Source organism: Perca fluviatilis, chromosome 14 (genome assembly GCF_010015445.1).
Source record: "Perca fluviatilis chromosome 14, GENO_Pfluv_1.0, whole genome shotgun sequence".
NCBI lineage: Eukaryota > Metazoa > Chordata > Actinopteri > Perciformes > Percidae > Perca > Perca fluviatilis.
The window spans coordinates 20,410,253-20,629,205 of NC_053125.1; the positions used below are offsets into that span (position 1 = coordinate 20,410,253).

At 39.0% G+C, this 218,953-nt stretch overlaps 15 protein-coding genes, 2 long non-coding RNA genes and 2 pseudogenes across 27 annotated transcripts; 9 read left to right on the forward strand and 10 right to left on the reverse strand.

Annotated features, from left to right (window-relative positions):
* Positions 1-12,529: 12,529 nt before the first annotated feature.
* btr12 (bloodthirsty-related gene family, member 12) lies at positions 12,530-25,554 on the forward strand. Its single transcript, XM_039823355.1, has 8 exons — positions 12,530-12,660; positions 14,181-14,665; positions 16,157-16,348; positions 16,507-16,602; positions 20,120-20,353; positions 21,806-21,953; positions 22,973-22,999; positions 24,062-25,554. Exons 1-8 carry the CDS (start codon positions 12,654-12,656, stop codon positions 24,598-24,600), a joined length of 1,728 nt encoding a protein of 575 aa, XP_039679289.1. The 5' UTR covers positions 12,530-12,653; the 3' UTR covers positions 24,601-25,554.
* Positions 25,555-26,155: 601 nt separating this feature from the next.
* Positions 26,156-34,579, forward strand: si:dkey-46i9.6 (nuclear factor 7, brain). 3 transcript variants are annotated; one of them, XM_039821444.1, is made up of 7 exons: positions 26,156-26,243; positions 27,413-28,368; positions 30,645-30,740; positions 30,861-31,091; positions 33,045-33,192; positions 33,315-33,341; positions 33,438-34,579. In XM_039821444.1, the coding sequence occupies exons 2-7, from the start codon at positions 27,415-27,417 to the stop codon at positions 33,989-33,991; spliced, it is 2,010 nt and encodes a 669-aa protein (XP_039677378.1). In that variant the 5' UTR covers positions 26,156-26,243; positions 27,413-27,414; the 3' UTR covers positions 33,992-34,579. The 3 variants fall into 3 exon arrangements, with proteins under 3 accessions (XP_039677378.1, XP_039677376.1, XP_039677377.1); XM_039821442.1 differs by having other exon boundaries at positions 27,345-28,368; positions 33,438-33,991; XM_039821443.1 differs by lacking the exon at positions 26,156-26,243 and having other exon boundaries at positions 27,388-28,368.
* A 1,549-nt stretch (positions 34,580-36,128) lies between these two features.
* LOC120572462 (E3 ubiquitin-protein ligase TRIM39-like) lies at positions 36,129-39,164 on the forward strand. Its single transcript, XM_039821785.1, has 6 exons — positions 36,129-36,748; positions 36,840-36,935; positions 37,015-37,248; positions 37,796-37,943; positions 38,033-38,059; positions 38,153-39,164. Exons 1-6 carry the CDS (start codon positions 36,134-36,136, stop codon positions 38,674-38,676), a joined length of 1,644 nt encoding a protein of 547 aa, XP_039677719.1. The 5' UTR covers positions 36,129-36,133; the 3' UTR covers positions 38,677-39,164.
* Positions 39,165-41,175: 2,011 nt separating this feature from the next.
* LOC120572460 (E3 ubiquitin-protein ligase TRIM38-like) lies at positions 41,176-45,610 on the forward strand. 4 transcript variants are annotated; one of them, XM_039821780.1, is made up of 8 exons: positions 41,176-41,304; positions 42,215-42,284; positions 43,010-43,632; positions 43,730-43,825; positions 43,902-44,135; positions 44,644-44,788; positions 44,868-44,894; positions 44,985-45,610. In XM_039821780.1, the coding sequence occupies exons 2-8, from the start codon at positions 42,230-42,232 to the stop codon at positions 45,578-45,580; spliced, it is 1,776 nt and encodes a 591-aa protein (XP_039677714.1). In that variant the 5' UTR covers positions 41,176-41,304; positions 42,215-42,229; the 3' UTR covers positions 45,581-45,610. The 4 variants fall into 4 exon arrangements, with proteins under 4 accessions (XP_039677714.1, XP_039677715.1, XP_039677713.1 ...); XM_039821779.1 differs by having other exon boundaries at positions 41,179-41,304; positions 42,210-42,284; XM_039821782.1 differs by having other exon boundaries at positions 41,270-41,304; positions 42,210-42,284; positions 43,032-43,632.
* Positions 45,611-46,478: 868 nt separating this feature from the next.
* On the forward strand, positions 46,479-53,358 carry LOC120572463 (E3 ubiquitin-protein ligase TRIM47-like). Of its 3 annotated transcripts, XM_039821788.1 has the most exons (4): positions 46,479-46,590; positions 46,825-46,934; positions 48,222-48,849; positions 52,890-53,358. In XM_039821788.1, exons 3-4 carry the CDS (start codon positions 48,322-48,324, stop codon positions 53,157-53,159), a joined length of 798 nt encoding a protein of 265 aa, XP_039677722.1. In that variant the 5' UTR covers positions 46,479-46,590; positions 46,825-46,934; positions 48,222-48,321; the 3' UTR covers positions 53,160-53,358. The 3 variants fall into 3 exon arrangements, with proteins under 3 accessions (XP_039677722.1, XP_039677720.1, XP_039677721.1); XM_039821786.1 differs by lacking the exon at positions 46,825-46,934 and having other exon boundaries at positions 48,192-48,849; XM_039821787.1 differs by lacking the exon at positions 46,825-46,934.
* A 1,663-nt stretch (positions 53,359-55,021) lies between these two features.
* LOC120572461 (E3 ubiquitin-protein ligase TRIM39-like) lies at positions 55,022-59,174 on the forward strand. The gene is given in 9 exon segments (XM_039821784.1): positions 55,022-55,082; positions 55,255-55,445; positions 56,335-56,673; positions 56,676-56,788; positions 56,975-57,070; positions 57,282-57,515; positions 57,703-57,850; positions 57,932-57,958; positions 58,408-59,174. Coding segments are annotated over 8 exon segments (1,695 nt in total). The 5' UTR covers positions 55,022-55,082; position 55,255; the 3' UTR covers positions 58,956-59,174.
* A 1,773-nt stretch (positions 59,175-60,947) lies between these two features.
* On the forward strand, positions 60,948-74,934 carry LOC120572458. 2 transcript variants are annotated; one of them, XM_039821775.1, is made up of 27 exons: positions 60,948-61,132; positions 63,551-63,767; positions 63,893-64,114; positions 64,246-64,466; positions 64,604-64,685; positions 64,785-64,870; positions 64,988-65,072; positions 65,154-65,233; positions 65,318-65,413; positions 65,727-65,820; positions 65,919-65,992; positions 66,374-66,457; positions 66,671-66,758; positions 68,382-68,467; positions 68,564-68,659; positions 68,935-69,030; positions 69,217-69,298; positions 69,376-69,416; positions 69,538-69,633; positions 70,349-70,447; positions 70,807-70,905; positions 71,162-71,266; positions 71,446-71,541; positions 72,058-72,159; positions 72,251-72,422; positions 72,537-72,563; positions 72,936-74,934. In XM_039821775.1, the coding sequence occupies exons 2-27, from the start codon at positions 63,569-63,571 to the stop codon at positions 73,463-73,465; spliced, it is 3,138 nt and encodes a 1,045-aa protein (XP_039677709.1). In that variant the 5' UTR covers positions 60,948-61,132; positions 63,551-63,568; the 3' UTR covers positions 73,466-74,934. The 2 variants fall into 2 exon arrangements, with proteins under 2 accessions (XP_039677709.1, XP_039677710.1); XM_039821776.1 differs by lacking the exons at positions 66,374-66,457; positions 66,671-66,758; positions 68,382-68,467.
* A 306-nt stretch (positions 74,935-75,240) lies between these two features.
* LOC120572459 (E3 ubiquitin-protein ligase TRIM21-like) lies at positions 75,241-88,658 on the forward strand. 2 transcript variants are annotated; one of them, XM_039821777.1, is made up of 14 exons: positions 75,241-75,303; positions 76,920-77,160; positions 78,196-78,410; positions 78,628-78,700; positions 78,788-78,879; positions 79,000-79,087; positions 79,185-79,273; positions 79,535-79,666; positions 82,237-82,332; positions 82,413-82,516; positions 82,623-82,731; positions 82,938-83,076; positions 83,184-83,210; positions 86,699-88,658. In XM_039821777.1, exons 1-14 carry the CDS (start codon positions 75,259-75,261, stop codon positions 87,241-87,243), a joined length of 1,995 nt encoding a protein of 664 aa, XP_039677711.1. In that variant the 5' UTR covers positions 75,241-75,258; the 3' UTR covers positions 87,244-88,658. The 2 variants fall into 2 exon arrangements, with proteins under 2 accessions (XP_039677711.1, XP_039677712.1); XM_039821778.1 differs by lacking the exon at positions 75,241-75,303 and adding an exon at positions 76,346-76,791 and having other exon boundaries at positions 86,699-88,657.
* A 3,681-nt stretch (positions 88,659-92,339) lies between these two features.
* Positions 92,340-95,145, forward strand: LOC120572464. The gene is made up of 3 exons (XR_005641452.1): positions 92,340-92,610; positions 93,633-93,801; positions 94,382-95,145. It is a non-coding gene; the product is annotated as an uncharacterized LOC120572464 (long non-coding RNA).
* Positions 95,146-101,855: 6,710 nt separating this feature from the next.
* LOC120572530 lies at positions 101,856-105,522 on the reverse strand (annotated as a pseudogene).
* A 990-nt stretch (positions 105,523-106,512) lies between these two features.
* LOC120573438 (complement C1q-like protein 2) lies at positions 106,513-109,193 on the reverse strand. The gene is made up of 3 exons (XM_039823164.1): positions 108,870-109,193; positions 108,477-108,608; positions 106,513-106,935 (listed from the first exon to the last, which is right to left on the reverse strand). The coding sequence occupies exons 1-3, from the start codon at positions 109,135-109,137 to the stop codon at positions 106,661-106,663; spliced, it is 675 nt and encodes a 224-aa protein (XP_039679098.1). The 5' UTR covers positions 109,138-109,193; the 3' UTR covers positions 106,513-106,660.
* A 1,724-nt stretch (positions 109,194-110,917) lies between these two features.
* Positions 110,918-111,873, reverse strand: LOC120573439. The gene is made up of 4 exons (XR_005641727.1): positions 111,834-111,873; positions 111,613-111,681; positions 111,441-111,510; positions 110,918-111,257 (listed from the first exon to the last, which is right to left on the reverse strand). It is a non-coding gene; the product is annotated as an uncharacterized LOC120573439 (long non-coding RNA).
* Positions 111,874-124,648: 12,775 nt separating this feature from the next.
* On the reverse strand, positions 124,649-130,093 carry LOC120573440 (complement C1q-like protein 2). Its single transcript, XM_039823166.1, has 3 exons — positions 129,774-130,093; positions 129,509-129,640; positions 124,649-126,988 (listed from the first exon to the last, which is right to left on the reverse strand). Exons 1-3 carry the CDS (start codon positions 129,982-129,984, stop codon positions 126,708-126,710), a joined length of 624 nt encoding a protein of 207 aa, XP_039679100.1. The 5' UTR covers positions 129,985-130,093; the 3' UTR covers positions 124,649-126,707.
* Positions 130,094-133,046: 2,953 nt separating this feature from the next.
* On the reverse strand, positions 133,047-137,028 carry LOC120573441 (ladderlectin-like). The gene is made up of 7 exons (XM_039823167.1): positions 136,954-137,028; positions 136,768-136,818; positions 136,442-136,548; positions 136,176-136,294; position 135,942; positions 134,327-134,438; positions 133,047-134,064 (listed from the first exon to the last, which is right to left on the reverse strand). The coding sequence occupies exons 1-7, from the start codon at positions 137,006-137,008 to the stop codon at positions 133,997-133,999; spliced, it is 513 nt and encodes a 170-aa protein (XP_039679101.1). The 5' UTR covers positions 137,009-137,028; the 3' UTR covers positions 133,047-133,996.
* A 9,270-nt stretch (positions 137,029-146,298) lies between these two features.
* Positions 146,299-148,025, reverse strand: LOC120573442 (annotated as a pseudogene).
* Positions 148,026-148,799: 774 nt separating this feature from the next.
* Positions 148,800-150,521, reverse strand: LOC120573443 (collagen alpha-1(X) chain-like). The gene is made up of 3 exons (XM_039823168.1): positions 150,263-150,521; positions 149,861-149,992; positions 148,800-149,215 (listed from the first exon to the last, which is right to left on the reverse strand). The coding sequence occupies exons 1-3, from the start codon at positions 150,486-150,488 to the stop codon at positions 148,935-148,937; spliced, it is 639 nt and encodes a 212-aa protein (XP_039679102.1). The 5' UTR covers positions 150,489-150,521; the 3' UTR covers positions 148,800-148,934.
* A 5,630-nt stretch (positions 150,522-156,151) lies between these two features.
* On the reverse strand, positions 156,152-159,941 carry LOC120573444 (cerebellin-2-like). The gene is made up of 3 exons (XM_039823169.1): positions 159,675-159,941; positions 159,408-159,539; positions 156,152-156,467 (listed from the first exon to the last, which is right to left on the reverse strand). Exons 1-3 carry the CDS (start codon positions 159,877-159,879, stop codon positions 156,262-156,264), a joined length of 543 nt encoding a protein of 180 aa, XP_039679103.1. The 5' UTR covers positions 159,880-159,941; the 3' UTR covers positions 156,152-156,261.
* Positions 159,942-162,392: 2,451 nt separating this feature from the next.
* LOC120573445 (galactose-specific lectin nattectin-like) lies at positions 162,393-164,789 on the reverse strand. The gene is made up of 7 exons (XM_039823170.1): positions 164,737-164,789; positions 164,549-164,624; positions 164,363-164,413; positions 164,036-164,145; positions 163,753-163,872; positions 163,217-163,328; positions 162,393-162,808 (listed from the first exon to the last, which is right to left on the reverse strand). Exons 2-7 carry the CDS (start codon positions 164,601-164,603, stop codon positions 162,738-162,740), a joined length of 519 nt encoding a protein of 172 aa, XP_039679104.1. The 5' UTR covers positions 164,604-164,624; positions 164,737-164,789; the 3' UTR covers positions 162,393-162,737.
* Positions 164,790-167,017: 2,228 nt separating this feature from the next.
* On the reverse strand, positions 167,018-196,922 carry casq1b (calsequestrin 1b). Of its 2 annotated transcripts, XM_039823351.1 has the most exons (12): positions 196,503-196,922; positions 175,234-175,266; positions 173,316-173,409; positions 172,363-172,463; positions 171,628-171,739; positions 171,459-171,532; positions 171,060-171,190; positions 169,421-169,466; positions 169,232-169,286; positions 169,003-169,103; positions 168,657-168,731; positions 167,018-167,924 (listed from the first exon to the last, which is right to left on the reverse strand). In XM_039823351.1, exons 1-12 carry the CDS (start codon positions 196,737-196,739, stop codon positions 167,610-167,612), a joined length of 1,374 nt encoding a protein of 457 aa, XP_039679285.1. In that variant the 5' UTR covers positions 196,740-196,922; the 3' UTR covers positions 167,018-167,609. The 2 variants fall into 2 exon arrangements, with proteins under 2 accessions (XP_039679285.1, XP_039679286.1); XM_039823352.1 differs by lacking the exon at positions 175,234-175,266 and having other exon boundaries at positions 196,503-196,921.
* Positions 196,923-218,953: the final 22,031 nt, after the last annotated feature.

A 218,953-nucleotide genomic window follows, 5' to 3' on the forward strand; every position in this document is an offset into this window, starting at 1 on the left:
CATGACATGCTGCTTTTTGGATGCTTTTATATAGACCTTAGTGGTCCCCTAATACTGTATCTGAAGTCTCTTTCCCGAAATTCAGCCTTGGTGCAGAATAACAGCCACTAGAGCCAGTCCCACAATGAGCTTTCCTTAGTATGTGCCATTTCTGTGTCTGGAGCTTTAAATGCTATTGAAGAGGAGAGAGGGTGGGGGTGTAGCCTTGACCTTGACTCTCTACTTCTCATGGGTGGGCCAAATTCTCTGGGCGGGCAAAGCAGAGAAAGGGGAGGTAACCGATTCCAGATCGGCCCATCTGAGCTTTCATTTTCTCAAAGGCAGAGCAGGATACAGCTCGTTTAAAAAAATTCTCTTTTCCCCACCCAAAAAAAAAGGAAAAAAAAAAAAAAAAAAATAAAAAAAAAATTTTAATATTTTTTTTTTTTTTTTTTTTTTTTTAAAAAAAAAAAAAAAAAAAAAAAAAAAAAAAAAAAAAAAAAAAAAAAAAAAAAAAAAACACCTTTTTTTTTTTTTTTTTTTTTTTTTTTTTTTAAAAAAAAAAAAAAAAAAAAAAAAAAAAAAAAAAAAAAAAAAAAAAAATTTAGTATGCATTCTGTCTGGTTTGAGTGTATTTAAATGTTGCCGTTAGTCTCTCTGTGTAGAGTTTATTCATATCCCAATTTAGAGTCTAAGAAACATGCCATATCTTGTCCAGTTGGTAAAGCCCTCCGAGACAAATTTGTATAAAAAGAAAATATTAAAACTACTTGCAGTGCTGTAAGGTAGTTACGACAGGCCCTAGTGCACAATAGTTACTGCCGCTTTTACAGTGGGGCAAAAAAGTATTTAGTCAGCCACCAATTGTGCAAGTTCTCCCACTTAAAAAGATGAGAGAGGCCTGTAATTTTCATCATAGCTACACTTCAACTATGAGAGACAAAATGAGAAAAAAAAAAATAATCCAGAAAATCACATTGTAGGATTTTTAATGAATTTATTTGCAAATTATGGTGGAAAATAAGTATTTGGTCAATAACAAAAGTTCATCTCAATACTTTGTTATATACCCTTTGTTGGCAATGACAGAGGTCAAACATTTTCTGTAAGTCTTCACAAGGTTTTCACACGCTGTTGCTGGTATTTTGGCCCATTCCTCCATGCAGATCTCCTCTAGAGCAGTGATGTTTTGGGGCTGTCGCTGGGCAACACAGACTTTCAACTCCCTCCAAAGATTTTCTATGGGGTCTAGATCTGGAGACTGGCTAGGCCACTCCAGTACCTTGAAATGCTTCTTAAAAAGCCACTCCTTCATTGCCTGGGCGGTGTGTTTGGGATCATTGTCATGCTGAAAGACCCAGCCACGTTTCATCTTCAATGCTCTTGCTGATGGAAGGAGATTTTCACTCAAAATCTCACGATACATGGCCCCATTCATTCTTTCCTTTACACGGATCAGTCGTCCTGGTCCCTTTGCAGAAAAACAGCTCCAAAGCATGATGTTTCCACCCCCATGCTTCACAGTAGGTATGGTGTTCTTTGGATGCAACTCAGCATTCTTTCGCCTCCTAACACGACGAGTTGAGTTTTTACCAAAAGGTTCTATTTTGGTTTCATCTGACCATATGACATTCTCCCAATCCTCTTCTGGATCATCCAAATGCTCTCTAGCAAACTTCAGACGGTCTGGACATGTACTGGCTTAAGCAGGAGGACACGTCTGGCACTGCAGGATTTGAGTCCCTGGCGGCGTAGTGTGTTACTGATGGTAGCCTTTGTTACTTTGGTCCCAGCTCTCTGCAGGTCATTCACTAGCTCCTCCTCTTTTTTTTCCTTTTTTTTTTTCTTTTTTTTTTTTTTTTTTTTTTTCTTTTAAGTTTTTTTTTTTTTTTTGAGCTCAAAATTAAAATTTTTTTTTTTTTTTTTTTTTTTTTTTTTTTTTTTAATAATTTTTTATTAATTTTTTTTTTTTTAAATCAATACAATTTTCTTATTTTTTTTTTTTTTTTTTTTCCCCCCCTTAATTTTTTTTTTTTTTTTTTTTTTTTTTTTTTTTTTTTTTTTTTTTTTTTTTTTTTTTTTTTTTTTTTTTTTTTTTTTTTTTTTTTTTTTTTTTTTAAAATAAAAAAAATTAAAAAAAAAAAAAAAAAAAAAAAAAAAAAAAAAAAAAAAAAAAAAAATTTTTTTAAAAATTTTTTTTTTTTTTTTTTTTTTTTTTTTTTTTTTTTTTTTTTTTTTTTATTTTTTTATTTAATAATTAAATAATAAAATTAATTTTTTTTTTTTTTTTTTTTTTTTTTTTCTTTTTTTTTTTTTCTTTTTTATAGTTGAAGTGTACCTATGATGAATGTTACAGGCCTCTCTCATCTTTTCAAGTGGGAGAACTTGCACAATTGGTGGCTGACTAAATACTTTTTTGCCCCACTGTATGTTTGAAAGGCATGTCTCGCGAGGCTTAAAGATTTTGGCGCCTAAGCTAGCTACCGTATATCGTCTCTTCACATGATCAAATAGAGACTTGATATTGGACAACATCAACATGCATATTATCCAGCAATCATCATCCCATATATGTATTAAGTATGTATCATATAAATAAATACTTAAGACTGCTACTGACTATTTCACCCAAAAAAATGAAAACTTTGACTCTTTCTACGCCCCCCACGCGCCTCAGTGCATCTGCACTGTGTATATATCTACGCCCATGACTTCATGCAGAGCAGCTTTGAGGTTGTCTTATGTCATTCTAAACAGAGGAGGAAGTCAATTTAAAAATCCCAGCACCATGGAAATGTACAAACTCTCCCAACAAAACTATTTAAAAGCATCAAGAAGGAGGAAGAACTTATGTGATTAATTGCTCCACATGAAACTATAATTAAGCATATACACCACATGTGTCAAACTCAAGGCCCGCGGGCCAAATCTGGCCCCTGGCAGATTTAGATCCGGCTTTCATAACAATTTCGGTTCATAATAAATTTTGGCCCACCTTAACTTTTGCTGAAGTTTTTGGCGCATTTTCCAACTATTTTTCCCTTGCTTTTTTCTTTGATGGCTAAGTTACTTTTTGGGGGCTTTATGTCAACTAAGCTGTAAGGGAGAAGGGTATATGAGAGATGCAATAATACAGTCAAAGGTGTTTGACTTTTTCGATTAAATAAAAACATAATAAACTAATCATGTCTGGCCCTTGTGTCAACAGTGTCAACAGTGTCATGTTTCAGCAGTTACACCCAGGTCCAAACAGAAGAAAAAGATAATACCCGAGCAGACAGCCAAGAGACAAGCAGGTATGTCTTGATATCTTATAATCTATGTCCAGTGAGCAGGAAAGTGGATTTTCATTCTGTAGAGGGGCTTTACAGACATTATGAGATAGGAATTATTGTATCAGTTCTGTGGGAAGTTCTTGCTCTGAGACCTATCTTCTTGCAAAATACGATTTACTGCTTTGGAAAATTCAGACACTACTATATTAGAATACTGCTGTTTTTGTCTTTGTTAGAAACAAAAATGGCAAATCGACAAACGCTTAGTTCATGACAATGTTGGGCTCAAATCAAATCAGTTTTAGAAACCCTACATAGTGTGTTACCGATTAGTTAATCACACTTTTAGGGGTATTTAAAACCTAAAAAAGAAAGAATGAATTAACAGCTTTTATCCAGATAACATGTACTGCACTACACAATCAGGTGCACCCTCTCTGAAGTTATTTTCTCCTACCAACGTCTGTGCTTGTTCCTCATGCTTTTAGCTACACCTTTAGTGTGGAAGGCTATTCTTTACCTTTTACATTCCATTAAACCTGTTTATTGAAGGACGAGATGGATTTTCCCCGACTAAAGTGATACGTGGGACTTTTTCTGGTAGTCATAATGTGCAGAATTTGCGCAACTTTGGATTTAACAGAAAAGTCTGTCTGCTTTACACTAGTCTCAAGATAAACCATTTTAGGTCCTACTGGCCTTTAAAAAGTAATGTGGACACAACTTCTGCAAGCTCTGCATTGAGAAGTACTGGGACAGCACAAAAGGTGTCTCGCTGTCCCCTGTGCAAAGCGACATTTTACCAGAAACCCGAGCTGCGGATCAACATCTCCTTCCGAGAGGTTGTCGATCACTTTAAAAACACAAATGCGGGCTTGGTGACTGTGGTGAAGTGGTGTGTGATGTGTGCCCAGGTGTGAAACTAAAGGCCATTATGTCCTGCCTGTGTATGTGATCTTACCATGAGAGTCACCAGGGCCCAGTTTTTCAAACATCTGGATAAAATTGATCCGGATTTGGAAATCCTATGTTTTGCTATCCAGGATCACCTGATCCATCTTACTTTTATGCCAGTTTTTTTTAAAGGAACATTGGATTGGATCACCGTGATCTAAATACCAAATTTCAGGATTACCAAATCCTGTTTACCAGAGCCTTAAATGAAACAAACAGTGTAGCCTACTGGCTTAGCAAAGAACAACAGGTAGGCAAAATACCGGTGGCCACAAATAGCCATTGTTTGGACTTTGAATCAATGTTTGGGACCTTTAAGATTAACTGGTTGAAATCATATCTATCACAACCAGATTCTATGTGGTTTCACATACCCAGGCATCTATTTAAGAAAGTAGGAGGGCTTGATTTTCTTCTGCAATGTGATTTTGAGGTGACCAAAATTCCTGTTAAGTTGTCAAACTTCCACAAACAAGTTCTCCAATATTGGAATATGATATTTACCCATACATTTTCTCCACATGGATCCACCATATGGAACAATAGGGGCATTATAATCAATAGGAAATCATTGTTCAGGTATGATTGGTATGAAAAGGGCATTGTATTTGTGAATATTATAGATGATAATGGTAACTTGTTGGACTATAAAACTTTTTTATTTAAACTGTACATATAGAGAATACAATAAGATTTGTAAAGCAATACCTGTACCATTATTACAGTTAATTCAAAAACATTGTTATATGCAAAAACAAGACCCTTACCAACTTTACCAAGTTTAGTCATTAATGATTGTACTTTATTTGACAATAAATGTAATAATAAATATATTAGTGATGCTTTTAAATCTAAATTCTGTTTTGGTTATAACAGAGGATTGTGTGTGCAGGTTCCGAACATGGACGCATTGTCCATAGAAAAAGCACATTTTAAATTCATTAAATGGCCCATTTCCCAAAAAGTCAAAGAGACTGACTTTAAAATAATCTACAAGATCTATCCGGTCGCTGACTTTCTTAGAAGGAGATTCAAATTTGATGTAGACCCTTGTGTTTTTTGGGGGGTGGCTGATGATACTCTGGATCACATGTTCTTCTTTTGCCCTGTGTCCAACAGCTTCTGGTCTGAGATCCATAATTGGCTGTCACTTAAGATGGATAATATCCCTACTCTCACCTTGCCACACATACTCTTTTATATGGATAATATAGATTCACCAATATCAGACTTAGTCAACATGATTATTCTAATGTGTAAATATCATATTCATTGCAGTAAGTGGAGATCTTCTAAGCCTTTCTTTGTTTGGTTTATAAATGACTTTAAATAGTTTTTTTCCTCACTGAAAAAGATCAAATCTACTAAGATTGCAAGGAAAATGTGTAGTGACATATCTAGGAAACTAATGTCTCTCCTTGTGTACCGCTCTAAATGCTAATTTTACTTTCTCTAGCCTTTTTGCTTTTGACTTGTGTATTTTAAGCAGCTCCCCCTTTTTGTTTTATTCTTCGTTGTTTCTTTTTCTCGGTAATTCTTTCTTGTACATTGACAACATTTGTATTGTATATAAGCATGTATATCTTTTCCCCAACGAGAGTTTTGTATGTTGGTGCTTTTTTGTCAAAAAAAAAAAAATAGCCATTGTTTGTTTTAAATTTAAGAAACAGAAACACTATAATAAACAGAAACATTTTACATTCCTTATTTTGTTATGTTTTTTTTACCATATCTCATTAGATGTGACATCATATACTTCAAATATGAATACATGTATCTATCATCAGTAAAAGTTGATTTTGTGATCATTTAAAAAACTCTGATTTTATTTGGTTAAAAAAAATCACAACTGAATCCACCCTACTGATGGGATCAAGAAAATGTAGTTTTTTTGGATCAAATAGATCCCAAACAGAGTTCAAAGTTTTGAAAACCCAAAGGGCAGGTTTGATCCAGATCATTTTAAAATCGGATTACATGATCTGATCATGGTTCGGAATCCCTCTTTTGCTTTTGAAAAACCTTTTTTTAAATTTCCAAGATTTGATCCAATTCGTGATCCGAAATCCAACTGGATTACTTTTGAAAAACTGGGCCCTGGAGCCCCACAACACAGCAGCAGCCCTGAGTAGACATAAGCTGACTGAACTACATGTCCAAAGAATGCTTTTAAAACCTGAATAACATCTGCATATCCCACATGTCTTAATCAGAATAAGACTAAATTCGGACTATCCAAATGCAATATACTGTTTACACGATCCGTATCAAATTCGGAATGATAGTGGAATATTACTGTGCATATAAAGGTAGTCATTGTTTCTGTTTCCCATTCAACAGGCCATTCAATCGGGCCAACAAACTACCATTGACTCAGAACTGGCCAATCAACCCTGTTAATGAAGTGGATTTATTGGCTAGGCCTAACTAAAACACAGTTTGTCAACCTGGAAATTAGAAAACAGTCAGCTGCCGGTAAGTTTGAAGCAAAGCAATAACTGGTATGTAACATCCAATATCTGTTCATCAGGCAACCTCTAAAGTCGACGCTGTCGCTTGCGACATGACAAAACATAGCTACATTACATGTCTTATTTAATATCTCCAGATCAATACAGTATAGAGACTTACTTTTGTTGTTGTTGAGAAGCGGAGAAATGCGCCGTTTCCTCTAACAATTGTAGGCCATCCAGAAGCTTTTATAATTCATCATGGAATAACAGTGTCATTGTAACATAGCTAAATAAATAATCAACCCAGCGTCTTGCTATGTTTTTCGCTTTGTAGCCGTTAGCTACAGCTTTTCAAGGTCAAGGTCAAGGTCAAGGTAAACTTTATTATCCCACAAGGGGAAATTCATGTGGTCATTCATTTTGCACTCTTGTCACAACATATTCTTTAAACATATAGACACCACAGACAAACCAATAAACATGTATATAACAAAAAAGTAACAGTACAATGGGAATGACAATAACAGAAGTCAACAATCACAATACAAAGAATAAACAATACTACAGAAATGACAAAGACAGTCCGACATATAACGTTTACGAAACATTAAGGTAGCTAAAAATAAAAAAAATATATAAAAATAACTAAAAATAACTAGGAGTGGTTGTCAAAAAAGGAAAATTGGATCTACCATCCAGTTAAAGTGCCAGTGCGGGATCAAAGTACTTGCGATGTGCTTGGTCATTATACAGTCTGATCGCTGTAGGCACAAATGATTTATTGTACCTTTCCGTTTTAATTCTCTGTTGTAAAATTCTACCAGTTGACCTATTGCTTCTCATAAATTTACGATGAAGAGGGAGTGGGGTCATTAAGAATTTGGTCGGTCTTTTTTAAGATAAGCTCATTGTACAGCTGAGTTGCTGACACCTGATCAAGTCCTATGATCTTACTGGCCATCTTGATCATACGCTGCAGTCTCTTTTGGTCCTTAACATGCATGTTACCAAACACGCAGATAAGGCCAAAAGACAGAACACTCTGGAGAATACTTTTATAAAACATTACAAGGATGTGTCTGTCTAGTCTAAAAGTGTTTAGTTTCCTAAGGAAAAACATCCGCTGGTGCATTTTCTTAGTTTTATTCAATGCACAGTCATTAAAAATTAATTTAGAGTCAATTTCAACTCCCAAATATTTGTAGGTTGATACTCTCTCTACTAGTTCACCATTGATCTTAGAAGGGGGGACTATAATTCTGTTTTTGCTAAAATCTATGACCATCTCTTTTGTTTTCTTCACATTTATTTCAAGAAAATTATCAGAACACCACTGAGTGAAACCCTGTAATTCCCTCTGGAATTCAGTCACAGAAGAAATGTCAGATTTAAAAAAAACAACCAATGCTGTATTTATATTTAAAAAAAGGGGGGGAGAAAAAAAAAAGAAAAAAAAATATGGGCAGTGTGTATAAAATAGGTGGCTAAGAGAACTTTTACCCCTTGTGGTGCCCCTGTGTTTATAGTTTTTAAGGATGATATACATGAATTAAATCTGACTTGCTGACTGTGATCCGTCAAGAAGTTATAGATCCAAATAATCAATTGGGGATTTACTCCCAAATGCACCAATTTTTCCACCAACAGGTGGGGTTGGATTGTTTTAAAAGCGCTGCTAAAGTCAATTTTCAACAAGTGTCTTTGTAGCCCTTCCACAAGTTTATTAATCCGGCCTGAAAGACAGTTGCTTTCGGAGACTTCCAAGAGTATTCCAAAGTGATAAATCGTATTCACTAGCCTAGAGCCATTGACATATATTAAAGCCTACTTGGATAATGACGCCTTGACTGACAGCTGTTGCAACCAATCACGTGAGGTCATTTGAGGATCGAGTTTGCTTAGCCAATAGAAGGGCCTTACAGGAGGGCCTTATTAACTGTGTGTGTGTGTGTGTGTGTGTGTGTGTGTGTGTGTGTGTGTGTGTGTGTGTGTGTTGGAAGGTTCTGGAAGATAGATACATTTCTTGGAATAAACCTAAGCCGTTTTTGTTTTAATTGTTCTCCGTGTGATTTCAATACATTTGTGAGATTTCATTTCCATTTAGTATTTTCTTTTGTCTTTATATAGTCATATAACAATTTATGCATTCATGTGACATCCCTGCAGCATACATATGCTGATAGCCCTGGTTCTCCTGAGAGAAATTATGTCTATAACTTGATTTTGCATCACAGAGTTGAACAAGCATTATTACACAAGGAGACCAGTCAAACCAAATATTAGGGGGCTTAGGTGTGAGAGGGTTTAATAACGTGTGATGTGCGTGATTCAGAGTCATTCTACAGAACCTACAAATTCTGGCCCATAGGTTGGACTTGCTTGTTCTAATACCCTTTTGGACAAGTACTATTTTGCTGTTTTCTACTTTTCTCTATGTTTTTAATATATTAAAAACATAGAGAAAAGTAATTGTTCCCTTTTAAATGATTTATGTGATTCACACTTGTATGCTATTTATCTTGATGTTTTTGCCCTTTCAATTGAGGCATGGATCCAGCTCTGATTGGTTCTGATTGGTCCAGGCTGAGAGTAGATTGACTCTCAATCATGCAGATCACAACCACCTGAGTGATGAATGTGTTTGTGTCTTATGTTGCTTGTTCTTCAATAAAAAAATAGGGTGTGAATCTTTTGTCTGACTTTTGTCCTCATTTTGTTTTTTGACCCAGCTCCTGTAGAATTTTTTTAGAAGTGCATGCCCGACACTCAAATTCAAAGTTCAATTTCTAAAATTATAAATGAATAAATATGTGATCACATTGGTTGCTCATTATTCCTGACTCTGTGTCACTGACAGTATGATGAGTAGAAGGTTGTTTGATGAAAACGCACATAAAAAAAAGTGATAAACTATGTTGTCACTAAGGATGATTTGAACACTACAGGTGCTTAATAGATTAAGCTATTTTTTTTTTAGTAATTTAACTAGTCTGTCATTTATCACATCAAAAGCATCATTTATCACATTACTAATTATGGTCTATCTTCCCTGCAGAGTTTAAGAAAGTGCAGCAATTTGCAGGTTTGTCACCCCTAACTTTTAAATTGGATGTGTTTCTGTGATTTGTATTCACTTTCAACTTCAACATGCAGTCCTCTTAGACCTAAAGGTTACGTTTCATTATAAGAATGACATTATAATATTCTTACATCCTGTCTATTCTAACAGAGGACATAACCATTGACGTGAGACACCGTTTACACACAAAGTGCATTCCCTTTAACGTTGTCTCCCCCTCCCCAGAGGGTGGGGGTGTTTGTGAATTACGAGGAGAGCCAGGTGTCGTTCTTCGATGTGAAGGCCAACACTCACATCTTCACCTTCACTAAGTGCAACTTTACAGGCAGGATTTACCCCATATTTGATCCCTGTGTGGCGACAGAAAAGAAAGAGGTTGCTCCTCTGAAAATTATGATGGTAGAGATCAAGGGTGGAGGTTTGAACATTGGTGGGGACACATACTGGGGAGGCCTGCCCACAAAAATGTTGTGCCTTAAACGCTTTATTTCATGCAGGAATTGCTATCTTTCTCTGTATCAATGTATGGAATAAATTTCTTTATTTATGTAAAGGAAAATACAGGTGATCATTCTAAATATATGAAAATGTAATGGAATATGATGCAGTAAGGCTCTCAGGCATTCTGTTTTGCTTTCGAATATTTATTCTCCTGTAGAGCAATCTTTTCTTCATTTAAATGTTATCTTTGCTGAGTCAAAACACATGTATGCATGATTAAATATTGACTATTGACTGTTGATTTGTGTCTATTCTACTGTCTACTTTTTTCCCTTATAATGCCCATATTAAAAGGTTGTCTTTTTTAAACTTTTTCCTTGCACTGCTATATAGTTTTTATATTACTATGTCTACATATCCTTGCACTATTGGACTTATTTGCACTAACACCGACACACACTCTCATAGAGCACGTTACCATAGAGCACCTTACCTGCCCTGTCACTGCAAGCATCTCATGCTTATACATCCCTTGGTACATTCATGTAGATTTGTTATTTAGTATCTTTTCTTTTATTGTCCATATTATTCATGTTTTTTTTTGTTATTTGTTATTTTATCATCCTATTTGTGATGTATGTGTATGTTTTGTGTGTGATGTCTTTAAGCTACCGGGACCTTGAATTTCCCATTGGGATCTTCTAATCTATCTAACCCTTCCCCTCTGTTTGGGGGAAGTAACCTCTAAAAATGTGCATGTTGGATCTGTTAACGTCAGTTATACATTACTTTATTATAAACCCCTGGACGTTTCAGCAGTGTTTCTGCTCAGGTTCAAAACTTTACATGCATTATCCATGTGCATTAATTGTGTATTATGATTCAGTACATATTGTATCATAGGCAATATAATATATTTCTAGCTATAATTAGGGTTTAATGGTGTCACGTTTCACTAGGACAGGAACCCAAAAGCAGACGAGGACAAGGTGAGTAGAATGAGCAAAAAGGTGAGTCTTTATTAGGCTTTGTACGTGGAAGCAGGTGAGTCCAGCAAGTGAGGCAGTGGTGGAAGTGGGTCAGCTGACAGGTACATGCAGATCCAATAATGATGGTGAAGTAGACAGCCCGGCAGAGGTGGAGAGGATTTTCCAGGTCGCAAAACTGCAGGCAGAGGAACAAGCAGATTAGCAACGGCACAACATTCCCAAAAAAACAGCACAACAAACTTCTCAAACTTACTAACTGATACTCAAGCAAATGCACTGGTGAGGCTAACAATCCAGCAGAGAATGGATGTCAGTTCACGGCTTAAATGGTGGAGAGGTGATGATCAGGGCCAGGTGTGCAGATTACAGATGAGACACAGGTGTGAGTGGTTGCAGATCCTCCAGCCTTGCTTCGTTGCCTGGCAACCAGAAAGGTTGCGTTCAGGAACTACAGGAACAGAGGCAGAACATGGCCTCATGGGGCAGGATTCATGACAAATGGCGAGGCATTTACTGTATAATCTATATTATTTACACTATATCACCATTAGTATGCTTGTACAGTACAAGCTGATAGCTCACATAAATGGAATTTAGTTTTATTTATTGTTGTTTAGGATTTTTGTGTCATGTGTTTGTATGTTCCTTGTATGTTTTATGTATGTTTTATCCCTATAGTATCGTATAGTAGTATAGTTTTTATTGTTTGCCTTTTTCATATGAGAAATCAGTATACATAATTTCTGGTGTTTTTGTGTAGTTTGTTTGGCCATCTGTTTTTATAAGCTATATATTTTGTGCCACTAACCTTTTAAAAAAAATCCTTTAGGAACAAAAACTTCATAAATAAAGTTAATACATGTGATCAACAGGGGGCAGTTTTTTCATTCTAAAATAAAAAATGAATCTTTGGATAATCTCACATTATTTTCACAAGGTGATAAGTAGGCCTTTATTTTCATTCAAATCCTGACGCTGATATCACACTTCTCAGAGTCATAAAGAAGGTGAGTGCAAGTAATCAACAGTGAACAGGACTTTGATTCGTTCACAGTCAGAATTTAATGATCCCATACACATATCACCTGTAAAACTGTCTGGAGTGCAAGAATGTGATATCTTGTAGAATGATACAAAAGCAGAAACTGCAGAAAAACAGCCAAGCTATTTCAGCTCACCTACAACTGCTATCTTATTTCCACTAAATTCATTTAGCTGTTTAAGTGATATCAGAGTCTTTTGAGAACTATTCAAGTGGAGAAAAGAACAGAGCACGTCTGTTGGTTTAGAGTTTTTACATACGCTGCAGAGCCATAGCAATCAGAGCGTGTGATAACAAAGGGAGGGCATGTGTTAATGTTTGGGTGTGTCGCACGGAGAGTGGGAGGGCCAAGTTTCAGGCAGAGTGCAGCACCTGTTGGTGTGTGATTCATAGCACAGTGTATGAAGTGAAGGAGTGCACTGCGCCACGTCAGAGGAAAAAATGCAGAGTGAGTTCTACTTTATCTTACATGTTTTTTTTAATTAATGATTAACTCTTCTTTTGACTGTAGGACATGTTATGTTTTCTGTAGAGTTTGTTCCATGTGGATTACATGTCAGCATAACAAACAGACATAGTTCTCTACAATAAAAGATATCTCAGCATCTTATGTTGGTGAACACTTACAGCTGGGCGAAAGTGTTCGTTTGACTAGGAGAAAAAAATGATCAAAAGCAGATAATATTTAACAGGTGTTCATGTTATTTTAGTTGACTTAATGTCCTGAAATGATACTACACTAGCTGACGTGTTTATATCTTGTCTAATTCATTTCTCAGTGGCTGTTACATAATACAAAGACAATACTACTTTACATTACTGTCAGCACATTTATATACAAAAAACCAAGATATTTAAGCTTAATTAAAAATGCCAACAGCAGGGTAGCTTTCAAGGCGGTTGGGTTTTCTTCTAAAGTAAGCTGCTGTGAGGTAGAAGGTCCTGAGTTTCTGCATTCCTCAGTTTCTCACCTGCCAGTGGACAGAGTGACACTCTTAAATTCACTTCCTGCTTGTGTTCTGTTACTGAATCTAACTCAAGTATCAAAGGAACAATCACAGATTGGCTGTGTACACTGACCTTTGACCCTGTGGTCAAAAGCGACATGTCCTCTTATATCCTCAGCATGTTTCTCTCTATCTCTCTCCGTAGAATGAAGTTTTACTTTAATCAGATCGACTGTTTGTCAGCCATATGTGCTGATGTTGGATGGAAAACCTTTTTGAGGCGAACCATGATGGTTTCGCCTCAAAAGGTTTTCCATCCAACATCAGCACATATAGCCTGACTCACTGTCAGACCGTGCACACAAAAAACAACTCAACAAACACCTTCATTTTTAGTCAAATAATTAAATCGTGTTTTTCTCAATCTACGAGTGCAACAGCTAAACGGCTGTCCAGAAATCCCTTCTCAGGCAGTTTCACAGCAATTCGCACTTCAATGCATGTCTTATGACAAGACTGCCATGTGATCTTTGTCTCATACACAACATAAAGGTGTCGGTGGAGGTCAAATTCAATCTTGATTTACTATTTCTACATATGGTGTATTTAGTCTATCTGGTGTCATACCTAAAAAAATTAACACATTTAGACCTGCAAGATTAGTCGATCAATTGATTAGTTGTCAACTATTAAATTAATCGCCAACTATTTGGATAATCGGTTGGAGTCATTTTTTTATGGAAAAAAAGGAAACATTCTTTAATTCCAGCTTCTTTCTTCACTCCTCTGTGACAGTAAACTAAATATTTTTTGAGTTGTGGACACAACGAGGGACTTGAGGACATCGTCTTGGTCTTTGAAAAACACTGATCGACGTTGTTTACCACTCTGACATTTTATAGACCAAACAAGTAATCAATTAATCAAGAAAACAATCGACAGATTAAACATCACTGAAAATAATTGTCAGTTGCAGCCCTAAACATATACATGTCTTCCTGTTTCTCCCTTTTTCCTCCAGGCATGAGCCCCCCGGGAGGCCGTGTCCTCTCTGAGGACCAGTTCAGCTGCTCCATCTGTCTGGAGGTGTTCGTGGAGCCCGTCTCCACACCCTGCGGCCACAGCTTCTGCAAGGCCTGCCTGCAGGGCTACTGGAACCACAGCAAGAAGTTCACCTGCCCCATGTGCAAGAAGAGCTACTCCAGAAAACCCGAGATGAGCGTCAACAGAGTCCTGGCTGAAATCTCCTCCCAGTTCCAGGAGATGATGCAAGCCGGAGGAGCTGGAGGGGCCGTGGGGGCCAAGGGAGCCTCGCGGGGATCCACCCTGAATCTGAGCGCAGACTTGAGCCCCAGGGGCTCCGCTACAGGGTCCGGCTCTGGGGAGTTTGCCCAAGCTGGGGAGGTTCCCTGTGATGCCTGCATTGGAAGGAAGGTGAAGGCGCTCAAGTCTTGTTTGAGCTGTCCTGGATCCTTCTGTGAGGTTCACCTCAGACATCATAAAAAGGTCCAGGTTTTTTTTCGTCTTCTTTAGCATTATTTTAAATGACAAATATCAGATTTTCGCCTTGCCTCTTTTTGGTCCCCATTTATTTTTTTGTTTTTGATTGTATTTCTTAAATTGTAAGATTTTTCTACGTTGTACTTTTTTTGGTATCAGTTGACTTTGTGGAATCTTAAAACATGCTTTCCTGCACAATATGAGTTTACAGTGATGAGACTAGAAGGCTATGCCACATGATAAAAGACACGTTGTACTGTGCAGTCTATGCCAACCCTGATCACATTTTATGTTCACCAAATACACCAAATATATACTTATGACCATGTCAGCATTTAGATTACTATCATCGTCTCTGAGAATCCCACTTCAAATGGCCTGCTACTAAAAGCCACTGTAAAGGAGGGTTGGGGGGGCGGAAATCGATACAGCATAGTATCGCGATATTTTCCGTGACAATACTGTATCGATACATAGATGCCAAGTATCGATCTATTACTATCTATGTGTTGGTCAGTTTGTCTGCTTGACAATCCCATTTTGCAGCAATACAATGGAAGTGAGATGAACAGGCAGAGAAATGCATCTTTTTAGGTAAAACAGATGTTGACAAAGTTTCCTTTTGGGGACATCATTTGAAATTGGAAAAAATTTTGAAGTTGGAAAAAAGGTAATAAATTGCAATATATCGCAGTATATTGCAATATGTTTGAAATTGCAATCATTTCGTATTGTGACATAACTATCGTATGTGGTGATTCCCAACCTTACTGTAAAGTAATGACCCACATGAACACTATACCACTCTGCACACATATATTGCAATTTGTATCCTGTGTAAATTATTTGAATAAGCTATGGTATGTTTACTGTCTGAGTCTGTTTTTTTGCACTGTATGTTAAGTGGGATTGGGCACTGAGAACCGGTTCCTACTTGGAATAGTTTTAAAAAAACTACGATCATTGGAGTCGCTTGGAAAATTTGGTTTTGAATCAGATAATCGGTTACTAATTTAACATGCGCAAGTTTTTATTTTTTTCTGTGGTGGCCACTGTACTTTCAGGCACTTTTTGTGTTGCAGCGAGCACAGTGAGCGGTGCTCTAAAGTGTGCCTTTATTTTACATTGAAAAAGCCCACTAAAAATGTAAATCACCATTAAATCAAAATAAAATTGTCCTCTTATCTGTGAATTAAGCATGTGACCCGGTTCAACTCCACCGTCAAAAAATTGGAATTGATAAAAACCGGGATAAAAAGGAAGAATCGGAATCACAATTGTTAAAACCAAAACGATCCCCAACCCTAATGTTGAGTCGCGTCTGAGACGATTTTCTGTCATGACAGGCAACAATGTTTTCAGAATCTGGCTACTCGTGCCTAATTCTGATTCAGAGGCTGATCACTGGCAGTGTAGATTAGAAAGGTATCCAAACTGCAGTCCTAAGTTTGTTGTGTCTACATTTGCCCATTCATGACTCTCCTCCTCTCTTCCCAGGTGAAGTCTCTGACATCTCATCGTCTGATCGAACCCACTTTCAACCTGGAGGAGAAGATCTGTAGGAAACACGAACGTCTTCTGGAGGTCTACTGCCGCTCGGACCACTCCTGCATCTGCATGGCCTGCGCCGAGACCACACACAAGTCCCACGACATTGTCTCCGCTGACCACGAGTGGAAGAAGAAGATGGTGAGCTGTGGTCACTGTCTGTTAAGTTTAACAAAGGCCTGGGTAAAAAAACAGCTGATGAAAGCCTCACTGACAGTTTGATTTTCACAGTATTAGGCTGTGTCGATATTGATTCCAGTAAGCCACAATCCTATTTTTAATTTATTTTCTTCTCACAGAGTACTCTGGGTAAGAAGAGGTCGGAGCTCAAACATTTGATCAAGGAGAGGGCCAAGAAACTGGAGGAGATCAAACAATCCATCAAAGTCATCAAGGTGAGTCGGCTGAAGCCTAGAAGACAGAATTTAGGAAACACGATCTCGCTCTGTGAGTTACTATGTGTTATTAGAGCCCAGAGTGACAAAGCACAGCATGTTTGACAGTTTTGGTGTCAATTTCCAGCTCTTTAAATATATAAGAACAGTTTTTTTTTTAGTTTTTTTTTTAAGTAATTAAAAATGCGTTGTTTACAGGATAAGCCTCTAGATATGTATCGTCTTGTTTTGCATAAAAAACATACAACACAAAGAAAAAAATCATTGATGAAAAAATTGTTACCAAATTGTTAAGAACACAATAGCCTACTTTTCATGACATTCTTTCATAATTATGAAAGTGAACACGGCAAGCGAGAGGAACTTAATTTCAGGCTAGCTTTGATTCATCTTAAACATGTTATAGATTTACTGTTAAACCGTTCATTATTCAAAGTCAATGTGAGCCTTTAAATGTTTCTGCAAAGACTGGATGTCTCAATAAATACACAGTACACACATTATGTTACATTTTAAAGGCAGAAAATTTGGAGCCACAGACATATTACAATGATGGGTATGAAAACATTTCAAAATAAATGTACATGGCAAAGGATGGGACCTGGTGCTATAATGATGCAAATGTAAGCCAACCAGTGTAGTTTTGCTAAAAAAAGCTGTGCCTTATTAGAAGTGGATGCCACTGACTGACTAATATTTTAATAATATAATAATTGTATTATCAGTCTTGTGAATCAGTACTCTGTGCCAAATTGCCATGTTTTTAAAAAAACATTTTAAACTGGTTCTTAACATGTCATGTGTTTTAAAGTCTGTGTCGATGTGGGCAGTCTGCTGTACTTTCCCTCATGTACTGCATGTTAAATATTTACCCAGTCTGCTCAGGCTAAAGCTTTATTTGCACTTCAAGCAGCTCTCTGAGCTCTCTGATCCATGCATACAAAACATGAACGGGCCGCTGCTGAAGAACTCTGTTGATGGGATGGCATTTCAGTTTCAGAGCACCCAGCATACTGTAGATTGAACTTTGCTTTGTTGGAAACAATCTTGGTCAGGACGTTAGCCACATCTTTCTCATACCTCTCATGCTCTGGTTGTTATGCAGTTTGTTTTCTCCTGAGTATACAGTCTTCATATCCGTGTCTGAGGCCGTCCAACCGGTGCCACCAGCAGAACGATTTACTCTCCCACACCCTGTTTTTACCTACAGCCTCGTTACAGAAAACTCTACCTCATAGATAAGAGACGATTACACTGCTTTTGTTCAAATAAATGAAAGGATTGTAATTTTAGTTGTAAAATGACTGAAATGCTATTGAGGTTTTGAATGGTCAATTTCTTTCTCATTAGCTAGATTTTCCAGGTTTCCAGGTGCTGCTTTTGGTTTTCTGCTTGGTGACATTTTTTTACATTTACAGATACAATGAGGATTAAGTTACCAGAGGGTTGAATATCAGGATGTCCATGCCTGTGTGAGTTCCTGTGTGCTGCACAAACCCTCTGCGCATGTGCATGCTACAGACTTGGAGATAAAGACAATAATGCCTTACTGGATTCTTTTGAATTTTGGACAGGAATCAGTGAGCTTAAAAAATATATATATATATAAATTGGAGAGTAATTTTGAATCCTATGCAGGGTAATGAGATAGAAATCTTGGTACTTTCATGCGCTTGGCTTGAGAAAGATGTAACCTGTTTGTCCAGTTTTACAAGCAGCAGACAGACCTAGAAACAACACATAACAAAGAGCTGTGATTACTGAAACTGCAGCATTTACAGGTTGTACTCTTAGGGCGCTGACACACCAGGCCGATTATCGGCCGTGGGACAGTCTGGCAAGGTCAGTGACTCAAATCTGTTCGTTGTGTCCCGTGCCGTCGTCCATCTGAGGGGCTGTTGGCGTTTGTTTTGGCCGACCTGACATGTTTGGTCGGCGGCAGGGCAGTCGGGACTCACCTGAAAATGGCGAGCGGAATGAGTTGACTAGAGTCTCTCAAAATCTGACAAATCTTTTAAACTGACCTTTGTCGAGCTGAAATGAAGACAGATTCAGCAACTGCATGGCCTATTTCTCACTTAAAATTTTTTCAGAAACATGTTTCAGTGAACTATTTTAGTACAATATGAGATCGTATTCTGAACGGCCGCCATGACAGTCTGGCTTTGAATTTCCGGAGAAAACAAACCCATGTGACGCGTTCGTCCAATCAGCTGCCGGTTTTCATTTCTTGGGCAACATTACAGATTAGAGCCGCCTGCTGTTATGGAGATGTATTACGTCTCGTCTCCTCTCGTCTTTTTGGTCTGTTCTGTGGCAGTTTTTTGGACCTCTGGGACGCGATTGATCATATCGACGGGGTTTTCTATCAGCGGTTGGCGGTCGGCTATATGTGTCTACACCTTTTTATTTGTTTTAATTCTTTATTTTAGGCCTTCCTTGTGTTGGGGAAATCCTCCGTGTGTCCCCTAAAAACTCCAATTACTCTTCCCCGCGTATTCTTAAATTGGTTTTACACCGATCCTACACAAGAATCAATGAGACGATTGTACTATTTCGAACGAGTATGTTTTAATTAGTCAAACGTGAGAGTTACAGACACATATATGCAGAGCTGTGGTATCACAAAGCAGAGACTAAGTTTCCCTAGCAACAGACAAATAGTCTGAGCCGGTCCACGTATCTCTTCCGCAGAGTGAGCCCCGTTCTATCCTTTCCCTGAACCCTTATACCCCTCCTCGCTCTGGAGCTTCTTCTCCAGCACAGGGCCTGTAATCTTCTCACAACACACGCCAGGGTGGAGGCCACTGTGCTGTGTTGCTTCTTCTTTTGCTCACACGAGTGGTACATTCTACTTGTTGTTGTTTCACAATGTACTTTTCTCAAGGCCACTGTGACCTTAACTATCTCATAGTTCCAGTTATAGTTAAGCTAAACCATCTGTGCGTCAGAGTTTCCTTTGTTTGGGGAATGCAGATGTGCCTTGCCTGGAGTACTTTTAACCAACAGTGTAGTCTGTGACTGCACGCAACCCTGTTGCAATGAGCATAAAACACTATCAATCATAATCTCTTATGGAGATTTTGGTCTATTTATTTCTGTATCACACCTATACCTTTTTTAGCATATAATAATCTACACTCGTCCCTCGTAGATATGGGAACAATGTAGACAACAGAAACTTTAAGGCGAGGCGAAGATACATGTATCACAACTAAGTGTAAAGTTATGGATAGTACCTGGTACTTTTTTTTCGTACCTCCTCGATCGAGGATCCAGGCGAGCAGAGCCAGTTCTACTTTTCAGAAGAGGAAATTAAAATACTAGAGTTCTCTACCAATCATTAAGAAATCAAAGCAAATTTAGTTAATTTACTACTTTGAACTTGTCGAGGATTTGATTTATGTGGAATCCATTGTGAGTTGATAACTTAAGTAAAATTAGCCTCAACTTGCACTGGACTGCGTGTGGTTTTGACAGCCCTGTTGTAGTATTCACCATGTCCCGTCCTTTGCAGGCCAGCTCTCAGAGGGAGCTGGAGGAGAGCTGGCAGGTGTATGGCGAGCTGCAGCGCATTGTGGAGCAGAGTCAGGCGGAGTTGGTGGAGCTGATCGCCACGAGGCAACGCGAGGCCGAGCGTCACGCTCAGGAACTGGCCCGAGGTTTGGAGAACGAACTCAGCCAACTGAGGAGGAGGAGCAACGAGCTGGAGGCCTACGCACAGACCCAGGACAAGGTGGTCTTCCTGCAGGTACAGACAGGGGCAGCCATATTGATATTCTACAACAAGCAACTATGCAGATTTGGTCCCCCCCCAATGTTCACTTCATGCTTACGGCTTTGCATTTACCGGATGATACTTGCATACTTATACTTAAGTAACATTTCCCTGCGGGACTTTCACTTGTAACTTGTACTTGAGTAGTTTTTACAGTGTGGTATTAGTACTTTTATGTAAGTAAAGGATCTGAATACTTCTTACACCACTGGCTGGAATTAAAGTGTGTATATATATATATATATATATATATATATATATATATATATATATATATATATATACACACACACACACACACACACACACACACACACACACACACACACACACACACACACACACAATGTAATATAGATAAAATATATACATTGTGTGACAACATGAAATGATGCAGGATGTTTTTTAAATTTCAAAATAATACATTCTGTAGCTTGTCAGACGTTAACAGAGCCACATCTGCGCCATGCTCCATTAATGTTAATGCTCTTCCTTTTCTTTTCGATTACCTTTTGATGATTGATATTTTAAATCAAGACCACACTCAAACTGCATTTTAAAAAATGCATGCCTGCATATTAAGTATTGCTTCGTTAGTCATTTTTTCCAGTGCGTAGCCTACATACACAAAACACACTTAATATGCATTTAGGACACAGCGAGGGATCTAATTAGTTGAAATCCTTAAGACATGGCAGTGTAAGCTGCTGCTGATGATCCACTCTCACATGGAAATCTGAAAGACATCCACCTTCCAAAAGATTTTTCAACAGTTTTTTTTAATAATGTTAGCCACCAGGCTGGAACAATATATATTCTTAAAAATATCTCTTTTTTTTTCTATCATCATTTTTCATCCAAATAATATCCACGCAGCCAATTATGCAGTGGCCCTCCAGCTGTTGTTGCTAGGAGATGTATAAGACAACATCAAAAGCCTCTTCGAACAGAGCCAGCTGTTATGGAAGTTTCCCCTTGTGCATTTGCCCTGGACTGTTTATGTAGATAAAATGTTGATTTTTCTCTCATGAAAGACGTCTTTGAAGTTAGAATTTTCCCAGATAGTGTGAGAGGAAGCGAAGGCATACAGCCACACATACCCAAACGCAGTGTTGAGTGTATGCAGACAAACCCATTCACTGTTCTGTATCTGTAACTCTTCTGACATACACTTGCTCCTTTACTTAGATGTACAGAGATGTATCTGAACACTGTCAGACAGATTGGTTTTCCCATAAAGCTGTAGAACTCATAAGACAGCTATGAGTATAGTGAGAATGTATTCCAACTTGTTTGGAGATCCCCATCTGTGTCATCTTTAGTGTTATTTTCACTGCAATAACCTTTTTTTTCCCCCTGAGGGATCATTACTGTATTTCTTATTGTATTTCATATTGCATAACCTTGCTCTTCTGTTTCCTGTAGAACCTGGCGACGCTGGCGCCCCCACCCGAGCCCACCGATTGGTCGGCGGTCAGCATCAACACTGACCTGTACCTGGGAACCATCCGCTCCTCCGTCAGCAGCCTCATGGACAAGTTCCAGGAGGAGCTCAAGAGACTGTACGGGAAAGGTGAGGGCAGAATTTCTCACTCTGTTACGATAAAACACCGTCATTTTTCAAAGTTGTGTCACTGTGTCAAGAAATAAAATGAGTAAATAAACAGAACTTTATCTGAAATGACAATGGGCGGGTTTCTATGACAAACTGACAGGCCTGGACAAAATAACAGAAACCCCTAATTGAGCAATGCCACAAAACTATTGCTGTAAAAAGTCGAATGGAACATTTTATTTAGTTAAAACAACAAGTTAACAATCAACAAGTTAACAAGTAATAATCTTCATATTGAAGGGCCATCGTACTGGATTGCATTGTAAGGTGTTCCTGTTATTTTGTCCATCCCCTGTATAACAAAATGTCACACAGTAGATTTGAAACTAGACTCATTTTACTCAGACAGTTAATAAATGGACTAATTTGTAATTTGTGCAAAGTGCAAAGATCAGTGGTGATTTGGAAGTTAAGTCTTCAAAATGCTCATAGTGATATATAGTATACACCCTACTAAAATAAGAGTAAGTAAACTGCACTAAAATACTTAAAAAAAATAAAATGAAACTAACAACAACATTTCAACAACTTTTGATGTGTTTTGCTGATTGTCTGTGCAAAGTAACAGTGAAATTCATCCTTCCTTGTCTAACACTAACGACACTTCCTGTCCAAAATCCAAACCAGGGATATGTAGGTCACTGTACGAGCACTTTGAAATAGAAAAGTGACTCATCATTGCAACAGCACCCCCTACCACACATACAAGATGGTCGGCCAGATGGAGATAGTGTTGATGCCACAGTTCCCCCACTTGGAATCAGCAGAGAGCTGACTGACAGCAGCACATGTCCAACATTTCCAGCTCTGGATTAGATCTACATGTTTATCACCCACACGTGCCATCTGCTTTGACTTTGACTCTTTAGCTGAAGTACTTACTGACTTGCTTCTCTCTCTCTCTCTCTCTCTCTCTCTCTCTCTCTCTCTCTCTCTCTCTCTCTCTCTCTGTCTCTGTCTCTGTCTCTGTCTCTCAGAGCTCCGGAAGGTGCAGAACTATTCGAGTGAGTACATCATTAAATTATCAGTTTATCCACTCATGCGTTGTGTGGGGCAGGGAGTCATGGCTCTTCTTAAAAGAGATTTTATTTACAAATAAATGTTTTCGACAATCTCAAGCAGTGCTACCAAAATGTAATATGATCAGTTCTTCAAATTGTCCACACGATGGCGCCACTTCTTCACATCACAGACAAGCTCAATCCAGTAACAGTTAAAGAGGGTGTACATCCACTGATATCATTTTACAGTGTACATTTACTCAATCACTGTACTTGAGTGCTATTTTCAGATATGTAGTTTACTTGAGTATTTTCAATTCATGCTACTTTATACTATGAAAATAGATCACTTTTTACTCCAATAAATGTATTTTACGGCTATATTTTAGATGGATTTGCATATAAAACATATAATCACTTTATAAAATAATGGATTATTATTATTTAAGATTAAAGATCCTGCACTTTCACACAGATGTTTGCAGTTATTGGGTCTGTGAAGTTGGAGTTGTGCAAAGCTGTGGTAGGATTAACGTGAGGTCACCAAACTCCATGTATGGAAAAAAAAAAAAAAAAGGTTTTAACTTGTCCCCAATAATAATTATGTTCTATCTTGTTACTAAAATACTTACCTTTTTAAGGACACTAATATATATTTACTAAAGTAGAAATTTGTGTGTGCTTGTATTTTTTACATTTTGATATTGCTATACTTAAGTAAAGGATCTAAGAATGTCTTCCACCACTGCAACTTTGTTTTGGCAGAAATTCAGTGACTCACTCCTTGGGACAGCATCAGTTTTGGCCAAATCATAAAATAGTGTTGAAATCAACGTGTGAACCGTGACTGTGACATTTTTGACAGTCATAATAGGTTTTGGGGGGGATTCAGGCACTTTGTTTATGCCACAAACAACATAAGAAGGAAGTCATTCATGCTGACAATGTCTTTTTAACTGTTAGTTAGTTGTGACATATAGACAACCCATTATTGTCATAGTAGAAATCATTAATCACGTCATTGTATAATGAGCGTCCTATTCTGCTCGGCTCTGTCCTGTGCAGGTGAGGTGATTTTGGACGCTTCCACAGCCCAGAGGAACCTGGTGGTGTCCGACGACGGAGGCCAGGTGAGATACGAAGAGCGTAAGAACGCCCACTCTGAGGGTCCCAAACGCTTCAGCCCCGCCCTCTTCGTCCTGGGCCTAGAGTGTCTCAGCTCTGGGCGACACTACTGGGAGGTGGACGTGGGGCGCAAGATGGCCTGGACGCTCGGCGTGGCCAGCGCCTCAGCCCGCCGCAAGGGAGAGATCAAGCTGAGTCCTGAGGGTGGGTACTGGTGCCTGTGGCTCAAGGGCGGCGAGGTGAAAGCTTTGGCATCGTCCCGCCTGCCTCTACTGCTGCCGTCCCCGCCCACTAAAGTAGGAATCTTCCTGGATTTTGAAGGAGGCCAGGTTTCTTTCTATGATGTGAAGGCGCGTCTGCATCTCTACACCTTCGTGGATACCTTTAAAGAGAGCCTGTACCCAATCTTCAGCCCGTGTCTGGCCCATGAGGGGAAGAACACTGCTCCTCTGATTATAACCCCTGTCAAACACACTTGAGTCTGACAGCCAATCAAAAGCCTGGAGAGTCAGTCAGCATTCAACTTGTATAACATCTTAAGGTGAAAAAAAAGTTTAGTGCAAAGCGCAGATACGTTTAATTTCATTTAGAAAATGTTGTCCTTTTTATTGGTCACTTTTTTTCCTTCACAATGTGCCAACTTTATGACATATTTACTTGTTCTGCAATGCACTTTATCTCAAACTACTCTTTTTAATGAAATAAAAGCAAAGCAAGTCATTTTGCACATCAAAACTACCCACTACAACACTTTCTCATCATACGGGCACGTTATTGCATTTGCTCAAGTAAAACCAGGCTCAACAAAGATCCCATAAAGGCCACTAACCCACAGAGGGACTGTCGCAAAGCGATGAAATGTAAGCACTGTGTTATCAGCGTGTGTTTAGATCAGAGCAAACCAAAATGTGACATGGATGATACTTTATTGACTGACACATTGCAGTGAAATGAAATGCATTTGAAATTTACTTACTACTAAAAGTAGCCAATAGTTCCTTCTTACTGTACACTTACATCACAAGTTGTATATCAAGTAAATAGATATCTTGGTGCAAAAACATGTAAAGGACTAGAGGGGATTATAAAGACCAGCTTTGACCTGTGATACTTAATTTTTGCAGTCCTAGTTGAGTTGAGTTTGTACTTCTGACACTTTCCTTACTGTGCACGTCTTTGTTATAAGGCTTGTGAAACTTCACATGACTAAATGAGTAAAGAAATAATATACATTTACTGTCTAGAGGTTTAGGCTTGCCTGGGGGACCAAATGAGATGTTTTTGTACATACTGTAGGAATATAACATTGTTTGCAAATGGCATATTTTAAAACTCTGTTAATCCAAGACCATGTTCTGTATTTTTATATCCAATGTTTGCTTTTGTACTTTCTATCTAAAATTTCTCAATAAAGATGATCAGTCACAAACAAATACAGAATGCAATATAGTTTTCTTTTCAATGTACTGTATGTGTGATTTGTCTTCTAGCTTGTTGTTGGTGTCAAAAGGGTTTAGCTCCCGAACAAGCTCTGGAGAGGCTGCTGGAGCTTAGAAAGATTTGATTGTCCTCCTCAAAGCTGCACTTACCAACAGTTTTATATTAACAATGTATCAAATAACTGTATCCAATGTGAAAATGACAAACTCAGAAGAGAATTACCACTCAACTCTGCAGTTCCCCCTCATTGTTTTGGCTTTTCAACCTGCAACTTTTCTGTTTTAATTGACTCTTATTGCTCTCATCAACATTATTTCCAGCTATTTTAAGCAACAACAAAAAAAAAACTCGTAAAATGCGCTTTTTCAAACTGGAACTTCCTCTTTTGTTGTTGCCCCCCAAACTGCTTGTATTCTCCAGAGGATTAAAGCTATTCCTCCTGGAGCTCTGGGCCATGGCCAGGGGGTATTCATTTTTATCCTGGGTAAAACGAGAGGGTGGGAGGGGGGTATATTTTGGGTCTTAGGTGTGTGGGCGGAGGGGGGTATATTTTAGGTGTGTGTGTGTGTGTGTGTGTGTGTGTGTGTGTGTGTGTGTGTGTGTCTGTGGGTTGGAGGTTGCAGTGGTTACAGCCTGTCTCATGTATCAGTGTACAGCGGAGCCTTGAGGCAGCTGCTCTCTGGTGAGTGTCCCCATATCTCTGCTTTTCGGTCGCTTCTCTCCTGCCTTTCCATTTCTATACCGTCACATATGCTGCTCTGTGCACAGAAGGTGTCTCAGGGGAGTGTCGTTTGCCTTGTTTGTATCATTTTTGCGGGATAAGAGCTGTGGCCCGCAGCTAAGGACTTTTTCTGTTTGCAGTCAGTTTAGTACAAATTCAAGAGAAGACTTTAATTTTAGCTACAATTTGTTTTTTCAAAAGATTTTTGAAACATGAGGTTTTTCCACTTCACAATAATCCAGATTATTGTTCCGAGCAGGGAAGCGCTGCAAGACAGGTCACTGGCTACTGGCTCTAGCAATATTTTTGGAAACTTTTAATCCTGTCTGCTGTGAATACCGCGGGCTTAAGCAGAGAGCTGCTTGTGCTAAAAGTCAAACTCACTTATTTTTCAGACTCACAGACACGCTGCCTTAGAACTAATTAAACAAGCATGATATATTTAGCTTGCAGTTCAGGTCAAGACGCAAATGTCGACCTGGAAAGGTCTGAAACAACACACAGACATTGTAGCGGCCAGTATTATCAGCAGATAGCTCATCACAAATATACTGGTAGAGGCGTAGCTGTCGGCTGATGAAGAACGAATATTTGCAGTAAATGCCAAAAATATGTTTGAGGTGACTTTAAAACAGTGTTGCCATTACATAGTTTGTCCACCAGAGAGCACTGAACTGTAAAATATCTACCCAGTACATATCTTGGTCTAAATTGAAGTACTTCTAATGAAAAATGTTTGCTTTTGTTATGTGTTAATGTTAAAATTGAATGTCACTCGATATTTTGGTGTCCGATTTTTTTTAAACTCTCAAACATCGATACAGATCGGCCTCAAAAACAACAAGAATCCAGTAAACTCCCCCAAAGACTCACAAGGACTCGTTTTTTTTTTACAAAAAAGAAAAGAAAAATGATTGACTTAACCCTTTGGTATACAGCCTGAAAATATATTAAAATATTTGTCATAAACCTGTGATGATGATGATCAATGAGTCCTGTCATGCTTTGCTTAGCACATTTGCATGGTCACACCATCTAACCCGAGCGCCCTGAATATCACAGCAGGTTTGATGCCCCGTTCAGAACCTGGTTGCTTGCTCTGAAAATGACCCTGCCTATCCGCCGTGCAGGAATGGCCTCTACTGGGAACCTTTCTGAAGAGCAGGTGCACTGCTCCATCTGTCTGGACGTCTTCACTAACCCCGTGTCCATCCCCTGCGGACACAACTTCTGCCAGGGCTGCATCCTGGGATACTGGAAAACCAGCCCTTTGTACCAGTGCCCGATGTGTAAGAAGTCCTTCACCAAAAGGCCTGACATTAGCATCAACACGGTGCTGAGGGAAATCGCAGAGCAGTTCAAGGAGATCAGGGTTCGAAGTGCGGAGGAACAGGCGAGCGAGGAAGACGAGAGAGAAAAGAAGTGGATGATGGAAAGAGGGAAAAGGGAGGATGAGCAGAGGCTTCTGGAGAAAGGTCAGAAGCAGCAGCTTCTGGAGGAGCTGAAGCAGAAGCAAGAGGAGGAGAGGAGAAAGAAAGGGAAGCCAGGAGAGAAAAAGCCTCTACTAGAGGAGCTCCCACCGCTGATCCCCCCTGTGTCAGCACCCAGAACCTCTCCCCCACCGTCACCCCAGGCCACAGCTCAGGGGCCGCCACCGCCGCCTCCTCTGCCCCAAACTTCACCCCCACCTTCCCCTCAAATCCCTGCTTCTCCATCTCCTCAGACCTCCCCTCCGCCTCCATCCTCTTCCCTCCCGCCTCCCTCCTCTTCCCTCCCGCCTCCTACCTGGGAGGAAGTCCTCTGTGATGTATGCCTGGGGGACGGCAGGCCAAAAGCGATCAAATCCTGCCTCGTGTGTCTCACTTCCTACTGCGAGGAGCACCTGACGTCTCATTCCGCCAGGTTCACCAAGCACAAGCTGATAGAGCCCGTGGCCAACATGGAGGACCGGATGTGTCCGAAGCACGAGAGGCTCCTGGAGCTGTTCTGTAAGAGGGATCAGACCTGTGTGTGCGTGCTCTGCACGGAGACGGACCACAGGGCGCACTACACCGTCCCCGTGGAGAGAGAGTGGACAGAGAAAAAGGTGAGAGGGACCAACAAACAAAAAAAAGAAACGTTTTTTAGTTAGACAAATGTATGCAGACATTTCGATCCCAATAAAGTGTAACTCTCGCCAAAATGCAACCTAGGGTCGTTTTGTGAATGTACCCGAGTCAAAGTGTCGATCCCCGAATGCAACGTAACAGGGAGGAGAGTAAAGATGGAAAGCTCCTAAAGCTTAGTTCCATGTAAATGCACGGATAATTCATCGTTTTGTCGTTAGTGAAAAACAATATTGACCTTGTAGTTGAAAAAGGAGCCTCATATAAGAATGACATTTCCTCCTATGGAGTCCGTTCATTCGCATTCGGAGATCGACTCTTTGACTTGGGTCGGCTGTGGCTAAGTGGTAGAGAGGTCGCCTGCCAATCGGAAGGTTGGTGGTTCGATCCCTGGTCCTGCAGTTCCATGCCGAAGTGTCCTTGGGCAAGACACTGAACCCCAAGTTTCCCCCGATGCTGCGCCATCGGAGTGTAAATGTGTGTGAATGTTTATCTGATGAGCAGGTGGCACCTTGTATGGCAGCCTCGGCCACAGTGTGTGAATGTTTCCTGTACTATGTTAAAGTGCTTTGAGTAGTCGTTAAGACTAGAAAAGCGCTATATAAAAACTTTACATTTACATTTGGGTATATGCAAAGATGGCGGCGAGCGGAAAAACCAACTGCTAAAGTGAGTTGTTCAAAACCTTTCTTTTTAGTAAACTCTGTGTACACAAACAATGTTCTCAGTGCTGGAGTTCATGTGTAGAGCCCCTGGTGATACTTGGAGCAAAGTTTCATGTTGTGTCGAGCCTTCTTAGTGTTTTTTAAAAATAGCGATTTTGATGCTATCATAGTAGTGCCCCTAGCACTCCCATTTAAAAGGCTATTTGACCGAAAATGAAAATAGGCCTACGGTAAATCTTAAAAGTGGTGCTTCCGTCCTAATTATGCTTTTAAATGAAAGTTTGACTCGGGTACATTCACAAAAAGACCCCACGTTGCATTTTGGCGAGAGTTACGCTTTAACAGCAATCAATGATGCACTCAAAGTGGTGTTTGTTACACAGGTTTTAAGTTTAAATAAAATAATAAAAACAGAAGAGCAAAACAAACTGAAATGCATAAACATATATTCCACCCAGATGACAACAATTGTCTGCCTACTGACAAAAAAATGTTGTGGTTGAAGAAAGCCCAGGTTTCCTAGTGACACTTAAACTAACCAGTAAATACAAAGTAGTGAGTTTTCTTTATTTCTAAACATAACATTACAAACATACATAAATACATACATAGAAACATACTATAGATTATTTACAGTGTTGAGCAGTGATGTGTTTTTTCAGTCACGAGTGGTGTCAAGGATTACAATCTGAAATTCAGTTACTATCCAACTAAAGCTCTGTTTCTTTGATATTTGGGGGCCGACATGTAAACTCTAAGTCTCACTGGTAGGCCTAGTTGGCCCAAAACGGTAGGACTGTTTAGACTGGGACATGTTATTTTAGCAGAGGGGCTAAAGATGGGGACACAATCTAGCTAGATTACTATAGTATTTTAATCTTACTTTCCATGTTCACTTTGGTCTATATCTACTGTCATGTCCACACTAGGATGGATACATTTAAACATGCTTCTTGTCTTCTTTATTTGGCCTTCTAGCCACACTTAACTGGTGTTTTTTCACACCCAAAGTGATGCTTTTTGAACACATGTTGCAGTCATGCAAAATGTGCACTTGCAATTTTGGCAACAAAAATACTGAATGGTGTTGTGTGGTAGACATTTTAAGAAACCACAATGTTCCTGTCATGTGAAAACAGTGCCGTCAGTGTTGTCAATGAAAGATCTTAAGGGGAGATATAACAGGGAAATGGGGAAAATATTGAAAATAATACTGTATATATCTCCATGAAATGTCCCCAGTTGATTTTTCTATTTAATAATAATAAGCATTATCTTATCCTAACTTTTGGTGAAATTTGGTGAAATCTACAGGTGCAAAAAGACAAAGTGAAGTAAAATAAACACATAAATGTGTATTTTGGGTCTTTTTTTCCCACTAGTCTAAAAGAAGACATGTGATAGAAGCAAAATAGCCCCAAACCTCAAAATTGCCTGTAGTGTCACTCTGCTCCATGCAAAAAACCTTACTGGTTTTAATCCAAGCTCCATGGGCCATTCCATGTGTTTTTACATCTAAAACCATGACAGATATGGTTTTACTGTGTGTACGCCTGTCAGCAGCCTTGTTTGTGTGAAATCCTGTTGTGCAGGCACAGCTGAAGAAGACAGAAATAGACGTCCAGCAGATGATCCAGGAGAGAGTGACGAAGGTGGAGGAGATAAAACACTCTGTGGAACAAAACAAAGTGAGTGACAAACTGCCGTCACAGAGCTCCCCGACGCGTTCAAATTCTAACACCAACAGTAAATGCATTGACACAGAGAGTATTCATCAATGTATATTTTTATATTTTGTTTTGATTCAGGCCAGTGCTCAGAGGGAGGTGGAGGAAAGCATGCAGGTAGTCTCGGAGCTGGTGCACTCCATCCAGAAGAGTCAGGCCGAGCTGGTTTCGGTCATAGAGGAGAAGCAGAGGCAGACGGAGAGCTGGGCCCAAGGCCTCATCACTGCACTGGAGCAGGAAATTGCTGAGCTGAAGAGGAGGAATACAGACTTGGAGAACGTGGCTCGGACCGACCACATTCACTTCTTAAAGGCGAGAGAGCATTTTGCTTTAAAGAGCAAAGTTGGAGACAACTCTGAAGTTAAATAAAAAGAAAAAGGTGGAGATCTCGATATCAGATTCCGATCCATCCATGACTGAGATGTTTGGCATCTCGATCCTAGGGTAGTCTATATCCACGACCTTGCACTTCCGGGATTACTCCGTTGTTGCCGGAAATTCCACCGGATGTCCCTCTTTTTGTGTCCGGTACCTTCCGCTTTCTTTGTGTTGGAATTTTAAACTCCGGTGGATTTCTGAGGACTATGGTTAACCGCTCCTCAGATCTCTGCAGGGTAAATCCAGACAGCTAGCTAGACTATCTGTCCAATCTGAGTTTTCTGTTGCACGACTAAAACACCTTTTGAACGTACACGTTCCACCAAAACAAGTTCCTTCTGAGCCTATTTTGCAGAGGCGACGTTGCTTCATCCAGCGCTTAGCGCCGTCCAAGACGATTTTGATTGGTTTAAAGAAATGCCAATTAACCATAGCATGTTTTTCTCCCATCGCGGAATGCTGTGTGGACTAGCCAGACCCTCCTCCGCGGCGCTGTGGAGGAAAGTCTGGCAATGCGACACTAATTTCAGTGTAATGTTTTTAAATGTGCATCTCTTATTAAGACCAGAGTTTCCATTCTATCTTTCCATTGCAAAGAGGAGAGTAACTCCTTCTCCGATGTGTTACTGAAGGGTATAACCATGGTCAAATGTATTTTTCCATTGGCTTTTCTTCCATCATCTGCTTTGTGTTTTAACAACACTGTCCTCTAATGCAATCCAATAAGTAAGGGTTAATGCCCGAGGAGGTCCATTGTCAGGTATTAATGGACGACGGCGAGGCGTGAACCGTCCGACGCGCAGCAGAGGACGGTTGCCTCCGCCGAAGTACCTGACAATGGACACCTCGAAGGGCATTAACCCGCTTATACCATGGTCACTTCCCAAATAACATATTTTTAAAACATTAGTTCATATTTTAATTAGTTTTACAATCGAAATCTAAAGTTTATCCAAACAATAACTCCGTTTCCCTGGTTACGCCTGACGGTTTGACTAATACCTGGAACAATCATTCCCATCCATCAGGTTCTTATGCAATGCAAACATTGTTCTCTCCACCAGGAATTAGGAAGAACCTTAGATACGACTTGCCTCCCTTAGCAACCGGAGATATTTATATAGTCCGCTCAGCTGGTAGAACCCTTCAGTTTAACTACGAGCCAGAAAGCTAACGCTATGCTAGTAAGATCCAAAGTCAATAACATTGTGTACAGTTGGCAATCAGTAAAAATAATTTGACAGTATGTTGAACAACAAGACAAGCTAGCTATCAGCCATGTCATTGTCCCCAAAACAATATAACGACTTTTACGAAGAATTTGATCCGCGATGTGTAACATTGCTGTCGGCTGGAGCGGCGCAGCCTGAAGCAGCGAGCTGAGATATGTGAGATAACGTTATTCTCTGTGAAACAAAGTCAGTCCAGAGGGCCAGTATAAGTTACTTCTTGCAGCCTGTGTGTTTTAGCGCCATCCTGTGGTGTTCAGAGGACGAGTTGGAAATAATAAATCCACATTTCCTTATTGATTTAATGTAGCGCATTAATTTAGAACAGTAAACTGTCAGTTTCACCGAACTCCTTTAGTAGGTGTCCTATATCACTTTTTAATGGACACCCTGCAGCCAATCAGAATCAAGTATTCACCCAGACCATGGTATAATAATTAATAATAGACTGTAGGCTACCAATCATTTTGGAAATAAATCTCACAATCTTTGTTTAAAAAGTAGATAAATATGGTTTGAAAAGGACTCAATCTAAAAGAAAAAAAGCTTCCTGAGTTTTGTAAACAAAGATGATTACAGCCTTAAAAAATGTGCTATTTTTCATTTAAATTGTGGATATGCTGTTGTGTTAATTGTCTTGTGCTCCATCTCCCTGTAGAGCTTCCCAGCCCTAAGTACTCCTCCCTGTGTCAAAGACTGGTCTGAGACCAGTGTTCCCACTGACATGTGTGTAGGCATGATCAGGAGATCTGTGTCCAAACTGAAGGCAACCTTGAATGAAATGATCGGCAAACTGGCTGAAAGTGGTGGGCTTTCCTTTTCCATTCCAACATATGTTATATATGTTTCTGTTTTGAGGGCAACATCACAATAAGCTGGACATAGTTTGTCTAAAAATAGGCCTAATTTTGTCATTTTTTGTTCACAGAGATCAAGAAGATTTTGAAATACAGAGGTAATTTTTATTTAAATTTTTTTGCATTTGGTGTCTTTTTATCATCTCAAAATTCTCCAACAAAATAAATCCTTTTTTATGTCATGTTTTCTGCAGTGGACATCACTCTGGACCCTGACTCAGCCAACCCGTGGTTGCAGCTTTCCCAGGACCGACATCAGGTGAGACACCTGGGTGCATGGCAGGATCTCCCAGACCACCCGGATCGCTTCGACACAGTGGTCATCGTCCTGGGCCGTGACGGCTTCACCTCGGGGAGACACTACTGGGAGGTCCAGGTGGGGGACAAGGATGACTGGTACATGGGCGTGGCCAGGTCTTCTGTCAACAGAAAGGGCAGGATCTCTGTAAGCACGACCCAGGGCTACTGGGCTCTGGCCATGAAGAAAGGCCAGGGGTACCGGGTGTCAACATCCCCACCTATAACGCTCCCCCTCGACCCCAAGCCCAAGCGAGTGGGTGTGTACGTGGACTACGAGGAGGGGCAAGTGTCATTTTATGATGTAAAGGCTCGGACCCATATTTACACTTTCAAAGATATGTTCATCGAGAAGATCTTGCCCTTTTTCTACCTGTACTGCTGTGACAAAGCCTCTGATACCATCGTGATTTGTGCTGTAGATGAGAAAAGTCTGATCAAGCAAAATTAAGGACAAGTTTGACAGTAAAAACAATCCTCATTTAAGTGAAAACTGCATTTCTTTTGATGGGATCCCTTATTTTAGTTTTATTTTTTTGTATATTTATTACATGTATAGTGGAGCTCAACAAATATATTATTGTACACCTTACGTATTCATATCGGCTGATGGAAGTGCCACAAAGCCTTAAAGGGATAGTTCGGGAAATATGCATATTTGCTTTCTTGCAGAGGGTTAGATAAGTTTGATTTCGCTCTCATGTCATGTCATGTCTCATAAGAAAATGTATATCTCTGTTATGTCTGTACGGTAAATATAGCCTACAGCTAGAGCCAACAGCCAGTTAGCTTAGCTTAGCATAATGAGTGGAAACAGAGGGTAACCTCTTGCCTACCTCTGTCCAAAAACAATAACATTCATCTAACTGCACCTTTAAAGCTCACTAATTGACACTTTATATCCCATTAATTTAATGGGGGGAGGTTGATTTTATGACTGCATGTTTAAGTTTTATTTAAATGTGATTGATGCTGTGAAGGTTGTGTGCTGAAGAGAAGTGTGTTCATGATTTACAACAATAAATATTCTCAATTGTCACCCTTTCTGGCTTCATGGACTTTTGGAAATATTTCAAGTTTCATTTCTGTGAAAATTATGTCACTTGACCACACCCACTACAGTAAGTGGAGCTGCCTCAGCTTCTCAGGGCTCGTCTCGAGATGATGAGTATTGAATTGTTAGTGGTGCCATAACTACTATCTTGCTTGTGAAAGACTCTGGAAGTTACAGAAGATCAACAGAAATCAAGTGAGTCATTTTTCGACTAATATTGCAGTTTTTCTGTTGTTTTTGCTTTTAAAATACAGAACTGTAAGAATGTTATGCAGGACTAAGATGTGCAAGCTGATTCACGTGAATATGACTCACCGGGCGGGTCAGGATTCACTTTGTGCGAGGAACCAAGCAGCAAGCCAAGGAATGGTTTTATTCATCCCAAAAATAGCAAATTATACTCTTAACAAAAAAAAATTTCGGGCCCATGAAAGAGGTCAACTAAATAGAATGTAAATAAAGCTCTTAATGCAACAAACTCAAAATAAAACTGACATAACAAAGAAGAAACAAAGGGGGCATACTGGTTTATCAGACCAGGTTTTGACACACAGGAGAAACTAACAATAAAACATTACTAATTAAACTGCAAATAATCAAAACAAAACACTTATTCCAAAAAATCTAAACTTACTTATATAACATTAACCAAAACAACAAAACTTTATATAATTGAAATCAATTGGCAAGATATCTAAAGAAAGAATGATGATCTCCCATGACATGACAAGTGACTGCCTGGCACCGTTCCAGAGTGTGGAACCTCCAACACTGGTAATCTCAATAGAAATAAATGTTGTAAGAAAGAAACAGACAATCCAAAAGTAACTAAATGTCCACGGCACAAAAGATACCTTGGTACTGTCAAGTAAATAAATAAAGTATATGTATGTGAAACCAAAACCATGTGACCTGTAATTTATTTGTACCTAAGTAAATGTTTGAAACAAAAGCATGTATGTATAATGCAGAGAAGCTCACAAGTCTCTGAGCTCGAGTCCAAGTCAAGTCTCAAGTCTCTCGTGGTTATAATGAGGGTTGTATCATCTGCTGCCTTCCATCTAGGCTAATCAGAACACTGCAGAGCTATGGAATTCAAGACATGTAATATGTTATTCTGACTCCTTTATCAATTATCATACATATCAGCTTTGATTAGTTTTTTTGGTATATAATCAGTGTAAACAGGCTATTGTAATATGACAAAAAACACCAGGAATGCTTTATTTTAAAGTTAATACAGTACAGTACAGACCAAATTTTGAGGTACTAAGGGTATAAGGAAAATATTGCTAAAATTAAAGCTAAAGTTTGTCATTTCTGTCGCCCCCATGAGGAATTCTAAGTAATGACAACAAAACTGTTGGCGCGCCCACAAGCCTTCTGTGACCGTGCAACCCCCCCCGTAAAAATAGACTTGATTTCGAAGACTTATCTGACGTTTTAACTTTTTTGTGTCTGTATTCAGTACAAGCCAAAAACCCTGAAAGAACACATTTTAAACACATAAATCCCATTTTCTCCCACAGAGATTCCATCATGTCATCTTTCAGTGTCCTTGCTTCATTTCCGGAGGATAATCTCCAGTGTCCGATCTGTCTAAACGTCTTCAGCGACCCGGTCACCACACCTTGTGGTCACAACTTCTGCAAGACCTGCCTCAGCCAGCACTGGGACAAGAGTGATTTATGCAGCTGCCCAATTTGCAATAAAAGATTCCACATGAGGCCTGAGATCTCCACAAACATGGTTATGGAGAAGATTTCAGTCCAAATAAAGAAGAGGAAAGTTGAGACACCTGAAAATTCTGTTGCACCGTGGAAAGTTGAGACACCTGAAAGCGCTGTTGCACCGGGGCAGGTGAAGTGCGACGTGTGCGCAGACATGAAGTACAAGGCCCTAAAGTCATGCCTGGGGTGTCTGACATCGTACTGTGAAGCCCACCTGGAGCCTCATCTGAGAGTTCCCTCCCTGATGAGACACAAGCTGATCGACCCGCTGGAGAACCTGCAGGAGAGGATGTGTGAGAAGCACGAGAAGATCCTGGAGTTTTTCTGCAGAGATGAGCAGGTGTGCGTCTGTCTGCTGTGCAGGGAGACAGACCACAAATACCACAAGACTGTGTCTATTGAAGAAGAAGGGGCTCAACAGAGAGTAAGTTTTACTTTTTTTAAATGCCTCAGAATCTTGAATACAGGACGGAATGATCAAACCTTTTTTTTTGTCTTGAAATTCCATATTTTAGGAAAACATTGAGTCCAAGAAAGCAAAGATCAAATTGATGATTGATGACAGATTTGAAAAGATAAAGGAATTCACAGACTCTTCTGAAATGAGCAGAGTGAGTACATGTACATGTACTTCTTTTTTTACACTTGCATGTAGATAAAACTGACGGGACTTTATTTTTCCTTTTCTAGGAAAAAGCAAATAAAGAGGTTGATGACAGTGATACGCTCTTCAATACTCTGATGAATCATGTACAAGTGGCCCATACTAAGCTAAAATCAAATATCGATAAAAAGATCCAAAAATCCCAAGAGAAAGACAAAGTGATGATTGAGGAGCTGCAGGAGGAGATTGCCCAACTGCAGAGGAAGAGCTGTGAGCTGGAGGAGCTTTCACAAAGTGACGACCACCTTCATCTTCTGCAGGTTAGTCAGTGTTGACATCGTCGGTTCCCTCGTTTCCCCTTCGTTCGGATCTTTTCCTCCCTCCTGTGCTCCCGCAACAAGATGAGATGAAAGAGAGATACAGTATTTTTTCATTTGATGTATTTAATGGGCGACCCACTCAATTTGAGGGTCATGAGGGCAGAAGATAAAAGGATTTAAATTGAATTTCCAGAAAATCTATGTTTCTTTTATTTATTTTTTCAGCTTAGCGGATTGCAAAAACGTTTTTCAATATTTTGACTTTTCATTTTAATTTCCACTGTTTCCACCAAGGTTTTTTTATGTGCATAAAAACAGGTGGCTGTGAACACTTTGTAAGTTGACTAAAAAGCCAGACATATGATATATTTATTAAAGGAGTAGGTTTATATTTTAGGAAATAGTCTAATTATTAATTTAAGGAGACAGCAAGACAGTGTGTCAAGAAACATGACTAGAAGAACCTGTTTGGCTTTAATGGTTGGCTTTAAAAGGTTGCATATAGCCCAGTGGAAACTCATGATCATGTGTCTGTGAATCATTTCAGACTCTGCAGGCCCTGAGCACCATATCAGACGCCAAGGACTGGTCTAAGATCAGGGTTTACCCAGACCTGTGCGTGCAGACGCTCAGGAGAGCCATGACTCATCTTGTGCAAACTTTCCTATCAGAACTAAAAACCCTGACAGACACGGGTAAAGATCTACTGCATTTGCTTCACCAGTAAGAATGTCTCTATTTTTATTACAATCCAATAACTGTTGTGTGTTTTCACTTCTGACAGAACTGACCAGGATGAGACAGTACAAAGGTGGGGTCATACATACAAATGATTTACCTTTCTCGCTGATTAAATTCAACTTTTACTAAAGTTGAGAGCTTTAACTAAACTTTATTTTCCCAGAGTGTGTCACCTTTGACCCAGCCACAGCGGGTTGCCGCCTTGTCGTGTCTGAATATGGGAAAAAATTAAAGTACTACAAAACTGCAAGCCCCTCATCGTCTGATGACACAGAGAGGTTCGACTGTCCCATGGTTTTGGGGACGAAGGGCTTCACCTCTGGGCGTCACTACTGGGAAGTCCAAGTGGGCCTGAGAACTGACTGGGACGTCGGTGTTGCAAAGGAGACGGTAACCAGAACAAGGGTCACGCTGAAAAAAGAAAATGGCTTTTTCGCTATAGGAAAGAGGTCTTCTGAATATCAAGTTCATTGTACACCCTACACAGTCCTCCACCTGTGTCCCAGGCCAACATGTGTAGGCGTGTATGTGGACTACATGGAGGGCAGAGTCTCTTTCTATGATGTCGAAAGGAAAATGCACATTTATTCTTTCACAGGAGAGTCTTTCACAGAGAAGCTTTTCCCGTACTTCTATCTGCACAGCTGGGCTAAGAAATCTAAGCCTTTGGTTATAAGCTCAATGTGAGACAAAGCATTTGTTCTTTCTCTCATTCGCTCCCTCCAACAACCTAAAGAATAACAGACCAAAACAATAACACTAACTGATTAACCCATCGAGGCAGCGTTAGACTAGCAACTCCAAAGGTCTGCGAGGTAAAAATCCGTCAAAATCGACCACTTATCCTAAAAGATTAATTGTTGAGTAATGTGATTGAACATCCCAAAACGGCTGAGACATTGTGGCGACGGTGGTTGAAAGCCAAATAACATTTTAAATGTTTTGAAATAAAGTTAAAAAACCAGCAACGTCACCTATAGGTTACAAAGAGCCTAGGACTCCATAAGAACGCTGCATAGGTTCTAAAATTGGGTGAGCAGTTCATTTTTGTGTCAACAACACAAACAACAACATCCATAACATAACACTCCCCCCCCCTAAGGACTAAGCTCCTTCTGGACCACTGCATCTGATCTATGTTTTTTTGTTTTCTCTCCTCTCTATCTCTTTTAATTTGTCTATCTTTTTTACTTTTATCTTTTGGATGTTGTGTGTCCTTACTGGTCTGTTTTTGTCAATGTGCATGAGTCTGTGTTGTTTGTCCCCATTTTGGACCTGTACTGGGTTGGTTAGTGGGTGGGTAGGGGACTTGAGGGGAAGTGACATATCAGTCCCACTATGCTGTATTCACTTTGCTCACTGTGTTGTGTCACTTGTTTTTAAAATTTAAAATTCAAATAAAAAAAGTTGAAAAAAAACCCTTATGAAAGTTAAAACTGTATTTTGTGGTAACCAAAGTTTTTTTGATGAGATATTTTGTATGACATGTATAGTGTAGCCCAACAAATATATTATACCTTACATATTTACATCAGCTGACAGACGCTCCACAAAGCCTTAAAGGAATAGTTAGGAAATATGCATATTTATTTTCTTGCAGAGGGTTAGATAAGTTAGATACCGCTATAAAGCTAGATCTAGCAAGCGCTTAGTTTAGCATTAATACGTATAAAACATCTACCTACCAGCACCTCTAAACTAACTAATTAAAGGAGACGTTTGATATTTTAGGAAATAAGCTTTTCGCTTTGTTACGCTTATTCAATTTCTTGCCAAGGGTTACATAAGAAGATTTATATCTCTGTTATGTCTGTACTGTAAATATAGCATCAGCTAGAGCAAACAGCCAGTTAGTTTAGCTTAGCATAAGAACTGGAAGCAGAGAGAAATCTCTTGCCAACCTCTGTCCAAAAACAACATTCACCTAACAGCACCTTTAAAGCTCACTAATTAAATCTTTATATCCCATTATTTGAATAGGGGAAGGGGGGTTGATTTCATGATTGCATGTTTAATTTTTTATTAAGTGTGACTGATGCTGTACAGGTTGTGTACTTAAGAGAAGTGTGTTCATTAATTAAAACAATAAATATTCTCAATTGTCTCAGTCAAATGATGTCACTTGATCACGCCCACTAGGCTACATTAACTGGAGCTGCCTCTGCTTCAGCTTCTCAATAACGTGACCATTACACGAACTGCCGTGAGACCGTGTTGCTTGTCTCGAGATGATGAGTATTGAATTGTTAATAATAATTACTATATGGCCTTGCTTGTGAGAGACTCTGGAAGTAACAGAAGGTATACAGAAAGTCAGTGGCGTGGACCAAACAGCAAAGGAACACAGGTTTAAAGTACAAAAAGAGATATAGCTGTTGAATTAATTACTGTTGTATTGGTATCATGTAACGCTGTGTGGGATGGGCCACTTAGTGGCATGACACGTAAATAAAAATATCAATCAAATAAATCATATAGGCCTAGGGCCTTTACAAGTGGTAAACAAAACATAACTTAAAAAATAAGGCTAATAAACCAAAATGTTAAAGGCATGAAAATTTCACTTTATGAGGTTTTATAATATAAATATGCATACCCCCAGCCTGCCTATGGTCCCCCAGTGGCTAGAAATGGCGATAGGTGTAAACCGAGCCCTGGGTATCCTGCTCTGCCTTTGAGAAAATGAAAGCTCAGATGGGCCGATCTGGAATCTGGTTACCTCCCCTTTCTCTGCTTTGCCCGCCCAGAGAATTTAGCCCACCCATGAGAGAGAGACATCATGGCTTTCAAACAAGCAAAGTGCCACACCCCCACCCTCCACCTTGCCCCCCCTCTCTCCTCCTCAATAGCTTCAGACAAAGAAATGGCACATACTAAGGAAAGCTCATTGTGGGACTGGCTCTAGTGGCTGTAATTCTGCACCAAGGCTGAATTTCAGGAAAGAGACTTCAGATACAGTATTAGGGGACCACTAAGGTCTATATAAAAGCATCCAAAGAGCACCATGTCATGGGACCTTTAACATAAATAAAAGACCTCCCAAATGACAAATGAATGATACTTATATACTTACCAAGCTTACCAAACCAATAAATACACACATTGGAGGAAAGAAACCCTGATCCCCTACCCCTGCTGTCTGATCATTTGGTATGGTCCAATGCTGGGGGTTAACAGGTGTTTTCAGTTATTCTAGCTGATAAGACCTCTGCTCAGGTGGAAGGTGGGCCAGAGCTTTGGCGGTTTCTGGGTTGAACGACATGTTTCCCTGGAACGGTGGCAAAACACGGCAAACGGTGTGCAACGGGCTTTGAGGTATGTTTTCTTTCTCTCGTTTGGTGGCTGTGTCCGCTGTGTCACAGGTGATACCCAATTAGCAAAGATTCGCAGTGATTAAAAAGGCAGAGCGCTTGTGCACACAACACGGTGTTCTACACACCCCGTTTCAGTTTAAAGTGACACTAAAGCAATTTTCTCGCTTCGGCCCCCCTACAGGTTGGAAGCGGAATTGTCCATTACATTACATTATGCAAGTTTGCCAGATCGGGTAGCGGATCCGTAGTTCGAATTAGACCGAATGAGACATTATGACCGCGGTAATGGACAATTCCGCTTCCAACATGTAGGGGGATGGAAGCGGGAAAAGTGCTTCAGTTTTGCTTTAAAATAAACCTGTTGCTTTAAAATAAACATATTGCTAGATTTTGTCGGGGCTGAAAGTGCCCTTGGTCACACGTCTTCATCTACGACTATGATAAAGACGGCATTTGTCCTGCCTTAACAGCTGCAACAAAGCTAACCGGAGACTCAGGAAGATGTTAATCAATGAATCAATCAATCAGTATATTATCCACACTCTCACAGTCCTGGGAAGAGGTCTAATCAGCCAGATTAACTGAAAACACCTGTGTGGGTGTTCAGTTCAGAGCCTTTAAAAAAATCATGCAGGCCCCCCCCCCCCTACAAATTGTAGCCTAAAATAATTGAACTAAATAGCAAAAATGATAACCAATGTAAACTGTGAAACTGTGTATTGTTAAGTGCTAATGAAGTAATTCTAAACCAAACAAATTGTATTCACTTTGACTGCAACTTAACTGAACATATGGTTATGATGTGGATGAGTGTGTACAGCCTTTAACAATAACTTATGAGGCTGTTGCCACCACAGTCAGATGAGTTATTTTTACAACAGATTTCTGTCTTTGTGTTTTTCAAAGCACAGACCTGTAAGCATGGGATGCAGGACTATGGGATGTGCAAGCTGATTCACAGGAATATGACTCATTGGGCAGGTCAGGATTCACATTGTAAACAATCTCAACATAGACATTATTTTGTATTTATATTTCAAAGTTGTTGGTTCCCTTGTTTCAAGTCATTCTAGCGTAGTATAGAAAGCCTGCTGGAAGACTGGGCTCAATTTGTGCCAGTTCTCATTAATATTAAACGAGCTAAGCTGCTTCACGCTGATTGGCTAACAGCTAGCCAATGAGAGCCGGGCTATCAGCATCCTTTACCCAGTGCAACTGGGCGAGCTCATGAATAGTAATGAGCTCAGGCAATATGATCAGACTGACCAGCTTTTGTAATTGGCCTGATTTCTCTGCTTATTTCTTTTCAGTGGCTAGAGCTGACAGAGGAGGTAGCAGTTCATTTTCACATTCACCACATAACAAAGAAACACATATGGACCTAACATATTAAAAAAGTAAAAACAGTTGTGTGGCAAGACTATTTTTTTAAAGAAAATATCATTAATGTTACTGTCATTCTTTAACCAATTCAGTGTTTAATTTGTTAAGTAAAATGTTTGTAATGATTTCCTTTCATTTGTTTGTAACTTCCACAAGCAACTTGTTGTATTTCAGCAGAATACTGAAAGCAGCAGAAAGGCAGAACTAAGTATGCTTTATGTATTGCAAGTAATCTAATCCCAATATTCAACGTTATTGCATATTTTCCTCATATCGTGCAGCCCTACGTAGCAGATTATCAAATCCCATTTTCTCCCACACAGATTCCATTATGTCATCTTTCAGTGTCCTTGCTTCATTTCCGGAGGATAATCTCCAGTGTCCGATCTGTCTAAACGTCTTCAGCGACCCGGTCACCACACCTTGTGGTCACAACTTCTGCAAGACCTGCCTCAGCCAGCACTGGGACAAGAGTTATTTATGTAGCTGCCCAATTTGCAATAAAAGATTCCACATGAGGCCTGAGATCTCCACAAACATGGTTATGGAAAAGATTTCAGTCCAAGTAAAGAAGAGGAAAGTTGAGACACCTGAAAATGCTGTTGCACCGTGGAAAGTTGAGACACCTGAAAGCGCTGTTACACCGGGGCAGGTGAAGTGCGACGTGTGCGCAGACATTAAGTACAAGGCCCTAAAGTCATGCCTGGGGTGTCTGACATCGTACTGTGAAGCCCACCTGGAGCCTCATCTGAGAGTTCCCTCCCTGATGAGACACAAGCTGATCGACCCGCTGGAGAACCTGCAGGAGAGGATGTGTGAGAAGCACGAGAAGATCCTGGAGTTTTTCTGCAGAGATGAGCAGGTGTGCGTCTGTCTGCTGTGCAGGGAGATGGACCACAAATACCACGAGACTGTGTCTATTGAAGAAGAAGGGGCTCAACAGAGAGTAAGTTTTACTTTTTTTAAATTCCTCAGAATCTTGAATACAAGACGGAATGATCAAACCTTTTTTTATTTTTTTATCTTGAAATTCCATATTTTAGGAAAACATTGAGTCCAAGAAAGTAAAGATCAAATTCATGATTGATGACAGAATGGAAAAAATAAAGGAATTCACAGACTCTTCTGAAATTAGCAGAGTGAGTACATGACTATTTTTTTTTTTTAACACTTTCATGTAAATCTGTGCCACTGACGTGACTTTATTTTTTATAGGAAAAAGCAAATAAAGAGGTAGATAACAGTGATAAGCTCTTCAATACACTGATGAATCATGTACAAGTGGCCCATACTAAGCTAAAATCAAATATCGATGAGAAGGTCCAAAAATCCCAAGAGAAAGACAAAGTGATGATTGAGGAGCTGCAGGAGGAGATCGCCCAACTGCAGAGGAAGAACTGTGAGCTGGAGGAGCTTTCACAAAGTGACGACCACCTTCATCTTCTGCAGGTTAGTCAGTGTTGACCTCATCAGTTCCCTCTTTTCCCTTTTCTCTCTCCTAAGCTCGCTCCTCTTTTAAGTTGAGATGTAAGCAAGAGAGAGATATAAGGATAGACTGTATTTTCAAATTTGATGCATTTAATGGGTCATGAGGGCAGAAGAGCAAAAAGATGAGAGAATGCAAATACTGAATTTCTAGAAAATCTTGTACTTTTCCGGCTTAGCGGAGCACACAAATGTTGCAATATTGGGGTATTTTTAGTTCCAGTGTTTAGTCAAGGTCATGTGCATTAAAAACAGGTGGCTGGGAACTTTGAAGTTGACCAAAAAGCCAGAAATATGACATTCATTGAGGGAATGGTTCTATTTTTTGGAACTAATCTAGTCTTAATTATTAAAAGCGACAGCAAGACAAGACACATGACTAGAAGAACCTGTTCGGCTTTAATGGTTGGCTTTAAAAGGCTGCATGTAGCCCAGTGGAAACTCATGATCATGTGTCTGTGAATCATTTCAGACTCTGCAGGCCCTGAGCACCATATCAGACGCCAAGGACTGGTCTAAGATCAGGGTTTACCCAGACCTGTGCGTGGAGACGCTGAGAACCATGACTCCTCTTGTGCACACTTTCCTATCAGAACTAAAAACCCTGACAGACCCGGGTAAAGACCTGTTGCATACTCACCACTGAAAATGTCTATTTTATTAGTAGCCCATAACTGTTGTTTTTATGTCTGACAGAACTGACCAGGATGAGCCAACATAAAGGTGATATATTACAATTTGATTAAATTTTCTTGCTGATTAAATTCAACTTTTACTTAAGTTGAGAGCTTTAACTAAACTTTATTTTCCCAGAGTGTGTCACCTTTGACCCAGCCACAGCAGGTTGCCACCTTGTGGTGTCTGAACATGGGAAACTATTAACGCACTACAAACGTGCGAGGCCCTCATCGTCAAATGACCCGAAGAGGTTCGACTGTCCCATGGTTTTGGGGACGAAGGGCTTCACCTCTGGACGTCACTACTGGGAAGTCCAATTGGGCTTGAAAGCCGACTGGGACATCGGTGTTGCAAAGGAGACGGTAACCAGAACAAGAGTCACGCTGACAAAAGCAAATGGCTTCTTCGCCATAGGACAGAGGTGTTCTGAAAATCAAATTCATTGTACACCTGACCCGACCCTTCACCTGTATCACTTGCCAAGAAATGTAGGCGTGTATGTGGACTACATGGAGGGCAGAGTCTCTTTCTATGATGTCGAAAGGAAGTTGCACATGTATTCTTTCACAGGAGAGTCTTTCACAGAGAAGCTGTTCCCGTTCTTCTATCTGCACAGCGAGGATAGGTATTCAGTAGCCATTACTATCTCCTCAATGAGACGAAGCGTCTCTTCCTCATTCTTACTCGCTCCCTCCAACAAGCTAACTGCCCAGAACAAGAACACAAACTAACTAGCCCATCAAGGCAGCAGTAGACTAGCCATCAAGTTACTACCTCCCTGTTTTGCGTAGTAACATTTTCAGTTTTTTTCTTTCAATGGAGTCTAGTGGCTTTGAGAGCATTGATGTATACAACCGCATAAGTTCCCTCAAAGTACAAGTTGAGTTAATGAGTTTATTCCAGTGTCATGATATGAAAGTTCCAGTCTGTACAGCTTCCTACATTTAGTTTTTTGTAATGCATATTAGAATTACGATGGCAGCTTGAAAAACAATAAATAATGATAAAGCATTTGATTTTTTTTTTTTTTTTTTTTTTTTTTAAACTTCATATTTTTTAAATATTAGTCATAATCAACATCAGAGGTAACTCAGAATGTTGTCTTTTAAATCCTGTACATGCTGAATTGCCTCTGAATGGTGATGCGTTCACTTACTAATGTACATACAGACATGCATTTAAACGGGTGTGCGACTACTTAGCTTGGGGGAAAATGTGAAGAGTAGTCACTGACTACAAATCTGTCAGCTTAGCAAAGGGATTTGTCATTTCCACCTATTACATAGTGGAGAGCCACTGAGAGATATACATTTATATTTTTTTTTATTTTTTTTTTTCATAATAAAAACCAATGCAGTTAGTAAATTTCCTCCTTAGCCTTGGAAGTAACGGTACTTGTGTGGGTAGTAAGCTAGTTAGCTGGAAAACTGTTTAATTTGATGAAGATGGACTGTATATACAGACTTTTTTTTTCAGGTTTTAATTATCACTAAAATAAACATCTACAGTAGATGGGGTTTTTCTTGCCCTTTTTTGGAGCTGCAACTGTATTCTGAGCTGCTTTATCAGGAGAACATTAGTTTATGAGGCTTCAGGAAATGACAGTCCAACAGAGCCGCCCTCTTTCCCAGCAGTGATAGGTGTGTCTATACCTATATAGAGGAACAACCAACTGATACAGAGTGCAACACAACACTGTTGGCGCCTCAGGAATGACGAGCTGATAGCTGCAAAACAAAAGGTATGTCAAAATTTGTTTTATTTTAATGTTTCAGTATTTATAAGTAAAGTTAAAAAAAAAAAAAAATGTAAAGTGGAAGTGACAAACTGTGTTGATAAACTAGAGCTTTGATGTCATAGTTCATTTAGTCTGACAGTAAATACTTTAACTGTATGTATTCTGACTAATGTAGCAATCTTATATTGGCCATCTTGAATTAATCTTTTTACTAGTATCTTGATTCTGATTGGCCAGGGGCAGTGAGTGACTGGCCATCTGGAATTTGGGCAAATGCCAGAAGGGCCGCACCCCTATGGACCCCTATGGGCCACTACTGATAGGTATTTTATGCATGCAGCTGCAAGGTGCGTGGAAAGATTAACTTGGAAGGCAGAGTTACTAATTTCCAAGCTAGGTTGTTGACAAAAATAGGGCCGGTGTGTTGCAAATGCCAAGGCCGTTTTTTTTTTTGTTTTTTTTATCCCAGTCCGTCACTGGCCAGGGGATGCAATATTTTGAAATTGCCTCAATGGCTCTGATGTAGTATGCTCTCCACTCTTTTGAATTGATGCCAGTCTATGAATAATTATCTTTAGCTAAAAGGTTATTCATTTTAGAGTATTTTCCCACCAACAAGGGATAAACAATGCTGTGCATCGAGCCCAAAATAACAAAGTAAATAAAGAATATTTTTAATATATTCATTGATTTATTTATGCTAATTATGTATAAGCTAGCTTCCTTCTCTCCCTTGTTACATTTGGGCCTTGATAAAGTATATATTGTAACCTCCGTAAACTGTTATGACGCAAGTTGCCTCAGTGAGGTTTAAGGTCAGCTAATCCACATTGTCTTAAAACTGTAATTTAAGATGTTTCATAAAAAATACAATTCCACATTTTTCCAAATTGGGATGGTGGGAACCAGAGAGCCTGGAGTTATGTTGATGCCTGCGGCTTCCGTGAGAACCTTCAGACAAAACACTCATCCCCTCGTAAATTTAGATATGATTTACTGTTTAACAATTTACAGTCGTCATCCTTAACCCACGCCCCTTTCCACTTGAAAATGTGAGCAGTTAAGGCAGTTAAGTTCCCGCGGAACTCTGTACAGTACTGTACTACACTGTCAATGTACCCTCATACTAGACCCTTCTGGGCTCAGCTCCACTTTATTTAGGCCATATAGTAATGTCTCTAAAGCAGGGTACATATTAACAGTTAAGTAGCCTACTTGAAAGGAATTGTAATTTATACAGTTAAATAACCTAACCCTAACCATAGTTGATCTTTTGATACGGTCAAGCGATACAAAGACTGAGACAAACTTGTTTGTCACTGTTGTTGCTTGTTTTGGGATCCTGCCAGCCAAATTGATAAAGTATACTGGCAGTAGCTCAGTCAGTAGGGAGTTGTGTTGGGAACTGGAGGGTCGCTGGTTCAAGTCACCATACTGACCAAAGTATGGTGGTGGACTGGTACCTGGAGTCACTCTGACATCTCTCCATTAGAGCATTTATAAGTACTGAGCATGTGTTTAATTCAGACCTGTGTGTAATAACAGAGTGAAAAACATTGTTGTAATTTCCCCATGTATAAAGTATACATTATTATAATTCATAGGTGGACAACAAGTCTTTGTTTTCGGTTCAGATCTACAACCAATGGAATACATCGTCTGTGCTGATACCATCAGCAAATCTGCCCACTTGCATGTTCTCACACATGCAAACAGACATAACCCTTTGACCTAATGTCAGAGCCTCCAAAGTGCTGTATCTGTCTGGACGAGTTTACCAGCCCTGCTTCCCTCCCCTGCGGACACTGCTTCTGCCTGGGCTGTATAGGCGAATACTGGAGGATCAATGGGGCCTGTCAGTGCCCACTCTGCAAGGCCTTTTTCCCCACTAGGCCACAGCTGAAAACAGACCAAACAATCCATGCTGGTGCCCCGACTGAGGAGGCAGCTGAGCCTTTAAAAGCTGGAGAGGTTCCCTGTGATCTCTGCGCAGTGAAGCACAGAGCGGTCAAGTCCTGTCTGGAATGCCTGGCCTCATACTGTCCCGCTCATCTGGAGCCACATTACCGGAGCGAAGATCTTGGGTGCCATCTTCTGATCAGTGTGGTAAAGAACCTGGAGGACTCTGTGTGTAGACTGCATGGAAAGCAGCTGAACAGATTCTGTAGGAGTGACCGAACTTGCATCTGTGCCATGTGCGCCCAGACAGAACACAGGGGCCATCACATCATTTCTATCAACAAGGAAGCTGCAAAGAAGAAGGTAAGGTCTAATAAAAGCACCACAATGGGAACTATGAAAGAGTTCAGTTATGTTTTTGTAACACTAGGAACATTCGCGTATTCCTTTACAGGATAGTGATTTTGTCAGCCCAAATATTGTACTTTGCAACTCATTTAATGCTGCAGGTGTTAACTTTTATTAAAATATTTTTTTTGCTGAAATTGTAAATCTACCCTGGCAGTAGTATATAAGACAAAAAATCTGTGAAAAAAATCACGTTCTGCCACCTGTCATCGAAAAAACAACCAATCAGAGCCGAGGAGTCTTTAATGCGGTGTCACTGACTACGATTACAAGCTGTCAATTTTCGGGTTATGGTCGGGTTAAGGTCACTATTCGGGTTTCTGAAACATTCGGAATAACCAGTTTACATGCGTGAGCAGAGAGAGTTACTCCTGTATACATGGCATTTGTAATCAATTGGCAATATCCCGATGTAAACGGCGACTCATGGTTAGCGTCTGGATGTACGGACAAACCCTGCTGCGTAACTTTTTGGTCACCTTCTTATAAATCTATATATCTCGGTACTTTCTGCCGCCCACAAAGAAACAAAGCATTATATTCATGGTTTTCACCACACTAATGAAGAAATTGGTTTCCTCCTCGCTCCAAAAGTGTGGTGCTGCTGTTCCGTCGCCATGTTTACCTGTAGTTCTTGTATACTGCACGCAGCTTTTCTGGCGCATACAAGAAGTTCCTCTCCTCAAAAGACCACGATTCCTTGCGAATAGAACATGCGCAGAACACAAATCAATGTTCGTTTTTGATGGGGATATGCCGATACGCGATTACATGACCACGGGTTTTGAAAAATCGGAATATGAGCATATTCGTGTTTTCGCCGGTGTTAACATGGCCGTGCGCGTTATTGGGGGTTATTGCTAATATTCCGGTTTTGAACGGGTTATTGGCTGCATGTAAACGTAGTCAATGACTGGTCATGAGATGCAGTCAAACTAGGAAGCGCTGATCAAATATGAATCAAGATCCCGTTACTACTTTGCCCATTTCCTGTCTCAAATGTTTTTAGAAACTATTTATTAGTAAATTATTTGGGTGTTTACCAGTAAAATGAGTTTGTGACAAGGCCGCAGTGTTGAAAACGGTCAAACCAAAATCAAGCACTGCCGAGCAAATTTTTTAGGGGAAGGCAATAGAGGATATCTCGGATTAGCTGTCTCATGTATAATGACCGTTTTAGCAAATGTGTCAAACATACTTTTATAAATGTTACCAACTGAGACTTAAGTTGTAGACACGGGCTGCTGTTCAGCGAAAGTTGTGTCTCTCTTAAAATCACTCCACAGGAACCACATTATTAAACCAATGCAGAAGCCTTTACACAGCCTTTTACAAAACTGATGTTTATTTTTCCAGTTTTCATGAGGTTCAATATCCTGACGGCTAAGCAAAAGATTTTAGCTATTTCTCATAATGCATATTGTTTGACCGCTTCAGTAAAGTGAAAGAAAATGATATAATATAATAATTGAGGTTCAAACTATAAACATAATTTCTATGAGTGTAAGTTACAACTTTTAGAGGACATCTGGGGCCTGTTTCACAAAAGAAGAATATCTAAATCCAGGATAACTGATAAAGCGAGGCTTGACCTAGTCTAATCTGTGCATCCTGGCTTGGTGCGTTTCACGAAGGCCAGGCGCAGGCTAGGGAGCGACTAGGTCGAGCGAAGTAATTCAGATAGAGATGCGCGTACGGCTTTCCTTCCTCCAAAAGACCGCAAGGTCGATCACAGATTTACTGATGCCAAAATGGAGAATTACGTATTGTGCGTACATACATAGTGAACAGCAGTATCTTTGTGGTGGAAGTATGATGACGTGAAACACATGATTTGTATAAAAAAAAAAAAACACGGCCGCTGTAATGAAACAGCGAGAAAGGGCGCAGCAGACGTCACGGACCGACTGAATGCGTAAGCAGCCTAAACATAACTAACCACTGCTCTGAATTCGAAACCGTCATAATCATACCATTCAAGGATTAGGCTATATCATTTTCACAAATTAACAGTTGTACTCTTTGCCTTGAAATTTACCATCAAGATCTATTTTCTACAACGCTAAAATAAGGTGCGTAAATATCTCTTTCATTCTCTTCTTTTTTTCTCCCCTCTCTCTCTCTCTCTCTCCTCTCTCTCTCTCTCTCTCTCTCTCATGGGCTAAAATATAAATTTCCTAAGTCATATTAACTTCCACTGCTCGCTTTTAATGCAAAGTGTAGCATACAACTGTTCGTTTTTGCAAATCACAGTGACTCATTGAATGGTTTCAGTTAAGAGCGGTAGTTCATAAATGGATATTTTAAGACTAGCATTCAGTGGTCCGCCTATTATCTGCCACGCTTTTTCTCGCGTTTTTTTTTTTTTTATAGAGGACGAGTTTCTTTCTACACAATATTATGTGCCTTGCTCCCTCACATACTGTATGGACATAGAAAATAAAGACACTTAAGAAATTGGACTAAAATCTAGAAACTATAAAGATAATTGAGTGATAAATTCCATGCACACTGTAAACATGAATGGAACAGAGTATATTCACCAGTTATTTCCCCCAGCAAAAAAGTTCAAAACCATTGATTTGTCCTCTACCTGTTGTTATATGAATGTACAGTAGGCTACATCACTAGATAGTTACTGGTCCAGTGAACTAAGACTATAATTTGGGAGGATTGTACAATAAGAATATGTTCTTAAAATTGTTCAATCCTCCCAAATTATAGTCCCAGTTTACTGGACAACACAAATTGTGTGCTTAAGAATTCCCAATACGCATACACATGAAAGAGGAATAAAACACGATCCTTATTGTTAAAGAATAATAAAAAATAAATTCTCAACTAAAATAATTCAAGGTGCATTGGTCAACTATAGAAATGTACAGCATTGTATATATTGCCCTTAGTAACAGACTTCATTTGAAACACATTTGAAATTGTATCAGCCTTTTCTAATCATCTCAAAACTGCCATAATATATTCATCAAACTTCTAACAACAATATGAACATCAGTCTTCATACAGCAATATAACAGTAACAATGACTGTCACATGAATAATTATAAAAATAATGGTCACAATTTTAACTAATAACTGAACAGCAATATGCTGTATTTTAATCCAGGCTGATAATAACAATAGGGTAAAACCAGTGCTGGGTGAACAGAAAAGGTTCCAGGATTAAATAAATCCTGGCTGTTAGCCTGGTCAGGAGCAGGCTAGCTGCACAGAATAAATCTCCATGGTGATTTATGTGCCTCCGCTTTTGTGAAACCGAGTCAAGGCTAAATTGAGCCAGGATAACTGGGAAATCCCGGCTTAATCCCTTATCCTGGTTTTGTGAAACAGGCCCCTGGTCTTGATTGGGAGAAAACACTGGCGTGATATAATTCTTTCAAACATGTCCTCGTTTATCACATTTATACAAAAATACCACAGTTCATTTACAAACCCACAGCATTTTTGAAAAGGAAATAGATCAGAGGTTCAGTAAAAGCAGGTCTGTTTTGCATCAGTCAAAGGAATAATTCTAAGACCAAATCGACATCAGTAATAGGGGGTGTGATCGGGATTGCAACATGCTTCAGAGTTTAAACGCTGCAGACAACAATGCAACAATGACATTGAGTATTGGTTTATTAGCATATTATTTGGGTGTACTGTTAAGTTGTAAAATGAGTTTTTGACAAGGCCGCAGTGTTAAACAGTCGAACCAAAACCAAGCACAACCGAGCAAACGTTCTAGGGGCAGGCAGTTGAAAATTATTTCTCAGATTATCTATCTCGTGTACAGTGACCGTTTCAGCAAATATGTCAAATACTTATTTTTATAAAGGTCAACAACAGACTTAAGTTATAGACACTTGCTGCTGTTCAAAAGTTATGTCTCTCTTAAAATCACTCCAACAGCATTGGTCTCTATTTACGTAATTTACACTGTCTGCAGCTTGTCACATGCCACTGCAGTTCTGATGATGAAATGTTTTTTTCCACAGGTTAAGCTAAAATGGAGAAGGGTGAAACTTCAGCAAGCCATTCAAGAGAGACTGAGTAAAGTTGACAAAATGAAGCTCTCTGTAGACCTCAGTGGAGAAAACCCTAAAGAGGCATTGGCACAAAATAAAGAGCTCATCAGACAACTGGAGGAAGAAATCTCTGAGCTGCAGAGCAGAAACACTGAGCTGGAGCAGCTCTCACAGAATGAAGACGACCTCCACTTCCTACAGATGTGCGCCATGGTCAAAAGTCAACATATAATTCAATGAAATCACATTTTTTTTGTTTTAATACGCAGTATTTTTTACATTAAACACTGCCACTGTTCCTTTAATGCACACTCGCTCGCTCTCGTCTCTACATACATTTCTTTACACTGCTCCATCTTACTGTTTGGACAAGCATGATGATTTACCTTTTTAGAGCAGGGATCTTCAACAGGGGGTCCGGGACCCCCAGGGGGTCCTCAGAGTCACTCCAGGGGGGCCTCCAAATTATAAATTTTTGAAAGTTTTTTTCAAAAATTAAAAAGTCTAACATGATTCCAACATATTCTTAGCAAATATAAATCCACTGATGGTAGGCTTACTGGCCAGTAAGTAATGTAGTCACTAAGGTAGCCATCCACAGATACAGTTCATCCCAAAGGATTGACTGTTTCACATTTGTTTCACATTTACGGGTTAATATTAAAACGTGATTTATAAAATCATGCCAACAATTATTAGGTTATTTGAATAGCTTAGTATTTTATGCAACTTCATTTTATACAATATATGTAGTAGGGGGTCCCTGATCCATCTTTCTTTCAATTAAGGGGTCATTGGCTTAAACATTGAAGACCCCTGTTCTAGAGCACTGGAATGTTTTCAGTAGCATACATGGGATGGTGTTTGCTTCAAAGGAATGGGTCGACCTTTTGGGAAATCCACTTATTTACTCTCTGGAGAAATAGAGAAGATAGATGCCACCACCACATCATTAAATAGTAGGGCTACATCCATCTTAGTATAGCATAAAATCTATACCTATTAACACATTATACTTAGTGTGTTACAAAAGCTGAAGTGTAATAACTTTGTGCCTTTTTATTTGTACTCATCAGTGTTTGTGCTAAGCTAAGCGGCTACTAGCTGTAGCTTCATTTAGTGGACAGATATGGCAGTGGTATTTATCTCCGCCAGAAAACAAATAAGTGTCTCAAAATATCAAATGTTTACTTTAACAGATTCATTTGAATGTACCTGCTGAGCTGTTTAGCATTTTTTTGAAACAATATGTGCAAATAAAATAATGATATATATAATATAATTTGTATAGATTTAAAAAAAATACAGTATGAGAATACAGTATGTTATATGAATGTAACTTATGCCTGGGTGGATGATGTAATTTATTTCAAGGGCAATGTGAGCTTGCATGTGTTGTGGAAATCCACCTGTATAAGCACTCCGGTAGAAAAAAACACAGTATTTGAAGAGTTTTAAGTAATGATATAAAATAGATATAACTAACCTAGTTACAGAAGCCAGGACAACTGACCACCTTCTCCCAGGGTTACAGAAGTCATTCAGTATGTATGCTTACATCAAAGCTCACACCTCTTCACAAAACTGTTCAATAACATAATGTACTGGAATATGATGCACCTTGTAAAGGAATTAACATGTCAATAAAATGATAAATGCTAACGTGCAATGCTAATTTATTTTTACACATGCAGTTAAGTATTTCAGTGTTTAAATGTTTATGTTTTGTCCTTTTTTTGGACAAATGAATAAAATGTCAAACCCAAACCACTGTATTCATGCAAAACAAAGTAAAAGTAAAAATAACTTTTAGTTATGCTTTTGCCTCAGAAACTGACAATGAACCTTGTTGAATTTAATCAATGTCAGTCTACCAGTCAAACATTGAGCAAAGTTGTAATCACAATTTGGCGAGTCTAATATTTGATCTGTTTAAACTTGCTCAACATGCAACACACCCTGCAGCAGACAAATATAATTTGGTTAGTCATTTGCATGCCCACATACTTCTTTCAGTGAAGGAAGTTAAGTGGCATAGCTTTGAACAGAAATGAAACCTAACAGGGAGGACGGACAAGAGGAAGGACACACCCACACACACACTAGGTGGGAGTGGAGAGAGACAGAAGCCGGAGAGCTAAGGAGCATTTTAATAGCTGAAAGGTAATATTACACTCTACATTGTATTGCATACTTTTAAATATTTTGGATTGACGATACATATGACATTATTACTTCAAAGTTCTGTGGCTTGGAGAGGAGTTTCTTTGTTCCTGAACTCTTTCATAATTTTCTGCTATTTGTGGTGTCACCAGTAATGCCTCTTCCATTACAGTATGTCTCAAACAGACACAAACAACGATTCAGACACAAGCCTCCAGGTTTGTGACTGTGGCTGGTCCAAAGTTACAACCTATAATGAACTGAAAATACACCAAACGGAGACGGGATGCAAGCCAAAGGGTGTGAAGGTTGATGAGAGTAAACAGGACCTAAAGCTGGATGTCTACACCCCTTTAAATACTGGTGAGTTGTGCACAAAGATTATTGCGTACACATTGTGTTCATTCCAGTTCACTCTGTCTTACATTACTTTTTCAGTATTTAGTCTTAATTTCACCTAACATTTTATAGAATAGTGGCTTGTTGTAGAAACTCTACATTGTACAGGAACATTTTTCTCACTCATACACAGACTGTACAGTCTATGCTCATACAGTAGAAAACAATCCTCTTGGGTGGAAAAAGAGTTCTGAAATCCAACATGTCAGCCACTAGTGAAGAAATCATTAAATTACTGCAATACAATGACAATCTGCATCTATAATTTTTCATTTTCTTAATGGGTTAGCAGAAAACAGAAACAATACTAGTAAGAATTAAAAAAATGCACAATATAGGTAAGCAGTGTACATATTGTTACATGTCATTTTAGTTACAATTGCTATATGTCAGAGGTCGCATGCCTCTTGAGCAACTAGGGTTTAAGTGTCTTGCCCAGGGACACATTGGTTGAGGTATCACAGTGGGAATTGAACACTGGTCTCCCACACCAAAGGCAGGTGTCATATCCACTGCGCCATCACCACCACCATATTGTTTATTAGAGTAGGTTGATAAGATGTGCTGATATCTTGCTGAAGATGTGCTGATATCTTGCTGATATTTTGTACATTTATAATATATAACGTATATTTTGTTCGGTTATGTACTTATAGCATAAAGCACATGTAACATAAGTTACTCAGTTGACAAAGACAATTTAAAGCAAGACTATGCGTCTAACGTTTGAAAGAAGAACTAACACATTGTTCCTCTTACAAATGATAAGTTGAATTAAGCAATAATTGCAAGCTTGCTTAATTCAATACATTCACAATGAAGTCAGTTCATTTATGATTTTCTTTTTATGCAGATATGGCCTCTGCTAGACCATCACCCAGCAAGACTGTCTCAATGGAGACACATCTGAAATGCTCCATCTGCATGAGTCTGTTTGTGGATCCTGTCACTACAGCTTGTGGCCACTCCTTTTGTAAGGAATGTTTGGACCGTAACTGCGAGTACAATGACAGGTTGTGCCCCCTATGCAAGCAGATTCTGAGGAGAACCCCAGAGGTGAACATCGTCCTGAGAAGCATTGCCGAACAGGTGAAAAAGACCCAGGAGGAAGACGCTAAGTACGCTCTGGCGCCTGGTGAAGTGGCCTGTGACATTTGCACAGAGCGGAAGCTGAAGGCTAAGAAGTCCTGCCTTGTGCGCCCGTTTGTCAATTGCCTGGGGATAAAGTGGATGAGCTGGGCATGTCTGTGAAGTAGATCGTCAGAGAGGAGGTTGTTCCTATTGAAGACGAATGGGTCAAAAAGAAGGTGAATGAGCATATGGAAAGACTTATACATTTTTTAATCTAGTATTGACAGTAGTGTACATTTACTTTAATCCATTGTGATATGTTGGACAAAATAATAGAGTTGCAAACACACCAAAAAGAGGTATGCAAATGATGACGTGAGGGATGAAGTTGGGATATTGACTTGCTTTTTTGTTTAATACAGGCAACGCTTAAAAACACAAAGATAGAGTTACAGGAGAAAATTGTGAAGAGAAAATCATGGGTGGATGAGACTAATGCATCTCTTCAGAGCTGCAAGGTAAGTTACAAAAAATACAACCACTACTGATCCTATAGGTTGACCTGGATTGACGAGCCAATCAGATGAGTGCTCCAAGCAAGTTTCAAAACAGTATAGCAGTTATTGGAACAACTGTACAGTGTCCCACATAAATGCTAAGCTTCAAGATTGGTTAAAATTACACCGTCAAATGTCGAATGGACAACTCTTGCTTTTCTTCCATTTTCAGGACCAGCTGGAGAATGAGTGGTGGGATATTGAGAATGTGTTCACAGCTGTGATTGCCATTGTGGAGGAAGCCCATGCGGCAGCTCATAAGCCAGTACAGGACAGGAGGGAGGTGGTGGAGAAAGAGGCAAAAGACATCCAACTGAAGTTGGAAGCTGAGATCAACAGGCTTGAGAAGACCATCTCTGAGCTGGACAATATAGCTGCGCTTGACGATCACATCCTTTTTCTTCAGGTGGGAAAGATTAACCTTTTTCGACTCATATATGTTTAACAGACGAAGAGAGAGTGTGTCTTTTGAAGAGCCACACAATGTATTTTGATCAAATTACCTCTAAATCAACGCAGCTTGTATGATAAAATTTTTGTGTCTGCATCCTGTTGGTTAATATCATCTTTCTCTCTCTTTCTCCTTGTCTCAGAGTTACCCATCTCTTCAAGACCCCAACAACCTCAAAGACTCGACGGAGGTAGAGCTCGACACATCGCTGTCTTTCGGCACCATGAGAAAAACCACAACAACCATGTTGGAACAAATTCAACAGAAACTGGAGAATCTGACCTCCATTGGTAAGAGTTCAATCATGGCGGTAAATGTCAGAAGCTAAACGTTTGACTTAATTGATCTAAAACTATTTCTTCACTTCACAGAGCTTCAGAGAGTTCCAAAGTTTACAGGTATGTGATTTGATCAGTTTCTTCCTGTGAATATCGTTCAAAAGCACTTTAGATCTTATAATTGTAAGATTTACAAATTATTCATATATTATTTTGTTAATCTACAAAAATGTATTTACAATGTTTATACAGTTTACTATTTACATATTTGTGTTTAAACAGTCATTACTTGCATATTTAGGCTACATGTTTAATTATATACATCAGCAGTTAAGAATCTACCTTTCCTTGCATTTTCCTGAGTCTAAGTTCTGCTAGCGTCTGATTGGTTAGTTCAGCTACATGTGATGGAGTAAAACAAGGAAGTGTTGTTGTTGTGGAGCTGGTGAAGTGGGAAGAACAGTAAAGCGCTGCTTAACAAAGCTATCCGTCTCCATCCAGCTCTTTCTTCTTATTTAGAATGATACAACCACCACGTTACATAATTATCTTCAACTTGTAATTAACAGTGGACGTAAAGCTAGATCCAACCACGGCGCACCGACGCCTCATTCTTTCTGATGATGGGAAAGAAGTGAAAGATGAAGGGGAGGACCAAGAAGTAGATGATGCTCCGGAGAGGTATGATCTGTTTGCCAGCATCCTGGGGCTCAACAGGTTGATCTCTGGGAAGTCGTACTGGGAGGTGGAGGTCAGCAACAAGACGGGCTGGGACCTGGGTGTGGCAAGAGGCGACGCAAACCGCAAGGGGAAACTCTCCCTGAACCCAGAGAACGGTTACTGGGTTACCGTACATTATGAAGATGATAAGTACGCAGCCCTGACAGCACCGCCAGTTCGTCTTTCCCTGAAAGACAAACCTAAGAAAGTTGGGGTGTTCGTGGACTACGAGGAAGGTCTCGTGTCCTTCTACGATGTGACGGCTCAATCTCACATCTACTCCTTTACCCAGTGTTCCTTCAGTGACGAGGTCTTCCCATATTTCAGTCCACATGTAAAACAAGATGAGAAAAACACTGATCCTTTGATTATTTGTGTTGTGAAAGATTGTGATTAGGTCATGGAAATGTTGTGAAGACTGTGTGGGTTTGGCCCAATCAAAAACGTTGTTTCGTACAATATGGAGGGGGAATTTGTGGTGAATCCTGCTCTTTGGGGCTAAATGGATGGGGAATAAATAATTAAAGGTGCCGTAGGTAGGATTGCGAAGATCCAGGACTTAGCCAAAACATTTGAACATCAACAACTTCTCAGTCCCTCCCCCCTTTCCGCTAAAGCCCAAAACGATCTCCTAAGCCCCTCCCCCCACAAGGGAGAATGAATGCGTGTGCAAGAGCAGTGATTGACACACCCCCCTTGGTGCATCTGAACAGTGAGCTGTGGATTTTTGCAAATCGCACTCCAGGCTGTAGGTGGTGCCAGAGGAGCTGGATTTTTTTTTTTAAATGACCTGCTTCATGTTGTTCTACTGGAACATAGGGTCAGTTTCAGCAAATATGACAGAAAGTTAGTTTTATAAGTCCTGTGTGAAACCAAAATTTACATGACTGATCTTTGTATAACCAAGTTGTTCCCCAAATCTAAACGTACTTAACTACGTAACAAACATAGGCTACTTATTTTAATCCAAAATATTTATTTTTCTAAACCTAACCATGTAGTTTTGTTGCCTACAGAAAACAAACCAAGGTGTCTCTGTGAACACTGAAGTTTAATTTTTAAAGATAATTTTGTTTAGGGGGCTTTTCCCTTTATTGACAGTGGATAGACTGGAAAGGGGGAGAGAGATGGGGGATGACACGCAGCAAAGTGCAGCAAGTTGGATTCGAACCTGCTCTGCTGCAGGACTCAGCCAACATGGGGCGAACTCTCTTAATGGGTGAGCCAGAGGCCACCCCACTGAAGTTCATTTTTAAAAAAAATAAATGTTTGTATGCATGTGACCAGCGAAAACGACATTTGCAATACTGGCACTAGAGGGATAAGCAGAGCATCATAGTTTAAACCAGGGGTGTCAAATTTATTTTAGTTCATGGGACACATACCCCTAATTTGATCTCAAGTGGGCCAGACCAGTAAACCACTCCAGAAAGATCAGAAACTTTATCTGCCACAGAGTTTCTTGTCAGCTTGATGTTGGCAAACACAAGTTGCTTCTGCTACGACAGCGTTCTAAGGCCATTGTAGGAAAAAATAATGATGTTACGGACCTGGGAAAGAGAGATTATATTCTGAGAATAAAACTCAGAATTTATAAGCTTAAAGTAGAAAGAACTTGGATATTGTCTGAGATTAAAGTGGTCAATTTGGAATTGGAATGAATTACTTCTCTGCAATTTTCACACTTTGCAAAGTCATCCAGTGGGCCTGATTGGACCCTATATGGCAGGCCGGTTCTGGTCCACATGCCGTATGTTTGACACCCCTGGGTTAAAGCTTAGGTTCAGCGATCAAGCGGCTGTAGTTGATGAGTAGGGAGTATGTGTTTACCACAACTATGCCAACATTTATAAATGCCTATGCAAATTAGTTTGTTTTTTTTTCCTATCCTATGGTCATGGTAAATGTTATGAAAGTTGTGCAGTCCCATAACAGTCAATTCAGTGACATTTCCAGTTACACTTTAATGCATGACCAAATTATGCCTCTTACAACTTGATGAATGCAATACTTATAAGACTTATGATAGATGATGCATACAATTTGTAAAAGCAAATGTGTAAAATGTACCTATATGGTAACTCTGGGAATGTTAGTAGCCTACACACACATGCATTAATTACTTATTCTTGGGGGTGGGATGCTGCATTTGCTACATTCAATGTATCCTGATTATTTACACAATGTTCTCTTTTTTAACCTATAAAAATAAAAATATCTAAACTTTCAAATTGAATCAAGTTTTTTTTTTCTCTCCCTCTTCGTGAGGTTTTTAATCAACCACTTGAATAGTTTTTTATTGTGCAACATTTTGTTCTATGGTTGTTAACTGTTAACTGTCTATGGCTGTTGAAGCTGAGTGAAAAACCGCGCGGTTGGTGGGTTTTTCACTTTTCTTACCCCAGAAATGAAACTGAAAGCAGAAAAAAAGTGCACTTCCAAACATCACAGTTGTGGAGAGCTAATGTATTTGGAGGCAACAGAACACAGAAGAGGACCAGGTTATGCAATACCTTTTGTTTTCTATGCCATTTAACGAGCTGATAATGTGCAGAGGATAACATGACATAACAGGTAAGTTTGTTCAAAATAACGGAAACGTTGTCGATAATTTTGGTCTTCGTGATGTTTGCGGTGATATTAAATCAGTTTAAGTGCCATGCCCAGATTAAGAAGCCCATGGAGAGATGTCTGCTAATTGTTTTTATTCATTTTGGTAAGTAGCCTCACCCATCATGTATTAACAGCCTTTAATTAGCTGCTTTTACTGAACTACCATGTATTGTTATAGATAATGTGATACAATCTAGTTAAAAACGAGAAAGGAGTTGCATGTGGTCTCCCCTTACTTTGCACTACAAATAGTGACAAATATCTCTAAAGGTTTATGACTCATCGATGAATCATAAATGCTGACTGAGGTTTTTAGTTCAGAGGAGAGCATATCATGTTTCTTATTAAAAGGACAAATACAGTTTCCTGGTGCAGAGACAGTTGCAGTCAACGTGGTATGGCCCTTGAAATAAAATTGAGAACTGTATAAAGAAATGCATTATAATGACTCTTAACAGTAAATCAGAGCAAATGAGGATGACTCAGTTATTGCTGGTTAATCATTTTTACTCTTCTAGGCAAAACTTACAGATCAGGATCTCTCTCTCTCTCTCTCTCTCTCGTTCCCTCAAGAGAATTTATGGCAAGGTTTCTTGTAAAATTGACTGAAGTTTTTAAGTAGCTCTGCATCCAACGCCAGTAAATCATATAAAAATAAAAGGCGTATGTCCAATCCATCTGAGGAGCGCTTTCCAGTCTTTGCTCTGCATAGATGGAAGTGATCCCTTGAGTATGAAAAGTACAGCAGTAGAGAGGAGGAAGCTGCAGCTGTTGGAACATGACCCTAAGCCTCTTGGTGGTGCAAATCATGATCATTTTGTCCATGCACATGCCTTTATGTCAGGGTTTCCACAGGGGCCAACATTTCCAAATACAAATATTAGGCCTTAAAAAGTCTTAAATACGCTGAAGTATTGTGTTCTAGGTCTTAAATATGAGTGGTGATGGTGCAGTGGATATGACACATGCCTTTGGTGTGGGAGATCTGGGTTCAATTCCCACTGTGATACGTCAACCAATTTGTCCCTGAGCAAGACACTTAACTCCTAGTTGCTCCAGCGGTGTGCGGCCTCTGACATATATAGCAATTGTAAGTCGCTTTGGATAAAAGCATCAGTTAAATGACATGTATTGTAAAATAATTTTTAACAGGTCTTAATTTTCTTACGTCCATGTAATGCTACCTTAATGCTCATTGAAATGTTCCCGCATCGCTTTAGAATGTTTTTTTTCTTTAATTTTGTGGGGTTGTAGTTCTTTCTGTCGCTAGTCCAAATATAATTAGCTGTATTATGACTACAAATGAGACCAACTTGCAACTTATTTTGCAGCCAATCTAGACACCAGTGCTATAATGCCAATGGACTCTGACATCTGACTTTTTTTATGTTGTGATATAGGTCTTAAATTTTATTCATAATGGTCTTAAAAAGGTCTTAAAAAGTCTTAAATTTGACTTGGTGAAACCTGTACAAAGCCTGTATGTGTTAGAGCTGGGCAATATATCGATATTATATCTATATGATCGTGATATGAGACTAGATATCTTAGATTTTGGATATCGTAATATGGCTTAAGTGTTGTCTTTTCCTGGTTTTAAAGGCTGCATTACAGTAAAGTGATGTCCTTTTCTGAACTTACCAGACTGTTGTAACTGTTCTATTATTTGCCTTTACCCACTTAGTCATTATATCCACATTACTGATGATTATTTATCAAAAATCTCTTTGTGTAAATATTTTGTGAAAACCCCTCTCGAAAATTATAACTACACGTTGCAGCGACGCACGTCACTCGGCCGTGGCTTGGTAGCGTTGCATTTCCCCTGACTCATTTCCTGGTTCTCCTTCTCCGTAAACAACGTGAAATCAAGGAGAGGGTTAACTTTTACTGCTCCAGATTTCCCACCGTGGTCATAAAACACAGGGGAGACACTTTGCTTCTCTATGACTCTAGAGTCGCTACTCGCTCCGAAGCTAATCGCTGTCACTCTCTCACTTCTCCCTCGCTCTATCACCCTCTCCCCACACACACACACACACACACATGCTGGCTCGACGCACACACCAGCGCACAAGTATAAACATCCACTTACGTAGGCTACGGCGAGAGCTCTGCGTGGAGCCTCCGCAGGACCGTAAAAAGGCCTTAAGGTGTTCAGTTTACAACGATATAAAACAGAGAGAAGTCCTCACATTAGAGAAACTGGAGAGAGAAATTTTACTTTTATAAATGACTTAAAAGCAATGAACCAATGAAAATTTTGAGAAGCAATTGTTGCGTCTAAAATGTTGTCGCTTCTACTTCTAAATCTGTAGAATGCATAAACAAAAAAAATCCCATCTTTGACGGATAAAAATGTGCATTTAACTTCTTCAGATACTCAACAAACCAGACATGAGCCTCCAGGTTTGTCACTGCGGCTGGTCCAAAATAACGACCTACCACGGCCTGAGAACCCACCAGGGGAAGATGGGATGCACGCCGAGGGGTGTGAAGGTGGAAGAGAGTGAACAGCAGTACATGTGGGGACATATTGAACTCACAAACAATCAAAAGGACTTTGAGCTGGATCTTTACACTTCTATCGAGACTAGTGAGTTTTGCACAAAGTTTCCCCCGATACATGTGTTCATTTCAGTGCACTTTAAACTAAACACTTTTATTTTCACCTAATAAAAAATGTGATCGAAATCAACTCTTTGATTATGTCTCAAACAGACACAACAGACTACTATTCAGACATGAGCCTCCAGATTTGTCAATGTGGCTGGTCCAAAGTTACGACTTACCATGGCCTGAGAACCCACCAAGGCATGATGGGATGCACGCCAAAGGGTGTGAAGGTTGAAGTGAATGAACAGCAGTACATGTGGGGACATGTGGGACACACAGACAATCAAAAAGACTTCAGGCTGGATGGCTACACTTCTATCAAGACTGGTGAGTTTTGCACAGATATTCTTGAGTACATGTGTGATTCCAGTGCACTCTAAACTGACTTATATTCACCTTAAATCTTCCAATAATAGATGTGATCAAAAGAATAAACTCTCCAATTATGTCTCAAAAAGGAGCAGCAGACTACTATTCAGACGTGAGCCTCCAGGTTTGTCACTGTGGCTGGTCCAAAGTTACGACCTACCACGGCCTGAGAATCCACCAGGGGAAGATGGGATGCACGCCGAAGAAAACGAGGATCCCAAAGACAGAGCAGTGCGACTGGAACAATCAGTGGGAAGAAGTGGGTGAAAGGAAACATCAGCCAGCTAAGAGAACGACTGTCAAGAAGGAGGTATACATTCTAGAGGGATACTGTATATGGGCAACCAGTCAAAGTTCAGTTAGAAAAGTAATATTTTGAGCAGTGCTATATCATTATTGTGTCAAACAATATCAAAGTACATTGAACTTTCCACCTTAACCTGACAGAACGCGCCATTGCGGCCAAGCACCAACAGCCGTACCATCTCTGCTGAAAAAACAGGCCCGATCAAGGTGGAAAACAAATCATGTATGTACAGGATTATAGTTCAGTCAATACAATATTTTGCATAACAATCTGAACAATTAAACATCTGAGATAGAGAATGATTATATTCTGTCACTACAGCTTTTGCAACTCCACAAAGCTCTTCCCAAAGAGCCACGCACCCAAATGCAGGCCATCAGCTGCAGGGTTCCTCCACCCATCCACAGGTAAAACTTCATGAACATCTCAAATTCTCTGACTGATAAGTGTCAAAGTATGAACAATATTAGTATAGTATTTTGATACTATACTAGTAATTGTTAGTGACCTTTCGCCTTTATTAGAGAACCGATAGTAGAGCCGTGACAGGATATTGGAGCCATACTGACTCTGCAACAGCAGACGCATTTAAGGAGGAGCCCAAAACACGTACGTATGATTATAATTAATCAAAACCAGATTTTCTGACAAATAAAGCAGCTGAGACACAGACTGATTCTTTCCCTACAGCGACTATACCACGCTCTTCCCAAAGAGCCACGAACTCATTGGCAGGCCATCAGATGCAGGATTCCTCCACCCATCCACGAGTAAAACATCTATATGATTAGTTCACATTCTCTGAAATCGAAGTGACTAAGTATGAAAAATAAGATGAAACTAACATCTTTCAGGTGATTGGAGCAGACAGGGAGCATCCAACACCAACATACCCGGTGACAGTAGTCAGACCTAAGAAGAAAGACAGGAAGGACCAAACATTATCACAGGTACTTAACTGTTTGGTTTAAAGCTTTAGTGCGTAACCCTTTGATATTAATAAACGTCCGTTACATTCAAGCCATTGAGCCAATGAGTTGCTACCAAGCTAATTAAGACTATCAGCTCCATAACTCCCTCTGTATTTTGTGCACAGAAACTCAAGTGAAGGGGGCGATAACGGAAGGCTTGTATCATGTGAACGTGCCGACAGTAGATTTACTTAGAATTCCTCTTGGGGAGACAGAAACTACGCACTGTAGCTTTAAACCCACTATTTGATTTTAGTTTTTTTAAGGCTGTCTTTTTTTTTTTCTTGATTAGAAATCAGACCGTAGAGAGATGTCAGGAAATTGGAGCATCAACAGTTGTACCGACTTTGCAACAGTAGCCACAATCAAGGAGGAGTCCAAGTCACGTACGCACAGGATTATAATTCAGTCAAAACTAGATTTTGTGTAACAATCTGAAAAAAAAGCAGCTAAGGCTGAGACTGACCATCTGCTTTCACCACAGCTTTAGCAATTCCACAGCAGTCTTTCCATACAACCTCAAACTCAGAGCTGCAGGATTTCTCCACTGGTGTGCAGGTAAAGCAGATTTTGTTTTTAGCTGTTTTATTCTTTGTATTTACCTTACCTTAGTTTATTGTTTAATCGCTGAGTGTTAACAATGTAAATGGAATTTACATTAGGGCTACACAATATATCGCTTTTTTATTGTGAGTCATCCAGACGCAATGATAAACGCATCAGAAAAGACTACGATATTGCACCCAGGTGCTGGTTCCTTTTGTGTTCAGTTCAATGTTCCAAAAAACAATATTGAAAATAATTTCCTTTATTTTCTTTCATTCAACATGCAGTGTGTTGTATTATCTGTTAATTCATTGCAAGTAATTGCGATATTTAACAACATTATGGCATATTTTCCTCATATGGTGTAGCCCTAATTTACATCTTATCTTTCAGGTCAATAGATCGGTCGGGGAGTGTCCAACTGTCCCACGGATAACAGTAGTCCGACCTAAGGAGAGGGATCACACATTATCACAGGTACTAGACTAGTTTATTTTAGACATTTTTTATACATAGATATGTTATAATTTTCAAGTATTTTAGGCACCTTTTTAGGTATTTTATCCTTATATCTGCCTTGTTTTTTGTTGTTTTTTCCTTAACATTTTGTTGATTGTGATATGCACCACTGTTTTAATGGGCTAAATGGATTCCATCAGTATTCTATTAGTAGTGCTTAACATCTTCCAGGTGAAGAGTTTGGTCAGCGAGCGTCCAACCACCACAGACCCAGCAACAGTAGTCCGACCTAAAGGGAGAGGATCCAACATTGGCACAGGTACTAAACTCTTAAGTGTTTAAGACTCTATAATTCATTTTTAAAGTTTCCAGGTGCAGGATGGGAAAGCTTGGAGTCAGGTTAGTAATTTATGTGAACTCAGTTTATTTACAACCGCTTATGAGTTTTTGTAGACCTTGTTGTGACAGATGCGTCATTTTTGACTTCACTTACAATGTTTTGTAACTTTTACCCAATATTCAATGCCAACAGATTTGACCCTACTCAGCAGATGCTTCCTTGTACTGTATGTCGCCTTAATATCTGCGTAGGATAAAAGCAATTTGGCACAAGCCTAGTACAGCACAAGTGCTTCTATTGTATTGTTTTTTACAAGTAGACCGACAAGCAGGGATTTTCCTGTCACAGAATGGGCCATTGGGGGGGGCACTACACACTGCAGTAAGTATGATCGGTCCTCGTGCAGTAAAAGCAATGAGTCTGTGTTACCTAATTTGACAAATATCTATGCATTTTCCTGTTATTTCTGACAATTTGATAAACAAAAAGGTATATTATGCTTGAGTCAATATAACCCCAATTAACAAAACTGCTTAAAAAAATAATATTATTTAAATAAATCACCGGGAGAGTCCGGTATAGCCCGACTCTGGAGATAAAACTGAGATTACCTCTCATATTCAAGTTTGTGTTCGGCTTGTTCGACGGTTGTTTGGTAAATTGCTCTTAAACACAGAGAGGATCAATTCTTGTTATTGGGGCTGGCTAAAACATCTTTGGGGGGCGCCAAAAATTCCTCTATGCATGTAAAACCCTGACAAGTATTCACTTTTACAACCTTTAGACACATTTGGATAACCTAAACCTGCATGTGAGCATTGACTCTGCAACAGCAGCCACAATCAAGGAGGAGCCCAAATCACTTACATACAGGATTATAATTCAGTCAAAACTAGATTTTGGACCCTATCTTGCACGCGGCGCAGTGCAAAGTGTCTGTGCTAGTTTAAGACCGACGCAGTTGTCAATTTCCCGCCCAGCGCCCACATCGTTTAAATAGCAAATGCACCTACGCCCATCTGTGTGCTCATGGTCTTACAGGGAGGTGTGTTCAGGTGAATTCTTGGCATATTGCTATCTTGAGGCAGCGGGAAGTGATCGTGCCGTTGACCAACAAAAACCTGCTCTAAAGTCAATAACGCAGCATTTCATTGTTATTTTAACAGCGCATTAGTAAAATGCGCCTAGGCTTGTGCACAGCGCGAAAATACACTATGCTTGTTACACACACAGGGACGCGTAGCAACACAAAAACATGCTAAAGATTAATAATAAAAATATTACGGTGCAAATCCGCCATCATGCGCCAAGGTCCAAACGTGCCTGGCATTTAAAGGGAATGGGAGATGACACTTTGATTGGTTTATTGCATGTTACGCCCGAAACACACCTATGAATTAATGAAGACAGTAAGTACAACCCTTTTGAACCATGCCCCTGGCGCACGGACCCTTTTTTCCGCCCTTAAACTAGCAAAAGTGGATTCGTTCACGCCCTAAACGCACCTGCGCCAGGCGCTTCATGCCGTGTGCTTAGATCGTTAAAATAGTGCCCAGTGTGTGACAATCTGAAAAATAAACTGACCATCTCCTTTTATTACAGCTTTTACAACTCCACAACAGTCTTTCCAAACAGGGACAAACTCAAAAGCAGGCCATCGGCTGCAGGATTTCTCCACTGGTGTGCAGGTAAAGAAGATTTGTTGGTATTCTCTGACTGTGAACATAAACAAATTAAGTACTTTCCTTTCTTTTATGTAAATTGCATTAACTTTTTTTTTAAAGCTGAATAGATCAGTAGGGGAGTGTCCAAGATCTTCACCTCTGGCCACAGTAGTGCAGCCTAGGGAGAAGGACAGGAAGGATCACTCACTATCACAGGTATCACACTATGATAATCAAGCCATTTACTGTTTAAGAGCCTCTATTACGATTTCCAGTTGCTGGGTGGGGCGTTCTGTGATTGCAACATCTCTACATTGTCCTCACTTCAAGCTCAAATATAGCATACGAGAAAGAAAGCATATTAAAAACAGCTAATGAGCATTTTTAGACCTACTACCTGTGACAGACACATCCAGCACCTTTTGCTTCGCCTTCAGCATGTACGTGTGTGTGTGTGTGTTTGTTTGTTTGTGTGTGTGTTTTCATTTAAGGCAAGGCAAGAGGGATTTCAATCTGAATTACCGTGGAAAATTCAGATGAGAAAAGAAAAGTTTAGTGAAATCAGACCAGCGGAGAGAGCCTGCGAGGTAAACAGCAGCTTTATTTTTTTTCACTTTGGATTGGCAGTTTGATAAATGATATATATATTATCATAGCATATAGCATATAGGAATTTGTCATGGAAATGCTGAACAGTGTCAAATCACCTGGAAAAGACTTTATAACACATGCGTTGTACTTTGAAGTGAAATGTTTCCAAATTTTTTTGACAGAGTGCCCCAGATTCAAAATGTTCCAACATCCAAACAAACTCTGCAGCAGCGGAGGCCACGAAAAAGAAGGACCCCGAATCCTGTATGTATGCAGTAGTATGGTTTCTTCAGTTGTTCTTCTTCATTGCTAAATAATCCTGCTGTCTTCTTTCTCTACAGCGTGTGAGACTGCACAGCCTGATTTCTCCACTGGCATGAAGGTACCTGTACAGCAGAATCTTGTCTTATTTGAATGTTCTGTGGAGCAAAACTAATTTCACCACAAAGGTTATGATGTCATCATTTAGGCCCAGCTTGCATTGAGTGTTTAACATGTTTCAGTTGAAGGAACTGGCCCGGATGTTTTCAGCCACCACAACCCAGGAAACAGCAGTCCGACCAAAGAAGGAACACAGAGGGGAACAAAAACTGTCACAGGTAGTCTTTACTCTGTAAATCTTATTTTTTCCCTCACTGAGGTGCCAGATTTGCTAAAATACAGAAAATGATAAATGTAATGTTGCATTTGCATTTCATTTTTTGTAGTCTATATCCACGACGTTCCACTTCCGGGATTGCTCTGTTGCCGCCGGAAATTCCGCCGAATGTCACTCTTTTCGTCCAGATGTTGTTACCTTGCACTTTCTTAATGTAATTTTTAACTCCGGTGGATTTCTGAGGACTATGATTAACTGCTCCTCAGATCTCTGCAGGGTAAATCCAGACAGCTAGCTAGACTATCTGTCCAATCTGAGTTTTCTCTCGCACGACTGAAACAACTTTTGAACGTGCATGTTCCACAAAAACAAGTTCCTTCCTGAGGCTGTTTTGCAGCGGCACCGTGGCTGTGTCCGGCGCTTAGCGTCGCCCAAGACGATTGTGATTGGTTTAAAGAAATGCCAATAAACCAGAGCATGTTTTTCTCCCATCTCGGAATGCTGTGTGGACTCGCCAGACCAAGGTCTAGCAATGCGAGACTAAATTTGTTTGTGACCTTGTTTCTGGGCTGTAATGTGCTACCTTTCATACAGTAGCATTACAGTAGCATTAGTTCATACAGTAGCATTAGTTATTATCATATGTTATCATGTTGGTGACATATTGTATTGTTGGTGTATATTTATTGGATATGTGAGTGCTTAATATCTTTTAGGTGAAGCTATTAGCTCAGAAGCTTTCAGCAGGCACCACAGCCCAGATAACAGAAGTCCAGCCAAAGGAGAATGACAGGGAGGATCTGAAACTACCACAGGTACAGTACTAGTGCCTCTATCAGGGCTGTTACCATTTAAAATCGAACAATTTTAAATCGAAAATCGATCAAAATGAGCTTTCGACTATTTGGACAAAAATCAAAAGCAGGCTCAGTGATTCCCCCAGTATTCTTTTCTCTCTCCACCCACGCTTACTTGCGCACCACAATAAATTCAATAATCTAGAAAATAATCAGCAGGTTAATCGCTGAAAATAATCATTAGTTGCAACCATAGAATATATATAAAAAATAACACAAAATAATAAATGTCTGTGCAGCTGAATACACAAATTCATGTTTGGACATTTTGTACCAAATGCCTCAAATATTATAACCCTTCCACCTTTCTCTGACAGAATGTACCAGACACCACAAGTGCCACCACCCAAATGAATCCTGCATCAGGAGAAGCCACAACTGAGGATCCTAAAATAGATTCATCCACTGGCACAAAGGTACAGTTTAATTTTGACTTGCTGGAATGTCTTGCCTGTAGATCAAATCTACTTCTTAAAAGACATTCAGCCTAGTACACATTTTTCATACTTTGCTTTTGCCCATTTGTTTCTGATATTTGCCCCTTTAATTATATTACAGCATGTAAACCAAAGTGTTACATGCACACTTTGGTTTAATGTTTCTTTACTGCACTCTTCAGAATAAGCAAAGGTCATTCGGTTTTCATTACTTCTTACTTTCATTGGTGTACAGCTTGCATTGAGTGTGAAGGAACTGGCCCGGATGTTTTCAGCTACAACAAGTGAGGAAACAGCAGTCCGACTAAAGGGGAAACACAGAGAGGAAAAACAGTCACAGGTTAGAGCCTCTGTAAAACATGTCACTGAGGTAGGTCACTAGAAAGTTGTAAACTTACGCCATGGGATTTAATTCAGTATGAATTATGTAATTGCATGGGTGTTTGACGAGGTAACTAGGTGGTTGCTAGGCTCGTTAATTAGTTGGATACTTACTTACTTACTTATTTTCAATTTCAGGTGAAACTATTTGCTCAGAAGCTTTCAGCTACCACAGCCCAGGAGACAGCAGTCCACCCAAAGGAGAAAGACAAGGAGGTCCAAAACCTAACACAGGTACAGCACCAGTGCCTCTTTAGTTCTGTTTATAGCTACTATTTCATTTCCTAGGATGGCAAAGGTATGAGGAAGGCATGACCAACCCTACTCCCCCTCTGATTGGCTAGTACGCATTGTCTTTGTTGGTTTGGTTAGTTAGGTTTAGGCAAGAGGAGTGGGATTGGTTAGGGTCAGGGTAAGAATGTCAGGGTCAGCCAATCGGAGGCAGAGTAAGGCAGAGTAGAGCTGGGCAGGCCTTCGCCATCCTGGGGAAAAAACTCTCTAACAATAACGATGTTACTCGAGGGATGGCAATGACAGTTTTGTTTATTACTAATTAATATTAGCATGCTACTGGTATCACTCAGACATTACTATAACCTGCCCCTAAAAACTATATATCCAATTAGGATAGCAATTTTTCCAATATAACTATTAAAAACTAATAAACCATAGGCAGATATATTTCAACATCATGTGATTGTATGGGTGACATACCATACTCAAAAGCCTTTCTATTTAAAATAAATCAAGGTAAGGCCAGACAGAAATGCAGCTGACACAGCTGTAAAGGACAAAATCCAGACGAGAGACCAAAAGGTGGCTCAAGGCAGATCATCTGTAAGAGCCCGTAAGGTAAGCTGCAACATTTTGAACTTCTAAGTTTTGTATTTTCTCCCAAATATGACTTGATACCTAAATCAAAGCACTATGTTGGCCTTTTCAGGGCAGCTCAGAAGCTGAGTGGCTGGAGATCACCAGTGTCTTCTCAGAAGTGGTAAGAGTTGCAGAGGATGCGAAGCAGAAGTCCCTTGACCTTTCATTGTCTACTCTGAGAACTACAACATCAACCATGATGGAACAAATTCAACAGAATCTGGATAAACTCTCCGCTATTGGCGAGTCCATGCGTTTACCAATCGTTACATCTCATTTGTCTTGTATTTTGTGTTCCAGTAGTTGTAATTTATAGTCACTAATTAACTAACAAAATAATGTATGTTTCCCAACAGAACTTAAATGGATTTCTAAGTTTGCAGGTGCGTATTTCAAATTGTGAAAAACTAAAAATTTATTTTTTAAAGTTCTAGAGACATTGAAGAAAATGTTCTTAGCATATAGTTTATGTTATATTTCTATATATGTATTGTATTATGTTTGCAAAGTATCAGTCAAAGGGCTAACATCATCATCAAATGGGGTAACAGTTTGTAACCAAATAACCCAACAATAATATAAAAAATAACACTGGGTCAGCCCATTGTTTTGGGTTTGATTGGTGACCCAGTGGTTTGCTACATGGACAAATGTATCCTAGTACTTCTTCTCCGCTGTAATCCATTATAAAATATGTGGAACTGAATCTTCTGCACAGTTATGTAATTGTTGTATTGTTTTCATCTTAACTGCAGTGGATGTAAAGCTGGATCCAACCACCGCACACAGGTGCCTTGTTTCTGTTGATGGGAAGAAAGTGAGTAGCAGAAGAGAGAACCAGGATACTCCGGGGAGCTTTGGCAGCGTCCTGGGCCTCAACAGGTTGACCTCTGGGAAGTCGTACTGGGAGGTTGTTGTCAGCAACAAGACGGGATGGAATCTGGGCGTGGCGAGAGGCATGGCGAGAGGTGGTGCAAACCGCGAGGGGAAGCTCTCGTTGAAACCAGATAACGGTTACTGGGTCACCGAACATTATGAAAACAAGTACGCAGCCCTGACAGCTACACCAGTTTGTCTTTCCCTGAAAGAGAAACCACAAAAGGTGGGAGTGTTTGTGGATTACGAGGAAAGTCTTGTGTCCTTCTACGATGTGACGGCTCAATCTCACATCTACTCCTTTACTGGGTGTTGGTTCACTGGAGAGATCTACCCCTATTTCAGTTTGCACCTTAAAGGAGACGGTCAAAGTGCTAACTCTCTGATTATCTCAACTGTAAAACACTAGTAATTATGTATGTTATTATAAGGTTGTGTGTGGACATCCTTTTACTTTTTTTATTGTCAATGTTAGGGTTTTATTTTAGGGTTGATGTTAGCATTTTCGTAAAAGATTTGTTGACAGACACAAGAGACAGATGAAAAGCCAAAATCGAAGCAGCAGCGTACCAGATATCCTGTCTTAACCATGGATGTATTAGAAGGACTGGAACCAGTGTTTGAGGCCGAGCTCTGTGCATTAGAGACCTCCGCCGGCCGAGCCGGCAACTTCAGGTTTAGCGCTCCACCCACTTGAATGGGGATTAAATGATTTAATTGTGCGGCTCAATTAATTTGCTTTAAAGTCCAGCACCCTTTCTGGTGGCCTAGTCTTTACAAGCTCCAAAAGACTGGATCCTACATTTCCTATAATGCAACTGGCTAAGAAACAAAGAAATTAGTCTAAGCTAGTTGAGTTCACATTGTCTGCAATTGTTTTCTACATATCTGTATTAAAAAGATATTGTTTTTGTACAGATAAGGGTTTTCTATATAATCAGCAATGTGTTTCCTCTGTGTGTGTTACTGTTAGAATAGATAAGTATTTATTTATTTAAATATTATATATAAGGCATTTGGCATTATCCCATAACTTCAACAGAAGTTATTGCTAAAGTCTTGCTAAAGATCAGTATAATGTTACAAATGTGTTACTTGGTTATTATGATGTTTACAAATGTGTATTAATGTGCATTTCATGTATGAGTGGTTGTGGGTATTGATTGTGCATATACAACTCATTTTTGACATCATCAGTCTGATCTCTAACCCCTCCTCTCTCCTCTCTCGGTTGCTTGTTATAAAGGTGGAGTGGGAAGTGAAGTCCTATTAAACTCATTTTAAGTGGTGGAATGTAACTAAGTACATTTACTTAACTACCATAGTTACAGTAAGTACAGTTTTGAAGAACTCTTACTTGACTTCATTTTACGTTACTTTATACTTTGCTACAATTGAGAGGCAAATAGTGTACATACTCTACTACTTTTATTTAATAACTTTAGTTAGTTTGTGTCTAGCTACTTTGTAGAATTAGATTATTAATACAAATATAAAATATAAATATTGTGACATTAACCAGCAGTACAGTATATAAAACAGCTGAAATGAGCTCCACTATTACCAGCTGCACCATTAGTGACACTAACATTAATGCATCACTAATTATAATCCTGTAATAAGTTTCTTTGGAAATGAGCCATTCTGCATATTGAGATATTTTACTTTTGGTACTTTTAAGTATATTCTGATGCTAATACTTTTGTACTTTTACTTGAGTAACATTTTGAATGCAGGACTTGTACTTGTTTACACTGTAGTATTGCTACTTTCACATAAGATCTGAGTACTTCTTCCACCACTGGAATTTACCCCTGAACTCATTATACAGTACATGTTTAAATGTTTTCAGATAAACATGTCAGAGATGCTGTACAAGCTCCTGTGTAAGCTCAAATTATTTGGTATACTGTATGCAGTCCCAGTAGTACGGCTTATTGGGCTACTACCTTTTTAGTCAGTGCACAGGGAAAATCAAGATTCCTTGTCCACCTTTTTTAAACTATACATTATTGTGATTTTTTTTTTTAAATCATACAGTATGTAAGCTCAACACACATAGATGAGTGTTGCTTAATAACACGACATTTTGTGTAGCAAAAGTCGCGCGTGGGGCGATTAAAGGAAAAGCTTTAGGATTGTTTAGGCTGAATCGAAACTGAAAGTTGAGGATGAATGAACGGATGGAAATACTGACGGGAAATGAAAGACAGATCACTCAGAGGAGCATCGAGATTAGAGCGCAAGGTAAGCTGCTGCTCGACAGCTTTCTTCTTTTAACTTTAAAGCACCTGGCGATGTTTAATTGAGTTATGATGCAACATGAAAAAAAATCATAACACGCTATATGCTCAGTATTCCTGTTTGGTAAAAACATAATGCCATGTTGAAAAGGGAAATGGGCCTAATATTAAAATCCGTTTATGCCTCAAAGGAATTTGACTTTAAGACGTTTTTATAAAAGTTATTAGAGGGCATTTATTTTATTATTCAAACATAAATGTTGGTCAAAAAGAGCGATTTCAGACGTGTGTCCCATAAAGTCTAAAGTTATCCAGGTTGTATAACACTCAGTAGTGCAAATAAGATGACAGATAGTGACTCACACGTTAAAACAGGCAGCTAAATGCAACTAAACTGGACTGTGGTAAACCACAGGTTTCAGGGTGTGTACAAAATACACGGAACATAATGATTGTGTGTGAAGTAGTTTAATTGTTTAATGGGCTTTAATGCTGTCAGAGTGATATCAATAACGTTTCTTATGATGAAAGTTATATTAAGCTCGTGTTCTGCTGTCAAGAGTTAGTATTAGCTGATTCTAGTCCAAAGTCGACTTAGTATCAATGCCGAAAACAGTTTCTGATTGGTTTAAAGCGATGCTATGTGTGCGTTGCCAAACTTTGTGCCAACTTATCTAACACAGATAGGCCTAGTAATTGTTGACAATTAGTAGCCTATATAGGAAATATGTATATAAAAACTTTTTCACATTGTATTGTATACATAATTATCCCAAATATCTATGCCACTTTTGGTTTATCTTTTTTTTCTGTACGTTTTTTCAATTCATCTGTATCTTGTGCCTATCTGTTCTTCTTCTTGTGCTTCTGCAGTGCAACATGTCCCTTCCTGGGATCAATATAGTTTGATCTTATCTCATCTTATTTCAAGATTTTCTCCCATCAGTTAAACTTGATTTAATCCCATTTCAAAAACGCCTCTTAATGACACTGACAACGTTTTTTTTTTAGAGAGGTTATCCACATTGACACCTAACTTTCTTCAGTAAAAATTCATACTATTCCTTATTTGTTTCCTGGTTGTGTCTGGCTGTGTGTGATAAAGTGATACTCTAGAGTATTGTACATACTGCACAGTACTCTAGAGTACCACTAGAGGACGTCTAAACACTGTCTAATCTCAGTCCTACACATCCAGGTTGCAAACACCACAGACAAATAAATAACCACTGATATGAAAGAAATGAATTGACTTAGACAGACATTCGACAGTAGATGTAACAAAAAAGGTACGGGTGATTTATCACTTAAGCATTAAATGTTTCAAATTGGGTTTTATTTCTTATCAAAATGTACCTCCGTGGGAATTATTCTTTGAGACAGATGTCAAAACAGAGTATGTTCACACCCAAATATGTGTACTTACTTTCTTTCTAAAGACAAACGGTTATCTGCTGACATGATGCACCAAAAGAGTCTCTGATGGACACTGGTAAAAAAATATTTCTGCCACAAAAAACAAATACTATTGTGGCAAAAAGAAATCTGTTACATAATCGAAGAATGCGTGAAAAAGAAACCCATCTTTGACGGATAAAAATGTACATTTAACTTCTACAGGTACTCAACGCATCAGACATGAGCCTCCAGGTTTGCAACTGCTGTGGCTGGTCCAAATCTACGACCTACCATGGCCTGAGAACCCACCAGGGGAAGATGGGATGCACGCCGAGGGGAATGAGTATCCCTGAAAGTGACCAATTCAGATTTAACAGTTACATTCCTACATTGACCTTCATGGAACCTCCAATCAAAGTAGAAGATCCTTTGATGAATATCGTCACCTCTTCTTACAAGTCTGGTGAGTGGGACACAAGTGATTCTTCTTTGAATTCATCTATGGCCCTTAGTTACCTACTATCTTCATCACCAGTGTCTCTAATTTACCTGCTTCAAATGGGCAAATGTAGGAAATACGAGTCGCAAAAGAATCCGTAAAAGAGTGGGCCAACAAAAAACAATTAAAAGAAATTTCTGCTCTGCAATGACAATCTTTTTTGTTGGACAGCCACTGGATTCAAGAAACCCTGAAAGGAAATGTAGTCATTACTTTCACTCTCGCCCTATCAGTGTTAAAGGTCCCATGGCATGAAAATTTCACTTTATGAGGTTTTTAACATTAATATGTGTTCCCCCAGCATGCCCATGGTCCCCCAGTGGCTAGAAATGGCGATAAGTGTAAACCGAGCCCTGTGTATCCTGCTCTGCCTTTGACAAAATGAAAGCTCAGATGGGCCGATCTGGAATCTTCTCCTTATGAGGTCATAAGGAGCAAGATTACCTCCCCTTTCTCTGCTTTACCCACCCAGAGAATTTGGCCCACCCATGAGAGAGAGAGACATCATGGCTTTCAAACGAGCAAAGTGGCAGTTGGTCAAGGCCAAACCCCCACCCTCCACCTTGCCCTCCCCCCCCCCCTCTCTTCCTCAGTAGCTCCAGACATAGAAATGGCACATACTAAGGAAAGCTCATTGTGGGACTGGCTCTAGCAGCTGTAATTCTGCACCAAGGCTGAATTTCGGGAAAAAGGCTTCAAATACGGTATTAGGAGACCACTAAGGTCTATATAAAAGCATCCAAAGAGCACCATGTCATGGGACCTTTAACTCCATTTAACTTCACAGTACAATGAACCACACATTGGGTTTCCCCATTTTCTCCTAAATACTGAATATAACATGGCTGTGTTTTTGCAGCTTTAAATACAGCATTTACCTTGAAAAAGGAAGAGTTTTCTTATTTTTATTTAAGGAAATATGTTTTTTCTCCGAAAGAGATATTTGGTAGGCTTTATGTAGTAATGTGGAAATTGATTCTTCAATACTGTCTTAAACAGACTTTTCATCAGACATGAGCCTCCAGGTTTGCCACTGTGGTTGGTCCAAAATGACGTCTTACCATGGACTGAGAACTCACCAGGGGACGATGGGATGCACGCCGAAGGGAATGAGGATCCAAGAGAGCGAACAGTACCGCTGGGGAAATCACTGGGAAGGATCTCCTCCAAAGGACAGTGGACCATTTAACTGGATTACTCCAGTCAAGAAGGAGGTATATGCAAGCAAAAAATTGGATTATCAATTGAGGACAAAGCTTGTTTATAAGTTATCTGTTATATAAAAACAAAAAATCTGTATGGATAATAGAGTTACAGGATAATTGAATTCAAGACAGCAAGGTTGATAAACACAGATGAGAGTGGCATGGAATGTTGAAGGAATAAATGAATGTAACAGTATACAATCTTGTTTCCCGCCTCTCTCGGAAGGTTACGTTTTCAAACCTCACCACCCCAAAGATGTCTGCAGACACAGAAACTGCACTAAAGATGCTCAAATCAAGTATGCATTTTAATCATAGTTTATTCATCACTGGGAGTTACACAATGCAACTGTGTTTAACAGTTACCCCGTCCTCTTTCCCTACAGTGATGGAAAATGAACAGCAATCTCTGCAAACGGTCACATACTCAGACCAAACTCATCGAGCGCTTGATTTCGCCAGTGGTGCACAGGTACAGGTAAGAGATTTATGTAAAAACAGGTTGATGTGCAATGGAAATATTGAGTGATCAGGAAAAGTTAACAATGTGTTGTTGAGTAAGACCCATAAAATCTCATCTTCCACTTTTCTCTGACAGCCTTTGCTGATGCCGGTGTCTAAGATCCTCAGCACCCAAGCAAATCCCACAGCCGCAGAAGTCACAGCGAAGCAGACCAACAAATCACGTATGCTCCATCACTGTAATTCATTCAGAACTGGAACAACGTATAGAGACATTTCAAAGTAACTTTGTTTGACGCTCACCGACTTCTTTCTCTGCAGTGTTTGAAACTCCACAGCACTTCAGCACAACACATCAAACCACCACCAACGCTCGTCGAGCGCTTGATTTCTCCACCAGCGCGCAGCAGGTACAGCAGATTCTCGACTTATTTCCATGTCGCGCTGGAGAGCACATCCAGTTTCATCCTGTGAATCGCTTCTTTTGTACAGATCCATTTGCATAGAACTAGTTTTTAGCTGTTGGATTATAATTTTATAGAATTGTGTATTGTAACCATGCACCATTTTCAAATATAGTTTCCTTAATAGATCCATTGCAGACTGAGAAGGTTTTTTTTTATTATTATTATCATTTGGTCCAGCTTGCATTGAGTGCTTTCATCCTTCAGGTGGGGCAACTGGTCTGGGGTCTTCCAACAACCACAGTTCAGGAAACAGCAGTCCCACCAAATGACACAGAAAAGGAGAAGGAGAGAGAGAAGGAGAGGGAGATAGAGAGGGAGGCTCAAAAACTGCAAAAGGTACTGAACTTCTACTAACAGAGTGTATTGTTATTAGCCAAAACTAGCGGTGTGGCTGAAGGGATGCAATGTCAGTCTGTTGGTCCACACCACTCATGAATCTCCATGAAATTTGGTCGAGATATTTATGGTACCGCCAATGGCGGAACCCATAGACTATCAGTCTGAGGATGATTTTGCTCTGTGGGCAACATATAACGTATATCAGGGCTAAGACCCTCTCTTCCGTGCGCCGGTCATTGTTTATAGTCTGATTAGCAACTTCAAACACACAAATGGAGTTGAGAGACGACTTCCACGACCACACTGTTGCACAAATAAATAAATAAATGTTTAACTAATAGAACCTAAATTATCGTCAGGCGATAGCCGATGAGTTCTGTGATTGCATTCCGCTCAAATGTGATTGGTCAATACTGCTTGGACCATAAATGGACTAAAAACAGAAAACCAGAACACTTTAGATACCAAAATCCTGCCCCGTTGCCTACAGATTCTGCATTCATATGCATATATCTGTTTTTAGAGTGCATGGTCCCCAGAAGACAAATCTTACTGATTTGGGTGATCCTCTGACTTTTTATTTAGCATCACCATGAGATTAAATGTTTCCCTCGTTTGGTGAAATGGCTCAACATCTATTAAATAGATTGGCAGAAAAATGTGTACAGAAATTCATGGTTACCCGATGTTGTATCCTAGTGCCTGATTCCTGATTTGTTTTCTTTAGTCCACCAGCAGGTTGACATATGTTGTTTTCAGTGAGAAGTGGCGTACGGATGAAACGTAGGACATGAGTACAAAAATAAATATTCTGATTTATAAAATCTTGTGCACGCACATCCTACGGTTTCCCTTTATAAATCACAATTTGCTCCACTCAACTCTGCATCAGCCAATCTGCTTGCTGCCCCCTCAAAGCGAGGTAGAACTAATCACTCAACGAAATCCCGACAGTTTGCTGACAGCTGGACGGCCAAAAACCTACGCATCTTCCGACGAAGGCTAAAAACACATCTCTTCCGACTTCACCTCGGATAAAAAAAAATTATATATATATATATATATATATATATATATATATATATATATATATATATATATATATATATATATATATATTTTTTTTTTTTTTTTTTTTCTTTGTAGTTTTGCTTATTTAAAGCTAATGTACTTGCACTTACTACTTGTTGTCTGGAGTTTGCACCTTTAAGGTTAAAAGCACTTAATTGGAAGTTGTTTTGGATAAAAGCGTGACGCTTTAAAAAAATTTTGTAAATGTGGCACAGCTTTGGCAGCTTCATGTCACACCCATTTTTGCTTATAAATAGTCAGTGAAACGCCCCTGATTAATATTTATTCATACCGACATGCGCAGAGAGGAAAACAAAGAAAAGGAATTTCACTCAATGTGAAGTTGTAGTTCTTTTTGGAGAGGATGAAAAGAGGATAAGATGTTTGGAGGGCACAGTGTGCGTATTACTAATGGCAAAAAAGCTGTAGAGTGGCAACATGTTGCAGTTGATGCCACAAATTTAAAAATAAATGATCCAATATTAAAGTTGATGCAGAAAAAGCGCCTAGCACTACATTGAAAAAGTGTTTTAGCCACGGGACACCGGAGCTGACCCCTCTTAAAGTGGGACGGGCATGGCGTGGTTTCTCTGAGCGCTGCTCTCTGTAAAGCTGGGCTCACAACAGCACAGAGATCCAACAGGACAGCTCAAGAAAGTCGAAACCGGCTCTTAGGCCACTCGTCCTCGTTTGTCAGCAAGTCTTCTTGCTGTCTGTCTCCATTTGCTACATCTTCCAACAGTGCAAAACCAGGCATTGGGCATCATTAGGCATGGTGATGGCATGCCATTTTATACCCATCCATTTGATTGTATCTAAAAAGCTAAAGGTGTCGGAATTCATCTTCTGCGCAAGGAACACGTAATTAGTAAAACTTTATTTCTATTGCGCCTTTCACAATGGTTAAAACATGTTTTAGACCTACAATAAAAACAAACATTTAAAACAAAAATAAAACGATTTGAAGACATAAAAATAAACACTGTATAAAACACTATTATACTGTATATGATGACCACATTAAAACGACGTGCTCCACCAGACGGAGGTATCGAAAACAACATCTGCGTAAACATTAGGCCTATTTGTCCTGTTTATCGTATTATCTACGAGAATAAATTCCATAACATGCCAATATAATTAGGCTACAGAACATGAGTTTTTTTTTTTGCAAATATATCTTCATTTTAATTTACGATAGTATCTTGTTTTTTGTGTCTGTTTTTCACCGCAGATTGATTAAACAGGTGTTTGTGTAGGATATTAATTGTAAGAATGCCTTTGTGAATTCTTCACATCATCAATGAGAGGCAATATTTTGATTTATTTTACACAATGGTCTCAGTTTCACGTGTTTCATCCATATGCCATCCGTTTCTGTGCGTACGCCTGGGTCAGAGAGAGAGCGTTAATGCTGTTACTGTACTTGTGTGTGTACATGCAAGTGGTCACTACAATGTGTGCATACCAATAAGTACTTTTTCTCTTCATTCAAGGCGAGGCAAGACAGGATGAGGGCTGATTTACAGCTGGAAATTCAGACAAGAGAACAAAAGATGGCTGAAGTCACATCATGTGTAAAAACCTGCAAGGTGAGCAGCAGCAGATTATTTACTTTTTGAGTTTTGATTAATGTTTCTTTAACATCCTGACTATCCGCTACTCTTTTCAGGGCAGCTTGGATGCTGAATGGCTGGAGATCAACAACGTGTTTTCAGAGGTGATGAGAGTCGTGGAGGACACACGGCAGAAAGCGCTTCAACCTCTGGAGAAGAGGTCAGTCATGTGTGGCTCAGAATATTAACCAGTAATATACGATATGAACACCACAGTTAGGTGAATAAATCTAACTGATGCCTGATGTACTGTATGCTATTTTAAGGAGAAAGAGAGTGAAGAGAGAGGCACAAGATCTAGTCCAGAAGCTGCAAAATGAAATTGACAAACTCAAAAAGACCATTGATGAGTTGGACAAAAAGCCAGACTTGCAGGTGGGAAATCCAAGCTTTTGGCCTTTTTTTAAATCTGAGCAAGTCATCATGCTTTTATTCTGCTAAATGTCAGTATCTGAGGACAATATCCAGATAGGGGGAAGCTAAACCAATATTCACTCTCTGCTCAAGTATTTTTCCACCCGTTTTGTATTTCTGATTCATTAAAATGATTTTGTACTGATTGAAGGACATTTCTCACACAGGTTTCTCCAGACCTGAATAAATATCGAGATTGGAAAAATGTGACTGTTGACACTTCATTCTGCTTCGGGTCGCTAAGAACTACAACATCAAACATGATGGAAGAAATTCACCGGAAACTGGAAAAACTCTCGTCTGTTGGTGAGTACGCCTTAAGTTTATCAAGGTTTGTATATTAAAGTTTAAGTTAATTCATGTCTGTATTTAATTCATAGTCAATTGTTTGAATACAATTTCTCTTTCCACAGAACTCAAGAGGATTCCCACATTTGCAGGTGTGTGACTCAAAACATTAAAATGTTGACTTATTAAACAGGAAGACATTTTGGTTAGGGAACAATAGTGGTTACGGTTTAAAAGAAAACAGCTTTCTTTTAAACTGTAAAAATAAAAAATGATATATATATATATATATATAAAAGCCTTTGTAGGTTACATGGCTCGCTCGTGATAATAAAGAATATCAGCTGGTTTCAACTGTGACAGGTTTTCTTCAGTGGTGTGTCCTAATTGGGTAATTGGGACAACAGGTGGGAGATAATGAGAGTCATGCAGGGAGTACTTCCCAAAGATCTCACGAATTAAACTAAAAAACTCCAAGAAAAAAGTTAAATAAGGCTAAACATGATTATATGCTGATTAAACTAGCATTTCAATAAATCCACAAAAAAAGGTCTGAAATCCATTTCTTTATTTAGGATACACTGTTGCATTACTTTCTGAAAATCTGAAAGAAGTGTGCACAACACTACCATTCCTTTCATCCTCCCCATTAAAAATGAAATATACCGGGCAGTTACAAAGATGAAGGCAAATATGTGATACAACAGACTTTGAGATAGAGGCCGATAGTCCTCCCATTGACTCAAAGATAGAGCCAATAAATAACATGATATCAATGGATTATAAAAAAAGCCTGACAAATCAACTGTAGTGGTTGATTACATAAGACTCAAACATGTGAATCTATCTGTATGTAACACAGTACAGCACACAAACAAATACATTAATTATTCATTCCAAATGGACTTTTTTTTTAAAAGTGACCCCAATTTAGGAATAAATTTCTCCCTCATGTCTTATTGATGAGCCCCAACCATAAAATAAATATTAGCACAAAGTTATCTTTCAGCACACAGAGGAGATGTATGTGGCTAAAGAAGCTCAGCAGGCACCTTTAAGTACCTCCAATGTCTTTGAAACAACATTTCATGATTTCTGAAGGACATAGAATCTGACAAATTTCTGTAACGCCACCTTTGCAGGTACATCGTCTTGATGCACATAGAGATGCCTTAAAGGAACACGCCGACTTATTGGGACTTTAGCTTATTCACCGTAACCCCCAGAGTTAGACAAGTCCATACATACCCTTCTCATCTCCGTGCGTGCTGTAACGCTGTCTGACGGCTCCAGCATTAGCTTAGCCTAGCACAGATCCTGCTGGTGAATGGTTCCAGTAATCCTACTGCTCCAAATTGTGACAAAAGTGACAAAATAACGCCAACATGTTCCTATTTACATGTTCTGATTTGTAGAGTCACAGCGTGTACACAAAACAACGTAACATGAGACACAGCCATCTTCTAACCGTAAACAAACTATATTCTCAGACAAGATTGCTGAGCATATCACTCCGCCAAAGTACTATATTCCTCCGCCTAAGAATATAGTTCCCGGTTTGTTTACGGTTAGAAGATGGCTGTGTCTCATGTTACATTGTTTTTTGTACACGCTGTGACTCTACAAATCACAACATGTAAATAGGAACATTATTCTCCATTATTTGGAGCAATAGGATTACTGGAACCATTCACCTGCCTGTTCTGTGCTGGCCTGATGCCGCTGGAGCCATCAGACAGCCTAACAGCATGCACAGAGATGAGAAGGGTATGTATCGACTTGTCTAACTCTGGGGGTTATGGTGAATAAGCTAAATTCCCAATAAGTCGGCGTGTTCCTTTAAGGACAGAATCTCTGAACACAAATATGCAATAAAAAGCTAAATGTATATGCACGTAACAGTAATGATTGTCTACAAAGAAATGAGGGTTTTGAAATGGTCAAACCAACTGCTATATTAGGGATATGAGCACACTCTGTCGAAATAAATTATAATTACTGATGTGCAAATCGGTCGTCCGGTCACACAGACCTCTGTAGTGAATTTGCAGCCATAACCCCACAAAAGGCCAAAATAGCCAAGTTGGCTCTCTTTCTCTTCATTCTTCTCCTCCTCAGCACCTGCTCATTAATGTTATGGCTGCCATTACACAAACATTTTGAAATAAAAGTGAAAATGCTTACTTCCTCCATAACCTCCCTAACTTTAGTGCAACAGCGTGCTGCGTTTGATGTAATTTTTCCGTTTCTATTGCGCATGCGGGTCAGTTCGAAACCGCACAACAGTTCACACTGGAATCTGATATAGGCCACATTTTAAAAGGTAATGTGAACAGCCAAATAAAAAATCGGATCTGAGCAAAAAATCTGAATTAGGCATTAACACTTGCAGTGTGAACGTAACCTATGTGTAGCAGTGAGGAAGGCAGCACTAGGAGAGACAAAGTCTGTGACTCCTACCAGGCAGACACATTGACGTCTCCTATCTATATCACATTATATGTCCCCATAATTCAATAAAAAAACAGATTTTTGACACAACAACTCCTCCAGAGAGAGACTGGTCGGATTTTCAAACGTAATGCAAACCTAAATCAAGAAATCTATTTCCTTTATTGTGAAACATTTATTTCAATACAAGTCTTACTGTATAGCAGCTTATGTTTTTATTTGAGTAAATGATCATGTTTACCCTAATTTAACTTCCACAGAGTTTTAGTTGTTTGGTTTGTGAAATATTTGGGAAGTACTCCTGGAATGACTCTCATTATCTTCCACCTGTTGTCCTAATTACCCAATTAGGCGACACCCCCTGAGTGCATGCATAAAGCAGTCAGGCTCAGGTGTTGTCTCTTCATTTGCCACCCTGAAGAAGACCCACATGTTAAAACTTGCCTTTTAAAATTGTCATGAACAAGCAACGTAACCCTTTAAAGGGATTTAAAAATGTTTTTAATACAAATACTCTCGCTCCTTTACGCGCATGTGCCTGAAGTTTTTCCTCTTTTGCACGTTTGAAGAATTTTAATTATTTTTCTTCAAGAGCACCAACATTTGAGTGCATTTCAAGTTTAATCCCAATGAGCACGTCATTATGTTTTGGACCACATTGACACATAGTTGTAAACGGGCAACAAGTCGGACAATTTCTTTACCAAACCAATAAACATGTTTCTTTAGGGCATTTTTCCGGAAACGACTGATTCTGTGGTTTTTCTTGGGAGCAACTTATCACAAAGCTGTGATATGCTTTCACAAAATGATACGTTTCTACATATAGAATATAAATATTGTGTGTATGTTTTGATTGTGTTATAAAAATTGCTTAAAGAAATATACCTTCCTAGCCTGGCTGACACCACATTTGCCGGAAGTTCGTCAGGGTTTACCCAGGCTAATACCTTCCAATACCAAATTATCAATATTTCACCTTCACTACCCCACTAAAAACTTCTATCACAGAAGAATGATGGACATTTTCTACACTAGTCGAGGCTCAGTTGAATCTAAAGACTGCTGTAGTTGAATAATTGAAACAAAAATTCTTAGGCCTCAACATACAGTATGTGTAGTATTACAGTTTCACCCAAATGAAGTGCATCATCATTCTATTTCCAATTATTTTTTTCCTCCACTGCAGTGGATGTAAAGCTGGATCCAGCCTCTGCACACCGGTGCCTCGTTCTTTCCCCTGATTTGAAAACGGTGAGAGATGGAGGAAAGAACCAGATAGTTCCTGATACTCCACAGAGGTTTGACACGTTCGGCAGCATCCTGGGGCTCAACAGGTTGAACTCTGGGAAGTCGTACTGGGAGGTGGAGGTCAGCAACAAAACAGGGTGGGATCTGGGTTTGGCAAGACGTGATGCAAACCGCACGGGGAAACTCTCGCTGAAGCCAGATAACGGTTACTGGGTTACGGTACATTATGAAGATAAAAAGTACGCAGCCCTGACAGAACCGCCCACCAGCCTCTCACTGACGGAGAAGCCTCAGAAGGTGGGGGTGTTTGTGGATTATGATGAAGGTCTCGTGTCCTTTTACGATGTGACGGCTCGATCTCACATCTACTCCTTTACCGAGTGTTCGTTCAGCGGTGAGATTTCCCCATATTTCAGTCCACATCTTAAACAAAATGAGAAGAACTCTCATCCTCTGATTATCTCTCCTGTGAGGAAGCAGTAGTAGTTACTTAAAGTGCACGTGTTACCGGTGCACTGAAAGTTAGAATGCACCTCTTCGATAAGAAATGTTTGAGTTCAGGTGCACATGATGTTTCATGACACAACCAAAGGGTTTAGCCTAGTTACTGTATTCAAGGGGTTTAAAGGTTGTTTACCCGATTTTGTTCCTGTATTTGGTTGAGGTGGGGGGTGATTTATTTTATTTTCATTTTTTTTTTTTACTTTTTTGTACAAGACTGCAACTTATGATTATTTTGACGATTCATATGCTGATTATTTTCTCAATTATTCGGTTGTTTGGTTTGTAAACAATATAAATTAAAATTAGGCTATTCAAATGAAAATAAAGCCCTTTGTGACATTTGGAAGCTGGAACCATAATGTTTTTGCATGAAAAATGACAAACGAGTTGCCAAGTAATTTCCGGTCATTCAACTAATCAATGAATAAACTAATTGGGGGGAAAAAAATCAATTTGTGAAGTAATTTAAGTTGTCAAATAATTGTAGTGGATTAAAAATAGAATATTTTCCTCTGCAATGTAGTGGATGAAGTGTAGGAAAAGAAAATACTCAAATTATAAGTGTCTCAAATGTGTGCTTAAGTATAGTACTTGAGGCAATGTACTCAGTTACATTTAACCACTGGTATTTTTCTATACTTCATATAAGGTCAACATGTAAAAACATGTAAAAATTCTTTTCACTTCCTTCTTTACCTCTGTATCATGTTAAATGTTCAACCATTTGTGTATCATGTGGTTTCTGGTGTTCCTGATATGAAATGACTTCTGCTTATATGTCTCTCTTAATTTACCAGTTCACTGGTATTACAATATTTATTTGTAATTTTACAACACAAGGTTGCACAATGAAATTAAAGGTGTAGCTCCTTTACGCTACGCACACATAGAACAGACATACAGTCAAATAAAACAACAGGATATATAAAGTTACTTAAATATAATCCTTTTTTTCTTTTTCTTTTTTACATTTTTCAGTTTATTTTTCACGTTTTGGTAATAATAAAAGAATAAAACCTGTTTGATGTTGTACTTATTGATGTAACTGAAAGCCACACGTACTCTTCAGACCTGTTTCGTAAAAGAGCTACAAATCATTTCAAGTGTCCCATATCCAGAAACAATTAAAAAAGATTCAATAAACCTTTATTTACACTTAGCTGCATATATGCATCTCTGTTTGCCAGATCTGACAAATATGATTGCAATCCATCTTTGTCTTCATTCATTGCAGGACATGCTGGGCTTATTGTTCAAAAGAAAATGAGGTAACACTTTACTTGACAGTACCGACATAACCATGATATGACACTGTCATAACTATGATATGACACTGTCATGAATGTGTCCTTAAACCTGACTTTATGACTTATAAACAAGTCATAAACGTTTATGACTTCTGTCATTAAGTGTCATTCGGTTTTTGTCATGACAAGTTGACATTGTTGGGCTTGTCTTGATTATGACAACTTGACATTAATCAAAGTGATATTACCAGAAGTTGTCTTGGTCATGACAACTTGACATTAAATTTGTCTTGATTATGACACTTTGACATTAATCAAAGTGTCATTACCAGAAGTTGTCTTGGTCATGACAAGTTGACATTAAATTAGTTTGGGATGTCTTTGTAATGACAACTTGACATTAACCAGGATGACATTACCAGAGGATGTCTTTGTCATGACAACTTGACATAAACAGAAATTCACCTCTTTTTGTATTCGTGACATTTTGACCTAATGATTATTATAATTAGATGTGCAAGATTAGAGACCAATTCTAGCACTTTTTCAGATAGATGTCTGACAGGAAATTTCACAAAACTGGGTCTCATGACACTGTTATGACAGCGTAACTAATAAATATTTTGACCTCAAGTAGTGGTACCAATTGTATTTGTAATTAAGATGTCATTGATAGGACTTGCTGTCATGACAACATTATGACAGTGTAACTAATACACATTTGACCTCAAGTAAAGTGGTACCAATTGTATTTGTCATTAAGATATCATAGATAAGACTTGCTGTCATTACCACATTATGACAGTGTAACAAATACATTCTTTGACCTCAAGTAAAGTGGTAACATTTTTATTTGTCATTAAGATATATCTTAGATAAGACTTGCTGTCATTACCACATTATGACAGTGTAACAAATACATTCTTTGACCTCAAGTAAAGTGGTACCAATTGTATTTGTCATTAAGATATAATGGATAAGACTTGCTGTCATGACAACATTATGACAGTGTAACTAATACATATTTTGACCTCAAGTAAAGTGGTACCAATTGTATTTGTCATTAAGATATAATGGATAAGACTTGTTGTCATGACAACATTATGACAGTGTAACTAATACATATTTTGACCTCAAGTAAAGTGGTACCAATTGTATTTGTCATTAAGATATCATGGATAAGACTTGCTGTCATTACCACATTATGACAGTGTAACGAAAACATTCTTTGACCTCAAGTAAAGTGGTAACATTTGTGTTTGTCATTAAGATGTCATAGATAAGACTTGCTGTCATTACCACATTATGACAGTGTAACAAATATATTTTTTGACCTCAAGTAAAGTGGTATTAATATACACAGAAATATGGCATACATACAGATGGAGTCTCTCATGGCTCTCTCATACAACTGGAGTTTATGGTGAAGTAGCTAACTTAAAGAGGCTAATTTTTAGTGCATTCTTTCTACAGTTACAGGGAGAGATAAATAAGCACGCAAGTCTTAATGCCTCTAGATTACAACACTGTAGCTTAAATTATGGGAAAATTATACAATTTGAGAGATGTTTACATGCAGTTTATGCAATTATATTTAGGATAGTGTTAATGTTACTAAGGTTCCATACAACTTGAATAAGAAATGCATTGTTTGTATAAAGGTTGCCTATTAATATAAATGTGCTTTTGGTACATGAGAGGGATTTATATACGTTTGATACCTAAGAAGAAATGTAAGAACGGTTGTACAAACTGAATAGAGGTTTAGATATTTCAATAGGGGTTAACTGAAATATGACCTCATTTTATTTTCATTGTAGCCTAAGCATTTGATTTTATTACCGAATAGTAATTGAGAGAATTTTTTGGCCTTATCTACAGGTGGAGGAGGTGAAAAGGCTACGCAGGGGAGGCCCAGTCCACAGAGGGATATTGAATCACATCGATTCTTCACATCCCAGAGACTTCCAGGGTTTAGAGATTCCCAGTTCAGGATCGAGACTCTGAACGTAGATGGATTTCCCTTGATTCATTCTTCATGGTGGAAGGACAAACGGAAACCAAACTCATATGGGACCCAATGTTGAACATCTCTGAACTCTAGAATTGGTCTCTAATCTTGCACATCTAATTATAATAATCATTAGGTCAAAATGTCATGAATACAAAAGAGGTGAATTTCGTTTTATGTCAAGTTGTCATGACAAAGACATCCTCTGGTAATGTCATCCTGGTTAATGTCAAGTTGTCATTACAAAGACATCCCAAACTAATTTAATGTCAACTTGTCATGACCAAGACAACTTCTGGTAATGACACTTTGATTAATGTCAAAGTGTCATAATCAAGACAAATTTAATGTCAAGTTGTCATGACCAAGACAACTTCTGGTAATATCACTTTGATTAATGTCAAGTTGTCATAATCAAGACAAGCCCAACAATGTCAACTTGTCATGACAAAAACCGAATGACGCTTAATGACAGAAGTCATAAACGTTTATGACTTGTTTATAAGGTTTATGACACATTCATGACAGTGTAATGTCATAGTTATGACAGTGTCATATCATGGTTATGTCGGTACTGTCAAGTAAAGTGTAAATGAATACGGACAGATCGAATTCCTCTTGACCTTAAAACTCTGAATGAAAACACACTTTTTAAACTTCCTCTGCTGTTGCTTCACGAGCCAAAATGTGACTGTACAGTATGAGGGATTCTGAGGTCAATCAAGTAGACATTTGCTATAAAGGATCACAAGACAATAAGGTTGGGAACCACTGTCCTTTTGAGACAACAGATTGTAATATGTGTACCTGTCTAGGAAGCATTAATATACCTGGATGGTCAACTGATAATGTTGTCTTGCATATACTTAAAAGGGCCATGGCTCGTCTTACCAAGTCTCACCCACTGTGACACAAACACATATGAATTACATGTTAGCAATACTAGTAAACAATTGTTTTATCATCTTCAGTTAGAAGGAGTAAAGCTTACTTATACGTCTTGAAGAGGCAGATGCATTTACACCTTTAACATCTGCCTGGCTACAGTGTTTCTCAGACCACCTCCTTTTAACCTGTGTTGATGCTTCCTCTGTGCAATTTACACTTTTGTAAATAAAAAATAAATCTGATCTCAAGACACCCATCTCTACCAAGATGTTTCAAGTGTAAATGTGGTCCGGAGTCTCCTCATACACGTAGAACAAATTCTTTTATTGCAGGAAATGCTGGGCTTATTGCTCCAAATGGATACAGAGAGATTGAATGTCTCTTTGGGGAACTCTTTGTAGAGGCTATGGTGTATGTCTGCCTCTGTAAAATATTTATGTTTAATTTTTACCCTTCACCGGAGAGACAAAGGCGAGGCCATCAATCTGTTAATATCATCTTGAGGTTGGTCCATGAAGACCAAAACTTTGACTCAGACAAACAGGGTGACCATGAGATTAAAGGAGTAAAATAGTAAGATTGACTGGCTCACTTTTGTCTCAATTAATCTTATACCCAAACTGTCCAGCTGACCTGATGGGTCAGTGAAAGGAGAAGCCGGGTTGCTGTTTACACAATATCACTGTAACATTATTGCATTACTGCAAACAGTTGAAACTGCATGAAAAAGCACTTTTTAAACTTCCACTGTTGCTTCACACGCCAAAAGGTGACTGTACAGTATGAAGAATATTGGCGGGGAACACAGTAAAACAATCCATGCTGTGATCTTATGGTTTTGCCATTTGAAGATTGATCCACTACAACTGCTTTCTAACATCTTAATCAAGTAATGAAGAATTGATGTTTCTTCTCCTGTGTCATGCACAACTACAGAAATATATGTAGCATTTGGTTTGTGTTGGCACATTAGTTTATCCAGTATGATCATAGACATATATGAAAAGTTTACAGTATTGTAATTGGCTGTTAATCTCTTTGGGCTAAATTGATTGGTTGTGATCAAATGGTCACAAGACCAGAGGAGGTTTAAAAAGGGAGAAATATTGCTGCACTTCTATCAGAGACTTCATTTGGTATTGACCTCAAGCAGACCAACACAGCAACATTTATAATACACAGTCTGATTGATCAGAGCAGGTAAGAAAACCTCATATCTCACAAAAGCAATTGTTTATTAGTTTTATTATATTATAAGAATCAGTTTCTCTTCTTCTTATGGTTTACCTATTAGACTAGTCTCACATTGCCAGACCTATTTCTGGCTACAGCACTTAATAATTTGGGGATAGGAAGAACAAAAGGTCTGAGTTTAAAGCTCCGGCTGCAGCCACAGTGTCCATGCAAAGCGGAGATAGAGGAAGGGAATCAGGTGTTATCCCAATAATGCACATCTGGTGAGTCAAACTATATTAAATATAAGTTTAGTTATAGAGTACCTTTTTCTAGATCAGACATCACAAGGTGCTTAAGAATAAAAGACAAAAGCAGTGCAGAACGTAGTGACACAATATAAAAGTAATAAATACAACATACAGATGAAAATATGTGGAGGAACATACACTGTAAATAAATGAATGGTAAACAAAATAATCAAAGACATTGTTGAATCAAAATAAGTTAGGTAGAGAGACTTGCATCTATATGTCAATTTTGAGGGGGGGGGGTTCTTCTTTAAATGCAACCTTCCTTAAATGTGTGAGATTACTGAAATGTTTAAATATGAAGTTATATGGCAGTAAGCCAGAACATTTGTCTATAAAATATTAAAATGCTATCATCTTAAAGTGTTCATATTATGCTTTTTGGCTTTTCCCCTTTCCTTTATTGTGTTATATATCTTTTTTGTGCACATTATGTTTAGAAAGTGAAAAAGCCCAAAGTCCACACCAAAGGGACTTACCATCTCCAACAGAAAACACTGTTCACAAACTGCTCCAAACAGCTCTATTGTAGTCCAGCCTTTACTTCAGGGACAAACGTACATCACTTTGTAAAAAAAAAAAAAAAGCCAGTGTGACAATGCTGATTGATTCACCAGAGACTTTTAATTTTGCACTTTGTGGATGTTCATTTTAAATGCTGTATCTACAGCACCAATTACTGATTCATTTATATTGTTTTTAAACAACAAAACTCTCATTCTTTCTCTTTCTCTCCAGACGAGATGAACCTTGTTCTCCTGATCACCATCACGTTCACTCTTGCCCTTGTTCATGGGAACAATATGCCTTGTGTGTATAACCCTGACAACAATGCTTACAACAGATTTGTTTGGAAACACATCATTAAACAGCCCTTTAACAGAAACTCTAAGAGTGACTGGCAAATGTGAGTTAAAGGGTTAAAGCTACAGTTGGTAGCTTTTTTTAAAAATAAAAAATAAAAATAAAAAATGAGACAGATGATCTGTGAAAAAATCCTGTTCCTCTTTCTCTTCCTGCTGCTCCTTGTGGCATAAGGGAAACAACCAATCAGAGCTGCAGTGTCAATGACATCTCGTGAACTTCTTCACCTCAAATTTTTTCAGAAACATGTTTTAGTCTACGGTTTAGCTGTAAATTAAAAAGCTGCCATATTGAAGTGAAAACAGTTGAGCCAAAACCAAGCACCGCTGCGCAAACTTTTTTTCACTTTACAGCCAAATGGTAGCCTACACTAAAATGTTGATCAGCATTGCCTAGTTTGACCGTTTGACTGCAGTTCACCAGCTCTCATTGACACTACTTTAGAGACTCCTCGGCTATGATTGGTTGTTTTCCTTTGGCATGCTGAAAAATGCAAATGCCATTGTGCATTTAAGAGCAGTAGGTAGAAGCGGAGGGACATGATTTATTTATTTACTTCATTTACATGTTTCAGAGTGTCATAAAACTAGGTCTTACTATATCAATGCCATCTCATTATACAGGTACATAAGGAACCGTGGACTCTGCGGCAGACCTTACCAGTCCTTCTTCGAGCCCTGGGATCAAGGACATATTGTGCAGATCTGTCAAGGCTATGGCCGCCCACTGTTAAATCCTAGCGTAGGTAACTTATGCATCAGTCCCTATATGCTGCCAATTTATTATGTTGAGGTTGACAACAATTGCGTAGTTAAAAATTTATTTTATTACATGAATCATGTTATTGTGGCTTGTGATAGGATTGCAAACCAGTGCCTTCCTGTCCATTTTGAGAGCTACATCGGCCAAATCCCAGACATGAGTGCTAATCCCTGCATGTAAATGCTGCTTAGAATAGGCCACATTTTTGGAGGTTAGTAGACATTGGATTCCAGATGTCGGGCCCATTATTGGCCTGACATCTAAAACCTCTGTCGAGCCTAAACGACGCCTTTTTTGCTTACATAAGAAAACATTGGTATGTAATTTAAAGCTACATTATATTCTCTGTTACATATTTGTTTGTACCATGTTGTGGGATGAGCATGATTTAAAGAAACATGTGCCATGCAGGAACGGAAACATTACATTTCTAAATACCATGGAGGAGATGAGTTAGAGTATTATATTAAACACATTTTCAACTCATTTCCAGCTAAAGCTTCTTTCTTCTTTCAAAAACTTTCTTGAACCCTAATGGGTGCATTAAATGTTTGTATCCTTTTCTTTGATGAGTTCAATTCATAATGCCACTCTGTGTAATCCTCTTACTGTCAAACTAATGTTCCTCACATGTATATCTATGTACTTTCTCATTACTGTGAGATTTTTGTAAATCTGTATTCAAATCCTGTTTGTTTTGCTTGATGTATTGTCAAATAAATGGCTTAAAGGTCCAATATGTAACATTTCTAAACGTAACATGAACAAACTTGAATGGGAACACTCGTCCGTGAACAGATGCATTCCAATCAGCGACAGTGTTTAACAATAAAAACTACAACTCCCATAATTCCACGCAATTTCCCAACGTCTGTGTTTACAATCCAATTGTTTTGGCTGAGAGACCTAGCTGCAGAAAGTTACATATTGTACGTTTAAAGCGGCATTAATCAATATCTTTGTTTACATTGAATCATATGTACTATTGTGCTATATAGCCTACAGAACTTTTACACACCTCTGCAAATCAGAGTTTTCCATCTCTTTCAGCTCATTATCACATTATTCATTCAACCTTTGTTAACCTGGTAAATTCCATTGAGATTTCAAAATCTCTTTTCAAGTGATCACCTGGCCAAGATAGCAATACAGTGTTTTTTACAACATACATGCATACATTAAAACACATAAAACAAAACACATTGTTTTGGTTTTATGGCATATCTATGAACGGCAGAGAAAACCAAAAACTAGCTGAGAGTGGTATCAATTTTCTCATCTAACTCTCAGCAAGAAGGCAAATAAACATGTTCCCAAAATGTTAAACATTTTAACAACATAACAGCCTAAACATTTATTGGGTTTAAATGGTTGCAGTACTGATGTCTGTCACAAGATGGGGCCAATGATTAAACTCCACCATAAACAGGAGCCATCAGACTGAAGATCAGGGCAAAGAAAGTTCAATCCAACATCTGTGATTGTCACTCAGTAAAAAAAGCATCAGCAGCAGCTGTGTGGTTCAGTTGGTGTATGTGGGGTTCCACACGTCAACATTAAAGAACAGAATAACCCTTACCTTCATATATAAGAAAAACAATTGTCCAAAAGTTTGTGGACAGCCAAAGAGCCAATAAAGGTAGCACTTAGTGGTAGTAGCACTTAGTGGTGGCCACGGTGCAGCACATCCACAGACATCTCGTATTCACAAATTATTTAATCTTACAATACCTACTTTTTACTGTGCAGAACGTATAAGCTACTCACAGTTAGTGCTGCTTATAAGATAAAGCATTGTGTATTGTTACAGGCGCAGTGGAGATGCAGCCCTATTGTTTGTTTGTTTTTCTTAGATTTGACCTATTTTATTTTTTGTATCTTAATTCTTTTAAGAATTAAACAGATTAAATTCAATTGAATTTTTTTATAGTGTCAAATCAGAACAGGAGTTATCGAGTTACCCATGTGCAAGAATTTGGTGCGACAGTGATGAGGAAAAACTTCCAGATGTAGGCTATTAGACTTGTTGTTTTAGGGTTTTAAACATGTTTTATCTGTAAACCTGAAATATAAACATCTGCCTGCATATAAATGTATGAGAATACAAAAGCACTAAACCTGTCAAATTTCACAACATTGCTTCATATTATATATAGGCTGGAGACCATCTACAGTATCTCACAAAAGTGAGTACACCCCTCACATTTTAGTAAATATTTCATTATATATTTTAATGGGACAACACTGAAGAAATGACACTTTGCTACAATGTAAAGTATTACGTTTACAGCTTGTATAACAGTGTAAATATGCAGTCCCCTCAAAATAACTCAACATACAGCCATTAATGTCTAAACCACTGGCAACAAAAGTCAGTACACCACTATGTTAAATTCCCATAGAGGCAGGCAGATTTTTATTTTTAAAGGTTATTTCATGGATCCAGGATACTATGCATCCTGATAAAGTTCCCTTGGCCTCTTAATTATGGAATTAAAATAGCCCCACATCATCACATACTTCCATAGAATTTCCAAAATGTTGAGTTATTTTGAGGGGACTGCACATTTACACTGTTATACAAGCTGTAAACTTAATACTTTACATTGTAGCAAAGTGTCATTTCTTCAGTGTTGTCCCATTAAAAGATATAATGAAATATTTACTTAAATGTGAGGGGTGTACTCACTTTTGTGAGATACTGTATGTGTGACATAGTTTTGGAGACATTACTCTTTATAATAATTAAACTATTGAATATTCTTCCAGTATAAAATATTGCAATCCGCTTATTTTTTCCTAAGTAGGCTAAATGTTGTTGTATAACCAGCAGCAGACCAGTTATGTGTGACTTAGTTTTGGTGACGCTACTCAGTATAATGATGAACAATATATCTGTTGTAACATTTCTGTCAACTTTTCTCTGCTGTACAAAGACGTTCTGTTTGGTTTTTTATCATTTTTGCATTCTAGAACAAAAAACAATATTAAATCATCAATCTTTTTGTTATCTTGTCGAAATTTCACATTCTCAAAAGGAAATTATGTAAGGGAAAACTTCTAATTAAAATCTTTATGAATGAAATGCTAAAATATAAACAATTGTATGTTTTAGTTCTTTTTGTTGTTATCTATTTTACTCTCTCTTTCGTACATCTTAACCCCTGGTATATAATGTATATGTATTTTGGAATTTGTCATTGTACTTGTTTTGCAATAAAGACTTAAACCTTTTTTTTTTTATATTGAATAAAATATGAATATTTTTGTTGTGTCTGTCTTCGGTGTTGCACTTTGTAGACGGTCCCTGCGCACTCGTCTCACATAGAGACCGCTGGTGTTTGTCCAGGTCAGATGACCAGTCGTTTTGATGAAAATGAGGTTGTAGCTCGTTGTCTACCTTACCACGGTAGGAAAGAGACGTCGTTTGTATCTTAATAACGTGTCGCTGATGAGTTATTGATCTCGGAAGTTGGATGTCTGTGAATATCTTTCCATCTTTACCGGACTACCGGACTGCGGATGATCATATATCACGAGTTGCTGTGAAGTTTCTCCACAGAGCAGCTGCTGAGTTTTTTTTATAAAGTGCGCAACAAGGAAAGGCAGCTTCAACAGCGACGACTTGACTTCCTTTTAGTCTTCAAAGCTTCCTATAACGGAGCTATTACGTACTTGAACCACATTGGTGCTTTCTCCAGAAGTCATTCTGCCATAAATACATGCGTTATGATACTGTTGTTTATTTCAACCAATGGCGGACATTTCATTTCACTGTTGGGGAGGACAGAAGCTAACATAAAAAAAATAATCCTGATAATGCCCTGCATGTATGTAAGTGAACATAGAGAAATACCCTAATTACTACCTACATAGGTTACTGTCTGTTTCCCCTTTTTGTAAAATGTGAAATGGTTGAGAGATAATGTAGGCTATAGGCTATAATTATTTTAAATTAATGATATTGCTGTGTTTTGTGTAAAATTGTATGTTGATACTTTGGCAACATTATTACTGGAACTTTCATGTAAATAGAGCGCCATTAAGTTGGGGAGAGAGAGAGGGAGAGAGGGAGAGAGAGAATTAAAGATAATAAGATAATATAGGCTAGGTGAAAATCTGCGAGGAAAATTACACTGTAAATAAATTAATGGCAAATTGAACTGTTCATTCAATTGTAACATACAAATCAGTTCAATATAGAGATTTGAGAAATAGGTCTATTTGATGTTGCTGAAATGCTTACATTTGAAGTAACGTGGCACAAAGCCACAAAGTCTGTCTATAAAAAATAAAAATTCTATCATCTCTAAAAAAAATTAAAGGCAGTGTGACAATTTTGCACTTTGTGGGTTTGAATTTGACTGGCGTATTTATATTGTTTTTGAACAAGAAATTGCTCCAAAACTCTCCCTTTTTTCCGTCTCTAGACAAGATGAACGTCGTTCTCCTGATCACCGTCACGTTCACTCTTGCTCTTGTTCATGGGAACAATCAGCCTTGCCAGAGGAACAACAACACCAATGCATACAACGAATTTGTTCTGAGACACATCCTTCAGGAGTCCTTTAACAGATATTCAAGAACGGACTGGACAACGTGAGTTAAAGGGTTCAATGAATCCATTGTTGCATTACATTACATGTCATTTAGCTGACGCTTTTATCCACAACGATTTACATTTGCTATACAGCTATATGTCAGAGGCCGCACGCCTCTGGAGCAACTATGGGTTAGGTGTCTTGCTCAGGGACACACTGGTTGATGTATCGCAGTGGGAATTGAACCCAGATCCCCAACACCAAAGGCATGTGTCATATCCACTGTGCTATCACCACCCATTGTTAAACTACCACCTATAAGATCAACATAAAACCTTACAGGGGTTAGGGGTGAAACGGATCACAAAACTTACGGTTTCGGATCACGGTTTTGAGTCACGGATGGGATAAATTTTCGGATCAGCACAAAAAGGGGGTGAATTTAAATGATTTATTAAAAAAGGTAATAATAACTTTTAACCATAATGACTTTATTCACCAGTAAATTGCTGTTAAATGACAAAAACAGATGAGAAAATTGTATTTTACAATAACTTTGAATGCACCACAAGGTTTTAAGTAAACGCAACATTTAGTCACATCTGTGTTGTTTTTCCGTCAACACCTGTGACCGTAGTGCTAGTTTGTGTCTTTTAGCTCATAGCATTAGCTGCAAACTATTGTATGTCCCTGTGTTGCATTTTAACAGTGTTTAATCCAGCTACTAGCTAACGGTAGGCTAACGTTACTTGCTGCAAGTGTTAACTAGCGTGACATGCAGCGATGCTTCTGTTTGCCTCTAACGTCTGTTTAAGAGCATCAGAGGGCAGCGAAGACATTTACGTAGCACGGAAATGAGGCACCGAAACCCGCATTGCTATTCCGTCCGGTAGATACCGGTCGTTTAGGCACCGGTGCCGTATTAGCACCGGATTTTAACATGAGTTTAACATCACGTGAACAGAAAATTGCGTTGCCTGTATCTTTTTACAACAACCCTCCATAGAGATGAATTAGCATACTTTAAGTAACAGCAACAGTAAAAATGTATTTCACACTATTATTATTGTTAAACTTTGCAATTGATCCGCGGTTCACATGCATTCCGGACCGTGAGTGTTGACCTGTACTGCTATACCGCATTTTTGAAACTCTGTTTCTATTGTGTCAACATTTCATATTGAATTTGTATCAATTTCTCGTTTTTTAATGATCACACTACTGCTTTCTTTACATGTTTCAAAGTGTCACGAAAATAGGTTATACTTTCTCATGCCGTTTACTCTGCAGTGAAACATTGATCTCATTATACAGGTACATAAAGAAGTATGGACTCTGCAACAGACCAATGCAGACCTTCATCAAGGGCAGGAATCAGGTAGATGTGGTGCAGACCTGTAACGGCTCCGGTCGCCCGCTGGTAAACAGTTACAATGGTAACTTCTGCATCAGTTCCATAACCATGCATGTGTATGAGCTCAGTGTCAACAAGAATTGCAGAGTTATAAATCTAGTGAGACGACGAAGATATGTGATTGTCGCTTGTGATAAAGTTGGAAACCTCTGCAGTCCTGTCTATTTTGAGAAGTACATCAACCAAAAGCATGACATGACGGCTAGACCCTGCAGGCCTTAGAAAAGTCACGTTTTTGGAGGTTAGAAGACATTGGATTCCAGATATCAGGCTCATTATTGGCCTGACCTTGAAAAGCTCTCTGTCAAGCTTATGGAAAGGAAGCTTTTTGTTTTGCTTACATAAGAACACATTGTCATATGATGTTGTTCTTAAGCTACTTTATATTCTCTGTTACATCTTTGAGCCTGGTCATAATAACATTTTGTGAGATGAGCATGATATTATCTTGTTAAGCACTTTGGTCAACTATGGTTTTTAAATGTGCTATATCAATAAATCTGAACTTGAACATTCAGGAAAGGAAAAAATATTTTAAAAAGTCCTCTAAATTACATGGAGGAGATGAGTCACAGTATTATACTAAACACATTTTCCTCTGTTACTGGGATTTACATTTCCAGCTAAAGCTCCTTTACAACCTAGTCAAAAGCTGTTCAGTTTTTTTAACCTTAGTTGTCACCAAACCACAAGGTTATAATCCATTCCTTGTCTATATGAAACTGTTGTATTCTTCTCCATGATGAGTTCAATTCATACTATTGTCACTCTGTATAATGCTCTTACTGTCAAACTAATGTTCCCCTCATGTGCTTTCTTCATTACTGTGAAAATGTTTTTGATTCTGTATTGTATATTGTCAATCAATATATTTAATGTTTACATTAAATCATGTGTTTTTGTGTTATATACAGATCTACAGTATTACCCACCTCTGCAGGTCTACAGAGTTTTGTCTCTTTTAGCTCAATGTTTACAAAGTATGACAGAGAAAATCAGAAACTAGCTGATAAAACCTGTTAAGCATTTGGCAGGTAAAGAACAAAATGCTTTTCCCAGGAGTTTGAAGAGAAAAAAACAGCTTAAAAACGAGAATTTCAAATATCTGAATCTGGGAAAGAATCACAACCCGCTCTAAAACTGGCTTAGCTTCAACGTTCAAAAAATGCTAAAGAGGAAAGATAATGAAAATAATTTAGATGCCAGACCTCAGCTTGATATTGACCAGCAACAACTGGGCTGAACTGCCACTGACACTTGTTACTTCCTGTTTTCATTAGTCTTTCTCCCTCTGTCTCTGTATAAACCTATGACCAAACAATATGTTGAAAGCAGCAATATTAGTTTTTCTTCTCCAGTTGCCAACGAACCATCAGCTTCACAGCATAATTAACTAAATGAAGCAATGATTAAAGAAGACCAATCTCCTTTTCAGACTCTTTATTTTATGAGCAACAACATTCTGATTCATCAGATTTTAATGATAGAATGGTGATCTGGAATTTTTTACATCCATCTTCAAGCAGGAACAAATTGATGAACAGAGATTCTCACAATGGGGTGACCAGAAAACCACTGAAAGTAGTGTGGTAGTCTGTTCCCCAAACATAAAGGGATGCAGCCAAGCGCACAAACACCGTGTCTCTTGGCTGCAGCTGCAGGAACGCGGCGTTTCCTCAGTTATCAGCTCTGTCATGGCCTGATGGGTGATCATTTGTCTTGACAATGTCTTCATTGTTCTTGACGAGATTCAACCCTGTATCATGTCTTCCTCCAGCGTGATAGAAGATAGTAAAATAATAAACACCTGCAACAGGTGCGGTGAAGATACCTGTGAAAACAGCAGAAATCAAACCACAATAATCAGTAGATTTCAGAACTTCATATTAATGTTTTTTTTTTTTTTTTAAGATAATGTTTTTGGGGCTTTTCCCTAGATACAATGGATAAACATGAGAAAGGGAAAGAGATGGGGGATGACACGCAGCAAAGGGCGACAGGTCAGATTTGAACCCATGCCACTGCAGGACTCAGCCAACATGCAAACGCTCTTACTGGGTGAGCTGGAGGTTGACCCTATATACTAAAAATAAGTTTATCTTCCTCAAATGTTGTGTTTTGATGTATTCTTAGAAATCTTGATTAGTAGATACGAAGGCAGTCCATTTTTCTTTAGGTTAGCACTCTTTGGTACTTGATAGCTTTAGTCTATTTGTTTCACAGAACATAAACTAACTACATTGAAGAAAAACTAAAATACATGTGAGGGAATGGTAGAAACCTGTAATGGTTTATATAAAAACCACAACCAAAGTACATACACTAATGTAGACATACAAAATCAAAAATATAATTTGTGTATACTGTGTGTTACCTTCCTTGCTTAACGTGCATCTTGTTGTGATAGCTAGTGTGTGTGTACATGTTGTTTTCTCTTCAGGTCTGGCCTGAAAGGGGAGAAACCTATCTAGCCAGGATAGTCTCTCTTTTTTTTTCTCTCTCTCTCTCTCTCTCTCTCTCTCTCTCTCTCTCTCTCTCTCTTCCTTATGGCCTCAACTGCAGTCTCATTGATAATGATGCACATTTGGCCTAAACCTGCAATAGTATATTACAGTATCACAGTGGTAGGTAGTCTTTTTTTTTTTTTTTTTGTAGCTTTGTTTTTTTTTCAGATTTTGGTTTGGGTTAGAGGAGGGCCCCAGTCCCAGCTTTCTTTAGTATTTACTTTGGGGGGCACATTTGTTAAAATAAAATGATTGTTTATCAGTCATTCCTTGACTCATCCGACCTCTTTAAAACGAGAACCCTTCTGGTGCACACACACCAAAGCCTCGACAACTTTTTCAATTTGTATTGATTTGACTTGTTTATCTGCTGCAATTAAAACACTTGTCTCAACGACAAAACGAAATAGCATTAAACGTGATTTGTAGTAACATCTGATTTTATTTATTAGTTAACTCTTTGTACTCAAAACACTTTCTGTAAAAAAAAACAACAAAAAAACAAAACACTGATGCACTAGTAGCCTAAACCTGCAGGCGACTGTGAGTGTTACCTGTGAATGGACTGTAAGCATCACCGATGTTTGTTATCACTTTTCTGAAGACTAACGTTGTCTGTGTTGAAGGGTCCAATGTTTGCATCTCCTCCTCCTGATGCTGCGCTGAACACCACCTTGGTACTTTCTGCGCGAAAAACCAAAACCAAAACATTCTGATCACAAAAAACATGAGCATCAATTGTTTCTATGTAAGAGACCTTTTTCACGGCAGACATGTTGACATGTCATAGTAGGAAAAGCCCAGGAGTATTCAAAACCATTAATGATGGCTGCATTCCACTCAGGAGAGGCCCTGGTATTGTTCATGCTGACTCACTGAAATATCTTACTGGGACACTTGATGGAACTGAGCCATCGTTAAGGTTAACAATTTCAGCTGTGCTTTTCCTACTATGACAAGTCAAAAATGTCTGCTGTGAAAAAGGTCCATAGTGACTAGAGACTTCTAGCAATTATACGTGAATTATGACTTGTCTATAAGAAGACATGTTTTATAACACTACTTCCATCTGTAGGCAAGAGGATGCTTTGTTTCAATTAAAGTAATTGTGTGTATTCCATCACAATACACAACATGCTGAATATATTCTTAAATAAAATCTTGAAAATGTGTTTTACCTTTGTTCTTCAGTTCCTGAATCTGGGTTTCACTGTTCGCCAGTTTGGTTTCACTGTCCGCCAGTTTGGTTTCCACAGAGCTGAGTTTTTCTTTCAGGGCACCTAACTGTTCCAGGATATCACACATATCAGGAAAGCATGGCCCTGGTGTACTAGTTGTTTCTGTTTCAGTAGTACTACCATCATCTGGGGCCAAAATCTAAAGTCTAACTGATATGATCTCTCTGGCTGCTTTTATATTGTTTGAAGATGACCTGCTAATTTTTAACGTCCCCTTAAAAAAAGGCTTATTATGCAATGAGAAAGTAGTATTACCAACATTTACTGGTATTTAGTTAACCTTTGATATTCTAGAGTAAACAGAAACATTTCTCAGCTCTTTATTGATCCTACAATGACTTTGCAAAGATTCATGTGTTTCAGTCGGTATTATAGCAAATCATCGAGAAATAAAGTTAGTTAGAGGATATCATTTGAATCTGAATTAATTTATGTTATGCACCTTCTGGTTTGAAGAGGCCTCTATCACAACATTATCTCTGTTACTTGTCTTACACTGGGACATAAACAATGCAGAGGTTACTGATGATCCATAGCATGCAGCTTTATTTATTAAACATTTAAACACAATGCACAAAATGTATCAATAATTGCTTGTTCCATTTCTTTCTGTGTGACTACTGTATCATGTCATTTTCAAATGCCAGAGTAATTTATTCAAATCTCAACAAACAGTCAAGCGCCAAAAGACTTTCTGCCAAAGCATAATTATCACATAAACATCTGTTAAACTCTTATGTTTACTTCATTCACTTGTCTCTCCTCATTGAACTGCTGATGAGTCAGGGTGGAGCGGCAGGTCCAATGAAGTTAATGTAGGGTCGGGAGATCCCAAGTTTAAAACATATATATATATATATATATATGACACTTGTTACATCCTGTTTGCATTAGTCTTTCTCCCTCTGTCTCTGTACAAACCTACAACCAAACAATGTGTTGAAAGCAGCAATATTAGTTTTTCTTCTAGTTGCCAACAAACCATCAGCTTCACAGCATAATTAACTAAATAACACAATGACTAAAGAAGACCAATCTCCTTTTCAGACTCTTTATTTTATGAGCAACAACATTCTGATTCATCAGATTTTAATGATAGAATGGTTTATCCCAGATTATTTTACATCCAGCTTCAAAAATGACTAGATTTACAAGATATACATCGATTCTCACATTTTGGTGACCAGAAAACCACTGAAGGTTGTACTGTAGTGGGATCCCCAAAGATGTGAGTTTGTAGCCACCAGTTTTCTTTGTTCTGGCAGCAACATGAAGCATCATGTGAGGGCCATCTGTCCCTGTCATTCAGAGACAAACCTATGGTTGTGCATGATAAAGAAAACATAATAGTCAAACCTCAACATCTCCTATTGCTCTAACTGTGTACATATAGTGACAACAAATGCCTTAAAGGAAACATCAGGTTCCATTCTTCATTCTTACCGATGTACCATGGTGATGCTCAAACTCCTCTGAAACAATCCTAGAAATAATTTCTACGTGTGTCAGTATGTTTCTAATCACTTTATTTTCAGCTTGTGCTTCTTCAGCATATATCTGAGCTGTCATGGCTGTAAAAGCACGATAAACCAATCAATTCTGAATACATCAACAAAGTAAACAAATATCCAAATCTTTTACTGAGTCAGTGGCTGTTTCCCTGACATAGATCTGAGAGGTTGGAGGTGTGGTACATTTTAGGGAACTTTAGGTTCAAGGAAACAGTAGCAAAAATCAATGAACCCTTGCCTCATTTAATGGCTTGTCATTGAGATTATTAATCCATATTGCTCTGGACATACATTTGATATAATTATCATAGTAGCTGACACCAGTTCCTTATCAATTTATTGGAGGTATAGCTGTAATCACATTTTAAGTTAAAAGAAAACTCATCAAAAGCATAAACATTTCAGTGTTCCTGTTCTCACCAACCCTTTCTTTTTGATATATTTATATAATACAATATATATCACATTTGGTCAGTGTTAATATAGAGAATAAAGCCGTGGATTTATTTTCGTTGTTGACCCCTGTTTTCAAAGTCTACCTTCCATTTTTTTTAAATGTAGATCTTAATTACCATGAAAGCAGAGGAAACATAATTTCTTTCCGAGTGGCATGTTCTGAGTGTTTGCATTAATCTTTGTCTGTTTCTCTCTCTCTGTAAAATTCTACAACCGAACAATGTGTTGGGAACAGTAATATCTTCTTTATTCAATGTTTTTCAAATAAATTAAACATTCAGCATACATTTAGTATAAATGAAATGAAGCAATGATTAAAAAAAATCTAATTTTCAGACTTTATATTATCAGCAAAAACCTTTCTGTTTCATCATATTTTAAAATACAATGGCAATGATATATGTATATAGTGATATCAGATGTTTACATCCATCTTCACACAGAAATTAATCGATTCACAAGATATACATCGATTCTCACATTTGAGTGACCAGAAAACCACTGAAGGTTGTACTGTAGTCGGCTCCCCAAACATGTGAGTTTGCACCCAAGCGCACATACACCTGGTCTCTTGGCTGCAGCTGTAGGAATGCTGCATTTCCTCCGTTATCAGCTCCGTCTGAGATGTAATCATGGGTCACGACCACCAAGTCATCGTTCTTGTACAGCAACAGCATTCCCGGCGTTGTTCCTCCAGCATGATAGAAGATTGTAAAATAATAAACACCTGCAACAGGTGCAGTGAAGATACCTGTGGAAACAGCAACCTAAAAATAAGTTTGTTTTTTCCCTTCATATTTATAGATTCAATGTGTTCTTAGCCAGAGTGATTAGTAGACAGGAAGGCAGTCTATTTTTCTTGATGTTTTTGGATAACGTTTTTGTGCTTGATAGATTTATACATTGTGTGTTACCTTCTGTGCTTAACGTGCATCTTTTTCTGATAGCTAGTGTGTGTACGTATTGTTTTCCCTTCAGGTGTACCAGGTCTGGAATGAATCGAGATAAACTTATCTAGCAGGAACTCTCTCTCTCTCTCGTACCGTCAGACCAGAACCAAAAACCCTCCTTTAGAAGACAAAATGGTTTTAGAACATTGTATGAGTGATGAAAAAAAACTTAAAGTTGAATATCTCAGGGACCTTGACACAGAGGTCGTGGGTTGGAATCCGACCTGTGGCAGGTTTCCTGCATGTCTTCCCTCTCTCTCTCCCCTTTCATGCTGTCCCGGTGATTAAAGGTAGTAATGCCCCAAAAAAGTAAAAAATTGGAATTCCTCTGGGTGCTCCGGTAGCTCAGTTGGTAGCTCACGTTTATCCCTTGACACATAGGCCAAGGGTTCAAATCGGACCTGTGGTGATTTCCTGCATCTCTCTCTCTCTCTCTCTCTCTCTCTCTCTCTCTCTCTCTCTCTCTCTCTCTCTCTCTGCTTCAGCTGCAGCAGCATGATGTGACTAGCCTAATTTTTTGTTGTTGTGCTCAACGATCATAGCCTTATTTTGTTTGGTTTCTGATATTGGTTTAGGTTAGGGGGTGGGCCCCATTCCCAGCTTTCTTTAGTATTTATTTTCCGGGGTCACATTAAAATAAAATCCTCTTATCAGTTAGTCCTTGTCTTTGTGAATTATTTTACTGACCTTTTTAAATTGAAAACATTTCTGGTGCACACACCAAAGCCTTGACAACTTTTCAAATTGTATTCATTGTACTTGTTTATCTGCAGCGCGAGACTAGAGCTAGCCTTCAGTAACGCTATTACTGTGCGAGCCACAGGCATCATTTGGACCATTTCCATGTAGTTACATGTTACTGATATGATCATTACCACTACAGTGCTCCTATTTTAAGTTTTCGTCACAAAGGCATGACCTCTGTGATCGACTCTTCTGGGCTTTCGGTGAAGCGACCGATGGAAAAGAAGTAGGTGACAGTACAAACTTTAAATTTAAACGGTTTCTTCACAATGTCTGAGTTGAAAACGCATCTTGTTGTCACTTAAGGGCCCTTTTCATCTTGCATCGAAAGTTTTATTGCATTTTGTGTCTGTTAAGAGGCACAAAGGCACTTTTTAGAACATGCCCCCACTTTTTTTATCGATCAACAGTAGTCTGATACATCTAGCGATCAAGATTCAGATAAAAATTGGCCGGATTTCTCCATTAATGCATTTGTCTTAATAAAAAACTACATAGCATTGAACATGATTTATTTACATCTTCCTTAATCTACTCAATCTTCATAATAATACTGATGCACAACAAGCCTAAACCTGCAGGTGACTGTGAATGTTACCTGTGGATGGACTGTAGGCACCACCGATGTTTGTTATCACTCTTCTGTAGATTAAAGTTGTGTCTGTGTTGAAGGGTCCAATGTGTTTGTTACCTTGTCCTATTGCTGTACTGAACATCACCTTGGTCCTTTCTGTGTGAAATAAAACATTCTGATCATTAAAGTATTTCCAGTGTCTTCTCATGTATTTTATTTTATTTTGTATTTATAAAACAAGCATTAGTTTTTTCTAATACTGACTAGAGATTTCTAGTAACCAAGTCAATTATGAGAAGACACATTTTTATCACACTACTTCCATATTTTGTCATTTAGAACTTGTTGTTGTTTCAATTAAAGTAATCACAATATGCTGTATATGTTCGTCAATACAGTCTTTATGTTTTGCTTTACCTTTGTTTCTCAGTTCCAGAATCTGGTTTTCACTGTCTTTCAGTCTGGCTTCACTCTCCTTCAGTCTGGTTTCACTGGCCGCCAGTCTGGTTTCCACAGATGTGAGTTTTTCTCTCATGGCACCAAACTCTGTCAGGAGATCACACATGTCAGGATAACAGGACTTTGTTTCACCAGTTTCTTCTGTTCCAGTAGCATCAGGAGCATCATTCTGGGCCAAAATCAAGCCGCAGAACATCGACACAAACAATAAAATGGTGAAATTCATCTTCCAAGTTGATCCAAGATCGCTCAGTCACCTAAACTCTGACTGATGTGATCCCTCTGGCTGCTTTTATTGTGTTTATTGATGACCTCTTAATATTTAACATCCCATTCAATGTTTATTGAATTTACTTTATTATCGTATTGTTAAGCTCATTGGATGAGCAATGAGGAAATAATTATATAGTTACTGGTAAGTCAATTGTATCAATAATTAATGTGATGTTCAAAGATAGATTTTTCACTGATCTTACAAGACGAGTTGGCAACTCAAACTGCTTTTATTGTTCTCCAAATTCATCACAAATGTCCCAGAATGTCACAAAAACCTCCTGGTTTTTTATTTAGGGTTATATAATTCTCTCTCTACTGTATTGCAGCTCATGAATCAACAAATGATAAACAAATGAAATATATACTGTACGTATACATGTTGTAGAATAGAGCCATACTACTCAGTAACCATCTGCCCACTTCCATGGCATGGATCCACCCACTCTCACCTGACTTCACTCACTCCTAATCAGGTCTACTCTATAAGTCCCACCAGTTTTCTTTGTTCTGTCTGGCAGCAAGATGAAGCATCATGTGAGGGCCCTCTGTCCCTGTGATTCAGAGACAAACCTGTGGTTGTGCATGATGAAAAAAAAAATCCTAAACACCTCCTATTGCTTTAAATGTGTGCATATGGTGACATAAATGTCTTAAATGGAAACATCAGTTTCCCTCCTTCATAATGTACCATGTTGAAGCCCAAGGTCCTGTGAACCAGTCCTAGAAACAAATTCTACTTGTATATGTTTCTAATCACTTTATTTTCAGCTCGTACATTGTAAAAGAAAATGCATTCATTCATGTGAGCCGTCTAGCTGTAAAAGCCTGATGAACCAATCAATTCTGATTCTATCAACAAAATAAACTAATATCCAAATCTTCTACTGAGTCAGTGGCTGTTTTCCTGACAAATCTGAGAGGTTGGAGGTGTGGTATATTTTAGGGAACTCTAGCTTCAAGGAAACAGTAACTAAAAATCAATGAACCTTGACTCGTTTTATGAATTGTTATTGAGACTATTAATCATTACTCCCATGGAACTTCATAATAGCTGACACCAGTAACTTATTATTTTTTGGAGGTATAGCTGTAACCACCCTTTTCTTTAGAAAAGTGTAGATGTCACTGCAAAAAAGATCATCGGTGCCAACCTGCCCTATATTCATGACTTATACATTTCCAGAGTCAGGAAACGGGCAGGAAACATCACTGCAGACCCATCTCACCCAGGAAACAACCTGCTCCAGCTTCTCCCCTCTGGTAGGCGCACTGAGCGTGCAGAGCTCTGTTTGCCAAAACCAACAGACTCAGGAACGGTTTCTTTCCACAAGCCATCACTCTGATGAACAGCTGACTTCTGACTCACAGTGTCAGGTTCAATTCCTGTGCAATAACCCAGCAACACTGTCTCCAATCAGCACCTGTTTACTTTTCCACTTATTATTTATTCATCATTCTCTATTTCAGAGCTGTTCATATTGTAATATAATACTTATATAATAACATAATACTTATTTATTCCAGCATCCTTTGCACTATGCTCCATAATTAAAATAATAATAATTTATCATAAAAATAATTTACTCCTGCACACTTTGCACTACTGCCTCCACCGGTCTATATTGTTTCTGTTTATAGTGCGTATGTATTGTTTGTTTTTGTTGTTTGTTTCGTATGAGTAAGCACATTGTGAGCAATGTATAATCCAAAGCAAAATTCCTCATATGTGTGGCCTGCTCAAGAATGATGAGACCGAACACAAATAAAATTATTTTTGTTGTGGGTTTTTATTTCCCCGACTGAACTTAATAAAGAACAGCATTAATACTGATTTTTTTTTTATCTTCGAGGATTTAGTACATTTACAATTACAACCAGACAGAATGAGAACTTTTCCCTATTTCTTTGTCTGACAGAAACCATCAGCTTTAACAGTTTTCGTTAGCACCTGATAAACACTGGTAGGGGCTACCCCCAGCGACAGTACCCAGGCTCAAGCTCGGATTGCTCAACTTCATTGAACTGAACCTCAGACGTTAGCTAACTCTAGACAACAGTAGTGGCACCTCTCTAAATAAAGAAAATAAAAAAACACTTGTTAAGTACATTTGTTAATCCACACAACTCATAGTCATTTCCAAATAAAATACTTCACTTCCATGAGAAATATAAAAATACCTTCTTAACCACATATTCTCCCACAAACATTCTTACAATTCAGAAACAGTTTTCAAAAAAATATAATTCACTCACTTCCACTCCAGTGTGCAGCCTGTGTTCCAAGACACACACACGTGAATTTCAACACGCATATATCTCCCCTCTAAATTAGGCAGAAAACATACAAATGGACATAGCTTATTTAAACAGTCAGCATACATTGTTATGAGATAATTCTGCTTGTATGTACTTTAGCATTACTCACGCTAACCCCGCTGTCCAATGTTGACCTTGCAGCGTGGCGAGGATACGTACTCAAAACTCATTTACAGATCTACGGAAATCGTCAGGAATACAAAATCATCATTCATCAACCTTAAGTCTTCTAAATTAATCATTATCTCACCTGCTAACACTTATGACCATTATCCTATTCTACCGAAATTTATATGGATATTTACCTTACACATAAACAGAAATACACACCACGACAGTCAGTCACCCAAGGGGGTAAGCTTCGCTTCAGAACTCGAGCCATCTATGGTGCCATTTTGTTGCTACCTGGCCATCACCTCCTGTTAGCATTCCGCTGACCGACATTTTTTTCTCTGTAAGATTGGGAATGATTGAGATTTCTCTTGGCACAGCTAGCAGCTACCAGAAGATTTACAACTTTCAGACACATTGCTCACGTCACATTTACGTTGTCTCTTCAGTTGGAGGCTGCGCAGTAAAGCTGGCCATCACCGGAAAAGTGCTTCTAATAGCCTTCACTGGTCTCCGTCCAGAGCAACGGGGTCTATTGGTCCATTATAAGGCTCGTTCGAGATGAGCCAGATCTGCGCAGAATCGTTCAATCGCATCGGCCAATGCATCCCGGTTAATTTTTGTTCACATATCCCACTTTATCAATACCGTTTATCGATGTAGACGATGATGATAGATGATATAATCTACTCATCATCACGATCCGTTTGGCGCTAAGATGTTCACACGCTAGCCTCCAGCTAACGTTAGTTAGCTAATATAACCGCGGACCGCTAGGTGATTATAGCGGTCCGTCGTTAGCCCTTCGCCGGAAGCTAACGTTAGTTTAGTTAATTATAGCCGCAGTTATCATCGGAAGTTAACTAGTTTATTAACGATTGTTACTTCATTAAAGCTAAGTTAACGTTAGTTTAGCTAACAGTTAATTGCTAACATATTGATACAGCGTAACGACAGACTACGTAACAACTTAAAACTAACATATATCATAACATAACAGCCTTTACGTATTGTGCTCATTTAAAATACAATACTAATACTTGTCTTTATTGTTATTATTGTAATTTTTTACTTTTTAGTTTGACTTAACGTTACTTTTGACCGAATCTAGCTGCAGAAACAACGTAACCAGTGGGCCTCGCGTTATTTCGAGGTGGCATGAACGCAGCATTATCATCTGCGCCTACGTCATGGCATACGTGTCATCTTGCACATGCGCAGAACGGATTGTGCAGGTGGAACGGATCGGGTACTGTCAGTACCCGATCCGTTCCGTACTGTCAGTACCCGATCCGTTCCACCTGCCTGTTATTCTACGAATAACAGGCACCGCCCCACTGGTTGCGTTGTTTCTGCAGCTAGATTCAGTCTAAAATAACGTTAAGTCAAACTTAATGGGAAAAGCAGGCTACAGCTAAATTAAGACATTACAGTAATAACAATAAAGACAAGAATGGAGTGATTGTATTTTAAATGAGCACAAGTAAAGTAGAACTGACGTAACAGCTATTATATGTTAACGTTTATTTTCAAGTTTTATTTTGAGGGTCTTTTAAAGTTTACATGCTGTCTCAGCTAGCGGTTAGCCGAATTAGCTGTTAGCTAAACTCACGTTAGCTTAACTGTGGAGGCTAACGGCAGACCGCTGCAATCAGCTAGCGGTTAGCCAAATTAACCGTTAGCTAAACTAACGTTAGCTTCCCGGTGGAGGCTAACGGCAGACCGCTATAATCACCTAACGGTCCGCCGAATTAGCTATTAGCTAACTAACGTTAGCTGGAGGCTAGCGTGTGAACATCTTGCGCATGCGCAGAACGGATCGTGCAGGTGGAAGCGGTGCCGTCATTCCAAGGTGGTGGTGGAATGAACGCAGCATTATCATCTGCGCCTACGTCATGGCATACGTGTCATCTTGCACATGCGCAGAACGGATTGTGCAGGTGGAACGGATCGGGTACTGACACCGACTTGATCCCGACTTGCTCTGACGTCATGCACACGTGGGCAACGATAATCTCACGAGACCAAGGCGGCCACAGTTCTGAGACGCAGGTAGCGCAGTTGCTTCTCACCAAGGGGGTAAGCTTCGCTTCAGAACTCGAACCTCTGATGGAAATGATTGAGATTTCTCTTGGCACAGCTACCAGAAGACTTACAACTTTCAGACACGTTGCTCACGTCACATTTACGTTGTCTGTCAGTTGGAGGCTGCGCAGTAAAGCAAGAGATCACCGGAAAAGTGCTTCTAATAGCCTTCACTGGTCTCCGTCCAGAGCAACGGGGTCTATTGGTCCATTATATATATATATGTCAATGCTTTTCACCAACTGCAAGAGCCAAGCGGACGCAGGCGGACCCAGTGCATGCTGGGAAACGCCGGCCTCTCAGCTGATTGAACAGCTGATTGGTTCAGAATCGACTCAACATGATGACGTTTTATATAAACTTTTTATTAGGCTCGTTCGAGATGAACTGCGCCTCGCCTGTAAAGTAGACGAGAGCAGGCGGCAGCAGCGGGGGGCGGTGACAAAAGTCCGCTCTCAAGTCGGACAGTTTACCAGCTGATTCCAGCAGCCTTCAGGCTCAACAGGAAGTGACACAAACACTGGTCCTATTCCGATTTAATAAAATGTTATCAGACCCATATCAGCTCCTACACAGTCTCCAGTTGATTTTATTATGACAGAGTAGCTGTCAAAATTCTCTATATGAGATCTGTTGCTGATTTTAATTAACAACAGACTGTAGATGATCCGTAAACTGAACAGATTTAGTCTCTCTGACTTCTAAACGTAACTATCAGCCTCACAACAGGTGTGCTGTACAGAATAAGCCTTTAAACCAGACAAATAGCAGTTAAAATCCCTCCGATTCAAAATCAATAAAGTTTATATAAAACGTCAACATGTTGAGTCGATTCTGAACCAATCAGCTGTTCGATCAGCTGAGAGGCCGGCGTTTCCCAGCATGCCCTTGGTCCGCCTGCGTCCGCCTGGCTCTTGCAGTTGGTGAAAAGCAAGTAAAGAGGGTAAGCTTCGCTTCAGAACGCGAACCTCCGATGGCGCCATTTTGTTGCTACAAAGCGATCACCTCTTGTTAGCATTACACTGACCGCCATTTTTTTTTTTACGTCACTTGACTGCGAATAACTTTACATCTGAAGCGTTTAAAGACTCTATTTGTCCATTGTTTATTTCTAAAGAAACACGACAGTGTATAAAAGGCTCCATTACCTTGTACCTCACGTTATGGCTCCATAGCAGACGTTTTTGTAAAAATAAGCTAACGATTGTGTCATAACCAAGTGACTTACTGTCGCACAGTAGAGGAATTACCGTATAGTACAGGAGAAGCTCGCAGGCAGTTTCAACTTACATTAGCTGTTTGGGTTTAATTACTAATGTTAACTAGCATGTTAGTTAGCAATAATTAGCCTGTGCTTATGTTATCTCCTTACATATACCTATGCTCTCCGTCTCTGTAACATTGGGAATGATTGAGATTTCTCTTGGCACAGCTACCAGAAGACTTACAACTTTCAGACACGTTGCTCACGTCACATTTACGTAAGCTCGTTCGAGATGAGCCAGATCTGCGCAGAATCGATCACCGGCGATCGGCGCCCAATGCATGCCGGTTAGATTTGTGTCCGACTTGATCCCGACTTGCTCTGACGTCATGCACACGTGGGCAACGATAATCTCACGAGACCAAGGCGGCCGCAGTTCTGAGACGCAGGTAGCGCAGTTGCTTTTCACCGACTGCAAGAGCCAGGCGGACGCAGGTGGACCCAGTGCATGCTGGGAAAGCCGGCCTCTCAGCTGATCGAACAGCTGATTGGTTCAGAATAGACTCAACATGATGACGTTTTATATAAACTTTTTATTGATTTTGAATCGGAGGGATTTTAACTGCTATTTGTCTGATTTAAAAGCTTATTCCTTACAGAACACATGTTGTGAGGTTGATAGTTATGTTTAGAAGTCAGAGAGACTAAATCTGTTCAGATTACGGATCATCTACAGTCTGTTGTTAAAATCAGCAACAGATCGCATGTAGCATTTGACAGCTACTCTGTCATAATAAAACCAACTGGAGACTGTGTAGGAGCCATGGATGTATTAAGAGAACTGGATACAGTGATCGGCGGGAAGCCCCGTACGTTCCAATGAGAGTGCTCAAAAGCGCTTTAACACAACATGGAGCTCGGCTCTTCCGCATTCTTGGCCCATGACGTCACGATGGACACGCGCACTAGCAACAATTTGTTTGCGTTGTCTTAGCAACCGGTGGCAACATGCTCGTTCATGAGCGTCTCTCTTACAAGTGGCGAACTCATGAACTCGCCGTTTTGATTGTATAAAATATTCACTAACGTTACACACTGTGTGTTCGTTGTTCCCGGTCGTTTACATGCTTAGCTAAATAAACGATAGATGTATTTAGACAACCAAGGACATTTAATACTTATGTCGTGCTATTAGCTAGCTAGCAGTTAGCCTGCAGTTTCGTGAACAGAGCTCATCCATGGCTTCATCTCTCATCCACGTTACAAGCTTTACAGCATACAGCCCTCGGATGTATCATAAGAGAGAACCAGGGCGATGTAATCACTATGTCTGTAACGTTATGTAGGCATGATCTTAATACAGCCATGCTAGCTAAACCTGATGTTACCAACTAGCTAGCTAGCTGCTAGCCCCGCCAGTTTGGGAAACGCTAATGACGTTACATCCACATAACAGGGCTTTATAACATACATACATACATCCCTCGGATGTATCAAACTTAACTTATAAGATAATACCATGGGCGTATTAGTAGAACACATGATGAATTACAACCACTAGCTATATCCATTATTACAGCTAGCTAGCTACGTGAGCTCGGCAGAACAGTCATGTGAGCGGGCGTGCGCAGTCCCGTGGGTCTGCTCACGTCCATTATGCGCGTTCATCATTTCAAATTTAATAATTCTGTATTCGCTTCTAGTGAATGTTAAAAATGTTAAAAACGTAACGTTTTAAACAAGGACCCTTTCATTGTTCAAGCTGGTAAGTTATATACCCCGAAACAAATGATTCGCTGAAATATAGATGTTTCTTTCGCCATGTAATGTCTATGTGAAAAGTCTTTCTGGGCCATGGGGTGCAGTACCACCGTTATCCGCTAAGCCCATGTTGGCATATAGACATGGCGCTCTTCCTGGGGGCTTGGTAGGAGCTGATATGGGTCTGATAACATAATAGGCTCGTTCGAGATGAACTGCGCCTCGCCTGTAAAGTAGACGAGAGCAGGCGGCAGCAGCAGGGGGCGGTGACAAAAGTCCGCTCTCAAGTCGGACAGTTTTCCAGCTGACTCCAGCAGCCTTCAGGCTGAACAGGAAGTGACAGAAACACGGTGGTCCGATTCCGATTTAATAAAATGTTATCAGACCCCTATATCAGCTCCTACACAGTCTCCAGTTGTTTTTATTATGACAAAGTAGCTGTCAAAATTCTCTACATGTGATCTGTTGCTGATTTTAATAAACAACAGACTGTAGATGATCCGTAATCTGAACAGATTTAGTCTCTCTGACTTTTAAACACAACTATCAGCCACACAACATGTGTTCTGTACAGAATAAGCTTTTAAATCAGACAAATCACAGTTAAAATCCCTCCGATTGAAAATCAATAAAAAGTTTATATAAAACGTCATCATGTTGAGTTGATTCTGAACCAATCAGCTGTTTGATCAGCTGAGAGGCCGGCGTTTCCCAGCATGCCCTGGGTCCACCTGCGTCCGCCTGGCTCTTGCAGTTGGTGAAAAGCAACTGCGCTACCTGCGTCTCAGAACTGCGGCCGCCTTGGTCTCGTGAGATTATCGTTGCCCACGTGTGCATGACGTCAGAGCAAGTCGGGATCAAGTCGGACACAAATCTAACCGGCATGCATTGGGCGGCGATAGCTGGTGATCGATTCTGCGCAGATCTGGCTCATCTCGAACGAGCCTATTGATTTTGAATTGGAGGGATTTTAACTGCTATTTGTCTGATTTAAAGGCTTATGTACAGAACACCTGTTGTGAGGCTGATAGTTACATTTAGAAGTCAGAGAGACTAAAAATCTGTTCAGATTAGCCTACGGATCATCTACAGTGTGTTGTTAATTAAAATCAGCAACAGATCACATGTAGAGCATTCTGACAGCTACTCTGTCATAATAAAAACAACTGGAGACTGTGTACGATCTGATTTATGGGTCTGATAACATTTTATTAAATCGGAATCGGACCACAGTGTTTATGTCACTTCCTGTTCAGCCTGAAGGCTGCTGGAATCAGCTGGAAAACTGTCCGACTTGAGAGCGGACTTTTGTCACCGCCCCCCGCTGCTGCCGCCTGCTCTCGTCTACTTTACAGGCGAGGCGCAGTTCATCTCGAACGAGCCTATATATATATGTCAATGCATGTCAGTACCCGATCCGTTCCACCTGCACAATCCGTTCTGCGCATGTGCAAGATGACACGTATGCCATGACGTAGGCGGAGATGATAATGCTGCGTTCATGCCACCACCACTTGGAATAACGGCACCGCTTCCACCTGCACGATCCGTTCTGCGCATGCGCAAGATGTTCACACGCTAGCCTCCAGCTAACGTTAGTTAGCTAATAGCTAATTCGGCGGACCGCTAGGTGATTATAGCGGTAGCTAACGGTTAATTCGGCGGACCGCTAGGTGATTATAGCGGTCTGCCGTTAGCCTCCCCGGAAGCTAAACGTTAGTTTAGCTAACGGTTATATTTCGGACCGCTAGGTGATTATAGCGGTCTGCCGTTAGCCTCCACCGGGAAGCTAACGTTAGTTTAGCTAATGGTTAATTTGGCTAACCGCTAGCTGATTGTAGCGGTCTGCCGTTAGCCTCCACAGTTAAGCTAACGTTAGTTTAGCTAACAGCTAATTCGGCTAACCGCTAGCTGAGACAGCATGTAAACTTTAAAAGACCCTCAAAATAAAACTTGAAAATAAACGTTAACATATATAACAGCTGTTACGTCAGTTCTACTTTACTTGTGCTCATTTAAAATACAATCACTCAATACTTGTCTTTATTGTTATTACTGTAATGTCTTAATTTAGCTGTACCTGCTTTTCCCATTAAGTTTGACTTAACGTTATTTTAGACTGAATCTAGCTGCAGAAACAACGTAACCAGTGGGGCGATGCCTGTTATTTCGAGGTGGCATGAACACAGCATTATCATCTGCGCCTACGTCATGGCATACGTGTCATCTTGCACATGCGCAGAACGGATTGTGCAGGTGGAACGGATCGGGTACTGACAATGCAGTCACCAAGGGGGTAAGCTTCGCTTCAGAACTCGAGCCATCATGGCGCCATTTTGTTGCTAACTGGCCATCACCTCCTGTTAGCATTCCGCTGACCGCCATTTTGTTTTTTACGTCACTTGACTGAGAATAACTTTACATCCGAAGCGTTTAAAGACTCGATTTGTCCATTGTTTAGTTCTAAAGAAACACAACAACGTATATAAGGCTCCATTACCTTGTATCTCACGTTATGGCTCCGTAGCAGACGTTTTTGTAAAAATAGGCTAACGATTGTGTCATAACCAAGTGACTTACTGTCGCACAGTAGAGGAATTACCGTATAGTACAGGAGAAGCTCGCAGGCACTTTTGACTTACATTAGCTGTTTAGGTTTAATTACTAATGTTAACTAGCATGTTAGTTAGCAATAATTAGCCTGTGCTTATGTTATCTCCTTACATATACCTACACTCTCCGTCTCTGTAAGATTGGGAATGATTGAGATTTCTCTTGGCACAGCTACCAGAACACTTACAACTTTCAGACACGTTGCTCACGTCACATTTACGCGGTCTCTCTCAGTTGGAGGCTGCGCAGTAAAGCTGGCCATCACCGGAAAAGTGCTTCTAATAGCCTTCACTTGTCTCCGTCCAGAGCAACGGGATCTATTGGTCCATTATATATATGTCAATGGCAGTCACCTACTGGTACTGGCACTTCCTTGTTTCTGGTGTCTCGGCAAAACTAGGCGCTATCGCGCGATTTGCCTTACCCGCTACTCATAGCCTAACAATGCCCCCTTGAGGGAAAAAGAACGCTACTACAGTACTAATCCCACAAGTAAACTGCATAACACTTTTTTTTTTTAGGAAAAAACCCTTGTGTAACCCTTGTTCACCTGGCTACATATGTGTCCTCATACCTGGCAAATAAAGCTGATTCTGATTCTAAAAAGCTCATCTTTATCATTCAGCCATAAAAGCAGAAACATTTAAGTGTTCCCGTCCTCACCAACCCTTTCTTTTTTATATTATTATATAATACAATACATCACATTTTGTCAGTGTTAGAAGAATAAAAGCCGTGGACTTATTTTCATTGTTGACCCCGATGTTTTTAAAATCCATCTAAACATTTATCAAAATGGAGATCTTAATTACCACAAGAGCAGAGGAAACATAATTTGAGTCTTTGTGTCACTGCACTATGAATTCTAAATTATGTGATTTTATGTTGTTTGGTGATGACCTGTTAATTTTTAACATCCCATTTGATGCGTGGCTTTATTATCGTTATCATTATTATTGTTAAGATCGGTGGAGGAGCAATGAGGAAATAATAATAATAACTGGCAAATCAATTTTATCAATCATTAGACATCAGTGCAGATCCACCTGGCTGTGCAACGCTTCTGTTGCGCCGCGCTCCACTTTATTCCTATGGGTGACATCAAGTGACTTGAATGCGCCCTTAAAGCATCCCAGGAGCGATATTACGAATCCCACTATGGCCACGCCAAGACCCGCCCTTCAATAGCGTTCACACACTACTATTGGCCAGGCGTCCATGCTTACATGTACAGGTCCTATCCCCTGACCAATCCCCTAACCCTTAACCACTCGAGGTGAAATGCCTAACCCCAACCAATCGAGCTACTTCGCAGGGCGGGGCTTGGCCATAGTGGGATTCGTAATTTTGCATCCCGGGAAGGCACAGCTGCAGTTGAAAAAAATGCTGCGTGTCAGAAAAGCTGGCGGATGCCCATCCAAGGGGATAAGCTTCGCTTCAGAACTCGAACCTCCTAGGGCGCCATTTTGACGCTACAAAGAGATCACCTCCCGTTAGCATTCCACTGACTAGCATACATTTTGGCACCACTTTGACAGCGAATAACTTTACATCAGAAATGTTTAAAGACTCTATTTGTCCATTGTTTAGTTCTAAAGAAACACGACAATGTATAAAAGGCTCCATTACCTTGTACCTCACGTTATGGCTCCGTAGCAGATGTTTTTGTAAAAATAGGCTAACGATTGTGTCATAACCAAGTGACATAATGTCGCACAGTAGAGGAACTACCGTATAGTACAGGAGAAGCTCGCAGGCAGTTTCGACTTACGTTAGCTGTTTAGGTTTAATTACTAATGTTAACTAACATGTTAGTTAGCAATAATTAGCCTGTGCTTATATTATCTCCTTACATATCTACACTCTCCGTCTCTTTAAGATTGGGAATGATTGAGATTTCTCTTGGCACAGCTACCAGAAGACTTACAACTTTCAGACACGTTGCTCACGTCACATTTACGTTGTCTCTGTCAGTTGGAGGCTGCGCAGTAAAGCAAGACATCACTGGAAAAGTGCTTCTAATTGCCTTCACTGGTCTCTGTCCAGAGCAACGGGGTCTATTGGTCCATTATATATATGTCAATGTTCCCATCTTTATGAAAATGAATCCGTTGAACGTGACGCGACTATCCAGTAGAAGTACACGAAAATCTTTTAAGCTAACCTTTGTCAATCTGAAATGAATACATATTCAGCAACTGTATGGCCTATTTCTCGCTAAAAATGTTTTCAGAAACACGTTTCGGTGAACTATTTTTGTAAAATATGAGATCGTATTCCGTCCGAGCCGCCATGACAGTCGATTGGAAATTCTCGAGCAGCCAGACCCAAGTGACACGTTCATCCAATCAGCTGCCGGTCAGGGGCGTGGAGCATCAACCATGGATGTATTCTGTCGCAAGAATGGATCTGCACTGTGAGAGTTTGGAGGTGTGGTACATTTTAGGAAACTCTAGCTTTAAGGAAACAGTAGCAAAAATCAATGCCCTGGAATTATATTTAATGTCATTCACATCATAGCTGACACCAGTAATTTATCAATTGATTGAACAGTGGGTATGGCTTTATCATTCAGCCACAAAACATTTCTGTGTTCCAGTCCTCATCAACCCTTTCTTTGTGATATATTTATATAATACAATATATCACATTTTGTAAGTGATAGAAGAATAAATCTGTGGACTTATTTTTATTGTTGACCCCTAACTTTTTTGAAGTCCACTGTCCGTTAATCAAAACTGAGACCTTCAATGTCTCACCTTCTAGTGATTGTTACTATCATTCAATAACTAAATAAAGTACTAAACACGTCAACACTGTTGATCATAACGTTCTTCCTGATAGTTCATGAAAGTGTGTAGGCCTTTCAGGCACAGCTCTAAACTTGTTTTGGCCATGAACGAGGATCAGATTGAGATATTTTTTATCTCACGTCTTGCTCAAATTTGGGCCAAACATTATTGAGTCTTGATGTTCTACTAATTGAGGTCACCAGTTTTTGACACAATGATTATTTTCATTGTCTTGCAGAAGAAAAAAAATTCCAATTTAGGATCAAAATTAAACTTTATTATCTCCATGGGAAAATTATTGTAGCATAAAAAAATAAAACAATTGATGATAACATTGACAACACAAAGAAACAGAAGAAGACATATAAATAGAATTTAAAAAGAGTATGATACAATATGACCAAAATCCCACAAATATTCTGCTGACCATTTAAACGTACAATATGTAACTTTCTGCCAGGGTCTCTCAATCAAAACAAGTGAAGTTATGTGGAACTATGGGAGTTGTAGCCTGACAAGCCAGACCCACATCAAGATGTTGGGTCTGGGAACTCACCATTGACAGGGCTCAATCCGAGGGGCGGGATAAATGGTTGTCTTTCAAATTCCCTCTGCACGTAATAGGATATTGCTACAACCAGGCAGAGCAACGAAGAAGGTAGCGAAGCTAGTTGATAGATTAAACTTTTGCCGTATCCGGTTGGCAAAACTCCGAACACATCTTCCTTTTTTAAGAATGATTTCTGTGCCTTTTCTCAAAGAAAAGCTTAACTCCAAGTCTTCCAGAAGACCGCTGTTCCCAGCAGCAGCAGCCATAAGCTCGCCCACCGACTCTATACACGATGCGATTGGCCTGACCAAAATAGTTTTTTCCAGCTCGCAAGCCAACGGAGAGTGTCTAGACTGACCCTGGCTGCAAAATAAATTTGCTGCCACTAGGGTGCGTCTAGATTTCTAGGCTATGGGAGTTGTAGTTTTCATTGTTAAACACCATTGCTGATTAGAATGCATCTGTTCATGGAAGAGTTTACCCATTCCAGTTTATTCACGTTAGGTTTAGTAACATATCTTCATGTCATCCTAATATAATAGCTGCAGTTTCCCCATCATAATAATGTTTCCTTGATTTGATTTGTTTGGTAGCTAGATGACTAGTTAGCAAGCTAGTGAGCAAGCAAGCTAGATTAGATTAGATTCAACTTTATTACTACTACTACTATTACTACTAACATAAACCAGCAGCTTAAACCACATTATCACAATATATTTCACATTTCAATGTCACCAGGGTGAAAGGGGTTTGTTGGAACATTACTCACCGACGCTGAGAGCCGGGTGTGGGTGGGCATGGCTGGCGAAATCTCCTGGACAGCGAGGACCTCTGAATGGTCCGATGGCCGATGTTGTGCAGCAGCAGAAGATCTCCCGGCTGCCCGGAATTATGTCCACTTCACTTTTTTTGTAATATTAACTAGTCATTTTGGTGCCTAACCCCACTTTTGTCCGGTTAATTTAGCCAACTGTAAAGACAGCTAAACATGAAGGGGGGGAGAAATTCGGCAGGGAGGAGATTTTTGGCACGAGATTTTAAGGCTGATGGAGACGTAACGTAAGCACCTTGTAGTAGTTAAGCTGGATTAATCAATATTGAAACCAATCAATATTGATAAATAAGGTCTTTGCTGTATTACTGTGTTGCAAAGTGGCATGTCATCAATGCCATAATGATGCCATGTGGCAGAAAAAATCTGTATTACAGTTACTGTGTATAACTGTTTCTGTCACATTGTATAATTTACAATTACTCTCGAAAGTATCATCTGGGTGCTCGTGTTTTGACGGAAGTTAGAGGAACTAGAGGGGTCAAAGGTTATATGACGCAACAGTCGACGTAACGAAACGTCCCGTTTCAAAAATAAAATTAGAAATTTTTCTGTGTTTGAAAATTGTTGGAAACATTTGGGATAGTGTAAGTACACAACTCAACAAAATATATAACATAGGTTACACATTTTTAGAGTTTTAATTCAGAAATGTTACATATTGTACCTTTTTAAATTAATTCCATATGTCCCATGTTACAGAATCTCCTAATTATAGTGTTAAATACTAGCTCCTGTATTGCAGCACTTGAATAAAAAATGATAAACAAAAGAAAAATGTTTCCTATTACTCTTATTTTCACCTTGTAGGTTGAACAAATGTATTATCTCTTGAGCAAGATATCTAAGCTGTCTAGGCTGTAAAAGCATGATGCACCAATCAATTGTAAATATATATACATAATAAAGCAATATTCAAATCCCTTACTTACTGAGTTGCTGTTTTCCAGAAATAAATCTGAGAGGTTGAAGGTGTGGTATATTTTTGGGAACTCTAGCTTCATGGAAACACTTGATACGCAGCTTTATTATCCTATTTTTAAGCTCAGTGGATAAGCAATGGGAAATAATAAATACATTACCTTGCAAATCAATTTTATCAATCATGAGTGTGTAGCTAAAATATTGAAAATGCCTCTGTTTGTCACTGATCTCACAAGACACGTTTATTTGTATAGCACCTTTCAACAACCTGGCAATTCAAAGTGATTTATATAAAACAGGGAAACACAAGGTAACATAGAAAAACACATAAATATAATTTAAAAAGAGTAAAATAAAAGATCACCACAATGATACAAAGTTATTCCCCTGACCATTTAAATTCATACCAAATGTCCCAGGATGTAACAGAAACCTCATGATACATAAATGAAAAAGGATAAACAAATGAAATATATACTGTAAGTATAAGTGTTGTAGAATAGAGCCATACTACTCAGTAACCGTCTGCCCACTTCCATGGCATGGATCCACCCACTCTCACCTGACTTCACTCCCTCCTAATCAGGTCTACTCTATAAGTCCCACCAGTTTCCTTTGATCTGGCAGCAAATGAACCATCATGTGAGGGCCCTCTGTCCGTGTGATTCAGAGACAAACCTATGGTTGTGCATGATGAAAAAGAAACATAATCGTCAAGCCTCATCATCTCATATTGCTCTAAATGTGTGCATATAGTGACAATAAATGGCTTGAATGGAAACATCAGTTTCCTTCCAACATAATGTACCGCTCAAACTCCTGTAAACCAATCCTAGAAACAAATTCTACACGTGTCAATATGTTTCTAATCACTTTATTTTCAGCTTGTAAATTATTTCTGGAGCAAGATATCTGAGCTGTCTTGGCTGTAATAGCATGAAGCAACAACCAACTCCGACTATATCAAAAAAATAAACTAATATCCAAATCTCTTAGTCAGTGTCTGTTTCTCTGAGAGGTTGGAGGTGTGGTACATTTTAGGGAAGGAGGTTGTTTTAGATATCAGTACCTTATTAGCTGACGACAGTAGATTATTGACAGGCACATAAACAGACTATGATCCATGACATGCTGCATAAACACATAAAAATTGCCTTTGCGTATGAAAAGTGCAAAACAAATGAACCTAATCCTTGCCCACAAAGAGATACTTGAAGTGGAACTCCTGCAATGGCTCGGCACAACACAGGGTTCTCATTACAAGGGCCTCAATAGACACAAAAGGGGTTGAATCATGGGTGGAAACACATTGTTGTTTTATTTACATTACAATTCTCACTTTAACTGTTTAATACTTGTTTTGTTTTTTTCTTTCTATGCAGTTGTTTTGCAATGCCACTAAAATCTATAATTTGTTCAACCAGCTATCAAGTTTTAGAATTCAATATTCTGTGAATTCAAATAAAAGGGTTGAGGCATTTGATTACGGGAACTCTAGTTTCTAGGAAACAGTTGCAGAAATCATTCAACCCTTTTCTCATTTTATGACTTGTTTTTGAGATTGCTAAACCATATTACCCTGGAGTTGTTTTAGAAATCAGTACCTTATTAGCTGACAAAAGCAGATTATTGACAGGCACATAAACAGACTATGATCCATGACATGCTGCATAAACACATAAAAAGAGTTGTCTGTCTCTATGTGTCAGCCCTGTGATTGACTGGCGTCCTGTCCAGGATATAACTCGTCTCTTGCCCAATGTCACGTGGGATCGGCTTCACCTTGTTACCCTCCGAGGCGTGAGATAGTATAGATATTTGATTGACTACAAATTGCCTTTGCGTAAGAAAAAGGGAAAACCAATGGACGTAACCTTTTAACCAGCTATCATGTTTTAGAATTCTATATTCTGTGAATTCAAAGAAAAGGTTTGAGGCATTTGATTGGTTTAATAAAAACATAGCAAACCTACAGTATACACCACTTTAGCATTCTCATTTAAGTTTTAAATTTAAAAAAGTTGAAAGCTGAAAGGATTAACAGTCTTCACAAGGACAATAGAAAGACGAGAGTTTAAAAAGTGTGTGAAAAATTCACAACATACAAAATGTACAATAAGTGCATTTTTTTATCTGCTGTATAGAGTGCAGTTAGGTACAGTTTACTTGTGATAATTGGAATGAGTTAAAATGAACATACATTTTAAATACTCAGATCATTTCAGACAGATACAAAATTACGAAGAAAAAAAGAACGATATCTATGATTTCAGATCTGTTAAGCCATTTAACATTTTGATCATAATGACAAATGAATCATATTCACTGTTTCTCAATCCTTATTGACCAAAAAACCGCTGAAGGTGGTGATTTCATTGTTTCCCCACACATTTGTATTTGCACCTAAGCGTACAAACACCTGGTCCCCTTGCTGCAGCTGCACGAACACTGCGTTGCCTCCGTTATCAGCCCCGTCATTCAGTGTTTGGTGGTCATAGGCCGTCACAACACTCTGGCTGTTCTTGATGAGGACTAGACTCACTGGGTGTCCTCCTCCAGCATGATAATGAAAGGTGAAGTAGTAAATGCCTGTAACGGGCGCTCCAAAGATACCTGTGGAAACAACGTTTTATTCGAATAACGTTCTGACACAGCTTTGAAGAAGTCTTTGAATCTTTCTTGGAGAGTGTTTGGGTGGATCACATTTAAAGTGCTGCTTCTATTTATTGCAACATACTATAGTAATTAAATTCATATTCATACTTTAGTCCGCTGGACATCTTTCTATCATAGCATCACCTCTACTTTCCAACAGACACATTTCAGTTTATTTTATTTCAAACAAGAGGGAGACTAGTGATACTCCTCTGACCATTTTACAATTCCCAATAAAAAATAACTGAATTCACAATGGGATTTATTCATTTTTTACTTTGTACTGCAAAGGTGCAAGAAAAAGCATGAAAATAGGGTGTTGGCATGCTAGCATTTGTTAATTATTTTGTTAATTTGTTAATTAGCACTAAATCCAAAGAACGGCTAAGGCTGATGGGAATGTCATTAGTTTTACAAGCATTTGGTCATAAACCAAAGAATTGCACTGAATGAAAATTATGTCAAATGATGGACATATATTTTTCTCTTTGAACCACAAATGTCAACCTCAGGGTGGGGCTAGAAGAAAAGTCAGAGGTCCACCAAAGTCGGTAGGATTTACCATTTAGCATGGCTAAAATATCTGTATTCAAACTACAGCAGACATTGTTAAAAATCAAGACTGCCTTATTTTCTGTCTGGAATTGTTGACGTTTTTACTGTCATTGATACTCCTTGATATACATATTTTACCGGACCGCAGAGATGGAAAGTAACAAAGTACAAATACTTCGTTACTGTATTCAAGTAGATTTTTCAGATATTTTTACTTTACTTTACTCCTTACATTTTAACATGAATATCGGTACTTTCTACTCTTTACATTTTACAAAATTGGTCGTCTATCAGGAGTGATTGTGAGTGCATGTCGGAAAATAGCGCAGACACGCGCCTCACACCGCACGCCACACAGAGAAAAAAGTGAGAGAGAAAAAAAAAAGGGACTATACTGTCCGGAGGACAGTTGAGATTGTGTGTGTGCGTCCTTGAGAACTGTAAGTCGTAAAACTTATGTTGTCAGTTAATTTAAGCCTGTTGTTGTATTGGTCTATAGTTCTTGCAAATTTAAAGTAAGTTAGCTAGTGATTTTGTTGTTTGAAAGAATCAGCTTTAAATACAGTCCTAATCTAGTCCTCATTAACAAGTTTCAAATAATTTCACTGGAGTTACTATTATTATTTTTCCCAGTCTCTGTCACAATAATCATACAGTACTGTATATGTGATGTTTTAGGCCTATTGTATATATATTTGTTGTTTCTTGGCATGTTTAAAGTTAGAGTGCGTAGTTTCTTTCTCCCCCATAAGGAATTCTAAGTAATAACAACAAAACTGTTGGCGGGTCCACATGATACAAGCCTGAGCACCACCCCACCCCTCCTCCACGCAGTTGATGGTAGCCAAGGAGGATACAGAGGATTAAAGGTCCCATGGCATGAAAATTTCACTTTATGAGGTTTTTTAACATTAATATGCGTTCCCCCATCCTGCCTATGGTCCCCCAGTGGCTAGAAATGGCGATAGGTGTAAACCGAGCCCTGGGTATCCTGCTCTGCCTTTGAGAAAATGAAAGCTCAGATGGGCCGATCTGGAATCTTGCTCCTTATGAAGTCATGAGGTTTGTTTACTAATGATTTTCAGTAATGACTAGGGTTGGGCGATATGGAGAAAATCAAATATCATGCTATTTTTGATCAAATACCTCGATATCGATACCGCAACAATATTGTAGTATTGACTATTGGTGCTTTAACAAAATGTTTACAAAATTAGATTTTTGACAAATAATCATCAGTAATGTGGATATGATGACTAAGTGAGTAAAGGCAAATAATAGAACAGTTACAACAGTCTGGTAAGTTCAGAAAATCACTTTACTGTAATGCAGCCTTTAAAACCAGGAAAAGACAACACTTATGCCATATTACAATATCACGATATGCAAAATCTAAGACGATATCTAGTCTCATATCACGATATCGATATAATATTGATATATTGCCCAGCTCTAGTAATTACTAATATAAACTTGATTTGTCTACTGCATCAACTCGCCGCTCCGTGTTAATACAACTTGACATGTCAAGTTTTGGTTTAAGGCAACGGGTTTCTACCCAAATTTCTAGTAAAGTCAACTAATTTGGGATAACAGTGTGATTATCACAGGAGTAAGTGAGAAAGTCAGGTACCATAAAGCACAAAACTCCGCATAAGGACGAAGGTTGGACTTTCGCCCAGGAGACTCCGGAGTTTGTGTCCATATAACTAAATGTTAACTTTTTTTAAATTAACTAAGTTTGTATAGTGTTGGGTTTATGAAGTAAGACAAGATATTTAAAAGTATGTTTAACCCCAAACCTACTTTTTTTTTTTTTTTTTTTTACAATTTGGCACATCTGCATCATGGCTCAACATTCTACTCATTCATTTGTACAAAAGAAAAAAAATATATAGACAATATCAGTACTACTGTCCTTACCAGTATGTTCATTGTAGGCATTGCCAATGTTTGTTATCACCGTTTTGTAGATTAAAGTTGTGTCTGTGTTGAAGGGTCCAATGTGTTTTCCACTCCCACCTATTGCTGCACTGAATGCTACCTTAGTTGTTTCTGTGTCAAACAAAACATTGTAATCACATTATTTTGTAAATGTATTTTCATACTTTGTTGATTTAATTTATTCCATCACACAAGAAATATCCACTGATGTATTTTATGAATCAGAGCAAATGTTTTACTTTACCTTTTTTCTTCAGTTCAAGAATCTGGTTTTCACTGTCCTTCAGCCTGGTTTCCATAACTCCCAGTTTTTCTCTCAGGGCACCAAACTCTTTCAGGAGATCACACGTGTCATATGACTGTGTTCCACTAGTTTTTTCTATTTCAGGAGTATCATCTTGGGCCAAAATCAGGCGACAGAACATAGAAACAAACAGCAAAATGGTAGACTTCATCTTCCAAGTTGATTCAACTTCGCTCAGTCGCCTAAACTCTGACTGATATGATCTCTCTGGCTGCTTTTATATTGTTTAAAGATGACCTGCTAATTTCTAACATCCCCTTGAAAAACAAGGCTTATTTTGCAATGAGAAAATAGTATTACCAACATTTACTGGCAATCAGTTAACCTTTGATATCCTAGAGTAAACAGACACATTGCTCAGCTTTTTTATTGATCTTTTACTAACTTCACAAAGATTCATGTGTTTTAGTTGGTATTGTAGCAAGTCCAACCGAGAAATTAAGTTGGTTAGAGGAAATCATTTGAATTAAAGATATTCAAATTATTATAGAATATAGAAAACCCCTCTCTTCCCAGTGAGCTCCCTACTTAAAGGTGCCGCAGTCTCTAGTGAATGTCTCTACATTGTGGGTCACCACAAACCACTATTTAATTCTCACTTCTGGTTTGAAGAGGCCTTTATCACAATGGTATCTCTGTGTGGGTTACTTATCTTACATCGGGATATAAACAGTGCAGAGATTACGGATATGATCCATAGCATGCAGCTTTATTTATTAAACAGTTTCACAAGATTCCCACATTCATTTACATTAATACATTTATAAAAAATAAATTAATGTAATTGTTTATTCCATTTTCCAGTCAAAGCACAATAAAACAACAACCTTCATAATATACATCATGAATTATATATTTCTATGAGGGTTTTGCCCTTGCTCTTTTCTTTTGTCAGGTTTTGGTTACATTCTAACAGAGATTGAGATAAGTGTAGAGATATCTGCTTAAAGTCTATTTGCACAATAAAGCGTTGTGACACAAAATAGTACATTTAACAGTGCAGACTTATTTTCAGAAGATTTTTCTCTGTGAATTTACAATAGGACAAACATCCTTCTTTGTTAACTGACTGTTTGGATTTGTAAAGATATAGATGTATGAGAATTGATTCCTTATCCCAACAAAGTGGTGACTTATTGGCCTGCTGTATGCTCCTCAGGTAAAACCAAGCACCGGTTGTGCTTGTAGAGAAACAACTTTGTCCTACCGTGACCTCCAGAATGATGGAAGATAAAATAATAAACGCCTGCAGGTGGAGTAAAGATACCTGTGGGGGACACAAAAAGGTGTTGGACACATTTTATAGTAGTCTTTATAATAGTCTTCTTCTTATTTTCAAATGACAATGAAATCGACAGTACACCTTTGAATCCCAACACATTTTAGAGGGCTGAATTTTCTCTGGACCATCTATGATCTGAGTCCACACATTCTGTCAGCATCCTATTCTACATTTGCTTGTTTCTAATTTTCTTTTTTTTAAGATAATTTTTAGGCATTTTAGGACTTTATTTGGATAGGACAGCTTAGACTTGAAAGGGGAGAGAGAAGGGGAATGACATGCAGCAAATGGGCACAGGTCGGAATTGAACCCACGGTCACTTCGTCGAGGAGTAAACCTCTATATATGTTATGATTCTTTTACACCAATTGAAATGCTCAAACCTTAGACTCTGAGACACATTTTAAGGCTGTAGCCTCCCTTCAAGTGAAAATAACAGACATGTCTTGCACATCATTTTACACCCATTTTCCCAAATTCATCCTGACATATTTGGCATCTTAGGAACCATAGGGTGTCAACCAAGATTTTAAATAAAGTTCTGTTGATTTGAACAATTCTTGGCTACACATCATGAGTTCATAATGACTGACCGACAAGCAGGCCATTGCTTGTTATCATAGGCGACGCCAGGGAGGGGCTAGGGGGTCCTGTAGCTACCCCTAGGACTGCCATAGCACCCCCTTAGCACCCCCAAGAAATTGATGTGGTTGATTTTATAAATGAATAAAAAATCGTTAATCTGTAAATAGTATAATTTATATTTGAAAAATGAATAAATACATTAATAAAACAAACCGATTATTTTTTTTAAATACAAGTGATCGTATTCGGCCAAAGGGTGCAGCACACATTGATCTTTTGACCTTACTTCCGCAGTAACGTTTTCAGACAGAAGAAGGAGAGCTCAATATGTGGAGCCGTTAGGATTAGTGTGAGTCTAACGCTAGCAATGGATAGTTTTTTACTCCCTAAACATCAAGGTGTGGAGACTTTATCAAAACCTGTTGTAGCAGGTAGATTGGTCGCAAAGGTTTCAATCACACTCACACTCTCTGGACCAATCAGGAAGTAACTGCATGCTATATAGGCAGGGGGTTTGCCCTCTTGACACTCCTTACTCTCTGTTGCTGGAGGCACATTTCCGCTCTGGGTCCTTTCGTGTCTGCGGTGCAGTCACGGTAATTCGACAGTAGCTAAGTTTCCATCTACTTGTCAATCAAATTATCTGAAGTTCGGTAAAAAAAGCTCATGCGAATAAAGCTGGTGAAAGTGTGTTTCCATCCAACAGCTTTAAAGCAAATAAAAACCTGTGCGTAATGACGTTACATGCTGTTTTGCGATTAAATTGGTATATTGAATTGATTTGAGACATTTTAAGGTTTCCATTCATTTTTGCACTGAATCGCACAAGATTCAAGCAAACTTTTGCGAACAAAGTTTTGCTAGACAAAAGTAGTTGTTGTTGTTGTTAATATTAGAAGCCAAGGAAGCTACGATGGGCCTTTGGCCGAGGATCTGATCCAGCTCATCAAAAAGGTGGAACTTGCCTTTTATTTTCCCTCTGGCACTGCTGAGAGACAACTCTCTTTTTTGAGACATGTATCGCTGTTAGAGCGCCTTCCATTTACTCCGCAGGACGTCCCACGGCTTGTCGTAACCTTTGTTGGCCATTTCCTTCGCGAGCTCCTGATAAATGATGGCATTTCTTAGATATTTGCTATCTAAAATAGCTGTTATATTTTTCTGGTAAATTAAATTCAAAAAGTATCTTGTCTCCTCGTTTGTCCACTTACATCTGTCATGTGTGCAAACAGAGCGGAAATACTGGGCGGAAATGAACTAAAACTTCTTCGTTTTATTGCGGGTTGCAACCATAAAAATGACCTAAAACTTAATCGCAATTCATTATTAATTCGGCAAATAACGTTTCCATCAGCGTTTATCGCATAAGCCGTATATCGATCAAGAGAAAATCCGATGAGTACGAACGCCGTGCAACGTGGAATCTCTATAGACAGTATGGGAATTTGCACGGCGCTCGTTTTTCGTGATTGCTGCTGAGGATGCTTAACGTCACCCTGCTGTAAATGACGTTAGACCAGGGGATCGCACAGCCAGGCCACAGTGGGTGAGTCAGCTGATAGGGGTCCATGCAAGAACTTTACTCGTATCTCTGTCTCGTAGAAGAACATTACAGTGAACATGTGTTTTACAGAAATGTGAATGAAAATGGATCACCAAATCTAAAGTTATACAGGACATTGGTATATTTTTAGCCCAGAAAACATGTTCACCCTCAGTGGCTTATTTAGATATATTAAGTCACTACATTGACATATGACTACATTATTTTGACCATATTTGCAAGTGTGAAAACTGTGAGGATACATGCGCGTGTGTTTTTATGTGTGTGCTTGACTATGTGTGGTGTATTTGGCCTGCTGCATTAGGCTACTCTTCTGAGCCAATGTATGAGAGCTGCAGTAATGATTTTTTGAACCCGGCTTGTTGGCTGGTATTTGAAATATGTTTGGTGGGCTAATCAGAGTTCTATGGTGCTGTTGTAGCTGCAACTTCAAATCAATCTCTCTCTTTCGCTCACTTAGTAAACCACAGAGGTGGGTGGGCATCTGCAGGAGTGTGTGTAATGATAGGCTATTTGTGTCAAGGGAAATTCAAAATTTCAGAGCACCCTCACTGAAACGTCTAGCGACAGCGATAGCTAAAAAATATTTGATTAGAGAGTTAAAGACTTTAGGTTATGTATGAGACTGAAGACACAAATACAGACGAGTGCACAAACATGGACACAGACACATCTTCCAAGGTTTGCACATCATGGTAAGTACTTCATGCCTCTGTGTTGGTCCAGGAATCATCAGCGTTTCCTGACACAGACAAATCCTCTCCCAACATTGCAGTTTTCGTCGTCCCAGCACTTGTTATCTGTGAGTAATAATAACGTTAATGTTCAAAATATATAGTATCAATGTTTAATAAATTATGCAATTCTGTGCATTGCTAATAAATGTTAAATGATTTGTTAAACCCACATTTGACCCAAAAAGTCTATCAATCATCAAATGTATTATTTTTCAAAGTAATCACTGGCCTGTCTGCCACTTATTTCCAAAAGTTATTTTACAATATGTCTCAAATGACACTCTTACATTATGCTTTAAAAGGTAAACATTGTCTTTTTATTTACCTGTCCAATTGATTTGTAGACAGTGCTGACTGCCTCTAAGGTTATTAGGCTCTCCTCCACACCAGTTGACATAGTTGAAAGGTGTACCGTCAGACCAGAACCAAAAACCCTCCTTTAGAAGACAAAATGGTTTTAGAACATTGTATGAGTGATGAAAAAAAACTTAAAGTTGAATATCTCAGGGACCTTGACACAGAGGTCGTGGGTTGGAATCCGACCTGTGGCAGGTTTCCTGCATGTCTTCCCTCTCTCTCTCTCCCCTTTCATGCTGTCCCGGTGATTAAAGGTAGTAATGCCCCAAAAAAGTAAAAAATTGGAATTCCTCTGGGTGCTCCGGTAGCTCAGTCGGTAGCTCACGTTTATCCCTTGACACATAGGCCAAGGGTTCAAATCGGACCTGTGGTGATTTCCTGCATCTCTCTCTCTCTCTCTCTCTCTCTCTCTCTCATATCCAAGCTGCCCCAGTGGTTAAAGGCAGAAATGCCCAAAAATGTATCTTAAAAAAAAAATAAAACTAGGGCTGTCAATCGATTAAAAAAAATTAACTAATTAATCGCACAATTTGCTGTAGTTAATCGCGATTAATCGCGTTTTTAAATTGAGACTGAAGCTTGTAGTAATGGATATTTAAATGCTAAATCACTTAACTTTGCAAATATGAAGAGAAAACAAACAAGGAAAGGTTCTGCTAAGTTCAGAATGTTTAATATCTTTCAGAACAACAGCAGCAACAATTTGGCTTATTTAGTCCTGCTGAAGGCTGCTGAAACGGCTAGAAACTGTCCGACTTGAGAGCAGATTTTTGTCACCACCCCCAATAATAGCCACATACCTAATATACCATATTCTGAATAATATACAAAATTTTATATATATATATATATATATATATATATATATATATATATATATATATATATATATATATATATATATATAGAGAAAAAAGAGAGAGAGAGAGAATATAAATTACAATCTAGGCAGTACTTAATATCATAAATATTATAATATACATAGTGTTTAATCTGAATGACTAAGCAAAGCACATATATCTAAACACAGAAATGCACATCAATATCAATATCAATGTTACACATTAAACCAGTAACCCAAAACCACAAAGGTGTATGTTGGCCTAAAGTGAAAACATTGAGTGTAGTTTTAGATAGCGACGCTGTGCACAGCAATCCATTACCAATGTAAAGCGATTGACTACATTTCCCTTCCAGCACCGCAACCAGGAAGTAGCTTGTGTGACAGTGAGACGCACCAATTTCAAACATTTACTGGAATATAGTCACGGATACTATCGAGTCGACAGCGTTAAACATCAGACTGCAAATAAGGTTTTATCAGCGTGACCAACGTAACAGTTATCAAGCAAACAAATAGCGCACGTACATATCGGCAGCACAGCAGTAGCGCAACAGACAAATCAAACTTAAACCGCAGCTCAGTGTAGCGAAACAGCAGCTTACCGGTGGCGCATCTCTCCTGACGAGACAACATGTCGGAACTAGTACTCGGTCCCGTTTATAGCCCGTGCTCATTAATTTCTGGATTCTAACACATCGTCTTTTTTCTCTTTTGGGATCTTACTGGTCCATGTTTCAACTCTTGACTGGCTCGTAGGCCTAATTCAATCAGGTAAGTCCCTCCTAGAGTAGCGCCGCCTGCTCTTATGGAGACGTATTACGTTTCTCAGCCGCCACATGAAGTAAACAAACACAGCTGCGTTAATTTCGTTAATTTTTTTTAACGAGTTAAATATTAAAAAATTAACGCAAAAATTAACGCGTTAATTTTGACAGCCCTAAATAAAACTCTCTAAGACCTTGTTTCATTTAACTGTTGTGCATCAGAGCCTCCGATCCACGCAGCGTTGAGGCCTGCCAAACGCTGAATCCAATGATCCTCATCTTTGTCGTGCACAGATGCTAGGTTTGAATTGAAAGTGAGACAGGATCTCTACAGTGAAGACACACATACAGAGAGTTGCCAAAAACAAAATGAGATTGAAAAAACAGAAGAAGATGCAAAATGTGTGTGCAAAATGTACAAGTCAATTCAAGCAGAATAAACATAGAGAATAATGACTCAAATCATCCTGACTACCTCAGCCACAGCCCAGCTGGTGGCTCCTGGAAAGTAGCGGAAACAGCGGCCTCCGTACAGAGACCAACCAAATTCGCATAGTATGGACCTCTTGACAACATGATCTTCTCGTGAAATAGACAAGCAAGGGCGATGTTGAGTCTCAATTTTACAGATGAAATGTAAACAAATGTAATCAAAGAAAAAAAATCTAATGACCTTTTTAGAGTAAGTGTTTCTGTCCCATTTTCTTTCTCGGCATCTGGAAAAGTAATAAAAAAATGTATATCAAATTAAATATACATATCAAAGCCTGATGTGCTTTAATAGAAATCTGAGGAACTCACTTGGTTGAATTGTTTGGCCTCTCACAGCAGCGGCCTCTGCCTCTGGAAGAACTGGACCGTTTGACACAAGAGTAAGTGACTTTTGTTGTTCGTGTTGCCACAAAAAAATTATTCAATCTCTTTTCCCTCTCTCTCTTAAACAGTAAATATTCAGAGTACATGCACTGCTTAATCACTCCTACTCACCAGTAGTCAGAGCCATCATGGCTGTAACAAGTACGGACACAGCTAGCATCTTCATGGAGAAGTTGTTTAAGGCGACCTTCAATAGAAAGAAACAAACATTTTACTAAGACTTGTATACAGAGAAAAATTACCCTTAGCGACTGTCAATCCATTAAAGGAATATTTCACCGCTGGAAAGCTGAATATATCTTTAAATTGGGTCACTTATGTAGTAGAAATGTGAAAAAAAATTGAAATTTGTGCCTTCTAGGCCGAGAAAAGCCAGAAAATGTGTTTTGGTCTTATATGGATGAAAAACACCAAATCCCAGAATGCACCTGCTTTGTTGCTTTGAGTCCACTCCCAAGCCACACCTACCACTTGACAGACCAACAGAGGCATTCAACTCAACTCAAGCGTGTTTTATTCTCATTTCAACCATTTACACGAAACAACGTTTCATCGTGATTCAAGTGGTGTTACACATTTAATATAAAAACAACATTATATAAAAACGACATACGAAACGGGCTACATTTAATACACACACTTTATAGGCTCCGTGAAGTTCAGCTAACACATACTAGTATTAGCGCTTGGTGGGCTGTAAACACCGAGCATAAACACAGCCGTGAATTAGCGTGCAATGTAGAATGGCCGGCATTTAACAGTCACAAACTCCACCAGCAGTTAGCAGTTAAATGGATACAAATCCCCACGTTTCTGCACCACTTCGTGTTAACACAGCCCACCTCTTTTACCTGGCGACAGAGCATCTCTAGCTCGGAGGGCTAGCAGGCCTGGTAGCTGGACAGTCCGGTACACTATTCAGGCATGTTTCCACAACAACAAAAACACGGCAGTCTCTGAACTCACGTTGGGAGTTTCGTTGAAGTTGGATGTAGTCCAGTTTGTGGTCTAAATGAGCGGACACTTGCAAGCAGGATCCGTAAAGTTCAGCTAACGCATACTAGCATTGGTGTAGCTAAACACAGCCGTGAATTAGCGTGGAATGTTGAATGGTCAACATTTAACAGTCACAAGCTCCACCAGCAGTTAGCAGTAGCTAGTTGGATTTTATTTCTACACCAGTCCGTTTAACACAGCCCACCTCCACGGGCCGGCGAGAACAGCCTGGTAGCTGGATAGTCCCGGTGCCGGTACACTGTTATTCAGGCATGTTTCCACAAAAACAAAAACACAGCAGTCACAGAACTCACGTTGGGAGTTTCGTTGAAGGAGGACGTAGTCCAGCTTGTTGTTTAATGAGCAGACACTTGCAAGCAGGATGGATGGGACAGGTGGACAGCTAGCGTTAGCTTTCCACCTAGCCGATGAGGATGTCCTGTAGCCGGCTAGCGGCATTGAGCGACACCGCTGGTCTCCATGCAGGCGAAGCTCACGTAAGTAGGCCCGGTATTGCGTCTGTAATAACGTTTCCTACATATTCTCCGATCTGTACCGATGTATCCCGGTGGTACACACGTCCGGTAGTTTGAATGCAGATAATTGTTGTAAAAGTTTTCTGCTGAAAACCGAAAGCCTGTTTAGCGAAGGTTCAAGATGGCTGACAGTCGTTTTCATTCGGAATACCTCGGCCAGACTCGGCAGTCCAACCCCCTGTGGGCGTGTTGAAAACATACGGAAGTAGATCCTAATACTGGCTCTAGTCCTTGCCACTGGCCCAAAAATCTTCCGATGACGCAAAAATCGTCATTTTACGTCATCGGAAGATTTTTTTTCCAGGCCCCAAATGCAGAGATCTCTCGTCTCAGGGGGACATGAGGGAGGGAAGCACGGTCATTCAGAAATACTATCGGGTTTCTACTGATACAAAGCTGAATGCTAAATCTGTGAAGTATCTCTTTAAAGAGAGGACAGAAAATAAGATTTTGTAGCAAACCTTTTGCGAAATGATCTTCTTCCTTTGCAGTGTCACAGAATTATCTAACAGGAGAAAACATGCCTCTTATATACAGTTGCTTATCCTGCCAGAACCCGGATTTGAGGTCACACACACTGCATGCATGATACAAATATGCATCATTTCAGACATAATGTCTGTATTTGTCTAGTGATAGTGTAGCGTAACAAAAATAGATCAGATATCAATCTCCAAACAATAAGTTGTCACTCCTCCCTGTGCTATCGAACTTCAGGAACAGAAGTATTATCGGAAATTGCACACACGGAAGAGGCAGAAGTTTATTAACATAACATTTAGTTGAAATAATACTGAATGTGTTTTTTATAAAATGTTGGAAGCCTGTATATAACAGCTTCATTGTTCCTTGGACTAGGTAAGTCCCAGGAACTTGACACAAGGGATAGAAAAGGATTGGTGTTCAGTTGAGATCTGTCATCTGTAAAGACCTTAAAGCTGTTTCACGCTATGTGCGTTCAGCGCGGTCGGGGCGCATGGTCGCCGCGAACCGTCTGGTCTTTCATACTGATTGCGGTCAGAGTAGCTCAAAGAACGCACTTCTTCTCTCCTGTAGCCAATCATTGCAATGCGGTGTATGCGGCTGTGTCCGCATTGTTACAAAATCTTGGAGGTGTTCGGCAATCCGACCCTCTGCAGCCTCTGCGCCCAGGCCACATTTGCGTCATATCGCCGTCTGCACCCCGCCGACCGCGCTGTACGCAAGAAGCATGAGACGACTTTTAGCATGTGATTCATATCATTTTATAATCTCCAAGCCATTGAATTATTCCTTATGCTCTGTGGATGGGATCATTGTCTTCCTACAAGCAATCGCATATATCAGGATAGAAATGTTTCATTAAAGAATAAAAGTGATCACACCAGTATAACTTTGTATTGATTTGCAGTTGATCACCTCTTGGTGGGTCTCTCGCACTTGTAAAGAACGTATTGAAAGATTGGTCATCTGATTGTGTCATGATTTATCAGGTTGTTGCACAACTAGATAAACACCAGGGAAGACAACCTAGAGTTCGGAAACAGTCTGAGAGCTGAAACCCACCATTGCCCCCTGCCCAGTTTTCTTCTTGCAAATGTCCAGTCATTAGAGAACAACATGATCTACAGAGAGGATTAGATTCCAACAGGACATGAGAGGCTCTAAAGTCCTCTGTCTTACTGAAACATGATTCATACCCAAGGTCCTGGATCGAGCCATGCATTTTGTGTTTTCGGTATGGACAGAACAGAGGAATCTACACCTCTAGAAAAAAAAGAACTCGTTTCATCATGAACAACAATAGAAGCAATTTAGAGGCATTAAAACCCTTGCCCCCTTCCTTCCCCGGGTATTTACGTTAGATCTTTTCTCTATTGTGTACGTTCCACCACAAGCGTATACCGACACAGCATTATCAAAGATACATGACATGATTTGCTGGCCGCTGCCGTCATCGTTGCTGGGGATTTTAATGACGTTTGTGATCATATTTTGACATAGAGCTTGGCATGAGCGTGCAGTGGATATGACTGAGAACACAAGGACACCGCTGTGATAGCAACTTGTCAATTAGAAGGTAGCCACTCCCTAAAACATATCCTGCTTAATCATCTATTTTACTCTAAATTGGACCATACTTTACTAAATGAACATCATGCTGTATAGAAGATTTGAAACTAGCAATTGAGACCTTAAAGTCATTAGGAAAATGTTTACCTTACAACAAGTCAAGTGGGAAGTAGGGTCATTTTCTTTTTTGGGGCATTTTTAGGCCTTACATTAAGCACACTCTGCCTCAAAAGGTAGACTAATGTCCCTGTACTCAAGAGCACTTCTCCATCCTACCTGAACGAATACTAGCCTCACCTCTGTGGTCATACAGTGCTTTGAGAGGTTGATTAAGGACTATCTGCTCCTTTCTACCTCGCGCCCTGGACCTACCAAAGTTTGCTTACCAGCCAAACAGATCTACAGACAATGCTGGCTCCAAGGGACTGCACACCACCCTCATCCATTTGGTCATCCAAACTGCTGATTTCAGTTTATTAGAAGATGATCAGATGTAAATGGGATGTAAATGCAAAATGTCCACTCTGCATTTGTAATCCTTGTGTTGGTACAATAAAATGCATGTCCCTGAAGTTCCCAAGAAGTATGGATACCCAACACCTGATGAATACAGCTGAAAATGTTACAGTTTTTTTCACATAAACGCTCCTCTTGTTTGCAAAGATAATGTGTCTCTTTCTGTGCACTAAAGAGGCATTTTAGTTCACACTAGTATTGCTGTGTGTGTGTGTGTGTGTGTGTGTGTGTGTTTGTTCCTCAATACTTTCAGACATCAAAACTTATTTCTCCTAGTATACATTCTTGATGACAACAAATCACATAAATGGATATAAATAATCTCATTTATATTATATATTATATAATCTCATATTATTGCTAATTATGTATATTGGTATAATAATGCTCAAACTTCATTGCCTGCAGACCACACACACAAAGTATAAATTGTAGAGATTCTCATATAGCAATGAAAACAACAAACACCACTGGTTTTTAAACATTTTTGTCTTTCATTTTTAATATGAGAGCAGAAACAAATTATTTTGTATTTTTTTTGTTATCCGGTACCTTAATCCTTTTCCAAGATTGTAATAATCTTAAGACTGTCCAGTGAGTTTAGGTGTATTTCTCTTTAAAAATAGTACAAGAAAGTATTTGTTTCTTCTCTTCATCAAGTAGAAAACATGTCATTGAAACAGGATTACAGTTAATTGGAGAAAATGACAAGAGGGGTGAACCCTGTTCTGTGACGTGGTAGAAAATGTCAGGGGAATTAGCCTCTCATATGCTGCCCACATTCATTGTAGTTTTGAGTCACGGATGGGATACATTTTTGGATCAGCACAAAAAAGGGGTTGGGGGGGATTTAAATTATGTATTAAAAATGTAATAATAACTTTTAACCATAATGACTTTGTATGTACCGGTGTTGGAATCCTCTACAGTGAAATACAGACACACGTTTACACCATTTACCTGTTAGCATTTTAACCGTGTTTAATCCAGCTACTAGCTAACTCTAGGCTAACGTTACTTGCTGCAAGTGTTAACTAGCGTGACATGCAGCGATGTTTCTGTTTGCCTCTAACGTCTGTTTCGGAGCATCAGAGGGCAGCGAAGACATTTACGTGACACCGAAATGAGGCCCCGAAACCCGCGTTGCTATTCCGTCCGGTAGATACCGGTGCTGTATTAGCACAGGATTTTAACATGTGTTTAACATCACGTGAACAGACAATTGCGTTGCCTGTATCTTTTTACAACAACCCTCCATAGAGATGAATTAGCATACTTTAAGTAACAGCGACAGTAAAAATGTATTTCACACTATTATTATGGTTAAACGTTGCAATTGATCCACGGTTCACATGCATTCTGGACCGTGAGTGTTGACCCCTACTGCTATACCGCATTTTTGAAACTCTGTTTCTACTGTGTCAAGATTTGATATTGAATTTGTATCAATTTTTCGTTTTTTAATAATCACACTACTGCTTTATTTACATGTTTGAAAGTGTCACAAAAATAGGTTGTACTTTCTCATGCCGTTTACTCTGCAGTGAAACATTGATCTCATTATACAGGTACATAAAGAAGTATGGACTCTGCAGGCAGACCTTCATCAAGGGCAGGAATCAGGTAGATGTCGTGCAGACCTGTAACGGCTCCGGTCGCCCGCTGGTAAACAGTTACAATGGTAACTTCTTCATCAGTTCCATAACCACGCACGTGTATGAGCTCAGTACATCAGCACATATCTTCAGTGAGACGACGAAGATATGTGATTGTTGCTTGTGATAAAGTTGGAAACCTCTGCAGTCCTGTCTATTTCGAGAAGTACATCAACCAAAAGCATGACATGACGGCTAGACCCTGCAGGAAAAGTCACCTTTTTGGAGGTTAGAAGACATTGGATTCCAGATATCAGGCTCATTATTGGCCTGACCTCGAAAAGCTCTCTGTCAAGCTTATGGAAAGGAAGCTTTTTGTTTTGCTTACATAACAACACATTGTCATATGATGTTGTTCTTAAGCTACTTTATATTCTCTGTTACATATTTGTTTTCTGGTCATCATAACATTTTGTGAGATGAGCATGACATAATCTTGTTAAGCACTTTGGTCAACTATGGTTGTTTTTAAATGTTTCAATAAATCTGAACTTGAACATTCAGGAAAGGAAAAAAATATTTTAAAAAGTCCTCTACATTACATGGAGGAGATGAGTCACAGTATTATATTAAAGCTGCGAGCAGCGATGGACGGGCCCTCGCTCCTCTGCGCGCGTCGGGGTTACCGGTAGGGATGGCTGACACGAAACTGACGTTCCGAAGCTTTGTTGAGGTCCCGAAGTGCAGATGTTTCGAAACACTGATCCGAAGCGTGATTCAAAACACCCATGTCACGTGACTACGGCTAAATGAAGCTTTGGAGTGTTTCACAAGTGTTTCGACAGGTGGCATGGTCCGCCGAATCAGAGTTTGATTGACAGGGTCTAGAACAGGCCACACAATCTCTTGGGTTTTTGTGAGAGGAGTTTGATTTTGAGATAGCGGATTTTTGGTGATATAGTGACATTTATAGTGTGATTTGTTTAGTTATATTTAGGCTTACATTTAAATTTACACATTGACTGATAGGCTAGAGACAGACAGCTATAGCCTGCATACAGTGACACATTAATAGATAGATACATATATAGCTACATAGATAGATAGATAGATAGATAAAAATGGAAGCTCCGTTTTCATTTTCATTCAGAGCCACAAATGTCAACATCAGACCCATCATAATCAACATCAACACCAGTAGAAACACAGGACAGTTTATGGGAACGTTTTGATGATCTTATCCGTGAAACCAAGATGATACACAATGCTACAGCTGATGCCACAGTGGAAGAGAAAAAATACCTCAACTATGCGTTTTTGCCCAGAACTCATGGTCCCCTAACTTACTGGAAAGAGAGAGCAGTAATCTTTCCTCATTTGTATGTCCTTGCTAAAAAATATCTTTGCATGCCAGCAACAAGTGTCCCTTGTGTGAGGATTTTTTCAAAGGCTGGAGACATATGTCTCAGATAATATTATCTGTAAAAAAAGAAGTAGGCTAGGCTAAGTCCTTCCACAGCAGAGAAATTAATATTTTGGAATAAAAATCTATAAAAAAGTGAGACATTGTGGCTTGATTTCTTTTATTAATTCATTTTTCCAAAATAACATTATGCACATTGAGGAGCCTACAAGCTTCACATATTTTTTTAATGGCTCATTGTCAAGGTTGTTTCAGATCAACACCTGCAAGTGACCACTAGGTGTCATCGCTGAGACGGGTGTCGGATTGTTTCGAAGCCTCGACACAATATGGCACATTTGCTTCAACTGTTTCATTGTTTCACGAAGCCTCGATCTGCCCACCACTAGTTACCGGCGGACGCAGCTCCTTGCGACCGTGCATTCGTGCGGCACTCAGACGCCGCAAATCGTCAACAATGAAAAAGGAACTCCCTGCCGAGTTCAACGATAGCTCACACAAGACTCTACGTCATACGGTTCATTAGCTGTGAAAAGGGGCGTGGCAAACGCGTAGGGGGCGGGTCAAACCATGACCAATTAAAAAGGAAGTCTGTGCTGAGTTCAATGATACCTCACATAAGACTCTACCTTAAACGGGTCAAAAGTTATGAAAGGGGGCGTGGCTTAACCATAGGGGGCGGGTCAAACCATCACCAATTAAAAGGAACTCTCTGCTGAGTTCAATTATACCTCACACAAGACTCTACCTTAGATGGGTAAGGTTTTATTTATTTTATTTTTTAAAGGGGCGGTGGCTTAAGCATAGGGGGTGGGCCAAACCATCACCAATGAATAAGGAAGTCTCTGCTGAGTTCAATGATATCTCACACAAGGGTCTACATGAAACGGGTCATTAGTTATAAAAGGGGGCGTGGCTAAAGCTTAGGGTGTGGGCCAAACCATCACCAATGAAGAATGAAGTCTCTGCTGAGTTCAATGACACCTTACACAAGACTCTACCTTAAACGGTTCAAATGTTATGAAAGGGGGCGGGGCCTGAGTAAGTGGGCGTGGTCATATTATAGGATGCGGCTCAGTATCACATGTAGACCACACATTCTGAGTTTCATGTAAATCGGATGATTTTTGTCATATAAGGCAGATTTCCTGATGCCAGCGGGGGGCGCTATGACCAAAAGTCAATTTTGAACTGTAGGTGTCCTCAGGCCTGGACCCTTGTCAATCGTGAGAAATTTCGGGCACTTACACTCAAGTTACAACAACTTCTTTGTTCATCGCTAAACACTCAAAATGGCCGCCACGCCACGCCCACACCGTCAGACGAAAAGTTTTTCTTTTAATAACTTTTCATCGTTAAGGTGTTGAGATGGTACAGACCAAGTTTGAAGTCCATCAGATGAAATCTCTAGGAGGAGTTCGTTAAAGTATAGCACCGTGACTTTTAGGCCTACTTCCTGTTGCTACTAGGGGGCGCTATGACTTTAAGTTAATATCGGCCTTTAATTGTCCTCAGGGTTGGACTCTTATGAATCCTGAAAAGTTTCGAGAAAATCGGATAATGTACACTCGAGTTACACCCACTTCCTGTTTCGGCGGCGAAACGCACAAAATGGCCGCCCCGCCACGGCCACGCCCTATGACGAAAAGTTTTTCTTTTAACAGCTTTTCATCTTTAACATCTTAAGATGGCACAGACCGAGTTTGAAGTTGATCGGATGAAATCTCTAGGAGGAGTTCGTTAAAGTACGAAATGTGGAAATGGCCAAAATCGTAATAATTTCGAACTTTCAAGTTAAAATGGCGGACTTCCTGTTGGGTTTAGGGTATGGCTCTAATTAAGTTTTTTGTACATCTTGAAATGTTACATATGTGTACCAAGTTTTTTTAGTTTATTTGACGGGAAAAAGAAAGAAAGAAAGAAAGAAAGAAAGAAAGAATAATTCCTTCAGTTTCAATAGGGCCTTCGCCACTGTCGGCGCTCGGGCCCTAATTAAACACATTTTCCTCTGTTACTGGGATTTACATTTCCAGCTAAAGCTCCTTTACAACCTAGTCCAGCAACAACTGGGCTGAACTGCCACTGACACTTGTTACTTCCTGTTTTCATTAGTCTTTCTCCCTCTGTCTCTGTACAAACCTACGACCAAACAATGTGTTGAAAGCAGCAATATTAGTTTTTCTTCTCCAGTTGCCAACAAACCATCAGCTTCACAGCATAATTAACTAAATGAAGCAATGATTAAAGAAAACCAATCTCCTTTTCAGACTCTTTATTTTTTGAGCAACAACATTCTGATTCATCAGATTTTAATGATAGAATGGTGATCTGGAATTTTTTACATCCATCTTCAAGCAGGAATAAATCGATGAACAGAGATTCTCACAATGGGGTGACCAGAAAACCACTGAAAGTAGTGTGGTAGTCTGTTCCCCAAACATAAAGGGATGCAGCCAAGCGCACAAACACAATGTCTCTTGGCTGCAGCTGCAGGAACGCAGCATTTCCTCCGTTATCAGCTCGGTCATGGCCAATGTCTTCATTATTCTTGACGAGATTCAACCCTGTATCATGTGCTCCTCTAGCGTGATAGAACACAGTAAAATAATAAACACCTGCAACAGATGCAGTGAAGATACCTGTGGAAACAGCAGAAATCAAACCACAATAATCAGTAGATTTCAGAACTTCATATTAATGTTTTTTTTTTAAAGACAATTTTTTGGGGCTTTTCCCTTTATTGTGTAGAGACAGTGGATAGACATGAAAGGGGGAAAGAGAAGGGGGATGACAAGCAGTAAAGGGACGCAGGTCAGATTCGAACCCGCACGCTGCAGGATTCAGCCTACATGGGGCGCACGCTCTTACTGGGTGAGCTAGAGGTCACCCCGTATTAATGTTTTGCCTCACAGCCAAATAAAACTAAAACTAAGTTTGTTATCTTCCTCAACTGTTGGGTTTTGATGTGTTCTTAGACATCTTGATTAGTAAATACGAAGGCAGTCCATTTTTCTTTAGGTTAGAATTTTTTGGTGCTTGACAGCCCTAGTTTATTTGTTTCACAGAACATAAAAAACATTACATTGAAGAAAAACAAAAATACATGTGAAGGAATGGTAGAAACCTGTAACAGCTTATATAAAAACCACCAAAATACGTACACTAATGTAGACAAAAATATAATTTGTGTATACTGTGTGTTACCTTCTGTGCTTAACGTGCATCTTCTTCTGATAGCTAGTGTGTGTTCGTGTTGTTTTACCTTCAGGTCTGGCCTGAAAGGGGAGAAACCAATCTAGCCAGTACACAAAATAGCATTAAACATGATTTGTAGTAACATCTGCTTTTATTTCCTAGTTTACTCTTTGTACTCAAAACACTTTCTGTAATTAACACTGATGCACTAGTAGCCTAAACCTGCAGGTGACTGTGAGTGTTACCTGTGATTGGATTGTACGCATCACCGATGTTTATCACTTTTCTGAAGACTAACGTTGTCTGTGTTGAAGGGTCCAATGTTTGCATCTCCTCCTCCTGATGCTGCGCTGAACACCACCTTGGTACTTCCTGCGCGAAAAACCAAAAACATTCTGATCACAAACGTATATTTCAAGTGTCCTCTCATAAAAAAATTGATTATGACTTGTCTATAAGAAGACATGTTTTATAACACGACTTCCATCTGTAGGCAAGAGGATGCTTTGTTTCAATTAAAGTAATTGTGTGTATTCCATCACAATACACAACATGCTGAATATATTCTTAAATACAATCTTAAAAATGTACTTTACCTTTGTTCTTCAGTTCCTGAATCTGGGTTTCACTGTCCGCCAGCTTGGTTTCACTGTCCACCAGTTTGGTTTCCACTGAGCTGAGTTTTTCTTTCAGGGCACCTAACTGTTCCAGGATATCACACATATCAGGAAAGCATGGCCCTGGAGTACTAGTTTTTTCTGTTTCAGTAGTACTACCATCATCTTGGGCTAAAATCAGGCCACAGAACAGAGAAACAAACAGCAAAATGGTAGACTTCATCTTCCAAGTTGTCCAGTATAACTGATATGATCTCTCTGGCTGCTTTTATATTGTTTGAAGATGACCTGCTAATTATTACCATCATTAAGCGACTTTGAGTTCGTGAAAACCGCTATATAAATTCAATTTATTATTATTATTACTAAAGTAAACTAATATCCAAATCTTTTACTGAGTCAGTGACAGGTACATTTTAGGGAACTTTAGCTTCAAGGAAACAGTAGCAAAAATCAATGAACCCTTTCTTCATTTCATGGATTGTCATTGAGATTATTAATCCATATTGCTCTGGACATACATTTGATATCATTATCATAATAGCTGACACCAGTAACTTATCGATTTATTGGAGGTATAGCTGTAATCACCTTTTTCTTTAGAAAAGTCAGGCGTCAGTGTTGAAGGTAAAAAGCTAATCATAAAAGCAGAAACATTTCAGTGTTCCTGTCCTTACCAACCCTTTCTTTGTGATATCATTATATAATACAATATATCATATTTTGTCAGTGTTAGAAGAATAAAGCCGTGGATTTATTTTTGTTGTTGACCCGATTTCAAAGTCCACCTTCGATTTGTTAAAATGGAGATCTTAATTGCCATGAACACAGAGGAAAAATAATTTTTTTCCGAGTGGCATGTTCTAAATGTATGCATTAATCTTTATCTCTTTATCTCTCTGTAAAATTCTATAACCGAACAATGTGTTGGGAACAGTAATATCTTCTTTATTCAATGTTTTTCAAATAAATTAAACATTCAGCATAAATGAAATGAATCAATGTTTTTTTTAAAACAATCTCATTTTCAGACTTTATTTGATCAGCAAAAGCCTTCTGTTTCATCATATTTTAAAAATACAATGGCACTGAATAATGATATCAGATTTTTACATCCATCTTCACACAGAAATGAATAGATTCACAATATATACATCGATTCTCACATTTGAGTGACCAGAAAACCACTGAAGGTTGTATGGTGGTCGGTTCCCCAAACATGTGAGTTTGCAGCCATACGCACATACACCTGGTCTCTTGGCTGCAGCTGCAGGAATGCTGCATTTCCTCCGTTATCAGCTCCGTCTGAGCCTGAGCGGTGATCATGGGTCATGACCACCAATTCACTGTTCTTGAACAGCAACAGTTTTCCCTCGTAATCTCCTCCAGCATGATAGAAGATTGTAAAATAATAAACACCTGCAACAGGTGCAGTGAAGATACCTGTGGAAACAGCAACCTCAAAATAAGTATATTTTTTCCCTTCATATTTATAGATTCAATGTGTTCTTAGACAGAGTGATTAGTAGACAGGAAGGCAGTCTATTTTTCTTGATGTTTTTGGGTAACGTATTTGTACTTGATAGATTTATGTATTGTGTGTTACCTTCTGTGCTTAACGTGCATCTTTTTCTGATAGCTAGTGTGTGTACATGTTGTTTTCCCTTCAGGTGTACCAGGTCTGGCATGAATGGAGAGAAACCTATCTAGGTTTTTTTTGTGCTGATCGATCATAGCCTTGTTTGTTTTTTGGTTTCTGATGTTGGGGGGAGGGCCCCATTCTCAACTTTCATTAGTATTTATTTTGGGAGTCACATTAAAATAATATCCTCATTTATCAGTTATTCCTTGTCTTTGTGAATTATTTTACTGACCTTTTTAAAATGAAAACCTTTCTGGTGCACACACCAAAGCCTTGAGAACTTTTCAAATTGTTTTCATTTTACTTGTTTATCTGCTTCCATTAATGCTTAATTTGTCTTAACAAAAAACTACATAGCATTCAACATGATTTATTTACATCTTCCTTAATCTACTCAATCTTTGTATTAATACTGAAGCCTAAACCTGCAGGTGACTGAGTGTTACCTGTGGATGGACTGTAGGCACCACCGATGTTTGTTATCACTCTTCTGTAGATTAAAGTTGTGTCTGTGTTGAAGGGTCCAATGGGTTTGTCACCTTGTCCTATTGCTGTACTGAATATCACCTTGGTCCTTTCTGTGTGAAACAAAACATTCTGATCACAAAAGTATTTCCAGTGTCTTCTCGTGTATTTTATTTTGTATTTATAAAACAAGCATTTGTTTTTTCTAATAATGACTAGAGACTTGTAGTAACCAAGTCACTTATAAGAAGACACATTTTTATCACACTACTTCCATCTTTTGTCAATTAGGAAGTTTTGTTTCAATTAAATCATGTGTATTTCATCACAATACACAATATGCTGAATATATTCTTTAATACAGTCTTTATATTTTGCTTTACCTTTGTTTTTCAGTTCCAGAATCTGGTTTACACTCTCCTTCAGTCTGGTTTCCACAGATGTGAGTTTTTCTCTCATGGCACCAAACTCTGTCAGGAGATCACACATGTCAGGATAACAGGACTTGGTTTCTACAGTTTCTTCTGTTCCAGTAGCATCAGGAGCATCATCCTGGGCCAAAATCAAGCCGCAGAACATCGACACAAACAATAAAATGGTGAAATTCATCTTCCAAGTTGATCCAAGATCGTGCAGTCACCTAAACTCTGACTGATGTGAGCTCTCTGGCTACTTTTATTGTGTTTATTGATGACCTCTTAATATTTAACATCCCATTCAGTGTTTATTGAATTTACTTTATTATCGTATTGTTAAGCTCAGTGGATGGGCAATGAGGAAATAATTATATAGTTACCGGTAACTCAATTGTATCAATCATTAATGTGATGTTCAAAGATAGATTTTTCACTGATCCTACAAGACGAGTTGGCAACTCAAACTGCTTTTATTGTTCTCCAAATTCATCCCAAATGTCCCAGGATGTCACAGAAACCTAGTTTTTTATTTAGTGTTATATGATTCTCTACACTCTACTGTATTGCAGCTCATGAATCAACAAATGATAAACAAATGAAATATATACTATACGTATACATGTTGTAGAACAGAGCCATACTACTCAGTAACAATCTGCCCACTTCCATGGCATGGATCCACCCACTCTCACCTGACTTCACTCACTCCTAATCAGGTCTACTCTATAAGTCCCACCAGTTTCCTTTTTTCTGTCTGGCAGCAACATGAAGCATCATGTGAGGGCCTTCTGTCCGTGATTCAGAGATAAACCTATGGTTGTGCATGATAACAAAAAAAAAAAATCCTAATCACCTCCTATTGCTTTAAATGCGTGCATATGGTGACATAAATGTCTTAAATGGAAACATCAGTTTCCCTCCTTCATAATGTACCATGGTGACGCTCAAGATCCTGTGAACCAATCCTATAAATAAATTCTACTTGTATATGTTTCTAATCACTTTATTTTCAGCTTGTACATTGTAAAATGTAAAATGCATTGATTCATGTGAGCCGTCTAGGCTGTAAAAGCCTGATGAAACAATCAATTCTGATTATATCAACAAAATAAACTAATATCCAAATCTTTTACTGAGTCAGTCAGTTTTCCTGACATAAATCTGAGAGGTTGGAGGTGTGGTATATTTTAGGGAACTCTAGCTTCAAGAAAACAGTAACTAAAAATAAATGAACCATGCCTCATTTTATGACTTGTTATTGAGACTATTAATCATTACTCCCAACTTCATTTGATATAATTATCATAATAGCTGACATCAGTAACTTATCAATTTATTGGAGGTATAGCTGTAATCACCCTTTTCTTTAGAAAAGTGTAGGTGTCACTGCAGAAAAGATCATTGCTGCAAACCTGCCCTCCATTCATGACTTATACACTTCCAGAGTCAGGAAACATCACTGCAGACCCATCTCACCCAGGAAACAACCTGCTCCAGCTTCTCCCCTCTGGTAGGCGCACTGAGCGTGCAGAGCCCTGTTTGCCAAAACCAACAGACTGAGGAACGGTTTCTTTCCACAAGCCAACACTCTGATGAACAGCTGACTTCTGACTCACAGTGTCAGGTTCAATTCCTGTGCAATAACTCAGCAACACTGTCTCCAATCAGCACCTGTTTACTCTTCCACTTATTATTTATTCATCATTCTCTATTTCAGAGCTGTTCATACTGTTCATATTGTAACATAATACTTATTTATTCCAGCATCCTTTGCACTATGCTCCATAATTAAAATAATAATAATTTATCATAAAAATAATTTACTCCTATATATTGTTTTTTGTTGTTGTTTGTTTCATATGAGTAAGCACATTGTGAGCATTGTAAAATCCAAAGCAAAATTCCTCGTATGTGTCCTCATACCTGGCAAATAAAGCTGATTCTGATTCTAAAAAGCTCATCTTTATCATTCAGCCATAAAAGCATAAACATTTCAGTGTTCCCGTCCTCACCAACCCTTTCTTTTTTATATAATTATATAATACGATACATCACATTTTGTCAGTGTTAGAAGAATAAAAGCCGTGGACTTATTTTCATTGTTGACCCCGATGTTTTAAAAGTCCATCTTCCATTTATCAAAATGGAGATCTTTTACCACAAAAGCAGAGGAAACATAATTTATTTGTGAGTCTTTGTGTCACTGCGCTCTGAATTCTAAATTATGTGATTTTATGTTGTTTGGTGATGACCTGTTAATTATTGTTAAGATCGGTGGAGGAGCAATGAGGAAATAATAACAATATATTAACTGGCAAATCAATTTTATCAATCATTAGTGTATCCAAATCTCTTACTTGTGGCTGTTTTCCTGACATCAGTGCAGATCCACCTGGCCGTGCGACGCTTCTGTCGCGCCACGCTCCACTTTATTTCTATGGGTGACGTCAAGCGACTTTAACATCCCGAGAAAGCGCAGCTGCAGTTGAAAAAAATGCTGCGCGTCAAAAAAGCTGGCCGATGCCCATCTTTATGCAAATGAATCTGTGACGCGACTATCCAGTAGAATTACAGGAAAATCTTTTAAGCTAACCTTTGTCGATCTGAAATGAAGACAGATTCAGCAACTGTATGGCCTATTTATCGCTAAAATTGTTTTCAGAAACACGTTTTGGTGAACTATTTTTGTAAAATATGAGATCGTATTCCGTCCTAGCCGATTAGAAATTCTCGAGCAGCCAGACCCACGTGACACGTTCATCCAATCAGCTGCCGGTCAGGGGCGTGGAGCATCAACCATGGATGTATTACGTCGCATCACCACGCTTCAGTCGTGTCGCAAAAATGGATCTGCACCGTGAGAGTTTGGAGGTGTGGCACATTTTAGAGAACTTTAGCTTCAAGGAAACGGTAGCAAAAATCAACGAAACATGCCTCATTTTAGGACTTGTTATGAGATTATTAATCCATATTGCCCTGGAAATACATTTAATATCATTCCCATAATAGCTGACACCAGTATTGTATCAATTGATTGAACAGTAGGTATTGCTATCATCACCCTTTTCTTTAGAAAAGTGCAGGTACTGGTGTTGAAGGTACCATGCTAATCTTTGTCATTCAGCCACAAAACATTTCTGTGTTCCAGTCCTCAACCCTTTCTTTGTGATATATTTATATAATACAATATATCTCATTTTGTAAGTGATAGAAGAATAAATCTGTGGACTTATTTTTATTGTTGACCCCTAACTTTTTTGAAGTCCACTGTCCGTTAATCAAAACTGAGACCTTCAATGTCTCACCTTCTAGTGATTGTTACTATCATTCAATAACTAAATAAAGTACTAAACACGTCAACACTGTTGATCATAACGTTCTTGCTGATAGTTCATGAAAGTGTGTAGGCCTTTCAGGCACAGCTCTAAACTTGTTTTGGCCATGAACTGAGAATCAGATTGAGACATTTTTTATATCACGTCTTACTCAAATTTGGCCCAAACTTTATTGAGTCTTGATGTGCTACTACTTGAGGTCACCGGTTTTTGACACAATAATTATTTTCATAGTCAGAATTTAGGATTTCAATTAAACTTTATTATCTCCATGGGAAAATTATTGTAGCATAAAAAGATCAAACAATTAATACATGATAATAACATTGACAACACAAAGAAACAGAAGAAGTATGATAAAATATGACCAAACTCCTACAAATATTCTGCTGACCATTTAATCGTACAATATGTAACTTTCTGCCACTAGGGGTCTCTAAATCAAAACAAGTGAAGTTACGTGGAACTATGGGAGTTGTAGTTTTCATTGTTAAACACCATCGCCGATTAAAATGTATCTGTTCATGGAAGAGTTTACCCATTCAAGTTTATTCACGTTACGTTTAGTAACATATCTTCATGTCATTCTAATATAATCGCTGCAGTTTCCCCAACATAATAATGTTTCCTTGATTTGATTTGTATTGGTAGCTAGCTGACTAGTTAGCTAGCTAGTGAGCCGGGTGTGGGTGGGCATGGCTGGCGAAATCTCCAGGACGGCGAGGACCTCCAAACGGTCCGATGGCCGATGTTGTGCAGCAGCAGAAGATCTCCCGGCTGCCCGGAATTATGTCCCCTTCACTTTTTTTTTATATTAACTAGTCGTTTTGGTGCCTAACCCCCTTTTGTCAGGTTAATTTAGCCAACTGTAAAGACAGCTAAACATGAAGGGGGGGAGAAATTCGGCAGGGAGGAGATTTTCGGCACAAGATTTTAAGGCTGACGGAGACATAACGTAAGCACCTTGTAGTAGTTAAGCTGGATTGATCAATATTGAAACGAATCAATATTGATAAATAAGGTCTTTGCTGTATTACTGTGTTGCAAAGTGGCATGTCATCAATGCCAAAATGATGCCATGTGGCAGAAAAAGAATTTGAAATTATTCTGTGTTTGAAAATGTTGGAAACATTTGGGATAGTGTAAGTACACAACCCAATAATATCTATCTATCTATCTATCTATCTATCTATCTATCTATCTATCTATCTATCTATCTATCTATCTATCTATCTATCTATCATAGGTATAGTCATGTTTAGAGTTTTAAGAAATGTTACATATTTTTTTAATTCCATATGTCCCATGTTACAGAATCTCCTAATTATAGTGTTAAATACTATCTTCTGTATTGTAGCACTTGAATAAAAAAATGATAAACAAAAGAAAAATGTTTCCTATTACTCTTATTTTTAACTTGTAGGTTGAACAAATGTAATATCTCTTGAGCAAGATATCTAAGCTGTCTAGGCTGTTGGAGGTGTGGTACATTTTAGGGAGCTCTAGCTTCATGGAAACGGTTGCAGAAATCATTCAACCCTTTTCTCATTTTATGACATGTTTTTGAAATTGCTAAACCATATTGCCCTGGAGTTGTTTCAGATATCAGTACCTTATTAGCTGACGACAGTAGATTATTGACAGGCACATAAACAGACGATGATCCATGACATGCTGCATGAAAACATAAAAAGTGTTGTCTGTCTCTATGTGTCAGCCCTGTGATTGACTGGCGTCCTGTCCAGGATATAACTCGTCTCTCGCCCAATGTCATGTGGGATCGGCTTCACCTTGTTACCCTCCAAAGCGTGAGAGACTATAGATATCGGATTGACTATGAATTGCCTTTGCGTATGAAAAGTGCAAAACAAATGAACCTAATCCTTGCCCACAAAGAGATACTTGAAGTGGAACTCCTGCACTGGCTCGGCACAACACAGGCTTCTCATTACAAGTGCCTCAATAGACACAAAAAGGGTCGAATCATGGGTGGAAACACATTGTTGTTTTATTTACATTACAATTCTCACTTTAACTGTTTAATACTTGTTTTGTTTTTTTCTTTCTATGCAGTTGTTATGCAATGCCACTAAAATGTATAATTTGTTCAACCAGCTATCACGTTTTAGAATTCTATATTCTGTGAATTCAAAGAAAAGGTTTGAGGCATTTGATTGGTTTAATAAAAAGATAGCAAACCTACAGTATACACCACTTTGGCATTCTCATTTAAGTTTTAAATTTAAAAAAGTTGAAAGCTGAAAGGATTAACAGTCTACACAAGGACAATAGAAAGACAAGAGTTTAAAAAGTGTATGAAAAATTCACAACATACAAAATGTACAATGAGTGCATTTTTTAATCTGCAGTATAGAGTACAGTTAAGTACAGTTTACTTGTGATAATTGGAATAAGTTAAAATGAACATAAATTTTAAATACTCAGATCATTTTAGACAGAGATACAAAATGATAAAGAAAAAAAGAAATATCTATGATTTCAGATCTGTTAAGCCATTTAACATTTTGATCATAATGACAAATGAATCATATTCACTGTTTATCAATCCTGATTGACCAAGAAACCGCTGAAGGTGGTGATTTCATTGTTTCCCCACACGTGTATTTGCACCTAAGCGTACAAACACCTGGTCCCCTTGCTGCAGCTGAACACTGCGTTGCCTCCGTTATCAGCCCCGTCATTCAGTGTTTGGTGGTCATAGGCCGTCACAACACTCTGGCTGTTCTTGATGAGGACTAGACTCACTGGGTGTCCTCCTCCGGCATGATAATGAAAGGTGAAGTAGTAAATGCCTTTAACAGGTGCTCCGAAGATACCTGTAGAAACGTTTTATTCCAACAACGTTCTGACACAGCTTTGAATAAGTCCTTGAATCTTTCTTGGAGAGTGTTCGGGTGGATCACATTTAAAGTGCTACCTCTATTTATTGCAACATAGTATAGCAATTAAATTCATATTCATTCTTTAGGCCGCTGGACCTCTTTCTATCATAGCATCAACACAACTTTCCAACAGACACATTTCAGTTTATTTTATTTCAAACAAGGAGTCTAGAGCAGTGATACTCAGCTGACCATTTTACAATTCACAATAAAAAATAACTGAATTTACAATGGGATTTATTCATTTTTTACTTTGTACTGCCAATGTGCAAAAAAAACAAAGCATGAAAATAGGGTGTTGGCATGCTAGCATTTGTTAATTAGCACTAAATCCAAAGAATGGCTAAGGCTGATGGGAATGTCATTAGTTTTACAGGCATTTCATCATAAACCAAAGACTTGGACTGAATGAAAATTATGTCAAATGATGGACAGATATTTTTCTCATTGAACCACAAATGTCAACCTCATGGTGGGGCTAGAAGAAAAGTCAGGGGCCCACCAAAGTCGGTAGGATTTATCTGTATTCGAACTACAGCGGACATTGTTAAAAATTAAGACTTATTTTCTGTCTTGAATTGTTGACGTTTTTACTGTCATTGATACTCTTTGATACATATTTTACCAGACCGTCCTAACACAGGAAACAGACGTACACTGTAAACCCAGATTTAGCTGTAATTTAACTTTTTCGTGGTCACTACTTATTCTATTATGTTTTGTTCAAAACCATATTCATTACTAAATCACATTAGCAGTTTGTAATAATCAGCTTAAGTATGCAGTGCACAGATCATATTAAGCAGAGATAAGTAAGGATGTTAAGTTTCTGTATGGGGGGGGGGTTCATTTGAACTCTTCTGCGCTGAAGTGATGCAAAGGCTCATGTTCTGAACGGTTTCTGTCCTAGTTAAAGTGTGTTTTAATATTGTTCTGGTAATGTTTTGGGTGTTTATTCATGTTATCTGGGTTTTAGTTTTGTATGATTGATTTAGTGTTCATGTTTATCTACATTTATTGTCCATGACCAAGACCTGGGTGGAGACTGATGGGGTCTGGGCAGTGAAAGTGTTCAGTGGCATATACACAGATTGCATTCTAGTAACTCTGTTTCCTGAGTGAAAAATTCCATGCAATATAATACATTGGAAAAATACAATGTTGTATGTGTACTGTTTTCCTTTATAATTTGTTGGAAAAAATTTATTGAATACATTGTTCTTAAAGTCATACTGATATAAAAAAAATTAAATATGTTGGTGGACAAATTATTTCTTTAGTAGTGATTAGGGATGGCCGATACCAAATTTTCTCAATTCGATATGATACCGCTACTTTTTGTTACAATTTCATAGATTCCGGTACCAATACTGATAGTGATCATTTCTTAAATGGGTATGTGATTTTTTTATTTTTTTTAAATAATGGTCTTTTAGAAAAAGAGGTGATTACACATACTGGCCATGAATACATTTAAATAAAAATGTGTATGTTAAACAATAGTACAGTATTATGGAGAATACTGATTAAATAATAATACAATAATAAATATAACAAATATGAATAAAATAAAATAAAAACACACATTTGCACTTTCTTTAAGATTTCTTTATTTTCTTATGGGGTGTGTTGTTTTATGATGTATATCAACAAAAGAAAAAAATAGCATCACACCACTCTACGTTTTCTTTCTGCCATTCTCCACCTTTTTTTTTCTCCGCCTCTCGTTTTCCGCTGTTGTTTTTCGCTTCTCTTTTCTTCACCATTCTTTCCCTCTCTCTCACATGTTTGATGCAGAAGTGGGCAGGTCGCGTCTGCACAGTGTGCACTAGGTTCCGGCCCACATATTTCCCCAGTCATTGTGGCAAGGGCTTCAAGTTTATTATTATATGATAACAGTTCCAGCTGCTCACATGTGTTCCACACTTCTACTTGTAATTACTGAAAAGGTAATAACTGAATATTTTGTATGAAGTTTCCTGTAGACTGTACAATACAGTGGTTTCACAATATTACTTTATCTTGATCCCACAAGTCATGTGTTTTTGGCACAAACATTATACAAAAGCGTTGAAAACGTAAATGATGCAGCTACCTACCACAGTATTGATCCACCCATCCCTAGTAGTAATAAGTTGCCTAATATATTCTTTGAATGTTTAAAGCTAGAGTGCGTAGTTTCTGTCGCCCCCATGAGGACTTCTAAGTAATGACAACAAAACTGTCAGCTTGTCCACATGATACAAGCCTTACATGATCGAGCACCACCCCCACCCCTCCTCCACGTAGTTGATGGTAGCCAAGGAGGACACAGAGGATTAAAAAAAACATGATGGACTCTTCAGAAGAGGTCATTATCTTCACTTGAGTTTCTGTGTAGGAAAGTCACCGGACAACACAATCTTCTGAACATAGCCATACTGAGAAATACAGAGAGAGTTGTGTGGAGCTGATAGTCTTAATTAGCTTTGTAGCAACTCATTTGGCAATGGCTTGAATGTAACAGACGTTCATTAATATCAAAAAGTTACCAGTACGCACAAAAGCTTTAAGTTAACATGCTTATTTTAGACAACAATTTGTTTATTGATGATTTTTAGTATGATTAATGTAAACTTGATTTATCTACTGCATCAACTCACCGCTCTGTGTTAATACAACTTGACCTGTCAAGTTTCACCTTGTGTAAAAACTTAAACGGTTTAAGGCAACGGGTTTCTATGCAAATTTCTAGTAAAGTCAACTAATTTGGGATAACAGATACTTTTTTTTTTTTTTACAATTTGGCACATCTGCATCATGGCTCAAAATTCTACTTATTCATTTGTACAAAAGAAAACAATATATAGACTATATCAGTACTACTGTACTTACCAGTATGTTCATTGTAGGCATTGCCAATGTTTGTTATCACCGTTTTGTAGATTAAAGTTGTGTCTGTGTTGAAGGGTCCAATGGGTTTTCCACTCCCACCTATTGCTGCACTAAATGCTACCTTAGTTGTTTCTGTGTCAAACAAAACATTGTAATCACGTTATTTTGTAAATGTATTTCCATACTTTTTTTATTTAATTTATTCCATCACACATAAGAAATATCCACTGATGTATTTTATGAATCAGAGCAAATGTTTTACTTTACCTTTTTTCTTCGGTTCAAGAATCTGGTTTTCACTGTCCTTCAATCTGGTTTCCATAACTCCCAGTTTTTCTCTCAGGGCACCAAACTCTTTCAGGAGATCACATGTGTCACATGACTGTGTTCCACTAGTTTTTTCTATTTCAGGAGTATCATCTTGGACCAAAATCAGGCATATAGAAACAAACAGCAAAATGGTAGACTTCATCTTCCAAGTTGATTTAACTTCGCTCTGTCGCCTAAACTCTGACTGATATGATCTCTCTGGCTGCTTTTGTATTGTTTAAAGATGACCTGCTAATTTCTGACACCCCCTTGAAAAAAAAGGCTTATTATGCAATGAGAAAATGGTATTACCAACATTTACTGGCACTCAGTTAACCTTTGATATCCTAGAGTAAACACACACATTGCTCAGCTTTTTTTATTTATCTTTTAGTAACTTCACAAAGATTCATGTGTTTAGTTGGTATTGTAGCAAATCAACCTAGAAATTAAGTTAGAGGAAATCATTTGAATTAAAGATATTAAAATTTATTATAGAATATAGAAAACCCCTCTCTTCCCAGTGAGCTCCCTACTTAAAGGAGCCCCAGTCTCTAGTGAATGTCTCTACATTGTGGGTCACCACAAACCACTATTTAATTCTCACTTCTGGTTTGAAGAGGCCTTTATCACAACTTTATCTCTGTGTGGGTTACTTATCTCACATTGGATATAAACAGTGCAGAGATTACTGATATGATCCATAGCACGCAGCTTTATTTATTAAACAGTTTCACAAGATACACACATTCATTTACATTAATACATTTATAAAAAAGGAATTAGTGAATGTAATTGTTTATTCCATTTTCCAGTCAAAGCACAATAAAACAACAAGCTTCATAATATAAATCATGAATTATATATTTCTATGAGGGTTTTGCCCTTGCTCTTTGCTTTTGTCAGGTTTTGGTTACATTCCAACAGAGATTGAGATAAGTGTAGAGATATCTGCTTAAAGTCCATTTGCACAATAAAGCGTTCATCCTTGTGACACAAAGGGCCAAAGTAGTACATTTAACAGTGCAGACTTATATTCAGAAGATTTTTTTCTGTGAATTTACAATAGGACAAACATCCTTCTCTGTTAACTGACTGCTTGGATTTGTAAAGATATAGATGTATGAGTATTGATTCCTTATCCCAAGAAAGTGGTGACTTATTGGCCTGCTGTATGCTCCTCAGGTAAAACCAAGCACTGGTTGTGCTTGTAGAGAAACAACTTTGTACTACCGTGACTGATGGAAGATAAAATAATAAACGCCTGCAGGTTTAGTAAAGATACCTGTGGGGGAACAAAAAGGTGTTGTACACATTTTATAGTAGTCTTTATAATAGTCTTCTTTTTTTTCAAATGACAATGAAATCGACAGTACACCTTTGAATCCCAACACATTTTAGAGGGCTGAATTTTCTCTAGACCATCTATGATCTGAGTCCACACCTTCTGTCAGCATCCTATTTATTCTACATTTGCTTGTTTCCAATTTTCTTTTTTTAAGATTAGTTTTTAGGCATTTTAGGACTTTATTTGGATAGGACAGCTTAGATTTGAAAGGGGAGATAGAAGGGGAATGACATGCAGCAAATGGCCACAGGTCGGAATCGAACCCGCGGCCGCTGCGTCAAGGAGTAAACCTCTATATATGGGCGCCTGCTTGTTTCCAATTTACGTTTTTCTTTTATACCAATTGAAAGGCTCAAACCTTACACTCTGAGACACATTTTAAGGCTGTAGTGTTCCTTCAAGTGGAAATAACCGACACGTCTTGCATATAATTTTACACCCAATTTCCCAAATTCATCCTGACATATTTGGCATCTTAGGAACCATAGGGTGTCAACCAAGATTTTAAATAAAGTTCTGTTGATTTGAACAATTATTGAATACACATTATGAGTTCATAATGACTGACCGACCAGCAGGCCACTGCTTGTTAAAGGCTCAATTGAGTATCGCCAGGTCACATGTTTTTATCCTCAAGCAGTGAGACTAGATTAGTTTAATTTATTAGTTTATAATGTCGTGGACAGTCCCCTTTAATTAACTATACAGTAAAAGGAGCAGCTTTAGCCTCAACGGCTCATTTCCAGCTGTAGTCCCCGGCCAGCTGACAATAAGCATCCTAAAATACAATGGTTACCATAATAAAATGAGTTACATTACATCTATAATAACAGCAGGCCTACACAAAAAGGGTTAAAACATACAAAGAAGTGGCACTAATGACACTTTCTGTGGATTTCTTTCATTTTATTTTATGATGTTTTTATCTCTCTTTTTCTGTGATGGCTGCAATCATTTTTAGGTTGCTACAACATATGAGATTGTACTACTTATTCAGGTCATTTTATTATGTTGTATTTAAATTATATTTATATATTTCTAGTTTTTTTGAGAATATTTATAAGAATATTGCATTTTGTCTATACTTTGTACTTTTAAATGCACAGGACAATAAACTTGAAACTTGAACTTGGTCTGGAATCGCACTGATCAATACTCATATAATGTCAAAGTGTTGGAGACACATATAGGCCATTGATCACTGAGATGTTGCAAAAATAAATAAATGAACTCCCAGGAATTGTGGTGTTCAGAATTATTTCATGGTATTATGGAGCGCTTTGAGATACAGGATTTTATTAAGGTGGTAAACAAACTCAAAAACAAACTTGTTTCAATGCTTGAGCCTTTTAATTATGCATGATACAAGAAAGACAAATCACTGAAGAATAGACTTAATAGGCATAAAGCATCCTTTCCATAACCATTCAATCTGCTCTTTAAAGCACAAGGCCCTAAGAAACAGCTCCTGTTTATGTCACTTGTCACTTCTTTCCTTGAGTAGCGTTACAGCGATAGCTAAGAAATATTTGATTAGAGAGTTAAAGCCTTTAGGTTATGGATGAGACTGAAGACACAAATACAAACGAGTGCACAAACATGGACACAAACACACATCTTCCAAGGTTTGCACATCATGGTAAGTACTTCATGCCTCTGTGTTGGTCCAGGAATCATCCTTGTTTCTTGACACAGACAAATCCTTTCCCAACATGGCAGTTTTCGTCGTCCCAGCACTTATGAGCTGTGAGTACCAAAGACACAGGAGTCAGTCAGCATGACACAAACCAACACCTGACACTGAAACAAAACCTAAAACTATGCAGACAACAGGCAGAAAAAAAACGTTAGCTGTTGTCCGTACATTGAGAGACCACACATTTCTAGATTAATAACTTTAATGTTCAAAATATATAGTATCAATGTTTAATAAATTATGCAATTCTGTCCATTGCTAATAGTTAAATGATTTGATAAACCCACATTTGACCATAAAAGTCTATCAATCATCAAATGTATTATTTTCAAAGCAATCACTGGCCTGTCTGCCACTTATTTCCAAATGTTGATATTTAACAATCTTTTTTTACAAAATGTCTCAAATCACACTCTTACATTATGCTTTAAAGGTAAACATTGTATTTTTATTTACCTGTCCAATTGATTTGTAGACAGTGCTGACTGCCTCTAAGGTTATTAGGCTCTCCTCCACACCAGTTGACATAGTTGAAAGGTGTACCGTCAGCCCAGAACCAAAAACCCTCCTTTAGAAGACAAAATGGTTTTAGAACATTGTATGAGTGATGGAAAAAAACTTAAAGTTGAATATCTCTGGGACCTCAACACAGAGGTCGTGGGTTGGAATCCGACCTGCAGCAGGTTTCCTGCATGTCTTCCATCTCTCTATCTCCCCATTGATGTTGTCCTGGTGATTAAAGGCAGTAATGCCCAAAAAAAGTCAAAAATCAGAATTCCTCTAAGCGCTCGGGTAGCTCAGTTGGTAGCTCATATGTTTATCCCTCGACGCAGAGGTCAAGGGTTTGAATTTCCTGCATGTCTTCCATCTCTCTCTCCACTTTCATATCCAAGCTGCCCCAGTGGTTAAAGGCAGAAATGCCCAAAATGTTATCTTAAAAAAACAACAACATTCAAACAATTCAAATACCTCTAAGACCTTGTGTAATTTACCTGTTGTGCATCAGAGCCTCCGATCCACGCCACGTTGTGACCTGCCAAACGCTGAATCCAATTTTCCTCATCTCTGTTGTGCACAGATGCTAGGTTTGCGTGGGAAGCGAGACAGGATCTCTACAGTGAAGACACACATACAGAGAGTTGCCAAGAACAAAAACCTGAGTAATATGAGAAAACAGAAGAAGATGCAAAATGTGTGTGCAAAATGTACAAGTCAATTCAAGCAGAATAGACTATAGAAAAAAAAGAGAATAATGACTCAAATCTTCCTGACTACCTCAGCCACAGCCCAGCTGGTGGATCCTGGAAAGTAGCGGTAACAGCGGCCTCTGTACAGAGACCAACCAAATTCGCAATGTGTGGACCTCTTGACAATATGATCTTCTCCTGACATAGACAAGCAAGGGCGATGTTGAGTCTCAATTTTACAGATGAAATGTAAACAAATGTAATCAAAGAAAAAAAATCTACTGACCTTTTAGAGTAAGTGTTTCTGTCCCATTTTCTCTCTCGGCATCTGGAAAAGTAATACAATTGTTTTTACATAAAATTCAATATACGTATCAAAGCCTGATGTGCTTTAATAGAAATCTGAGGAACTCACTTGGTTGAATTGTTTGTCCTCCCACAGCAGCGGCCTCTGCCTCTGGAAGAACTGGACCGTTTGACACAAGAGTAAGTGACTTTTGTTGTTCGTGTTGCCACAAAAAATGTATTCAATCTCTTTTCCCTCTCTGTCTTAAACAGTAAATATTCAGAGTACATACACTGCTTAATCACTCCTACTCACCAGTAGTCAGAGCCATCATGGCTGCAACAAGTACGGACACAGCTAGCATCTTCATGGAGAAGTTGATGAAGGCGACCTTCAATAGAAAGAAACAAACATGTTAATAAGACTTGTATACAGAGAAAAATTACCCTTAGCAACTGTCAATCCATTAAAAAGAGGACAGAAAATAAGAGTTTATAGCAAACCTTTTGCAAAATGATCTTCTTCCTTTGCAGTGTCACAGAAGTATCTAACAGGAGAAAACATGACTCTTATATACAGTTGCTTATCCTGCAAGAACCCGGATCTGAGGTCACATACACTGCATGCACGAAAACGCAAACACAAATATGCATCATTTCAGTCATAATGTCTGTATTTGTCTACTGATAATGTTTGCTGAATGTAGCGTAACAAAAATAGATCAGATATTAAGAACTATGGATAACCAAACAATAAGTTGCCACTCCTCCCTGTGCTATAGAACTTCAGGAACAGAAGTATTATTGGAAATTGCACACACGGAAGAGGCATAAGTTTATTTACATAACAATTAGTTAAAATATGTTTTTTATAAAATGTTGGAAGCCTCTATAGAACAGCTTCATTGTTCCTTGGACTAGGTAAGTCCCAGGAACTTGACACAAGGGATAGAAAATGATTGGTGTTCAGTTGAGATCTGGCGTCTGTAAAGGCCTTAAAGCTGTTTCACGCTATGTGCGTTCAGCGCGGTAGGGGCGCATGATCGCGGTGAACCGTCTGGTCTTTCATACTGATTGCGATCAGAGCAGCTCAATCATAGAACAATATACAAAAACACTAACATCAGATGTAATTACAGAAACTGCATTATTTTATGTGTCAGGTCTGCCCTTATACAATAGACAATAGTGATTGTATTGATCATAGATTGTGTTTTGCACTGCAGTTTCTCTTAAAGCCTCTCTACATTTTTGTTTGGTTGGGTTTAGTAAATGCATGCATATATTTTTTTTATAGATTCTTTGTTGGGCTTTTCCGCCTTTATTAGACAGGACAGCTAGTTCAGAAAGGGGAGAGAGAGGGGGAAGACATGCAGGAAATTGTCACAGGTAAGAGTCAAACCCTGGACCTCTGCGTCGAGGCATAAACCTCCAAGTATATGTGCGCCTGCTCTACCCACTGGGCCAACCCGGCTACCATTTTGTTTCTTTAGCTGCAGAAATTCAATACAAAAAATGAATGACCCATCTCAGAGTAGCTTTATAGAATGTATGGTTTATGAAAAAAAGGAGACAGAGACAGAATTGTCCTGGTACTCCTTTTCCTCTCCCTCAATTGTCTGTTCATCTACATGTATATTGTTCAAATAGGTCCTCTTTTACTGTACTACCATATGATCATGGTATTGAAAGAACCTCAACGCCTGAGTGTGTTTCCTAGAAGGGAATCAGCTGTGATTGATCTATTTGCATAGCTTCAATCAGCTGTTTCTCAGTAACAGTGGAATACAATACCATACCCCCTTTCCCCTCCCCATATGTATCAGGCTTCGTGTTCCACTCCACGTTCGTTTGTGGTGAAAACACCACAAGGAGACACCACCAGGTGAGGCATCGTCAACCAATAAAGGAACGACACTTCAACACAGTAACCAGAAGTCTCCACCTCACCGGGTAGCATGGCATTCCGCCAACTAAACCTCAAACTTTTTATTTCTTTAAAAAAACTTACTAGTCAGAAAAAAATGTGTTAACTAGTAATGTTTACAAATGATTACAGACTAGTTATTTTAAAGGAAAAATAATGTATGATTGTTTATATATGCTTGTTCATTTGTATTACTGTTAATGTCTACTTGAACAGTAAGTTTGAAAAGAATAATATTGATAAATAGAATAAGAAAAATTATGATTATTATATTTGATACATGGGTTTCTTAAAAGGAAGAATACAGAAAATATTGCATTTTCATACAAAAGGTAATTTCAGAGTGTTTCTTATATACAGTTGTTTTGTTTAATACTGTATGAAACCCCAAACTAAAAGGGGGAGATGTCAGGTAAACCTGTTTTGATCTGTGATTGAGCATACGTCAGTGCGTACGCATACGTACGCTAATACAGGAAGTCAAATGAACAGTTTCACGTGTGTTAAGTTATGACATGTGGGAATAAAGTCGAGCTAAAGATAATCTACCATCTCTTCATAAATATATATTATATGAAGATAGCAACACTTCACAAATACTTTCAGACATCAAAACTTATTTCTCCTAGTATGCATTCTTGATGACAACAAATCACATAAATGGATATAAATAATCTCATTATTTTTGCTAAGTATGTATGTTGGTATAGTAATGCTCAAACTTCATTGCCTGCAGACCACACACACACACACACACACACACACACACACACACACACACACACACACACACACACATTATAAATTGTAGAGAATCTCATATAGCAATGAAAACAACAAACACCATTGTTTTTTAAATATTTTAAAACATTTTTAATATTAGAGCAGAAACAAATTATTTTGTATTTTTTTGTTATCAGGTACCTTAATCCTTTTCCAAGATTGTAATAATCTTAACACTGTCCAGTGAGTTTATGTGTAGTTCTCTTTAAAAATAGTACAAGAAAGTATTTGTTTCTTCTCTTCATCAAGTAGAAAACATGTCATTGAAACAGGATTACAGTTAATTGGAGAAAATGACAAAAGGGGTGAACCCTGTTCTGTGAGATGTGGTAGAAAATGTCAGGGAAATTAGCCTCTCATATGCTGCCCACATTCATTGTAAACCTCAGAAGTGCGAGATTAGCATATTTCAATACAGTAACAAAGGATGTATAACATTTTAAGCTGCAACCCTGTTCATCAACAGAGATGCAAATCCTCTCCTTGTCTGACTGACAGTAAAAGTTCCTCATAGGGCCATTATATTTGTCCCTTACCGGAAACCATACAGGAAGCAAATAGATACAAAGTGTATTTGCTGCAAGATGTTAGAAGAAAAAAAACTGCTGCTACTTTTGGATTTCACCATTTCTGGCTCAATCAATGTGAAGTGAAAGATGGTAAACTTTTATTCATCATCGTCGTCATCATCGTCATCGTCGTCGTCATCATCGTCGTCATCATCGTCGTCATCGTCGTCATCGTCATCGTCATCGTCGTCATCATCATCATCATCATCATCATCATCATCATCATCATCATCATCATCCTCGTCGTCGTCATCATCGTCATCGTCGTCGTCGTCATCATCATCATTATCGTCGTCGTCATCGTCATCATCTGGGTCGATCTTTCCTGACAGAACGTCCTCGATCCACTGCTCCAGCTCATCAGCTGTGGGCATGTCATCCTGGTCATCCATTTCCATCCACACGCTGTCGGCCTGCCGATGACACACAGTGTCACTCAAATATAATAGAATGATAAAATGTTTTCCGATGCCCAGTTTACAGCTCAAAATGACAGTAAAGTAATAAGTAACATTCAGTGTCGGCTGGACACTGAATGTTGCTGTACGTGTTGTCAGTTTATTGGTACTATTCAATCCCACGTTAACATAGCGCTAAGCTAGCTACCTAGCTAATGTTAATGTAGAATTTTGGTTGGTTGTCGTGCTTTCAATCAGACACACTCTTTGGCCAATCATGAGTTGACCGCAGGCAATTTAGGCAGGGGGGTTGTCCTCTTGACACCCTCTCACTCTTTGTTGCCATAACGCACGCATCCACATCGGGTTGCCTCGCTTCCGGTGGGCTTTCAGCTGTCTGTAACGCCGGTCGCTAATTTGTTTGTGTGGCATGTGGTAGCACAAAGTGCTGTATTCATCTCATGGGATGAGTGCTGGGATAAAGCGCATTGTTTTGCTTTACTTTTTTGAAAGTTTGACAAAGACACAGAAAATGTAAGACTTTCATACCATGGTAGTGAGAAAACACTCCAGTATCAGAATGGTGGCACTTGATTCACATAAACCTCAACATACAAATGCATTTTAAAAGATTGTTCCTCTTGACAACACATGTCTAACACTTAATTACTCACTTGTCCCGAGTAAGACTCCAAACAACAAATTTTTCATTTTAGGTGTTTGCAAGGGGTGAGAAAGGATGCTTACGTCATCAACGTCAACCACACCAATGTGAGGAGAAGAGAGATCGATGCCAAAGGTCTTCTCCCAGTATGGCACCAGCTGAAATAGAGATACAGACAGATGGTTAGGCTTGTATATCCTGATGCACTTATGAATGATATTCAAAGTAGTTTTTATATTTTTTAAGGACAAATTTGTAAAAAATTGTTTTTTAGCTATAAAAAGACTATAAATGAAACATATGTATATATATATATATATATATATTGTGTATATATATATATTGTATATACGTTGTTTTTGTTTTAAAGCAGACATAAGGAACTTAAGGTTAAATCTTATATAGAGTTTAAGTGAGGGGTATTTATACCAGGGGGAAATTGTCAGGGTCAATCCAGATGATGCTGAGGTTGGGGTTGTCAGTGTTCTCGCGTGCCACCTCCTTCAGGATTTCCAGGAATTCATAACCGTCTAAGGAAAAGTTCAAATGTCAGGCACCCTAAAGCATTATCTAGATAGTTGATCATCCAGCTATCACAATGTGGATAATATCAATGCTATATCTGTATGTATAAAGAGGCACTAAAGTAGACGTTTACCTGGGTCATCTTCCTCAGCAAAGGCAACAATGTGCTCTCCATCAATGTCATCCTCCTGTGAGCACAAAAGAAGGATAAAATGAGGATATCCTATATTCCCCAGATTGACTGATAAGAAATACAAGTTTTATTGGAGAAAAATATCAACAACGCATGACTCTTTTTAAATAGCAGTTTCAGATTTCTTACCCAGATCTCATACATGCTGTGAGGCTCAAGCTTCCTCAGAGTGGGCCTGAAACATAAAAAAATCAAAAATCAAATGTAATAATCCAATGACATAGAGAAAAAAACACTTGTTTGAAGAAATTATAGTGCTGTTTTTCTATATGACAAAAATTGACTCAAATGTTAAATGATTATCGGCATTGATTGTGTAAATCAATTGAAGAAGTGCTCCGATCCTAAAAGTAGCAATACCACAATGTAAAAATCTGTTTCAAGTAAAAGTCCTGCATTCAAACGCCTACTTAAGTATTAGCATTATGAAGAGAATCTTATATATGTGTATATATATATATTCATAGCTGGATTATAATTAGTGATGCATTAATGTGTTCATCACTTTAATGTTGTAACTGGTAAAGGTAGACATCATTTTGGTTACTTTACTACTGGGTAAAGTAACCCCGTGGGGAGGAGGGCCACAACATCATGGCCACCAACACAACTCAGCAAATACTGTCCTTGCTCGGGCTTTAACTTCTGGATATTCTGCAGCGTTGCCACAACGGACCAAATGGCTTCACTTGCATCTTTCTAGCGCACATCCTCAACGTTGTCATTCTCAGCCACTCCCTCTGTTCGCTGATTGGACTGCTAAATATTTGGCCGGAGAAAACCCAAGAATATACCGCAAACCCAGACAGAGTACTGAAGAAAAATGAAAATTGAGCGGAAGTAGGAATGCAGAGCCAGGCTAAAGCTTAACTCCCAAGTCTTCCAGTCGTGGCCAAAGCCGATTCGAAAGACCGCTGTTCGCCAGCAGAAGCAGCCATATTCATTGTTTTCAAGTAGCAGGGAATTCACGCGGAACCGTCGTAACTCTGCCATCATTATGTTAAGCCCGCCCACTGACTCTATACACAATGTGATTGGCCTGAGTTTGTTTTTTCCTGCTCGCAAGCCAACAGAGAGTTGCTAGACTGACCCTGGCTGCAAATTACATTTGCTGCCACTAGGGTGCGTCTAGATTTCTAGCCTAGGAGGTGGAGACAAGAAGAAAATGTTTGTCATCTCGCATGAGCAATAAAAGAAAATCCCCAGAGTGGCAAACGGTGAATGGGTGGTCAATGCACCGAATAATGGCATAAATAAAAAATAAAAAAAGTCTAACGTTGAAGTGGAAATCAAGATAATAGTGGCAGTGCCACATCAGTTACCAAAGAACATGCATCTCAGTGTCAGTCCAAATTACGCACAACGAGCAGTTTTAACCCACTGATGTAATGCGATTTATTTTCTAAGTGTTAGTAGGCTCAGTGAAATACAATAAGAGAATAAGTAAGAGATGCATCGTTGCATTTCAAGTGTTGCATACGGTAACTTAGCCTACTTTATCGTGAGCTAAACCGGGTAACAACGTTACCCTGGAGGGGAGGGGTATTCAGTTAGTTGCACTGTGCTCTACTCTCTACACACTGCTCCTTCAAATAAATATAGTGAAGTAAAAAGTACATTTGCCTCCAAATTGTAGAGGTAGAGAGTAGCATCCAATGGAAATACTCACGTAAAAGTACCTCAATAAACGTGTACAATTTATTTACAATCATTCCACCACTGAAATGATGCAACCAAAGTTTGATTAAAGGACACCATGGATGCTCACCTGTCATGCTGTTCAATGTATTCAACAAGCTCAGACTCGATGTAGGGCTTTCCTGGAATGGTGACAGGTTCCTCCATGAAGGGCTCATAGAAGTCAACTTCATTCATCTTCATCTTCAGCTTCTTGGCGATCTGAAACAATGTTAATAGAGAAGAGAATCAGACAGTAAATACAAAGTTAAAAGAAAAGTAAAAATTACTGAAGATGTTTGCTAGCACAGCACAGACGTTTAAACATTACTAGTAACAATATAATCCTAAAATGTACTGTACTTAATGTCTATATTGTTACACACCATGAAATTGCCAAGTCTCCTATGATTTTCAGATGAACTCAAATTCACATTTTTATGCACAAAATAGGCCAATCCATACCAATACGCATACAAACAATTTAAACCTTTGGGTCAAATGTGGCAAAGAATTTGACGAAGGGGTGGAACTCCTCAGCAGCGTCATCAAATTCAATGAAGTCTGTATGGAGAAAATAAGGAAAACATCATTAGGCTGACAACAGTTTCTTAAAGTTTCATCTGTTTGAAGCCTTTAGATCATAATCTTTAACCTACGAGGAGATTTGTCGCTCTTGAAATAGCCAACCAACTTGATGACCTCGTCCATGTTGTGGAAACCCTTCAGCTCACGCTCATTGTCAATGATCTCCACAGGGTCTTCAATCACCTGACAAGAGACTTTTATATCAGTCCTAATATCTGGGTGACATAATTCCACAAGCAGTATAAGTTAATATGCTACTGTCTGCTTTAAAGTGTGCTCAATCAACACATTCTCACTCCCAACTCGTCACATACGGACATTTTAATGTTCTGGCTACCCCTCTGGTGTCATTTTTCAATGTGCAGGGCAGGATTAGGTTTAGGCAACAAAACTACCTGGTTAGGTTTAGGAAAAGATCATGGTTTGGGTTATAATACGTAGGTTTGTTATTTAACATACATACATACATACATGAGTATGTTACAGGGTTAGGGTTGACTTTTGCTTTCACACGGAACACAAACAGCGGTCTCCTGGTTAAAGTCCTGTGTTTGTTTGACCCATTCATCTGCCCCAGCATCATCTCTATGCAGACTTTGGCATTCTGTATACTATTTAATCTCACAGTGCATGCGTCCAACCCCGGTGCATCTCAAACAGACTCGAAAGGGTGCCTTGTATGTCAGATATAAGGCCATCTGACCAAGCTGAGGCATTGTATACAGTTAGAAATTAGACTAAACCATAGTCTGAATTCAACTACCGTACTTGGCACCATCCCTCCTCATTGACCAAAAATTACGTACATCATAGAGGAACTCCACCAGGGTGTCGGCTGCCAGCTCTCCATCGTACTCGATGATCTCATTGTCGGCAAAGATGTAGATGCTCTCCACCTCATCAAAACCTGCAGAGAAAGAAGAATATATCAGTGGTAACATGAATGTACCTGATTGTTCTTTTATACAATAAGTACTGCTCGTACTGTTTACAGCTGCAGCACATGTTGTTTGAAAGAAGCTGTGACCTCTTTGGTCAACACTTGAGGGCAGGCTTGTTTCACATGTATTGTCTATCATTGCATTACTACATGTTGAATCCCATTTAATATTAACATATTTTTAAACTTATTAGAGTTTTATTTTGTTTTGTAAGTTATTTATCCATTTATTCATACATGTCCAAAAGCCACACATACTGTGTGCTACATTAAATTAACAGAAAGTCCTGTGTAATTTAAATAAATAAATTGTACCCAAATTCCTATTAAGACTATAGACTATAGAACTGAACTGGAATAAAGAAGTATATGTTCTACAGAAATCACATCTCCTTCATCCCAAGTGCCATCAATATGCTTAATAACAAATTGCACTCTAGCTGCATTCCTTGCTATTCCCTTTTACACTTGAACATACATTTGCACTCTTGTGCACTTGGTATGAATTTCCATTTCCCTGCTCTAGCTCTAGGTTTTATTGTGTCGTTGATTTTGTCTTTTTATTTATTTATTTATTTTTTATGTGAATCTTGGCTGCAAAACTAATTTCCCAAAGTGGGACAATAAAGATAACCTTGAATTTGCTGAGTAGCACTTGTTCAGCCCTATTCTTTGGGAACACCAGGAGAGACCACGAGAAATGTGGTGATGGAAAGAGATGATTTAGACTGAGCCAAAGATTTTTTTTTTCTGTTGGTATCGTTGACAATTAGGCGTGTTTTCATCAGCAAGGTCTCTGTCAATGCTTGGCAAGCTTACCAAGCTTCTTGGCAACAGCAGAGTCCTTCTTTTCATCCACCAGGCCAAATCCAATGTCCTCATCATCAAAATCACCCAGAACTTGGGCTGCAAGCTGGGCAGAGAGACATAGAGAGAGAGGGGTGGGGTAGTGAAGAAGAAAGAGAACGTTGTATTTAATATCACATGAGTGCTGCTTCTGTATCTGACTGATCTTAGCAATCCACTGGGCTACCCATGATAGACATTTCCTAATCTCAGAACTCCATTGAAAACATACTTTCAGTTTCATTCACACATGTTATCCCTTGGCATTTCATCTTAATTTCAAGGCCTTAAAAGCAAAAGCTTTGGATTGCTGCCTTGCACTTTCTAAATCGGAGTGAAACCAAAGCCAACAATTGACAGCCCTCGTAGCCGGCGTGATAGGAGTACAGACAGCGGGGTTTCCAGAAGAACAAGAGGGGCAGAACTTGAGCCAACTATGTTGAGGGGAAGAGACGCTGCAACAGGTGTGGGGGAAAGGAGAGGAGCCAGAGTCAAGCTGCTGCATACATGCACATACATACTGTAAATATACAGACTTAAGCAATACATGAACTGTATTTCTTATAGTTGTATACAACACACTACCATTTTAAATTTTTAATGCTAATTTGCTCTTCAATTTATTGCTTTAGCACTTGTAGAGTATGAAAAAGATGATTGCCCCTTGGAATGTAAGGTTATACTTTAAATGAAGTGAGTGAAAAGCATTATGTAGCAAAGCAGCATTGTGAATAGGGTTGCACAGTGACATCCATAAGTGGCCAAATGCCCCAAAGCACCAGCAACCGATAGCTTTTGCAGTATGTATAGTTTGGTAGAGTGTGTGTTATGCTGCTCTTCACAGGCAATCTTTAATGCCATCCATTCTTTTCTCAGTCCAGAGACATTAGCTCATGTTTGGACCCAGGGCCAATTTTTCTCTAATCTGGTTAGGAGCATTGGCATATTTGCATTGAAACACTAAAGCAAGATAATCGCAATGGAAAAGGTGATATCAAATGTTCCATTCAGGGTGAGGCTTCTTTTACTTTAAAGGGTAAATTCACCCAAATCAGAAAAAAATATTCTGTCTAGTTGTCCTGATAGATAGTTTTAGCTGGTGAAGTCTTGAAGGAATAGTTCAGTATTCTGGGAAATACACATCAATGTAAAAAGTCATCTGTCTTTTCAGTATAAAGCTACAGCCAGCAGCCAGTTAGCTTAGCTCATCTAACTCATAGCAAGACATTAAAGAAGTGTATTTCCCAAAAAGTTGAACTATACCTTTAAGATACCCGTTTCCTTGAATTATGTCCCACCAATACAATGGAGGTGAATGTGGTTTCATGTTGTGCTTCTTAAAACTTCAAGAAAATAATCCCACATACCTCTCTCTTGCTGAGGGGGTACTATCGACAGTGGAAAACTAAAAGACAAAAGTACTGGTACCAAAAAAAAGAGAGTTGAGCAGAGCTGTACCATACAGTATAGACAGTATGACATCTTGGCAAATAAAACTAACTGCATTGTTAGACATCCCTAGTAAATTAGAAAATATGATTTTTGTAATTTGGGTGAAGTGACCCTTTACAACCATTGATGGCTGCATGGATGAATGGGTGGGAGGATGGATGGATGGATGTTAAAGTTTGATTAATAGATTAGATGGGAGCCTTTTTGAAACAATCTTCCATTTCTCTTTCACAGGTAAATCAGCTAGCTATGACTCAAATTGGCACAGCCCAAGCTGCTGCTGCTGATGCTACTGCTGGACTTTGAAAGCAGTTGAGTCTCTCTGTGATATCTGCAGTCAATGAGTGGAAGAGAACAATCGGCAGATCCTGCAGCGGCAGAAGAATCTGTGTTTCGCAGCCCAGCTTTACAGACACGAAAAGGGCAGACCTTGACATACCTGAAAGATAAGTGCTGCTTGACTTGTGATCAACTGCAAGAAGAGGTAACGCTTTTAGGGCAAGGCACAATAGTCACAGCCTCCAGGTTTACAACAAATGGGAGTGGCCTTCACAGGAGACAAAATAGGTCCAAACTTAAACACTGAGATTGTACTTGGTTTATAAAGCCCTGTTTACACACAACAATGGGCAACACTTTACTATAAGTGCCCTTATTTAACATTCATAAGGAGTATGAATACATGTAATTATAGTGTACGCAGCTATAAGAACATTTTAGTTGTGTGTTTATTAATATACAGTATGTGTCAGCAAATATAGCTTATCCATTGAAAACATGTTATTGTCATTAATTATGCAGCAGCCTTCATTTATACGTACTGTGTATACATGTATAAACTTATATCACTGATATCTGCTTTACACTACATTATAATGAGTTATTAACCATTTATTTCCGGTTTATATACTACTTGTAAATGCTAAATAGGGGGACTTAAAGGAAAGTGTTACTATCCTTACCTGAGGACCTCATGTTATTTGCAATGCAGCTGGTTTGCTTAATCTTAATCACCTCGCATCCCAACAAATGTGTTGTTCAATTACAGTATATTGATATAAAAAGGTATCCTTGTTTCTCCCTTCCATTCCTATCCTCTTCTCCTCTTTTTCTTTTAACAGAGATAATACTAACATCCTGAGGACATTTATATGTTCTGTTTTATTTCCATCATAATGCAAAAATAGAGATTAATAGTAATAGAAAAATAGTAGATTTAAATAAAACAGTATCGGAGGTCCTGAGGTAATGCTAACTGATTGTGAATAGGAGCTTAACACAATAAATCAGACGATTATTAAATAGTTTTGAGTGTAGCATGCACTAGTGATTGAGTAATTAGATTATTCTTAATTGTTTCAATCGCTGCCTGGAAGCAAAAGAGTGTCAAGTTAGAGAAATAACCATTTTGAAAACATGTTTATTTGAATCTGCAATTAGTGGATGGAGCAACGTTAAAGTGTTCATATTATGCTTTTTAGCTTTTTCCCTTTCCTTTATTGTGTTATATATCTTTTTTATGCACATTACAGGTTTACAAAGTGAAAAAGCCCAAAGTCCACCCCAAAGGAACTTACCATCTCCAACAGAAAACACTGTTCACAAACTGCTCCAAACAGCTCTATTATAGTCCAGCCTTTACTTCCGTGACAAACGTGCGTCACTTTGTAACACGTTATAATGCTTGCCTAGCTGCTAGCGTGGCACTCCCTCATACTCTGCTTCTTAATGGCTAGTTGTCCTTACCTAAGTACTGCACGTGCAACTCCCAACAAAGATGAAACAGAAGTGAGATGCCTCACTCTGTAGCTAAAACAGAGAGCTCAACACACAGGGTGAAAATATGATTTGTTTTGAAAATGAAACCATGTAAACCTATTCTGGTACAACCTCTTAATACAATTATGAACCTGAAAATGAGCATAATCTGAGCACTTTAATAAAATCTGCCGTTGCTTATATTGACCTCAGGCACAAATTACACTTTATACAAAACTTCTGCTTGTGGTGCATAGAATAGGAACTAAATCAGGATCTAGTTTTGCATTTTTTTTGCATGATCTTCTGTAGTAGATTGCATTAACCATTAATTAATTCAAGTTAAACTTTCTCACAAAAACATTAAAAAACATTAAAAAACAAAAAAAACGCTACTACTGCAGGAGTGGGTTCAAAGAATTGACAACAACAAAAACAACGCCAAAGATACTATAACAACATCCACTTTGAATCCAGATTGAATTGTCAAGTGTAGGACTTTGTTTGTCCAAAACTATATCCCCCTCCCTGTTACCACAGGGCATGACCATATTAGTAACACTGGGGTATTTATAAGAGAGGTGAAGTTGTGGGTGCTTGCAGTGGGGTGGAGGCGAAGCAGGGAGTGCCACAGCTTTATAAGGGTGTGTAAGAAAGGATGTTGAGGAGCAGAAAAGAAGATCTGTTACATATAGAAATGGGTGTGGAAAGGGAAGGAGGGGAAGGCAGACTTGGCTGCTGATGAATGGAAGAAGACATTTGACATGCACGTTAACACTTCACAGCCATCATCTGCTTCTAGTTCTGTCCTCCTGCTGACATCCCTCATTTCTGCTTTCTGGTGTTCTTCTCACTCTGTAGTACCTCTTTTCTTTCCCACTCTCTGTGACCATCTGGATATTTTGTCCTGGCTTACAGCAGTTTCCTAAGACACCCCTTCACCCTTATTCATCTGTTCCCCTTGCTATCATCCCGACCCCATCTAAAAAGTCTGGGTGCGTGGAGCCAAGTGAGAGGTCAGCAGTGTAATCGCTTGGCTTCATCTCCCAATGCCCAGTCAGTTTCAGCTTGTCAGGTGACACAAGATGAGTGCAGAGAGCCATGATGAGTTGTCAAAACCATGCTCTGGGTCCCGGATATGGCACCATACAATGAGCTATAGGCAAGGGTAGCGGGTTCGCAGTGCATTAGAGGGGTCACATTTGTTGTATTGTTGGGGGGAAAATTGATACAGCATAGTATCGCGATATTTTCCGTGGCAATACTGTATCGATCTTTTATTATATACAGTATGTGTTGGTCAGTTTGTCTGCTTGACAATCCCATTTTGTAGCAATAAAATTGAAGTGAGACATAAAAAAATGCATCTTTTTAGATAAAACAGATGTTGACAAAGTTTCCTTTTGGGGACATCATTTGAAATTGAGAAAAATTTGAAGTTGGAAAAAAGGTAATAAATTGCAATATATCGCAGAATATTGCAATATGTTTGAAATCGCAATAATATCGTATCGTGATGATATTGTATCGTGAGGCTTTGGTGATTCCCACCCCTAATTTGTTGTAATATAGCCACCCACATCCTTCCTAAAACCTACTCAATGCAGGTTAGCCTATATTTTGGTTACTTTGGTAAAGTGACAGGTGTTGCTACTGAGTAGATACATTTGACCTGACAAAAAGTACTGAAAACGTTTCTACCTAAAACAAGGTAAGTTACACATTTCACCTGTTATAACAAAAAAAGTAAGGCAGAATTGGTGCTGGTAGAATTTGTCATGTCCATGTAAACTATGCCAGAAGAGATACTGGAAATAAGCCTGATCTTTTTTTTATTTATCCATCCACTCAGCACTGTCCTTCTGTGTCATTCACCCTCCCAGGGCCAGTACTGGGGCTTTGAAAAGGGCTGAATAAACCATCAATGTAAAAGAACTTGCTGTGCTGTTCCTTTCTCTATCATTGGTCTAAATCTCTTTTTGTTTGGTCATACATTCCCATGTAGGCCTTGTGTGTTTCTTAAGTGAACAACTGAGCAGTTACTGAGTCACACATGTGTATGTGTGTCACCTTATGATGTAAGTCCCTCTGTGAGAACCCCAGGGACACTAGCACACACTCAGACGGTAATAGCACCAGCTGCAGAGAAACAGCTAGCTTTACAGTTGGCCTTGTTGTCATTTTTATTTGCAACCAAAAATCGAATTATTCAGAGCTGTGAAGGAGAGTGCAGGTACTTGTGAGCATACTGTACTGTGTACAGAGTGCATATGTGTTAACATGGTTTTACTTGTGCCATAAATGCATGTAATCCGGTGACTATGCATATTGCAATTTTAGATTGCAAGAATAATGCTAAATCATGAACACTTTACATTACTGTTTTTCAGTGTACAACGTCTAGATGTTTTTAAAAGCGCAGTTAACTCGATGTTTAATCAAATTATATGACAGACCCCAAAATGGTTGCATCTTCCAGCAAGAAGATGCTGTTCACTGTCTGCATTTTACCGTTAACAAGGTCCAATTGCAATGATGATATAATGTAATTGATTTCCCTTTTTTAAATCAGATATCAATAATCAAAATAATAGTAGGATAAGTTTCAGATTTTTCTGAAAACTTGAAACTGAATCTTATTTTATTGCCAATCATTGTCCAAAAAGGATCCATAAATTAGGAAAAAAATGGTATACTTATGAATGTGAACTACCAGGCAGCTATTGCTTTCCATTGATTTCTATATGGTACAAAATCAACATAGACTTTTCTTGAGATGTAATGAAAATTTGTCTGTTTTATGGTTGTAAAATATATTGTTGCATGTAATGTTGTTTGTTTATGTAATGGTGTGTCTGCAGATGTATTTGAAAAATCTACATTGTTATGTTGATAATGCAACATTAACGTATTGTTTAGCACAAAAACACAAAACAAAATGCAAAAACATTATTGCTTTAACATCAAAGCCCACAGACAAACTAGTAGGTAATACGGCCAACAAAAAAACAGGAAATAAATCATCTTTCTCAAACTGTCTCTAACATTTTGTACCCCCAAAAATTGCTGAATCGGTAAAATGAAGAAACATTAAAAGGTTATCAAAGCAACAACATTTCCCATATTCCTGTATGAGCAGGTGGCCTGGTATCTGTGCAAACTAGGAATTTTAGCCAGCTTTTCCCCCCAGCCAGGGAGTAAATTAATAATGACTGCTGTAACACATCAGGACGTTCTACACCAGGCTGTTACATAACACTGCGCCAGGGTGGTCATGAAAGATTCAGATACAGAAGTGTACGAACCACATGCTGTGACTTGCCGCCAGCTAGCGTAACTGCACTATTTTAAAAAGGCTGATCCAGGATTATGCACAGAAATAAGATGCTGTGTTTTAAAATGTTTTACAGATTATAGATATGTAATAAATCTCTATAAATCTCCTCTGTTTTTTGGTTTTTTTTACTTAGAGTTTATTATTTTTTACTTTTTCAGCGCTTTTAGAGAAGTCACAGGCACACAAGCTGATTCACTCCAACAAACTGTGAGGACAGAAGTGTCTGGGACCATCTGTGAATGACTCACTTTGACAGCAATAAACCATATTACAAACATGTTGCATAACAATCCCAGCTAATAAACTCCTGCATTTGTCAAGCTTGTTTTTGTGAGTCACACAAAGCCAGCAGTTTTTAAATGCAACACACTTTCTAAAGGACAAGAAGATGTGTTCTTTTTAGGTAATTTAAATTTGATGGGGGGCGTTCATTGATATATATTTCAGTGATATTATGTAGGCTATTAATCAATTTCTTTTTCTTTTTTTTACATTTTTAGAAATGTCGTGTGCAACTAATAACAAATAATGACTGCTACATTGCATTTCAGTGTCCCAGTAAATAACATCAGTCAGCAAACACATACAGTCACATAGCCCAATAGGCCTTTTTCACAAACAAAAAATACTGTCAAATAATGAAGTTAATGGTGGCTGAATTCCATTTAGCTGCTACAGTTTCAGGGTCCTGGTAGCGTGCATGCTGGCTCACTGTCACACTGTCATGACTTACTGCGACATTTGAACTTGTGCTTTTTCAAGTCAAAATGTCTGCTTTAAAAAAGGGGTATGGAATGGAGCAATTGTTAAAGGTCCCATATCATGCTAATTTTCAGGTTCATACTTGAATTTTGGTTACAAAAAAACAATATTTTTCTCATACTGTCTGTCTGAATATATCTGCATTCACCCTCTTAAACGTTTCATTTTAGCACTGTTTTAGCACTGTTTTAGCACCTGTCTCTTAAATTAAACCTGTGCTTAATGTTAACATGATACATGTGCTGTAAAAACAGTCTGTTGCAGCTCTATGAAATTATAAAAGGGAAAATAAAGTACCAAGAAGCAGATACGGCATGTTCACTTACAAATGGTGATGTAAACCACTTATGCGCTGTGCTCTCCGTGCTATCTTTATTCAGGGACCATCTCCTTGTGGAATAAAGACGCAAGTCATGGTTTCAACGTCCAAAACATTCACATAACATTTTTTCATGATACCCCATTATTCCCTGCATTTCCTTGACATTGTTCTCCCATGAATAAATGATATGAAGACATTCCCTACAGATAATGGAGGAGGGGGGGCAGAAAAGAACATTCAATGGAAAAAGCATAAAAATAATATGTATGTTATGTTGAGGGCGAAAGCGAGAACAGCAGCGTCATTTATAAGTAATTACAGCAAGAAAGTATGTATACTGTAATACACATGTCATGCGGTGCAAAAACACAGTATGTACACAGTATAGTGTTCTTGGACAAAACTGATTGGGTTTTAATATGGAGGCAGTCAGTCAACATTGGGGTGGGAGCAGTGGGGGTGAGTGGGGAAGATGCAGGGGTAAATTTAGCAGGACAGAAACAGCACGCAGGCTCTCTGCCATGAACTATTTTGGCCTGTTGTTGGGAGCTGCTGACAGGTCCCTCAGTGAGCTGCGAAGCTCCCACCTCAGCTAAATTTGATTTGAATTACATTTTGCAATTACCACTGTATCATCATTTATTTTCCTATTTAATGTATTCTCCTCATTTTATTTCTGTCTTTACACATTTGTTCCAGCCATGCACCAATATTTTATCTGTGCACTTACTTAGTTAAAGGGGAGCTCCATGATTGTACATATGGTGTTCAGTTAACTTGTCACAAGGAGTACTATAGTTGTATAATGTTGTCTGTGGCTCGGAAAGGACTTAAAAGTTTTAAAAAAGTAGGTATGGCGTCAGGTTTATGACATATCTCGTGAGTGAGATAAAACATGTTTCACACGGTGTATGACGATGTAATAAAAGTGGGCATTTAGGAGGCAGATGGGGTCTAATGAAAAATAGTAACATGGTACATTGTGGGAAATGTAGGCTCACGTGCTTTTGTTGCTTGTAGCTTGACATCTCATTTATATCTATGGATATCTCAGCTTCGGCTGCTTCCATTTTGAATTTTTGTTTCTTTTTTGGTTCCCCAACTTTATGGAAGTGCAATAACAAATTGGAATATCCCTTTAACACTATATTTTACTTTCACTTTCATTTCCCTTTTGCTCTCATGATGAAATTAGTTTTTGAGATTTTGGTTCTGTTGGATTGGTTTCAATCAATGTATTTTTCAATATTCCATACTTATGGCTATAACGTCTTATATTGCTGCATCTCTTCTTGCAAAGGCCCCGTTTTCCTGAAGTAATTATAAAAATGTTGTTTAGGCTCGTTTAATTCATGTTTATGAGTTGTTTAATGAGTTCATGGATCTGAAAAAGAGGTACATCTTATGCAATGAAAGCAGAAACAATTCAATTTAGCTATAGTAAAGTAGATCGTCGTTGACGCAAGAAATACATTTAACTCAGATTTTATGACTCACTTTCAGGTGTGTGGCTTATATCAAGTTACATTTTGGCAGCAGTATGACAGCATTAGGTCACAGTTTCAACTTCCATAACCAGAAATCCAGCCAAAGATCACATCAGTGAACTGTTCATGTTGACCACACTGCAAAACTCTGCTCCATGCCAACTTTGATAGGATTTTAAACATCTTTCGCACTCTTTGAACACTACACAAAGGTGTATATACTGAAGAGCAGAATTTCATTTGGGTTAGCTGATATGAGCCACTCCTCTCTATTACAGCCACACTTCAGCTCCAGGCACAATGCAGTCGACAGCTGTTTGATGGAGCACGAGTGATGATGAAGCCATTAAGTGTTTTTCATCAAACTACATTGCAGATGTGCAGATGTACTCTGTAGGGGCTGCTTATGCAAATTTACAACACTATTCATATGCAGGGGGGGTTGCTTTCACTATGAGATGTTCTAAAATACATTTTACAAAATCATACAAAATATCTCAATTCATTTACCTAAGAGAGGATGAAGAGATGACTTCCTGCCTGGTAGAGTTCTGGTACAATAAATCAACATGAGAAATGCAGTTCATCAAATTCAATCTGTACAAAACACAAAAATACAAGATCAAGGTCTCAAATTCTACTGTGTATCCTCAGGTCATACTTATCACAAAGATGCACAGTCATGCCTGAGATTAATGAGATATTTAGGGGAAAGAAATGGGCAAAAGATGTAAAAAATAATATGTGAGATAGCTTAGCATTATCAAATAAAGCATTTAACACTGATCCATATTGTGACACAGTGCATCAGGCAGCAATACAGTTTTAACAACAGCTGAGACCCTCGAAATCAATGGGCAAAATCTTGTATTATGAATCCTCAAACAATAGGTGGCTTTTGAGATGGAACAAACCAAGGACACGTTATCTAAACATAACCCGTCATATTTAATTACATTAAACAACATTAACATTACATTACATCTGACAAAGTAGATCTTAATTTAGTGCCTCTTTCACACGATTAATTGAGGGGGTCGAGATGCATCCAGAGGAAGGTAAGAGGAGAGATCCATGAAGATGTGATGCTCTCACTCAACTTGACAGCAGTGTCACTTAAGGGAGGGGAATGTTAATGACAGCTGTGCTACTTGAATGAGGATGAGAATTCTGGACTACGCAGAGTAAAGGGAGCTATATGATATTGGAAAGACTCACAGTTTATCCTGGAGGAACTAAAGTGGTTTAAAGCTAAAGTACCTCATCATGAGTTCATGATGTAAAAGGACCACGGGGACTTGGCCTTTTGGCCCAGCCTGGTCCAAGATAAATCGGGGTAATGAGATCTGATGCGACTTATGCATTCTGAACGTGGCGTGTCAATGTCGTCGCTTAAAATCAGACTCAATGCCAGTTATCTGGCTGCCTGTCAAGTTCACAGGTCGTTTCAGGGGATGGACATGCCCCGGAGGACATAGGAGTAAATACTGACCCTGATTTACACTTTGTGTCCACTGAGGATTGCAAAACTGGCTTATCTTGTTCTCTTTTTACAGTAGCAGCAGCAAGACTGGGAGGAGCCTGACAGAGTTTTCAATAGCCTGGTTGCTGACAACATCAGCCAACTGACGACATATTAAGGTTACAATACAGAGAATAGATGGCTGAGTCTTTTAAAAACAAGAATTTTGTAAAAGGGGTCTTGAATGCACACATGAAGGCTGTAAACGTGATATAGTGGTTTAGCAAACAATCAATGTCAAGTCCTTTACCATCTGTTTAGAATAAGCAAAAGGGGGATTTGGTCAAAGATACACACAGAGCAAATGATGCCATTATAAACTGAGATATTCAGACATTGTAGGGTAGTATTTCATAGATAATTATTTTAGATTTTGAAATATTTAGTAATCAACTGTTGGGAGCCAAATAAGTAGAATATTCACCTTTGTGCAGATACAGTGAAATGTTACCACTTGGAAACAGGATTATGTTGAAAAATCAAACATTTATGTATATGTCCAGTGCAGCAGAAGAGCCACAGATCACACTGAAGGGGACTTGTTAGGATGCACAACTTAAACAATTATAAACCTTGAGTCTTTTTTAAATCTTTATCTTATTTTGAAAATCTTTATCATCTCTCTACATTTGATTAAATTCAAGTTCAAAGGTTTTATTTATACCAGAGGAGCATCAAACAGTGGCCATAGCATTGACAAATTGAGGTGATTCACTGGGCACATACAAAATGATCCCCCTTCTTTCTCTCTCTCTATCAACACCATCCAGTACTATTAAAAATGTAAGCATGAAATGGAGTGTGCCGGTGAAAGGAGGAGGGCTCCAACAGTCAGTTTGGATCACGGTTACCACAGCGACAGTCTGACCTTTTCCCAGATCCCTCAGTAGATAGAAGGAGATTAGAAAAGACAAAGCAGTGTTCTCCTTCAAACCACCAAGATTCCCTGCACATTATACAACTGCGTTTTAAATTGCCTTGTGTGCACCTGCCACCTTTCTCAGTTATTAACATAATGGTATGCGACCTGAGGGGTTAAAATGGGAGAAGAAACAGCCTCGAGCATTCGTTTCCTTTCACCTTTCTCTCACAGGAAGACTTTGTACCATCAATTGTCTTCTGGCAATATAATGATCAATGGAATAAGATGTATTTTACTGTTCCAGTCACAGCACTGTTCTGTAAAGGTCTGCTAAATATAGAAATTCAAATCATGAAATATTTTGTTTCGTACAGCTGTGAATATTTTCTATGAAATTCCATAATTTCAGAATTTGAGAGACATTTTAAAGAGTCTACAGCCACACTAGCAGCTTTGTAAGGCTGTACATACTGTAAGAACAGCAGCGCTTTGAGCTAAATGCTAGTGTCAGCAGACTAACATGCTCACAATGACAATGGATTTACATTTGTTAATTAGCAATACACACAAAGTACAGCTGTGGCTGGTGGGAAGATCATCAGATTGGTCATAAACCCAAGTCATTTTGACCCAATGATAATGAGAAATAGTAATGTGGTCCATTGTGGGAAATGTAGGCTCCCGTGCTTTCATTGCTTGTAGCTTGATATCTCAGCCTCTGCTGCTTCCATTTTGAGTTTTTGTTTCTTTAACACTATATTTTACTTTCACTTTCATTTCTCTTTTGCTCTCATGATGCAATCTTTTTAGAATTTGGTTCTGTTGTGCTTGGTTTCACCCAATGCCTTTTTTTATATTCTATACTTATGGCTATAACCTAACCTCTTTTATTGCTGCATCTCCTCCTGTAAAGGCCCAATTTCCCTGAAGTAATTATAAAATTATTTTAAAGTAATTTAAAGAGTCTACAGCCACACTAGCAGCTTTGTAAGGCTGTACATACTGTAAGAACAGCAGCGCTTTGAGCTAAATGCTAGTGTCAGCAGACTAACATGCTCACAATGACAATGGATTTACATTTGTTAATTAGCAATACACACAAAGTACAGCTGAGGTTGGTGGGAAGATCATCAGATTGGTCATAAACCCAAGTCATTTTGACCCAATGATAATGAGAAATAGTAATGTGGTCCATTGTGGGAAATGTAGGCTCCCGTGCTTTCATTGCTTGTAGCTTGATATCTCAGCCTCTGCTGCTTCCATTTTGAGTTTTTGTTTCTTTAACACTATATTTTACTTTCACTTTCATTTCTCTTTTGCTCTCATGATGCAATTTTTTTAGAATTTGGTTCTGTTGTGCTTGGTTTCACCCAATGCCTTTTTTATATTCTATACTTATGGCTATAACCTAACCTCTTTTATTGCTGCATCTCCTCCTGTAAAGGCCCAATTTCCCTGAAGTAATTATAAAAAATGTTGTTTAGGCTTGTTTAATTTATGTTTATGAGTTGTTTAATGAGTTCATGGACCTGAAAAAGAGGTACATCTTATGCAATGAAAGCAGAAACAATTTGATTTAACTACTTGAAGTAGATCATTGTTCACTTTGCCAATGCAGCAAGAAATACATTCAACTCAGATTTTATGACTCACTTTCAGGTGTGTATCTTATATCAAGTTACATTTTGGCAGCAGTATGACAGCATTAGGTCACAGTTTCAACTTCCATAACCAGAAATCCAGCCAAACATCACATCAGTGAACTGCAAAGTGTATGTTTATGTTGACCACACTGCAAAACTCTGCTCCATGACAACTTTGATAGGATTTTAAACATATTTAGCCCTCTGTGGACACTACGCAAAGGTGTATATACTGAAGAGCAGAATTTAATTTGGGTTAGCTGATAAACCATAAAGTCATTTTGACCTGACGATGTCTCTAAATCAGAAGTTCTCAATTTGTTTTTAGCCAGAGATCCCAGATAGAGAATATATATGCATGTAATAAAACATATTCACAAATTAAGAATAAGAGTTATAAATTGTTAGATTAAAAAAGTTATATATCAAATATTGAAAAGAGAATTAAATTGAAAAAAAGATTACTACTGTTTTATTTTGTAAAAAAAAAACATAAATAATTTTTTATATTATGATAATTTAAATCAAAGAAGAAGAAGAATCTGAAAACCTGATAAAAACGTTTATTTACCAAAGTGATTACAGTTCATGAGGGTGACATGTGTACCAGAGTTCATGGCAAATCCATGAAATAGCTGTTGAGATATTTCACAAAAAGAAAACTAAAATGTCAACCTCATGGTGGCACTACAGGAAAAGTCAGGGGATCACCAAAGTTAGTAAGCTTCACCATTAGGGAAGCATAAATAACTGTGCAAAATTTCATGGCAATACACCCAACCGTCTAAGTTGTCTGATGGCGTTACATAAAGATGACAGCATGTTAGAAGTAATTACAGGCTGGATGATTATATCGTTGCCATGTAATGTCATCATTTAACAGTTATGTGGTGCTATATATTTGATTTAATGTTCTCTTCTTTTTCTTATCTGTCTCGAACTGTATAATCGACTTGCTTACGTCATAATAATAAATAAATAAGGTAATGGTATACACAGACAGTTAAATAAATGGACCAACAGATCCCGTTGCTCTGGACGTAGACCAGTGAAGGATATTAGAAACACTTTTCTGGTGATAGCTGAGCATTACTGCGCAGCCTCCAACTGAGCTTGAAGACGTACGTATATGTGACGTGAGCAACCTGTCTGAAAGTTGGAAGTCTTCTGGTAGCTGTGCCAAGAGAAATCTCAATCATTCCCAATCTTACAGAGACGGAGAGTGTAGGTATATGTAAGGAGATAACATAGGCACAGGCTAATTATTGCTAACTAAAATGCTGGTTAAGATTAGTAATTAAACTTAAACAGCTAATGTAAGTCGAAATTGCCTGCGAGCTTCTCCTGTACTATACGGTAATTCCTCTACTATGCGACAGTAAGTTGCGTTGTTATGACACAATCATTAGCCTATTTTTACAAGAACGTCTGCTACGGAGCCATAACATGAGATACCATGAGATACAAGGTAATGGAGCCTTCTATACATTGTCGTGTTTCAAATAAAGTCTTTACACGCTTCAGATATAAAGTTATTCGCTGTCAAAGTGACGTCAAAATGAATGGCAGTCAATGGAATGCTAACGGCAGGTGATGGCTTGTTAGCATCAAAATGGTGCCATAGGAGGTACGGGTTGTGGAGAGAGACTTCCCCCCTTGGGTACACAGGGTGCCTTAGCAACAATGTGTGTGTATATACTGTTGGTAGAGAGGGTGGCAAGTAAAAGATCACTGCAATCTGAGCTGTGTGCAGTGCAGTGATGGATAAGTATGGGCAATACCAGTATGCTATATGCCAAAGGTCAGAGTTCAAACAGAGAAAAAGAAAGAGAGAATGAAGATGCAGACAGCAGACAAGTCAGAAAGATGTTGATCAGTACCAGCTTGTCTCTAAAATGGGGATCAACATATTTCATATTTCTTATACTACTTTTAATGTGTTTAACCAGTGCAGTGTGTCAGTTAATTTTGCACTGCCTGTTGGACTTTAATCATATCTTTGGATGACTTCATAATATTTTGTCTGAGTCATAGTAGTGAGAGATATTTTTGTCAAGAGAGCTGCAGGGGAGGTGTGCTCATAACTCATCAGGACTGTCAAATCTTTTTATATGCCTTGTGAATTTGCTCCCAGTTCATTAAACAGATTGTTGTTGTCAGGTTGAATGTTAAACACCTCTAACATTACTCTCAAAGACGTAAATAGAACTGAAATATTGCATAGTGAGAGCTACTGTATGTCAAACCCTGTTGCTGAGCCAAACATGAAAACTGAAAAAAAAAATATTAACTTTACTTAAACAGCTATTTTGTACATATTTGTCTCTGTTTTTGTTTATTCTTATTAAGGTTTAATATGTTTGTTTGTGTATGTATGCACCAATCACCAAGGCAAATTCCACATAAGGTAACTACTGTGGCAATAAACTCCTAAAGCAGCTGCATATTGTAGTAGCTACTGACAAGAACTTCAATAACTTTGTCAAATTTTTCAACTTCTTGTCTGCAAGTTCACATACTGGCTTACTGTCCAAAATTAGAACTTTATAGGCCTACATGCAAAACAAAAATAATTAATTTTTATTTTTTTAACAAATATACATTTGCTATGGAGGGAGCAATGATCTACGTGAATTAAAAGGTTTGATGAGTGGTAAAAGACATGCAGTATGGTTTAGTCCATTTATCGACTAGCAGGGGTGCAAGTAACAAATTAGCCTACATTTACCCTAGTTAGGTACTCTAAAGCCGGCTGTTGTGTAGGCCTACATTTTTTTTGTTTTTTTTAAAGAAAAGTCACATGAAAAAGTCAAAATAAACCGTGTAAAAGTTTGAAATTTTTTTTGTCATCTAACACTAACAAACACACAAATCAAACGCACCCACAAGGGTACGTCACCGACAGGTGCACGCTAAACCTGGCTAATTGCTAACATGCTCACGGTGACTGCCGCTTTCACTGAGAAACTTCTTACATTCAGTGAGGACTTAATGCTGCTTTAGAAAACTTTGAGGTACACTGTGGGACCAGAGGGACTGAGTTGAACCTGGAGCAGATTGCGATGCACAAGACTTGCGTTCACACAGGTGAGCTTACCCACTGCGCAAAGACACGTCCAGACGACGTGTTGTCTACGTCGTTTTTGCACGTCCAATTTTTTTCGACGTCTACCTAACATCCATTATTGACGTCGAAAGGACCGCTGTATAAGGGCTAATTGCAGTCCAACTGTGGTCATTGTGGAAGTCTTTTCTACGTCAAATTCAAACTAATTTCAGACATCTTTTTTAATGCTTCTTAGCTCTGTGCATAACTGTAGTACCATTTCAGAAGGTGGCATACGGTTTCAGTTTATTTTCCTACAGCTTAAAAGCTTGCTTCCATGAAACCGTATATATCTATGCCATGAAACATGCTGAATCGCCCCAAACAGACGCCAATTGCTTGGTGTGTTGCCTCGGCCAATCAGATTGGCGTTTAATGCTTGCTTGGGTCATGATAAGCGTGCTGCCTCAGCCAGAGTGGTGTTATTTATATGTTAATTATTTAAATTGCATTTCCAAATAAATAAATAAATACATTTATTAATTAATTATTTAAAATAAAATAAACCAGTAGAGGGAAAACAGGAATATGTAAAATAACAAAATATAATGTACTCAATAAATAAATAATGTATAACAAATAATGTTTAATCACAAATCATCATATTCATATTCATTAATCATGTTGTTGACAACAATGTTGATATTTGTCATAAATAAACAATATTACATTAATAAATGTCAATTTCCCACACATGTTTAAGATGTCCACATGACGTCCAAAGAAGTTACCTAGTCTGACGTTCAAATGTTGAACTGCATATTGACGTCCAAATGGGGTCATTGTTAGACGTTCAAATAGCAGACCTAGTTTGCACGTCGTGTAGACGTCAAGAATTGGTCTGGACCGACGGACGCAATTTAGACATGATCTGCACGTCCATCAGACGTCTAATGTTTAGTGGGTAAGTACAGTACACGCGCATTAGTGTATACTGTGCGTGTGCGCGCTCTGGTTTGCAGAGACTGTGCAGACTCTTATTTGCTGTAGGCTAATAGCATATGTGTGGTTGTGGCTGCAGCCGCTGTGGAGTTTATATGTTGTTTACCTCTCTGTTGTCTGCTTTGGTGATGTTTTTTATTCTGCTGTTGACTCAATAAGACGTCAAGGCTATTTATTAATGTGGCTTAATAATAATTGTTGCACCCGCTGTGGTGTCCAGACTTTTTTCTCAGCCTCCAACCACCATACTTATGTGCAGTATTTAATATTCATGTATGTTTAGTTCTCTCAACAGAGAAAAAAGCCCACCTGTTTTCACCTCCTTCCAGCTTTAAAGGGGTGATAGAATGCAAAACCGAGTTTACCTTGTCATAGTTGAATAACGACAGTTCGGTGTGTGAAATGGGCATACAGAGAACCTCAAAGTCCCATTGACATCCCTTTTCTATGCAAACCTCACATTTTGAAACTGCCGCTGAAAACGGGCGAATCCCAACGAAGCTAATAGTTGACGTCAACTCTGTGGCTGTACCTTAATTGGCTCTGGTCTGTACCTTTTGTCACTCCCCAAAATGTACATACAGACCACTGGTCTGAGACCGGCTGGTCTTCTGAAAGTAGGTCACGCAGATTTCACACACTAGTTTAGCTGCAAGCTTTGCACTTCCAGGGGAATTACGGAGAAGAAAGTTTGGAAGTTTTTCAAGGATATTGAAAATGAACCACGGCTGTAAATGCAGTGTTCCAGGCTGTACGGGGAATGCTGACATTTTTCACATTTCATCGCAGGCTGCCTGTCGTGGTGCTCCAGGTAAGCGGTAGTTAGTGGTTCAGTTACCGGGTAACTGCCAGTGTGGCAGGCATGTTCCCTGAAATTAATAAATTAAGTTATGTTTTAATTTATATTGCAATGTAAATAATACACTTAACCAGTAGCAGAGTTGCAATCGGGAGAGTCGGGACTTTTCCCGGTGGGCCGGTAGTGTTTCGAGGCCGCGAGGGCCGGTCTGATAATAGTTATATGGGCAATGTGCTGCTGGAGCTGCTGCTGCTGGCGTGCTGCTCTTTGTCTGTGTGCTTGTGGGTTTCACTCTACGCTAAATGTCCCCGCACTGAGACACTGAACTAGCTACAGCGAGAGTTGTGATTCTTTGTCTGGACAACATAAACAGTCAGTAAACATACACGGCACTTTCCTAAATCCAAATGGTGTTATATGTACACATTTTGAGCTATCCACGTGTATGTCTACGCGGGACGCGAACCCAGCTCTCCTGGGTTAACGTTACAACAACACTAGTTGTAATGAAAGTGTCGAAACTTTGCATTGGTGTGTGTGCGCGACACACTGGAGGATGACTAAACTGTAACTAAACTGTGTCTCTGGTGCTTTGTACAGTAGCATTAGTTGATGACTTTAAATGCGTCGGAGCAGAAATTAAGTTTGAACCAGCTGGGGATATTTTCTCGAACCCCGGCTGCTCCAGCATTCCTGCTCCGGCGGCGCTGCCGCTGTCTCTCCTACCTACACCGGCCCGGCACCCTGTCCCCTCTCCCCTTTCTACCTGCCTGCGCACTGTGACAGTGTTGCCAACTTAGCGACTTTGTCGCTAGATTTAGCGACTTTTCAGACCCCCTTAGCGACTTTTTTTCTTTACAAAAGCGACTAGCGACAAATCCGACTTTTCTGTAGAAAAGATCAGTGTGCAGCTCATCTAAATATTCATGAGCATACCATATAAGGGAGAAAACCTCTCATTCATTCCAGGGCTATTTCACAGGGTTGCATTAGGGAGCATAGAACAGCACCTGGGCCATTTTCAGCCCAACCAATGTGAAATACCCTATATAATCATTCTATCATCCCTTTAACACATTCCCATACAAAGCCAAAACATATGAACTATTAATTTTGTCCTCCTTGCAAAGCGGTTTTATCATTCACCCCACGGCTCATTTAACAAATGCAGGTTTTGCGACAGATGGACGTCTTTCATTGAGTATTACACAATCAAACTACAGCATTTTAATTAAACATTAAAATGTATTGCAAGTTTACACTTGCCATAGCCTAACACAGCTGTGAGGATACACTGGATTGATTTTCACAGACTAAGAAAACTACCAGCTGGGGTCTAAGGTGACGTGTTGGACATATTTTGGGAGTGACAGGTTGACTCCTCCATCACATAACCTATTTTTCAGTGGAAAATGCTGAGTTTATTGGTGACGTGTCTCACAGTGTCGCTGCAGTGGGAGGTCTTGCTACCTGTCCTAGCTGTCAGGATTTCTGTCGCGTCAGCAATTTAAACTTCTCATCGCTCAAACAAGTTCACTGTATGTCAATATAAGCATTTGTACGAGCTTTGCAACAACCCCGCAGCTTGCAGTACACTGAATAACCTACCAGAATTCACACAATAGTAGCATGCTGTAGCATGTTGCTGAGATCACATTATCTCCATAAAGTCAATTTTTAGCTTGAAAGCAATGCAGTTTAAATTTGTGTGACTAGTCTGGAGCCTAACAGGTTTGTCCACCCACAATGGACTAAGAAATCTTTTAAAAGGATTTAATTTGATGGCAACAATCTGCCATTTGCTCAATTCTTTAATGCATCATGTACATTTACTCCTAAATCTAGTGAGTGTTTTTCATCTGAAGGACATTAAACGTGATGATCCTGTGATACTTATATCATATAATACAATCTGCTCGTGGCAGTGCCTGCAGGATTATTCTCTAGACTAATTTGCTAAATTTAACTTATTCTATTTATATTCACATTAAAGAGGAATCTGTGGTTTCAAAAATGAAGACGGGCCGTTTCCTGTGTCGCCTGACAGTATGAGTGATAACCCGAAGAAACAGCTGCAGGGAGAATAAACCTCAAAGTGTCAGCATGTCATGAGTCACACAAATGGAAAACAAACATTGATTTTGCTCATATTAAGATACATACATGCATATACATGTTTATGAATAATGTAAATGCAGGGTATGCCATCTCAAAGTACATCCTGTTATACAGCTATGGTCCAAGCTTCAAACAGGCAGATACGATTTTATTCCTTGTGCTCTGCACTTTAATAATTAATAATTCCTGATTCATAGGTGGTAATGACCAGCTATTTAAAGAATCTCCTTTGAGCCCTTTTAGTGCTCTTTCCTGATTGGCTGTTTGGTCACAACTGGCAAAAAGTCAGTAACAGTTCAACAGGGACCTGCTCCAGTAAGCATCTCTTTCTCAAGCCAAGAAGCACAACTTGGCAGCACCGACAGGAAATTGATCAGATCCAATGACTTAGGTGTGTAAATGATGGTTTAGGACTTCGGCCTGCACCCAGAGGGGTGTGTAGTAATACCAAACCGAACAGTGCATGTTGCCTGAGAGAGCTGAGGGAGTAGAAGTCGCTGTGAGATATGGCCCTGAGCTCTCTGTCCATCCCAGGAGGGCTTTTAGCCTCTTGCTAAGCATGCAGAGCTGTCCCAGGCTATTTACAGAGGTAACTTATGCAGGCTAGTGTAAGGTACACTGAGCCTCTGTAAGAAGACACTGCTGCTCTGACAGGCAGAGGTTTGCTGTGGTGAATACATAGGCTGACAGTGGGGCCCAGGTGCATCGACTGTGGGCCGGCTGCTAAAGAGCCCGTTGGATTTATTTATCATATCAGTAAGAGTTTCCAGAACATGCATGCTCTTTTTTCTACTGCCAACTGATAAGCAGCACCACTGGAACAATTTAAGAGTAAGTGCCTGGCTCAAAGGCACCTCGGTAATGGCTCTTGAAGGACAAAATACTTAGTTTTTACTTTCCCCAGTGTGATTTGCAGACTACAAGCCTCTTCTCTATTTACTAATACAGACTGTGGTTGACTGCTAAACTGAGCTGACAGAATTTGCATTGTAACACTAAGGAAGTACAACCTATCAAAGATTGTCCTGGTCTTTTGATCATTATAGATGTGTAACAAGGTATGATGAATGATGTGACAAATTGCTACGGTATAGTACAGTACAGTATAGTATAATAGCTTGATGAGTGAGGGGCCATTGTGTGACATAAGTAGAGTTGGGTATCGTTTGGTTTTTTTTCGATTCCGGTGCTAAATCGATACTTTTAAAACGGTGCCGGTGCCAAAACGGTGCCTGAACCGGTGCCTGAACCGGTGCCTGAACCGGTGCCTGAACCGGTGCCTGAACCGGTACTTTTCAAAGGTTAAAAAAAAAATAAGAAGAAAAAAAATAAGGGTAGTAAACAACAGTCAGTGACTTTTTTATTGCTAAGGCCATGGTCAAAATTAAAGATTTAATAATAATGTAATAACTATAACAATAACAATAACTTATTTCACCAGTAAATTGCTGTTGAACCCCAGATGGGAAAAGGGTATTTTACAATTACTGTGAATGCACCACGAGGCTACCTGTTTTAAGTGAATGCACCGTCTGTGTTGTTTAATTCCGACAACGGCAGCTGCAAGTGAACGCACCGTCTGTGTTGTTTAATTCCGACAACAGCAGCTGCAAGTGAGCGCACCGTCTGTGTTGTTTAATTCCGACCATATAAACATACTGTATATCTATGAATTGCGACAACGGCAACTGCTGCTGCGCTGCAGAGCAGACTGTTACATCCCGCTGTTGAAGTCCTCCACAGTGAAATACAGTCACACTTTACACTGTTTAACGTTAGCTGTCAGCATTTTACCGGTGTTTAATCCAGCTGCTAGCTAAAGGTAGGCTAACGTTACATGCTGTCAGGTGTAGTGAAAAGTCAAGCACCGAAATGAGGCACCGAAACTTTCGTTCTTATTCGGTCTCGTTACTACCGTTTACGTCGGCACCGGTTCCCTATTGGAACCGAGTTTCGGTACCCAACCCTAGACATAAGCCTTGATTAAATTGTATTAATAAAGTAAACTTTGAGCAATTGCATTTAAATATGGAGTTAGAAGATATATTTTACTATTTTAAAGTAAGTAGCCAATCACAGAAATACATGCGTGGTGCTAAGCTTGGCTTGGTCTGAGCCTAGTGTTAGACGCTGCTGGGATGCCATTGAAGTGAATGATTTGCTCAATAGACATCATTTGAATTTCGGTTTGACTTTCTGTCTGATCTAATAATTAAACAGGAAACCATAATGCTCCCAAATAGGGTATTAAAATGATGTGGACTGGACACTAAAGTAGCTGTAGACCTTTTCAATGGAATTCGCTTGCTAGGCAACAGCCTGGCCCCTTGTTAACTTCCTGTCAGTTGATGTCATTCACATACATTGCAGCAGGAAACCAACTTGGGGCCATTTAGAATGTTTACGTTTACAACTGTGAAATGGCCTATATGAACTGGGCTAACTTGACTAGCATGATGTTGCTAATGGCAGTTGCATTACACTAGATCATACAAAGTCTCGTCCAATCACATCTAAAGGCAAAAAGTGCATGTAGCTATTCCGAATGGCCGAAAGGACGAGTTGTGATTTCTCCCCTCAAAGAGAAAAAATAAATAAAAATCAAATACTGGACAGGTTGTATTTTTTAGGTCGATTGGGTCGAGACAATCTGACCCAATCACAACTTAATTGACAATCAGACAGCAAGTGAATATGTGTTCACCTATCACTTGACATATACTTCCGGGTGTATAGTTCCCTATCAGTACTTCCCTCCATCCTGTTTCTTCAGCTCTGCCTCTATCCAGTCATATGTGGCAGGCTGCCACACCTGAAGGTTCCATGAATCGCTCAACTGGATCTCACCCGCTCTTCCTCCACACCTGTCAACAGCCGTAAACCCACTTATCTGAAACTCTAAGTGCAAAAGTCATGACTGTGTCCAGGAATCCTCAACTGGAGCCAAATTCTCCATGTGAAATCCTTCCCTTCATCCCCTCTTCCCACCATGACCCTTCCCCCACATGGGCCACAAATCCATCCCCTGTCATGCTTTGGCGGAGACCCACCTCCAAAGCCAGCTCCTCTATCTGTAACTGCTTCATGGCAATGCGGTTCCCATCCACGTTTCTGTGGTAGTAGATCACCATCACGTCATACTTCTTCATGATGGACTTGTAGTTCTTGGCGCTGAGGTCATGGACGCGGTCTTTGCCATCATACTCGGGGATCTCTAAGCCCTTCTCCCCCCAGGAAAGGGTCCCCAAGGATAGGAAGACCCCCAAAAACACCCAGCCCCACTTCATGGCTGTAGTCACCTGGTGGCCGCAAGAACGCCTCTTCTCAGAGCCTTAAGTAAAAGGGGAAAAATACACTTAAGAGGTTTAACGTTGTCCCTAACGCAAGTTGGTGTCAAGCAGGGAGAGTTAGGAACAAAGTCGACTTCCTTTCCCCACCGGCAAGAGAAGAGCAGGTCCGACAGTGGCACCCCCCCTTTAAAAAAGAACTACACGTGGTTTTGCTGACGCCACTGGCTGGAAAAAAGGGGAGGGGCCCTTTTTGGGGACGCAAATTGGTATGTAAGCAGGCGAGACACTGATCCCACTCGTCCAAGAGCCGGACAGTCAGAGGGGCTGCCAAAAAAGAAGGACATACAGTGAGAGGGGTTGGGAGGGGACTCCTGAGCAGTGTACAGAAAAATAGCATGGGTCGTAACATGGGAGGAGCCGTGCTTAGGTCATACGGCCACCTGTTTGAAGCCGTGGCTATGAAAGGGACAGCGGTTGTGTTGGGAGTTTGGACAGATACCAGCTCAGTGTCTTAGAGGACTGAAGGTATGGATGGATGTATGATGAGAGCTTGAGGAAAGAAGAGCTCCAAGATGCCATTACCATATTAAGTTTTGCAGAGGAGCCGGACTCTCGCTAAAAATAAGGCCTCTGCGGGACAACACTGAGGACAAGATGGTATCCGTGCATAGGGTCAGAGGGTAGATGTGCTCTGTAGGCACAGATGACGACAAATTACTTCATTGTATATAATATTTCTACTTGATTGTATTTTTATATACACTCTCATTGCAATTACTATATCAATATGTATAAATAAAACTTTAACAAAACAAAAAAAAACACAGTTAAGGTTAAAGGTGCCCTGTGGAGTTTTCTTGTAAACAGTGTGGATACTGTAGTGTCAAGCAATCATACTAGTGTTCAACGTCACCTAGCGGAAGCATGTTGTAGTGGTGCGGCAAAAAGAGTGTCTGTCTTATATATACAGTATGCAAGTATAACTTTATAATAATAAAATAAAACCATCAATTGTGTGCAGTTTTTAATATCTGTCTGTTTAGATGTTTTACCCTTATTTGGTTTACACTCAAGAATTAAATCAAATGTTACAAAAAGAAGATTGCATGTGATATATTCCGGTATTATAAGGGTTTTAGAGGCATTCTTGTATACAGCACAACTCAATCGGGGTTTTAACCGCAGTTTACAGCCTCTTGCCTGTTTACGGCTTATGGTCAGCTCTGTGCCTTGCTATGGTTGCTGTAAACAAACTAACCAGCCGACAGTTTGCAAGGCTGCAGACCCGATAAGAAGGAGAAACACAGCCACTTTTAAACATTATCAAAGACTGGATATCAACAGGTCTTTGGATATGCCCACACATCGCTACGTCGACCTTTTCAAGAAGCTGGTTGAAGGAATGAAAGAGGGACGCTGTGTTTGCACGGTCCAACAACTCCACCACTGCTGGTAAACTTTGAAAAAATCGTATTTTGCATGGCTACATGTAAACGGGAATATTAGTGGAATATTCACTTTCATTAGCCATGTAACAAGCTTAGTCGGAATATGGGCTTTTTCGGAATAAGGTCAAACACTGGAATATTATGTGAATGTAAACATAGTCCGTGTGAGATCATGTCAGCTATTAGTTTACAATGAAAAAGGGGAGAGGGTGGCTATTAATAACAATGTGTAATATGATACCCCTTCTAGCATGGTGGGTCAGACAGTGTGTGTGCGCCATTGACAGCATGGGGAAGTTGGGCACTGGTTTGAGGGTCTCTAGAGCATGATGATGAAAAAAATTGACTTCTTGTATGTGGTCTGTACAATTCTAGGATTCACAATAAGAAGCTGATAAATTGAGCATTGATGTGTATATATTTTCTAACTACCTTAGTTAGAGGTAGATATTGCATTAGTATGATATAATAATGGTCCTATGCAGTCACATCAAAGGGGCACTGCATGCATTTAGTATTGCACTTCCATAATGTGGCAGACTTGGAAAATAAACATAAATAAAAATCTAAATCTTTTCAGTAGAGATGGAAATGGCCAGTGCTACATTTCCTATTTAAAAAACTTACTTGTTAGACTTTTGCTGTCTTTATAAATCACAACCTATGCAATTTTTAACACTTTTTTTTCTTCTTCTACTTCTACTTCTTTTTTATTTGTTTTATTAATACTCAGCCTTTTTAAATGAAATAATTTGAGTCTTCATATTCATGTTTTCATGGGAAATATATTTACTTTATGCTCATGCTGTTATTTTATAATAATTTTTTAAGTTAAACATTGCAGGTTTAATTTAACCATAAAAATACAGCTAGGATGAAACATTCAATTTTAGCATGATGGCAATGCAGCAACACTTGCCCAGATCTAACCTCTTAAACCCTGCTGACACCTTAGGGTCAAATAATACAAACTCAAGTTGTGTGCAGTAAAACATGTTTTAAAACAGGCAAAATTAAACATTGTTACGGTCTTTTAAAGAAAAGGCACCACACGACTGTATTGAATTGCAGTATTATGTAGACATTGTAGAGATCTCACATTATACCTGTTGTTTTTTCAGCTGTCAGAAAGTGTGAGAGTGATCTGGCGACATGCTGACAGAAAAAGCTTCCAGTTGCACTTCATCATCCCTGTATCAAGTATTTTGAAAAGTCACAGGCAGGAGTGGCTGCTGCTGTAATGGCAGACAGCAGCAGGGCTCGAGATTTTTCAAAGAGCCATTAGAGTACGTGCTGACAGAGAGTGGAAGAGAACTGACACAGAAACTGAATACAGTTATCATCTTTCTGTATTCAGCTTCAAACATCTGGAGAATAAGGTTTAAAACGATACTTTCACTGACATTTCCTCTCAAATATTAACAGGTGTGTGTGTGTGTGTGTGTGTGTTTGTGTGTGTGTGTGTAGATGCATTTATGGGACTCCCTAACTGTTGCACCTTTGAGGTATTAGCACCCTCCTCTGGCAGTTGCATTAATAGACCTCATTGCATTATTACAAGTCCATCTTTTCCCTCTAAACCCTCCTTCATTTCTTTTAAAATCGACTCGAGCATGATGAGTAATGACAAGCATGCGTACGGTTTGTGCCGAGGTCGTTACACTGTGTGCGTGTGTGCTGTTGTTATGGCGACTGGAAGGTTGCCTCAAACAGCTCGCTTTGTCAGATGAGAACACACGACACAGCAAGTATATTTCATGTCGAGGATTTGATGAGAATTAATCAAATTGAAGCAAATTAATTTGATCCATCAGTCCCAATTAATGCAGATTAATTTTCTGTTTTGTTTAAAAAGAGTCTTTGAAATTTGTCACGCAGACATTAGAATCTATCTCTCAGAAAGTGGACAATGAAAAGGTACAGGCTAGTTTTTACTAGCTTTTCAGACTAGTATTTTTTTTCCAGACCTCAATTCATGAGTTAAAAGGTTCAAGATGACATCACAGTCCTTATTGCTTTGTCCCTTTACAGGAACGATTGAATGTGTTCTGGATGGAGACCATCGCTTCTGAATGATAGGCCACCATGTTATACTGAATCTCACCTCCTCCGCTATGGCAGAGGGTGAGAATGTGAGTCCATGCAGGCGCTAATGAGATCGAAAGGCTCCATCGCAAGGAGACAAAGTCGATGGGGGATTGTAAGGTGTAATGGGAAAAGAGAAATTAAGGTGAGAGAGCGAGGTGTGAAGAAAAGAGGGACTGGTATTAATGGAAGACGAAATGAAGGAAGATTGGCACAGTGAATAAGGGAGTAGAAAACACGAGAATGTGCCTGCTTGCAGAGGGTTTGAGCAATTATATTTGAAGAACAGCAGCCAGGGATGCATTGGCCTGAAGATCGAAGGCAGGAATTTTGACAGCGTAGGGAAGCATAAGTGATAGAGAAGGTTGGAATAGCAGAAATTCACCAACAGAGGAATAAAAGCAGAATGTGAGAGAAAAGATCTTCCTTGTTGAACTTTCACTAAAGCTTTATTTGGGGACTGGTTGCATCATTTTCTAAAAGTTTTTGAGAGGCCATTATTTAGCTGTAGAATGTTGACCTGTGTCAAACACATCATACAACACAAGTGCAGTAGTCAAGGTACAGTAGTGCCAACCCAGGGAGCAAATACTTGTTTTATGGAGAGATAACGTGGGTCAACACTGCAATGACGCATGTCAAGGCACCAGTGTTGTATAAAGTACTAGAAAGCAATACTTGAGTAAAAGTACAAGTATCGTACTAGAAAAAGACTTTGGTAGAAGTGAAAGTTACCTTTTAGAATATTACTTAAGTAAAAGTCTTAAAGTATCTGATATATACTGTACTTAAGTATCAAAAGTAATTTTCTGATATTTAATGTACTTAAGTATTTGAAGTAAAAGTAAAAGTTTTTTTTTTTTAAAGCAAGCCGTTAGAACTTTTATTGTGGCTTTCTTATAGTAAAGCATAGTCAGGGTTCCCATATCTTCTTAATCTCACTCATCAAATCAAAATCACATTCTTTTCTAGGACTTTTCAGGCACAATTCTCTCATGTTCAAAGAACAAACAGCAGATTTTTAGAGCTGACATCAATGTACAGAAACATTTCTTGCAACACAGGTGTATGACGTTATCTTCACCACTACCCTGTTCACCGAGTTCACCACTATCGTCGGGGTGGTCGCAGGGCTCAACATTAAAAAAAAATCTGAGTTTTGCTGGCCTCTTCTACATTTTTACTGGCCCTGAAAGAAATACCATAGGTGTGATTGGAAAAGGATAAAAAGCAGGAAAATATACGCTGCACCTATACTTTAGAAAATGGTTCTAACCCAGCTAGCCACTGCCACTGGATGTTGTGCCATTAGCAGCAAAGCTAGACCAGGGTTCATCAACTACATTTTTCCAAGGGCCAGAATTTTTTTAAGCAGACACTCCAGGGGCCGGACTTTCAAATAAAGAAAATAAAATTATACCTAATACGCATCATCTTGTTTGATATTTTCACTTTCTTACTAAATTAATGCTATATTTTATTAGTAAGCAAACCCCTAAAAACATGGAAAATCCATAATGATAACTAGATAGGCTACTTAACTAGAGAATGATCTCCGATTAGTCCTGTATGCCTAATTTGAAATAAGACAATTCTGTTGCTAAATAATACAACCGGCAACATCGTCAAGAATGAAGAATGCGTCATTCACGTGCATATTAAGTAGCCACATGTATTTGTTTTGGTCTTATAATACATCCATACCGCTCCAGCGGAGAGGTGGCTCGTTTAGACAGCAGCTACGTTTACAAGAGTTTGTCCAAAGTTCAAGATTGGTTGCAAATTAAGACAGTTAGACTACAAACTGACATCTTTCATTTTAGCTCGTTTGTAAAGTCGCTATTTGCAGAGTAGAGCTGTGTTTGCACAGCGCGGTGGACGAGAGTGGACAGCGCAGACTGGGATCTGTTTCTACGTGTTTCTGCCTGTAGAACAGGTACGTGGGTTTATTGATAAGTATTGACTCTTTAATTATGGAAGTTTTATTGTAGGCTACCTACTTACAGTAACGAGTGTAGCGTTAGTTCATCTGCGCCATCGGCGGTAAATAATCCTCGGTAACGTTTCCGTTTCCAGTACACATTGCTGCGTGTGAAGTCACGCACACCAGTGACTGTGGCTGCAACCAGCCCGACATACGTTTTACTGGCCCCGGGCCATCGGGCCATTGCTTATGTCGAGCCTGGTCGTCTACGATAACGGGAGGTCCTCCAGTAGGTGCTCATGCTTCCATGGCGGTTTCAGTTGTGCGTCCTCCTCCTTTAGCAACAAACAAGCGCTGAAGTAGAGCTGCGCTGCCATGGAGCGTGCGTAATGCAATCTAGGAGCAGTGATTCGCCAAACCTCCCTTATTGCAATCGCACACATTTCTTCTAATTTTATTTTTTAGTAACGAGTAACGAAGATGCTTAGTGGAAATATAACGGAGTAAAAGTATACATTTTATCTAGGAAATGTAGTGGAGTAAAAGTGAAAGTTGACATAAATTTAAATAGTGAAGTAAAGTACAGATACGTGAAATTTCTACTTAAGTAGAAGTATTTGTACTCCGTTACATTACAACACTGCAAGGCACTGCTGGTGTGTGGGTTTACATAGAAACAGACATTAGCTGACTTGGTGGGGTACAGCGTAAAATCTTACCTTGAATGCAAATATATTAATTACTTTATTAGCATCTTCTAACCAGACATGGACAACCTGATCAACTTTTCATTATGAGAGAATAGAGAGCGTTTAAAACCACGCAGATGACCCAGAAGTACTTTGATCCGCTGCACTTTTGCTTGCAATTTTTCAAATGAAATCTCACTTTAACGTCTAAAACCTTGTCACAACCAACTCATGCTTTGTAGCCAAACTATGAGTACATCTACATGCACACCAATATTCCACTACTATTCGGAATATGACAATATTCCAAATTTGATATAGGTCACGTAAACAGCATATTCCGGTTGGATATTCCAAATAAGACCTTTTTCCTAATATGGCATTTTATCGATTAAGACGTGGGTTATTCCGGTATTATTCAGGTTTTAGAGGCATTGTTTGGATATGTATACAGCGCATTCGGAATATGGGTCTCAATCAGGGTTTTTACCGCAGGCTAATGGTCAGCACTGTGCGTTGCTGTGGTTGCTGTACACAAATCAACCAGCCAACAGTTTGCAAGGCTGCAGACCCGATAAGAAGGAGAAACACAGCCACTTTGAATTATTATGAAAGACTTGGATATCAACAAGTCCGACCTTTTCAAGAAGCTGGTTGAGGGAATGAAAGAGGGACGCTGTGTTCGCACGGTCCAACAAGTCCGCCATCATGAAAATCGTATTTTGCACGGCTACATGTAAACGGGAATATTAGTTGAATATTCCCTTTCGTTAGCCATGTAAACAGCTTAGTCGGAGTATCAACTTTTTGGAATAAGGGCAAAACCCGGAATATTATGTGCATGTAAATGTAGTCATTGTTCAACGCCTCAAGACTTAATTCTAAGTTCTAGTAGAAATCCTAAGTTTATATAAAATACCAAATACTGTGTGTCCAGCTGAACTGAGTAATGTGTATAAATTGACACACAATATTTGGAGATATATTTCCAATGAATATATGGAATGGTGCAGCCATGAAAACACGGAATCTTTGGTTTGAATATTTCACCCGTATTACACCATACAGATGGGATATAAGAATAATATGTTAATTTGAAAGAAAGCATAATGGATTTCAGCTTTGAGGCTTCATGCGGGTTGCTGCTTGTTATATCCATGCTGACTATCCTGCAGGCAATCGGAGCATAGCGGTGGGCGTCCACATATGACATCAACCTTTTTTTTCTCTTCTAAATCACATCAACTGACTGCAGCTGACCAGATTTGAGATTCAACATGTTTTAACACAAGATTTGTTTGACTAGTAGTTTATCACATCTGAGTAATCAAACCCAAGTCACAACCCCACACACTGCCACCTCCCACCAGGACCGGTCTGGCCCTGGTGCCCGCTCCCTTGCTGTCCCACACCCACGGCCCGTATGCTGGCATAAATGTTGCTAAGTGTCTCCACACACAACCAACACTCTCTCCTGCTCTGACACGCAAGCACGCACCTACATACATACAGTACACCCACACCAACATGCCCAAAATTTTGTAAAAATCACAGAATAAGATACCCGTAAGAGCACACTGTTATTCAAAAAACACACATACATGCACAACCAAAATATTCAGATGTACGGATAAACATGACAATATACTGTATATAAAACTCCATCACACACAGATCTCTTGGTAAAGTGTTGGGCAGAAAAGAGTGTACACTCACGCACACATGCACACTTGCACACTTGCACACTTGCACACATGCACACTTGCACACATGCACACAGCACAGCACATGCATACACAAAGATTCTTTGACATGAAATTGCATATCATTAACAGTTAAGGCCTTGACATTTCCAGAAGAATGGGGAAAGGGTGTGTGCAGCGGCTGTGAGTGAGCCAGATTCTTTACAGTTCAGAAGTCCCAGTCTTTCAGGTGAGACACTTTGAACGGCTGTCAGACTTCACCTGTCTTCCAGGACGGCACTCGGCTGTGAATGAAAGGGAAGAGCAGTTTGACTTCATGAAAGATTCAATACTTCACTGTAGTGTCAAAATAAGACTCGAGGCCTGCATTTGCCACAAGGGCAGTTCAAAAACAGAAATAGTAGTCATAATGAAATAAACCATGCTTTACCAGTGTTTTAAATTAAAAAAAAAAAATTACAATTTACCATTGTAGCTTAGCAGCTAATTAGCATAATTTACAGAGAGAGGCTAATATTTTCGAGTTTGATAATTTGATGATGAAAGACAAAAAACATTCAAACTTCAAATAATGCTGGTGTACAGTTAAATTCATTATTTCACACAAAATTCTGAAGACTTACGAATGGAAGATTGTAAATGACCCCTCAGATTTGCTTTACTGAAATGATTGGTACATTTCATATTGAAAGGATCCATTAAAACCAGTCTGGCAAACCTTATTAAGATATTACATCCTTTTCTGACACGTTTTTTCTATCTTTACAAAAGCAGATGTCACAAAACTGATTGCAGATACTGTTCTTGCAATGCTTAATATAACGCATGAATGATAGATCCATATTTTTCATTTCTAGTTTACTTTTCAGTCACTTATTTTATTTTACTTTTGAAGGCCATAACTGTGCTAGAATATATCAAATTTTTGTATGTTTTTGTGTGTTTATCATTTTGTATTTTTGTGCTTCTGTTCTATATAAAAATGTATTTAAAAAAAATATCCACACAAAAAAGAAACTGAGATGGGTCTGCAAAGCATTTACAGTTGTCTTGTATTTGTTTATTGAGGCGGTGGTTATAGCGTGATACTGTTGGCTGCTGCCAACATTTCTAACAGGCTGCTGTGCACTTGATTTTCTACCATTTTTTTATAAACTTTTTTATCACATCACCCACGTTGGCCCACAAGGGACAGCATTTGCATTCACCATGAATATTTGGCAAGTTGGTGAATAAAATGTGAACATAGTGAAATGCAAAGAAATCAGGGGCTTTTATGGGCCTTAACTGCTCATCTTATGAACATTTGGGGACATCTGTGCCAGGACAGACTCTTGCTCTAGTATGCCCGAACTGTGAGACTATTAAGTCTCTGTCAAGAAATGTCAGTATGAAAAGACTCTTTGACAGTTGGCTGACGACTTGGGGATGAGATGGTGCTTAGTAACCGAAAAGATGACAGACTGACTGACTTCAGACCTAACAGTTGGTGTGTGTAGGATGGGTATATGTGCTGTGCTAAGTGTGTGTGTGTGTATGTGTGAGCTGTGTTAATATGTGAAGCAGGGATGTGGAGAGAGACTGTGAGAGGAAAATTGCAAATGTTTGAGGCGGGGTCAAGGGGTTTAACCTGTGGGATGCCTACAATCAAGAGACTGAAGCAGATGGTTGTGGAATCAGAGGGACAGAGTCCGTCTTTTTTATGGCATGTGACAATCAGGGAAACATACTGTGGTCATCATTTTTTCCCACCCCTAGTGGCCATGATTTGATATTGCCTGACTTCGTCATTGACCCTAATGCGGGATTTGCAGAATGGCTATTATCAACATTTTGTGTGGTACATGAGTCAGACTTCCAGATCTGGTTCACTGTAAACCTTAAATTGGTGCCTGAAGGCAACACCCACTAAAGCAGCCCCTTGCATCTTTTAAAATGGGATTTTTTGTTGGTCTAAACAAATGCAGAAATTAGTAACCTGCCTAAGCTGTTTTCCCACATTTAACCAGTTGCATGCTGGGATGAGTTCCAGGCTAAGGAATAACTAGAAACATATTGCAACAGAGTGCTTGCTTTTGTGCAACAAATGTTTTATGGCAATATTTTGAAAATCCTCTGAAAAAGTAAGTTTTCATGTAAAACATTTCTTGTTTCCAGCTGCTTTTTATGTACATTTTAATAATTACATTTTTACAAGCCAAGTAATCGGTTAATAAAGAAAACAATCAGCAGATGAATCCATAATGAAAATAATCAATTGGAGTCGAATCAGCTCCACCTCAACAAACTACAACAGTGAAATCCTGTTTTTACATTATACATGAGTAATAATAATCCAGTGATATAACAGTTTGGGAAATTTTTTCTTCATTGAGTACTCTACGACTTTTACTTACTTACTTTTAGTGTTTTGAGGACATATTACTGATCACACATACCTTTAGCATTTTCAATCTGTAGGTATTAGCCCGAACTGAGAACATTTTATTTCCCTTTACCTCCTTCTTCTGTCTTTGGGCTTCCCCAAGACCCAGATCAGGAATTGATGGCATGTTTGAGAAATAAGCACTCTGAATTTGAGTGTATTTACCTTTACAACTAGTTGTTGCAATATTCTTTAATTTCTGTTTAATGCCTTGTTCATTTTTTGATTGTTGGATATCTAGCAAAACCCACCTTGCTTAGTGTTCCAGATTTGCAATAATCTTTTTTCATTATCTCTCAAATTAACATTGAGTCTCTTCCCCCTTCTATAAATCCCCTCAAAGCATGCACAGCCTGCTGAGCCAACCCCACTGAAACAGTTGTGTGCTTCAAGACAGAGACATCCCTTTCTTTGAAGCCTTATCATCTTTTATTTTTAATTTCTTTTACAAGTTGAATGTGCATCATTTTTCCAACTGTTTCATCATTTTCCCACACACAGCTACAAAATGCCGCAGCCATTTTGTGCTGTGATTAACGAGCTGTATCAATACCTCTGCAGGTTTCTGAGCAACACCTAATGTGACAACCCTTTTAGGCCATGATTGCCCTGGCTAACTGGCCTTGTGGGGAGGGTATAATTGAGAAAGTGCTGGTAATTTAGAGCAGTTATCGTTGTATGGATTTTTAACCAAGACCTGGCCTAGCTGTGTCTGACTGCAAGGAGACAGTGGAAGCAGAGGCACAAATCATAAATACGAAAATGGCTCTGGGAGAGGAAAAAAGTGTTGAGACAAGTGATGTGAATGTGCACCAGCGGGATAATTCATCAAATCTGACATCTTTGACTATATCAGTTTGTCTTTGTAGATTTTTAGGCTCTTCATGACATATTTGACATGATATCTAGCTGGAGTACAGCGCACAAAGATGGAAGCGTTTACCAATGATTTGCCCAATGACAATGATGAGAAACCCCCAAACGATCCTTAATGTCATGTTAATAAAATGTGTCATATAGTATAATGTCATGTGGGATTTGCCTGTTTTTATGACATGGTCTACAAGTTTAAAAAAATCTTTAGTTTATTCAGTCATTACTCATCACAGCACCAGACACCACTGAGATGCGATAAGCAAACCACGCTGAGGAGTCACGACCGTCTGACACATTTAGACGAGGCAGGAGCATTTCAGGAGACCAAACAAAGCTCTGAATGACTCGAGTCACCCTGAGGAAATATGGATCTTGACTCGTGATCATAATTTTAACTGAAAATTCACTCATCCGGAATTATCAAAAAGTTGTTACTGAAAGATGAACTTACTGCATGTTGAAGGCATATGTTTTTCATCACAGTTAAACTATGGAAAACCTACCAAAAGAACCAAGATAAATAATACAAATTACCCTTTTAATTAAGGGATACAACTGCCATTTACATATAAAGCCCTGAGCTTAAGGCAACACGTTCACATACTGTAAATCAATTAATCAAATGTTATCTAAATTGTAAAATCACCATTCAACATGGTCTCAGTGCACTTTACAATTAAAGGAACACAGAAATAAGCTACAGCAACAAGACAATTAAACAGCATTAAAGCAGTAATAATAAACAATACAAAACCAGCAACATAAGAGAATAAGTGAAAAAGGTTTGTTTGTGCAGGACGCAGGAAGGATGGTGTGTTATGGTTGGATCTATTATAATGAGTAGAGGTGGGTTTCTAATCTAGATTTAAAAATGTCAACTGAGTGAGCTTCTTTAAAACCCAGTTCAGACCAAAGATTCAAGACGAGACAAAACCGTTTTAGAACGTCGCAGGGAAAAGTAGCAGTGGTCGGAACCGCCTGTCTCAGCTCGACTCAAGCCAGCTGATGGTTTCGTTGCGACTCAGCTGTTCAAGTCGCATAGGCTTCGTTTTAGAGAAATAAAACGTGTTTTTGCCAATTCATCACTAGAAATGCAACTGTAGCAAGCATCTCAATATCACTATCACTATTTAGATGAAACAAATGATATATCCAGCTACAAAAAAAGCCTGAAAGTCAGAAGTTAGAATGGAAGTTCAATGAGGCGTTGTTATGGAGATGATACACTGTCTTGTCTTGTCGCATTGGTGTGAACTGGCAGGTCTTAAAACGCTGCAGACCGGCTCGTTGCAAGAAGTTGCAAGTTTCAAATTGTCTAGTTGCGAATGTTTGATCTGAACTGGGCTTAACATGTAGTGGGAGGCCATTCCAAAGATGAGGGGCAATGTAATGCTCTATGACCAACTGATCTTTTGTTTACTAGGGAAATTAGCAGGAGACCAGTATCAAGGGAGCAGAGAGTGCATGCCGGTGTATATGGTGTAATAAGCTCAGATAAATAAGGTGGTGCGAGTCCATGCAGGGCCTTATATGTTAAAAGACAAACCGTAAAATAAGCTCTAGCTTGCACTAGGAGGCAGTGAAGAGTGGCCAGAATGGGTGTTATGTGATCATATTTTCTAGTTTTTGTCAGGATTCTGGCTGCAGTGTTCTAAGGAGGTGAAGGCCTCTATTTGCACAATTTGGAAGACCAAAAAAAAGGACATTGCAGTAATCAAGTTGGGAAGACACAAATGCATGGATTACAGTTTTAGCATCATTAAATGATAAGATGGGTTGCATTTTTGCAATATTACTGAGATGGAAAAATCCTGTCTGGTAATAGCCTCGATGTGAGACTGGAATGTCAGGCGAGGATCAAAAATAGCACCAAGGTTTTTGATGCTCGAGCTTTCAGAGATAATACAACCATCAATATTAATACACAGATTCTCAAACAAGTGAATTGTTAGGCTGGTCTTACTACTAATATCTACGTTTTATCAGCATTCAACAGCAGGAAGTGCATACCCATCCATATTTGTCATGTCTGATACACATGCCTCTAAATTTAGGAGTTGGGAAAGGTTGTTTGGCTGTACAGGTACATACAGTATAGCTCGGTATCATCAGCATAGCAGTGATATTTAACATATTTGCTAATAATGTCAGCAAGGTCTTTGTAAATGTGAACAGTAATTGCAACAGGAGGACAATAGGACAATAATCACAGATTTTTTTTCATATTGTTCATAGTAATAGTAGTGCTTTTATTATTTAATCACAGAAGCAAGCACAGCAGAAAGCATTAAAGGGTGTCATGGTTTAACAAGGGAGGGCAGGGTTTGTCTCTCTGTCATCAACAGTCTGCTTTGTACGGTTTGTCATTAGCGCTCCAAGCTGACTCTCTCTGTGTTTATAATGGGGTCTGATGCCCTGCGCTGCTGGCCTGCACTTAGTGCTGTTAGTGATTAGACCTCGGCCTTTAATTTCTGCTGCAGAGTCGGTCTCATCATGTCAGAATGGCTGGGGGGGGGGGGGGGGTGTGACAGAGAGGGTGGGGGAGGGAGTGTGACAGAGAGGGTGGGGGATGAGAACAGGAAAGATGCCAAACATAGATCAAAATACGGGTGAGCACCTTGTGAGTTTGAGCATGTAAAGGTAGAAAAATGTCTATAAAAGAGGATTGATGAAAAGCACAGACAGGCAGTGAGTGATGACTGCAGGCAGGTGAGATGGCAGAATGATAAATGATAACAGACACCTGGTGGAAGGAAGATGGAGAGAAAGACGGTCTCTGTATCGTGCCTGACTGATGGTGTCGCATGTTGAAACCCATTAACACATGTTTCTTAAAGGGGAACTCCACCAATTTTTTCACATTAAAGTCTACAGTTTACAGGTATTAGGGAGTACTGTATGTGTCACAAAGTGTAGCCAGGCAGCTAGTGTGTTTTTCATATTTTTATTGTATATAGTTTTGCTTTTGGTTATTTTCTTTGCTTGCCTGGCACAGACGCTAAGGACGCTCTCCAAACACGCCTGAGGAGCATCTCCTAATCAGGGGAGATGCTGGATTTGCACGAGGACGCTCTCCAAACACACCGGTAGCGCATCTCCTAATGAGGTGAGATAGGAGCTACATATGTGTTCTCAGGCTGAGAACAGGGGGATGGACATGTGGAAGAGATCTGACGTTGTGCGGGGCTAATGGGCGGTCAGGAACTGTGGAGGCACTATTGGATGCGCAGGACGACGTGCAGTGGGACTGGCTTGGAAGGCGGAGCTGGCCGAGGACGAGGATAGGACCCTTTGGGAGTGCAGGACGATGCAGAGCTGAACCAGGATAAAGGGGCAGGCTGTCGGACAGCAAGAAGTACACTAGGCCACCAGCACTGCACGGACGCACCAACCAGTAGGCGTCAATACGGACAATATGGGTGCCACTGTCCCCCTTCCCCGCGTGACAGGGTAAAGACTCTAGTCCCTCTAAAAAGAACTGACTGTTTTATAGCTGTTTTAACTGTCAAAAATAAAATTAGTAAAATTAACCCATATAAAGACAATTTTAAAACTAAAACCAATGTGTTAGTGTGTGTGTGTGTGTGTGTGTGTGTGTGTGTGTGTGTGTGTGTGTGTGTGTGTGACTGAGTGACAAGCCTGGGTATTTTAAAGGACCTAAAATTGCTACTTTGTGACCTGTTTAAAAGTTGTATAAAGCCTTTTGTGTCTCCAGAGAAAGCAGCGCAGTTTGAGAAATTGCCTCAAGTGATGTCACTTGAGTCTGCCTCGCTTGAGGCTGAAGACTACAGGTTTGAAATAAAAAAAAATAATCGGGCGGTGTGAAGTTGGAAGAAGAGTTTTCCACACCTCTGTATTCCACTCCTGATCTCTTCTCGAGGCTATATTAGCCGCTACTAACATAGCACACTCAAATCTCCAGACAAACTGTCTAAGGTTAAGTTGCATTGTGGGTTACGTAGGCACCAGGTTTTGACAAAGAAGAAGAATACATGGAGGGAAAAAAATTATATCTGCTTCTGCTGAATTGAATTTGATCCTTTTTTTCACAGAGCATGTGGTTTAAAACACTGGAGGTGAGGCCTGAACTTGAGAGTATGAGTTGTGTATGTAGCGGCATTATCTTTGCAGATGATTTTAATCAACCAAAAAAACAGAGGTAGAGAACATAAGAGCAGCAGAATAAGAGATTTAAATGAAATGGGGCACAGTGACTCTGCATTTTCATTGTTTCTCTTTCCACTGACTCATCCCTTTCAATGAGCACATTCACACACACTGACACAACAGTCTCTCTCTGTTGATCTCTATTCTGTCCTTCCTCCATCCTTCCACTCTTCTCTCTCTCCATCCCTTTCTCTTGGTTACTTCTTTTTGATTTCTCTTCCGTCCGTCCTTCCTTCCCTCCCTCCTTCCTTTCTCTCCAGCTGAATCCTCACAGTTGTTTTGCTTGGGAGAACTTCCTTTCTGTGGCTCTTTCTTTTCCCCTCACCGGTCTTGTGATGAGAAAACAAGAACTTCCCTATTTTTGTCTGCTCTGGGGAAAACACACACAAGCACAATCAAGCACAGACTCACATAAATTATATAGAGAATAATATAAATAGAAAAATTAATTAATAGAAAATAAATAGAGAACCGGTGTTTTTCTATTAAAATGGGCATCAACCAAATTTACATGTCATGCATAAAGAGACCTTGGCTTTGTATTCAGTCTGGTTCCTGTTTGTCAGTTAGGACTTCCACATTCCCCAGTATGCAAACACACTCACACAAACAGACACATGCTCTCTGTACATTGGATGTGCAAAAAACAAATCCAGTACATGCAACTGTACTGCAATTGTACTGGCCCAAACATCAATATTTTTTAGATTACCTGATGTTTATTTTAATAACCCCTTATCAGCCCATCCTAAAACTGCATATGCACATGGGACTTATGGTATGAAAATGTTTCTGCAGGTCTTTCCTGTATTGTTGTCCTCTTGTCTTCCCTCTGTTCTATAATTCTATAAAACAGTGGATGGACACCTCGATTACTCCTCAACAAACAAATATCGCCTTTCTTTTTTTAAAGGATAAAGCTGACATACTATTTTTGTATTGTCAACCATTTCCATGGTAAGACCAAAACCAACAGTTCCTTATTTCATCTCTCGGTTCTTCCGAACTTTCCTAACCAGTTGTCAAATCAGATCAGGACTCTTTGGTTGGACATAAATCTTCAAAAAAACGGATAGCAAACATAGAGTTCCATTTTTAATTTCTTAATTTATTTTTTCATGGTTGCATCACACCATCAAATTAAACTAGTTCTCTGTGGGTTTGGACAAAGACAGGTTTGTACTTACCAGTGTGTCATCACTGAGGTTTAAAGGGTTAAAGAAAGTACACCCATGGACATTAAGAGATGTTTATTTAGTCCTTTGTAAACATAGCATGTTGTGAGATTATTAATAGAGCGGTTAATGGGAAGCTCTGTACTGTGGCAGTGTTTGCTTCTCTGTAAGGGGCTCTTTTCCCACTTCCATTTCTATAGTTCAAACTCCATGTGAAAGTGTTTTGTTACTTGTCAGAGTCAGAACATTTTATATTTCATAGTGACATAGAAAAGATATGGGCTGTGTTCAGTCATCGTTCTCTGTGATTAGGCAAAGTTGGTGATCCCTTGTCTTGTTTGTAATTTTGAGAGCATTTCCATAACTCCCAGCATGCTAATCAACATATGGCCTCCCAGGGAGCCAAAGATCATCAACTGACTCATGCATCACCCACCGAGAGCTATTTGAATAACTGACATGTGAGGTTTGAGAAAACAGGTTGTTGTTTTTCACTTCATTTTACGTTCGGTTATGTATTCGGTTTTGCCAAAAGTTGGCATGAACACATTTCTTTTCATTAATTATACAAAAGGGAACTTAACCCTCTCTGTCAAAACTCTAAAGTGAAAAATATCTGTTACATTAAAGCAATTAAGGAAAGAAAAAATGTATACATAAGTAGGTGTGGATGCTTGTGAATCTGTGTCAATGTCAATCCAAAAATCATTCTCTGTTGCTCAAATGCAAATGACTGTGTGCTTATTTGCATACATTAACAACAATGTGCCTATTGTTTCAGTGAAACCAGCCGGTGAGAGGGCTCCATTTCATTCAGCTGGTTACAGGTGGAGGAAATTTAACCCTCGTATCGTCTTCCCATCGACCATGCACTTGTTGTGCTCCGGTTTGGTTTGCCTGTTTATAAAGCATAAAGTAGCCTATAAATTATCACCCAATTCTGGATTACATTTTCTTGGCCAACCTCATAATTTATTACCACTAGTTTTACACTTCTTTTTGGAATTGATGTTCAATAAACCTCATTTACTGAAATGATGCCTCATTTTTGTTTTTTTAATTAGATGAAATTATGAATTATCTTATCTAATAGTTAAGATCAAGGAACACATGTTTATGGATTATCACAGATTTTCACCCGGGTATACATTAAGTAGTGATAATCAATTTGCATATGGATCCATCCATGTTATTTTTGGGAAATTTGGTTAAAAGAAACCCCTATTTCTGATACAGAATCTTTGAAAACGGGTCAAATTTGACCCGAGGACAACATGAGGGTTAAACTGTGTGAAGATCTGGCTTCAATAGCTGCAATGTTGTGTTCAGCAACACTCACAACATTTAATTAGATACATTTTCAAAATTTCTTTTTTAAATGTGTATACAGATCTGATGTTTTTTTTCTCTGTCCACTGCCATTTTTTGTCTCTTCGGCTGAACAGGTACACCAACTTTTCCAACTCAGCCAAGTTTACACTTAGCGATATTTCAACTTTTTTTTTTCTTAGATTTTTTGCACAAAAACAGGTGGTTGGAAATGCACTCAATGAATAAACGAAGGTACTTGGGGGGTGTCAATGAAACGGCCCATTTCTGTAAGGTCCTGTTGCCTTGTGTTGACTTTGGGTCAAATTGACACAAACACACCCACAAGTCTGCTCGCCGGTTACATGATTGGCCACTGCAGCGTGACGTGGGGTTGCTTTTCTCTAAAAGTTGAGTCGGTCTCAACTTTTCGCCGGAGACCCACTGTGTTTTTTGAGTGTCCCCCCCCCTGCGGCAACCCCCACCGCAGCCTAAACGCACTACGACCTTTTGACGGCTAACGCAGGCAGTGTGAATGCAGCCTTAAGGCCTTTTTATGGCTTTCGCCGTAGCCTACGTAAGTGGCCTGATGTTTATACTTGTGCGCTGGTGTGTGCGTCGAGCCGGCATGTGTGGGGAGTGGTTGGAGCGAGGGAGAAGTGAGAGAGTGACGGCGATTAGCTTCGGAGCGAGTAGCGACTTTAGAGTCATAGTGAGAGAAACAAAGTGTCTCCCCCGTTGATTTCATGTTTATGGAGAAGGAGAACCAGGAATGAGTCGGGGCAAATGCAATGCTACCAAGCCACGGGGTCTGAGGGCGTCTGCGGGGGTACGCTGTCGATTCGACGCACAACCATAAAAAGGCCTTTAGTCTACTGATAAGTCAATAAAGCATTTAATGGGTCAAGCTGATATGTTTAGAGCGCCCTCTGCTGAATCACAAGGCAGACTACTTTGTCTGTTGCGTTTATAGGCTGGGCATTTTTAACTCAAACAGGTCATCACAGTTCAAATATTAACTACATTCGAAACAAAACGTGATGGCCCTAAATCACGTACGAGACATGAGTGTGGCGAGGTGCTATCAACGGTTAAAATCTGTCACGCTGTTGATAGCTATGTGTACAAACGAGTCTTAAACACCAAATCTTCAAAATGAAGTGACTATACTGAATCACCATTGTGACACTTCATGCATGCATCACTTACTGTTTAAAAGCTTATAAGAGCCAGCCGAAGCCACAGAAACGATCATGATGAGAAAACTCTGGCCGGCCGCTGAGCTTTTAAGCCTAGTTATGCACAGAACTACATGTAATAAGTGTGTAAAAACATCACAGTCCCCCCCCAAGATACACACATCATGTGAGGAAGGGTCGTAAAGTTAATCTGCATCCAAAATTCTGCTAGTCTGCAACCGTTTACTAAATGTCTGGCTGCTTTTTAAATTGAGGCAATATCATATCATAAAATCACATATAATCAAAAGGGTTGGACACTTTCTCCAGAGCATGTGTGTATATGTTAGAGGATGTGTCTTTGTGTATTTGTGTTAAATGGGAGACTCCTTGCCTCAGGGTCACAGACCTCACAACAAAAGTCTAATTCATGTCCAAAGATTTGAAGATCATGAGTTAGAGACCAACTACAAAGTCACAACTCTTATTCTGATGAGGACTGAAGCACAGTTCAAAGCACAGTTCTAAAAGTCATGAGACTCACCACACATTTAAAGGAAATTCCCGGACAACTAATTGTGCTCAGAGTGACTCATTTCAAAACCATGCACAGATCAAAATAAAAATAAAATGTTGTTATAAAACTATATACTATATATTTTATATATCTATATACTATTCTATTCTTAAGAATTGCATTCATATTATATTGTACGTTTGGACCTTCTGACCATCTTGGCAATTTATAGTCTTACAAATGGACACACATTCACACACACTTGAGGTATGTGAAACCATTAGAAGTCATTAGCTCTATGTAGCTGCAAGCAGGATCATTCTTTCAGTGGCTTCATGTGTGGTTGTGGCCACTTTGGTCTCCAACACCTGTCAACATTTGGGGTTTGAGTTACACTTTAAAGACTGTTAACAAGAGTTAAAGCAGCTGTGCACTTCCAACCCACGTGTGAGCATTTTTGAGGATAACACTGACTACGTTTACATGCACGTAATATCCGTAAAATCCGTTTTTTGCCCTAATTCCGAAAAAGACGATATTCCGACTAAGCTGTTTACATGGCTAATGAAAGTGAATATTCCACTAATATTCCCGTTTACATGTAGCCGTGCAAAACAGGATTCTTTCAAAGTTTACCAACGGCGGCTTGTTGGACCGTGCGAGCACAGCGTCCCTCTTTCATTCCTTCAACCAGCTTCTCGGCATAGCAAATGTGTGTAAATGTCCAAAAACCTGTTGATATCCAAGTCTTTAATGTTTAAAAGTAGTTGTGTTTCTCCTTCTTATCGGGTCTCCAGCCTTGCAAACTGTCGGCTGGTTGGTTTGTTAACAACAACCATAGCAACGCACAGAGCTGACCAAAAGCCGTAAACAGACAAGAGGCTGTAAACTGTGGTTAAAAACCCAAATTGAGATGCATATTCCGAATGCGCTGTATACAAGAATGCCTCTAAGACCCGAATAATACCAGAATATACCACGTCTTAATCGGAAAGTGCTATATTCGGAAAAAGGCCTTATTCAGAATACCCAATCGGAATATGCTGTTTACATGACCTGTATCAAATTCCGAATATTGTCATATTTGGAATAATAGTGGAATATTGGTGTGCATGTAAACATACTGATTGAAGAAGAAATGGATCTATTGGTTTTCAGCTGTGTGGATGTAGACAACTGACTTTATGCAGACTGATCTCATGAAGTGGCGTATGTATAACGCGCCAATCGTACGGCATTATTGCCGTGTTATCAAGACGCATACTCGCTTTTTAGCGTGTTTATCAACGCTGTTTTGCCTCCATTGACTTACATCACCTTGCGATTGTGTGTGAATTGACGCCGTAGCAAGTAGTATGAAAGGCCGAAAATCTGCATAGGGAGGTTGGTCAGGGTGGGGGATGGGTCAAACAACACAGGACTTTAACGTAGGAGAGCGGGGATCATGTCCTGTGTGTGATGTTTGCTTTCCACATTTTTTCTTTTCCTAAACGTGTGATGTTTCCTAAACCTAACCGTAGCGTCGCGATAACACGTAGCCTCACGATAACACGTAGCCTTGCGATAACACACCACGTGGCTTTAGAAAGTGGTGTGTAGTTTACTCTGTGACGTTGCAGACTGCCGTCTGCTGTATACAGCGTAGACATACACGCAGATAGCTCAAAATGCGTACAGATAACACGCCACTTGGCTTTAGGAAAGTGGCGTGTATGTTTACGCGAAGTCATGATGTCATGTTGCTTTATGATTGGTTTACCTTGACTGCAGGCTGAATGTTTTTTTAACTGTACCTCTTTAAAAACCTGAAATGGTCATATGGAAGATCAATCCTGTTTTCCTTCTTGTATTCATTTTAATTGTACTGCAGGGCAACATTTCTTTCAGCAGGACAGACAAGAGAAACTGATGTATGGTTTAACTTTATTTGAGGCATCACACCCAGCAGCACAGCTCCTGTTGGCTCCCTGTCACTTTTTAAAAGAATTGGCTTGGGGATGGGAGTGGGGGTGTTTTGGATCGTGTTGTGATGGAGAGAAAGAAACAGGAGGAGGGATTTGCAGACCGGATAGCTCGGTGACATCAGCTTTGAAAAATGTGTGTGCGCAAGTGTGTGTGTCTGAGTGTGTGTGCCAGTGTCTGAGAAAAAGTGGAATCAAGAGGAAGTGGGACAGGAAGAGCTCTCACTTTGTTCTTTTTTTTACCCAGGACCAAATGTCAGGCAAGGAGAACAGGAAACATGAAAAAAAGTTGATAAGTAATATATAAATAAATATATAAATAAAGAAAAGTCAGCTACCTTTAAAGTCAGTAAAGGTAACAGTGTCATGAGTAGCATGTAGCACATGTTCCCATCCATCCATTCAAGGTGTAGAGATCCTATAGTGTATACTGTAATTTTGATCAGACCTTGAACATTTTTTTGATGGTGAAAAGGCTCCAGAAATGCCAAACATGGCCATTCATGACTTTATTTTTGCGGCCCTGGGGCCCTATGACCCCTCCACCAGATTAACTCTAGACGGTGCAACCAGTACACCTTTGCTAGAATAATACTTATACTACAGTATGAACAAAAATATAAAGATTTTAATTTAGATAAGAAAATAATGTAGGGCCCCCTCCCCTAGGTTTATATTGCACAGCTTGTATAATTCCCGAACACATTTGCAACTAACCGAATTACCAAAAACTAGGTGACATGCTGTAAACCTCT

Excerpts from the sequence above, each read along its gene's own strand:
- LOC120573441 (XM_039823167.1), bottom strand. The coding sequence starts at position 137,008 with ATGAAGATGCTAGCTGTGTCCGTACTTGTTACAGCCATGATGGCTCTG. Across the intron at positions 136,549-136,767 it reads AGGCCAAACAATTCAACCAA|AAGATCATGTTGTCAAGAGG; the intron begins GTGAGTTCCTCA and ends CTATTTCACGAG. Across the intron at positions 134,065-134,326 it reads TCTACAAATCAATTGGACAG|ATAACAAGTGCTGGGACGAC; the intron begins GTAAATAAAAAG and ends TATTACTCACAG.
- btr12 (XM_039823355.1), top strand. Across the intron at positions 20,354-21,805 it reads ACAAGGTGGTCTTCCTGCAG|AACCTGGCGACGCTGGCGCC; the intron begins GTACAGACAGGG and ends TGTTTCCTGTAG. Across the intron at positions 23,000-24,061 it reads GAAGGTGCAGAACTATTCGA|GTGAGGTGATTTTGGACGCT; the intron begins GTGAGTACATCA and ends TGTCCTGTGCAG.
- LOC120573440 (XM_039823166.1), bottom strand. The coding sequence starts at position 129,984 with ATGAAGTCTACCATTTTGCTGTTTGTTTCTATGTTCTGTCGCCTGATT. Across the intron at positions 129,641-129,773 it reads TCTTGAACTGAAGAAAAAAG|AAACAACTAAGGTAGCATTC; the intron begins GTAAAGTAAAAC and ends TGTTTGACACAG. Across the intron at positions 126,989-129,508 it reads TGCCTACAATGAACATACTG|GTATCTTTGGAGCGCCCGTT; the intron begins GTAAGGACAGTA and ends TTGTTTCCACAG.
- LOC120572463 (XM_039821788.1), top strand. The coding sequence starts at position 48,322 with ATGTCAGAGCCTCCAAAGTGCTGTATCTGTCTGGACGAGTTTACCAGC. Across the intron at positions 48,850-52,889 it reads AGGAAGCTGCAAAGAAGAAG|GTTAAGCTAAAATGGAGAAG; the intron begins GTAAGGTCTAAT and ends TTTTTTCCACAG.
- LOC120572460 (XM_039821780.1), top strand. The coding sequence starts at position 42,230 with ATGCAGGACTATGGGATGTGCAAGCTGATTCACAGGAATATGACTCAT. Across the intron at positions 43,633-43,729 it reads AAGAAGGGGCTCAACAGAGA|GAAAACATTGAGTCCAAGAA; the intron begins GTAAGTTTTACT and ends TCCATATTTTAG. Across the intron at positions 43,826-43,901 it reads ACTCTTCTGAAATTAGCAGA|GAAAAAGCAAATAAAGAGGT; the intron begins GTGAGTACATGA and ends TATTTTTTATAG.
- si:dkey-46i9.6 (XM_039821442.1), top strand. The coding sequence starts at position 27,388 with ATGACCCTGCCTATCCGCCGTGCAGGAATGGCCTCTACTGGGAACCTT. Across the intron at positions 33,193-33,314 it reads CGGCAAACTGGCTGAAAGTG|AGATCAAGAAGATTTTGAAA; the intron begins GTGGGCTTTCCT and ends TTTTGTTCACAG. Across the intron at positions 33,342-33,437 it reads GAAGATTTTGAAATACAGAG|TGGACATCACTCTGGACCCT; the intron begins GTAATTTTTATT and ends TGTTTTCTGCAG.
- LOC120573443 (XM_039823168.1), bottom strand. The coding sequence starts at position 150,488 with ATGAATTTCACCATTTTATTGTTTGTGTCGATGTTCTGCGGCTTGATT. Across the intron at positions 149,993-150,262 it reads TCTGGAACTGAAAAACAAAG|AAAGGACCAAGGTGATATTC; the intron begins GTAAAGCAAAAT and ends TGTTTCACACAG. Across the intron at positions 149,216-149,860 it reads TGCCTACAGTCCATCCACAG|GTATCTTCACTGCACCTGTT; the intron begins GTAACACTCAGT and ends CTGTTTCCACAG.
- LOC120572458 (XM_039821775.1), top strand. The coding sequence starts at position 63,569 with ATGAGCCTCCAGGTTTGTCACTGCGGCTGGTCCAAAATAACGACCTAC. Across the intron at positions 69,031-69,216 it reads CAGCGGAGAGAGCCTGCGAG|AGTGCCCCAGATTCAAAATG; the intron begins GTAAACAGCAGC and ends TTTTTTTGACAG. Across the intron at positions 70,448-70,806 it reads AGGATCTGAAACTACCACAG|AATGTACCAGACACCACAAG; the intron begins GTACAGTACTAG and ends TTTCTCTGACAG.
- LOC120572462 (XM_039821785.1), top strand. The coding sequence starts at position 36,134 with ATGTCATCTTTCAGTGTCCTTGCTTCATTTCCGGAGGATAATCTCCAG. Across the intron at positions 36,936-37,014 it reads ACTCTTCTGAAATGAGCAGA|GAAAAAGCAAATAAAGAGGT; the intron begins GTGAGTACATGT and ends TTCCTTTTCTAG. Across the intron at positions 38,060-38,152 it reads CAGGATGAGACAGTACAAAG|AGTGTGTCACCTTTGACCCA; the intron begins GTGGGGTCATAC and ends TTATTTTCCCAG.
- LOC120572459 (XM_039821777.1), top strand. The coding sequence starts at position 75,259 with ATGAAAGACAGATCACTCAGAGGAGCATCGAGATTAGAGCGCAAG. Across the intron at positions 79,667-82,236 it reads AGGCTCAAAAACTGCAAAAG|GCGAGGCAAGACAGGATGAG; the intron begins GTACTGAACTTC and ends TCTTCATTCAAG. Across the intron at positions 83,211-86,698 it reads GAGGATTCCCACATTTGCAG|TGGATGTAAAGCTGGATCCA; the intron begins GTGTGTGACTCA and ends CCTCCACTGCAG.
- LOC120573438 (XM_039823164.1), bottom strand. The coding sequence starts at position 109,137 with ATGAATTTCACCATTTTATTGTTTGTGTCGATGTTCTGCGGCTTGATT. Across the intron at positions 108,609-108,869 it reads TCTGGAACTGAGAAACAAAG|AAAGGACCAAGGTGATGTTC; the intron begins GTAAAGCAAAAC and ends TATTTCACACAG. Across the intron at positions 106,936-108,476 it reads TGCCTACAGTCCATCCACAG|GTATCTTCACTGCACCTGTT; the intron begins GTAACATTCACA and ends CTGTTTCCACAG.
- LOC120573445 (XM_039823170.1), bottom strand. The coding sequence starts at position 164,603 with ATGAAGATGCTAGCTGTGTCCGTACTTGTTGCAGCCATGATGGCTCTG. Across the intron at positions 163,873-164,035 it reads CCAGCTGGGCTGTGGCTGAG|AGATCCTGTCTCGCTTCCCA; the intron begins GTAGTCAGGAAG and ends TCTTCACTGTAG. Across the intron at positions 163,329-163,752 it reads GAGGCTCTGATGCACAACAG|GAGGGTTTTTGGTTCTGGGC; the intron begins GTAAATTACACA and ends TGTCTTCTAAAG.
- LOC120573444 (XM_039823169.1), bottom strand. The coding sequence starts at position 159,879 with ATGAAGTCTACCATTTTGCTGTTTGTTTCTATATGCCTGATTTTGGTC. Across the intron at positions 159,540-159,674 it reads TCTTGAACCGAAGAAAAAAG|AAACAACTAAGGTAGCATTT; the intron begins GTAAAGTAAAAC and ends TGTTTGACACAG. Across the intron at positions 156,468-159,407 it reads TGCCTACAATGAACATACTG|GTATCTTCGGAGCACCTGTT; the intron begins GTAAGTACAGTA and ends ACGTTTCTACAG.
- casq1b (XM_039823351.1), bottom strand. The coding sequence starts at position 196,739 with ATGAAGTGGGGCTGGGTGTTTTTGGGGGTCTTCCTATCCTTGGGGACC. Across the intron at positions 173,410-175,233 it reads AAGCAGCACTTATCTTTCAG|CTTGCAGCCCAAGTTCTGGG; the intron begins GTATGTCAAGGT and ends CTCTCTGCCCAG. Across the intron at positions 169,467-171,059 it reads TACATTGAACAGCATGACAG|GCCCACTCTGAGGAAGCTTG; the intron begins GTGAGCATCCAT and ends TTTATGTTTCAG.